We start from the raw sequence: 288,358 nt of genomic DNA, 5'->3' as shown, positions 1-288,358 counted from the left end.
GATCGTGCCTCTTTGTTAAAGATGATTTTAATGGTTTTCAGACATGTTTTACCGGCCTCGCGGCCATGCCCTCTCACTTTCTCTCTCTCTCTCTCTGCGCATCCTAGCGCATTTGTGTTTCATGTATTTGTTTACCATGTAGAGTAGAGTTTAATAAAAACCATAAAGGCATTTGTGATTGGTTCTCTTTGTTCACGCTCACAAACTTGGTCACTTAAACTGTGTTTCGATCTATGCTACCTCTGCTCTTAAATTTTGTTTGGTAAAGTCACGTTACTTATGGTCATGAGATAACGTTAGTGTATAAATCATTGATGCATTTGCTGGACGAATACATATAGGATTTGTATCACTATACTGCTAATCAGAATTGTAAAATATGTATGTGTAATTACGATTATTACACATATTTGCCTTTGAGCTAAACTAATTCCTTGACTGAATTTGACGTTTTAACAACTCATTTCATATATGTTTGATCTTGATAGATCTGGTGGAGAATCTTATTTGATGAGTAAACTCATCCGTAATTTAACAAGCAGCTAAAAACGCTACATGACCAATGTTCCTTTTTCTGCGCTTCTGTACTTCACCTTCAACACCCTCCCTCTCTTGGACCTGAGATCTCAGGTCCACAGCCGTCTATTCCAGAGACCTGCCATGGTTGGCTCCACCTCCTGCGGAAGGTCTTCAGTTGTACCCACTCCGTGGGTCGTGGAATAGGTTCTGGTTTAGGTCCAGGTGTGACTTGCTGGGAAAAGTTTTAGTGTTAGTTTGTCAAAATATGCACAATGTGACAACGGTTTGATGGTGTCTGGTCTCAGCGGTGTGGTTGGTCCTGGAAAAGATTGACCTGTAAGCAATTTAAATGGTGTAAAGCCTGAAATCCTGTTAACAGAAGAACGTACAGACAATAATGCTAGAGGGAGTGTAGATAACCAGGTCAATTTTTGTCTGTGCACAGATTTTAGCCAATTTCAGTTTCAGAGTGAGATTCATTCTCTCCACTTTGCAATTGTTCCTTCAGCACTATCTAAACTCTGTCTGCTATGCAATGAAACAGGGGGTGTGTGGTGATTTATTAGCTCCCCACACTCCTCTTCCCCCTCTCTTTTAACCGGACTCAAAGCAGTGGCCGTAAGTGCAATGCATGTCCATAGTCTTAATTCTTCCTTCATTTTAACTTCTTTATTTTTATGTTTATTCTTTTCTAACCACTTTATATTTTTTCTTTTTTTCTTCATCAACATTTCTCTAACGTTTGGCGCCAATATAACCAACATTTTTTCCTTCTTCAACATGTCTTTTCAGTCTTACATGCGCTCTTTTCTCCATGTCCCTAACTTTTCGTGCCAACTTAATCAACATACTCTCGGGATTCTCCCAACCATTTTCAATACATATCTGACTCCATTTACTTTCCCAAACTTTCTTCTCTTTTTTATGATTTTTCAGCTCCGCCTGAGCTAGTAACATATCCACTACACTTTGCCACTGGTCTAAAATCAGCATACCTCCATAGTTTTCACATTCCCTTTCATATTCTGCCATTCTTTCTCTATTTTATTATTGTTTATTCTCTTTCAGTTATACTAGACAAAATATTATCTCACTTTACAATATCACCCTTCAGGTATCAAACACCAAAATTTATTACATGTGCGTTGGGACTCTAACCCATCGTCTTAACCTGCGTTGGGACTCTAACCCAACGTCTTAACCTGCGTTGGGACTCTAACCCAACGTCTTAACCTGCGTTGGGACTCTAACCCAACGTCTTAACCTGCGTTGGGACTCTAACCCAACGTCTTAAATACAATTAAAGTGATCAGGAATATTTGAAATTCAACACAAAACAATTTAGAGTGTTCAATTAGCAGAGTTTGAATGTAACAGGTCTCTGCTTACCTTTCTTTATTCAGCCGGCTGTTGTGTTGAACCCAAGATGTTCCCTCTCCGCTTTTTGTCAATTCCAACTCTTCTAATTTAATGTGCCGTAAGACTATAACCTACGGTCAGCTGTGGGCCTTTCATCCACAGTCTTCTAATTTAATGTGCCGTAAGACTATAACCTACGGTCAGCTGTGGGCCTTTCATCCACAGTCTTCTAATTTAATGTGCCGTAAGACTATAACCTACGGTCAGCTGTGGGCCTTTCATCCACAGTCTTTTTTTATTCTGATCAACAGATATCAACACTATCTATTAAATGGAACGGAGTACATATCAAATTCAACACATGAAATTTAGAGTGTCCAATATGCAGAAGATCGTTTAAACAGGTTTCTGCTTACCTTTTTATTTTGGTCGACCATATGTTGAACCCAAAATCGTTCCGTTCCGAATTTTCGGTCCTTGCCGAATTCTACGAATATCCTTACTGCCTTTTTTCTCCAATCACGTCGGGGTCACCATCTGTTGGACTTTTCTGTCCTGCATGGTCAAAAATTGAAGAGAAAGGCAGCTCAAATAACTCTAATAAATTAAAGTTTATTGATCAGAAACAGCGCGCGCTGGGTCGTCTCGACAAAGAACCAGCCCAGTGTGTCATTCTAACAACATATTTATAGTATGTATGTGAGAGGGTGTATCTTCTTTCTTCAGGCGGTGCCTCCCTCTCTTGATTCAATCAGCTTCGTTCTCCTTTGTCTGCAAACATCATATGACACCCCACAATACCCAAATTCTGCATAGCTAAGTACTCAGATGTGTGTGCATGCACTTCTTTGTTCCACCTTTGGTCTTTGACCCTTTAATTTATTGTCTGCACTCACATTCCTAGAGGCACCAATCTGCATTATCTGCTTTCCCCAATCATTTGTACACAAGGCTACACACACACACACATATACCACATCTTGTAGCAAACACATTCCAATCAGCCCTTAACTCCTCAGAGTTTTCTGCCTAAACATTATCATTAAAACACACACATATTATGTTCATCAAAACTGTAATAAAGAATAAACCTTTAAACGTAATAAAACTTATTAAAAAACTCCTTCAGTGATGACTTCCATAGACACACAGTTTCACATCTGCTCTATGTGTATATGTAAACGTGTGTGTGTGAATGTGTCTCCGAGTGTGTGGGTTCTGCAGGCTTCAAAGCAGGTTCATAGGATTGAGCAGATAAGTATGGCAACATTTTTCACTGGATTTTTCACCGTGTGTGTGGTTTGTAAAATGCCGGCGCCTGTAATCACGGAAAGACAGTGATCTACAACTGATTGAGCCTGTTACGACAAGCTAGACAAACATGCTTTAAACCAAATCCAAATGAGTCGCCTATAGAGGCAGATCCAAAGGGCAGGCACCTTAAAGGATTAGTCTAAATTTAAAAATGAAAATAATTTACTCACCTTAATGCTAATCCGGAATGGGGATAATGGTCAGGATCGTGATTGTGTGTAGTTTTACAGCACATGGCGAGTATAAGCATTGTTTGTTGTTTGCTTTTGGCAGCTGATAAAGCGTTAAGACTTGGAAGCATTGGTGCGTGACGTCAGACCTAACAGACGGATTTGTGCCTTAGAAAGAATCTGCCTGTTGCCAATCCTAGCGGATTTGTGTTCAACAGAGTCCCCTGCACTTCCTCGTACTAATCAAATCGCAACATCCCAGTCGCAGTGTTAATTCATTTTGAGCGGAGACAGAAGTTTAGTGTCTGCAGGGATGCAGAGGACAGTCATCATGCAAGAGACGATCTCTGACTCAATATGAGTGACTTTCTCTGCTGTCTCATTAACTCGAAATGCATTAGGGAATAGTCGGCCGTCCTGCCAACAGCGCAGAGACAGGCTCCTAAACCAGACCGCTGTTGGATGAAGTCCCGAATCAGCAAGAGATTTGCTTGTAATAAAGTTGGGCTTGCCATTTATTTGTCTGGAGTTGTAGCGGTAGTATAATCCAATATGACACAGTTGAGGTTTATTTGGAAACACCTACGTTAATACTTATCCACAGACAGGTCTGGCCGAGACAGCCCTTTTATGTTTTATAATTTAACTACTTTTAGCTTTACTCTTAATTGTAGAGATGCACCAACAAAAGATTTCTTCACCGATACTGAGACTGTATAACCAATTATTCCGAGTGAAATCAGCCCATACCGATTCTGAAGATTAAATGAATATTTCTTTACTTTCTGAATGTTCTTAATTCATATAATGACTGTTAATATTGAACATTAAACTTGTGATGTTTCTTAAACTTTTTATATACCGAGAACACATTTGTTGCATTTTCCTGTCCTCTTTTGATTGACAGAACATCGGCTCTGATCATCGCCTGTCTTTAAACTATTGGCCGATACCGATTATTGGCAGATATATCGGTGTGTCTGTAATACTCTCCGCTCCATTTTACAAGATATAATTTATTTTTCAGAACTTCACACATTTCCTTCTAAAGTCTGGGCATAATAAAGCAATAAGCCCCGCGAAGCAGTTTGTTACCTGGAAATTTTATAACGGCTTAGAACTTGACTCAGAATCAAGGTCCAGAACAGACCGTTTTATAATAATGATTTTAGCTGTTTTTTTATGTTTATGTCAAAAACTCTTGACCCAAATTCTGAGTTGATACCTAGTCAGATTTTGACCAATTTTGTTGGTTTTAATGGTTTTGATTCAATTAGTGGGCCTGGTCAAAAGGGAGCTTCATTTGTGCTTCAATTTTTTTTAATTTGATTTTGTATTTTGTTATTAAATGTAGTCAAGCAGGTACTTCTTCAAATTTAGAAAAAAGTGTAAATATCATTTAATTGTGTATATTAGGTGTCACAGGATCCGTTGTTTTATGTTGGAGAGAGACTATTTTGGCACCTTTTAGTTGCCATACAGCAACTACTCTCTCTCCGGTCTTGTCATTGTTCCTGCCCTCCTGTTTCCTAGTTAGTGTTTATTAGTTTATCCCCTGCACCTGTCCCCTCTTGATTTGGTTCCCTTTATATTGACCTTGTGTCTCTTGTCTTGTGCTGGTTCATTGTTTGTGTCTTTGTGGTGAGTTGCTGTGTCTTGTGTAGTATAGTTTATTGTAGTTTAAGTGTCAAGTGTTGTGTCTAGTCTAGTCTAGTCTAGTCTAGTCTAGTCTGGTCTAGTCTAGTCTAGTCTAGTCTAGTCAGTCCATGTTCCTGCTGTTATGTTTTGTTCTGTTACCCCCTCGTGGGTGTTTGTTTTGTATTTATTTATTTATTAAAGTCTGTTAAACCCCTTACCCGCTGTCTTGCGTTTGGGTCCTCTGTCCCTCACTACCCACGTCCATGACAATTAGGTAGATAAATGAAATCCCCGCCATTGATAAAGGGGTCTGCTATTTTTTTTTCCAGTCATTTTTCGCATGATTATGTTTAAAATAGGCTACTATTTTATTTATGTGTTTTCATTAAATATCAATGAACCACAAACATCAATTTAGCATCGATTTAAAGTAAGTGGGGAAAAACAAAGCTTTTATTTGTGATATTTTATCTGTGATTTATTTGTGATATACAACACAAGTATATCATGTCTTATTCGTCTTGATAATAATAAATAATATAAACAATACTTTTTGTTGAAGGAAATCGAATCATCTAAATGTCTAACTTTGAGGCTCAAAATAAGTTTATTATTCACTGGGAATATTTCCTCACCAGCACATCTCTAATAGGCTACAACTCGATTGTTATTTATATTTGGGAAGGTATTTAATGTAAAAATTCTAGATTATATAAGTGATACTCGCTTTTAAAAGAATACAATAAATACCCTTATTGGATGTTTAATTTAGTTATTATTAGCAAAAGTTGAAATTCTAAAGTTTAGTCTTATCCGATTAATCAAAATAACAATCGTCCGATTATTCAAAACTGATCTTGCATACCCCTCCGAAAATGTACAGTTGCACCCCTGGGTTAGGGGGGCAGAAATGACATTATGCTGGAAATCTGTGTGACATACATTATTCTCTATGATACATTTACATTAACTGTTGGACATTGATAGTGAACCAAATGGAATAATCAAGATTGTGAAAGTGTGTTCCAAAAGAGTTCACATTTTCAATGGTCACAGGGTTGAAACGAAGCCATAAATCAAAAAAGACCTTTTACATGATGCTCCAGAAAAAGAATTACACTCCAAAGATCAAAGCAAACTGTGTTTTTTATTGGATGCAGTAAGTTCACAGTTGGTTCATTGGTTGCCAGCACTGTCAACTTTTTCTTTGAGTGAAATATAGCTATACAGCATTATCACTCAAAGAGATGGTGACACTGGCCTCATCGTGTCCAGTGACACGACATAATAAGTGGCAGTGGAGCAGACTGTCTGTTCATTCAGGTTTTAAATCCTAAAGGCAAATGCCACCAGAGGGGCAGGCAGAAGTGTTATTACACTATTCACTGAATTTCATCATCAATTAATTTGTCACAGACACATATCTCCAGTGGATTACAGCAGCGGCCTCAAGTCACGTATATGTGTGCTAAGTCAACCTTGTCAGCGAGAAATTAGGTTCTGTTGCTTGGTATTGGTTTGAGGATGAAAAAATGACCGATAACACATGCCAGAGCATGTACAAGAGTAACACGTACAAGATGCTGTGTTACATTGCGAATTTTAGACCATGGATGTGATAATACACATCTAAATATTAAAGTTATAAGCCATTTCTGCCATTCTGTATAATTTAAGTAAAGATATTGAAGTTTGGTGACAAAACCCTCAAACTGAAGTCATTTGCCATCATGGACAGTGGCGGTAACCAGATCTCACCAGTGCATTTCCTCAGCACAGGCCTGGATAGTAATGGATCTTTAAGAGTCGATAGACGTGAGATGAGTTGGACACTAACATGAGCAGTGAAGGCAGATACTCTTAAGAGTGATCGACTAGAGGACTCGCTCTCCTAATGGCTTTTCTCTCTCATCATTTAGCTCCCACGTTCACCGTCCAGCCATCATCCGTTAAATTTTGATATCAGACATTTATGAGCTGGTGGTTTTTTGTGCTGGTGATGTATTTGATGATTCCAAGACAAAATGTTAATCAGTAGGCTATTGTGATACTAGAGGCAAGTTTTTGCTTTATCCTTTAGAGGCATAGAACTCTACTGCCATCTTCAGCATTTTAGTTGCTATAACAGACATATAGTCTGAAATGCTGTGGGATTAAATTCCCATAATAATAATTCTTGACAGCTAGTTTGCGGTTATTATATCCAGAGGGAGTATTTTTGTAATTTACATTAACATTGTTAAAAAGCTTTTTTGACTCATTATGGTACCACAACTTTTCGACAAGAGGCAATTTAGTTTGAATTTATCACAATTTTGACTTTGATTTTATGGTATGTTTGAATGATAAATTAGCATTGGTTACATTATTCAAGGCTATTTTCTAAATATGATATCAAATCATATTGTGTATCATAATATACAGAGCTAAAGAGACTTACTGTATGTTTCTCAAATAATTTTGCTCGTAATTGTCATAAGATTTTTGAAAAACAAATATTTATTAATTGAATTTGCTTAAAATAGGCCAATGTAATATTTTGTTAAATAAACACAATTACAAACCACTTTGTCCCGCTTCCGACTTGTGTGTGTGGAGTTTGCATGTTCTCCCCGTGCCTCGGGGGTTTCCTCCGGGTACTCCGGTTTCCTCCCCTGGTCCAAAGACATGCATGGTAGGTTGATTGGCATCTCTGGAAAAAATTGTCCGTATGGTGTGAGTGTGTGAGTGAATGAGTGAGTGTGTGTGCCCTGCGATGGGTTGGCACTCCATCCAGGGTGTATCCTGCCTTCATGCCCGATGACTCCTGAGATAGGCGCAGGCTCCCCGTGACCCGAGGTAGTTCGGATAAGCGGTAGAAAATGGAATGGAATGGAAAAAACCACTTTGCAAGTTAAAACATAGTTGTCGCTTTCTGTTGGTAATTATATCACTGTAATGTAGGATTAAAGTTAAAAAAATTAAAGTTTAAATCACAGAACAAATAGTATTTTTTTCTTAGTTTTTAATATAACCAACGTTAAGTTTGGTTTAATTCAATTCAATTCAAGTTTATTTATATAGCGCTTTCCACAATGTGCATTGTTCCAAAGCAGCTTTACAGGGGCAAACAGGAAAACATAAAAGGTAAAACACAGCACAGTGCATGGTGTTTATAGAACAAGCAAGATCATTCTAATAAATAATATCTAATAAATAAATAAATGAATGAATGCAGTCTCCCGGTGAGCAAGCCAACACTGCCCTGCTGTGATGAGGAACCCAAACTCCAATGATTGATTAATGGAGAAAAAAAACATTTTAAATGATAGTGAAGTTAAAAGTGCACATCATTTGTCTAAATTATTACCCCTGTTACCCGTGAATTATTATTATGATTGTTCTTCTTGTTTTTTTTTTCCAGGAGATACTTCTTCAAATAATTCATTTGCTTCCTCTCTCTTTATGTTTTAGTGTTCATTATGGCATCCGGTCTGCTGGTTTATCCCATTGGCCTCAACTCCAACCTGGTCAAGTCTTTCTGCGGAGACTCTGACATCTACTATGCCGGGGAGTGCCAGATAGGATGGGGCTACATGCTGGCAATCGTGGGTGTAATGCTTACCCTCTTCCTCCCCTTTTTCGCCAAGTATGCCCCCAAAGAGCACCTATCACCCACCCCGCTGCCCACCCTTTTATAGAGCGCTGAAGACCACCACCTGATATAAACACCCTGATCCGCTATAGCAAAAATGAAGCGATTCTGTTGACGTTGGACACACTGCAAAGTCTAATTTTCCATGGTTGGTAGCGATGATGTCATGATGAGATCACTGGAAAGAAGAACTGAAGATGTTACCCTTTGTATTCTCATTGACTTTGTGCTGACTACTTCATTTTCTTGTCCTTTTATTTGTTCAGAGTCTGCAAGGTGGGTATTCGAAGAGGACGATATGGATTTGGGTGTTTTGTCCCCTATTTATTTCCAAGGTCTGTCTTTTTATCTTGATGGAAGACCCTTAAGCACTAATGACAGAAAATATTAAAGGACATGTGGGCATACTTTGAAAAGTATCTGAAAACATGGATCAATATGCCAAAAGTTGGTCCATCTCAGAACCCGATGAGTAAATTACAGAAGCTCCTGAAAAACTTCTTTCAAACTCAATAAATCTGCCAGTTTTCTTCAGTTTTGTTTAATACAGTTTTCAGGTTGTATCAGGCACCTGAAAACAAAATCCATGACACCGGAGGACCAACACTGTGGCTTACGCTAAACCTTTTATTCTCTGTAAAATGATCACTAACATCACAGTCTTTTGTCTGAAACTGTAAAACTTCAAGAACTTTGACATGACTTCAGACTCCCACGTGAGTGTAAGGAAGAGGATTTTTACCTGACCTCTAACACAAGCATGAAGTCCTTCCCAAAACTCCAGAAAGTGAGAACATCCAATAAATAAAACACAGTAATGTTTTTCTCCAAACGTATGTCAATTTCCAGAGAGAATGGGAAATGTGAAGCCTCCTCATTCTTTGGTTACTGCACCTGCTGAATTATGCAGGATTTAACAATATCAGGAGGATTTGGAGAAGTTGGGTTTAGTCAACACTGAGACTACATGTTCTTGGAAAATACCAACTTCTAACCAACTTGTGCCTTTTGACCATTGCTAAGATTTAAGTACCTTTCATCGGGTACTTCTACTGAAACGTTTTGTTAATTCTCTCTTGTTATATTAATGTCATGCGATTATGTGTCTTCATCTATAATGATGATTAGAAGCGTGTTTCAACTGAAAGAGTTTAACATAGGTCCTTCATGTCAAGTTAACGTCCGGATGGGATTTAAAGTGATAGTTCAACCTAAAATAAAAATTTTGTCATCATTCACTCACCCTCATGTCATTTCATACCTGTATAAATTAATGGTTCTGATGAACACAGAGAAAGATATTTGGAAGAATGTTAGCAATTTTCAATTCTGTGACGTCTGCTAAAGGTCAAAAAAATTAAATGGTAGTCAATGGTGCCCCAGAACTGTTTGTTTTCCTAAATTCTTCAAAATATCTCACAAAGATACAATATTTTTCCCTACTATGGTAGTGGATGATGTCACAGAACTGAAAATGGCTATCATTCTTACAAATATCTTTGTGTTTAACAAAACAAAGAAATGTATATAGGTTTGAAACAACCTGAGTTAATGATGGCAGAATTTACATTTTTGAGTGAACCAGCCCATTAAGGGATTACAACAAGTTTTCATAACTAAATTAGTTTAACAAAATTATGAACAGCAAGTAAAAACAGTTTTGATTTCTTGTGTTTATTTAGATATGTTTGTGTTTCGTTTAAATTAAGCTAATGCGCTAAGCCACTAACGCATTTCTGCCTGGCACACCAATACAGTGAAACTAAACCTTCTATGTGATACATTGGCCCAGACAGAATGCGCAGACATTTTTGCATTTTTAGATTTGGGGGATATCTGCTGATCAGACAATATTGATGGTTAAATGTGTTTCTTATACTTTTACTGGTAGCAGAAGACATCAGAATATGGCATGTAAAGCCTTTTTTGAAATTTATACTTGTTGAACAGAGCACAACATTAAACTGGCATCAAATGTCAAATGAGAAGTCCCTTTAAATGTTATGCAGCAGGACACCGGTTGTGTGAAGCCATTCATTCATCTTTTATCATGTACTGTATGTGAAGTCTGACCACTGGTAGAACGTAGAACTTGTAGATTAGTGCTGTGGGTTTCCCAATGTGTTGTTTTGATTGTAAATAATTCTATAACATGGCCTTCTTCAGATGATCGGATCCCTTTTGAAAGAGATTTTTTGAGATGTTACCTCATCGTTGTGTTCAATTTTGAATCCTTAAAAATGTTATGTGTTTCTTCTTTGTAATAAAGCATTTCACAAACTAAACTTAACAAATCTACATCTTTTGAGAGGACACCAATACATTTTACAAAATATTTGCAACGTTTTAATAAACTGAATTAATACAATTCCTCTTTAACACACCAAAACAATGTAAATTCAAATAAAGTGACCATTAGAAAGTGGAGATAACTTATAAATAATAGTATATTGTATAGGCATATAAATTACATCTCAGAAATGCAATGAAAAGTAACTAATTCATAACATAAAATCAAAATCCTCAGCTAATGGTCACAGAGTTAATGCTGCTTAACATTCTCTGTTTATTACAGAACTTTTCTCAACTTCTTCACAACTTAATCCTAACTTTAGTCGGAATCATGTTAAATGAATATTTACACTCGGACTCAGATTTCATTGAGAACCAGCACCGCATTCCTCATCTCTGTGTCTGACACTTTTACAGCCTCCTGGGAATTTCTTTGCTCTGACAGTGATGCAGCCCGGACTGACACACAAGTCATTGTGTCTGTCTGCTTGCTGTAGTTCCCAATGCAGCGATACGCCTGACCCCGGATCAGTTTGGGCAGTGTCTGATCCTATTGGACATAAACACAGTTAGTTTCTCTGACTTCATGTCTGCACCCACTACAAACGTCACATGTCAATGGTCAGTCGTACTGTTTTATGGCAAAACAAATATGTTGCAAGGTTTTTTTATGTTGCAGCATTCGCTAAAGTATATTATTAATATAAATTCATGGTTAAACAGAAAATGTTAATAAATCAGAAAGGCACAGCGGGAATAAACTGGAGGTAAGTCACAGGACAAAGAACCTCTTCATAATCTTCTGTTTTGTTTGGTTTGTCATCTCTATCCCAAATCAATAGAAGTGTCTTTGAAAACATTTGAACAAAATTTATTTTTTTATGTTTATGCTTTAATAAACTCAAATATGTCTGTTGCTTTGGAATGACTTTCATGACTCACATTTTCAAAGTAGAGACACTGGACCACATCTTTGCCGTTCCTCATGAGGAATTTTTTTGCTCCGTAATCTGCGACTGTAACAGCAGAATCAAGTGTGGCTGTGAAGAGAAACACTTCTGTTAGATACACAGATTAAAAAAAAAAACTGTGTCTGTGATACAGGCTCCTAACCGAAAATCTCAAAGAGCATAGGTGCTCTGTTGGTATACTGGCCCCAGTGCTTCATGCCTTCTATAACAGCAGTGATGACACGCAATGATTTCTCACGTTGAGGCTTCTAACAAACAGTAGGGAAATACAAAGATGTTAGATGAACAAAGAAGGCTGAATTTTCATATTGAGATAATGCTTTACACTAAGGTGCTATTTGTAAACAATTAGTTGCATTAGTTACATGAACTAACAATGAACACTTCTCAAGAATTTACTAATCTTAGTTCATATTGATTTCTAAATCTGTTAATGCCTCATGAACTAACATGAATAACTGTAATGGCATTGACTAACATTAAGAAAAAATTATAAATGCTGAAAGAGGAAATTGTAAGCTAATGCCCTTATTTTAAAGTGTTAAAGAGATCATTTTATCTACCTATCACAAAGTAGACATTATTATTTTAAAAAGTATGTACATCCTGGATGTTCTTTCTAATGAGATAGTTTATGAAAAAAATCACTTCTGTACCAAAATCTGTAACAGAAGATAAAAAAACATTAAGCTCGACGTCCAAGCTGATCTTTTTCCATCAAAAGTAAACGGTGATGTAATACCCTTTTTTTTACAAAACAAGCCATGACGCACAGTTTACGCTTAGTCAATATAAAGTAGATCCATTCAAATGCTGTCTTTAGAATAAAATACACACACCTGATGCTGTGGGTTTATCCGGTCCTGTGATGTGTCCTTCTTCACTTTTGCACTCATCCCACTGCCTGATGGTCCAGTAGATCTGAAGTTCCACCTTCTGCTCTGACTCTGAGCTCCAGGATCTTCCGTGTTTATTGCTGCAGGGTTACATCGCTGGGCAGAGTAAGGCATTCTGAAGGAAGTTGCTGGCCTGTTAATCTGGTTCTGGAAGCCGCTGGAAAATCTGGGTTGAACTGGTGAAGAGGAGCTGCTGCTTGGAAAACCACCATTAACCTGAAATCCAACTGCTGGCACCGAATCCTGTTTCATTGGAGGTTGCCAATTCTCTGACCTGATGGTAAATTGATGACAAACACAAATACAGATTTTTTTCTTTAATACACAAAAATAGAGCTTTAATACCCTTTGGGATATGCAGAATAAGCAGAATACATCGCATACCAGCCATAAGCACCTGCAGGCTTTTTTGGATAAGGTATTGGTGCATATCCATGTCCCGCCATATTCTGTGAAACAAAAGGTTTCAGGTTGGCTTGTTGTGATGTAAAAGAGACTGACTGGTCCCATTGAACACTCTCACCTAAAAAATGCACAAAAAAATCAGTAAATATAATACAAATATGAACAATTTATATGATCTACTTATGGATTGGTCAAAGACAAAAACCAAATCCGATTAGAAAAAAACAGAACATTTGAAAGGTTTACAGGACCAAATATGAGATAAATCACATGCATCAGTTATACAACATCACAAAATCTAAAAAGATCTGCATGATAACCAAATATGGCACAATATATATACTGTGCAAAGTGTGTGCACCTCTCAGCTGCGCTAACAAAATTAAGGTATTATTATTATTAAAATGGTCATATGGTGCGAATACGTGTGTTTATGTGTCTTTGGTGTACTATAAGTTGCCCATGCATGAATTAGACACGTACAATTGCAAATAGTAAAGTGTCGGAACAAAAGACACATTTATTCTATCTAAAAGCGAATGCTCACCCAGACCTGCCTGAAACGCCTCGTGTAACCACACCCCCACAAATGTACGTCAGTTCGTGGTATGATTTGACTAAGACCGCCCAAATGTATACGCAAGTAAGATGGGCGTACCTGTCTGCACAATTCCTTTGGAACCTGATGTTCCAAATATGGTAAGAGGCGTTACATTTTCGTATTTGACCAATCACTACGCACTGGTTAACTGGCCAATCATAGCACACCTTACTTTTCAGAGCGATGAGCTTTGTTAAAAATCTGCGCATTTCAGAGAGGCGGAGCAAAGAGGACATTCAAACATGCACGGTATGTGGAAAGTACAGTGTTTATAACCTTACATCGTATACACATTGCATTAAATCTGAAACAAACGATAATAATCGTTTTAGCCGTGTCATATGTCCCCTTTAAGACTCAATATGGAAAATTTGAGCTGAGATTTCCATCTTACTGTAGTTGTTGCTATAAAAACGTCCATTTTCACAGGGATTCGATGTCAAAGGCAGCCTGCTCCTCTTTCTTTGATTGCCCAGAGCAGGCATGGAGAGAGAGCCTACAAATGAAGAAAATACTAAACTCAATAGCTCAATCAGACTCTGATGTGTACTTTCAACCAGCTGACTGTTAATGCTAATATTTATATATTGGAAAATGTGAAAGTGAGGCTTACCTGCAGCTGGTCGGTTTTCATTTCTCCACATTTTGACAAATTTACTGTGAAACATGAAACAAATAACTTGATAGTGCTACATTTTTAATGTACGAGTTCTGCACTAGTTTCGGTTTCTCATCATGAATATGATTTTCTGTCATTTATAGGCATTTTAACATCTAAGTGCTGATGAAATATAGCTCATGGGAGTGTCCTGGGATGGTAGTTTTTATTACTTACACACTTTTGCTAACCATTAAACACTGTTCTCTACATAACACATCAAATCACAGCTCTTGTGTGTAATAGGGAATATTTAAAATGCTTCAATCATCCAAGTGGTAACGTATGTAAACATTATTAGCTTACGTGCTCACTTCATAGCACTATAAAGTGTTTTCATGAGAAGAGGAAAGTGAAGAGAACGACTTTACGTTGGATAAAGAGGTGAACCAAGATAAGAAAATAATGACAAGACAGGATTAACACTTTGTCTTTGTCAGTAAAACAAAAGTAATGCATCACTGTCGGTCATTTTACATTTCTATATAACTCTGTCAAAAACTGGTTAATTATTAAACATTGATCTACTCACATCGTGCGTTGCTTCTTCCCCGTTAACCTGAAGCGTGACGCGTCTGACGTAACTATCGCATACTTCGGCTTCTCAGCTCTTGGTATAAAAGGCCCTGCGTGAGAAAATGGATGTGTGGCATGAGAGACCGGACTTAATAACAAATTACATCGAAAACAGCATTACCAATAAACAATATGCTTTCTACTTAAAACAACAGCATAAACTTAATATAACAACTTACGTCTGGACAGCACAACACCGGCGAATACCACCTCAGGTAACGCAAGCGCTAACAAAGTCACGTGACAGTGCTGTAAGTGCGCAAATCGTGTTTCCACCCAACCGAGCTAGCTGTACGTAATACAATTGTCTCTCTTTATACAGTTAAATGTGAAAACTACATTTAAGATTTTGTATATGTTTGTATATTAATAAATAAATGTTTGTACATTTTGGGGGGGAATGCTTGGTAGTTTGGTTTGAACCAATTTGGTCGAGTTATATTTGTTTTTCGTCGACTAAAGTTGTGTTGTAGTTTTGTCAGAATAAACCGGACTGCAATGAACTATTAATTTCTATTTGTATCCAACGTGACTTACGAAATGTCAAACACGTAGGCAGCTTAAATTAAATGACATTTAAATCAAACGACCATGAGAAAGTATTAGATTGTGTTATTGTCACTACAGTCAGCTGTGAACTGCGCCACCTGCTGGAGATAATTTAACCCCAAGAACTCTTTCTCTTGATGTTATTTTGCTTCATGCACAATGTTTGTCTCAGTGTTTTATGTTGCATCTCTTTGCGTCTGGGCTTTTATTGTGAAAAAGTCATTTTCACCAACATTTTTGTTTAATTCTTTAGTAGTGTATATTTTCTCATCTTCTTTTATTTTACCTCTTCCTTGTAAGTATGGTGGTAAAAGTACTTTTTAATGTATTTACACTAACTAAGTAATTTATAGTGCATTTAAGGTGTAATATTATTATCAGTACTGTATATGTGCTTCCTGGGATTGAACCAACCCCCTCTCTACTGCTTATACAACGGTCTGCTACACACCTCATAAGGTGTGGAATATTAATTCAATCATTTTTTTTGTTGCTGAAAGTTTGCCTTTAAACTCACGTTAATTATGCCCATAATAACACTCGTGAGAATACAGACAAAACTTTAGGTTTGTACCAGGGAGTTTTTCATGTTGTGTACTGTTTTGTTTGTGCATAACTACCGTACTCACTGATTTGTGCCAAGCAAAGTAAGTTAAGTACTGATTTATTGTCCAACTGAGGAATTTCCTTACTTTTAAAAAAAATTATTTAAACCATTTGGCTTTGACTGGCCCTCTGCCTCTTTTTTAATCAGTTGGCCCTTTGGAAGTGCTAATTCAAGTTACTCAAACTACTGGCAATTCATATCCATTGTCTATATCTACCAGAAAAAACACAGAACTTGATCTTTATTCACGTTTGTCTTCTGCCAATAGTTGTTTGGTGCTTACTGTGAAGAGCCAGAACTCCTCAGCGGCCAAAAACAGAAGAGGACATGGGATGAGGCGGAAGGACTAGACCGCTCCTTCATTTCCAGCAGAAGGAGGCCGATCTACAACGCCTCCAATGACATCCACCGGATGGAGTTAAGCCGGTCACCAGTCAGATGGCAAGGAAGGTGTTTGAGACTGCCGCCAATTCTCTGGATGACTCCGAAAGGGGTTTCGTGGCAGATTTCCTCACACATTCCACCGCCACAGCAGACAAGCATTACCACATGAAGACACTGAAGGATGTGATATTTGCTCGCAAACTGCTGGGCCAGCTGGCTGGTGATTCTGGGTAAACATGGTTGTATCATCTCAAAAAATTGAATTGAATTGTTATCAATATTCTTATATACACTCACCTAAAGGATTATTAGGAACACCATACTAATACTGTGTTTGACTCCCTTTCGCATTCAGAACTGCCTTAATTCTATGTGGCATTGATTCAACAAGGTGCTGAAAGCTGTAGTGTATTTCGGGGAAACAGTATTATTTAAACACTATTCTTCATCGAATATGTAAGAATTATCATGAGCTTTGATCACAATTATAAGTAATATATTCTCCACCACCCTTAGTAAGGGAAACAAATATCAAATTACCCAAATTGGGATGAATTTAATTAATAATGATCAATTATAATTATCTGGATCAAATTCAGGGGGCACGTGGCTTAGTGGTTAGCACGTTTGCCTCACACCTCCAGGGTTGGGGGTTCGATTTCCGCTTCCGACTTGTGTGTGTGGAGTTTGCATGTTCTCCCCGTGCCTCGGGGGTTTCCTCTGGGTACTCCGGTTTCCTCCCCTGGTCCAAAGACATGCATGGTAGGTTGATTGGCATCTCTGGAAAAAATTGTCCGTAGGGTGTGAGTGCATGAGTGAATGAGTGAGTGTGTGTGCCCTGCGATGGGTTGGCACTCCATCCAGGGTGTATCCTGCCTTGATGGCCGATGACTCCTGAGATAGGCGCAGGCTCCCCGTGACCCGAGGTAGTTCAGATAAGCGGTAGAAAATGGAATGGAATGGAATGGATCAAATTCATGATTTGGGGAAATCACTTAGCATTACGAGCAGGTAGCAAGAATCGGCATGTTTAGGGACTCCGGATTATGAGCATGAACTACAAACAACATCACGTGTGAAACAAAACAGGACTTTATTTCCTAGACTAGACACATACTAATGTAACATACACACACATACAGTTAAACATTGGAAGAAGGTTGAAGTTGAAGCAGAGAGAAGAACAGAGTATGGATTTATGGCAGTATATGATATTCAGAAGATCAATAGCCTGAACTAAACATCAGTATGTTTTTGTAAGGCACCTTTGTTAAAAGGATTAACAATGCCCTATGCATCCATTAATGAGACTAAGTTTGATACTTGCACGTCTTGCCCATCAAAAGAAAGAAAGTGTCCTGATGCAGTTTCTTAAGGCTCCAGGTGATCTTGGCTGAAAGTGATCAGAGAGAACCAGTTTTATGCAGAGGATCTGTATCTGGAAAGACGAGGCCGCAGCCTGGCACAAACTTATTGGTAAAAGGTGAAGTCTCCTTCTAGTCCATCCTTGGAGATGCAGAACGTAAGGAGAGACAGAACGAACCCTCCCAACCTGCAAAAGTGAAGAACAACTCCTAAAACCCTGACACAAGAGAAGACCAAAGACTCTTCTCGTGATGTCTTTTAAACTGTAAGGATGTCACATCCTACAGACGTGACTGGTCCAATCAGGAGATGGCAACTTTGGAGGGAAAGTTAATTGTCTTTGTGTCTCAGAGGGTGTTTTGCATGCGAGAGCTGATTGGATGTTCACTAAGAAGACTTCTAAGAGTTTGATAAAACTAATATGAAAAGAGTTACCAAAACACAACAAACATAAACATAAAGGACTTAACAAATGTAGCTCAAAGACACCAAACATGATCTAAATATCATCTTGGTTAAATGAGTTACTACAAATCTAATAATTCCAGTAGTTAAACACACATTTATGGATACTTTGGATTAATGTTTAAAACAGACATGAACATTAATACATGGAAATTTTATCAATGAATATATGTACATTTCCATATAAATGCATTTAGGATTGTATGTCTGTCCCCAAAGTGAGTAAAGAGAGTTCAGCTCCCTACATTCCATTCGGTCGTAAAATACTCTATCTTGATGGATTGGTGTGAGTTGCGATGGTCACCAGAGATCTTGTCCTGCTCTTGGTGTAAGTTGCGGATTGGGGGTTGAGCCCCAAGCGACTAGCTTGCTGGTGGGGTGAGGGGTGTTGTTGTAATATTTAAGAAATTGAATTAGTTATGCGTGTCTGATCGGTCTCAGGTACTACAAAGCATTCTTTAGAAATGTTGGCCCATATTGATAGGATAGCATCTTGCAGTTGATGGAGATTTGTGGGATGCACGAAGCTCCCGTTCCAACACATCCCAAAGATGCTCTATTGGGTTGAGATCTGGTGACTTTGGGGGCCATTTTAGTACAGTGAACTCATTGTCATGTTCAAGAAACCAATTTGAAATGATTCGAGCTTTGTGACATGATGCATTATCCTGCTGGAAGTAGCCATCAGAGGATGGGTACATGGTGGTAATAAAGGGATGGACATGGTCAGAAACAATGCTCAGGTAGGCCGTGGCATTTAAACGATGCCCAATTGGCACTAAGGGGCCTAAAGTGTGCCAAGAAAACATCCCCCACACCATTACACCACCATCATAATTGCATTAATGAGAAATTGAACAGGTGTTCCTAATAATCATTTAGGTGAGTGTATATAGTATGTCTATTGTTTTTATTAGATCTGAACCAGAAACACAGTCTGGAAAAGCTACATCCCCCCGTTTCTTCCGGCAGTGAGGCTGAAAGCACGCATGCACCCGAGGAGATGATCGACGTGCTGAAAGCATGCGACACACTGCTCCTCACACACAGTGACATTGGACGAGGAAGTCCCTTAGAGGAATGTGCTGTCAGTGGTGTCTTTGACACTCTAGAGACGGATCTGTGAGTGCTGGATTAAAGCACAGATGAGACTGCGAGTGCAATCTGTCATCTATAAGTATTTTGTTTTCATTTTGGCAAAAAATCTTACACTGCTGTGTTCAAAACTGAATATTGTTAAGTAGACTACAAGTAGCAAAATTGTTGTTTTTTTTTCATTGGTTGGATTGCGTGCGGATGATGTCACTTGCTTCCGATGCTCGTGGTGCCTTGGATACAGGCGTGCTCTGCTCTGTCTGGGTCACTGTCATCGTGCTGTTTGCTTTTTTTTCGATTGAGACATTTTCTCTTAATCTCTCCCATGTAACACCATAAGACGGTTTAGTAAAAATACTCAAAAACAATCAAACGAAGCGTCGACCCATTAAATTCAGTGCTGTCTTATGTTAACGAAACTTTAGGCTCATTCATGACGCCAAAACTCCTCCACATTTCACGTTATAATGTCAGAATAGGTCATCATGTAATTATTTGCAAAAGTACTAAGAACAATCTGTGAATAATGATCGTATTGATTGATCTGAGTATGGTGACTTGTCATTGGCTGTTGCTCTGACTAATGTCGTGGAAGCTTAGATAAGCTAAACTTGGCTCTGTACACTGTAGTAGGCTTTGAGAGATGTTTCTATTGCTCTTATGCTTTTTGTCGTCCTAATGTTTGACTCAATTGGTTCCATTGTTTACCCAATTTGTAAGTCGCTTTGGATAAAAGCGTCTGCTAAATGACTAAATGTAAATGTAAAGATCAGTTGTTCAATGCAGAAAGAAATCACAAGGCCAAGAAGCCAGGTTTCAAGAAGTTCAATCTTTATTTGCTCGAGCAAGCAAAGATGAGACACACAGAGCTGTCACTGTCAGTGAAGCAAGCCGTCATTAGGCTGAAAAAACAAAACAAACCCATCAGAGAGATAGCAAAAACATTAGGCGTGAACATAACAACTGTTTGGAACATTCTTAAAAAGAAGGAACGCACCGGTGAGCTCTGCAACACCAAAAGACCCAGAAGACCACGGAAAACAACTGTGGTGGATGACCGAAGAATTCTTTCCCTGGTGAAGAAAACACCCTTCAGTTGGCCAGATCAAGAACACTCTCCAGGAGGTTGGTGTATGCGTGTCAAAGTCAACAATCAAGAGAAGACTTCACCAGAGTGAATATAGAGGGTTCAACACAAGATGTAAACCATTGGTGAGCCTCAAAAACAGGAAGGCCAGATTAGAGTTTGCCAAACGACATCTAAAAAATCTTCACAGTTCTGGAACAACATCCTATCGACAGATGAGACCAAGATCAACTTGTACCAGAGTGATGGGAAGAGAAGAGTATGGAGAAGGAAAGGAACTGCTCATGATCCTAAGCATACCACCTCATCAGTGAAGTATGGTGGTGGTAGTGTCATGGCGTGGGCATGTATGGCTGCCAGTGGAACTGGTTCTCTAGTATTTATTGATGATGTGACTGCTGACAAAAGCTGCAGGATGAATTCTGAAGTGTTTCGGGCAATATTATCTGCTCTTATTCAGCCAAATGCTTCAGAACTCATTGGACGGAGCTTCACAGTGCAGATGGACAATGACCCAAAGCATACTGCAAAAGCAACCAAAGAGTTTTTGAAGGGAAAGAAGTGAACTGTTATGCAATGGCCAAATCAATCACCTGAACTGAATCCGCTGAATTGCTGAAGACAAAACTGAAGGGAAAATGCGTTCCAGACTTCAGACTGTAATTGACTGCAAAGGATTTGCAACAAAGTATTAAAAAGTGAAAGTTTCCTTTATGATTATTATTCTGTCCCATTACTTTTGGTCTCTTAACAAGTGGGAGGCACATATGCAAACTGTTGTAATTCCTACACCATTCACCTGATTTGGATGTAAATTCCTTCAAATTAAAGCTGACAGTCTGCAGTTAAAGCACCACTTGTTTGTTTCATTTGAAATCCATTGTGGTGGTGTATAGAGCTAAAAATGTAAGAATTGTGTCGATGTCCCAATATTTATGGACCTGACTGTATATCATGATGTACCCTTCAAAAACCTGTTAGCAGATATACACCATTATGTTATCTTCTTTACTAGACATCTTTCTTGGGCTTATCAGAAGGTATATGACGTACTGAAGTTTCAGAGTTTAATGAAACAAAGAGCTCATGGTTAAGTGTAATTTTATTTGTTAGAAAAAGTAATAATGTACAACAAACCAGTGTCCGTGCACAGCAATGTCCCTGGTGTCAAATGTACCCCTGCTGGTGTATGAGTCCGTACCTACGGGTGTACAAACTAACACTGAAGCAGAATCTTTCTGGTGTGAAATGTGAATTTTTTCACAAAGTTAATGAATCAACTGAGTTCACTTTATAAGTGATGATTGATCTTTAGTGATGACACCTGCTGTCCATGATCCGAGTCCACTGAAAAAGTGAACAAGAACAGGAAAAAAAAGACAGTAGCCACACAGATTCATGTCATATATATACACAATCAAATATGCTAATAAAATACATATTTACATGTCACTAAATGAAACTCTTGACTACTTTGAATATAATAAGAGCTTAAGTTGTGTTTAGTGTTGCTGATGTTGTTTAATTCAACAAGTCATTTAAATTCTCCATTATGGTGATCATTATATATTTGGTTGGGTACTTGGACTAAAGTCCAGCTTAGCAAACGTCTCTGCTTGTGTAAAGCCGTGTTTTAAATATACATCATGTTTAAGCCATTCACAGTCCTTTCTTTTGATTGAGTAGAAGCATTAGTATCAAGTAAGGCTTAGTGTGTGTGACAAATTAAAATGAGTGTTATTGTTATTATTAAATACAGATAGAGTGGTAAAATGCAATTTGAAAGATTTGATCAGAGGTTCACGCAATGTAGAGAGACCTCTCTCGAAACTCTGATCCATTGACAACTTCTTCAATCTATTGCCTTTAACTTCATGAATAAATGAACATTTAACACACGGAAGACTCTGCTTACGGGTGTACAAACTTACACCGAAGCACAGACTCATATAAACAGGGACATTGCTGTACATGAAGCACATACATAAATAACAACATTAAAAACAAATAAATTGTACTTAAATATGCGGTTAGTGACTTATTTATTGTGTTAAATGTATATTATGTATATGTGGTATAGTATATTATGTTTTTGAATGACACGAAGATGGTTAAATGATGTTTGAGTCAAATGCAAAACTCAAACTGAAGATGCAGATGAAGTGACAGTCTTCTGCGTTCCGGCGTCATCGTTTCAACGGCACTCTGGCTTCTGATTGGCTGCTTTGCGTTCTACCTGACGTCATTGAAGCCTCAGGCATCCACAGCCAAATGTTATCAGTGCAAACAGTTTTGTCAGTGACCAGTTCACTCCTCGAGTTTGGCTCGCTTACATCTTTACTTTAATACGATTGAGAATCTGTGTTCGGTGTCTGATCTGTGTAAGATCTCACATCAGTTCACGGTTTCTGATCTGTAGAAGAGCTCAGAGCAGCGCGCGACTTCACAACAGCGCGAGGTGAGTGATCAACATTAGTTGTTATGGACCTCAAGTGTGTGTAAACTTCACACAAACCAATATAAAGTCTTTTAATATATTCTCGATGCAGTCCTGTCACAATATTTGACGATTACTACAAGATTATCGTGGCCGAAGCACAATATAACTTTATAGCAAGTTTAAAAAACAACCGTTTGCTATGAAAATACGTTACAATAATCAGACTGTAAGATGAGTAAATAAAGAAATATTACACAACATTGTTAGAGTTGGACAGATGTGATATCAGGCTGGAGGATCTGCCATTATTAACAATAAAAACACGATCATCTCCTGAAACATGAAGCCCATCAGAATCACTAGTGTTCACAAGTCATTGAGCTAAAAGAGGTTAAATTGAGTGACATCAGTTAAAATTATCTTTCATTGAGTTTATATTGTGTGTGTTTTTGTAATGAATCAAACTGAATATAGGAGTGTAGAATGCTGTCAATGATTCTGCATTACCATTGACAATATTATCATGTGTGTAGTATTAACCCCATGTCTATAGTCACGGCTATTAATATCATAACTGGAAAACTGCTCTTGTAAAAGTGAAGTCGATGTGAATCTGTCATATTAATTGTGTTTTTATTTTGCAGATGAAATGATTCAGCACAAGTTCAGAAGTTTCAGGCCCGCTAGCGTCGATGGACAACAAACATAACCTGTTAAAGTTTGGCATTTTAATTTTAAAACCTAATATTGCTTGAGTGAAAGAAAAAGTTTCTTCTAAAAAACAATATTTAAGATGAAAATCTAAGTTTGCAGGTTCAATGTACACACGTCCACCCCTGAGTGGAGCTCCGTCACAGAAAGTGTCTTGAAGCAAAGTCATCGCTTTCCCATTACTGTGAGTTTGTTAAAACAACATTATATCAGCGAGACAAAGTGAGATTTGTAATATTTAAACAAATGTTTGACGGTTCGGAATATAACCTGTGAAAGTTTGGCATTTTAATTTTAAAACCTACTATTGCTTGAGTGAAAGAAAAAGTTTCTTCTAAAAAACAATATTTAAGATGAAAATCTAAGTTTGCAGGTTCAATGTACACACGTCCACCCCTGAGAGGAGCTCCGTCACAGAAAGTGTCTTGAAGCAAAGTCATCGCTTCAACCGCTGTGAGTTTGTTAAAACAACATTATATCAGCGAGACAAAGTGAGATTTGTAATATTTAAACAAATGTTTGAGGGTTCGCTAAAATACACAGAAGGTACATACAAACTGTTTCAACATCTGATGTCATGTTGCTATTGAAGAACTGCACACAAACCATCACTGAAATGAAACAACCCGTGTGTGAGTGTAAAGTCGATGTGAATCTGTCATATTAATTGTGTTTTTATTTTGCAGATGAAATGATTTTGCACAAGTTCAGAAGTTTCAGGCCCGCTAGCGTCGATGGACAACAAATATAACCTGTTAAAGTTTGGCATTTTAATTTTAAAACCTACTATTGCTTGAGTGAAAGAAAAAGTTTCTTCTAAAAAACAATATTTAAGATGAAAATCTAAGTTTGCAGGTTCAATGTACACACGTCCACCCCTGAGTGGAGCTCCGTCACAGAAAGTGTCTTGAAGCAAAGTCATCGCTTTCCCATTACTGTGAGTTTGTTAAAACAACATTATATCAGCGAGACAAAGTGAGATTTGTAATATTTAAACAAATGTTTGACGGTTCGGAATATAACCTGTGAAAGTTTGGCATTTTAATTTTAAAACCTACTATTGCTTGAGTGAAAGAAAAAGTTTCTTCTAAAAAACAATATTTAAGATGAAAATCTAAGTTTGCAGGTTCAATGTACACACGTCCACCCCTGAGAGGAGCTCCGTCACAGAAAGTGTCTTGAAGCAAAGTCATCGCTTCAACCGCTGTGAGTTTGTTAAAACAACATTATATCAGCGAGACAAAGTGAGATTTGTAATATTTAAACAAATGTTTGAGGGTTCGCTAAAATACACAGAAGGTACATACAAACTGTTTCAACATCTGATGTCATGTTGCTATTGAAGAACTGCACACAAACCATCACTGAAATGAAACAACCCGTGTGTGAGTGTAAAGTCGATGTGAATCTGTCATATTAATTGTGTTTTTATTTTGCAGATGAAATGATTTTGCACAAGTTCAGAAGTTTCAGGCCCGCTAGCGTCGATGGACAACAAATATAACCTGTTAAAGTTTGGCATTTTAATTTTAAAACCTACTATTGCTTGAGTGAAAGAAAAAGTTTCTTCTAAAAAACAATATTTAAGATGAAAATCTAAGTTTGCAGGTTCAATGTACACACGTCCACCCCTGAGAGGAGCTCCGTCACAAAAAGTGTCTTGAAGCAAAGTCATCGCTTCAACCGCTGTGAGTTTGTTAAAACAACATTATATCACCGAGACAAAGTGAGATTTGTAATATTTAAACAAATGTTTAACGGTTTGCTAAAATACACAGAAGGTACATACAAACTGTTTCAACATCTGATGTCATGTTGCTATTGAAGAACTGCACACAAACCATCACTGAAATGAAACAACCCGTGTGTGAGTGTAAAGTCGATGTGAATCTGTCATATTAATTGTGTTTTTATTTTGCAGATGAAATGATTCCGCACAAGTTCAGAAGTTTCAGGCCCGCTAGCGTCGATGGACAACAAATATAACCTGTTAAAGTTTGGCATTTTAATTTTAAAACCTAATATTGCTTGAGTGAAAGAAAAAGTTTCTTCTAAAAAACAATATTTAAGATGAAAATCTAAGTTTGCAGGTTCAATGTACACACGTCCACCCCTGAGTGGAGCTCCGTCACAGAGAGTGTCTTGAAGCAAAGTCATCACTTCAACCGCTGTGAGTTTGTTAAAACAACATTATATCAGCGAGACAAAGTGAGATTTGTAATATTTAAACAAATGTTTGAGGGTTCGGAATGTAACCTGTGAAAGTTTGGCATTTTAATTTTAAAACCTACTATTGCTTGAGTGAAAGAAAAAGTTTCTTCTAAAAAACAATATTTAAGATGAAAATCTAAGTTTGCAGGTTCAATTTACACACGTCCACCCCTGAGAGGAGCTCCGTCACAAAAAGTGTCTTGAAGCAAAGTCATCGCTTCAACCGCTGTGAGTTTGTTAAAACAACATTATATCACCGAGACAAAGTGAGATTTGTAATATTTAAACAAATGTTTGACGGTTCGGAATGTAACATGTTAAAGTTTGGCATTTTAATTTTAAAACCTACTATTGCTTTAGTGAAAGAAAAAGTTTCTTCTAGAAAACAATATTTAAGATGAAAATCTTAGTTTGCAGGTTCAATGTACACACGTCCACCCCTGAGAGGAGCTCCGTCACAAAAAGTGTCTTGAAGCAAAGTCATCACTTCAACCGCTGTGAGTTTGTTAAAACAACATTATATCACCGAGACAAAGTGAGATTTGTAATATTTAAACAAATGTTTGAGGGTTCGCTAAAATACACAGAAGGTACATACAAACTGTTTCAACATCTGATGTCATGTTGCTATTGAAGAACTGCACACAAACCATCACTGAAATGAAACAACCCGTGTGTGAGTGTAAAGTCGATGTGAATCTGTCATATTAATTGTGTTTTTATTTTGCAGATGAAATGATTCCACACAAGTTCAGAAGTTTCAGGCCCGCTAGCGTCGATGGACAACAAATATAACCTGTTAAAGTTTGGCATTTTAATTTTAAAACCTAATATTGCTTGAGTGAAAGAAAAAGTTTCTTCTAAAAAACAATATTTAAGATGAAAATCTTAGTTTGCAGGTTCAATGTACACACGTCCACCCCTGAGTGGAGCTCCGTCACAGAAAGTGTCTTGAAGCAAAGTCATCGCTTTCCCATTACTGTGAGTTTGTTAAAACAACATTAAATCAGCGAGACAAAGTGAGATTTGTAATATTTAAACAAATGTTTGAGGGTTCGGAATGTAACATGTTAAAGTTTGGCATTTTAATTTTAAAACCTACTATTGCTTTAGTGAAAGAAAAAGTTTCTTCTAAAAAACAATATTTAAGATGAAAATCTTAGTTTGCAGGTTCAATGTACACACGTCCACCCCTGAGAGGATTTCCGTCACAAAAAGTGTCTTGAAGCAAAGTCATCGCTTCAACCGCTGTGAGTTTGTTAAAACAACATTATATCAGCGAGACAAAGTAAGATTTGTAATATTTAAACAAATGTTTGAGGGTTCGCTAAAATACACAGAAGGTACATACAAACTGTTTCAACATCTGATGTCATGTTGCTATTGAAGAACTGCACAGAAACCATCACTGAAGTGAAACAACCCGTGTGTGAGTGTAAAGTCGATGTGAATCTGTCATATTAATTGTGATTTTATTTTGCAGATGAAATGATTCAGCACAAGTTCAGAAGTTTCAGGCCTGTTAGCGTCGATGAACAACAAACATAACCTGTTAAAGTTTGGCATTTTAATTTTAAAACCTAATATTACTTAAATTACAGAAAAAGTTTATTCTAAAAAACAATATTTAAGATGAAAATCTTAGTTTGCAGGTTCAATGTACACACGTCCACCCCTGAGTGGAGCTCCGTCACAGAAAGTGTCTTGAAGCAAAGTCATCGCTTCAACCGCTGTGAGTTTGTTAAAACAACATTAAATCAGCGAGACAAAGTGAGATTTGTAATATTTAAACAAATGTTTGAGGGTTCTGAATGTAACCTGTGAAAGTTTGGCATTTTAATTTTAAAACCTACTATTGCTTGAATGACAGAAAAAGTTTCTTCTAGAAAACAACATTAAAGATGAAAATCTAAGTGTGAGTGTAACATTATCTCTATAATGTGACGATTTGCCACGACAGAGCGAAGAGGATTTGCCACTACATAGCGAAGAGGATTTGCCACTACATAGCGAAGAGGATTTGCCACTACATAGCGAAGAGGATTTGCCACTACAGAGCGAAGAGGATTTGCCACTACATAGCGAAGAGGATTTGCCACTACAGAGCGAAGAGGATTTGCCACTACATAGCGAAGAGGATTTGCCACTACAGAGCGAAGAGGATTTGCCACTACATAGCGAAGAGGATTTGCCACTACAGAGCGAAGAGGATTTGCCACTACAGAGCGAAGAGGATTTGCCACTACATAGCGAAGAGGATTTGCCACTACAGAGCGAAGAGGATTTGATTTGCCCCTTCAGAGCGAAGGGGATTTGATTTGCCCCTTCAGAGCGAAGGGGATTTGATTTGCCCCTTCAGAGCGAAGGGGATTTGATTTGCCCCTTCAGAGCGAAGGGGATTTGATTTGCCCCTTCAGAGCGAAGGGGATTTGATTGGCCCCTTCAGAGCGAAGGGGATTGGATTGGCCCCTTCAGAGCGAAGGGGATTTGATTTGCCCCTTCAGAGCGAAGGGGATTTGATTTGCCCCTTCAGAGCGAAGGGGATTTGATTTGCCCCTTCAGAGCGAAGGGGATTTGATTTGTTTGATTTGCCCCTTCAAAGAATGTCATGATTAGATTGTGTATCTGATTGTGCGTAACTAACAGGGATCTGTTCTTCAGATTGTTCATCATTGTGCGTTGAATGTGATGTTTATATTGTGTAACTGATTGTGTGTAACTAACAGGGATCTGTACCTCAGATTGTTCATCATTGTGGGTTGAATGTCATGATTATATTGTGTATCTGATTGTGCGTAACTAACAGGGATCTGTACTTCACATTGTTCATCTCTGTTCTTATATAGTGCGTTGAATGTCATGATTATATTGTGTATCTGATTGTGCGTAACTAACAGGGATCTGTACTTCACATTGTTCATCTGTGTTCTTTTGTTGTGTGTTGAATGTCATGATTATATTGTGTATCTGATTGTGCGTAACTATGAGGGATCTGTACCTCAGATTGTTCATCTCGGTTCTTATATAGTGCGTTGAATGTCATGATTATATTGTGTATCTGATTGTGCGTAACTATGAGGGATCTGTACCTCAGATTGTTCATCTCGGTTCTTATATAGTGCGTTGAATGTCATGATTATATTGTGTATCTGATTGTGCGTAACTAACAGGGATCTGTACTTCACATTGTTCATCTGTGTTCTTTTGTTGTGCGTTGAATGTCATGATTATATTGTGTATCTGATTGTGCGTAACTAACAGGGATCTGTACTTCACATTGTTCATCTGTGTTCTTTTATAGTGCGTTGAATGTCATGATTATATTGTGTATCTGATTGTGCGTAACTAACAGGGATCTGTACTTCACATTGTTCAACTGTGTTCTTTTTTTGTGCGTTGAATGTGATGATTATATTGTGTATCTGATTGTGCGTAACTAACAGGGATCTGTACCTCTGATTGTTCATCTGTGTTCTTTAATAGTGCGTTGAATGTCATGATTAGATTGTGTAACTGATTGTGTACAGCTGTAAACCTTCACACATTGGATTGAAACGACTTTTAAATGATCTCCATTTGACCGTATTTATCTACCAAAACGTTACAGTGGGCAACTTGTGTTTTATAATTGTAAAGAATTTTGCCCTTAAGAACACCAAAAATAAATCAGTTTGTTAAAGGAATCATTTACTCACACACAAAAATCTGTCATTTATTTACTGTAAGGATGTTAGTTAAGACATCTAAATGTATAACAACGAATGAATGGAGAATGACAACGAAAAAACAAACAAAATGTTTTTTTCCAGGATTTATAATGCCCAAAAACTACACATATTTGGCATCTATGAAGTACAAACTCACCAGTCAAGAAATGTAGGAAAATTAACCCATCTTCACTTTGGATGCAATAGGCCATTATTTGACATTTCAAATATCAAAGGAAAATGTGTTAATCTAGTGAACATAAGTCTGTTTTATCTTCTAATAAACATTAATCATTATCCTGATTTATTACTCTGCATGTCACAGTGGTGTAACTTTCTTCAGAAAAAATTATAATACTTGGATTGTACCAGTAGGAGGCACACTTGAGCAATTAATGTGACTTACTTTCTGCGACTCCCTTGCTCACAAAAAAGTCTTCTGCCTGATTTATATAAAAAATGTGAACAGGGAAAACCCACAGGCACAACTGACAAAACCTTATCTAATCCTTGCATGATTGTTGCAATATATCTGGTAAACAAATCTCTCGGTCTTTAACATGCTGACAACCTTTTGAGACATGAATCAAAAAGAACCCATGCGATACCACACTGACAGCAGATGAGGGAGTAAAAAAACATTATTCAAATATTAACATCACTATAAACAGTGTTTTGATGAATACAAATTACAAAAAACTTTAGCTGTGCTAACCCCTTACCATCATACCATCTGAAGCATGAAATATGCAACAAACCCATGTGGTTGATGTGAAATTTCAAAACAATAGTAGTGGAACATCGGACAACGATGCGAGAAAGATGACATACTTTGAATCAGACCGTTTCTGTAAGGCAGTAGATTAGTCAGAGTTAACGGATCAATGAAAACCTGTGTGTTTACTCTGAAATCTCTTGAACTAAATATCAAGTCCGTAATGAGTTCATACACAGTTACACCTTTACACAATTCTGAGGGAACACAAAGTTCAAGTCATCTCCTGCTGCGTACACCGTTTACAAATGAATAACATTCTGGATTTTCAAACACAATATGACCAAACGTTCTTAAGGCTTGAAGTTTTTTCTTTAACTAAATCGCAGGAAACTTCACTCATGCATTTCCCGAGGTCATGCCGGATTAAAAAAATCCATGACCAGAAAACGTGCTCCAAATTGCAGCTTGTAAGGAAGGACACACCAGCAGGTGATGCAAGCGAAAGGTTGGCTTGGAACAGTTTTGATTCTTCTGCGACCAGCCACAAGCTTAAAAAAACAGGCAGTTACATCACACTCTGAAGCTCTCTCCTTTTCCATCGATGTGTCGAAGGCGCAGGTAGACGTCCGTGCCGATGCCCTGCATCGACTGGATGGTCAAGGAACCTCCCAAGTACTCTGCATATGCTCGAGATGTGGGAAGACCAAAGCCAAACCTGAAGATTACAAATGACATAACACATTATCACTGTTCAACAAGAATGCGAAAAACTCTATGATGGCAAAAAAAGCGAGACGTGTCATTCATAAAGTACTTTATTCGATACCCAAATAGTCCATCAAAATCAGATGTGTTGAGTCTCCTGTGTGCTGCACCTGAGAAGCACTTTCAGTTACACAGAGCTGCTGCCAATGAGCCGATCCAAAAGGTAAATTGTAAAAGGAAGTCGTCTATGAGTTCGGTAAACATCAAAGCAGTTTGGTCCACTAAAACTGTGCTTTGAACTGCAACCAAGTGGGGCACTGTGACCCAGTGCTCCAAAACCTTCCAGATCAAACGGGTTAAAACTGGATCTGTACACCCTTTTAACTACAATACTGATCTTGCGAGAATCCATATCATCTGCTTCATGTACATATCTTTAAAAAGGTGTACATATTTTCAATGTGAGAAGGTGAAAAGCTAAAAGGGTAAAGTGATCCAAAATGATGTCAATCATTTCCATCAAAATAATGGAGAATTAAATCTTTGCACTACAATCTGTGAATCCTGCCCTAGTAAATCAATCTATTCTTTAATTGATCTTGTGCTACATAGGACAATTCTAGCATCATGGATGTGACATTTGCTGTCAAAACATGTAATACAGACTCAGATAATCTCTTTAATGGCAATAAATTGAGCAATGCGATTATATTTTTATAAGTCCAGACACCATAAATATCTGTCTATACCTAAGGTTTTCTAAGATGAGGGAAATATACAGTACATTAAATATATGATTTACATTATGGACGTAAAAAAAAAACTTCATGGACAGTTATGGAGGTGACAATTCTGAAAGCGACACTTACCCGACCATGGAAAATTTAACTTTAAGAGAGACCTCATGTGGGTATTTAAACCAGCAAATGTTGAGTTTTTTTGTATAAACCTACCCATGCATGGGTCCAGACTGAGGACCGCTGTTGGTTATGTTGTTGAAAAGATTGTTCATGCGGGGATCCTGTGTACTCTGTTCGGCTGTGCTGAAATGATAATCCGTCACCTTTTCCAAAATGCTGTGAGGAATGCCACCACCACGGTCTGAGATCCTGTAAAATCATTTAAACATCACATTGCATTTAAACTGGGTTCATGTTCAATTATTCAAAAGAGGTTGTGCCTAACCCTTGAAAACAGGGCAAAACCAAAACAATTTTTTTTAAATCTCGAATAATGCAACTGCGCCGTGACACCGGCGAATAAAGCCTTTAAAATGTGTAAGCTTTAAAATGGAAAATAAATGTACACAGAGAGGGGACTCTGCCTCATCTGACAAGACTACAACATGCCAGACAAACAGTCATATGAAGAATCCTCTGAGCTTTATGCTGTTAACAAGGAGATTTGTTTACAGTAAAACAAACATTGTGCAGATGCCTAAAACCTTTCTCTGTACTAAGCAAATTTACAATTTCACCCACCTGACAGCTGAGTGTGCACTGTGAAATAATGGACTGCACTCTGTATGATAAGGTCTTTGTGTAAACGCAAACATCTTAAAGCACTAAAAGTAACTACAGCTGCTAATGTTTCAAATCTCATCGTGTTTGGAATCGGAGCATGAAACTCTTTTAAAGGCGGCTGACACAGTGCAAAGATGATATCACGTTTTTTTTTTTTGCTTCTTTGCAATAAATCAATATTATTAGTCACCCTTCATGTTTTCACTGGGTTTTGTAAATACCTAAACAATAAAAAGTATTCTAAAGTGCTGATTCTAAACCGTCCGAAAGCCATATCTCTACATTTAATCAATTTAGTGATGGCATAGATGTGATCATTGAAACTATTTAGGAATAATTAAAACACCAGGCCAAAAAAATTAGAGAGTGCAGCATTGTACGTTTACACGATGAAATACGGAAGTTGTTCCTTTCACGTACACAAGACAGTGTTAACAAAACGACCTTCATTTACATGGATCTAGGAAAAGGAGTAAAAACACTGTATTATGCATGCCAGGTCAGTGGATGGCGCTGTTCCGCTATAAACAACCACTATGTTCCTGCGCACATACGCATACCATTATTAAGATAAAATCGCTTATATTACACTTTGTCGGCATGTATGTGCGTTTAAAGTTTGTGTATATAAATACTCCGCTGGTGTTAGTGGTGCAGTAAATATATTTTTTGCTGGAGGGAATCCCCGCTTTGATCTTCCTCTCTACTTTGTTTACCGGAGTTGAATCGAAAACAATGTTTAGAGTGAGGATTATATGTTAGGGGAGGGGTTAGGATTAGCCATCGGACAGCGTGTTTTTGAAGGGGGTGCATAATCTGGCAGGGAGTGCGTTTTTTCGGCACAACACCGGCTCCATCCTTGCTGGCAACTATAATTCGATGGACCCACACTATTTGTTTTACCCGCCCAGTCCTGCCTGCTGCAAAAAGGTAAACCCGCCCGCTCCCGCGAGATTTGCGTTGGATCCCATGTGATCCCACCCCCAATGCAATCCTCCAGCGTGGTGGACGCCATTAGTGTTTGGGGAATACTCTTGCATGCCTACAGACTGAACACTAAAGTTTGCGATTCCAGTCCTCCAAAACGCCGTTGTCGTGTAAATGAACCGCCAAAACCCATCAAATGTTTTTTCCGTTTTTAGTTGAAAGCGGTCTCGTTTAGACAGCCTCCAAGTGCTCCTGTTTAATGCAGTCAATGCATCGCCTAACAGACTCACCTGATGACAAAGTCTGTGTCATTGTTGGCGATGGTGACCCCCACATCAGGCAGATTGTAAGGGGTGTCCAAGTGACTCTCCATGGTGGCCCTGTTAAGAACCAGAAAACATATTTTAGAAATGTAAATCAACAAAATAAAGAAGTCTTAAACTAAACAATGAAAGCGCTCCAACAACTGATAAACCCCGGGAGTATAAACAGAGCCTCAAGAGCAATTTCCCAGTAACATAAATGTGGAAAAATGTAATGTCAGAGGAATCTTAATAAGGATGTGACGAGTGTCACAGTCTATGTCTTGGGTCAATCTCAGAACCGTGTCTGTGGTGGTTTAAAGCCAACGGTGACCTGATCTTCCACCAGGAACACACTGTTCTCATCTGACCAACTCAAGGCATCTACCACCTGTCTAACTACAAAAAGAACAGCAGTGAATCAAATTCAATACCAGTTTGTTTGTTTAGGGTGCATCTGTCCAATGGAGTCGATTACAACAGAAAATCATTCCTGCCATTCATCAGTTTGTAAAAACAAACAGAAATCACGTCTACAGGAATAAAAGCCGTGTTACCACTGTGATTCCTGTGGGTGGATTTAGATTCACATAAACAGTATTTCACAGAGTCACAAAGCGTACCTTTCCAATGTGTATATATTGTGACAATATTATGACCTGCTCTTTCTCTGCTAATGTTACGTTCTCTTGAAGAGAGAACAGTGTTGTTTATGTAGACTCAAAAGAGAGAAAAGGCACAAGTATAAAATGTAATGATTATGTTTTAGTTGATTTTTTCAACAATCTATTCTTATTCCTTCAGGAAAATTAAGTTGTGTGGTCGCGATCCACTTCCTTTGTAACCACTTCCAACGACATAAACAATACAATCTTCACTTCGGTTCTGAAGAATTAAAAATCCAAGGGATGTTTCCAACAACATGAGGGAGCATAAACGATGTTTGTGTTTTGACTAAAAGAACCCTTTGATTATAGGACTCTGGATAGTTTTAGTAAGTGTCGTACTAAAATGGAGATATACATCATATAAAAGGTTCAGGTATACGAACAACTAAACAAGCTGCTTACTGAGAAAAGGTCGTTTTCCTGTAATATTTTGAGGTAGGTACAAAACGCTTATCAGCACATAGCTTTTCATTTCTTGCCCCTAGTGTATAAAACCTGTTCTATACCATTAAAGCTGTAGATCATGAAGACATTTGACAGGCACCCAATGTGAGCAACAACAGACGGGTGATCTGATCGTGGCCAAGAGAGCCACAAAAGATGGACAATTCTGCAATGGGATTTTTTTGTCATCAAAAATGCACAAAACTAAATAGGTTCATATCAACAAATACTTGAAAAATGTCTTCGTAAAAATATGTATGACCTAGTTCAGTCATGAAATTCTGGAGATTCCAGCGGAGTTGCTAGTTCTGCATTCCACCAGCCAATCAGCTTGCACATCTTCATTACTCAAACCGACTGGTTTTCAGATAATTCAATCCTCCATTCAATCTCTACATTTACATCGTTTTAGTAGCATGCTATGAAAACTAACAATTACCCACCTCCATCCCCAGGCTCCATCTGTCTAGATCTGTTTATGCAATATCGTGCCTAACATTGCACCAGAATTCACTCGCATTCTCACTGCAGCATGTGTGTATTATAACTAGCAAGATTTCACTCCAGCTCTGTAACAGCAGTAGCAGCATACTGTCATTACCATTAACACACATTTTTCTGATCTGTTTTCGTGAATCAGCAATTTGTTTATGAATGTATATTTATATATATGTTAATAATAACCACTCAAGCCACTGCAAAGTACACTGTTTAAATGGGGTCTAAAACCTCACATGATAAAATCATATCAGGAAAAATAAATGTACTTTACATAACTCATTACATCAGCTTTATTCTGGTGACGGATGCAATGCATGCATTTTGTGTGCTTGATGGTTTGGTGTCAAGTTATTAAACAACCCTTAATACATTTTGCCCATTGTTGGCACGCCCGCAACATAATACACAACCAGGAAAGGACAGCCAATAATGTATTTTTTATGACACAGTCACAATGGAAAGTCCTTCATGCACTGACAGATGGACAAAATTAAACACATATCTGGGTCAAAGTTGATACAGCAACATTCACAATACCATCAACTGGGATTGGTTTACTGCTGTCTGTATGACCTTTATGATATAAAACTAGCGATGGTTTAAACGCTAAAAACCATCACTGCAAGATGAAAAAAGTTTAGATATCATATTAAAAGAGGCTTGTGCATTTTTAAACAGATCTATATATGTCTGGTCAGTTACCTCATTGAGTTCTTAAGCAGCTCGGGCAGAATGTAATCCAAAGGCAGAGGAATGAAGGGAAACCGGGCCGCGACATGACCGTTGATTCGCACACGTGGAGAGTTCCCATACTGATGTTCACAAAGCCGCCTTTGAAAACAGAGAAATAAAAGACACATTTTATTCTCGTGTTCGATCCAGTACCTCATCGATGGTTCCCTTGAGTGAAAGCCTATGCATTTTTCCTATAGACTTTGAAAGATCGCAGTTAAATAAGCTCTGTGATTAACAAAGGTTTATGCTGTTTACACGTTTTGTCTATCCAGATAATCTTTAGAAATGAACACAACATTTGTTACTTTTGAAGCGGAAATACAATCGGCAGAAGTAAAAAGCTAACACGATGCTATAAACAAACTACACTTAAAGTCGCTCGATATCAACGTCACCACCACCAAGCCTCCGACAACTCTTTCACACTTTTGTTAAAGATGTGTTCCCTGGTACGCAATTACTCTGTGAATGAATCTGCATCTAAGTTTTAAGAGATCTCTGCCAATGTTGCATTATTTTTGAGCCTTATATGCGTGATGATGTCTAAAGGCCACGCCAAAGAACATAAAAACCACGGTTGCTTAAAGCGATTAAGACACAATAAGGCCCGATTCACATTTTGCATCTTTTTGCGTCGCAAATAGGAGGCGACGCAGTCACGACACGCTGTTTTTTCAGGTTCACCATCACCGCATTGAGATGAAAAACACTCTACTTTTCAGAAAGCCACAAGGGCACCGCCGGTCATGTGACAAGAACCAACCTGCCAATATAGACAACCTCAATGAAGATGGAGACACAGATGATCACTGCATAACTAAATCTAGTAGCACATATTGCACGTTTTTTTTTTTGTGCATACAATCCATATATCCTTTGTTTAAACCTCCTCGTCTCAATGGCTATCGTGGCCCATGGTTGCTTAGCAACGGCAGACGCCAGAAGAACGCAAAGTTCAGGCACGTTGGGGGGAAAAAAGGAGAAAGCAGTGCAGCTCGCATTTTCTGCACGGTTTTATACGTGAAATGTCGGCCTAAGGCTTCCAAAAATCACAAGCGGGTTATAACTGGCGTGTTTTATGTCATAAGAAAACATGAAAATATTAGAAGTTTTGTTTACCAAAAACCCAATAAAAACACACATAGACTTTGGAGCTACGGAACCGTAAGTCCTAAAATACGAACTCACTTCTAGGTTTCGCATTCAAAAATACATCATCTCCACCAACTTGCTATGGGCTGCTGAAATGTTTATTCATAACGTTTAAAGCCATTTTATATATAATTTGACACCAATTAATTAGAGCGTCTGGTTTTTATCCAGCCATGTTCATATTACCAAGGCCCAACAAAGACCTCTGTAGACAGCAGACTTTGATCATGCATCCGTGAAGTTAAAAAATACAGTTCTGAATATTTTACATGTAAAAGTAAACACTGGGATCAAAATGTTCCTCAATTACACAAGTCTGACCTTACTGTGATGAAGTAGAGCATTTTACAGTATCTAAAGTCTTCTCAATCCTCTATGAACACATATATTTCGCTTTTTTCACAATCATCTTTTAATAACAAATTAGTAAAATAAGGAGAAAGCTGATCCTAGATAGAGTAAGAATTGCGATGCTCTGTGAACGGCATTAGTGGGATAAAAGAAAAGCTAGAAAACATACTGCAGTAGTGTAAGAGACAGAAGACACAACAATCCACGAGTATTTAACAAACGCACATTCCTCAAGGGCTGTGGCATGAATCTTGTGACACATACTGTACACAGCAAACACTCTGACCTGATTACAGTCACAAAGGCAGAAATCTCAGAGAAAAGACTCTAAACAGAAGCTTTAAACATTGAATGAGATTTTACTTATAATAAAGACCAAAATGATGGGATAATGCAGTTGATCTCTTATGACAAGACCATTTGTGACTTCCTCTTGTCTGTAGTCTGAGGTGGTTCTTTTAAGATCAGTCAACAAAAGGGGTTATTTGTGAGGTGGGGTTTAACAACACATAATAAGTGTGTTCTACTTTTGGCGGATATCCATGCATCAGAAACTTTGCATTCAACTTTGTATAACGGATAATATTCTATCTTTTGAATTATTTGTGGATACTGATTTTTGTGACACGAATGCTATTCCACAGTAGCAAACCATTCAAAAACAATTACACATGTCATTCCTTACGACAAACAAATCCCAACTGTTTAAACATTCAAATCATGTAGCTCATGAGATAAATACACGTTTTGCACCTGCAAAGCAAATGTTAGACACAAGGTCTAAAATATTCTTTAAAACTTATCTTTGTAAATCACAAACAAATGAATAATCTGGGCTTTGACCTTTACTCTTGGCAAAAACAAACAAACTGCCATCAGCAAAGCTGAATTTCCTGATAAAGCCAATCGACCTTTTCAAAGACACCTTAAAATTATCTTTAGCACTCACATATGCAAACAGAAGGCGGATGCGAGGCAGATGGCAAACAAATACTCACTGAGCAAAATCCACCCACTTCTCGATGATCTTTTTCGGTGAAAGGCGTCGGCATATGATCCCAACAAAGTCAGGCTGAAATAGTAAATAGCATGTTTTGTTAAGACATATTATCATACTTGTAGATTCACGCACAAAGATAGTGGTTTCTTGTTGAAAATCTGACTGTTCAAAATATTTTTTGTCAAGAAGTACAATGCAATTACATGCATTAGGAAAAAAAAAAGAACGGTCTCGTATTGTGTGCATTCAGGCAACGAAACATAAAAAAATCTTCCTGTACCAAAACATTTCAGACCAATTACAACACGCTAGTTTAACCTCAGTGGGTTCACAGTGGTGTGGCATTATATATAACCTTAATATTCATATCGCATGCGAGTCATAGGAGAATATTGGTGGCCCACTTGGCTATCTGTACGAGACGCTTGTGTCATTGGGCTCAAGTCGAGGTTAGAAGACTGCATTACTATCATTCTAGTGAGGTCCATGTGTTCATGGGTATGTTAAAGTGGTCCTGCAAAGTTTCCTAGTACTGAAAGTGACCTATTAGTCAGATATGGTGACCCATACCCGAAATGTGACATCTGCATTTAACCCATCTAGAGAGTAGTGAACACATGCACAGCAAGTGGTGATCACATGTACACCCGGTGCAGTGATCAGCTATCACTGCAGCGTCCGGGGAGCAAGTAGGGGTAAGGTGCCTTGCTCAAGGGCACCTCAGTCGTTACCCGCCGGCCCTGAGAATCGAACCAGCAACCTTCTGGTTAGAGTCCAACTCTCTAACCATTAGGCCACTACTGCCCCCTTAGGGTAGTAGGTCTAAGTCTTCAAAACTCTTCAAAGCAAACCTTCTGTGTGGCTTACAATTGGAACCCATTTAAAATATCTATTTCTTAATTATTGGAAACATGAGTGCCACTGAAAAAAAGAGCAAAAGCAATGTGCAAGAGACGTACATTATCCTCATGCAGGGCGATGTGGTGTGTGGCCAGCATGCGAATGCCAAGACGAGACGTCAGCGTTGTGTCCAAGAAATTACGAACCAGTGTCTCATCCTAAACACAGAAAACAAACACATCCAAGTGAGGATACAGCTGATGTGTACACCGCTAATAAATACAGCATTGCTTTAATAATTCAAAAGATAAATAACGCACAAATTAAATGGACTGCAAGTCACTTTGGATAATACATCTGCCAAGCACATAAATGTAAACCAGATCAGACTGACTTGAAGAGTAAGTAGCATTAGATCATGAAAGTTACATTTCATCCAGTGTGTTATGTTGCCGTGTTTGAAAGTAAGCAGTCTGCCAAGTTGTAAATCCGAATGTGAATGAGTAACAAGACGTGTCTCTAACCGCCGCGTATCTACATCACTAGACATCTCCTCCTCCAAAACACTGTCACTCGTTTGTGATGCGTGTGCCGTCTAAAACCTGTGTTCTACATTGTGAAACTAAGTGCGTCTTATTTACACTCCCAAAGGAAGAACTTCTGAGGAAACAATGGTTACAATTCATTTTCAAATGACACCAAAGAAGTATAACCCCAGGGTTTTACTGTGCGCGTGTCATTTCACCAAAGATTGCTTCAACAATCATGGCACGTTCACTGCAGGATATCCTTGAAAGGGGGAAATATTAACCTTATTTGGACCTGTTAGCTCCACCGAATCACAACCTGTAAGCGTGACTTTTTTTCCTGAACTTCAAGAAATATTTGTGTACTTTATGTCTGTGTTTAGCTACTGCATATAACGCTAACGCTAACATGTACCGTTATTTCTGGGGAATTACAGTTTGTATATCTATCTATGAACTCTGCTAATTTAGGTGTTCAATCTATTATCGTCTATCTACAATCTACTATCGTCTTTGGATGTTTCTTTGTCAGACTCGGGCTCAAACTGGTAAGGTAAAATCCCCGCCATCTCTATCTATGAATTGTATATAATATATAAACTGTTAACCGTAATTTACCAATGATGGCAGGCGTTCCATTTGCGACACATGATGAACGCTGTAACAAGTTCAAGGAATGGGAAGGAGGCGGTCACAGACGAACGTTCAACAACTTTTAATAAAAATTAAACAAACCACAAAACGAAAATAAAATAAAACGCCAGCAACTCCCGCACTGTCGACCACATAAACATAATAAAACATAACATAAAATCTAGGCCTGGTCCTCTCTCGTCGTACACTCTGGTCGCTCGTCCTTTTATGCTTCCGATCTCCTCCAAAGAGATGCGATACCCGTGCAACACAGCTGACACTCAATATCCTCACTCGCGTCATTCCCTCAGGGCTCTCGTCCCGCCTTACTCGATACAAACGTATTTGACCAATCACAGCAGACTACACCATCGGACCAATCACATGACAATAGGCTAGCGGATAGGAGGGGATCATACAGATGAATCGCGAAACGAATCATTCGAGAGTCAGTCAAGAAGTAAGGTAAGAATAATTACCTATTATTATGACATAATAGTGTTTTTAAACCTTTTATGTACATAAACTTGTTGTTGGACAATTCATTCACCAAATAAGAACCTTAAAAATAATATGTTAATCTTTAAGATTAAAACATAAAAAAATTATGAAACATCAATTATAACTGGACAGTGGCACAAGAACTAAAAACTACAATTATCCAGTTTTTTTAAGATTTTAAGATAGAGCAAGGTTAGGTTCCCTAGGGTTCTTGGAATCTTACCACAATGTGTTTACGACATTCCCTGAATCCCTCAGCTAACATGGTTACGACATCTTTGTGGTCGTCAAGAAGCTGTTTAACAAGCTTACAATAACGAGCTTCAGTCTCCAGGTCTTTTATCTGAAAAACAACAGTAGGACAGAAAGTTCATAACAGACTTTCATTCAGTACAGTAAGCCGAACAGAAATCATTTTAGTGAACCAAATCATTCTACAGCAAATTACCAAAAAACTGAAGCAAGAGCAACAACTCGCATCAGCAGTTATCATTTGCATCAAATAGCAGATATTATGAAACACAGGGAGTTAACATTTTTGCTCAGAAACAAAACAGAAATGAAACCTCATGTGAGCTGTACACTTTACTCATGAAGCAACACTTTACACAGTCAGTCAACAAAGCATTACATGTCATTCTTAAGATACGCTACCGCCACATAATCTACTAAAGATGCTTGATTGGTGAAAGCTCATAGGACTTTCTCTTTAGAAAAGAAATTACTTGATAGTGAATGTTGTGCATGAATTAATACAGAGAGGTCTATACTCACGGCTGGGAAGTCACTCAGGATGTGGTAGGCTCTGATATACAGCTCGTGCTGGGCAAAGAGAAAAACAAAGAATAGGGTTAATACAGGGGTGACAAATCTGCTCTGGTGCTGTTCCAAGAAGCACCGCTCCGAGAAATCTGTGTGCCTCATCACTTTCCCAGAATTCCATCCCAGGCCCCTCATCAACCCTCCAAGAGCACATGGCTTGAATTCCTTATGGATTCTAGGAACAAATGCCAAAAAGAGAAAAGGGAAATTGGAATATGCCTACATGTGCTGTAGTTATTGGTCATCAGTCTTATAAATTGACTCTAAAGATGTAGGGCTCTATTATACACTCGGCCTAATGCAGCACCAGGCGTGAAGTGTTTTTTGCTAGTTTTCATTTTCACATTTTCAAATCCTGCGCCATGTCTAAATAGCAAATGCATTGCACCCATTTTTGCGCCCATGGGCATGCCAGTCAGAAAACAAGGTGGGTTCAGGCGCATTGTTGGCACGTTACTATTTTGAGGCAATTGAAACAGACTGTGCCATTGACCGACTGCAACCTGGTCTTAAGTCAACTGGGCAATATTTTTTGTTATTTATAGAACGCGTTTGTAATATGCACCTTTAGGCGGGTTAACAGCGCACGTATATTGTGCTTATTACACAGAGAGGGACGCGCAGCAGCACAAATCCCCTATGTGCACTTGCGCCTTGCGATTTAAACCATGCGCTTAGATCATTCAAATAGTGCTCTTATTATACAGGAAAATAAAATGCCTGATAACATTATAAAGTTTATATGAAGTGCAATGAATGACAGATAAGTTTTGATGGCACAGCAGTTACAGAACATGTTCTGATGGGAACTACCATAGTCATTCTTCCTCAAGAACAACATGAGACAGATGTGGGTAAAAGTTCACAAGAGAAGAATAACAGAAGGAAGAAAACAAGCTGAGAGAGGGAGGGACTATACATTCTCCCTCCCTTTTTATGCTTTCATTTTGCCCATCCGTGTACTGACACAGACCATAACTGTATGTTTTGAAGGAAGGAATAAAAGAAACAGAAAGAGTATTAATTTATGGTTTACCATATACACTACCAGTCAAAAGTTTAAACACATGTTTTTGTTTTCAGGAAACTTAAAAACCTTGGGTGTACTCCAGAAAGCAGGGTTAACTTACCATCCGCTAAACCCTGAACTCTGGGTTGATTAACCAAAACCTTGCTTACTCGGCTAATGTCAGTTCCATAACACCTGAGAAGAGTTAGTTTGATCCACCTCCCGAATGATACCCAGAGTTAACGTGCGCTCAAAGAAACAACATGAAGACATTGTCAATGGATCACAGATTTCAGGAGTTACCATGGAAACAGCCGGGAAGCTTAAAGTTTTTGACTGTAAAACAATGTTATAAATCAGAGGTCTTTTTTCCACAGAAGACTCAAATCTGTGTATAAAGTGCAGAATAAAAATCGTAAAATTTAATTAAGGTATGTGTTTATAAAACTATAAACGCTATAAATTAATTATTTAATTAAGTATATAAGTATTTTAAATATATGCAGTATTTTCATACTTTAATATTTACTCATCATGGCTATCCTTGTTACATAAAGTGTACATTTCTTGAGATGTTCGTTTCTGTTATTTTAACGTGTCCATGGTGTTTAACCTAAATTGTTTTATATATATATATGTATTTAATCACATATAAAAAGTATAAAACCTCTTTTTTGATCCTTCTCTGTTTGTTCCTTAAAAAAAAAAAACGACCTTTATTTGGTAGATACAGACTTTGCCTTGAATCAGCATTATTTGCAACAGTTGCTGATGTAGTCGTATTAATGGAGACGCTTTTAATTCTAGAAACAACTACATTGGATTTTCTAAAGTGTTAGGCCCAGTCAAACATAATAATCATGTAGTCTTTATATATCCCTTTCAAACACACATACATTTAGTTGCTTTTTACTTTGCTTGCTAAATGGCCAAGGTTTCTCAAATGTTAAAAGAGGTGGAAACAGCCTATCCTGAAAGGCTAATTGTAATTTGGAGAAAGGCCTTTCAATACTAAACTGTAGGAGGAGGCTGAGGATCAGAAAGTCATTTTTAAGTACCACATTCATTATGAAAATCTTAAGTAAAATTTTGTATGTGTTCTTTATGTAAATGGTTATGAAATTATAATAGGAATTTAAATATGTGAACAGTATGCCATAGGTGATCTCATGGGGGTCACCTAATAAAGCCTTGGAAACCTGCCACCCTGGGATTCGAACTTGCAACCTTTGCGTTTTAAATCTGTCTCTCTAACCATAAGCAATGCATCAATATTGCATAATAAGTGGACAAGAGTAATTATATGCAATGGAGTTAAAATACTTCACTATTAACATCCATTAACTCGTGGAAATTGTAAGGTGTGTATATTTATCCAGTGATATTTGTAGATGTTTTAATAAACCTAATTCAAAGCGTATACAGTATTTAATATAAATACATAAAGTTAAACAATAACAGCTTACTTTAGTTTATTTAAAGATTATTTCATTTAAAAAGGATAAATAATAAAGTTAGTAAAATAATTAGTTGTGATTGCTGAAAAGCGATGGGTAAGAGTATCGGAAGTGGAACTTAACCAAGAAAGCCACTTGAACAAGAGAGTGTTACAAAACCCCATAAACTAAAGATAACAAAGAGATCCATGAGGGAAGCAGAACTCACAACTTGGAGGACGGTTGGGTTGCAGCCGATAATGAAAGGCAGACTCCGGAAACCCTTGATGCGATGAGCGATGCGGACAGGCAGCTCTTTGTGTAGGTACTTTGCACTGCTCTGCATACCAAAATTATACACAGATACATTAGAATGGAAAATCAACCATGCACTTTTATGGAATGTTGCGATACAGATGCAAAGCAGAACTGACAAACAGCATGAAAACAACTTAAAAGACCTGGAATCTGAGATTGTCAGAAGTGTGTTCTCACCAAAACATGATGACCATCCGGAGATTTCCCTACGTACAACATAGTGGCCGGCGTCAGTCTGACGGAAGGCTGTGAAAAGATCAACAACGCAGAAATCACCATTTGCGCTTCAATGTATGTTATGAAGCAGTATGCGCATTCTGCATTACACCTGTTTTTGCTCCAAGGATGTTAGAAAATTATTGTATTTTAGGTGTGCTGTTTCTTGGTTCAATTATGACAATGTGCACAGTGAACTTATTTAGGACAGAGGGAGCAGCTGTAATTTGGTTTTGATGAGTCACTTAAGTACCTCCTGTGAGATGCTCAAAATAGGATTAGTTACATGAGGATACTGTGCACATGCTCGTTCAGACACCGGCATGACGACACACAAAATTAGACCTGGTAACTACACTATACCTGATGACATTTCAATTCTTAATCTACAACTGTGAGTATAACACACAGTTGTACACTGAATGGTTGGGGCTGTCCTGAAGTCTGGCGTCCTTGGTTTGACCCGAGTGCGCGCAGACCTCGTGCTGCCGACACCTAATACTGTGGGTTTGTCTGGGCATAATGCAAGTCCAAACCAAGACAGATGACACATACCGGCCATTATAAAGTGATTCCTCGGAGATGTTTCAGGATAAAGTAATAATCAACATTTACTCCAAAGCCCATTATATAGGCTTTAAGAGAGAATTTGTCAGAACCCCCATTCCCAATTTCTTAAAATGAACGGAGGCGGTTGTGTTACCAAGATCCTTAAACTAATATATGAACATCTTTAGCTGGGTGCTAACGTTAGCATGAGCCCATTTCTTTATGCTTTACGTCAATGCTGAACGATACATTTGTAACGGATAACGTTACATTTGCGATAGCAATTACTACACACTTCTGTACATACACACACATTTGTCGACCAAAGCCATCTTATGTCAGGAGGCCGAATGTGCACACTGGCATGACATCTCATTACAATCGTAAGGTAAAAAGAGACAAAGGTACACGATACACACTACAAAAGACTGAATTGTGGGCAATGTCAGAAATGTTCTTGAAAAAGAAATTCTAGGATTTTTGGATGACCACGAGACGATTTACATCATTGATGTAAACCAAAGCATGTCATCGACCGCAGAAGAGAACAATACACACAGGGACGTGTATTTGACGCATTTAATGCTAAAACAATGATCACCGACCTTCTCGGCAGATACATCGATGGCAGATTGATTGTAAAATGACGTAACGGTTTTGGACCTCTCCCGAGCCAGTTCGGAGTGACCGGACGTAGACGATGTCGATCGAAGCCTTTTGTTAATGTTGTATTCTCCAGACGACAGCGGAGCGACTGCTTTGGTTGACGGGAACAGAAAGAGCCTGGTCATTATCATCCTGGATCCGCCGCTGCCCAGGAACTCCATGGCCTGGCCTGTCACACGTCCGCGCATTGTTACACTTAACCGACCTATATACCCTAAATAACAAAGATATAAACTCCCTTCACTGCTTTAAATCAACCATTCGTCTGCCTCGCCAGCTAAGCGCGTGATCTTGCTCGTGCACAAAGGCACGTCTCTGGAACCATCGCATCGCTAGACGTAAAACACGAACGGGATGAAAACAGTGCGCACAAATCTCTTGTGGCGTCTATTAGAGGATACGCGTGATCAGCCAATCAGCGACCAGAAGGGGTGGGGCTTGTGGGCTCAGCACCAACTGAAACCCAATGAGGCATGACGCAGCAAGGACAATGAGACGGACAGTACCGCCGTGATCTGGAACAGATTGTACTTGAACTTTTATTATGTCTATTTTGTTTTATGCAGTGCTTTGAAACGTTATTTTATGAAGTACTATTAAAACATAACTATAAACACCGTTTGTCAGTTTCTGTTACAGAAAGATGACCTTATTAGTAGCACCCTCACATGAAACTACTAGGCTAGATTACCGTATAGCATGTATTATGTAAAACTTTTGAATAAGACAATGAAAACTAGCATTTTACTAACAGAAATATATTGAGAATTCTTTGAGCAGGTTTGGTCATATACTACGTCACATAGTAACTCCATTGTATTCTTTAAGGTTTCTTCAGTTCCACATGAATTCCATATTACTTAAATTTAGACATTATGGTGAAAATTCGATGCCATTGCTATATATAACTACATAACTTTTTTAATTATGTTCAGTTTTAATTAAGGTTTTCCATCAGAAGTCCTTTTATTCAACTATAATCCATCAACGAATATGTTGCAGTCTTGAATAAAACCAGGTTGAAACCAGTGGCACTTCAAAGGGTCCAGTACAGAAGTTTGTCAACATTGAAGCTGGTGTATGACACCAACTCATGTTTTGAAGCATTATTTAAATAAGACATCGCTGTTTGAATCATTTTTTTCTGACAGCATCTTTTTGTTACAATGGATCTATTTTGACAATGTCTAAAACTTAAAACAGAAGAACATAAAATATTAAAAGAACAAAATCTAATAGCAGGAGACTATTTGCAACGTAAATTGAATTTGACCTTAAAAAATTGATAAAAGACACGTACATGAGGACTGAATTAGAATTTCTGTCTCTTTGAGACAATATTTAAACTGGGTAATGTAATGGAGTTTTTCAATGTCCTCAAGACCTGATTTTCCCCATAAAACTGCAGGTCACAAAAGCCATAAAACATCTTTTGCGGTTCAGTGGCTCTCCTCTCTTCTCCACACAACAGCCATGTTCTTGTCAGTAAGGGCAACCAAATAACGAAGATCAGGATCCATGGCAACGCTGTTAATAGACGGCCCCTCTACTGGACCCTTTCCAGCTCTAACAGGTGATGGCCACCCCAGCACCTGAAAAAAAAAGACAAAATTTGATTAAACAAATAATAACCACTCCCCTATGGTCCACAAGAAGATTAAAAAAAGTTTCATCTATGTATACGAGAGATAACAGGATCGTTTTATTTTTGATACCTTAAGGAGGCGGCATTACCATGTTTTTCTGACTGGCAAAACATTGCTAAAATAAATGAACACTGCGTTCTTACTTTGATATCAAACAAATCTCCAATTCTTCTAATTGTAAAAATGCACATACGACATACAGGTCAAGACATTGTGTGATATTATATATCTGTAATCCAGTGATGAATAAACTACCTCGGTGACTGCAAAAGTTTTTCCACTCTTGAAATGTTCAATCATGTTGTCTGTGATATGGTATGTCCATAGACTACCCTTCTCGTCACCGCACACGACGTAACCGTATCCTACAAGAAAAACATCATGCATCAGTTCTGCCTTCAGATTCTATCACACCAGCAATTTATCACACTTCAAACATTCTTTCCAAATCGGAGCCCTGTCCAGACATTAATGAAGATGACCGATGATGTCATATACATGACATACCTGGGCAGGTGCCCAAAGACAGGTACGGGATATCGGTGCTGGACCACTGCAGCTCTGCCAGTACAACAGCTGTCACCTCTTTCTTTTTGCCGTTCCATGAGGCACGTGTAGCGCTCCAGCTCCACAGGTAGATTGAGCCCTGCATCTGACTCTTGGAAGCTAAAAGAAAGTGTTTAAGAAACTTCATTATATTTTTATGTTTTTCCTTTTTTGGAGCTTGTAGATTTTTTTAAATCCTCGTGTAGTGCTACACAGAAAAATATAACATAAGCATAAGAAACAACATGTGGATGAGTACACATACAGTAGCGACTAGAAAAGACAAGACAGCAGCACAAAAAAAAGCAAACAATACATAAAAACACTATTATTGTTAGGACTGTCAAATGATTAATCACATCTAGAATATAAGTTTATTTAATATATGTCATTGTACTATCAAATTAATTTTAAAATAAACATGCATGCACGGATATTTAGGAAATATATATATACATATTTATATTACCAATAATTTAAATTACACATTAATGTTTATGAATTTATAAATACGAAATTAATATGCACAGTACACAGACATATATTATGTAAACACAAACTTGGTTCAAGATTAATTGTTTGAAAGACCTACAACAAAAATGTAAGTAGAGTATAACAGTGTTTTTCTCATTGTTTACTTACCCACTATATCATCTGAGAGGAAGCTTAGCCCGTCAATAGTACGGTAGCTGTTCTTCTTGTCCTTTTTCTTGTAAATAGGAAACACAATCTCCATCTCCTCATTTCTAAAAAATAAAAACAATTGAAACGGTTTAAATACATCTTAACTAATGATGGCTTTCTCAGAACAAAAAGTGACAATTAGAAAATACAAACCTCTTCTGTATGTTTTTACTGAGCTGGATGTCAAAGCTAAATAGCCCTTCATCACAAGCTGAGAGGAGCTGTCTGTCTTGAGACCCAGGGACCAGGGAGAGGTGGAGAGGAGTGGAGGTCGTTTCCAGCACTAGCAGCTTACTGTAGGCAACACAATGGAAAACTTTAGTTGGATATCTAAATTAAGAGGAAAAACTTAAAAATAACTATACGATTTAACTGTTAACCTGATTTTGAAGTTGTAGTCACGATCCAACCCACCAATGTCCCACAAAATTATCTTATTTTCGTAAGACCCAGCTAAAATAGAAAGAAGTTGTTTTCATTATAATCCTTAATTCAAATCATAATCATTTTATCAGTTTTAGGGTTTTCACATTTTTTTTCACTCACTGAAGACAAATGTAGGATTGCAGGGACTGAAGCGCACAATAGAAATGGCCCGTCGACTGGCACGAAACTCTCCGAACGCCAAATTCACTCTGGGATGAATGAGCTTGACAAGGCCTCTCTTACCCCCAGCAGCCAGATATTACAGGGGCGAGCAGAAGCACCAGTCCGGGACATCAGTACTGTGGACCACGCTAATGAAAAGAACTCCTAAACAAAATTGGAAGTTAGAAATAAGAAAGGCATGTGAATGCAGGAGGATTATTTGGTTTTAACTTTTGAACAACAGGTTTATAGACTAAACACTCACCTCACCAGGAACCTTGTATTTCTTCAGCACATGTCCAGACTCGCAGTCAATGACACACAAAGTTTCCCCACCGCACGTGGCAACTGTCCGAGAGCCACCGCTAAAATCTGACATAAGTTTAAAAGGAACACATAAACTTAAAATACATAAATATTTGCAATGATTTCATCCAATTCTATGGTTTGGTTTTCTCACCGCTGCCGCAGTCCTGTGGGGGTTCGAATGCACAGGCCCAAAGCTGAGTGTCAAAATCTTCGGGACTGTCCTGTCGACTGTGACACTGCAGGACATGGATGGGCTGCAGACTCACCGGCTCCTACATCCACAGGGGAGAGAGACTCACATTAATGATGCGTTAATGACTCTGTGATGGGCAATCAATAATGAACTGACTATTAACAGAGTACACGCAACACCACGAATCCTCTGGCAATACATATGCAAATCAGACACAAAAAGCAGCACAATGTGTTTTTACCTGAGGAACTTTACCGATGGCCATTTTCTGAGGTGTGCCGGTTTCAGTTTTGGTCCGTTTGCCTTTTTGAGGTGTGGGCTTATCTTTAACAGTTTTACTTGGACTCTCACATTTAGCCAGTCTCAACATGGGAATGGAAATGGCTGGGCTCTTAGGTGCCTTTCTAGGGCTTTCAGTTTTGCTAGCGCCTTTCTGTGGAATACTTTCTAGGCGGCTTGATTTCCTGGGACTACCCTCTAGAGCTGCCTCGATGGTTGTTCTGGTCTGCTTTCTAGGGCTGGACAGTATAGTTTCAGTTTTCATTGGAGAACTCAGCAGTCGAGAGGGTTTTCTTGGGCTGGCCTCAACAGTGGAAGCATTCGACAGGCGACTTGACTTTCGAGGACTGGCAGTGATGTCAGTGTTTCTGGTTCTCTTCTGAGGACTTGTGGTACCATAAGCTGCAGTATCACACATCTGTTTTTCCACAGGACTCTAATTGGCACAAAAAGCATTTTCTTTTAGTAAAATATTAAGATTGTACCAATTCAAATCCAATATATTTTAAATTCAGGGGCCCAGTTCAATAAGGAGGTTCAACCAACACCAAGTTCAAATGTGAACTCCGAGTTAATTAAACTTACAACGAGATGCAAAACTTTGAGTTTTAGGTTTCAGAACAGCTGATTTAAGTTAAGCGCGTGCAACCACGACTACGGCAAGCCATGATCAACGGAGCTCTGATATTACGATTCACCATGGCAACGGTACCGAAGAAAAAAACCAACATGGTGGCAAAAAGCACTTGAGAGAGAGGCACACTGTCCACTCTGCATACAGTGGACTTACTAATGTGATGAAAATGACTTAAGTTTAAATAAATAGGTACCAATAAACAAACAAAATAATCAGTAAATGAAGGAATAAATGAATGAAACAAAAGAAATAATAAAAAAATATGATGTTCTCACTCCCCATCAGTGCTCTAGTGATGAGTGTAAAAAGCTATCGTGTATAGAACACTAGTTAGGGTGTCATACTATCGTGATAAAAGTCAGACTGATCACTAGTTCGAACCCTGCTCCAAGCAGATTTGGGAAGGAAATGACCAACGTCTAAATAATTGTTTATAGCCTTTATCGCTTCATTTATGTCTATATTTATTAATTTTTTACTACCATTTATGAGAAATTGTAAGGGAAAGAATATGATCTGATGTAATACACGGCCACGATGGCTGATGTTGTTGATGTAAGGATTGATGATATGCTTTGAAATATCTAATTCACTGTACAGAAAAGTGGTACAGTTTTAACAAAAGTTCACAGGGAAATGACAAAATTCGACTCAGGTCCTAATTTGCTTTGCCCAAATCAAAGTAAATCCCTATGAATTAATGCAGCCTCTTCACATACAGTGTCCTCTATAAAAGCTCCCGACCAGGTTCAAAGAGTAAGTTACTACGGTTACTGTCTAGTAGTACTGACTCGGAGTATAAATTACGTCTTTTAGAAACGGGCTTGAGTTACCCCACATTCTACAGTTTGACATACCTGACATTCTGAAATGGAAATCTCAGAGTTTCCCTCATTTCAGGGTTAATATAGTCACAAACCTTCCTCATAATCTTTCAAATCTGATGCATTTACCTCATACTCCTTGGTTGGAGTTGTGACACTGTGTTCCTCTTTACTGCACGTCAGTGACTGGAAGTAATCTTTTGCGATCATTTCAATCTAGAAAAGCAAAACAAATAAACGGTGAAGAGTTGAAAGAATAAGGGAGCAAAATGTTGATACATTAGTGAATGGTACACCCACCCTCCACTTTGTGTAATCACTCAAAGAACTGGGGCCGTATTTTATTTGGGTGCAGGCATCCTTAACAAAGCTCTTCTCAACAGTAGCCAGGCTTTTTTTCGTAACCGGATCGGGAAGACTAAAGCTTCGTTCCCAAACACCAATAACCTGATTGCCAAGCAAAACACAAAAGAGAGAAGAAATTTTAGTTAGACTTAGTTTTGAAGACCCATGAATTCATTGTACGAGAGAAAAATAATTAGTGAAAATTCTTCTTAGAGGAAAAGTAATTTTATTAAACAGATTTTTCTTTGAATTTTCATTTTCTTTTATCTGCAAGTGAATGATGAGTCATAAATAATTATTGTCTGTTTACTTGAAAGAGACTCTAGCATCTAGCATATAGAAGCTTACAAATACAAAGAGTTTATTGAGTTTTATAGATATAAATATTAGACCAAAAAATCTGACAGGAATCTTACAACGCTACTGTCTGAATGACAATCCGGTAAAAATAAAAAGAAGCAGAAAAGAAAACCTTCCTCACCCTCTTTGTGAGAATTTCAGTGCTGCCGTGGCGAATATGATGACCCGTAGAGCTGATATCCTTGCCATTGAACATCCTCAACTTAGGTAACAGGAAGATCACTTTGTGTTCATCATTGACCTAAAGAAACATTCACAAACACTAGCCTAAATATCATAAAAACTTGAATAGCAAGACAATACTGGTATATAGCACTGTGAGGTTTGAACTTCAGAGTTCTTACAGTGAGGTAGATGTTGTCCTCCAGTCTGAGTTCTTCCATGTTGCTCAGGCCTTCCAGTGACAATACATCCTCCATTTCGTTGTTTGAACAATCCAAGATCTTCAGGCAGGGCAGACACAGACCTTTGGGAAACTCCTGCAGCATGTTCCCAGACAGATCCAGCTGCTCCAGGCTGTGTAGTTTAGATAGCAGATTCACGGGCAGATCCTCCTTCTTAAGACCCATGAGTGAGAGACTATAGAGACCAAAGAATGCTTTTAAACAAAATAACCTAAGGATATGTTTATACTTTTTACATAAATTAAAGCGTAACACAACATAAAGTACAGAAACTGGAATGTCCAAGATGCATTAACTTACTTCAGTGTCTTTATCTGAGCCAGTTTGTTTGTCTTTGGAAGACCTTTTTCCAGCAGTATCTTCTCTGATATCTTCTCCATGCTTGCATACAGTGAAAATGTGAGTATCGTTGCCTTTCAGACCCTATAAAGGCGTGCTAGGGGATGTTGGAGACTTTGTTAAACTTCTATTGGGTATTTAGGTGTCAGACACATTGCGAGTATAATTGTTATGCAGTGACGTTGGACCGTAAGCAGTTCACACCCTAGGATGCTCTGATCACAGGATACAGAGAGCAAAAGCGACATTAAGGGACATAAACATAAAAATAAATCCTTCTTTAATGAAGCAAAATTAATAATGAGATGAACGTATTAACACCGCCTAACGTTACCTTGAATAAAAGTAAATATGCACGTATTAAATAGGTATTAAAGACGATCCAGTACCAACCAGCGTCATGCCTGCAAGGTTGCGTTTATTTTTTTACAATATTCGGAATCAAACAAATAAGTTTAAGACAGTTTACACACCTTCTGATGAACATAAACAGCCGGTGGTGATACGAAAGTTTAGAAGCAGTCATGTGGATCAAAACGTCATTATTTTCCCGGGAAAATACAAATGAACTTTGACCTGTGTTAAAGAACTTTCGTTATGGCGTCACCATTCCGCCATCTTGAGTGTGCCATACAAGCATGAACGTGCAGAAGACATTATTTTGACAGGAAAAACATTGATTTAAGACAAAACATTTTTTACAGACTTTTACCACAAGACACATAGTGTTGTTGACGGTTTCCCATACAGGCCTTTTTTTCCTAAACGCCTAAAATATCCTAAATTAGGTAAAGTCTAGTCCTGGATTAGGCCAATCCCTGTCTGGGAAACCGCCTCTTCACTTTTTAATAGAAAAGAGAAAAAAATGATGTAAAACTGATATCACCATTTCCGTTTAAAAAATAAAAATGTGAAATATTTCAAATAGCATACCAAAATACAGCATATTATGCAAACTTCTGTGTAGTGCACTATAAATCTGACAAGCAATTTAATTTCCACATTATTATTCATTTCCATAAAGAAATGACAAATAAATATTTCGTTAAAATAAATCTTTACGTAAATTTAGGTCAAATTACCTGTGAAGTCGACATCTCAAATTGTCAGTATTATCAGTGTCAAAAGCATACAGTTGTGAATCAGAGTTAGGCAAAGAGACAGTTTTCAACAGTTTTTTTATTTTTCTTATGTAATAAAATAAATCCATTTAACCAAATAAATGCAGCTTTAAAATGCAACTTTGTTGAAATGATCCTAAATTAAATAACATCTCTAGAGTACAATACAGAATAGTGTTTATTTAAATTAAGATTAAAAAACATTACTTTACAAATTGTGTAAAAGGAAACAGATTATACATTCGCTTATGTATGCATTGGCAGTTCATAGGGGTGTACCCTTGAATTTCAGTGCTATATCAAGCAACTCAGAGCCCAGCTTTTCCTGTTCTCCTCCGGGCAGAAACTCAGCAGAGAGCTCTCGGAAGGTGCTGCATACTCTACGACCATGAACGTCTTTTCTGCAGATGGCATGTTTCCACCGATGCCGAGCCTCTCCAAAGAGTACAACCAAAGACCTCCGAGGTAGATGAACAGCCACTCTCGACTCCCCTGTGTCCATGTCCTCCCATCCTTGATCTAAACTCATTGTAAGAACAGTATCGGACAACAGGTTGATAGTGACCAAGTGCTCTCCCCACAGCCAGCTGTCATCTAAATGTGGGTCAATAGCAGAGCCTCTGATTGGATCATAGTCTAAATTGCACTGTTCTACTGGTTTAAAGGAAGCTAAGAGAGGTGTCTGTCTCATCCTGTCCACCAGGCAACAGCTGACGGCAGGAAGGCCAGTGAAGTCCCCAGCACGGACCTTCTTCTTCTTGAAGTTCACCTTTGGCCCAAAATCCTTTGCATGAAAAAATACATAATTGTGACAATACAACCGAGTTGCACCACTGAAAGCAACAGTTCAAAATCAGAGATAGTACATTTTGTTTTTTTTGTCACAGTAATAAAATAACTAAAAGTGACACTATTAATATTTTCTTTTTATAAAGTTTGACCAATACCGGCTTGTTTACAGTAGGCTACCTGTTTCCGTCTGCCTGACTGAGATTGCCTCCATACGTTTTCGTCCATTGCAGCGACCAGCTCTCTCTCTTCATCTTCCGACACAAAGTTCTCCCACAAAAACACTCCATGGAACTGAAAGGACTGAACACCGTTCTCCTCCCGGACAGCTGACTGTGTTACGGGATCATAGACGAATTCGTAATGTATCTGTGAAATGGGGAAGGTCTAGTTTGAAACAATCGATCAACCTTAAGTTTCATGAGCAAAAAATCGTTTCGATTTTTGCAAATAAAATATCGACTCACCGGGTCATTGTTTTGTGGTAAATGTTTTTCAGACTTCTCTTCTTCACATCTTAGACATGTTCGTATGCCTTTACAACCGCAAACACGTATTATTTCTCCGGTAGCCATCAGGCTACAAATGTGCGTCATTTTATTGTGCCCCCGCAGAAACAAACTAATGCCAAACGGTTCCTACGCCAAATTAGTTCCTATTTTTAACGTTGAGATCCTGAGTTTAAAATCAACAAAAATGACTGCACACTAATAATAATAATAAAAAAACTATTTCTTTATTACAAAATCATATTACATCACATATGAAAAGACTTTTTATCATAATTTGATCAGTAAATTATGAAATATTTGAATATAAACGTATTCATTGTACCAGCAAAAGCTCCATGTTAATAACTTGATGCTGTCAGCATTTGAGCACTACTCAGCCAACCTCTTAATTTCTGAAGAAAATAAATAAATGAAAGGGGTCAGGAGACACTGCAATCCATTAAGAGAATTTAAGGGTGGAAATCCAGTCAATTGTGTATCAGTTGTCATCCAACAGTGTTGCTTTTCTTCATTCTATTCCCTCCTGCTTGTCTTTGATGGCAACCTAAAACCATAAAAGACACATCAGTTTTTGAAAGACAGTGCACACTAACAAGAATCCAGTTACAGTGTCACTAAAATGAATTATATTTTTATATACTCTATAGAAATTTAAATCTTTGATTGCTTGTGTAAAACCCATGTTCTGAGTTTCGTTTTATGCCAGGTGGTTAGTTACTAAACCAAAACCCCCTCATAGCCCTTGTTCAATGCAAATGTGGTCTATTGTTTTCACAAATGTATCATCCAACAGCAAAAACATCAGTTCATTGACTTCAAGTAAAATAGTAAAATCTATATATGTAATCTAATAATCTATATTATACATTAAAGCAGGGTTTCAATATTTTGGTCGTGGAGAAGCCCCAACACTGCACATTGTGATGGAAGTGATGTACCCTGAATCTTTCTTCCAGCAGGGAGAGCTCACTGATCAAGTCAGTGATGGCATTAGTGAAGGCTTCTTGAGGACTGTAGTCTGGTGTTGTCTGAACTCGGATCACAATCTTATGCTCCAGTGGGTGGGGAACTTTATATCCAGCAAACAGCACCTGAGGGTCTTTTAGCAGTTGTCTGATGGAGATATCATAGTGTTATACGGTTATACATGCTTCAAATATAAAGTAAGTTTGATCAAATGTGTACGATGGATTAAAGACTTACGACCGGATGATGTTCCCCAGCGTGTGGTCCTCCTTATTCAGTGTGAACAGACATGCATTGGGCACCTTGGTGTCCTTAACTATCGTGATCCTGTAAAGGTAATTTATCAAGAGTTTTGAGCAGTTGTATTGTCTTTAAATATTAATACGTAAAACCACTTTAAAGAATTTTATGATCGCAAAAACATAGACAGAACCATAGGTTCATAAAAACGGCTAAACATTACTACCAGTCGTTAGCCAACAAGCTAAACACTTTGCACACATCCTTTGTTTAAAGTGGACTTCAGTTTCATTGTAAAAGGCCATACGATTAACAATTTAATAGCAAATTACGGTATTTCACTTACTTTTTCTCTCCCTCAAATAACAAAAATGACTCGAATGCTGGTGGCGCGTTCATCTTGTTTGAAAACACGCAGCGCTAATGCGCTCACACTGTTCTACACATGCGCATTATGAGCGCAAACCCTGATGGGAACCGCTGGAGGGCGCCGTTAAGCAACAGACAAAATTCGTACAAACCCATAGGTTTACAGGGATAGTTCACCCCAAAATAAAAATTCTGTCATCATAACTCACTTTCGAGACAAATCTGTATAAATGTATTTGTTCTGATGAACACAGAGAAAGTTATTTGGAAGAATGCTTATAACCAAACAGATCATGGCTCCCATTGACTCCCATAGTAGGATTTTTTTTGTTCAATCATGGAAGACATTTTAAAGACTACTATGGTAGTCAAGGGGTGCAAAATCTGTCTGGTTACAGGCATTCTTCCAAATATCTTTTTCTGTATTTATCAGAACAAATACAGATTTGTAGAACAACTTGAAGGTGAATAAAGCATGACATAATTTCATTTTTTTGGGTGAATTATCCCTTTAAGTGTGTGTGTTTTGCAACATTGATTAATTAAATATATATAGAGTTTTTATTATTATTATTAATTCCAAACATCATTCTGTGCCCTTCTGAACAGGTTCTACTATATTTGCTGGACAACATCCACAAACAGAACCCATCACATTCACAGCAGCGACTAATTTAATTTCCATCTTTCGTATTAATTTTAACTCTTAAATACATTCGAATTTCTATATAAGTTTTTTCAACACAGCTGCCAATTCTGTTTTGCTTTTCCAATACTGAACAAGTCCCTGATATTCACCCAAAGTTGACAGGCATCTTATATTTTCCAGACTCTTTTCCTGACCTGACGATGACACTCAAGTGTTGTTTATGTATGTTGTTCTTACTCACCGTATTGGAGGTCAATGTGATTCATACATTTTACAACAAATTGCTGAGTGCTATTTTAAACCAGGATTTGGCAATTCAGACATTATCCTTTGAGGAAATGGGAAGTGAAACGAGTAATTGAAAGCTAGAGTCCTGTATCTTTGGAAGTAAGTGCAACATAATATTTTTAGATGTATTTGTGCTTCTTCATGACTGTTTCCATTTAAAAGTGATGAAGTGTCTATCTAGTTACAGTAATGTAACAAACACTGAAGCAATTTGTTTATCTATCTCTTAAAGTGAGGAAAATAAGTATTTGAACACTCTGCTATTTTGCATGTTCTCCCACTTAGAAATCATGGAGGGGTCTGAAATTGTCATCGTAGGTGCGTGTCCACTTGAGAGACATAATAAAAAAAAAAATCCAGAAATCACAATGTATGATTTTTTTAAACTATTTATTTGTATGATACAGCTGCAAATAAGTATTTGAACACCTGAGAAAATCAATGTTAATATTTGGTACAGTAGCCTTTGTTTGCAATTACAGAGGTCAAACATTTCCTGTAGTTTTTCACCAGGTTTGCACACACTGCAGGAGGGATTTTGGCCCACTCCTCCACACAGATCTTCTCTAGATAACTCAGGTTTCTAGCCTGTCGCTGAGAAACACAGAGTTTGAGCTCCCTCCAAAGATTCTCTATTGGGTTTAGGTCTGGAGACCGGCTAGGACACGCCAGAACCTTGATATGCTTCTTACAGAGCCACTCCTTGGTTATCCTGGCTGTGTGCTTCGGGTCATTGTCATGTTGGAAGACCCAGCCTCGACCCATCTTCAATGCTCTCCTTAATACAGTGCAGTCGCCCTGTCCCATGTGCAGAAAAATCACCCCCAAAGCATGATGCTACCAGCCCCATGCTTCACAGTAGGGATGGTGTTCTTGGGATGGTACTCATCATTCTTCTTCCTCCAAACACGTTTAGTGGAATTATGACCAAAAAGTTCTATTGTGGTCTCATCTGACCACATGACATTCACCCATGACTCTTCTGGATCATCCAAATGGTCATTGGCAAACTTAAGACGGGCCTGGACATGTGCTGGTTTAAGCAGGGGAACCTTCCGTGCCATGCATGATTTCAAACCACGACGTCTTAGTGTATTACCAACAGTAACCTTGGAAACGGTGGTCCCAGCTCTTTATAGGTCATTGACCAGCTCCTCCCGTGTAGTTCTGGGCTGATTTCTCACCTTTCTTAGGATCATTGAGACCCCACGAGGTGAGATCTCCCAGTCCGAGGGAGATTGAGAGTCATGTTCAGCTTCTTCCATTTTCTAATGATTGCTCCAACAGTGGACCTTTTGTCACCAAGCTGCTTGGCAATTTCCCCGTAGCCCTTTCCAGCCTTGTGGAGGTGTACAATTTTGTCTCTAGTGTCTTTGAACAGCACTTTGGTCTTGGCCATGTTAGTAGTTGGATTCGTACTGATTGTATAGGGTGGACAGGTGTCTTTATGCAGCTAACGACCTCAAACAGATGCATCTAATTTAAGATAATAAATGGAGTGGAGGTGGACATTTTAAAGGCAGACTAACAGGTCTTTGAGGGTCAGAATTCTAGCTGATAGACAGGTGTTCAAATACTTATTTGCAGCTGTATCATACAAATAAATAGTTAAAAAGTCATACATTGTGATTTCTGTTTTTTTTTTAGATTATGTCTCTCACAGTGGACATGCACCTACGATGACAATTTCAGACCCCTCCATGATTTCTAAGTGGGAGAACATGCAAAATAGCAGAGTGTTCAAATACTTATTTTCCTCACTTTATATATAATTGACCTGATTTTAAAGTCAAAAGGTAATGAAAGCTATTCCCTGTCCACATCATATCAAAGGATTGACATATGGAAAAGGAGGTTATGGTTTTACAAGAATCCAGTTTAACAGAGGCAATTCAGTTCAAAGTCCAGTTTAATTTAGTGTAGTCTAATCTGTATATTTTTCTTTAATCTTTTCTTCTTTCATGACAATGTAAATGAACAAATTGGTGTCAATAAATTATTACTTCCTAAAAAGTTCTTGCTTACTTTATTGTAATCAACACATATAAGGAATTTACTAAATATTTCCCCCAAAAACATTATGTAGCTATGTGGGTGTGTGAAAATATCTAGAAGTGTGTGGGAGAAAATGGCCTCATGACTTTTACAGGATTCCTCACTCCTTCCACATCTGCATGACTTAGGTAATGACTCAAATGTGGCAATAGGTCTTTCCAAATTTGTGTGGAAACCTAGAAAATTGCCTATCCCTAAATGTATTAAAACAGACAAAAGATATACATATTTTTCGTGTTACAGTGTTTTGTTTCGTAGTAAAGCATTTGTGCCCAAATGTCGCAATAAATGCGACCTGCTGAACAGACATTTTTATGGTTAAAGACATCTATAGTGTAATACATCTGTTTTTAAATGTTATATAATCAACAGTGTGTAACAAAGTATTTCTTGAGTCATGTCTGTTTCCTATAAGCAGAAAATATATTACACATATTTAATATATTATATTATTAGATATGATGGCAATAGCAGCGATAAATAGGAGGAACTTACCAAACATGGCATTAACCACTTGAACAAATTTGCTTTCTCAATGTTTCCTTCTCTTTTTCAGTAAACATGTGCCGCAGAAAACTACACAGAAGTAAACATGAGGAACCTCACTGTAAGAAAGTCTGCATAACCGTAATGCCATCCATCTTTTAACAATGACATTTGTCATGAATGTAAAATTACGGCAGTTAACAATGACAGTATCGCCTATAGATTATGGGAATGGAGTTACTAAATCGCTCCAATGTGTGTGATTGTTTGCCCTGTGAATGACCGGCCATCTCTCCAGGGGTTTCTAATGGCTCCAGCCTGGCAGAGGCCAAACGGGTTTAATACTGTATTTACAGTTTTGTAAACTTATATCATCATAAAGACATAGAAAGTTCACAAGGACTTTATGTCGTGATTGAAAAGTTATTCAATTAAATTACACAAATCTGACATAGACGAAGGAATCAGTTATGTAATTCATATTTTGCATTTAAATATTTGTGTCATTTCTCTTTCATGAATTTAAGTGTTCGGTTAGTTTATTCTTCATTTATTTGTGTAAAACTATAGCCCCCATGTACTTTCAGCATTTCATTCATCAAAACATTTCATGACCACAAATAAACAACATTTCATACATGTAACTCTGGAATTTCTCATCTGTGTTTTGTCATTGATTTTAAACTAATAAAGTGAAAGAGGAACGACTATGAGAGAACGCTCCTCCCACTGTCACACTGAGCTCTATAAACACAGGTGAACTAACATTTCAAGAGCAGTCTCCTATACATTTAGCGACTGAACGAGTCTTCGTTTTACAGGATGGCTGAACATTACGTGCGACATGTGGAGCTGTTAGGCTTTGAGAAAAGGTTCTATCCCAGTCAGCACTATGTGAGTAGGCAATTATACATTATATAGTTTTAATGCAATTATACTGTTTTAATCTATGAAGACATATACACTGTCAAAAACAGATAAGCTTGACATTACATACAACAATTATTCTCAAAAATAAAACAATTGTTTTCAAAAGGTGTACATGCTTTTGGTTAAATGGAGCGATCAATCAGAAAAGCTGGTTTACAGAGTGTATCCAGAAATCCACACATTCCATGTAAGTTTCTATTTTCTACAATCGAAAGTTGTTTCGTTTTTCATTGCTAGATGCATTTCCTCATCACATAGATGCATAAACTCCTTATCACTTTTTTTAAAAGTCCTGAAAATATATACAGTAATAAATGTATTGGTATTGTAATTAATATGTAAATTTACATTTTAACAGACATTACATTTGACATTTTATGAATTGTGGGCATTCCAAACAAAGATATGCTTGTCCAAATATTACTGTATTACTTAAAAGTAAATATAAAATTGTTTGGATTTTTTGCAGTATTTGAGGTCTTGAAAAATAGAGACCACGTTATCTGTTATTATGATCTGTTTCTCCAGTTTTTATTTTCTGCAAATAGAAACTTATATAGACCCTAACCTAACCCTAACTTATATAAAAATTTGGTAAAAATATTGTGAGTAGTTCACAGAAGTAAACAAAAACTATTGTTTTACCTAAAACATACCTATAAATAGTACATGAAATCAAAATCTCTAAAATGGCCTCTTATTTTTCTCTGTGGCTGTATGTGTCTGTTACCTAACAAAATAACCTGTTTGTCATCTATCATTTAATTCATAGAAAGCATTAAAAGAAATGTTCCCTATTGAAGCAGGAGAGATCGATGCAAAGGACAGAATTATTCCTACATTACCAGGTAAAGTGACACTTACAGAGTATGATCTTAAAAGCACGTGACCCTTAAAACAAATGTACCAAGACTGAATTATAGTAAATGATTTACCAAGATAAAAGCAAAAGACTTATCGATACTGTCCACAAGCATGTCAGCATTGAATGATAGTTTCATTTATCAGCAATAGCAGACAACACAGAAGTCAGTTTTAGTTCCTCTCAGAAGAGGAAGCACCTGCTTTATGTCACACATATCAAATAATATCTATTTATTCATTCAGAGTTTAGGAAAGTTTAAACCTGAATATTAACATGTGTAGTGCTGCATGATACTTATGTCGAAATGTCTGCATTTGCGTAATAATGTGCATTCTTGTTGTGTTTTTATTTGTGTAACTGGGTTTCACTTCTGCAAAACAACTATTGTTGCAGATGGCACTATTGTGGCAGATGTTGCTGACCAACTGTAATTTTTTTGGACTTTCCAGTTTTGCAGTAGACTACACAGACAAATTGTTGCTGAGACTACTCATACAAATTGTAGCTGTATGACCATAACGTATAATTTTATATTTTACAATCTTTATCCTCCTAAGCTCCAAAATGGCTTGACAACCAAAAAACAACCGAGACAAGGCAGGTGACTCTAACTGAATATTTTGGCTCTCTGCTCAACCTGCCTGCAAAGATCTCCCGCTGTCAGTTGGTACATGACTTGTTCAAAATACGGCCTGTAGATGAATCTCCGCCGGCCCCCCATCCGTGAGTACAAATCAGTTTGGAGCTGTGATTTAGTGGTTAGCGTGCATTACACCACATTAAGCACAATAATGGTAATGAAATGACAGTGCTGCTTAACATTTATCCATTTTATCCTCTGTCTTTGTATTATCACTTTAAAATCTATAAAAGGTCAAAACCTTGTAAATGCTAAAAAAGTATGTGCTAAATCAAAACCAAATATCAAAATGAATGACAACCAATAATATCATCTTTCTCTAGATTCAAAAGAAACGAAACTTTTATTATGTCCACCAGTAGATCAAGGACAAACACTTCATCAGGTATAAATCAATTTTCTGATTTGCATCTGATATATCTTAACTGAGATACCTTGCTTATGTTGTGTTCGCCGTATTTTTGTACAGAAATCACAGGGCCTATCATGCTTGAAAGTTACAGAGTGATTGCAGACTACGGCAAGAGCTCAAAGTATGAGATCACTCTGAAGGCAGGAGACATGGTGGACATTGTGGAGAAAAGTCCAAATGGTGAGCTGAATGTGCTACATAAGATAACATGAATGGACTTTGTACAATACTTTCACAGCATTTATATATCTTAATGTTAACCTTAAAGGGACAGTTCACCGATAAATAAAAACCTGTCATCATTTATTCACCCTTATGTCATTCAAAACCTTTATGACTTTCCTTCTTCATTGGAATTCTTCATGTATATTTTGTTCGGCTGGTGGTCGATTACCAACATTCTTCAAATGACTACGTTTGTGTTTTCCAGGATAAATTAAGTCATACAGGTTTAGAATGACATGAAGGTTATTGAGGAAAAATATTTCATTTATGGGCTTACTCTCACTTTAAAGGTCCAATGTGTAACTTTTTATAGGATTTATTGACAGAAATGTGTAATACAGTTCAAAGTAGGGAAGAAAGGAGGCGGGAACCGGCGAACAATACAAAACGAAAGTAACATAAATATAACTTAACACAACAGTGTCTAGGCCTGGTCCACACGCTCGTCGCTTCTCCTTTTTATGCAGGACCGGTGCAACACCCAGCTGACACTCGTTATCACCCGCCCTCACGGCTCTTGTCCCGCCTTTCTCGTTACAAAATACAATAACTATTTCTTCTGTAACTATGTCTTCAGAGGTGTATACAGACCTTACATAATGAAGTGTTACTTCTTTATTACATTAGAATGTGATTTTCTATCAACATACAGCTTGCATGGAATTTGCTATGTTGTTACTACAGTAGCCCTAAATCTGCTCTACAGAGTGTGTTTTGTAAACACGTTATCTCCTTCGGCAAAGAAACAAAAAACTTGACCACATGTTTGTTTGTGAAAGGGAGTGGCGGAGGGAGCCATTGGTTGTAATTCCCAACCTCACCGCTAGATGCGGCTAAAATCTTCGCATTGCTCCTTTAAATTATAAAATTTGACCCTCGCAAACTTGTTATCATTTACTGTATAGGCAGCTAAACTTCTAGTTGTTAGTCATCAATGTCATTCTTGTGTAAGGAACAATCACACTAGTCTCTTGGTAACATAAATAGTATTTTTGTCAAGAATTACAAAATATCTTAGTCAACTCCCCATTGCACAACCTTCTGAACTCTTTTTATATCAGTACAAACATGCATTTACAAATCCATGTAAATTAAATACTTGTTCTATGAGGTCATGGAAATAAATGGTTTGCAACATTTCATTAAACCCCATGTTGAGATAATACATTATATAGGCCTATTGATCATATGGTTGTGATTTAATGTGATTCCTGCAGGCTGGTGGTTCTGTCAGTGTGAGTCCAGGAGAGGTTGGGTACCGGCTTCATACTTGGAACCACTGGATGGAGCAGATGAATCAGAGGAACCAGAGCCTAACTATGCAGGTAAATGTGTACACTGTCACTTTAAGGCCAGATAGCAGTATGCTAAATCAAAGAGGAGAGATTGTGTTCTGTTGGCCTGTGTTGATGATGTCTCTCTTCTTACAGGAGAGCTTTACAAAACCACCAAAGGGTATAAAGCTGTCGAAGAGGATGAGTTAACTCTCGAGGCGGGAGAGACTATTGAAGTTATCCATAAACTTCTGGATGGGTGGTGGGTGGTCAGGTAGGATTCAGTTGACGACTTAAACTGTATAACATTGTTTTTCAAAACAATAGGTTGAAAAGTGCAAAAATGTTGTTATTTAAACTTTAATCGGGTTTTCGCTAAGGAAACTTTGTTTGTCTCTAACAGGAAAGGAGAAGATACAGGTCACTACCCATCCATGTTCCTCTATAGGACGGGTGAGAAGAAAGAGATGGATGCTGAAAAGGCTGTTGTCAAAAGATCCACACCACCCCCCAGAAGGTACCTACATATACGAGCACAATTCCACATGATGTTAATATTTACCAACTTTCAAACGTTCTTTTGCTGATATATCTTTTTTTACTGTCACCAATAGATCAACCATTCGCAACGTCCAGAGCATTCATCCTAAGGGACGTCAGAGGATCAGTCAGGACAGTTATCGCAGACAGAGCCGGCGATTCTTACAGCAGCGAGGGAGACTAAACTCCCAATCCAAAGATGTGACACGATCTCCACTACAGGAGAGGAAGCCAAACAGAGGTGTGTATTGTGCATGTGCAAAGTCTAAAATACATCAAGACAAAGAAAAGTAAATTTTCAACTTCCTCTTCTTAGTACTATTTTTATATATATGGAAAGTAGCCTACCATGAAATTGTTACGGTGGTTTTGAGAATCCAACAAACACAAGGCAGATTAAGCCGAAATGCAATTTAATAATGAAAGTAAATCCTAATGGTGACAGAAATATATCACAAAATGTCTATTTATGTTTATTATAGGGCTACACATTATTCAGGCTGAAATTGTGAATAAAATATATTTTCAGCTCTTGAAGGCAAAGATTAAGATTATTTTAAAATACTTCTTTTAAACCATGTTGTGTTTGTGTAGAGAACATTGTAAACCCAAGCTCCTCCAAAACAGAAGATCTGGACAAGAGTATTCCAGTCATTCCTCCCCGGCCCAGTCCTCAGCTCATTCTGGAGCGCTGTACTGAGAACACATGCAAGAGAGTCAGCATACATGAAGCCAGCTGATCTGCATTCAACAACTTTTGTGAAAACTGTACTTTTCTGTTTAAGTTTAATCTGAACAGTTGTTGACCGGCATCCAGACGCTTGTGCACACACGCGTCCTCTGCTCTGTTCAATCCTGCTTGGCACAGAACCTGTTATAAGCTATGCATGTTAGATATGTAATACATATAATATAAGTATGTCTAGATGTCTATCGGAAATGTACTATGTAAACTATGAAAGTAGTACTATGTAAGCATTTTATTTAAAATTTTACTGAAACTTATTTTTGATGTTGTTGAGCAGTGAATAATAAAAACAATGCACAAAACATGCATGAAAAAAAACGGTCTAGATATTCGTCTTTATCAACGACTACTTCGAGTTCGACTACTAAGAGTCATTAAATTTCCAAAAAGCACATCTTGAATATAAAACAAGAAAGCAAAGCGAGTAACCCACCATGACAAACAAGCTTTTGTCGCCCCCTAGCGGTGTGTTTGTCATTGCACAGTGCAACATACGTCACATCCCACACGTCACAAGTGAGCTGTCATGGCGGCCTCCGTAGGCAACATGTTAGGGCAGCAGAGAAAGGGCATATTTTACTTTATATTCCCGTTTATTTCATTTCAAACATTAAAATCAGCTTAAAATATACAGATATTTACGGGAATTAATTAAATTAAGTGACACGAATGCTGTGAAAGCGTTTTGTTATATGTTGTTGGATTATTTAATGGTCATTCAGCGGTGAGTAACAATCTTACGTTTATTGCTTTATTGTCAGTTACTCTGACAAATATACTAAAAGTTTGTAATCGCCACAGTAATGGTTATACAATTGTGTCGAATGACCTGTTGAATTTACACTTCAAGGTAACGTTACTTCAGTAAAACCACACATACCATTATAAGTTCCATAGTAGGCTACCTTTTAAATTAACAATTTATGGTATAGTTATTTTTTTACTTGTTGCTTATGTTAGATAAGTTAGTTTCTGTATCAATCTACATCAGGCATAAGTTAAGAGAGTAATTTCAATATAAAGCATTTACAGAAGAAATACCTTATAATGAAGTGATTCAGTCTCTGCCTAAATATATTGCATAAGTTATGTAAGTTAATTTAGTTTCTTTTTTAATGGAAAGCACTTTTGACATTGTTGACATCGTATTAAAAACACTTGTCTTATAGTATACATTTTCCACATACGAATTGAAAGGTCAGATTTTGTATGTTTTTATTTCTGACTGAAGTCACATTATTTCATGATGTTTTGTCACTTTGTTTTGTGTCCTGTGCAGGTCACTGTCATAATGGCATTAGTCAACATTCGTGTATGTGGCTTGTGTTGCATTCGTGTGGGTCTCCGTTCTTACGCCACACAACCTTATGGCATGACAGGGGTGCAGCAAGATGACAGACCTGTGTTTCAATATGTAGGTCAGCACAGGAAGCCCAAAGAGAAGGTGTTTGTATGGGGCTTTAGCTACACGGGCGCTTTAGGAATCCCCAGTTTTGTGGTGCCAGACAGTGGCAGGAAAAAGCCCAGGAAGCACCAGCTCACACCTTATCGCCTGGACACCGAACAAAAGGTATACATACCACGGGTCATTAATAAAGCAATACTTCATTAATTATTATGGGAATAAAATGAGACACAGCATCACAATAATAATACTTTTTTAAGGGGTTAAAGTTGCCGTGTACAAAATAAATAACCCAAGTTACACTCTCCAGAACAATTCCTTATATTAAGGATAACATCATCTTTATTTTGTATGTCTTGTATGTTTTTTCGGTAGATTTCCTCCGCAGCCTGCGGATATGGCTTCACTTTGTTGGCAAGTAATAGCAGGGACCTGACCAAACTGTGGGGCATGGGGCTTAACAAAGATTCCCAGCTGGGCTTCCAGCGGACTCAAAAGGACAGACGTGAGGAAAAAACGCCCATTTCCCATCACCACACAACAATTTGATCAGTAATTCACCAGCTCCTGTATAAGCAACCCTTCAAAGGGATAGTTCACTTAAAAAATGAAGATTCTGTTATTATTTCCTTACCCTCAGATTGTTCCAAACGTTTATAAATGTCTTTGTTCTGGTGAAAACAAATGAAGATATTTGGAAGAATGTCAGTAACCAAATCTCAACTCGTTTGACTCCTGTAGTATATGATTTCCCGACTATTGCAATAAATTGGGGAGGAGATTTTTGGTTACTGACATTCTTCCAGATGTCTTCCTTTGTGTTCAACAGAGCAATGAAATTTGTACAGGTTTGGAACAATTTGAGGGTGAGAAAATTATAACAGAATCTTCATTTTTGGGTGAACTGTCCCTTTAAATATAACTCTGTGACCAAAACCATTCTGATGACCACATTCATGTTTACTCATGTTTATTCATGAACTGCTTTGTCTTGTGTGTTTACAGATAAAAGTTATGACTATGTTCTGGAACCTTCTCCAGTGTCTCTGCCACTGGTCAACCCTCAGGAGACGCGAGTGCTGCAGGTGTCATGTGGCCGTGCTCACTCCCTGGTACTCACAGATTCTGAGGGAGGTGAGGATATTTGCTATTTTCATTGCTATTTATTGCAGATTTTAATATTATTTGTGCTTTAAGTAATAATAATATACTGCATGCTGCCTGTACATACTTAAAGCAGTATGGAAATTAATGTAATTCACGATCCTGGAAATAAAAACTGTATTTTGCATGTTTAATGTGAGTTTATGTACGATCCAAAAAAAGTAAATAACGTGATATTTCTTCTGTTTTGCCTGTCACCCTGAAAATGGTTATTACAACAAAAATCTTTTCTCTTCATCAGTTTTCAGCATGGGTAATAATGCTTATGGACAGTGTGGCAGACCGATTGTGGAGGATGAAGTCTTCAGGTTTGTTTCTTAGCAATATTGCATCTAAACCTGCTTAAAAGACATTGCTTTAAATGTTGCAACCATGGTTGAATATTTTCTTAGCCTGCACTCCAGTGGTTTTAAAGCTTGTGAGTATTGTATGACTAATGTATTGTTTTCTGCAGCGGAAGCCATCTTGTTCATAAGATGGAGGGTTTTGATAGTCGGGTCATTCAGGTATTCAATGATAAATGTATTGCTTGAAGATTAAAATGATATCAAAATTACCGTTATAGTTTTATTCTTACATTTTTTTACATGAAATTCAAGTTTAACTTAATGCGTTGTTGGCCAATGAGACTGTCCTGTTTCTCTTGTCCTGTAGGTGGCTTGTGGCCAGGATCACAGTTTATTTCTAACAGAGAAAGGTTCAGTTTATGCCTGCGGGTGGGGGGCTGATGGACAAACAGGTTTGTTTCGTCACCTCACCTCAGTCTTTGTTTTGTTTTCTAAAACTGTATGTAAACTATAGGGGGGGTACCAACTGTTATTGGGGAATTGTATGACTGTACCTTACAAATTTGCACCCAGTAATCTTTTATACCTGAATTTCAGCAAAAACTGCTAGGTAAATAGGTAACATTATGTCACCTAATTAATATTCATGAGCCGTTTACATTATTCAATAAGCAGACGATTTTATCTAAGTACATTAGAGGTCATATACATTTCATTATTTTATTCATACGCGGGGATGCAAATCCCATCTACCACTTTAGGAAAATTACAGTTTTAATATCTTGTACACATCCTCGTTCGGTATTAAAACGTCTTAAATGTGTGTTAAGGTCTGGGCCATCACAACAAATCCTCTTGTCCAGTGCTTGTTGGAGGAGACCTGGCTGGGGTCAAAGTTCAGCAGGTGATCACATATGGAGACTGTAGTTTGGCTGTGTCCACCGATGGCCAGCTTTATGGTTGGGGGAACTCGGAGTACCTGCAGCTCGCCTCTGTCACTGAGATGACACAGGTATTATATATAACGTCGGTTCACTAAATTATCCTGATGTTTTTGTTTCTTTCTGTGAGGGTTGGATATGCTTCTAGAATAATATTAGGGGTAAAAAAGGCAGACTGTGCATCTAAGGTCTGTTTCACAGATTAGTTCGCCGCGGCTGCTGCCCCTGAGGTCAGTGGGTCGAGTCAGACAGGCAGCATGTGGAGGAACACAGGTGGCTGTTCTGAACGGTAAGATTTGCTTTATGGAAGCAAATCATCTGAACATGGTACTATGTTTTTTTTAAACACATAAAAATACCATGTTAGTGCTTATGAGTGCTTGCCACATGTATACATTATTTGCAACAAAATATTCACTAGAAATATTTTGTTAACTAATTTGTAACAAAAACAAAGCATGAAAAAAGCTATCATCTATAAGACAAGACACAACATTTAAACAAGACGAAAATGCAATTTGGTTTAATAATTGTATAATAAGTAATACGTTTTATAATGCATGTTATTAATAAGGCATATTTATAATTATTTCTAAGGACAAGATAGCCATCAGTATCCTGATGAACCTGTGTTATTTTAGTTCTGTATTGCACGTTGTCATTAAATCAAATACTCTCTGTAGAAGAAGGAGATGTATTTGTTTGGGGTTTCGGAATTCTGGGAAAAGGCCCAAATCTTTCAGAGTCAGCAGTCCCAGAAAGAATACCTGCCACGTTTTTTGGGAAGTCAGAATTCAACCCGACAGTAAGGGTCTCGTCCATTCGCTGCGGTCTCAATCATTTTGCAGCCATCACAGGTAAACCTCAATCTTAAAATATGTATTGCTCAAATACATTTATTCACACATATTAATTATTTCCAATTGCTTTATAGTAAATAACTGCTTCAAATGCAGTGTCGTTACAGAAAACCAATTCGAATTTTATTTTAAACCTTTGTTTTATTAAAGCACTGTCTGTGTCCTTGCCAACTTTCATGTAAATAGCGGGCTGAGTTATGTGCTGTGTCGATGTTGCTTTCAGAGCCCGGTGAGCTGTTTGTTTGGGGCAAGAATGTGAGAGGATGTCTGGGCATCGGAAAACACGGTGACCAGTATTTTCCGTGGAGGGTGAGATACCGACAACACAACATTCAATTTATCTAAAACAGAAAGTTCATTCTGACACTTTAATTTCTGTCCTTCATGCTCATGATTTGTTTAGGTGACAGTCCCAGGCCGTGTGACCGATGTTGCCTGTGGCGTTGACCACATGGTGGCGCTGGTTAAATCAATCATTTGAGTCCGTCATGTCTGATTCAGCCAGTCTTCACTGACACATCCCAGAGACTTCTAATGAAGTGCCAGCATGCCAGGTTTTATTGTTTCTCAGTATATCTGGTCCTTGGGTTGACTCAGTAATGAATCTTTAAATCATTGCAACAAGCAAGCTAAGGGTGTGTTTAAGGTGGAAACTGGACACTTCCTCTGCTGTTTACGCCCTCAGAAGGACTTGAGGGACTTTGGAATTCTACATGAACTTTTTTTGTTTGTTATGGCAAACACTGTTCATTTAAATTCACATTAGTACTGTTTATGGAACTTTCCTTGTTACAATACACTAAATTGTCAATAGGTAAAATGACCTTAAACTATGTGGATATGTATTCAAATAAACAGATCAGGCCTTACAAGGTTATTTTGGCTAAACACCTGGGTGGTGTTACCAAAATTTGTTGACCAATTATTTGTTTTTACTGAATAAGAATAATAATTTATTAAAAAATAAATCATTTTGATTTAAAAAGCTTTGCTTATGAATCATGTAGACCAATTTGTTGATCAAAAACGATCACAAATCAGACATCACTATTGCTTGTGAATAAATTTCGTTGCAAATTACCATCCAGGATCCCCGTTCAATAAAACAAACAGTATTTGTAGCAACTTTCATTGACTTTAATTGAAGCAACTTTCAATTCACAATTGATTATCTTACCAACTGTGGTTTAGAAACATTGTTGGATGCCATAAAGTCACATAAAATTCATGTATCCTTCAGAATCGAGTACATGCTTGGTTTCAAACTGTATTTCTAATCACAAGATTATAGTACTAGTTAAAAAGCAATATACATTCTGAGGGAAAGAGTGGAATATTTGAGGCGTCACCACCTTAAATGTGCACGTACAGAGTTATGACGTTTTCTGCCATCTGATAAAATTTCAATCAACGCAACGCTCCAAATGTAATCTTTTCTACGGGTAGATAGAATTAGCCAAGATCAAATGATTTTATATCCAAAATCTTTTTATCAGATACGAGTCAAATAATATCTACATAAACTTGCGTAGATAGCAAATCTGCAATTGGCACATGTTCTAGCAGGCGTAAACCCCCACTGTCCTCTTAAGAAAGCAGTGGGAAAAAGCTTCATCGAAAACCAAACCTAAACACAAACAAACTAAGCTGAAAAAATATACGGGTTTCACATCTTTAATTGTCAGAAGAAATAGATCACCCCTTTTTTAACACTGATAAATACATGTTTCTGCAAATGTCCGCTTCGGAGCCAACAGAAGAAAAGCTACTGGAAAAAGACACCCATCCATGTGTAAAGAGCAACAAGTGACCCTTCTAAAAGAGACCTCCTTCATGGGGAAAAATACAAATCCCCGGTATTTCACATCAGAATACTATGATCTTCAAGACCGACCTTAAATAAAGTGCAGACGAGGGGAGCTTGAAGGCCTAAACTAACGCCAGTGTCAGTGACACGTGACCCCAACTAACATTCAACAAACGGTAGTGTTGCCCACCGGTTTCCTCAGCGGATGACAGCATTGCAAAATTTGGAAAGGAGCAAGAAGTGGCGAAAACTAAGAAAGTGGTGAACTAAAAAGCGACGTCGTCACCAAAATGAATGTTTTAAAAACAGTATACAGTAAACTGCACAGTTTGTGGACTTTCGTGCTTATTTCCTGAACTAGTGCACGTGAACCAATACGGTTTCACTTCACCTGTATCCACGCCTAGGTTTGCCGACCCCGGTCGGACAAAATCACACACATTCACTGCCAACTCGGTCAGGCGGACAGAAAAACGATTGATTGTACTTGAAATGCGAAAACAACAACAACTAAATTTATTCATTAGCCAACCACTTGGCATTGAACTGTGACTGCAGGATTTAGGTGAAGGGAAAGTAACAAAACTTCTGAACATGGAAAACTTTCTAAAGGGGAAATGAAAAGGTTCTTTCACGAAGCGAACACGTGACCGAACGATATTGCCGAACAGGAGCGTTTCGCTAAAATCTCCGTACCATCACCTTAACATAGCATCCAGAAAAAACACATTTAGACAAGGAGTCTGTTTAGGCCGTCAGTCTTGGCACTGCAAGGGAAAACAGGAAAGAGGGAGGAAAACCAATAAATCTTGATAAAGTACATTCTTTGTCCTTCTGAGGAGGACCTGCCACTAATACATAATGGTTATTTACGACGTCTTCGGAATCGCTTTATGATGTCCAGGCCCGGTATTAAGCAGCCTCTGTTGCCATGGCAAACGATACGTGGAGGAGAGGTTGGATAAGAGGAAAAAGAGCAAGAAAAACGCTTGATTCAGGGTCCCTGTCGAGTCGAATGGGGATCGGCTTGGACGAGGGCTGTTTTTGCAGGTAGGCAGAAGATGGACAGGAAGTGATGTCACGATCTCTCAATACTGACTGCAATACTAAAGATCCCCTCTCCCGCATCTGTTCCTCTTCTGATCCCTCTCCCACAGAAGCAGTCCTGAAAGCTCTTGGCACTTGTTAGAGTTCTACATAAGAAATCAAAACGATTGCTGGGATGTGGGACTCCCTCACTGTCCTGTGCTCTCATTGGTCCTCAGGGCTCCAATCACGCTCTGGATGTTCTCCTCAGGAACCTGGGTGGAAAGACGGGTGCTGTTAAACGCAAACGTTTTGGCAACAAACAGTTACGTGTACATGTAGACTTGTTAAACATAAAACTCACCAGAGCGTGATCGAACTTGAAGGTACTGATATAATAGGCTGGAATGTCAGCAGTCGCCAGTGGTTCAGAGATTTGAGCCACAATGCCACATTCATCTGTTGGAAGGCATGAATAAATGTTGAAATTGTGCACTTGATCTGATGTATTGAGGTACTTTGTACATGGACAGGTTGCACTACTTTGTGTAAAAAAAAGTTTAGGTGGTCTACTGGCTTTAAAGAAAGTTTTATTTCAACATATTCCGATAATATTCTCAATGCTAAAAATGCCACAATAATCCCAATGTGTGGCTTTGCACTTGTTATGTTTAGGTGGTTTACTAGCATACAGTTGCTCTACACAAAAACATTTTGTTTAAGGAATTTAATTTAATTGAAGACTCAACACAATTGTTTTAGCTTTGTACAAGAATAAAATAAGTTAAACAAAACATGTTCTGTTGAACCAACTTCAATTTGAATTCCTGTTATACTAGCTAGCACATTGTTTTGTTCAATAAAGAAAAAAGTTCTAACATGTTAAGTCCAGAATAACAAATATTAAATGTTAAAAATCTAAAACGTTAATTTACCCAGCTTGAAACCAAGGTTTTTTCAACATTTTAGCAAATACATGCTAAAGATAATATTGTGGTTTCTATGAAATTGTCTACATTGCTTCTATAAGATCATTAACTCAGCAAAAACTGCAATCCCTTAGAAACATAAAAGCACAAACACACTTCCTCAACAAGTCACTTATTTTGACGTGTAATTTACATTTGTAGCACAACACAATTTTGTTTAAAACTTGCGAGTTCCAGGTTTACATCCTATGAGCAAAGCCAAATACTTAAAGGAATAATTCACCCAAAAATGAAAATGAGAGCGACTAATTCATGACAGAATTCATGACTATCCCTTTAATACTTGCCTTAGTAACCAGTATAAAACTGCTTTTTTACAAGATCTTTGATAATTCCTGTCGGTTTCCTTAGTTTTAATGTGAACTTACCAAACCCTAAAGGCTGTCCTCCAATGCGAACCATCTTCCAAAGTTCTCCTGAAGCGCTTGTGAAGAGGACGTTGTTTGGAAACCTGACAAGAAGTGGAGAGCTTGTAAATCCTAACCGTCAACAAAAAAACATTTATTCTGAAATCTAATAAACCAGTCACAATGATCAACTTAAAGAGCAAACAAATCCATCACAAGCTTGACATATCTGTCATTCTGTTTACAGTCAATTAAAAAATAAGAAAACAGGATGATGACGTCAAAGTTATTTCAGGGATGGAGCATTGGACAAATGTTTGTTCCAGAGAATGCATGAACCCAAAAAACATGCCAAAAATAGTACACGACAAGCTCATGTTTATAAAGTAAACAGTGAATTTTAATTTCACAACCAATAAATTGATAGTGGTAGGGTTGTGTATGAACTCACCTCCGAGTCGTCTGTTCATCCATGACCAGAGAGATGTAACCTTCGATCAGTGAGAACGAGAAGAAGCGGATGTGTCCAGAATCCTCGCTCTGCCCCACGGCCTCTTTTGCTCTATAATAAAGCACGTCAGGGATTCTTGTTATTATCCACCCTTTTAGCAAAACTCAGCTGACGCTTTCGCAAAACAACAGTGAATAGTAGCTAACAAGAGCGCCATGGAAACAGATTTAAAGGGCAACTTTGATATGTATCTTTCCCTCTAATTCTTGGCCTGTTGCCACTCCCTGAGAAGTAAACAAGTTTAGGCAATAAGTAAGTGGGGAAAAAATGGAAGTACAAATACACACTGCACCTCTTGTTCTCCCTCTTTCCCCGCCCGACGTCTCGCTAATGCTCTCCCTACAGCGACCCGTGTGTATCATCATCATTTTCTAATAGACCTGGCAGATGGCTCTCGGTTATGGCCATATGTGAGAGGCAGGAGGAGAGGCCCGTGCGGAGCTCTTACCCGCCCGAGTAGAACATGACGTCCATGAGCAGCGTGGCCACCGAGGGCAGCGTGTCGGGATCCAGACTGGTAACGCAGAACATGTTACTGGGGCTGGAGAGAGGGTGAATGATGGGCCGAGGTACTGACAAAAGAGAGAGTCGATGAATGTTATTTCAAATCGCTCTAGTTACATCCAGTACTAAAGGGATAATTCACCCAAAAAGAAAACTCTTATTATTTATTCACACTCATGTCATTTCAAACCTGTTAAAACACAAAAGAAGATTTTTTTTGAAGAACGCCGTTAACTAAACAACATAGTTCACCCTGAAATACAAAAGGGGGGCCAATCTATTTAAGAACACCAGATGCTTTCTATGGAATCCGTCTAAATATGAAAGAAACGCCTTTCTTTTACATCCACTATTAAATTAATTATTTGCATTATCAAAATTAAATACATTCTGATATACAAGAATGTCTAAACAAATCATTTAATTATCAAGCTCAGCAACACTCTGTACTATAGTTGCCCACCATGTCCCGTGTCGACACGCCCACAGACTTATGACAGTTACCCAGTTTAGGCTTGACGAAACCATTGGTGACCTCGGTGCTGTTAGCAGCGACCGTTTCTCCATTGACAACCTTCAGGAGAGTGAACTCAGCAGACAGCGTGTGCATGACCATGGGCAGGTCCCGCTCTCGAACCTACAGACAGATCCAACACACACATTTAGTGAACGACACTATAACCAACTCGGGTCCTCAAAGAGGCAATAAATAAATCGAAACCATTTCATGTATTTGCTGACTGTGCCAAGCCTTGCTGATGATATAGATTTGAAATGTACTGTGGTATTTGAAGCAGGGGTGAGAAATAGCGAGCAAATGATCAGGGTGTAGTATTGTGCCTTATCTCTCCGGCTGAGAGCCCAAGGATCTTAATAATATCAGGATCTGTAGATCTGTTTTTAGAAAGGACCATCCAAAGTGAATTATTTTAGAATTGACCAGTTTTTGTTTATAGTATAGGAAAGGAAAATGTTTAAGGTTTTGGGTAAGCAGGCCAAGAGAGAAGAACAGGGGTGAGGATGAAAAGGAAATGGCCTCTCCAGTGGTCATCTCCTCTCTTTCTATAAAGCTCTGCGATTATTCCTCGGCCTGGGAGCAGCTGGGCTGGAATTTGAACTTTCCTGTAAATTCCAGCAAGCGGCTGCTGATCCACAGGCTTTATCCTCTTTACATAACAAGAAATGTGGACCCGGTGCTAATCTGAGGGTAGTTATTTTTATAAACAGGAGCTGTCGATCGCTCATCTACCGATAGAGCGGCCATGTCAACATACAAACAAAAACACATCGGAAAAGTGCTGAGATAACAGAGACTGGCAGTGTCATGGTGGACAGGATGGTTAAGGAAAGAAGAAGTGATGATTCGCTCTGTATTTACAGTTCTTGATAAAAGCCATTTACATGCTATTCCATGTAAATTGTATGAAATTACAAGCATCTAATTCAGCTCTGATGTATTCACTGTATGCATATGTAGACGACTGACCACATAACTCATTTCTATATCATTCATCTGTGGATAAAACAAAGTTCCTGTTTTTCAAAGACCAGCTGGACTATGAAATGTGCTTTGATCATATGAATTTTCACACCTATAGAAGCAACAACATGTAGTGTAGATAATTGTGTATAAAGTATTCATTTATATACAGTATCTCACAGGAGTAAACCCCTCATATTTGAGTTAATGTTTTATTATATCTTCTTTTCATGTGACAACGCTGAAGAAATGACACTTTGCTACAATGTAGTGAGTGTACAGCTTGTATAACATTGTAAATTTGCTTTCCCCTCAAAAAAACTTAATGTCTAAAACAATTTTTCAAGGCAATCAGAGCTTATTCTGCCAAATAACAAACTGGTCTGAAAGTGAAGATAGAGACTGAAACTGATTCCACAAATTCACTCGATGTTACTGATTAAAAATGATATAAAAAAACTTGTGACTCGTGCAGATAAAATGAAACCAATATTTTCACTGTGTGCAGGTGGTATGACCAAATTTGTACATGTTTTATATATACAGCTGCAGAGACCAGTTTTTCTAAATGTACTATTTATAGGTATGTGTTTAGGTAAAATTATCCTTTTTGTTTCATTCTTTCAACTACTAACAATATTTATCTCAAATTTCAAATAGAAAATATAGCTTCTATTTGCATTTATTTGCAGAAATAAAAACCGGAGAAACAGGTAAAAATAATAGAAAAGATGCTCTGCCATATTTAAGGTCTGAAAAAATACAAAGAAAACAAGTTCATATTCACTTTTAAGCAACAACAATAATATTTGCACATGTGTTTAGGAAAAGTTCAAAACTTTATGTTATAACCTTGATTTTTATCACAGTTTCACGTGTCTTGTCATACTATCAGTCTTTCACATTGTTGTTGGATGACTGTCAGTCTTGAGGTTTCATTTTGTTGAAATTGAACAGATACTGGACTGGAATGGCTACAATACATCTAGAAATGCTGATTAAATTAAAATTTTGTCACCGTCTCTTACTTTCCCCCCACAGCTGTATATATAACATAACAAAATATAATTTATTTACAATTCAGTCATAATTTATGATTTATTTCGTTCACAAATTAAAAGCAATTTGGGCGTTTGGTGAAGGATATTTCTTTCAAATGGAGTCACAGGGTGTGGTATAAATGGCACAGTAGAATCTTTACCAGTTAACATCTCTATGTTTCACTGTATATAATGTGCACCTCTATATCACTGTATATAATTCTGTAGGAAATTCAACAAGGACACGATTGGGCTTAACTCATAAGTAATCAAAGTCAGTGTGTTCTACATTACAGTTAAAAACACTTACCAATATAAAATCAGTTTGGTAGGTTGACAGCATGAACACAGAGATGTTGTGGTCAGCTAGCGGGGCGATAACCGACTTTGCAATTTTGGTGACCCCGATTGGCTGAGAGCTGGTGGCGCTTCCGCCTCCCGACACCACGTTGAGAGCCAACCACGTCGCATCAGCCACGCTGAGATACTCAGACTCCGGCAGCTCTGAAACCGAGGAGAAACAAAAAAACAAGAGAAGTGTTAACACAGAGGAGATGAATGTGAAATTTTACCCTTCAGGAATAACGGTCTCCAGACTCTCCAGTGGCCTTTAGATTCCTGATGAGGGCCTGATAGGGTGGAGAGCCTGCTGAACGGTAAAAGCAGATTAATTTAGCAACCTGCCTCAATGACCGACCTTGTCAAAGTACTTTATGGGGCATAAAGGCTTTTGCATGCGAAAAAAGACTGGACCCATGACCCATGTGGAGAAAAACTGTGCAATTTATGTGTAAAACCTGATGAATTATGGGTGAAAAACCTGCACAAACTTCTGGCCGGTTGAAAATACCTGTACCTGTTTCGCAACACATGAGCTTTTGATATCCATGGTGCCGAACGGGGGTTCACCTTGGCAACCGTGTAATGACATGAATTCACTCAATCAGCCCATAATGGAAACGTGTGTGTGCGTGTGTGGTGGTGGTAGGGGGGCTTGATGGATCAATGTGTGGTCAAACATTGGCAGGGAGTCAAGCGACAAGGAATTATAGAGAATCAGTGATACTTCACATGACTTAATCTTGCCTGGCTGCACTAAACCCATTGCACTCTTAGTCAAAGAGTAACCACAAAACCTACCTTTAAAGCCATCTTCATCCACGATAATGGTATAATCCTCTGGAGTCTCAGTTAAACTAAAGAACTTGCATCTGGAAGGAAGGGAAAGAGGTAGAAAATACAAGTCAAGAAGCAAGCAGTGTAATAAACAAGAATATACAAATGTCCCTGAGAAACTTCTATGAACATCGATTTACTCCGAGAGTGTCTCAGAGAGTGTGGAACACATTTGTTTTCAATAATAATCGACATAACTAGTGGAGCATGCTAAGGCAATTAACATTATTACTATTGCTCAATCTTGGGTCGGGGATTTGAACAAACCTAAGAATTTAAATTCACTGTGTTGTATGTGCATCGCCAACCATGTATGTTACCTTAAATTGTGCAGCTTGTTTCGTTATGAAATGCACATTTATGACTTTCTTCTTCCGCAGAAAACAAAAGAAGATATTTTGAACAATGTTGGTAACCGAGCAGCAGTGGGCACCCTTTATTCTATTGTATGGACCCAAACCAATGCAAGTGAATGGGACCCAGTTAACTCTTTCAACGCCATTGACGAGTTATCTATTCAATTAAAAAAAAAAACTTCCCCGCCAAAGACGAGTTTTAATGGCAATCAGTGTTAGTACTGTTTTAAAGCAGGTGGCGCTATTACAAACCACTGGGAAAAAGTACAGAATCCCAGAACCTACAACGTGTATGTTTAAGCCTTTTTTAATGATTGTTCTGAGTGTAATCTGGGCGGAATCTTTGACAAAAAACGTTAATTATCTCAGCTGTTTAATCAAAATGATGCATTTTTGAAGAAACCTACCCACATCTACAGAGTGACAAAAAACAACTTGGCGTAGGCTGGCAACTGTTTTTAAAGAGGCTGGCGGCGAATGAGTTAACAAAGATTGTCATTTTATCACATTTGACTTCATTTTCAAACCCCCAGTGTAATTTTTGTTATAAACAGGAGAAGTATCTGTGAATACAGTGTGCCTGTTAAAACATAACCTGATATACGCTGCTGGCTTGTAATGTTGCTTGTACACCCCAAACGCCTCTAAAGATACCAGGTAAAGAGTCTTTATTTATGGGCCTGTCCACCCACACGGTGTATCATTTTGCCTCTGGGGGAACAGCAGACGACTTGATGACTGGAAAGAAGCATCTTATACACTGCCCAAGTGTTGCTGGGGGGGTTCGAGACAGCCGTCAACCAGTTCCGCTGTTTTGTCACTGGATCATTTAAAATGCTGTTTAGCCGAACAGTAAAACGCCATATGCTTCTATACGGAGCGAGCACAATTTAAATATAAAAGAGCAACTTGAACTGTTATTAGGTACAGCCTATCTAGGTTTGTCCAATGTGATAAACCATGAGCCATCTGAATGCTTTTAGCTTTTCCCCAGATAACAATATTAGGGATTTATTCCGACTTAAGCAGAATTTGAGTCACAGGGTGATGAGACAAAGATACAGAGATGAATCTACACTAATTTGAGAGCGTACGAAGACCCGAGATGAGCAATGAAAGCACAGCAATAATCATGGAGTTAAAGCAGGTCGTATTATCTCCCTTAAATCAGAGCAACACAACATAACCAATGTTAATTTTCCACCGGCTATGACTCACTCGTTCTGCGTCTCTAGTCTGAAATCTGCTCAGAAATCTGCTCCAACAACTGCTCCTCCAATGACAAAACGCAAAACAGATCAACCCCAAAACAATGTTTTAACAATAATAGATTCCAGTGGTTTATCTCAAATCTATAAACCTACCCCTTTCTTTTTGATCTCTAACCCTCTTTTAGTTAATAGATGTTTAGATGTCTGCCTCCATTGGTAAAAGCAGTAATACTGGTTAAAAATGTAAAGGATGCACACAGCTTTTAGTAATAACATGTAATACTATAACACCATGCAGTTACAGAATTATTTCAATATAAGAAGGAAAAATTCTGTTAACTTTAATAATATACAGCCCTCATTGTATATTATTTCAAAAATTGTTTCATTATTTACTCATCCTCATGGGATCCCCATAATCTGTACACAAACACCAAGAACGATATGTTGAAGAACGTTGGAAACCATTTCTCAAAATATCTTCTTTTGTGTTGCACAGAACAAAGTCATAGACATTTTGAATGACACCAGGTGTATAATTCATGACATAATTCTTAAGTGAACTATCCCCAATGCAGACATTTGGAAGAATGTTAGCAATTTTCAGTTATGGGACAACACTGACTAGCAAAGTATGAAAAAATTAATGGTAGTCACATGTGTCCCAGAAGTGTTTACTTTCCTCAATTCTTCAAAATATCTTATTTTGTGTTGAACAGAATACATACAGCAATTTTTCTACCATGTTGGTCAATGGTGTCCCAGAACGTTCTTACAAATATCTTCATGTGTGACCAGAAGAACAAAGTAATTTACACAGGTTTGGAACAACTACAGTGTGAGTAAATGACAAGATTTTCATTTGATCTATCCTATCTAACTATCCCTTTAAGCAACTTTTTCTTAACGCCCTGTGTTGTTTGCATTTGTATCAGTCCGAGACATTTGACAAGAAAGCTGTTTAATAAGTCGATTCAATGTTCCCCTGCGACAAAGTAACACGTCGTTTACCCCTCGCCCCACCATACAAAGTTAGCTCAAATGCTTGAGGTTAAGGCCTAAAGTTCCTTTGCAGATGAATTCACAAAAAGCCCCTAAAACAAATAGCATGGCCTGCTGGGCAAGACACACAGCACTGAATACAATAGGAAACAGTGTTACAGAGCAAAACCAAACCACAAAGAATATTTCACAGCGAAAAAAAAATGATTCTTGATATCTCACCCACTTGAAAATTTCAACTCAACTATAAATGACCCCCATCTGCACTAAGCAGGCCTACAAAACACGAATGTTTGTTGCTGTAATGTTACTTTGCAAGTTTGGCATTTTTCCTTTGATTGTAGGTGATGTCATTTTTGTTGTTGCAGATCCCTACTCATGACTAAATGCCTCAACCAAGCTAAAGATCCAAAGCCGTGCGAAGCACAAAAAATATAATTCCTGTGAATTCTCCGAATCTCTTGTTTGCACACGGGAGCACAAGACCTTTAAAAAAAAAAGAACACGCCAACCATTAAGACCGTCTTTCCCGAGAACATCTAGCCCCACAACACTCAATAAAACATGGAAAATTACATTTTCAACTACAAGAGCAAATAAACTTAAGTAAAGGGGGCTTGTAGGGAATCCGAGAACTGATCTAAACTGTCTAAGAAGACTGAGCAGGATGTTTCTGTGAGCTTCATAGGCAAGCTAGACATGTCCTCACACTCTCTGTTTAAGCAAACACAGCGAGGGGCATCGGAGGATCTATGAATAGATGGTCACGAAAGACCCTCATCTGTGGCAGCATCTGTACGAAAAACAGCAGAACTGTGGTGTCTGTCAAACTAATGTGTTTTGCAAGCACACTGCTGGTAAACAGTCAACCAATGCAGCAAATGGATGCAAATCATTGTCAGGCCACAACTTTTTCCCCCAAGTAATCTCCTAGTTGTTTACAGGTTCCAGTACAATTCCGCTGGATCTCTGTCAAACTGACCAAGAAGGCGCTGTTTTGTGACAAATGCATTGAAAAGATAAGGTCTGTAGGTTTTGATGTTGATCGGCGCCGTGACGCTGAAGTCATCATCGCGCATTCACCATCACGCCGGTTCGAGTTGAATTTAAAGCAACATTTCCCCCTCCGTGTATTATACCGCCGCACGAGAAGAAAAACAACCCCGGGCACGTACACACACCCCTCTACCGTCGACTGAACTTCAGCAACACCGCAGGCAATATTAACTGCTCACAAAAACATCCACGATTATGAGCTTGACGGTGAAATGCACATTTTCTTTACGTGGGTCATAAACTAGATGTGAAATAAAAAAGGTATAGAAGTAACGTTATCTGCCTCATAAGAGCTGCGCAATGGTGAGCTAATGTGACTCGGTCTCAGGTTATCCATACAGATATTGGACGAATAGTGAGTAAGTAACAACAACGCTTTTATATTATGCAAACTTTTATCGTTTGATGTATAAAGGTACTTACCTTGTTTTAGAAGGCAGAAAAGCTAGTTTGATTAATCCGTGAGTGCAAATCTGGATGCCTTCTTTCGCTATACTCGCTACTTTCAGACTGTGCTCTAAAATGTGCAGCTCCATCTTTTGCGCCTTCTCATTTGTGATACATCTAAAAATATATATATAAATAAACGTCTATTCCTTTGGATAAAAAGAAGAATAAATAAATAAATAAATAAGTGGAGCTTGTGGACGGGGTTTTAAAACGGAGCGGAAAAGAGGGAAGAGAAAAGGAAAAGTTGTCTGCCGAGGAGAGGAGCGAAAGAGAGTAAAGCGGGTGAAATAAAAGAAAGCACAACGAGGTAAATGGGAAGGGAGAAAAAGAGGACTGTCGGCCCCCGTGTTTCCACTCCGACAAGGATTGGAATGGGCCAGCAGCTGGTAACAGTGAAACAAACAACTTGTCAATCAAAAACGGGGGCGGGACAAATGGTGCTCGACGGGAAATGTGGTTTAGCGTTTAGTCAGTTACGGCTAGAAGGGGTACAGCTACCTCCACTGGGCATGCGCACTTCAAGACAGCATTATTTTTGTCACGCTGACAACAGTTAATTACATTTTTATATAAGGTCAGGTTTAGGGTTGGGGTAGGCGTCAGCTAATGTAGTTTATGGAGAGATTTTGCATGACTTCCTGCCATGGCTGTATCCTTCTAGCCACAAAAGTTTAGCGGTTCCGTTTTACAGCTTGTCGTCGTATTTTTGACAGACTGCTGTGTTAGAAATGCTAGTCTTTTGAACAGCAGTGCTTGCTCCACATTAAACGGGTAAATTCCCGTTTTTAATAAGAAATAATACATATTCGTTGCTTATACAAAAACTTCAAAATGTACGTTGTGAAATATAAATATTTAGAAATCAAGAAGTAGGTATAATCAATGCATCATTTCAACTCACTATTAAAAATCTTGACTTGTGATGAATTGCTGTGTTATATTTGGTCAAGGCTTTTACAGTTTATTAAGATTCAGTATGTCTGATGTTTCATATTTACTTTGACATGCAGAAGACACAAAGACGTACAATGACAATTTCTTCTCTCATTCACAAAGTTAAAATGATGAGGCTTTAAGGGAGTGACACTTCATTTCTTGATTACATCAGAGCATGTGACTATTTACTTCAGCCTAAACAGATTGTGAACAAGCTGAGACATGGACTATTCATACTGATCAAGCTGTATGTGTCTTAAAGGCAGCTTATCTAATCACAAGAGTGAATGACAAGGGGTGAAATTGTTGTTCTGTTTAAAGACCATGTTGAAACAGCATTTCAGACTAAATACAGTCACACAGACAAAAAATATTTTATAAACTCTATATAACAAAATAGAAAGTTAACTTTAAATAAACTACATGACAATGCAGTAACAGTGTCCCATCAAGTATCATGTTTGTAGAAAAGGTACATAATGTGACCATTTAATTGGAGACCAGAATACATCATCTAAAAAAAGAAACCTGAAGTTTAATAATTCACAAGTGCTATCCATTGGTAACCAGGGCTAGTGCTGCAGAGCGTCATAAAACAACAAGCATTCTTTGTGTGCAGCTGTGATAAGATCCCTGGGACACTCTGATCTCTCACAGGGACAGGCATTGTTCAGTTCAAAGAACAGTTCTTCTCTTTAGACGCCTTTACTCTCAGCATTACCTCTCAAGACATATTGAACGGTGAGCTTATGTCTTGGCAAATATATATATTTTTGTTAAATTCGTTTGTGAATGATCAGAAATATTTGCACGTTTGAAGGCATGCTATGTCTCTAACTGCTAAGTCACATGAAACCAAGATTTGCAATCACATTGCCTGGTCAGCAACCCAAAGATTTTGCCAAATATGAGACTGATGTTTGAATGTTGGCTTGACCATTATAATTAGGGTTCGAGCCCGAAGGGCTAGAAACCTATTGTATTTGTTAGTTTTATTAGGGTTCGAGCCCGAAGGGCTAGAAACCTATTGTATTTGTTGGTTTTATTATTATTATTATACTTCTTCCCTAGAACTGATACTGCAGCCCAAACCGTAAGGCCGACAGAGCTGAGACTTGGTCAGATGGTAGTAGTCCTTGTCGCTACTCAGATACACGGAGCCAGCCATATCGACCCATAGGTGGCGCTACAGCGATAAAAAACGCGTTTACGCATGTTACTCCTAAACCGTTTGTTGCACACCCAAGTATTTTATATCAGAGTAATCACTGGCTCAAAACTTAAAAAATGTATATCTCCGAATTCATTTCCGGTATGCAAATTTTTTCGCTAATTAGCATTTTATGAAAAAAATAAAAAATGAACTAGTCCCTGGATTTTTGCCCTATTGGAACCAAACCAACGCTGATGAGTTCTGTGGAGTGTGAATATGAATAATTATTAAAAAAAAGTTGAAATTTTCATCCCCCATTGCTAGAGGGCGCAAAAATGTCCAAAACGGAAGTAACATATTGAACTAAAATGGCCATTACTCCTGAACTGTTTGAGATATCTTCATGGGGCTTGGAACATATGTGTAGACCCTCAATCCGGGGTCACAGTAAAAAGAATCCTGCGTTTGGCCACTAGGTGGCGCTATAATTTGGATGAGCTACAAAATGGCCATAACTACGCAACAGTTTGCCCGATTGACTTATTATTTGGTATGGTGTGTCTTTGTCTCATTCTACATAAATATCTAAATGGACATTGGCGTATATCAAAAAACATGGCCGCCATTGGTCGATGAAGTTTGAGCACTCATTACGCCGGGTTAACGGAGGCCGATCAAAACGCCACTCACTGGGCTTATTTGTCTCATGGTCCTGACGGTGTGTAAGAAACATGAACTTATTCGGCCACCTGGGGGCGTAATAGCGCTTTTGGAGTGCATGCACAACTGTGTATCACGTGATATTTGACATTTACCCAAACTATGGTTATAATATGATAGTACTCTTCATTCTGAGCAACTTTGCCTCTGGAACAACTTCTATTGATCAAACGGTTTGTGAGTTATCGCTGATGATGTCAAAAACCTACTTTCGCGAACTAGTTCCTGGTTTTTCAACCGATAGGAACCAAACCAATGCAGATGACTTCTGTGGAGTGTGAATGTAAATAATCATTGAAAAAAAGTTGAAATTTTCTTTCACGGTCGCTTAGGGGCGCCAAAATAAAGAATGGGTGGAGCCTATCACATTTAAATGGCCATAAATCCAGAACGGCTTAACATATCATCATATGCCTCGGGAAATATATGTAGATCATCACTCCGAGGTCCCATACAAAAGAACATGGCGTTTGGACACTAGGTGGTGCTATAACAGTAAAAATGGCTAAATGTACATGTCTTTTGGTGGCCTAGACAACTCTGTGTCACGTGACATTTGACTAATACAAAAACTATTCATATCAAACGATAGATCTCCTTATTCATAACAACTTTGCCTCTTGAACCATTGATGTCTATCAAATGGTTTGTGAGTTATTGGTGATGATGTAAAAAACCTACTTTTGCTAACTTGTTCAAGGATTTTCAAGCAATTTCAAAATTTCCACCACAGTACATTTCTTTGGACTCTCTAGGTCAATAATCATCAAAAATATGTTGAGTATTTTTTAGTTTTGTGACCATAACAGGGTGCTTTATTATATTAGCGTGAAACAAGTGTGGTGAAGGTAACCACTCCTTAATAATTAATCCAACTGACTTGCCATTAAGTACTATTATACATATTATGACACAAAACAAGCATGCAACATGTGATTCTTATCGGAAGAGGCATGCCTTCACAACAGTCAAAAAGGTGAAATATCATACATTTAAAATTACTATTTTAAACTTGTCTTTAATAAATACATCATTTGCTAGTCAAATTGCTAATCAGCCAGTCACATAGCATAAACTCAATCCATTTTGGCATCTAGACGTGGTAAACACACTTGCTGAAGTTCAAACCGAGCATCAAAATGGAGAAACAATTGGATATATGGTATGGGATATATTAGATAACACATACCACCTGAGGATTGTTGCCAACCATGTCCATGTTTTGATGGCTACTTCCAGCAGTAAAAAAAATCGACCATGTCAGAAAGCTCAAATGATCTCAAACTGGTTTCTTGAACATGACAATGAGCTCACTGTACTCCAATGGCCTTCAGAGTCACCAGACTCAACCAAATAAGCATCACTTAAATGGCAAGGTCTTCTGGAATATTGTTGCAGACCATGAATGTGAATCAATTATCTATTTAAATTGGTCGTATTTTTTTTATCAATTCTTCAGAACAAAAAATAAGCTATTTTGAAGAATGTGCATTGTATTAAAAAAAAGACCTATATCTGTGCAATAGAATGTTTTAGAGACACAGGAGTTGCTTTGTTTTGCTAATGGCTTCGTTCTTTATCAATTGACAGCTGCCAAGCCACACCCTTAGCAACCAAACAGATTATTTTTTGCAATCGTCTAGCCAGACCTACATCTCTGCAGTAGAATATTATAAAGACACGGGGCTTGGTTCGTTTGACTTGTGGTTTGATGTGTTATTAATTGACAGGTATTAATTGACACCCATGGCAACCGAACAGGTTAGCTTAGCAACCGTTTAGCAAGATCTCTATCTCTGCAACAAATCATCATAGAGACATGAGAAATGGTTTATTGCACTCGTCCCTTAGGTATTATCGGTTTACGCCCGTTTTTGCATACGAGTGTACGCATGCATGGTCTGTATTAAAAGTTACCAACCGTTTCTGTCATATTTCTTGGTGTGGAAGAGTGTCATTCGTTGTGGATTTGTTACGGTGCCATTCCTGAGCCTAGTTGACAATGGCAAGGCCAATAGAGGCCTTAGACTGCTCGAACCCGCTAAATGCTGCTTGCAGCTTTAATTCTTATTATTATTCTGCCCTAAAACTGATGCTGCAGCCCAAACCATAAGACCGACAGAGCTGAGACTTGGTCAGATGGTAGTAGTCCTTGTCGCTACTCAGATACACGGAGCCAGCCAAATCGGCCCATAGGTGGCGCTACAACGATGAAAAGCGCGTTTGCGCCTTATACTCCTAAACCATTGGTCGCACACCCAAGTGTCTTATATCAGTGTAATCACTGGCTCAAAACTTAAAAAACGTATATCTCCGATTTCATTTCCGGTATGCAAATTTTTTCGCTAATTTGCATTTTATGAAAAAAAAAAAAAATGAACTAGTCCCTGGATTTTTGCCCTTTCGAAACCAAACCAACGTTGATGAATTCTGTGGAGTGTGAATGTAAATAGTTATCGAAAAAAAGTTGAATTTTCCATTCACGGCCGCTAGGTGGCGCTAAAACGTCCAAACCGGAAGTGGCATATTTAGCTAAAATGGCCATAACTCGTGAACTGTTTGAGATATCTTCATGGGGCTTGGAACATATGCGTAGACCCTCAGTCCGGAGTCACAATAAAAAAAATGTGGCGTTTGGCCACTAGGTGGCGCTATAATTTGAATGAGCTAGAAAATGGCTATAACTACGCAACCCTTTGCCCGAATGACTTGATAATTGGTATGGTGGGTCTTTGTCTCATGCTTCATGAATATCTAAAAGGACATTGACGTATGTCAAAAAACATGGCCGCCATTGGCCAATGAATTTTGAGCGCTCATTACACCGGGTAAACGGAGGCCGATCAAAACGACACTCGCTGGGCTTATTCATCTCAAGGTCCTTAAGGTCTGTGAGAAATGTGAACTCATTTGGCCACCGGGGGGCGAAGTAACGCTTTAGTAGTGCTTAAACATTTGTGTATCATGTGACACTTGACATATAACCAAACTATTTGTATTATATGATAGATCTCCTTATTCTAAACAACTTTGCCTCTAGAACAACTTCTGTCGATCAAATGGTTTGTGAGTTATCGCAGATATTGATAGAAACCTTTCTTCGCAAACTTGTCCCTGAGTTTTTGACCGATCAGACCCAAACCAATGTAGATGACTTGTGTGGAGTGTGAAGGTAAATAATTATCAAAAAAAGTTGAAATTTCCTTTCACGATCGCTTAGGGGCCCCAAAATAAAAAAATGGGCGGAGCCTATCACATTTAAATGGCCTCAAATCAACAACGGTTTAACATTTCAGCAGGGCTCAGGAAATATCTGGAGACCATCACTAGGATGTCACATAAAAAAGAACGTGGCGTTTGGACACTAGGTGGCGCTATAATAATAAAAATGGCAAAATGCACATGTCTTTTGGTGGCCTAGACAACTGTTCGTCACGTGACATTTGAGTAATACACAAACTATTGATATCAAACGATAGATCTCCTTATTCATAACAACTTTGCCTCTTGAACCATTGATGTCTATCAAATGGTTTGTGAGTTATTGGTGATGATTTAAAAAACTACTTTTTCAAACTTGTTCAAGGACTTTCAAGCAATTTCAAAATTTCCACCTCAGTTCATTTCTTTGGACTCTCTAGGTCAATAATCATCAAAATCATGTTGAGTTTTTTTTTGTTTTGTGACCATAACAGGGTCCTTTATTATATTAGCGTGAAACGAGTATGTTATATGTCGATACTCCTTAATAAATAATCCAACTGACTTGCCATGTAGTACTATTATACATATTATAACACTTAACAAGCATGCAAAATGTGATGCTCATAGGAAGAGACATTCATTTCGATGGCTTTCTTATAGAGTCACCAGATCACAATGCATGTAGCTTTGCTAAAGGAACGATAAATATGTGCAGGATAAAGGTGTGTAGTGTGCGTGTGTGTTTATGGATATCATTTCCCTCTGTATCATATGAGTTTGAATGCACTGTATAGTTCTGTGTGTCTTGTGTGATCGAGAGTGTGCATGTGTGTGTAATGAAATGTGTCTCACAGGAAGACAGTGTTAGAAATATAATGTATTACACATTAAACGTTGCTCCATATTTACACATCTATAAATATAGCACATGTCTGCTTGCTTTTAAGATGAGTGTTGATATATATATATAACACAGCTTTATTAGATAAAACCAGTTTAATTGCATGTAAACCCAAATTGCTACTCAGCCAGTCACATGGCAGCAGCTCAATAAATTTAGGCATTTAGACATGGTAAACATGACTTCCTGAAGTTCAAAGCAAACATCAAAATGGGGTATATTGTATTATGTGAGGTGTTTGTATAAAATTAAGCATAATTTAAATGCCATGGCATTCTAGAATATTATGAATGTGAATCAATGTATCTATTTAAGATGCTCCTGGCCTTAAGCCTTAAAAAAAATGTATACACGTCTATCATAATGTATGGCAGGTGCCATGCCACATCCATAGCAACTAAACAGGTTAACTAAGCAACCATTAAGCTAGACCTATATCTCTGGAACAGAACATCGTAGAGACATGAGAATTGGTTAATTTCACTCGTCCCTTATCTGTTTAAACCTGCATATGAGTGTAAGCATGCGTGGTCTGTATTAACCGTTGCTGACCATTTCTTTCATTTTTCTGGATATGGGTAAGTGTCATCCGTTGCGGATGTGTTATGGTGCGATTCCTGACCGTAGTCAGCGAAGGCAGTCGACCTTAGTCCCCTTAGACTGCTCGAACCCGATGATTACTGCTTGCAGTTATATTTAATATAAGGTTTAGAAAATCTTTGTGACTCACAGGATAAACAGGAAAAACTACCATTGATATGATTTTTCTCAAAACAAAGTTAGTGCATGGCAACTGTGGCTGGCAGTTCATAACATCTTTTGTTACACAAAAAGCAAACGTAGTGCGTGTTTAGAAAAAGAGGGCGAGTAAATAACTGGGATTGGCCAATCCTTAGCAGCACTGATTAAAGTAACACATACTCAATGACATCTATGTGTGACTTCAGTGACATGAACAGTAATTTAGAATGTCTGAATTAAAACATTCAGTGAATGTACAGTGTCATTTGGCTATAAGTACACCGTTCCACGTCAGTTCTACACTACTCCGGTTATACAAACCGTCATGAAATGAATTCCATCTAAAGCCTTTGCGCATTGCAAGAAACAGAATGTTCACTTTAGGTAAAGTACACATGTAAAAGAGCACAGCAGAACTTTCAAGCACTCACAAATAAAGGCTTAGTTATACGCTCAATAGCAGCTCGTCAAAGCATTGGAGCACTGAACGCTTTAATCTAAACCCCATGACCCATATGAAACCCTGAGAACCAAATCTCCTACAGACATGTCAGTTGAAGAGAATTTCAGATCTAAAATGTTATCCTCTCTAAGGGGTGCTAGTTTTCATATTACTACAGCTCAGATAACGTTTAAATGTCGAAAACAAACTTCGTATTTCGCTCATGTATATCTTTCACAGTAAACATCATGTTGGACACTTCCCACATGCAACAACAGAATATTGTCTACAGTGTCCTATGTTTGTACTGTATACATTAAGATACTTATGGTTGTTCCATTACATTTTGTTGTAGTCAAACATATGGGAATTTAACAGCTCATCATGAAACATTTGATAACCAGGAAAAATTCAGACATCACATTTCACAAGGATACGTTTTATTGGTTTGTGGCATACTAAAATGCAACAGACATTGCAAAATTCTTGATCACAGATCTCCACATCTGTTGGGAGGATTAAAAAGGCCAATTAAAATCATTTTAATCACCAGCAATATAGCATGGCACTTCTGTGGAGTACAAAGCAAAAATATGTGGCCACACAGACAGCAGGCATTTCAAGTTGAAAAAAAAACCCACATAATGTCTTGCAGGGCAGTTATATAGGATCACAGCGTTAAGGATCGCCAGTGGATGTAAGTGGCTGATCCCCTTTGAACGTGATCCAGATCAGTGGAAGCACTCTCACCTTCCATGTAACATGTCGATGGCAAAGCCCGGACTGCAAATCTGACCCTGTTCACATAAGGGACAATTAAACCCAAATAAATACTGCAAATGAAAAACTGTAAATATTCACAAAGAATGTTCCTAACAAATCTCAACAGCACTACTGCAGTGACTCATTAGGATGGGTTTTAATTTATGGTCAAGTCCACAGCAAGTCAGGAACCACATCCTAAAAGCCTTGGTATATGACCAATTTAATAAAGTATATCCTACTATACATAAAAAAATCTTACCCTTTATTGTACAGCTCTGGAAGAACGCAAGCCAGCCAAAACCATTTAAACTAGCCATATGGTATCTGTGGACCAAAGATTAACAAATCAAGACATGTTGAGCTTTTGCAACAATGTCACATGGCTACTAAGATGGACAGGACAGTATGCAGTTACTATCCCATGAGAGTGCCTTCTATAAGCAGTGGGCAATAGGGGTGGGTCACGTTGCTTATGCATGAGAAGTGACGACAGGCCACCAATAAATGCTAAAACCATGCATGCCAGCACTAAAAAGCTGGCATGAAAGCATATAGCATCCATGTAGTTCATGAGTGTTCACCGGTTACTTTTGTATAAAACAATAGCGTTGCATTCACTACTTGCTAAATTTAAAAAAATTGTATCGACCACTACTAGGACCCAACAACAGATATAAGGCCCAATAATAGTAGGTGCCGAAGTAATCTAGCACTGCCATTTGAACATACAGTCAGATATACAACTGCATGCAGATACCCCACAGTGCGGTTAAAGCTTTTCAGAAATTATTAATAAACCACATCATAAAAAATTACAGATATTAAAGTTACACTCACCAGACAGCAACGGTGCGCCACCTAGTGGACAGCATGTCTCATCTAGAAGTAGAAAAGACATATGTGAGACACTATATTTCACAATGATGCATCTATATTCTTTAAGCTTAGTGAATGTCCTGGAGTGATTTCCCACAAAGCCAATGATAATAGCAACATGGGTTAAGTAATACTACAGCGTTGGTCTTTGAGGCGTTTCCAACGACTAAACCCTACTGAGAGGAGCCAGTCGGGATAGACCTCATTTTATAAATAAACTGTACATTTATATTTATTACGACATTGACACCTACCGCCAAGAGGTACAGTTACAGCCCTCCAGTACATGTTTCTAGGATTGAGGAATCCCATCTTTTTCTACACCTGAAATGCAAAGAAAACATAAGCAAAGCACATATGCAAATCCAAGGCTTGCATAAAAAAAACAGCTTGACAGTTCAGAGAGGCATTTTTCTCTTTCACGGTTATAAGAGCAGTTGAACATTGCCAATCATCATGACAAAAGCATTATTTACAGCACGTCACAATAAATTCTTACCTATAGGACCGTTCACATGATGACCATAAACCTCACCCAACACCTGGAAATACAAAAGAGTAAGCTTACAACAATGTAAAAATAAAAATGAAAAAAAAAGTGGCAAAAGCATGTCTCTTCTCATAAGTAGCACTGTTATTTGGTAGACACAACAGTGAGTTGCAAGAGAAGAATTATTTTTTGCACTGCACTAGTTCCTAACTCCACTTCATATAGACTGTGACTAGCACGGTGCAGTTGATGGGATAGTGACTTACAAAAGACACTCACCATTTTGCATATAATGACTGCGCAAGGCTTCCAGAAACATGATAAAACCAAAGATTATCCTATTAGGGGAAAAAAACATAAGGATTAGTGCAAGAAACTGTGGGAATATGCCGTTTATGTTCCACATAAAATGTTCTAGTATAATGACAGCCCCCAGTGCAATGGATACACCGTAAGGAAAGCCAATGATAATAGGAAAACCTATGCAGAGAAGACTTTGTTCTTTACGATACGTCAAAGATGGCGACCTACAACGACTGTAACGTTTCCCGATCAATTTAACGCTTGAGAGGCAATAACTATGACATGTAAACAATATCATGAAGCTTAGTGAATGTCCTGGAGTGATTTCCCACCAAGCCAATGATAATAGCAACATGGGTTAAGTAATACTACAGCGTTGGTCTTTGAGGCGTTTCCAACGACTAAACCCTACTGAGAGGAGCCAGTCGGGATAGACCTCATTTTGATATTGATTAACTGTACATTTATATTTATTACGACATTGACACCTACCGCCAAGACGTTCAGTTACAGCCCACCAGCACATGTTTCAAAGATTGAGTAATCACATCTTGTTTGGTCCCCCAAATAACAGTGCTACTTATGAGAAGAGAATTGCTTTTTTCATATTGATGTTCTAGTATAATAAAAAAGCCCTCAGTGCAATGGACACGCAGTTAGGAAAGCAAATGATAATAGGAAAACCTACGCAGAGAAGACTCTGTTCTTTACGATATGTCAAAGATGGCGACCTATAACGACTAACGTTTCCCAAACAATTTTATGTTCGAAACGCAATAACTATACGACATATAAACAATATCATGAAATAAATGTTAAAAAAAACTGATGTAACTTAAGCGGAGTGTATTATACATTTAAGCATTACTAGTTGCAACTATGCGCATCACGACCCCACCACGTGGTGTAAATGTGCTCATAGCTGTTAGGTTAAAATTCGCTTATTCGCATTCACTATTTTCATACTACACGAACCAGAATGTAATTTTAATATTATGAATACAGAAAAAGATTAATAAGTGTATAAACGACTTACTTCCACAAGCACACTCGCTGAAGCTGACTGGTACGGAGTGCGGACTGCTGAGAAAGACCGGAAGGCAAACGGCCGTCTTTATAGCACTGACTTTACGACATTTTACGACATTTAACGTTACAACCTCCACGGACCATGCCTGTTCAAAATAATTTAATAGTTTTTATACATTCGTTTAAAATGATTCGTTTAATATATTTTCTCATAGAGTTCATTGTAGGCTACGTCAACCAACACAGACAACGGCACAGACCCGTGTAATATAATAAACATAAGTCCAACTCATTAAAATTGTTTCTTGTTAGGCCTACATTTTATTCGCCTGTTGATAATTAATTATCATTATTATTGTACAAAATTTGTAAAAGACAACAATAAGAAGAGTATTTATTTAAAGCCTACTGCTTGTTTAATTTTATTTAATTATTTTTCAGAATGAATAAATAATTAATTACCAAACCTAATAATAACTTTACATCGATGTAAACGTTATATGGCGTATATTACGTGATTAAATGTAACGTTACAAGATACGAGTTGAGTTCAGAGTTCAAATTTAAATTGCGCGCCTTTTCTCATCAGACAATTCATCAGTGCAGTGTTAAACAGCCTTGATTTAGTGACCTGCTGCTCTTCTAAGTGACTGTCTGGAGTTTTAAGAAACATATTATGGGGGGACTTTGGTCGCGAGAAAAAAGTCCCGAAAAACCTAACTTATTTTTGTCAGCTGTAGCATCTTCTCTTCGCCTCAGTAGGCTTGGGACAGATAACCCCAAACTGGTAAGTTAGGTGTTACAAGCTATTTACTGGAAAGCTTTATTGAATTAGTCACGTAATTAGTTAAAGTTAGGTCCTTTAAAAAAATTACTTGTTAAATGTTTATTATACTATTTTCAAACAACAACTAATTTCAAATTGCTTTAATATTAAATCTATTTTTCTTTTAAATTACAAGGAGTGGAAAGTCTGCCAGTATGCTCTGTTCCCTTATTTGGTTAAAAACTCAGCTGCAGAGGATAATATTTGTGATTTGGAGGATCATCTAGAGCAGGTTCTAAGACATCCATGACAGTAAGTTGTAAATACGCCTGCTTTCTGTTATGTGATGATATAAATGTATTGGGCCTTTCTTTTAGGGTGCTGATCTCTTGGGTGCAGATGGCCGAGGTCGGACACCTCTACATGTGGCAGCATCAAATGGCAATGAAGAAACTGTTAACTTCTTGCTTAGGCATGGAGCAGATGTTAATGCCATTGATTACGATGGAGAAACCGCATTGCGAGATGCCATACGCTCCGGGTTCTCAATCCTTATAATTTTTTTAAATGTCACATTTACTTTGGAAACACATATAACTAACACACTAGATTTTTATGTCATACTTATGTGAATAACCTTACAGGAGTCTGGAGGTTGTGGAGATGTTAATTTCTGCAGATGCACGTTTGGAAAAATCCTCAGAGGACCTTGGAACAGATTTGTGCTGGTGTGCAAGTTTGTTTTACAAAAGGCACAATCTGGCATGTTACTGCATAGCACCTAATGCTTTTAATTCATCGGCAGTCTTGCATTTCTTGGAGACACAGAACAAATGAAGGTATGGATGAAAGCTGGAGTCAGTTTGAATACTTCTGACGATCTAGGTCGAACTCCATTACATGTGGTAAGCCTTTCTTTTTGTAAATGTTAAGTGATTTTGAACACCCGAGCATGCTCAACATTTATTCGAGGATCCAAGTCGGATGAATATCCATGTTGTCTTGCTTTCTTCACAGGCAGTGTGCACCAATCAGATGGAAATGGTTAAGTTCTGCATTCTTAACGGATCAGACCCTGAGGTAACGGACTCCCGAGTATATAACGTATCACCATCTTACTTACCATTTTTATGATTTAAATGTCCTGCAAAATTACAGCAAAGAGACAAAATGAACATCAGGCCAGTAGATGATGCCCAGAAACTTGGGTTTCATCACTTGGTGGAGCTGTTGGGAAGTTCGAGCCCAAAACAGTGAAGAACCTTGTGCACAATTATTCGCGACATATTACATTTGTCATTTTATAATAATTATAATATTTATAACATTTAAGATTTTATATTATTTGTGTAGTGTTTAATAAGGGAAGAAAAATGGTAAATAAAGAATTAAAATAAACAGTAATGATATGAACACAAAATAGGCCTTTTTGCCTTTATTTCTTATGGGTTTCCAGTTTTGAACATGTAAATGCAAATATCATTCGCCAAAGTAAAAAACACACATAACACTCAAACATTTTAAAATGGGACCAAAAATCCACGTTAACAACAGATTCTGGTGTCTGACCACACTCTTGATGCTTAAAGGAGTAGTTCAACTTCAAAATTAAAATTCTGTCATCGTTTTCTCCCCCTCTTGTCATTTCTAACCTGTATGACTTTCTTCTGCAGAACAAAAAAGAAGATATTTTGAAGAAGGTTGTTAACACCCCCCCCCATTCACTCGGTGTGCTGTTCTGTTACCAACATTTTTCAAAATATCATCTTTTATAGTTCTGCAGAAGTAAGAATGTCATACATGTCGTGTGAAGGACGAGAGAATATTCCTTCTGAAGGTGAACTACTCCTTTAACACTTTTTTATGGTACTCGACACAACCCAAAAGTACAAATGTGGTATTGATATAGCATTAGTTTCTTTCACTTCATAATGCCTGTCAACACCAGAAATGTGACATGCACCTGAAAGTTAAAGATCTCCTTAGTATAGTTGGAATAACCATAAATTTTGGAAGAAAATGTATGGAAGAACGACCAGTCTTAGATTTACAGCTGGCTAAGGCAAGAAACCGAACTGACGTGAGTTCATTTTTGAGTTTACAAGATGCCAGAATCTGAAGTTATATGACCATCCTCCATTTCAGCCTTGCACCCCATCATCGACAGCACTATCACACATATATAATGATACCCATAATGTGTCTTTAATCCAGAGGCATATTTCAAGAGAACACAGCGTTCTAACAGTGTAACACAGACAGGAATATAACTATGCCATATTATTTCCATATTAAAAGCTAATATCAATCTAGGAATCTTTGCAAAGTGAGCGTTGCAAAAACACTGTTACAAAAGAAAAGGCACGATAATTCGGCCATTCGGTGAACCGGGAGGCGAAATATATCGACTTCAGAGAACCACTATAATACACAAACAATTGCCTGAGGGTTGAAAATGATCAAAACAAGACAAGATTTATTTTTTGTAACATGCAGTCACACATCCAGTCTATAGAGGAACCCAATGCGATTCAAAAGTACAAAAACTGTCCGAGAAGGAAGGCTGACATTCTTATAGCATCCAAGAGCGGGAACTCATTTTACAGATGAGAACAACAGTATCAAACATGAAGCTTTGTTAATTTAATGACAGCCCAAAAACATTGCATGCGTTTTTATGCCATAGAGTTTGTTTACAAAAGCAAAGATTACAAAAGTGTCACAGGAGTGGCTTTTACAATGAATGTTACGTTTTCTCATTAGATGAACATCATACAGGTGGTCTGCTTTCAGGGGTTTCAGTGTATTAATAAACGGTCAGCAGGTGAAGTTTTATCTTGGGCAGAAATAGCCACTCCACCGGTAGATTGCAAAAATAACTTAATATAATGATTAAACATACAGTAATACATCCATTATACCCACCGAGAGCATGCTGAATTTGCAATAACGCAGAAAGGTTAAAACAATAAATTGGTTATATAAATGCAAATCCATTAAATAACACAACAGATACACAAAATTAAAACAAACATTTTAAAAGATTTTACCATTGCCTTTAAAAAAATATATTTGGTCCAAAGTATACAACTCTTTAAAACCCTCAAGGGAAGAATATAATAAACATGCTTTTAATCAATCAATCTGAAAACAATAGTACTGTAACTTGTGTTTTAGCCCGTTTTTTCCTTTTCAAGGTGAAGAATACAGAAAAAAAACATCTATGGATTGGGCTGGGGAAAAAAATACGTGAGCCAATCAGGAGGTGTAAAAATCTCTCGTTCATTGTCTCGAGTCGTTCCTTTTGGGTAATAGTGTGTCTAGTGTGTAAACAAGGTTTGATCTCTGGATTTATTTCAGAAAAATGGCTATTTAAGCTCCTGTGTGCTTTATTGTCAACTGTTAATTTGTTGTGACTAAAAATGAGTTATGATAACTATAGGTAATAATTTCATATGATAAATTAATGACATTCATTTAGATGACTGACTGGGAGATCATTCAAGTTATTAAAAAAATCTATTGTAAAAAAAGGGGAGTTACGATTTCTTTTAAACCTAAAAAGACTACACATCATTTCTTACAATCATCTGTCTGTAAAATATAATCTTGTGGTTTTTGCTTTTAAGACAAACATCAGAAACGGTATTTGTGATGTAAACAATACTTTTTTTTCAGAAGAACTCATTTCACCCTTGTTTGGAAATTGTCGTATTTTAGAGCCTCTGACTGCTAACTTCTGTAAACAACAGCATCCTCGAATACATGTTAAACCTCAGAGATAGCTAAGAGAACGAAGAATGAGAGCAGTATGTTTCAATATTTAAACAGCACATCTGATCTCCTGTTGGCTGCGGGAACGTCATCTCTCCGTTTTCACCGAGGCTGTACAAACACAGGCTGATTATAGACTCTAATATAAGCCCAAAAGCCACGTCAAGCCAAACGATCAAACGGCAAACTCAACGCCAGGGAAAGTATGAGGGTTAGAGCAGGTGTGTTAGTTAGAAACAGATATTGGCACCCGTCTCTAAATCAATGAACGGCTGGAGTATTGATCTATCCATCAAAGGCCGGGCTTATATCGACGTCGTGTAGGTGAGGGTCTGGGCACTGGTGTGACCACTGAAGGTATAAGTTCAGTCATTGTACCCTGAACCAGGGAGCTCATTGGTTAACGTGTGCCAGCGCTCAATTTTCTTGTCCTTGTTTTTGAGACAGTCAAACCAGTGTTTAAGCCTCTCGCCATTGGCATTTATACCTAATGAGACTCCACCTGGGAAAAGTGAGAGAGAGATAAACAACGAACATCTTTAAAACATTTGAAATCATTTAAGATGAAATAAACTTTTGAACTTGATTTCGACGTTTAACAAACACAGATCTTAATGACAATGTCAAACTTAAAACTTATTTTAAAGAGCACATAACATGAGATTGTTAAAATTACATTTCATGCAGTGCGTAATGTTGCCGTGTTTGAAAGTAAGCAGTCTGCCAAGTTGTAAAGCCGAAGGTGAATGAGTAGCAAAGTTATTGGCTTTGTCCGATTCGTGAACAGCCGCAGGTTTACGTCACTGCATATAGTCCACGCCTATGTTTTGCTCGGATTGCCGGCAAAAACTTCACTCTTCTCCCCAAAACACTCTAGACCGTGGGCCCATTCGGGGCAACCCAATCACACCAGACTAGACCATCTGACCAATCACATCAGACTAGGCTAGCGGAAAGGAGGGGATTAGACAGATGAGTCGCAGAACGAATCATTTGTGAGTCAGTCAAGAAGTAAGGTAAAAATAACTGCCTATTATTACGAAATGTTTTTACATCTATATACATAAACTTGTTGTTGGACACTCCATAAATCAAAGTAAGACCTTAAAAAATCCCTAGTTATGTACTCTTTAATATATACATGGAAAATGAAGCTTTAGTATAGTTGTTAGAGGGATCCTACCAATGAAATCATTGGATTTGCCAATGTCATAGTCCCAAACAGTCACCTCCAGGGTCTTCTTGCTGAGGTCAGCATACTTGATCTCATAGAAAAACTCCTGATATATTCAAAAATAATAAAATAAGATCCTTTTACACAAACTCAACCGTATGCAACCACTGCATTGCAACTACATATGAAAAGAAAATGTTTAGGTGACTTACTTCATTGAATTCAGGGTTAAGGGTCTTCTTCTTGACCGCTGTCTTGTGCTTTGATTTTTTGTTCTCATCTGGCTTGAGATACCTATAAAACAGGTGACATTGAAAGTGGAATGCATGCATATGTGACTATATGTTAAAAACAACTTGTTGTGTGTACTTCATATGTCCAGCAGAGGGCAATGCCTCACTTGTATTGGAACTACAATTGGAGTCCTTTCAGATTTATAATACCAGAAAAACCATATAAGAACAAATGCCTCTGGGTGTAATAAAGCTAAATAAATAAAGTTGAAGTGAATCCAAACTTCACATGACTGCTGTCGTAGAGGTGATTAAAACTGGTGGTGCTTCGTCGTGCTCGTGTTCCTGCAGCTCTTTCTAATGAGGGTGCTTTGTTCTCACTTTCTAACAGAGACCACCAGACAAGCAGACAAAACTCACAGACCGGTTCAGGCAATGAGGTCGAACCTCCCACAGCCTATTAAGCACAACCTGTTGCTTATATAGAAAGTAATACCACTTCACTTACGCAGAATGACAATCCAATTTTATCTTTTTGGATTTGAGAAGAATGGACAGAATATTAGAGGTCATAACTGATATTAATTGCTGGGTGTCATGTTGAAAGGTCATTGGCTTGTTTGAGATATTACAGAAATGAAAGATTTCCTCCAAAGGCTCTTGTCAGGGAATGTCATTCGCAACTTCAACAGTGCCTCTGAGCAACTCTATTATTCAGTTTCTTTTATAACTAAATGAAACACTATGCAGGTATGCAGAAAGATAAACACTAACTCCAATGCTCAGAAAAAATACTTTTTTTTATATTGACATCAGTCCAAATGCAGCATGCATAGACAACACAAACAAGACAATTACTTGAAAGCGGTGACTCAAAAACAGCAGACGGAGACAAAATACTGGCACGATTACTTCGGTTTGTTGTCACTGACAGTAATGATGAATGAATCATTTACTACTCAAAATCTATCACAGAGACAGAACCAGACAGGTAAAATTGACCAATATTTATGCATACAGAAAACAAAAATCATTCAATTCAAGAACTGAGAGAGTTAAAAACACTAATCTATTCTGTGAGGCATTGAAATCCTACAAATAAACTCAAGCTATGAAATCCTATCTTTGATATTGAAAATGTGTATTGTGCATGAGAAGTGTCATGTATGTGTATTGGTTTCTGGGCTTTCAGTGTTGCGATAAATAATCTGGACGCTTGCATGTTGCAGAATGAATGGGTGTGGTTAGGGATTCGTCATGAACGTGGACTTACAGTAGTAACAGGTTATTTATCAAGAACAGAAATAGAGAAATGACGACAGATATGACTTACGTTTTAACATAAGGGTCAGAGAAACCATTTGCATCCATGGCAGCGAGATGGGCACAGCGGATGATGCCCACCACCAAGCCACACTTCTGAGAGCTGTACTTCAGAGAGATCATAATGCGCCCTCGCTCCTCCAGAGACTTGTCGTCTGTCTTGTCAATCTGTGCACAAACACAAAGAGGAAAACACTGCTGTCAATCCTGCATCTAAGAAATATGAAGAAAAATATGGATGTAGATGAAAAACATCTGACAGTTTGAGAGTTTCATTTGACATCACATAATGTGATTTCACATGTGAAATTGAGTTCTCTTTCCTAACGTATACTCTTTTTTTCTGTGGAAAACAAAAGAAGATATTTTGAGAAATGTTTGCATGTTTTATGTCCATACAATGGTAATCTAATGGGGGCCTAAATTGTTTGGTTACCAACGTTCTTCAAAATATCTTCTTTTGTATTCTGCAGAGGAAAAAAAGTCAGGTCTGAAATGACACGAGGATTAGTAAATAATGAAAGGATTTAAATTTTTGGAAGAACAGTTCCTTTTACGCAAAACCATAAGTAATAATACCAATATTTCTTTTTGATAATTAATTGAAATCACTTCTAGTAAGGATGAAGTCTGTGTATTAAAAATATATATTAAAAGCAATTATGCACAATTTTTTTCTTAATTTAATTTTATGAATCATGTTGTCATCTGAACACCATTACTATAAATGATTGAATCATAAATGGATAGAAAGTCTAATAAAACGCAAGACATGAAAGTCTCAGTAGATCATTTATTAATTTACCAAACTTAGTTTCATGCACCTTTTTATATCCTTTCCGATATTTTGCTTTTGTCTCGACATTGTTTATGGCAGAGCAGAAGCAGAGCTGAGATCTTCCCAACTGTTGAGTGTGAAGCTTAAATCTCTCTCTCTCTCTCAGAACTTTGCGGACCCACCAAAGCCGTCAAGCATGAAGTTAATTAGCTGTGGAGGAGGCGTCTCTGCTCGTCCTCCACACGCTGTTGTCTCATTTCCGTCCCCACTGGAGATCACACAAGTGTGTGCGCACACACATACTACACTCGCTTCACACAACACATTTTTTTCCTGTTTACCAGCTGGTGGAGTCGCACACGGGTCTCTGAGCAGATTCCAAGTTAGTCTTCGTGTTTAACTTGTGCCACATTTACCTGTACCGCAGATATGAGAGGAGATACCAAAATCAGTGCTAAACTTTAGTCACTACCATCTCACAGCTGACAGATAGTCAATTACCTACAGCGGACGTTCTAAAAATGTGGTTATGACCTCTGCCTTTCTAAGCAAAACATAATCAGATAAAAGTTCACATATCGGGATCCAAAACCTGCTCATCCTGCCAGACTACAAAGCATTTTGACACTTTAACCTTCTTATATTCACCTGCACCACCATCAAATGCCTCAGAGAAGGGGACAATGGAATGTATTGAAATGCTTTCCTCAACATTTCTGTTCCTGCTACAATAGAAACAATTGGTTTGTGCTGATCCCAGCATAGCTTTGTGCCAAACGTATCCTAAAGACTCTGAACTGGGTTTAGCTTTTCATGGATGTGCAATAAGGTAAAATCGAGACACAGACGTTTTTCTAAAGCCATACATAGAAATCTGTGCCTTATGGTACCGCATCAAACATTTATATGAGCATGTATTGCCAGCAAAAAAAACTCTGAATTATTGTGCTTTTTAGTTCAATATACAAGCAGCATTCAGCATTTCAGGGTCTGAATGTGTTTTCTGCTTGTATCTTGTAGTGAGTAGCCCGAAGCTTCACCCTATTGTTGTCTTTTGTCTGTCATATTTGTCTCAGACGGCTGATGGACGTGAGGATGTTTCTCCAATCATAATTGAATTGTAATTGGTATGCTAATTCTAATGAGAGGTATTAGCAGTTTGATATCTGAATATCTTTATGAAGCATTCAGACTTCCGTTCATTTCTCCACAAACGGAGGAGTAGAAGATCTGAACCGCTTCTCCAGACAATAAACCCTAAAAAAACACTGAACTCACAGGAAGCTGCTTTTCCAAACAGTTGCTGAAGTTCTTGGTCTGGTTGGGTTTGAGTTTCTTCAGGGGGATTCGGGTTTCTCCGATGAATTCATTGTGGCGGAATTTATCTTCGTCGCACACTGAAATCCTGAAAAACAACAAATGATCGACGACAGAGTCAGTGATCAGATGTTTTCCCCGACACCTGTTTATAAAATCACAATGTTGATGAGAAACACTTTCAATATACAGCATGTTCTTTATCATATATTTGGTATGCAGAGACCATGCTGAAAAATGCAGATACTCCATGTTATCTTTTAACTGCGAGATGTACATTTGCATTGAGCTTGCTGACTGTGAAATGAGTTTTCTGCAGTATTGACAAGAACCGCTTCATACGTGGGGACAGGAACAAAAGAAGTGCTGCAGTAAGTTTTGTACAGGTCGAGAATTACATTCGCTAAGATTCACTTGAGCAACTCGCACAGAAATAAGAACTTTCTACATATGAACAGATGGCCAGAATAACAACAACTCATCCTCTTTAAGATGATTATCATCTAGTTATCAACTAATCAACTAGGAGGCAACTAATCAGTGAAATTCAGCCCAAAATTGCAACTGTCTGTATTTTTGTGCTGTGGGAATTTTTTAGAGGATCTATTGAGAGAAATGCAATATAATATACTAAACTATCTTCAGAGGTGTATAAAGACCTTACATAATGAAGCGTTATGCTTTTATTATCTTAGACAGAGTTATTTCTATCTACATACACATTTACATGGAATTCGCCATGTTGTCTCTACAGTAGCCCTAAACGGACAAACTGCTCTACAGAGAGCTTTTCGTAAACAGCTCATTTCCTTCAACAAAGAAGAGAAAACATGACAACATCTTAGTTCTATGTCAACCCCCGTTGTGCTTCGAAAGAGGGGGGAGGAAAGAAGTGAAGCATTGGCTGCAATTCACAACCTCACCTCTAGATGCCGCTAAAATCTCCAAATTGCTGCTTTAGAAGGACCTGTGTCAATATGGGTTCTTCATTAGGCTGGGACAAATAAAAAAATACGATTATAATATTGTACTTTGTACTTTATCTGTCTTAAACAATTCATAAGGAGACCACAATTCCATTGATATCACAATAAAACGCTTCTCTGAGCTCTATAGACATCATCTGGCCAGGACCACTAGTTTGGTCACATCTTGGCTTTTTATTCTGATGAGTCCTTTCATCAAACAGGGTTAAACAATACGGATTTCTTCTGATTAAAATACTGGCCCCGCCACAATTAAAAGGAAGAAAATCAATGGAGGCAACTAATCAGTAAGTAAAAAAAGAACAAAAAACTTAATGTAATAAAGCAAAAATACAAAAACAGTGCTTCTCAGGTGTTTCAAGTTGGTCTTACAGTAGTTGTCAGGTACAGAAATTGAATCGAGTAATCTAATGTAAAATGACACTTCAGAAAAAACACAGAGGTTACTCAGTCGGGAGAAGTGAGTGTTTCTTTTCCTGATGAACATTAAAAACACAGATGTTTATATTGCTGCTCCTGTCCCTTTAAGAGACACATTACTTTTACAAGGATACATTGTAATATGGGCTTTTGGACATAATTTTGTCTAGATATGTCTATGTCTTCGTGAGAAGACGTGAGAGAGAACTCAGTACAGTAGTTTGCGTTGTCTGAGATGCGGAATACATTGCCTCCGCATTACAACATTTATGTGCATAAAAGTTTAAATATATATTCATCAGTTTTGCAGTTCCACTTGTGTGACCATTAAGAAAAAATGTTTGCATTCTAGGATTTATAACAAAAAGGTTGAAAGAATTGAGGAATCTGCTTCCGCCATGGTTTTGCTTTCTCGTGCCAGCTTGAAACGGAAACAACATCATCATCTGAGACATTTCGCTGTCTGTCGGAATAAATGAGAAACTACTCACCAGCACATCTTAGGAAAAGGAAAATAATTAAATATAAATCGATTCGCGGATAAAACAATCGATTCTAAATTAATTTTAAAAAGAATTGCCTCTTGTTGAAATGTAAGGGTTACATTTCAGCCTGTTTCTCACACATAGCTAAAGTATCGTCTGGGTTCAGTGTGGAATAAAGTATTTGTTGAACACACCATTTTTCGAAACCAGGTTTTGGGTGAAATCCCGCGGTCAGCAGAAATGTCAGGTCCTACGAAGTGTGATTCTTCTGTTCATCATGTGGGCAGTGTTGATCCAGCCAGGAAACATCTTTTCACTCCAGTCACGTTTATACGTCTCAGTTAGAAGATCTGACCTAATCCTCGTGCCTTACACCTCATATTGACTGATCCTGAACTCTGTCTCCAACACACAAGTGTGTTATCTCAAAAAACCCACAACCCCAGCGAGTTAAGAAGAAAACTACAAGCTCCACTGGTATAGTCAGTAATGGGCTACAAACACACAACCTATAATGTATTATTCCTTTATAGACAAAATCCCATCAGTATGTTAAAAACAATAAAATACCATCATGTTAGATCAATGTCTTCACACATCAGTCTTTCCTTGCTGAAAGCAAAGACAGCTGCATCAATAAGATGAGGGAACACGCACGCTAAACACCTCACTATCCACATCATTTTTATTTGTTTCCTCTCCACTGCATCGTGACATTGAATTTCCGTTTATTTTCAATTGAGGTTTATTCTGTATTTGTAACCGCTCTTTACATTTACACTACAGCTATGAATTTTGGCTTTCATTGCATGATACTATACATTTGTTTCTGAGGACTTGCAATACCTGGGATCTAACCCATGACTTTGGCGTTGATAGCGCCATGCTCTGACCACTGAGCTACAGGAAAGCGATGGATTACAGACAAGCGCATGTGTTTGTATAGCCAGTTCACATCTTTGTCTCAATGAATTCATGCCCGAAAGCTTTTCCCAATGAAAGTGTGTGTGTTTGTGTTCAGGATTGTTTTGACTATGGCTGATTACTGTGCTGTGTATGTAATGACTATAAAATTGTCTTCTGCATGAATGTACCGATGCAAAAGGAAATGTTTGGTAAACCTTCAATCAGATTTTATTTTACACAATACTGCTATTCTCACATGTAATCACAGTTTATTGTGTTTGACTGCAGGAGCCGGAGATGCTCGCGTTTGCTCTCAAATCTCTAGCCGAGTCAAGTGGGGTAGGAAATTCCACATCTGTCTATGATTTAAAGCACTGGTTTTCATTAAAACAGCTAAACAAACAAATCTTAAATAAATATGTTAATATTAGCGAGTACGCACATTGTGCAAGTCACAGCATTCATTTTGTTAATGAATAATTCAAAGGTGAAAACGAGACGAAATAAAAGCAAATTTAGACAAAACCTGTATGGAAAGTCTACACTTTGGTCAACTATTATAAAAAGACAATTCATTTTATTATGACTTAAAATAATTCAAATATAAGCCAAAATAATTTTTTTATAAAAAAGACTGACTATAAACGGTAATAATACTGGGCCAAGTTTCACTGAATCAAATCAACAAAGACTGTTTAAAGGAACAGTGTTGCCACAGTTACTTTGAAAAAGTAATCTGATTACTGATTATACCTCTAAAAAGTAATTTAGTTACTGTAGAGATTACTGGATTTAAAAAGTATAGTTACTTTAATGTGTAATTAGATTACACGTTAATTTATCAGTTACATTCAGCAGCTGCCGCCAACACAAAAATGACAATCTGTTTTGCCAACACTCACTTTATTGGAAGTGTATTTTAAACAGTAATGTCAACAATGTATCTCCTGACATTTTAAGTTGGACTTAAAGACTATTTCCTGAAAAAAAGATGTTTTTATTAAAAATAATTTAAAGACTGATTTTCTTGATTTCACTTAACGTAAATAATTGTTTTTACAGTCTTTCTTGACCTGACATATTTAACTGTTAACACTTTGATAATGGCAAAACATACTATTTATAATCTACATTCTTTATAAATGTAACTATTAATTTCTTTTTAACATGTTTTATGAACATTGAACCTGTTGTTCACAGCATTAGAGCAGCAAGGAGTGGTTTTACAAAACAAGTGTAAAACGCACGAAACGAGAGAGAGTCAACCGTGTTTAAGGGAAGCATTTCCTCTACAACATACTGCCCGTACCCGACCAACTTCTTCAACTCTCCCCCACTTACTGGTTTTGCACCAAAGTCCAGCATTTGTTGTTTGGGTGGTGGGGGACCAGCTGCTCTCTGCTTCGCACCACCTGGTAGGACTTGCTCTGTAAGTTGGACTGTGCACTGCTGAGACTCCAATTGTTTCTTCAAATTTGACGTAGTGTTTTTGTAGCTAGATAGCACTTTGTCGCCAGCACAGAGAGTACAACGAACCTTAATATTGTCATCTAGTGGACACAAACTCGTGACTATATTTTCAGCTAGAAACGCGCATCTCTCTTCTCCGTCCATTGTTGTTTACGTTTGTGTCGCTGTGTGGTAGGGGCTATTACACGTGAATTGTCCTCATGCTGAAAACGTGACTTGTCGCATAATGCTACGTGACTTCACTCCCTGAGACGCAAGAAGAAAGCAAAAAATATATATTTTTACTAAGGAAAATGACAAAAATAGTAACGTACAGTGACTTGGATAAATAACTCTAATCTGATGAATGGTTTGGAAAAAGTAACGTGTTAGATTACTCGTCACTGAAAAATGTGGTCAGATTAGACTAATTTAGTAATTTACTTATTAACGCGTTACCGGCATCACTGCATGCGTACAAACGTTTTTCCTGAACAAATCATAATTCACTAAAACGTTCATACTAAAATGTAGTATAAATATAAGAAAAAATATAGGAACAGCTGAAAGCACAAGTACGCAAAAGGACTGGCACTTGGAATTTCTTGCGAGTGCGTGTCTGTAGAAAGCGTCACGTGGGGTTTTATGCAAATGACTAAACTTGTGCACGTGAGTTGTGGTCTAGTGGGTTAAACCACTGAACTGGTAAATCAAAGGTTGCTGGTTCGATCCCAGCAGCCACCACCAGTGTGTCCTTGAGCAAGACACTTTACTCCATGTTGCTCCAGGGGGATTGTCCCTGTAATAAGTGCACTGTAAGTCGCTTTGGATAAAAGCGTCTGCCAAATTACTAAATGTCTAAATGTCTAAATGTCATTTAAAAAACTCTAAATTCCCTAACATTAGAACGACGTGAAGAACAAATTCATGTGTGTATGCACGTCTTGTAAATTATGCGGAAAGTTCGTAAGAAGTTGAAATAAATACAAAAAAAATCGACGCAATTATTAGTGAACGAGACCCCCTGCATTGCATGTGTGCCATATTTCACTTCTTTTTGAAGCTTTTAGTGCTTCCATCAAGGGAGTAGAACAAGTGCTTAGAGCGTTCACGTGCCGGCTGTAAAGGATCATATCATTGGTTGAATGCATTCAATGAACACGCCCTTCACTGAGCAATTCCTTTAGTCTGTATCAAAGAGCTTTAAGGAACTGAATCAACAGGTACTTATTCATGGTCCAATATCTTCTGTGTTGCAACAATGCATATTAAAATTAACTTTTGTAAAAAAGAAAGGAACATTTTTGGAAAAAAAAGGGCTAAACAAAGACTTTATAAATATAGGACAATAGGTCAAATTGTTGTCTGTACTGCAGATGACTAAAATATGACTAACTAGTGCTTTTTAAATCAAAATTTGCTGTCAGCATATAAGAGTCTAGAAGAATGTTTTGGTTATTTCTCGCATTCCTGCATCAAATAATAGATGGCGTAATATATAAATTCCTACTTCTTTCTACTTCTCTGTTGTATCGTTTGTTTTCATACGCCGACAGAAATCTTGTTAAGTCGTGTAATGAGTGAAACAAAAGGCACAGCCCAGCTAGCTAACAGTCTGCAAATGTTCTAGAAAACATGTTTGCAAATTGAATTTTTGCATTCTTTACAAACGGCTAATCAAAATGAAAAGGCTTTCAAATGTGAAGGCTTGAGAGGAGAGGCACTTGTGTGGATAATTTGACTCTGAATAGAGCCGTCACTGTCAGCACTGACGTTGGTAATGGAGGTATGCCTTTCCAGATAAAGAATCACATGGTTTTCTCAGCCACGGGAGGAGTTCTCCACAGCTCGCCATTAAAACAACACTTTGATGTTCATCTGCAGCGCGTGAAGATTGTGGACAAATGAGGACAAATGCAAGACCGAATGCGGCGAATAATGAGCATGATAAACCCTGGATGCTGTGTGATTTATTTTTTCTTTGTTTCAGTGGCATTAGAACCACCTTTTCAATATTTCTATTACGAGAAGATTGTGAATAATTTTAAATTGAATAAATGTCCATTAAATCGGATTAATATTGATCGGATAACACACTGCATTAATATACAATTTATGGTATAACTTGACATAATCTGCCATAATCTATAAATATGTGTAATAAGTGTTCATTTGACAATTGTGTATCTTATATTAAAAAGTTATGATTTATTCACTTAATATTTTATTCTTCATTACATGTAATTCCATATTTCTACTGTTCTCTGGGAGGTCCTGTAACCAATACAAATTTTCAAAAAGTAATTTGATGTTCATCGTCGATGAGTTTCGGTTTATTTCTTTCTTTACTAAACTCAACAACATAGTTAAACGTGAGGATAATGTGAACTAGTCACCAAGCATTGAATGTTGGACCTTGACAATCTGTATGTTGTTTTTAAATGAAGAACGTTGTTTCTTTTGCTGAGCTTTTTACATTTTGTAGCTTTTAACCAAACGAGATCAAGCCGATGTAAAAGACAGCTCTCTTAGTTCAGGGATGTAGTTGCAGACTGTCTGACATTTAATGTACATGTTTTTTCAGCGAAACTTAGGGCAATGAAATTTAAGTGCCAGCAGGCCGTCTGAGGAAATAATGAAAATGTAGTTTTTATAAACGCTAGAGGTGAGACAGGAAATGTGCCGGCGTTTTGAGTTTTGTTTAGTGAAGGACGAGAGCAGTCCCTGAAGGAGGCCTATGAGGGAGACTTTTGGTTACCATGGAAACTGGCTGAGACAGTCCTAAAGAAAAGCGACGGTGAATCATCAGGTGGGTCCTCCCTCATCCACACGTCTGCGCACAGATGCACACACACACTCTTTTTCGCTCTCAATTCTTTTTAAATGCACCGCAAAACAGCACGCATTCTTCTGCATGCCACATTTGTTTGCACAGTATCATACGGTCACGACATCATAGCTCTTGAGCACTTGCAAAATTTAAACTCTAGGAAATCGTACCCGTACCTCAAACATCACCTAAACCTCTTTCCAGCCTCACCTTCCTATAGCCTTGTTGAATCAGTCCTGCACTACTGCACAAGAAGAGTGACCTTTGAAGCGAAGACTCTCAGCCTCATTAATTCCCACTGAGTCCAGACAAATGTGGGAGCTTCCAAACCCAAGGCTGCCATCTCGATGATGAAATATTTGGGGTTTGTTTCTAGCAGTCTGATCTCTATCTGGAGGTTCTTTAGTAAATTATATTTTACGCTATCAACTAGTTTATCTTAAATACAATACAATGTAAAACAAGGAGATTGGATGAATTAGGGCTTTGTTTTTGTCAATTTGAAATGACCTTTTATAACAAAGAAATCATAATAACAAGATTATTGAGATTATTAGCCTATACATAGATACACACGTATATGAAAGTTTAAATATTATATTTGTTTTATTAAACTACAATTTTTATTATTGTTTTGTATTGAAAAATACATAATTTTTTTAATATAATCCATTTTTTTTGCCGTAGGATCAAGGAGAGAGCAACTGTTTCATTGTGGCAAAACAATTACAATACTTTGCCATAATACTACTTTCTGTTGTATCAGACGAATGGACCAATACTTAACAATTAAAACAATAAAACGAAGTAAAGAAGCCAGTGTTGAAATTTTCTTGTTAATTGGAAAAAACTGCAAAAAAAGAATAGAGTATATGTATAAAATAACATAATTAGTATCAATTCCTTAAATCCCCATTGCCCTGCTCTTTCCTCTCATATTATTCACATCATTATAAAGGGTGACAGAAATGAATAAGCCCAAATCAAAGAAACGACGTGATATTAATACTCTTGCTGACCCCCTTATGAGTTATAATGTGATTAGGCTAAATGAAAATGTATGATATTCAATAAAGTGGAATTAAGGCATACAGGCATAATTAAATACAAGCACATCTGGTCAGAGTGGAAAGCCCTTATTAATATTTATTCTTCTACCTGGGGACATATATCTCCGTATACTTGCATGCGTCATACAAAAAAAAGAAACTATGTGGAAAAGTCTCCAGAAGAATAGCTTTTGGAAGCAATAGCAAACTTATAGCAAACTAAACTATATTGAGTAACCCTTAATCAAGCTCAAATTGAAATCTAATAGGCCTTTAACGCTTGGTCAGCGCTTATCAGAGACAAAGACCAAATGTGCTTTTTCAGTAATCGATGAGCCTATTCAAAACTGGTGACATATGTTGCCAACACTAGGAAAGTCGTGTGTGTGACACTAAATTAGCCGCACAATGTTTTGTTATTTATATCTATTGACATTTATTCTGTTGACCATTAAAAACGCAATAAAGATGTTGTTCGTGTCATTTGCTATTTAAAATCCTATTTCATATTGCAACTTTCAACTAGAAAGACATAGAGCGATTCTTTTAAGATTGTAAATGGGTTTCCACTCATGCAACCCGGTTAATCTGCGTTTAATGGATTTGAGGGATATTGTGTGTGTAACGCAGCTGTAACGCAATGATACACACAAGTGCAGACTTATGTTCTTCTGTGGTGTAATCTTTACCACCACTTTGTCTGCGCTATTATCCTAATGCAGGATTTTAACCACTGCACAGGGTTTTCTATGTAAACGAAATAATCAAGGCCGGTGAAAAACAACCCAAGAAGAGCAAGTGACATCTTAGATAGTGTGAGATCACCAGGCAACATTGTATGGCTGACAGGGGGCCAAATACAAAGGTTAGACTTTACAATAACTGAAACCTTTTTGCAAATGTGACTCATGATCTGTTGATTGAAGAAATCTAGAAATGTAAAGAAAAATAAGAAAATGTCTTGCTCGTAATTCTAGTATATGTCAAACCTTCTCCATTAAGACAAAAAATCACTGCGCTTTATATCGACACCGTGTGTGTAAATTCACAAAAAACATCACAGAAATTATGGCTTTTTGCCTTCTTTAGTGAATCCCATTAATTTGGCAGCTACAGACTTTCCCTAGAGCCTAGGGAACTGGCGGGTACATAAGTCTGTATCAGCGGGCGAAGATATGGGGGTGCCGAACCAGTGGTGGTCTTGTAGGCCAAGAGCAGAGCTTTGAATTTAATGAGAGCGACTTAATGGAGCCATTGTAGCTTCATGAAAAGTTTCTCAATATTAACAATGCCTTGGTCATGCTATTATTATTCATATATTATATTTATATATATTTAGGCATTTGGCAGACGCTTTTATCCAAAGCGACTTACAGTGCACTTATTACAGGGACAATCCCCCTGGAGCAACAAGGAGTAAAGTGTCTTGCTCAAGGACACACTGGTGGTGGCTGCTGGGATCGAACCAGCAACCTTTTGATTACCAGTTCAGTGGTTTAACCCACTAGACCACTATCTCCATTCAAATTCAAATAAAATTCAAATAAAAAACTTTTTGGTAAAAAAGTAGAGAAAAAAAACTTGCTTAACAATGCCATAGAAGAACCCTTTGTAACCAAATGGTTCCATAAAGAACCTTTAACATCCAAAGAACCTTCCTATTCACAGTATGTTCTTCGTAGTGGAAAATGTTGATTAGATAACGAAAAAGAAAGAACAATTTTAGAAGAGTTGAGTAAATGGTTCTTCGGACAACCAAAATGGTTCTTCTATGCCATCACTCTGAATCGTTGAGTGTATTGCTAATGATATTGGCGGTATTGGCTATATAAATTAGGCAAGAATAAACTCTCACAACAGTTTTCACAAATGTAACAACCTTCACAAAGCTGTTAGTTTCTAGCATGAATCTCTGTCAGGAAAGATGTTCGAGAGACATGTTGGACAAACATGTTCAGGACCTCCAGCACACCCAATAGAACAAACACTACGTTGCCATGTTCTAAAATGCAAATGCACATAACTACACGACTACATGAATGCCAGGTCAAACATCTTCTATGATCTTTTCAACCAGAAGGACTAAACATCGTTGAACCTTTTAGCTTTGCAGCACAAAGCGGGAGGTAGATTTCAACCTCCTTCACCGGTCCTTCAACTGGTGGCTTTTCATTTGAATGAATGGTACAATATCCCACTACACTCTATTCAGGGTCTGTATGGCAGCGCTCCAAAGACGACGAAAGCTGTTCTGAAGGCAAATGGTTGTTCTGAATGTAATTACCTACCCAATCTTAACTCCAAGGATGCTCAGCCTTGCCAACGGATTACAGAACTGCTCGTGTTAAATTCAAGTTACTCCAAATGTGCAGAGGAATCATGCGATCGTGGTCACTTCATTAAAAGAAAATCTATATTCTCCCTACTTTCTTATTATAGTAGGATCACACTCTGTTCACCACTCATTCTTGTAAAGCCCTGCAAATGCTTTGTTTACTTAAATTGATCTTCTTTGTTAGCCAGTTTCTCTTGTATTCTGTTTTTCTGTCACCACCAATACATGTTTCGAACCTCAAGTAAACCACCAATGCCTCTAAAACATTGGGCTATTTCAACTCGAGGTTGGGTAAAATATGCACAAACCCAACCGTTGAGTTTAAATCAACCTATTCATGGGTTTCACGTGATGTCACAGCGGTGCGGCCGCCATTTGCAGGACCCTACAACAATATGCCTATATATGTGAAAACAGCAAATCTAAAAAAATGGGTTCATGTTTTATAATATCCTTGTATGGACCCTACGAGGTCCCTGTTAGAGAAAAGAACATGCCCTGTAATCCATGGCCACAGTTTTGTTATTATTTCCCTCAGTTAAAATCTGTACCCACATACAAATTCATAAACCGAGCTCACGCTTTTTATTCCTTACAAATGTAATGACATATTTCAGGACCAGTTTGTTTTGGATGTTTATGTAAAAATACACAATTAATTTACTCTACAGAAGGTAATGAAGCATTTTTAACAGACTTCAATGTAAAATCTAATCAACAACAATATCAAGAAAAGTAATTTGTGGTTTTTGCCATAAACGCGTGGGCTTTAAAGGAAATGTTCTTTGTGAAACTTTGTTTTTCTATTTCAATTTTAAACAACAGCGAGTCTTGATAAGCCTACAATAGAAGCGTTTCTTTTTTATATATTTAATTTCACATGGATTTGCTGCGTAGAGAATAACACAATTGCAAACAAAAGCCTAATCAATGTTACAATAAATAGTAGAAAATCTAAAAGCCAGTGTACAGAAAACATAATCAAGTATCTGCTGAATGAAGGGCTGCGCTTCAATGTTTCTCTTATTCATTGATTATGAAATATCATGAAAATAAGGCGAAATGTGCATACCATTAACAAATAGTTTTAATTAATAAAGGGAATGAATAAAATTATATATTTGCTTCTTTACCTAACATTGACATTAACATTTCTTTAATATAATATCGAAATACAAATATCTATAATCGATTTCTATAAATATGTACTTTACGACATTTAAATTTCTTTGGCAAAACTGTGGAAACTTTGGGAATGGAAACTCTGCGTGAGCACAGTTTATGTATTTGTGGCACTTCTTTAAACAATGAATGGTACTATTTACAAAACTGAGGGCACGGATTGGAAACTCGAAGGTATGGTTTATTAATAAATGGGCAGGATTTGTTAAACCGAGTGAAAGAATTACAAAACTGTGGCCTCGGATCTGAAGTCCTCGTAAGCTCGTAAGCGGAGAGGTTGCACTAGGTCCTCAAGATGGCGCCCACACCAAAACGGTCACGTGTCTGAAACCCATGAATATACTATTATTTCCAATAGCAACCCAACAGAAGGTACAACTGTCACATTTGTATATGTTACAAATGTTTCAATACATAACTTAAGTGATGAAAAAATAGGTTTAGAAGGAAGGACTGACACATCCAGTAGTTACACAGGTACCTGAGTGTTTTGCGAACCATATCTTCATCTGTTATTCCGTAATACGTCAGGGTCTCACTCCAGACAGGGTTAAGTGTGTTGCGTAGGGTCTTTGTGCGGAGCTTATTGGCCTGGAAAAGAAGATCCATTTTCACGTAGATCAGTGATTGTGTGCAATGACACACTTTTATCAAATGACAGATATTTCCAAACACTGTGAACCAACATTCATCGTTTGTATATACTGTACTATTACTCAAAATTTTAATCTTGCGTTTTGCAAATTTTTTATATACGGCCACACTATAAAAAATAATGTATAGCCATGTTAAAGGTCCAGTGTATGAAACACAGCGCTATCTATTGGTGAGGTTGCAAATGGCAACAAACGGCTCACTCCAACCCTCCCTTTCGAAACGGTGGCTAACACAGGACAAAGATGTCATTACATTTTTGCTTCTTTGCAGGAGATAATGTATTTACGAAACGCGTTCTGTAGAGCAGTTTGTCCGTTTAGGGCTACTGTAGAAACAAGATGGCGAATTCCATGCAAGGGGACCTGCGGTGTATGTAGATAGAAATAGCTCATTATAAGATGATAAAAACATAACGTTGCATTATATAAGCTCTTAATACACCCTGAACAGAGTTATGTACAGTATATTACATTACATTTCTGTCAATAGATCCTCCAAAAAAACTACAGATTGGACTTTTTACAAATGTTCCCATTAACAATTTTTTTTTTTTTAAACCAATTTCAACTTCATTTGATAATTTCTAAACAATTTAAATTCAAGTGACTCGTTAAGCCAAATATAACTTACAAACAAAATTCATGTGTTTATTCACAATATCTTAAATATTCTTTTCTAATATCTTTTTCAAATAATAAAATCATATGTGTAAATTATTTATTAATATATAAATGCATTATAAATCTATATTATTAATTTGTTATTATTTTTATTACTAATTTATATTTCAAATTAAACATCTTTATTTCCAATTATATTTTGCAATGACCATGTGTGCCAACCGAAAAAAAAAATCTTTTTACAAACTTCAATTAAAGAAAGGAATTTTAAGATTTTTAAAGCAGTAAATATATATATATTTTTTAACAAATTGACAAAGGTCATGTGCTGGCAGCTTAATCCATAGGATTAAACATCAATCAAACTTAAAAAAATCACCCTAGCTCAGGATATAGTATAATTGCACCCCTAGAGTGACTTATTTTGCATATTTGTATACAGATAATTAGGCAATAAACACACACAAAAAAAAAGATTAAAGAAGAAAGAAATACTGTTACGTATAGAGCAATATAGATCAAAAGAGAGGTGGATACTATTATTTTTCTTTGATATAGTGAGACATTAATTATGCAAATGACTAATTTATGAGATTCAAACAGTCTTTAGTTAGTCTTGATATGATTTTGTGTTTCAAGTCATTTAACCCAAGACACATATGGTGATTAAAGCTGTCACGATCTGTTTCATCTAGCACGTCTGTGAGGTGTTTCCTAATCCTAATGGCATAACTGCAATCTCTTTCCCTATTCAATTACCCAGTCACCCTGTGAAGGAGAGTTCACACACACAAGAGGACAATGACTGTCAGCTGCTAAGTGGATTGTTGGCAAAATGAGCTGGGAGGACACCGGTCACAAACAGATGAGTTATAATAAAGGCCCTGGTTATAATCTGCGGTCTCAAAGAGGCTGAGCGATGACATGAAAAATTGGCATTTAGATCACAAGGTACCACCGGTCCGTTTGATTTAAGGATTCCAGACCTGGACATGATGGACTGAGTTAGTTACAGATTCAAGAGACTGTTTCAAGGAGTGCTGTACACTGTACAACTGACAGCTGTAAATGTTCTTGGATGTCATAAAAGTTAATGGAGAGGACATGTTAGTCTACAGCTTTCAAAGCTATAAATGATCAACTTAAAGTCTTTTAACATTGTATACAGAGAATGTCATTCAAGGTGTAAGCACACACATACCTTGCTGGCTCCCGGCAGCAGGTGCAGCTTAACATAGGGATCTGACAGCCCATTGTGATCCATTGGTTTGAGTCCCTGCGAGACGGAAGCAGAAAGAAAGAAAAAAGTGACATGAAAAACAAGCATCTTTAGACATCCTGTGAAGTCAAAGGCACAAAGCCGCTTGTCAGTCTGATCGATTCCAAAGGGCTTAGATTCCAATTCATGTCAAACTCTTGCATTTCTAACAAGACGTGAAGTTTCACATCCAGCCAAAAGAACTAATTAGAAACACATAGATTTTGCCATTCCATGAGAGGAGAAATTCTCTTCTGAAGCTTGTGTGTTTTATTTTAGATTAAGAAACATTTTAGATTGGAAAACATTTTCTGCTGGATAGAAATCTTGATATGTCTGTGTGGAAATGTTAGGAATATCAGGTTTAACTGAACCTTGTTTGCAAAAAAATACAAAATAAATAAAAGAATAAATTTGAACAAACTTCAATTAAAGAAAGGAATTTTAAGATTCTTAAAGGAGTAAATGAAAAAAAATCATTAAAACATATTGACAAAGGTCATGTGCTGGCAGCTTAACCAATAGGATTGAACGTCCATCAAACCGAAAAAAAATCACCTTAGTTCACGATATAGTATAATTGCACCCCTAGTTGTTTTGCATATTTGTATAAAGATTATAAAGATAATAAAGCAATAAACACAAACAAAAAAAGATTGAAGAAGAAAGAAACACTGTTATGTATAGAGCAATATCAGAATAGAGCAACTGTATTAGTAAAAATAATATTGTTGTTGCCTTTTTACTTAACCCACATGTGGTGTTCGGGCCTGTGGGACCTGTTTTAAATATTTACCAAGAATATTTTGGAGAATTTGGCCTTTTTCTGGCCTAAAATGAGATGATGTGTGGGAGTACAAAAACAGAAACGATTACTTGCACTGTGCGTGTGCATGTAAATGCTGTTATATTTTGTAACAAATCCAACTAAAATGAGTAAATAATAAAGTAAACCAGAATTTTTTTGAGAAAATATGGGTATTACCGAAAAGGATAGCAAACACCCCTAAAGAATTCTTTGTCTGAATGCAGCAGTGTTATAACAGTGCGCTCGGGCATCTTATGTTGCCACTTACTTTTCTAAACTGAAAGATGCCACAATGATATTCTGACCTGTGAAAATGGCTTGTCATGCATTGAATTCAAATAATTTCTACCACTCATTGGTCAGATTGCTTAAAAAGGTAGCAGCACACCGCTCCTCAACAGGCAACACAATACAAAGCAGTTGTCTGATACTTTGGGATACTCTGATCTTATCGAAAGACCACCTGATACCCAATCATCTCACCTGTCTATCTCACACTCTTCCTGATGAATTAGTGTCTGTGTAGTTGTGTTCTGTGATTGGAAATTGACTGTGTGGATCCTGGAAATAATTATAAGACTGCTTGTCTGATTATATTGACAGTGATCCGAGTTGAGCTCTGAGCACTCGTACCACACGCACAACTATCGAAGCCCTCCGCCTGAGATTAACCACTGAACATCAATTGTCATGGAGGGTCTTAATGATTAATGCCATGTAAATTAGATGCTTGCTCCAAACATCACATTCTGGAGCACCACTGTGTCTGGGAAACATAGATATGGGAATGTGCCAGTGAATTTGATGTATTAAACACAAATTTCTCAAGAAAGTGTTATTTCCTTGAGTTCCTATAGCTAAACTGACAGCTGGTGCCAGCAATGCCAATCTCATGTGTTTAACTGTAAATGTTCAGCACACACCAAGTTAGAGAGATAAACAGATGGTTCATATGTAGCCAGAATACATGTGTAAAAATATTTAAAAAAAGTTTAGCTCATAAAATAGCAGGTTATCTTTACATGGATTGACATTTTCCACCTATCATACCCGACATGTGAACTTCTGAATCATTATTATAAGTTTAAAGCACTATTACTTGACCAATACTTACAAATAAAGTTACAAATTGCAGCTTTAAGGTCATTTTGAAGATCATTTTCCTGCATTTATAGGGACTTTGCTTATACAAAACATGTCAATAAAAATATAGGGATTGTTTTCCGTACAGGGATAAAACTAGTCCCAGACTAAAATAAATGCTAGAGCTGTCCAAACCGAAAACAACTTGCATGTCATATCTTAAAATACACTGTTGCTTTTTTGTTGTCTCAAAATGCACACAAGTGATGTTTTTAGTGAGGCATGTTTGGTAGAACTACTTAAATTAAACGGATTAAGCTAAGGCCTGATTTGAACTAATCCCTGTCTGGGAATCCACCCAGTCATGTCGAAACTATCAAAAAATTTTTAGCATTCATGACTTTTAGAACAAACAGAAACAGTTGCATTGTCAAAATCGGGTAAATCTGTAGTTGCCTTTATAAAATAAACAGAATTTTTCATCAACCATCCCTTAGGATAAAGGTAAAGAGATTTTATAAGACGGACACATCTAAACTACTTTTCCTTGTCCATTGTTGTATTGTTGTCTAGATCTAATTGGTTTTCCCATCCGAACATCACAAAACCAAAATTCCAGCATTAGCATATCATGCCGGCGTGTAAACTGTCCATGCTTCAGTGATGCATTTCATTCCCCAGAACTTTCCCTCGGGTGAGATTACTGTAAGGTCCTTCGTTCAGCGCCCCCAGACTCTCAAGTGCAGTCATGTGTGAGATGAGCAGATCTCAGAGGACCACAGAAGAGGCCAGACTCTCCACCCCGACACACAAGGGCTGTCAGAACCACAACCCCTAATGACTTATTTTCTGCTTCTTTGACTTATAGAGTTTAAACTTGTCAAATAGGCTTCACACCTCTCTCTGCACGTTTGTGTGTGTGAGCAGAACGGCCAAAAAAGCATAAATAATCATCAGTGTTGCATTTTACACAACAACAGAGTCTGAGCTAAAACAAATGAACATGAGGGGATGTGAGAAAACTCACTCTCTACGACAAATGCCAGGCTGGGTGACAAGCTAACGTATTTACCAAGAATCTTAATAGTTTTGATTTTTAATGTAGATGACTAAGAAATCTGTGTTTTAGGTTACAGAGATGTTAGTACAGATGAAACAGAAAAAAGAAAACTCTGTCATAGTTTATTCGTTTAGAAGTTGTTCCACACCTATATAAATTTATTTGTTCTGTTGAACACAAAAGAAGATATTTTGAGGAATGTAGGAAAGTAAACAGTTCTGGTGCAACATTGACTGCCATAGTAGTTGTTCATCCTACTATAGTAGTCAATAGTGCCCCAGAACTGTTTTGTTACAAACATTCTTCCAAATATCTTTTTTTGTGTTCAGCACAACAAGAAAATGTATACAGTTCTTTCTGGTAAAAATCATGCAACAAAAATGAAATGAACCATAAAGTTCTCAACATTTTTGTTTGAACCTATCCGACGGAACTAAATTGGTTTTGGCATACGAAATTAACAATGGCTAAAATATATCTCGGGCTCCTAACAGAAACGCAGACGTCCCCCTTTCTGATTTTCACAGTAAACATGCGCAGCACCCTCATCAGATCTACAAAGCGCTTTTCAAAGATGCCCAGGTTTGGTTTGCTCGGTTCGGTTTGTGTTCACTATTTGTGTGCTTGTGGACTACAGATGTTGATCTCTTTGAAAGGGCTGCTGAATCGGCCTCTGATGTCCACACACTTTACATGTGAACTGACGCAACCTGTCATGAAATTGAGTGCAAGCGCAAAACTAAACCATATTTGCACTGTACATGCATCTTTCCACTGTTGTAAATGCAATTCCAATACGTCTAACACTTCGATTAAACACACGGGACGGATATATGCCTTTCATGATGACACCCAAGTAATTGTTGCAGGCACTTGTGTTTCAAGGCTGCATAACGTATGGGGACTGTGGCCTGTCTGCATCAAGCAGATCGATAAAGAGAAATGGCCGCTATGTTGATTGAATACATTGCGTTGCTCTCATACGATATTGGAAGATGCATTAAAATGGAGGAATTGAGGTTTTTTGTACCTGCATGCTGTAATGTGCAGCTGACAATGAATGTGTGTTACAGAGCCTGATTTACGTGAATAGATGGCTGATCATAATTATGGAGAAGTCTGAGAAATGGCCAGTGTGATAGGAGATGGGCGGTGCCCATCAGTGAGGCCATGTGTTGTGCCCATTTATTCATAACCCTTTCCATACAGCCCATCATGGCCTTTCTCTTCCTGTCTCCTAATCAACAGCCAACGAGTCCAAATCGGTTTATCACACAAATGATTTATCTATCTTCCGTTGAATGAACTATATCCTGTTGGAAATGGTCTTGGCGTAAAACTGAAAGAGGCCAGATTCTTTAAAAGGAAGGGGCTGGTTGAAATCAAGTGCGTTTCATGAGAGCAGATGGAGGTTCCAGCACAGATGACTCTCAATGGCTGTGAGTTGTACCGGCTCCAAACGCCAATAAGACGCACGTACAAAGACGCATGCCCAAAATGCACGGCAGACAAATGTGAGGGTGGTAAACATAGGGTGTCTGAAAATAAACTGACAATACAAAACAAGATAGAATAAATGAGCAAAATCCATAAAGGCATAACAAAAAGTTGGGCATGAAAATGAAGCTGGGAACGGGTTCTGGAATAAAATGTAGCATGGGAATTGATTTCATCTTCAAAAAATTGACTCTATCATTATTTTCATATTGAATGGAAATAAAAAAAATGCATGGATGAATCATTTATGATAAAAGCAATTAAAACAGTAATATTGCATTAAAAATGTCTTTAAATGGTAATTCCCCTTTGACGTTCCTTTACCTTTAACAAGTGTGTAGACAATCCCATGAATCTCTATGCATGTACAAATATTAATACAAAGAGTATTAATACACCAGTACAAGACTGAGGTATTTATTCAGGGTGTTGAATAGCCGTTTGGGGGCAAGGAACCATTAAACATCTCATGGCAGTAGCGTGCACATTCACGCCCATCTGATTGATGGTGTTCACAGGATTCCACCGTAACCTCAACAGCAGATGGAAAGATAAATTAATACTAGCACGGGTGTGAAAGCACCCAATGGATTCATCAAATTCTTGAAAGCCATGAATGTATGCATGGAGGCGAGACATAGATACAGACACCTCTGGGTCCATAGCTGCGGTACGAAGACCATATGCAAATAAAAACCCACCCACACAGGAAGATGAGATTCTGCACATTCAATGGTCTATGCGTTTTAGCATGTGTGCTTTCATTTTGCTTTGTAGTTTATAGTGAAAAAATATCATATTATCTAGAAATCCTTTTACAGAGGTAACAAAACGTTCAACGTTTATTTGGAATTGTTTAAACTTTCCCATGTATTCCCAAGCACATTACCTTAATTGAAGATAATCTGTTCTGTTGTGTTAGCCAACAAACAAAAGCACAGAAGGGATGCCAAATGTGTTAAGGGAAATACAAGCAGGCTTTATTTGAATCTTCTGCACTGATTTATAAGGAAAATCTTTGGAGTAGATTTAAATATGTTGAAAATGGAGGAGAGAATTGTTCACTGTTATTGATCAAATTAGTAGAAACATTTAGTAAATAAACACGCAAAGAGCAGGAGGAGCATTAACTTTTGGATTTATTTGTAAAATAATTCTAATACGGCAGAAATTTATATTCTTTTAGTGGAAAAATATACATACAACAAACAAGGAATAGCACATATGGAGGAATGTTTAGTCCTTACAGACAAACTGGTCCAGTTTCATATATACACTACCAGTTAAAAGTTAAGGATAACCTATTCTTTATTTTGTAATTATAAATATTCTTAAATACAGTTTAGCTTTGGAAAAAAACAACTTCATGTGTTATATAATAAGTTTCAAGATCATGAGAAACATTTCTGTTAAGTAATCCGAAACTTCTGACCAGCAGTTAGGGTCACTAATATTAGGGTTTACAATCAGGGTCACTAAAGGTAGTCTTTGTTGGGTGAAAAAATGTATTAAAAACATATTAAACATTATAAAATTATTTATAATTATTAACATTAAATTCATATCTTTCTAATTAATAGTCCTCTTATGTTGTGCTTATGATAGAGAACATTCTTAAAGACAAAAACTATTATACACGTGTAACGGAAAAAATATATACATATTAAAAAAAAAATCTTTGTTATTGTGAGATTGCCGTATTGAATATGGTCTGGGGCAGTGGGACTTCCCCTTTTGACTTCAAAATAAAGCACTAAGAAATATTGATCTTGTTGTTTTAGATCATTTTAATGTCCGTTTTGTCTTATTCATTCATTCATCTTAAGCTATCTTGGAAGAAACACAAGGGTGGTCACTGGGTCTGAGCATAGAGCAATAATGCCTGGATATAAATGGTCCCCTGGAGTTCCGGATAATAAAAACTCACACCAGTACCTACTAATGGCTCTAATACACTAGATCTTTCTATTACATTCCACAGAGTGTGTAAATTTTCTCCAGCTTCACGGGGGGAATCAATTGATGTTCGACAGGAGACACAGAGGAATAATGGAAGGGAGGTCATAAAGAGTAACTTACCTTTTTGTATCTGGGAACAGGGAGCTAGACTCCATCACAACATTTTACAGCATGCAGCCATGCAATGAGTGGGATGTGTGCATGCAAGAAAGAAAAGATGGAGGAAAGAGCAGAAAAACAAAATGACACAAAAGAAAACTATTTGCAGACCTAATGAACAAAAAAAGAAAAACAGGATGACACATGAGAAAAACAGCATAGATGAAAATAATGGAAAAAATATCCCCAGGCGAGTATGTTTGACCTGTGTGCTTAACAATGTACCTGGAATGGTGCCCATCAATTTCTCTAAATGCACAGCTTTCAAAGCCTTGTTTTTTGATGAGTCAACCTCATTGTCAAAACAAACCCAAATTAAGCTGCCACGCAGTGATGGAGTGTATTGAAGTTCATTTCCGCATAGAGAAATTAAGGAAATGTAAATATTGTTAGATCAACCCTCCATTCCACCATCAGAAATTGGCAGCCTCATATTCTTCGTTCTCACAAAAAGATTTATTGTGAATCAGCTTTACTTATAGAGCTGTATACAGTCACGTCATCTTGTTTGAGAACACTTCAGGTAATTTACAACAGGGTACTCTACTGAGAGGGAAAAGTTGGAGGTAAAATATGTCAGTCACATTAAACTTAATACAACACTTTTTTGAATATGTACTGACACACAGCAGAGTGACACCACAGGCAAAATAAATAATGAGAATTAATATCATTTCATTAAAAAGTAGCATGTTAATTTGCTGCCTGAGGGTATAATTAAGCACCCATTTATCTAGTTTAATGCTTCATTTCTGTTTTAGCGTCATGCTTACATCAAACTCTGGAAAAGTAATTCAGAGTTGAGTCAAATGTCTATCTGAAGATACACATGCTAGATGAGAATAGCAAGGCGTTTTAGTGCCTAAATATAACACTAAAACTGTGACTAATAAATGTTCTACTAACAATACTAATGGGCCAGATGACATATTTTAACAGTAATATATCGGTTTCATACAATGTAGAAAAATACAGTAAAATTTCAGGAGCTGGGGTGCCAGAAAAATCCCTTAGAATAAAATCTCTTTTTGGTGAAGTAAAATTGCAAGTTTGCATGTTATTTTACACCTGACTTTTATACTGTATTTAACAAATACATGGAAATTCTGTGTATCGGCTTGTTATTTGGTAGATTCTATACCTTCGAACAAGCAAACAATATCACTGTTTAAACTTTGATCAACTCAACTTGAAAATAATTAAATAGATCCAGTCAATTCTGTCAAAGAATGGCCATTTCAATTAATACAAAGAAAAAAAGTGACATCATTACCTGATTAAAGTGAATGCTTCTAAACAAGTCCTAACAAACTGTGCCCTCATTTTGAAGAGTTTATATGCTGTTTAAAATGTTAAACATGTTGTATTGTTTCACTTTATGTTTAAAGCTGCAATCACTAAATAAGTGAAGTTATTTAAAGTAAATCTTTTTATCCTTCTAGATGGTGAGCCTATAATGATTTGAAAGTTGTGTCATCGAGACCAATTTTATTTGACTTTATACCACTTAAACGTGCGTAAAGTAACCTGCAATTTTTTTATTTAAAGATAGCATTGAATAAGTCACAGATTGCAGCTTTAAAGCGTGTGCTTGTGCTATCATAATAAAAAAAATCTCTGTGTTTGATGTTACCATGCGACAATAACCCCTAAATTACAAATTCATATATTTATTTCTAGACGTAAGCGAAGTGTTCAAGCACGTTTTAAGGCCTATGAAAAAAAATCTTTATCCCAATAATTAACCAGAAACTATAAATCAATGTCAAAATATTAATCATGTTCAAAGACACATCGGAAATCTGTGCACAGGTTGATGACCTCTGTTGATTTGACACATTCCTTTGGCTCACATCACATAGCCAATGGTCCTGGTGAGCGTGTGACCGCTGTAACATCAGGAGCTAATAAGGCTGACCCTTTCAGACATGTCACTCCCAGACAGAGTAAGAGCAGATCACAGGCAGGTGACTTTAATTGAGTTGATGGGAAGAGGGGGTTGGCCAGGCGGGGGGGGGGGGGGAAGGGGGATACGCTCTGGGAAAATGATGATGCTGAAGTGCTCCGTTGAATAGAGAGCCGCAGAGATGATGGTTTTTATATGCAAATTAGCATTGTAGGACTTCCGGTCCTATCGCTCCAAAGTCTATGGGTTTTTTTTAATGGGTTTTTGGTAAATCGTAAGGCCAGTGGTAAACAAAACCTTTAAATATTTTAACCTTTTACGACATAAAACACACAAATCATAAACCGCTTGTTATTATTATTTAAAGCCTTATTGTGTCTTAAAAATGGTGGTTGCTTACAAGTTGCTAAAAGCTACTTTCCTTTTTTTAGGCGGGGACGTTAGATGTGATCGCGCAAATAAAGCTCACAAATAATGGAACATGGGCAGAGATCTCTTAAAACGTAGATGCAGATTCATTCAGGGAGTAATTACTTACCAGGGAACACATCTTAGCCTACACAAATACGTCAACTCTGAAGTACTGGATTGGGATCAGTGAAGAGATGGGGGTATTTAATGCAGGGTGGGGTTAGTTAAGACTAATGAGACTTGTCCTTGTTTGACCTTCACAATACGTTTAATAAAGACCTCTTTTTTATTTTATTTAGTTTTAGGTATGTGCAAATAAAAATGTAAATTGCATGTAATTGTGAATTTTCACTTTTCACACTAAACATTCAAGTCTTATCTCACCCAGAACACTGGTGAACAAGGACATTTTCTTGTGTGCCTTAAAAAATTCAGGCTCCTTACGGCCTTGGTTTAATGAACGGTTGCACTTCTCTTTCTTGTCACGCGTGTCTGTTCAAAAGGACGATTAGTCTAGCACTTAGGAACTGGTGAAATATCAATTTGACAAATGACTATGGTGGCCACTGATGTCCACTTGAAGAACATAGATATTGTAGAAAACATCCTCTAGCGTTCTACAAAACTAGAAATCAATTGGTCTAACCCTGCATACTTGTTCTTATTTGCACAAAAGGTTGGACATTTGATACAAATGATTTTAAACAACAAATAAATAGGAATTTAATATTGGGAAACTGCTGTTTAAGACAAACGTCACACTCCTATCACCTGTGTAGGTATTGTCGAGTCTCTTGTGACAGGAATGTGACAGCTCTGTGTCTCGTGTCGGACCATTGACTCTTGAACTTGACCCAGTCTTCTTGATGGTGTTCCTGGTTCTTGTATTTCTTGTAAAAAAGCCACAATAGCTTTTTTAGTATTTAGCTTTATTGTTATTATGTAAAACAGTGTATTTAACATTTAAAAAAACTACAACATTAAGGTATTCTATATTGTGACTCTATCTAGCACCTTGCTGCCCATCATGCTTATTAACATCCTTTAGCTATGACTCCATTTAAAGTATATGGCAGCCTCCTAAACCGTATTACTTAAACATCTTAAAAAGAATCACTTGTCAACATGGGTATTCGTACGTCACATCAGCAGTGCGTCATGATAATAAAAAGTCAATTCCAGTTACAGGCAGTATTAACATGATGTGATTGGAAAACACGATGAAACCGATGTTTACAAAAATCTCCACAAAATTACCAGCAGGTGTGATGGTTCTGCTCTGATTACTCCATTATCTGTATTTCTTCATGTGTAGGCCCATGTAATCCCTTGTGCGTTGTGACAGTGCATGTCTTTGGATCAACGCTTATCACGTCATACCAGTAGATTCACTCTCACACACCAACAAAGCTGTTATTCAACCACCTGCAACCTCCGTTCTACAGAGAAAACCTATGTGTTTGATCTTTCTGTAACTGTCCATGGTCCTGAAAAATGTAGTTGGCCAAAGCTGTTGTTGCTTAAAATGTGAGTGAATTTAAACGAAATGTGCAATCTTGACTGGCACCAAACAACGCAAATCTACACAATCACACCTTCCTCAAAACTATTTATCATTAACGGATTAAAAATCAATTGCATTAAATCTTGGATGCTAATCAACCAAATCAGAACTCAATGTAATTGTGTGTTTATATACTGTACATTATACTACATCCTTAATTTCTAATTTAAATCAGAAACATTGATCGAATTACACAGATTCATAGATTTCTTTCTAGCTGAAGCACTGCTTCAACATGGGGCAGTAAATGACCAACAGATGACGAACAGACAAAGCTTGTATAAATTGTAAATTGTATATTTACTTGTAAGGTTTGGAAAATTAATAGTCTTTTGTTTAATAAAAATTGTCATAAATAATTTGAGACATCATGGATTTGGTACAAAATAAGAAAGCAATCACATGATGTGCAAATGTGCCAAACGACTAGATGCTGTCCATGGTCCTGACCAAATTCTGACATAAGCTATTCCAAGCTAGTTCCTTACAGGAATTTACTGAACTTAAAGGTTCATTTGAAAAAAAATGTATCTTAAATTTTCCACTCATCTCTTTTTATGTAATGTACGTGGTAATTCCTACAATCCTTGCTTTAAAAATGACAGCGTTGTGATTGTCAGATTGATGGCTGCTGTGATGAAACAAGCCTTGATTCAGGTTCTTCACTGAAGAGCGTTGAGCACAGAAGAAGACCCTTGTGACAGGGTGATTGACTACACATCTTGAGTGCCTAAAGCATCTTTTTTTGTAGCTTTTAATAAAGGATGAAGTTGGTAAAACATCAAGTGAAATACTGTGGAGTGTTTTCAGCTATATATTAAAACACCACAATTTATCTTTTTCACAGCATCTTCAGTTCGATTTAAAACCTACATAGAAAACAACAGACAACATTAATAAAAAACATAAATAACATCAGACATTCTGTCTGGTAGAACCAAACTCTTCACCGTGAGTAAAGTCTTCTCTGCAAGAACTGTCCATTTAAAATCTAAAGTAAACTATCACACTTTGCTTTTTGTATTATATTTGGCACATTGCTACTACAATAAGTATTAACACACTTGCAATGACGCTTGAAGTCAAATCAGACCAGAATAATTTAGTGTCCTAGCAAACGGCATTCGACTTGAGGTAGAAAATTAAACACCTTTGGATGCTCTCTATGGTTAACCTCAACAAAGCATGACCATTTCAATTCTCAACTGATATGGCCTATATTCTCAAACAAAAATGTTGTTCTTTTCACAACCAACTACAAGCTCATGCCTCAATCCATTCTGTTTAAGAAATCCCAAACTTACAATGCGATCAAATCCCAATGGATAAAACTAGGTCACGCTCCAAACCTTTCTATCTTTTCTATATCCTGTTTCTCTCTCAAATGAATCCCATTATGCAAGTAAAATGGCTTGCCGCTCAACTTTAAAATAATGTGTTCATCTGAGTTCATCAATCCATGTTCCTCAGTCAGTTGAGCAGACACTGGACAGCGTGACCTCCATAAAGGCCCGATTACCATAAACCGGCTATCGGCTGTACTTGCTAAAAGCATTTAAAGGGCTTTCTAATATGTGTGTTGAATAACGCTGAAGGTATTTCCTGTGCTTTCCCATACAACATAAAATGAAATGGTACATGCTGTGCCTCTTAAAGAAATTTCAGTTTCTGATCAATAGCTGTTTTGGCTGCCTGTGCCTACAGTATACGACCACATATCAGTCACGTTCCTTGAGTGTTTATGTGTGTGCACGGGCATTCAGGTATTCTTATACCTATAATATATAAATGGGCACATAATAGATTATCTGATGAAACTATACATAATTCAACATGGGCATCGGACAGCAAAGGTCAAGCAATCCTAACAAAGTCAAACAGCAGCTTCTCTGCACATGAAAACACTCATCATTGCCTTCCGCTTAACAGTTGACCGGTTATTCATTTAAGCGTTTGGATGACTGGCTACTTAATAATTCAACAGCCTCCGTTATCTGCATAATGTTGATTAGGAGCCGTACAATATAAGACAACTGTTATGAAATATTAACAGGCTGTAGTCTGATAGAAGGCCTCGGTCGCGCTGTACGTGGGCAAGGTTAGTTGTGGAAGCTGTTGGACTTTTTCAGATTAAGAGGAGAGCCAACGGAAAGAAGATCAAAGAAATAAGGGTCACTGCGTGGGCTACAGAAAGCACGTCTTTGATCTCTTCAAATACTTGGTGACTTTGCGACTCTTCCCACCTGTCTGCCAAAAGGGTTTTCTTTTGAAAGTGGCGTTTCTACGCTACAGACTCAAGTACAGACATTTTACACAACGTTTCTTGACGATGATTATTCAAAGGCTCATGTTGGTCACGTAGGAGGATTTTAAAGGAAAAGTTCGCCCCAAAATTAAACTTTAGTCATCATTTAGTGACCCATTTAGTCATATTGTTTTCAATCAGTATGATGTTTATATCTTCTAAGAAACACAAAGATTAGCATTTCCACACAATGAAAGTAAATGGAGCGCAAAGGCTGTCAAACTTGACCAAAGGTAACATAAAAACAGTCGATATAACTGATGTCAATATTCTATAGATAGTGCATGATGCCATTCAATAGATTTGTGTTATAGACTAAAATTAACACAAAATAATGACTGGAGCTCTCCAATCTCATTCCCAAGTATGTATTTTTCAAGGCATAGTTCACCCCAAAATGAAAATTCTTTCATTATTTACTCAATCTAATGTCATTCCATTTTTTTCTGCATAAGAAAGTAAGAATGTGGGTAACTAAACAAACAAACAAACAAACAATCCCCTACCATGACTTCCACTGCATGGCCACAAAACCATTGAGACATTTCTCAAATATCTTCTTTTATGTTCCAAAGAGAAAAAAATATTTTTAAACAGGTTTTTGAGGTTTTGAACAAAATGAGGGATAGTACATTAGCATTTATGACCCCTAAATTAAAGACAAGCCTTGTAATTGTGTAAATCAGAGTGGAATGGTTGTTCTACTTAATCTCTCAGGGATCTGGGAAATGATCCAGTATAAAGTGCCCAAAGGAGAATAGTGTTACTAATGGGAATAGCACATTCTCAGTCTGGGCACACTAGTTATTAGAAAAGACCAAGTTGGCTCATTTGTCTCGTAGGCTTGTCCTCTTTGTACAGTTCCGAGAATAAACTGAGAACATTATTTGAGGATGACCAGGAAGCTTTTCCCCGTCTGATCCAGATGCGTAATCGCATTTTGGTGTTTTATATACAGAAAAACATGGAGGCAGCAGCACTTTTGTTCGACGGAGATGTCATCTCAGCTCCGCAATAACATTATCAAAGAGCCTGGCGAACAAACAGCGCTGCTGACCGGTATCTAACCTCTGTGCATAGCTTACTTAAGCCACCTGTTATTTTTCAATTACCAGGTGGCCTGGTGCGTTTTTCTTTGATGTGGCCGCAATGCGAAAAATTCTGTCTTACTGGACGTTCAATAAATATTTTGTACTGTCTTTGCAAAATTTAAGTGGTTTTGATATTTTTATCAAACCTAGGGACAAAAAGCAATCGCCTGGAGCATCATTTGTAAACAGAGAAATGTTTATAGAATAGAGCTATCAATGCGCTGTGATATCTATTACGCTGCAATTTAGCTATTTCCCTAGGGGTGTAAGAAACCGGTTGACACAGCAAGAACCTCAATTTTACAAAATTATCTTTATGACTTGTATACTCACTTTACACAGCGTGGATTTGACAATGGGAGCAAATGGTCAAAAACAAAAAAGATGCTGAAAGTGCCACATACAGCACCATAAAGTGGGACGAAAATTCCCCTGATCTTTGTAATAAAATACAAAAACTGTATGTTTCTAATTCTATATGTTCAAACCAAAACATCCTGGTTAGTTCAAAAATAGTTTTTATTGAAACCAGGCTGTCAAAACGCTTCATATGCATCTACTCCTACATCCGTGCCTCTTTACCCCCACCCACCTATTCATGTGTAGAAGGTGACTAAATTGATGGCTCATTTTAGACAACTGACATCGTTGCTTTTTATTTTTAAATATTTTGGGTTATAAACTGGTGCTCATCTTTGAAAAGAGTTAAAGGAGGCTTGGCAATCACATGTGCAAAGTAAGGAGACTTAAAGACACAGTTAGGAGTTTGACTACATAAGAAAATTAACATATATTATTAACACAGAATATTGTAGTCAGTGTTTGCCATTTCAGTAATTCTGAAACTACAAAGTTAAGCATTTTGTCCATTTTGTACCATCTAACTCATTTTTTGACAGTTTCACTGAAACTCAAGGAGGATTAAAAGCCAATATTGCACAATTATACACCCCCTGGACATCACTACTGCATGGTTTTAATATGCAAAGCTTAAGCAAATAAATATAAATCAGCTGCAGTAACACCTTTAACATTGCATTATTATTGCATTGAAACCAGATGACGATCAAATGACTTAGAAAAGCAATATTTTTGAGCATATTTCTTGACACATAAATAGCATTTTAAAGAGTTTATTCATGTGTCTAAACTGCATTGATGAAGTGAAGCTGTACAGGTCCTGTAAAGGATGCTGAATCACGGAAGGGTTTCATCATTCCATTCCATAACCAACATCAAGATCATGGATTGGACCCCCAGTCTTCAGGACCATAATGATTTGCATAATACCCTTTGCATATAAGGTGCTAAAAACAACACTGACGGTGCACACAAATAAATTAAGGTAGCAATTCATTCCCCATGAATCCCCCCAAGGTCTTCGGTTTCTCCAGAGAGTATCTGTGCTGCCCAGCCATGACTGCTCACGACTGAATGTTTTGTTACAGATTGAAAGATCACACCCCCTAAATCGTATGATTACCTTTTAAATAGGGGCTCATCCTCTAAGGACAGGACCACTGTCTGGACGCTAATTGTTTTTATAGCAATCCCTTCGTGCTTTATAAAATCATTATATTATTCACTAATAACTGTGTTTAAATGTATATACATTATAGAAAAAGTATGTGAACCCTTTGGGCTTACTTGGATTTCTTCATAAATTGGTCATAAAATGTGTTCTGATCTTCATCTAAGTCACAACAATAGAGAAACACAGTCTTCTTAAACTAATACCGCACAAACATTATACGTTTTCATGTTTTTATTGAACACAACATGTAAACATTCCTAGTGCAGGGTGGAAAAAGTATGTGAAACCCTAGGCTAATGACTTCTCCAAGAGCTAATTGAAGCCAGGAGTTAGCCAACCTGGGGTCCAATCAATGTGATGAGATTGGATGTGTTGATTAAAGCTGGCCTGTCCAATAAAAAACACACACCAGTTTTGAGTTTGCTGTTCTGAAGAAGCGTTGTCTGATGTGAACCATGCCTCGCACAAAAGAGCTCTCAGAAGACCTATGATCAAGAATTGTTGACTTACATAAAGCTGGAAAGGGCTACAAAAGTATATCTAAAAGCCTTGATGTCCATGTGTCCACGGTAACACAGATTGTCTACAAATAGAGAAAGTTCAGCACTGTTGCTTCACTCCCTAGGCGTGGTCGTCCTGTGAAGATGACTGCAAGAGCACAGCGCAGAATGCTCAATGAGGTGAAGAAGAATCCTAGAGTGTCAGCTAAACACTTACAGAAATCTCTGGCACATGCTAACATCCGTAAATCACCTCGCCGTGAGAAACATCTCTTCATCCTTACTGTAGTTGTGAAAACCTAGTCAGGCATGTTCGCAACTCAACTCGCTTCTATAAAATGACATTACTGAATGCAACAGAACACCGAACAAGAAAAATAGTCAAAACTTTTTCTTTTCCTCAAATTAATTAAGTGGGGTGTACATGACCGGTGGTTGAAGGAAAGGGGATGAAAATGTGACTTATTTCAGACGTGAAGCAAGTAATAACATTTTGCCAAATTTCCAACCAGGATGCACTGCTTCAAGTCTTCAAGTCAGTGCCGCATGAAATCGAACGCATCACGCGATTGCAGCATTTAAAAATGAAGAATGAGCACCAGCCACAACTCTGTGAATCTGTATGCTACTGCACATTTCTTGCAACAGAAGCATTTCTGTAAGTGACGCAAAAAATGTATACAAGAAAGGAAACTGCTGAGCTTTTTAGTGTAGAAGTAAAGTGACAAAAACAGCTTTTGAACAAGAGAAACAGAGAAATTGCTTGTAGCTTGCTGCTGGGGAGACAAAGCCAGTCTAGACAGAATACTAAGCAAAGCAGACAGCAGCAGATGCTAGCAGCAGTCTGTTGTCAGGGGAAATGCCTCCCACACCACAACAGAGAGAGCGGCACACAGGCAGACATAAGCCAAAGGGATCCCCTCAGTGCATGACATCCCCCTTAACAGACTGAACACTTTATAAAACTTTATAGACAGCATAGAAGCCAGACTAACAGAAAAGAAGAGTTTTATGAAACAGCTTATTGTTCCCAAAAATCGTGTAAACTGTATTTTATTTGTGCTGTATTTTCTACTGCAAATGCTGGAAATGGGTTTGAATTTGAAATGTTTTGTCTTTATCATACACAATTATTGGCTGGGGAAGTGCAGGTTCCTACCTTGGCTTTGTTGATAGTGCAGTGCAGAGCATTGTTCTCCTGATCATACAGAAGGCTGAAGTCCAGAGTGCCGAGTGTAGCTGCAAGGAAACAAATAAAAACAGAGCAGGCTTTAGAATATATGCAACGCTAAAAAACTTTAAGCGTAAGAACCAGTTTAAAGGTTAGACCATATTTTGCTATCCCACAGATGCATACAGTGAGGGAAATAATTATTTGATCCGCTGCTGATTTTGTAAGCATGCCTGCATACACTATCATTTTTATGGTAGGTTTACTTTAACTGATAGAGACAGAATATACAAAAAAATCAGGGGGTAACATTTTATATAAAGGTTAAACATTGATCCCCTACCAACTAGCAAGAATGTTGGCTCCACAGATTGGTTATGTGCCTATATGGACCACAGATTAGTCCTGTCACATTAAGAAAGTGCTCCTAAATCAGCTTGTTATGTATATGAAACATGCCTCCCAACAGAACCTGTATCTTCCATTCAACCTCTCCACCACCATGGTGAAGGACCAACTTGCTTTTAAAGGATGTCAGGGACAAGATTGTAGACCTGCACAATCTTTGAATAGGCTACAGACAGAAGCTTGGTGAGAACTGAGACAACTGGTGCGATTATGTGGAAATAGAAGAAGTACAAAATAACAATCAAATGCCCTTGTTCTGGAGCTCCCTGCAAGATGATCATGAGAAAGGTTAAAGAACAGGACAGAACTACACAGAAGAAGCCTGTTAATGATTTCAAGACAGTTGGGACCACAGTGAGCAAGCAAACCATTGGTAACACGCTTTGCCACAATAGATTGAAATCCTTAAGCACCCGCAAGGTCCTCCTGCCTAAGAAAGCATTCCTGGGTTGTCTGAAGCTTGACAATGAACATCAAAATGATTCAGAAAAGGCTTTAGCGAAAGTGCTGGCACTGCTGTGAGACCAAAGTTGACTCCTGTGTTTGGAGGGAGAGAAATTTTGACTATGACCCCAAGAACACCATCCCACAGACAAGCACAGTGCTGGAAACATTATGCTTTAGGGCTTTTTATCTCTGCTACAGGTACAGGATGACTTCACCACATTGAGGAGCTGAGGGACGGCCCAGTGTACCGTAAAATCTTGGTCGAGAACCTACTCCCCTTAATATTAAAAAGGTGCACCATTGCCGTTACAATAAATTGTGTGGAATTCCCCACTCAATACGGTCGCTCTAGCCAAGGAAGTCCCGCCTTGCAGTTAAACGAGCATATCGTCAATCAATAAAGACTGACAATTCTCTGGGGCGGGGCTCTCGTGAGGCACGTACCAGCCTGTGCACAGGCACAGTTGATGATGCGAAATTGAACGACTTCCATAATTAGACTTTTCTGCTACGCAACTTTACGTGTCGGGTTGCACAGGTTCTGTCGGAGATTCTTCCATTCTCCAGGGAAATAAAAGTATCGGTTACAATAAACGCCTCAGAGATAGAACTAATAACTGGATTTGCCAACGTTTGGAGAAATGAGGTCTTGAATATTTGATATTCAGAGATTTGATATTGTTTGAGATATAAGCCCTGGGATGGTCATGTAATAGTTACCAGAACTTCCTCAAGAAAAAACTATGGGAGATTACAAAGGCAGTCTCTTTAAAACTTCCATGAAAGATAGTAAAAGAGAAAGAGAGAGAGATTTTTTTCTATAACTACCCCACTGCTCTACAAAAGTGCATTAAAGACGGCAGAAAAGACAGAGAAGTTTTTTTCTATAACTTACCCACCGATCAAGTCAATACTCCTGTAGGGTCAAGCATTCTGGATACGAACATCCCTGCTGGTTTCTCTTTATGCGGTACAGGCATGACAATCGTAGTTGAATATCATACAAAATCATAGCAGGTAGCCAGAGACAGTGTGGAGTTCTAGAAAGTCAATCATTTAACACACAGAGCATCATCAATTAAACAGCTAGTCTGAGAGATTCAGCCGGTTCACATACGAGTGCTGGTGTTTTGTGAATTCCGCGCTTTAATGTGGGATAGTTCACGCGAAACTAAAAATTCTGTCATCATTTCCTCTTCCTCTTGTCATTTCAAACCTGTATGACTTTCGTAGAGCACAAACGAAGACATTTTGAAGAAAGAATATCAAGATTTTTCGAGTCACTTTCAACTTGTGTACTGTATCAGGACGAAATGGTTAAATATGGCCTAAGTTCCAGAATGTCTCATACAGCACATTCAAGAAACAAAAAAATACCATAATATTTACTGTATGTTGCTATGGTAGCAGGCTTTTCTAATGGCTAACGAATGTTACTGAAGGATGCACTGATTTTGGTTGCCTGGTCAGTTACAGAAATATATTCTTCTCCTGACTGATGTATGTATAAAGAAACAGTCCGATAGGCGGTCTTTGAACAGAGCGACACAGAAAGAAAGAATAACGTGCAGGAGAATGCAAATAGAAGAGTAGGGTTATACAGTACATCTATTACCAATAACTTATGGCCACACGCCGCCATACTGTATGTTCACATCATTTAAAGAGCAACATTACACAACCTCGCTCAACCTGTAATCATACAGACCCCTCACTTAGCTTTCCACTCTGAAACATTTTACACCTCAACATGAAGTGCATCTCCCATGAGAAGATTTCAATCGAGAGGGAAGGCCAATTTCAAGCCAATTTCTGCTCCTAAAGGTTTAGCACGACATGACCTTAAATAACCTCCTATCAAGGCCGATTTGCCATAGCACAACGTTCAGCCTTCGGCACTATGATCAAATCAAAGTTGAACCAAACCGTTGCCAAAAAAGAAAATGGAATGAGCTTCCATCCACATACTGTGCAAATTCCACTGGGATTACGTTTTCCTGTGGTTAGCTGCCAGTTTCCCGGCTTTCAGGGCAGAGCGGCATCATGGCCACTGCCAATACAAAGCTAAAATTACCAAACACAAAATCGTATCTACTTCGTCCTCGCTGGCTTTGAAGTTTATTTCGGGCCATCCGCATCATACATCGGGCTTTCCTTTTTATGTTGCAATTATAAACCCGAATGTATGACAGGTGGTTATTTACTTGTGCATGAATGTCAAAATATGTTTCCAGTCAGGCTGGTACTTAACTTCAAAAGAAGTTATAGTAATTAAACAATGAATTACGTTTTAAAACTGACCAGATACTCAAAGCAAACCCAGGCATATAAAAAGGATTTTAATGCCAAATAAATATTTGTCACTTTAGTGATACATTTTTGCTGTTGTTAAGGGTTTGTCAACGGTTTACATTTATCAAGCGGTGAAAGCTACATTTTAACCTCTGGTATCTAGGATATAGACTGTTTCAACTATAAACATAAACTACGTTATATCTTAAACTACATAAATGTTATTTGGCCCAAACGCAACTTCCGGTAGAACTCCACAAAGAATCTATAGCTGTTAAGTAGTTTTAAATGTATTCAATACAATTGATATACTATTAAATATAAATGACCATAAATAAATAAATGGAATTAAAACTAATAAATTGTTATATTATAACCAAATACAGACCGGAAGTTAACTTTTTGAGAAATGTTTCTGCGTTTTTTTTGTCCGTACAATGGAAGTCAATGGGGTTTGTGTCCTCCAGAAGAACCAAAGTCATAGAGGGTGAACAAATGATGAAATAACTTTTATTTCTGGTTAAACTATCCCTTTCAGTGCTTCTCAAACTGAGGGCCCCAAGATTCTGTCTTTAACAGAATTAGCTTTTCAAGGACTACAGAGAACGGCTGGATCGGACTACAGCCCTCTACTTCCCGGGTACATGATGTCACCATTCCAAGTGCCCGAAAAACCTCCGCCCGCAGAATACGCCAAAAAAGGGGCAAGGTCTTCCTTAGAGAAAATGAAGAGCCGCTGGAGTAGCGTTTGGTTATCAGAGATCGTAAACATTTCGACTGAGCAACGCACTTAACTACTTTCATCACAGTCCTACAGCTGGAAATAAGAATTCAACTACACACATTCTAAGATAACCAACAGTCAAATAACAGCTTCCATGACTTCCATCAGCTGTGAAAGCTGTTCTGTCTAATACCCTGATATTGAGTGTGTGTCTGCTTACCTCTTAAACACTTCTATGAAACATCCTTTGAAGTCCTGCTTGCAAATGTCTCCTGGTCAATATGCTTGTTTTACTATCCAACTCGGGTCCAATTTAAAAAAGCATAACGCTTCTGTTATTAGTGTTATTTAATATAACCGGTCTGACGCCATTCGGTCCAGTGTCATTCCCCTCGCAATAGTAGGAAAAAAATATGCAATCTCAAACAAAGATTGACGTTTGCTCATGCACTAATAGACCTAACTTACACTTCGATTAATCCGCATGTTTGATGCCATTGTTACTGTTTATTGCTAAAAGCCAAAGTTTATGAATACACGTGAGAGGGGCACCGACCAATCAGAACAGCCTGAGAAGTGGAAGCCAATCACTAAAGAGCTGGTCAGCTTTACCAAAGTCAGAGCGTTTCAGAAGGAGGAACTTTATATAGACTGTAAGAAATCCTGTTGTTTTGTTAGAACTGGGACTGCGATGAAAGAATACTTGAAATATGTGACATATAAAGCGTTTTTTTTAATTAGAAACATTAACATCTACTGTTGAAACCCCAAAAAGCATAATCAAAGACTCTAAAACAGCCAAAGACTGGGTCCTATAAGATTTCAAGTCTTTATTTGGGGGGCCGCAAAGCGATATTCCCTACGCAAAGGGTGCCTTACAATGAAAAAAATTGAGAACCACTGCTTCATGTAATAGTTTATCTTTACTATAGAGACTGGATGAAGATGCGATATATCAGCGACACTAGACAATTCATTCACTTTCATTACAGTTCCTCTTCTTGCTCTGAGGAATTAATTCCTCTTCACATGTAGCGACAAACAAATCACATCATCTCCAACCCCCACGCACACAGTCAGTCTGCATTATTTTCACTCATTTACTGCCACAGTCTCAGTTACCGCTCATTATATCTGCTTCAATTATAACCAGTATAAACATGATCAACACCGACTGATTTTAAGGCCTCTGGCCTCTTGTTTCAGAGGAGACACTGATATGTCAACACATTTTGCTTGTTATTGTCACCTTTATGTCAGGTGGACCTTGAGAGTGTCTGATAATACCAGCCGGGGCTGACACGCCGTTCGCTGGTATTTGCAGTCTCATGGAGGCCAGTCCACACAGGCTTACAGCCCGTTTAATCTTCAAACAAACTAGTAAATATCAAAGCCATGCGAGTTCATGGATCAGAGCAGTGTTTGGAGTTTACAGCAAGTCAACGGATTGGAAAGATAAAACATCCTGACATGAAGGTGGTTAAATATCTGCACATCTGCACTTGTCATAGACTGGAGGATAATATACGAACAAATTTGTTTCATTATGTCAGAATGAAAGTGTACGATGCTTTATATTTGAGTGATTTCTGCCCAATATAAAATATCTGACAAGTCTATTTCATTTAGACACTTTCAATTTAGTAGCATAACCAGATGAAAATCCTTGCTTGTGGCAACGCTCTGGCCTTTAAGGCGAACACTATAAAAAGCTTTCAGGAAGAAAGAGCGATCTATCTTAGTCTTGTGTTGCAAATGATTTTTTCTACATTTTCATTATCCCTCTTGACTACAAAGACACATTTACCTTGTGTTGATGCACATTGATTCTTTTAACTTTAATGCAACTTGTGGGAGATGGCACATGTGGCCAGAGGCATAAGAACGGCTAGGACAAAGTAAATCCAGTTTCAATTGAGCTTAATCCGAACCCCCAGCAAAAAGGATGAAAAACCTGTACCCAAAAACGAAACAAAAAAGATATATTTACAAATCCGTATTTGGAGAAAGCATTCACAAGCTGGCTCTAGCAGTTGCAAATAAGCATGGAGGTAAGCGCTTATGCTGCAGCTTATAGGGAGAACTTGCTAGTGTGTTATCGATGGTTGGTAGGTGGTGGTCCACCAGTCCAAGTAAACAGAGTCTCGATAATATTCTGATGCTCACTGTAGATAGTGGCATTCTGCGTTTTATCACATTATAACAAACGGCGGGTTATCGGACTAACAAAAATTGTCATCATTCGCTCAACCTCAACCTGTTCCAAACCTGCTTTTTTTGTACTCAACACAAAGAAAGATATTTGGAAGAATGTTTGCAACTAAGTAGTTTGTGGGCACTATTGACAACCATAGTAGGACAAAACTACTATAATGGTCAATGGTTCATAAAAAGATTGTTTTTCTCTGTTTGTCTAATGTATGTTGCAATCTTAGCTGTAAGTGTTAACAATGTATTATTATAAGTCACCCAATAAAGTAACTTAAACAGAAAAGTGAAAGAGAGAGAGAGAGAGAGAGAGAGAGAGAAAGAGAAAGAGATACAAGCCTCATTATGAGTGCAGTTAAGTCCGTCATCCATTAGTCTTTTCCTCCATTAACACCCTCGGACACAACGTTCTGCTCAAAGGCTCTAATGTTTTTCTTATCGCCGGTGAGGGCAGCATAAGTAACCCGAGGAGCTCGGGTGAAACACGGCAATATTATAGGATTTCTATCCACACCTATGAGAGGTTTGGACTCACAAGCATAAACATCTACTGATCAGAACGCAACAGGCAGCCGTGCCTACAATAAAAAGGAGGCTCTCTATCTTTGCCATGATGTCATGTCTTATCTCCATTACAACAAATGGACACAACGTGCTTGCAACCCTTTGTCCTTATCATGTAATTGCTCTAGCAGAATGGAGGGACTGACGGGCACTTTGATGAAAGGTTAGATATGTGGTTGGGTAGGAGACAGCTCTGGTCCACAGCAGAGATCAGAGGAAGACAAAAGACTCCTGTAGGACTTCCTACGGTCTCTGTGCTGATTTACAGGCTTTTTTATGCTATTTGTAGATGGGGCTCCTGATGTACCTGAAATCATTAAAAACTTTAAAATATACTCAAGAGTTTTGTTCAAGGCAACCTGTTACAGAATGGTAGTCTCATTAAACATTTTAATCGTGATAACAATTTCCGCCTTCAATGAAAAGTTCAGCAGATGTTCAATGTTCTTTATGAAAAGTCAAAAAAGGTTATTCTATGGCATTGCCTAGCACCTTTAATGGCACTTGAAAAAGAAAATAATTGCAGTCGGTCACTTTACATGTTGGTCTGCTGGTCTTTATTGTGAAAAAAAGTTGCACAATTGACCCAACTTTTATTCCTACAGTCAACACCAGCAACACAAGACTCACTGCAAGTTATGCATCTCAGTCAGCACAAAAGTTAAGAAAACTTTACATCCCTTAAGGAACAAGTGCAAAGGAACGTGGAAGTGTGTATGTGTGTCATAAGAACTTATAAACACTAGGGCGTATCTTGGGACGGGGTGTCAACATATCACCTCCTAAGAGATTAAAGGCCCTGGATGTAACTCGGGCACTAACAGATAAAATAAAAATAAAACACAATCAAACTCTGATATATAGCCGTGCTGTTCAAGAAATAAGGAAAATATTCGAAACAGATGGGCGACAATGCTATATCTAACAAAGAGAAAATTGACTTCTGTTCACCCTGCAAAACTTCAAATTGAAAGTGCCTATGGCAGAAACACAATGCTCTAAAATAAAGAGGAATCGTGGGTAATGGCATCCGTGGGCATCTTGTTTATTGTGCTGCTTTGTTGATGGGCCGCGAGGAAACCTCCAGCAGGCATCTGTCAGCTTACTCATTTTGGAGAGGAACAGTGTGCGAACAAAAGTGCAATTTCATTTAACTAGACTGCCCAGAGCGAGTAAATGGAAGTGTTCCCTTCTATTAGCCGATGCTAAATGGCTAACAAACATTTTTATTGGTAATGAATGACACGTCGTCCCTAAATAAAAAGAAAACGGCACAATAGGGAGTGAACATTCAGATGTGATGGAAAGCAGGAAACTTAAGCATCAATCTATCCACTTTGTCTAGGGTTGGAAAGGTTCCTTGTCACACACTACTGTCTGTGAGTTTAATGTTCGAGTAAATCAGCAGCTGTACCTGAACATGACTCCCTTCTGTTGTCTGGGGCCTGCCTAGAAGTCTCTGTCCTTTATCAGGGGATTGATGTGTCCCTACGGCCTGAACTGCTATTAGAGGTCTGTATCAAAATGTGTCTCTTGGGGAAGATAGGCTTATGAATCAATGAATGCTGCTTAAGACCGGTTGCTAAGAAAGAAAAGGACATATCCCATAGGGAAGGATACTAGCAATTGTTTAGTTTAGAAATGAAACAAGTCAACTGAAACTTTCCTATAAATATTGGCAGAATGGGTCTCAATATTATCTCACACTGGGCTTAGATAGGCTAAGACAGTGGTTCTCAACTGGTATAGCCATGGGACCCACATTTTCCCATTGTCATTTTTAGGATATATGACATCATATGTAGGAAAAAAAAACACTAAATACTAACAAGAATTTGTGACTAATATGACTAATACTGATGAATGAACAGCCTATATGTTAAGTATATTAAATAGCCCTCCAAACTACTTTTTTAAATTAAATTGTTGTTTGAGCCACCACCGTAATATAAACATTTACAAAATAACAAAAAGTGAAAATAACATGGCATTTTGGGTTATGGAAACAAGAGTTACCATGGCGAATACAATTCTATTAATGAAAGATGAATATAATACTTTCATGTAGATCCTTCCCAGCTAACACACAAAGCACTATTTATGTGATTTTAAGGTACTTAAAGAAACTCACATCTTTCAAAATAAAAGTCTCACATCCATTTTTTTGTTGTTGATGTTGTTTCTTAGACTGTAAACTCTGCAACCCACTAGTTGAGAAACAATGGGCTAAGACACCAAAATTTACCATCATAAGTCAGAGATTTCAATATCAAGTTAAACATTTCCAGGTCCATACAATCTAAACTATGCTAGTGTGACCACTTCTTTAAACAGTGTTTCCACATTGTTAATCACATATGTTGAAATTTAGAGCTGAATATGGCCATAGAGGTTTTTTGACACGTTACATGCAGAAACCGTAAAACAGTTCTCATCGCAGCCGCTTCAGGTCTGTTGTACATGCTCAATAGAGCTGACTTATATAAAAAGATACTAAAGATGACATTTGTTGATGTCCATAATACAATATAAGCATATTAATAAGCAATGATACTTTTTTCTTCTCACAGACATTACAGAATTAACGACAGAAAAAAACTATAGAAATAAATAGGTTAGCTGATAACCTTAAAAACCCAATAGATATCCGTGTTATTTCAAAATGATGTTGATGCTTTCTCCGACAATCAGATGTAACAAGACATCAGGTTTGGTCATGTGATGTTCGACAAAAACCATTCACGTCTAATAATGGAATATATGACGATAATGATTTGTTAGAAATGAAAATATGATTGTTCATAAATCAATATTCTCAAAGACGTGCAATTAAACTGCTCTAAGATCTTCAGATTTAAATCTTCACTTCAGAGGCGAACCTATATTAAAGGGATAGTTCACCAAAAATAATAATAATCATAAGATTGTTCCAAACCTGTATACATTTCTTTGTTCACGAAGGAAGATATTTGGAAGAATGTCAGTAACCAAACAGATCTCATCACCTAACATAAGAAAAAAAATTAACTGAAACACACAGTATCTGAAAATTCCATAACAACTCCTCAGCTATTAAACAGCAAATATTTAACAATTAAAAGTAAATACACTTTACATAAGTCAAAGTCATAAATAAAGAGTGGGCGGTGGTGGGGTCTTGGGGAGGAGTGTAAAGGAGGTTAGAACCAAATGACTTTGTCCCTTCCCGCCTGCTTTGGTAAACTTTCTGGAAAAAGACAATTAGCAGCCGAATCTTTTATCACACAGGCCAGCCGGAGGGCTCAATAGAGATTATCTTGATGTGCTGCTCTTAATCCTGTTTTCCAAACTTTTCAGTCCAGTTTAAACTGGTGGGGTGTGGTAAAGAGGAGCTGCATTAAGATTAGTAAGAGAATGAATCTAATGCTCCTCCACAGCGAGAAGATGAGCAGAAGACGGTGACGGTTCCTTAGCACATACTCAAATCCACCGCAATCAATGCAGGATCTCTCTCGCTTGCTTAGACACACACACACATTTACGCACACACACGCACACACATCATTAGGGTAATTAGAGTTCAGATGTGATTATAAGGAGGCTCTTATGGTTAATATGTGATTATTTCCGTTTATTGGCTAAAGCAGTTAATCAGAATCTCATTAATGAACAGAGAGCAAATGAAGCCCAATAGTGAAGTGGCTAGATTCACAAAGCCTGCCCATTATATCATGATGTCTCTATGCTTCCTTCTTTCTTATTTACATTTCTTTGAATTAAGCTTGACTTTGAAGTGCTTCTCAGCCTTTTTGTCTTATAGTCAGTGACTGTTTCTGTTAAATTGCAGCTCCAAACCTAGGGAGCGGCCTTGTTGCCTTCATAGGCAGCTGCTCTCTAAGGGCTAATGCTCACTGTCCCGGAAGCTCGTATGCGAGTGTTTGGAACGCTTTCTATAGCCAACAGCGCTGCATACAGTGCAGAAAGCATAATTATTTAAATATTTATATTAGTGGTGGCGTTAACGGCGATAACGTGCTGCATTAACGTGAGACTCTTATCGCGCGATAAAAAAAATGTCGCCGTTAATCTATTCCAAAGTTGGGTTGGGAGCTGGGTCTATACTACGCAAGCTATGATGACTTTCACCTTGATATTTTAGCGCGGATGTATACCTAGCTGAATTGCACTGTACCGGGCGAGAACAAGATTTTTCAACTCGCGTGATTCGCGCAATTCGCGTCATTCGCACTGCCTCATCATCTCATGACCAGGGCTTCATTCGCGCGATTCGCACCGCAAGTAGGTCTATCGCGTCTTTGCATTGACTTAACATGTAAATCACTCCCGCTTGACGCGCAATTCGCGTTTGGTCTAAACACAACATAACGTTACTGTGAAATACCACATCAAACGTGACGTGCTAACATGGATGCAGCTTTGAAGCCGCCGGGTTGCTTTAGGGAATTTTTTTTTTTAAGAAGCTTCCCAATGGAAACATCGACAAGACTAAGGTTGTTGGCACCTTGTGCAATGCGGAACTGGTTTAAAAAAAAAACTTTCTATCAACAGGTATTGGTCTAGCTTTAGTTGAAACCAGTAAATTTGTATTGGCACTTAATGTATTATGGCTCCTGTATGACATAACGCTTGTTGCTCCCTAACTCTTTGTAAATTGCTTTGAATAAAAGCGTCTGCTAAATGACTAAATGTAAATGTACTGTAGGAGCTCTTCCAGTCTCAAGTACCACCTAAACGCAAAGCATCCCTTAGCTAATGCAAAAGTAAACACAAGTACATCTTATTGAACATAATTTATTTTCATCACCAATTATCATAGTAGAACAGCTTTCTCAAGCAGTTTGTGATGCATTTTGGAAACAGGAGATGAGCCCCTGGTCTAATGCGCCACCTGGCATGAGAAACCCGTTCTCAAAGACTTACTTTTAGTCATTATTTGGGTAGCACCCATATTCCGAATGCCTTCGGCAGAATTCAAATGAGCCATTTTACTCTAGATTAATTCCAAGATTAATCTAGATTATTCTAGATTAAAAAAAATAATCTATGCCCACCACTAATTTAGGTTTAATCATACTTCAAACTCAAAAATGGGCAATTCCAGTCTTATGGATGTGACATTTTCAGTTAAAGCCTGAAACATAAATTCCCAGTGAATGTATTTACTACTAATATATTGAAACATAAATTATATTTTACAAAACCCTTGTTGATAGAGTTCAGACATCAGAAAATATCAGTCCATCCACAAGTTTTCATTTATAAAAGAGAAAAGAATTAATGCGTTATGGATGGGTCTAAAAGGATGCCCGTTTTTGAGAGACAACGTTGTGGGATTTCTGTGAATTAAAATGTCCAGAAACATCACCCAACAAATATATCAGGTATGACTCAAAATAGTTATTTTATTTTAATTCTCATGTCCCCTTTTATGAGGAATATGTACCATATAAATGTGACAATTCACTTAACTGACTATAAAAAACAATGCTTTAAAGACTTTAAGAGAGACCTCAGAGAGGTCTGACCTATCAGTATGATCAACATGCAGCTATTTATAAAAACTTTAAACTGACCAAATTGAATTTATTTCTGGAAAAACTTATTTTTTAATCTTCACTACTCCATCTAAATATATGTCATAGTAAAGGCAGAGTCAGTGCTGCATTAGCACTCCGCACAGCAGTGACAAATTCCCTTCATAGATCAAAGATCACAAAAATTACACTTTTTCTTTCTATTCTTCTCATTGTGCTTTATCCATTAGAAGCAATAGGAGAAATAAGGGGTCAAAAAGCCCCTGCTTTTTCATCACGTTCATTTCACACTAATGATTTCACCTTTCATTTAAAGTAGTATCAGAAGATCACATGACACCTTTAAAAAGGACAAATGGGTTTTCACTTAGATTTAGTGGCAACGTATGTCTGTAGCACAAACCCAGACAAAATCAACAAGGTGTATGAATAATGCATGACAATTTACGACCATTAAAGGAATATTCGCAGGCAGAGCACATCTAGTTGTATGATATCACGATACAGGCTGGTGTGCAGATGTCTCAACTTTCTAATAAAAAAAGGTCATGGGTGGCCATGTTTTTCATCACATCGCAGATAGCAGACTAGATTTACCACTATATACGAGTGAGTTCCACTTTATTTCGACACAAGATTCTTGTCTTGGCAGACTTTCCAACTCTGGTAATTGGCACCGTTTGGTTGCTTATGACAAAAAGAGACCCACCATCTCTTCATCCATGAAAATATCACCAGCAACAGATATGGCAGTATAATCTCATCGAATAAGCCTATTTTAAACACTTAAGTCACTTAGGGATGACTCACCCAACATTATGTGTAATTTATAAGTCATCAATGGAAGTCCACTTAAGCCAGTGTTGTTTGGTTACCAATGCTCTTTCAAATATCTTCCATTGTGCACAAGAACGAAAGTCACACAGGTTTGTAATGACACCTTTCAGAACAGCCAAGTGGTAATCTGGTAGTGGTTATCAATGATGCTAAACTTCAAGGATCACCTTCTCTGGAATCTGTTCCACTTTTGTGGAATGATCTGCCCGCTACTACAAAATCAGCAGAATCGGCTGAAAACACATCTCTTCCGTCAGCACCTGACCAATTAGCTCTGACTTCGACCTCATTTCTACTCTATCCTTTCTATCCTTTGAAAAAACAACGTAGCTTTGTATACTGTGGGAGGGTATATGAGACCACGTTTTACTACGCTTATGCTTTTTGTTGTCGTTATTTTGTTCCAATTGCGTCCATTGTTTACCTGTGTAAGTCGCTTTGGATAAAAGCATCATCTAAATGACTAAATGTTAATGTAAATGAAGATGAGTAAAGGGTGATAGAATCTATCCCTTTTTATATCACTCAATGAAGAAACAGCATGACAAAAATCAAGCATGCGTGATATAAACATGAACCCGGAATGACAATTTGATTCAACACTTTTTGGCAAAAGATCCAACTCTAAGATTTTACAACTTTGAAAACAGTAAAGATAAAGCACAAATAATGTTGCTATATCACAGTATAAGCATAATATAAACATTGCCTTCATTTCAAATCACCAACGTTTATACTATACGGAATGTAAAAATGTGTAATTGAAATGTCCAACAATTCAGTATGCATAAAAAAACAGCATGCAAGAAATCCAAGGATGGTCCACGGCCTCTGCCAAGGTTTTTCAGGATGTGTTGGCAGAACACTTTTCTATCCCATCAGCCCATGGGAGCTGAGGAGCAGCCAAATTCAACAAGTTAATACATTTAAGTACCGTTTAATAGAATTGAAATTGAATGATTCCTCATGGTTAAATTGCACCAATTTTTTTTCACTGCTGTTATTACGTCGTAGTTAAGCAAACTATGTATTATGGCAAATGTAGTATGTTTGGAATGTATGCATACTAAATTCACACATATACTATAAACAACATACTGATTTGACAGTCAAGATGTAGGTACACTCTAAAAAATGCTGGGTTATTTGTTTAACCCAACAGCTGGGTTGAGCATGTTGGGTCATTTTGTTGGGTTATTTTCTTAGTGTTGGGTCATTTTTTGAGTAACCCAAACGCTGGGTTAGCAGTCGGGTCCAATTGAGTGACAGTTGAGAGAGTAAACCCCTCCCACTCCTCGACGCATCAGACAAACTCTACCTTCGCGGGCATTTTGATCCACCTCATCTCGAAAAGTTGTTATTCGGAGAATAAAAGGTATGTTTTACGAGTTTTTAATGTATAAAACTATTACTGTAAAAAAAAAATGCAAAAGTATGCAAAATTCGGCTGTTCGCATTAGGTTTGAAAGAAACGTTACAATCTAGCTTCGTTAGCTTTGTATAGCTAGTCTGTAACCTTATGCCCACGTTGTTCTAACTTACAGCTTTTTAATCATTTAAACTTAATTTTTGGTCAACATTTCCCTTTGAAATTCCTGACTCGTGTGAGTCATTTAGTTAAGTAACTTACGCATCTTGATATTAGTTTAAGGTTGACACGAGAGAGCGTCGTGTAAAAAGCAAACATCCAGCAATTTTTTTATTTTAAATACCGCTAATGTTCGGTGAGGGAACTTAGTTTAAATGGTCTTTTAGACGAGAATGTAGTTGTTAAGAACACAAATACGTGATTTATATATAAACATAACGCCTCTTTGAGATTGTGTTAAGATGCTGTCGGAGGTGTGAGCTTCAGGCTGTCAGCAGTCGTGTCTCCGTGGAGAGCAGCTCTATCTCGGCCATTGCCTCGGGAGTAGCCGCTCTTATAACGTTAGTGGTTAACCGTGAGATATATTTAATTTTGGGTATATGAGACGAACAATTGTTGCTCTTTTTAGACTTCTACTTATTCCCGAGTGTGTCGAATTAGTTAAGAGTTGTGTTAACGTTTATAATATTAATTTTTAAGACTGTATTTCACTTTCTTTACTATATCCCACTTTTCTTTTTTCCCCCACTGACAGCGTGCAGAATAACAGCTAATACTAATGGATCATTCCATTCAAGAGAAAGTCAACTGGAACGTGGATGTTTTCATAACAGGCTTTAAGGTAAACATTATTTAGGTAAAATGTTAATGTACTTCTTTATATGTTTATTATAATCCATTGTGCTCTGGGTAGCCCAGTTTCCTTACATTCTTCTCTTGTCTCTTTTCTTGTCTCTTTTCTTGTCTCTTTATAGATGAACAAATTGATAAAGAAACCCTCCTGCTGGACATCCACTTCCAAAAGGGCACGCCACACTGTTGTCTACAAACTCCCAGGAAAAGAATCCTCTTTAGTAAGACTGCTCCGTGGATATGTCAGGTTAAGCAGTGCTGAAACCGAAAGAACTAACGCTCTTTAAAATGTTTTGTGAGTTTATATGAAGAGGAAAGTTACGGTGTCCCTTTTTCACATCCATAACGCTTGTTTATTTCTTTTTTTATAGAAAACTTGTGCATATACTGATATTTTATCATATAAATGCGATTCTATCAATAAGGGTTTAGTAAAATACTTTTTATAGTGTTTTTATGTCGCATCCATAACGCTGCATTTTACTCATGCCACTTTGTTAACTGTATATGAATTTTTGAAGTGTTAAGTTGTCTAACTATTTATATTTACTTGTGCCACTTTAATAACCTTGTTAAATGTATATGTTAAAGTCTAAACTAATGTAATTTATTGAAGTTAATTTTCCTTAAATATGTATAAACATACATTTCATCAAAGTGTTTTATATGCCATTTTATTGTTCATTGAGCATAACATATTGCATGTTTTTATGAATTCCTTTTGTCTTGCATTTTGATCCTTAATAAAACTTTTGATTCTTACTGATGCTCGAGTATTTCTCTGTGATTTTGTTATTATTATTTTTAAACATTTCGGGTTTGTTTTAAACCAGCAATGTCATTTTTAAGCAAAAGTTGATTTAAATAAAACAACCCAGCATGTTGGGTCAAAGATATAACCCAACTGGCTGGGTTAAAATAACCCAACGCTGGGTTTGTCCATATTTGACCCAACGTTGGGTTACCAAAATAACCCAAATTGGGTTGTTTTAACCCAGCCTTTTTTAGAGTGTACTTCATTTAAATCATAGTGTACACCGATTTTATTTGCAGTAACTAAGTCACCATCTTAAAACCTCAAAAATGAGGTTAAGCATACTATACATGAATATCATAACTGAATAATTTTAGAACACACTGTGTCTTTTTTCAAATGGCAACATTATGCAAATTACAAATGTTAGTCATTTTAAATAGACTGAGAGTTGTACATAATGGGGAGGGTTTAGCCACTTTTGAGGCGTTACATGAGAGAAATTATGTTCTGTACGTAAGAGTCCTTAACTGAACTCTGTAAGTGTATCATATTGAGAGTGTCCTGTGAAGTGGAATACACCAAATAAAAAATATTCCCAAAAGCTCCGCCTGACTAGAGAGGAACTGTTGAAGACTAACATATGACACATTACACAACACTCTAATCCTACTGAGCTCTGGGCACCGAGAGAGTATTATGTAAAAGACTGTATACTGCCATTAGATGGGCTTTATGTATGTTACGAAAATAATGAGTAGAGAGACGAGGAGAGAGGAGATTAGAGGAGAAAAGAGAGATGAGATGAGATTTTAGAGGAAAGTTGAGGAAAATATGATGGTGAGATGAGATTAGATCTTGGAGAAGAGGCGAAAAAGCAGAGCGATGAGTGGAAAAGTCTCACAAAAGAAAAGAATAAAGTGTTTATCCTCACATGGCCTTCAAACTATGCTGATTTATCAGTCTCTCTCTGGAATATCTAAATTACGCAGGCAAACTCAATGGCCTTTGAATTTTGTTTGCCTTGACTAGTCAATTAGTTCCGCCACAATTCGACTTATTGGGTGTCGACTTGTCATAGATCACGACTTTAATTGCGTCTATTCTGTAAAGCTACAGGAGGAAGATTTCTTTGTCTACAACCTGTACATCCGTATATTCATATGTGGAGCTTGGCGAAAGTAAAAAGGTAAAACTGGAGTGACACAAAGCCTGCAGCTGTCTATATCAAACACAATCTCACAGCAGTTTTAAGAGAAGCTAATTTTCATATCTTATTTGCACGGCTAAGAACGATTTTAGTACCACTAGTATGCAGTTACAGTAAGTCATTTTCTCTCATTATTTAATGTTTTTGTATGATTCACATGAAAGGAATTTATGCGAAATCGCCACCTCGTATCACCAGCAAGATTAGGTTGGCCGTATCTGATATGACTTCATTGTACAAGCCATTTTTGATTTGACTAGAGGTAGACAAAAGAATAAGGTTTTACTTGTAACTTGTAAAAACGAAAGACCATAACCACTGGAAATCTAAATCCACAAATGGACCAGTTCAGGACAGAATATTTAAGCAGTGGCCTAAGGTGTAAATTAAAACAGCAGGGTTTTCTTGTGAAGCAGGGTTGTCACTTGTTAACAGAATCACTGAATTATGGACTTTAATGACTGAATTGGACTAAAGGAAAAGCTTGTAGAATGGCACCCTGTGGAAAAGACCTGAGTCACAGGTCGACAGCACTAACAACACGGAAATTCAAACCGCTCTATACTGGTCGTTTAATCGATTTAGTCAAGTCTTATATGCAAGTACGCATTTATTGTGTGTTTCATGTTCCTATATAAAATGTTGATTCTTAACAGTGTGGAAATATATTCACCTTACAGTCAACATAAAAAACATAATTTTGCACATTTGGACCAGTTACATGTATTTATAATTTATGAGCACACATTATCCCAAAGATATTAAACTCATCTACCTTCATTAATCAATACGTAAAAACTAGCTCCATCTACATTTAAGCATCTCTAAAACTTTTTAGTTGATGTTGGTATGAGACACAATTCAAAATCCAATAAATTCCTGAGAGAAAAAGTCCTTTTTGGATTAATCAGTTAACGCAATAGCTATCGTTGTAAATATTTCCATACTTCAAATCAGAAATAAAATAATTGTATCATAAAAAAATTGCTTTTAATGATAAACAACACAGGGCTCATGATACAATAGTATCACCACATTTTGAATTAAATTAAAATAATAATATTTAAAGAACAGATTAATTTCTGAAACATTAACCATTTTCAAAACCATTTTGTGTTATACATACAACTTCGTAAACCTATGTACATTTAAAAAAACTGAATTAAATTAAATTAAAAGTGAATTTTAGCGTAAAATAAAGAAAGGAATCATTTAGTTAAACCCTAATTAAGAATTTAAAAAAACAGTAAAAGCACCCAAAAAAACAGTAAAACACAAGTTACACAGGTCACGTGTTTGCATCTCAGCCAATAGGATCAAACAGACAGTCCTATCATAAAAACAACACAACAGCTCCACAACACATATTTTTACATACGGTCACAATATCAGTTCTGGACCAGCTCTATACCCTCTCCAGGGTGCTGGAGGGTTCATGGGAGTTTGCCCAACCAATCCAGATGTGTTTTGTGGATTTGGAGAAGGCATTCGACTGTGTCCCTCGCGGCATCATGTGGAGGGTGCTCTGGGAGTATGGGATTCGGGACCTTTTGCTAAGGGCTATCCGGTCCCTGTCCGACTGGAGCCGGAGCTTGGTTCGCATTGCCGGCAGTAAGTCAGACTTGTTCCCGGTGCGTGTTGGACTCTGGCAGGGCTGCCCTTTGTCGCCGGTTCTGTTCATAATTTTTATGGACAGAATTTCCAGGCGCAGCCAGGGGCCGGAGGGTGTCGGGTTTGGGGACCACACGATTTCATCTCTGCTCTTTGCGGATGATGTTGTCGTGCTGGCCCCATCAGACCATGACCTTCAGCAAGCACTGGGACGGTTTGCAGCCGAGTGTGAAGCGGCTGGGATGAGAATCAGCACCTCCAAATCTGAGGCCATGGTTCTAAGTTGGAAAAGGGTGGCTTGCTCACTTCAGGTTGGTGGAGAGTTCCTGCCTCAAGTGGAGGAGTTCAAGTATCTTGGGGTCGTGTTAAGGATGGAACGGGAGATTGACAGACTGATCGGTGCAGCCTCTGCAGTAATGTGGTCGCTGTACCGGTCCGTCGTGGTGAAGAACGAGCTGAGCCGTAAGGCGAAGCTCTCGATTTACCGGTCAATCTACGTTCCTACTCTCACCTATGGTCATGAGCTGTGGGAAGTCTGGGCATCCCTGCTTAGACTGCTGCCCCCGCGACCCGGCCCCGGATGAAGCAGAAGAAAATGGATTGATGGATGGATGTCACAATATCCCCATAAAAAAACTAATTTAAGACATCCCAAGACTTAAAGGGGTTGTTCAAAATTAAAATTATGTCATTATTTACACGCCCTCTAGTCATTTCAAACCTGTTTGACTTTCTTCTGCAGAACACAAAAGAAGATATTTTGAAAAATGTTGGTAAAATAAAAGCATTGGTCCCCATTCGACTTTGTTTTGTATCCATAGAATAGAAGTCAATGGGGACCAATGTTTTTTGGTTACCAACATTTTTCAAAAGGATTTTGTGTTTTGCAGATGAAAGAAAATGACTGATTTCACGTAATAAATAATGGCAGAATTTCTTTAACATCGAAATGTAGCGACCGTTTATAGTTCAGACTCAAATTAGAATTCCACGATATCTAAAATTCTCCCTGATAATAACAGTAATCTGAGGGCGGACTAGATGAAGAGCTCTCCTGTTCATCCCACAACACACATCCTGCTGATTGATGCTCCAATAGCCTGTCAGACTCTGAATCATTGGATCACAAACACAAGAGACATGATATCTATGATTGGACGGGTTGGAAGTTAAGTGTCGTGGTTACTGTACTGTAAATCTGACGTGCGGTACAGCTCTCTGTAGACCATTAGTGTCCAGCTTATGCTCCAGGTGGTTTGGCTGAAGCTGAGAGGATTAGTAAGTGAAGCTTTAGGGGATCATGAAGCTGTAATGACCCTACTGGGAACTAGAGCATTGTTTTTTGCATGTTATTCAATCAAAGTATTATTGCATGCAGATGAAGTAACGCCTCAAATGAATGCAATTCACATTCCACAATTCAGTATTTTGTAGGTCCGTTCTGAGTGTTAAGTTGTGGAAGATTTGTGGTACTTTGCTATGACATTACGTGTAGTTGTAAAGAATTATAACCAATTTAAAATGTGTAGTGCAACAATTCATTTCTAAGTGTTATAATGTATTAAATGTAATAACAATTATTTATAACACATTACAATGTATTTTTAAAACTTCTTTTATAATGCATTATACTTACATGCTTCAAAGAAAGTGTTACCGAATTTCTTTCAGCATGGTTGGTTGTGTTGGACTGCAGGCGGTGAGCGAATAAGACGCGCATATTTACAAATAACAACATGTGCAAAATATAAACAACGGTAAATTCAGATATAATTCATCCATGAATGTTATTTCTCTATGAATGCAATGACAGAAAAATAACACATACAGTATTTTCTTTCTATCACCCTCCATTTCCACTGTGAAACTCTTTTGCCACTTATTCCAGTAATCCGGCAAGGTTTCAGTATATTTGTTTACAACCAGTGATAGCAAACAAATTACCTAAAACTATCAACAAAGTTTTCCCTCACCAACCCAGTTTTCTCACTTTAGACTTGGCGCTCCACAGAGTATCTGCTTCCATAGTAACAAAGGCGAAAACCTCAGTCGTTTTGAAGGAGATCCTGCTTTATGTTATGTAAAGAGTGTGAAAACTTCACAGCGATAGAACTGGCACAAAGCCTGGCTTAGCCTACACTGCTTTAAACTTCATACGGGTTGACTTCTTGCTTGAGTCTGTTTGCAATTAAAACCCACAATATAACAGATGTCTACAACATGTATTTTACACTTCCTCTTTCTCCCTATAGGTGACGATTTAACAGTTTCAATGGACCTGTAAATTCAAAATGAAGTCACCAAAAAAAAATGTGTAAGTTTAGTAAATTTACGTAACCACAAGTGAAGGCTGGGGGGGAACAAATTAGAAAAATAGGATGTAAGGGCAACTACACATTACTGAACAAACTAATGGAGTGTAAATGTGTAGGCATGCATAATATTTGTATTTATGTCCTGTGATTTACAATTTTCACATTGCATTAAGGCATCAAGCATTTCTTCTATAGTATGTCCTCCTGCAAGAGTGCTTAGTGATGAAAACAACATCAATGCAGAAAATCTCAGATACAAAAGAGAAAAATATAATTTCTTATTTTTTTCCAGATTTTTATTAATAAGCAAGACATTTTTAATTTTATATAAAACATACATTTCTAAGATTCCTCCTGAAACATCAGTTTCTATGAGCTACAAGTGCTTGTGAGCAGATTGTAGGTGTGCGAGTGATTGGATCAAGATATCACACAGGTGACATGTCAGATAAAAGTTATTCCTGTCGTTATGTATGGATCAAGAAAAATGGAAATATCTGGAGGATATCCGAGCATCAAAGCAAAAGCGTAAAAATGCTGTTCCCACCTAATCTGCTAAGTGAAAATAAAGATAAATGAGAGTAGAGAAACGTTGCCCCGACTCTGTGGTTTGAGGAACCAGACAGTTGCTGGGCGACTGAAAATAATGCTTGAAAGCTGCAATCTCACTGATTAATATCGACATCAATGCACAAAGGCACCAGAGGTTCAAGGTAACAGCCAAGCAGGACAAATTACTGCCAGATTTTAAAATTGTGTTCCCTTCAATTGCAAAAAGGCATTTTCGGTAAATGATCTCTGAAGCCTGTGTATGTATAATTGTATTCCTCCCTCTTGTCTATCAGTGACTGCGTGTGTCAATCTGTCAGTGAAATCTCAGAGCACACATACAGTGAGGTGTTATAAACAGCAAACAAACAAAAAAACAAGAAACCCATCAATGGAAGCCACAGATGGCAGACGTGACTGATAGCAAGACAGATGCAAGAGGGGATGAGAGCAGCTCTGAGCTGGGGAGATGAAGAAGAGGAGAGAACAGGGGAGGAGAGAAGAGGAGAGCAGAGGAGGAGAGACAAGGGGAGATTTTTTACCCACCTTTATTAACACTTTTTACAAATCAATTATATTAAAATGTTTTAAAAGCAGAACAAACACCGGAAGAAAACATTATTAAATACAATAATAATTACATAAAGAATTACCATATTTCATCCTCATCAAATGTATAAAATGTCAAGCCTGATCAAATTTCATTAAAAATCTAAAAATTTAAATATGCGTGAAAGTACACCTGAAAATGAAAATTCTGTCATCATTTACTCACCCGCTTGTTATTTCAAACAGGTATGACCTTCTTTCTTACGCAGAACACAAAAGAAGATATTTTGAAGAAAGTAGGTAACCAATCAGGGCCAGTACCCAGTCACTTCTATCAATGGACACAAAACCAACATTCTTCAAAATATCCTATTTGTGTTCTCCGGAAGTAACTCTTACAGGTTTATAATGTCAAGAGGGTGAGTAAATGATGACAGAATTTTCATTTGTGGATGAACTTTATGCCTCCAAATAATAATTCTGGGTCCACAGAATATCACCTCTTAATTTTATTTTTCTTGTTAATCATATTGATAACTTCGCATTGCCCAATATACAATGTATTAAATAAATATTCTTTCTCTTTTCAGCGACACATTTTGGACCAAAAATAACATGTACTACTAAAAAACCTCCCCTTATCTCCCAAACAGAGAAGGAGAGACAGCAGGAGAGCAGAGAAAAGCAGGGGAGAGGATAGACGGAAAAGAAAAAAGAACATGACAATGAAAATAAAATACACACACAGGTTGGGTTTCCATAGAGACTTTTCATAGACATAATGATGTTTATCCTGTACAAACTGTATTTTCTACCACCTAACCCTCTCCCTCTCCCTATCCTATACTTAACCTTAACACAACCCTTTCTGCATTTTTAGATTTTCAAATATACAAACATCATTGAGTTTGATTTATAAGCTCTCATGGGGACCAAAAAAGTATGTATGAATGTGTGCTATAGTACAGTATATAACAGTGAAAACCCATCTGTAAACCCCCCAGGGGCAGGAAACAGAGAGAAAATACAGTTTTTTCCTCTCATTATCTTTTATCTCACGACAGCTTGCACATAGGTCTGTTAATAGGATTCGACAGAAGGTTGCAGCCTGCTTTCACGAAATCCTCCCCCTGCTTATACCTGAACGTGCCTTCGCTTTACAGTACGTTTCTGACTGCTACAGTAACTGTACAATCTGTTGTGGCATCGCAATAAATACATATCTGCTCTGTTTTTTCTGGTTTGCACGAAAATATCAACATTCGTGAAAATGATATGATTAGGGCAGTCCATTTCAATTATCCCTAAACATACTTTGCTATTGTCTATTTTTGTCATTCTTACTACTAATGTTTGATTCCACAGGTCAAGAGCAGGTACAAGAGCTTAGTCATAAGTGAGATAATTCAGGCTTTCAATCACGGTAACGCATCTCATATTATTTAAAGATAAGGGGGATATTCTGGGAAACCTTTCTGGTGCCCACCCGGATGTTATTAATGAACGTATGATCAGATGTGATTAGATTGGACCAGACGGGGTCGCTGCTCAGTTGATGTTGCACTTTTCGGAAGCAATTAATATCAGCCTTGACAAAAAACAGCAGAAAATGTTATACTTTGGTATCTGGTTTTCATCATGCAAATGTACCGATATTTGAATGCCTAAGCGCCACAGCATGTAGTGTATGTGTGTGTGCTGATGCTTGAGACGACATGGCTTTCAAATAACTGAAAAGTGGAACTCGTAAACAACTAAATTTGAAAAATTTCCAAAGATAATATAACATTTAAAAAAACGTGCTTCAAAAGGTTCTTTGATGCCGTAGAAGAACCTTTGGTTTCCATAAAAAACCTTTAACATCTGAAGATTAAAAAAGGTTCTTCAGATTATTCTTTGTGGAACCAGAATGGTTCTTCTATGGGATCACTGTGAAGAGGCTTTTAAGCACCTTTATTTTTAAGAGTGTAGGTGATGCTTGACCATGGAAATCTCACAGCACAATTCTAATGTTCTAGGTTTTGGCGGGTGGTTGCTAGGGTGTTCTAGATGTTTGAGGCGACTGATGCTAGACCAGCGGTGTCCAAAGTCGGTCCTGGAAAACTGTTGTCCTGCAGAGTTTAGCTTTAACTCTATTCAAACACACCTAAACCAACTAATCATGAGCCGTTTCTCAATTCCAAGAACAGATAGAACGGACTTGTGTTATTGCTAGATAGCAATTTTTCTTAACCTTTTATTGATCAATTCTCCCGGAAAAAAGCACGCCCACACGGCAGCATGGAGAGCAGAATAAGGAGCATGCGCAGACGTCACTTTCACATGTGTGCAGGAGAGAGAGAGAGCATATGTTCACGAAGTTCGGGTGTTTTGTATGTTCACTGCATTCGGGAGATGAACGTTATAAAAACTGTGGATATAATGCAAGTTTTGGAGATCATTTGAAATTTATATATGGAGCCATCCCAGTGCTAAAAGATGCCGGACATGAACCGTATGCGGTGAGTGAACCTTATGTCTGTGTTGACAATGCGCTTTAGTTCAGCCTACCACTTTCCCCCGCACGCGCCATATGATTTCGGAAATAATCATACAGCTGTTATCTTTTATAAATGTGATCAAACTAAATACTCCTCGAAGATACGTCATATGCAATACTACTCTATAGGTAATCAAGATTAAACTGAGATTTGCAGAAACCCTGTGTGTTAGGGCCACCTTAAAGGAAGTTAAATGAAATAATACGACAAATTACAACAGTTTGAAACAGTTAAAAATATTAATCTGTGATTCTGGCAACATGACTGCACTTATTTTGTTTAGAATAAAATGAAATATGATGCAAAACACAATGCTTTATTATAAAGTGTACGAAGTTTGTACAATTGGGAATATATCAAGAAAATTATTTAGTCAAAAGTAACGTTACTCCAGTAGGAAGCGCTCAGGTACAACATTAAATCATAAATAGAAAAGTGAAACTTAACTTTACCGTCAGTCAAAAATGATTTTCCAGACAATGGAAGATTCTAGTACTTGAATCTGCCACGTAGCCCTTGGTGGCTGTCATTTATATTGCTTTGAACTGACAACTTCCATTGAAAATCTATTACTTCTTGTTCCTTCACTACCATGAATCACTCCAACACCATTAGACCAAAATACTATTCCATTAGTATACAATGAGGAATTGAGCCAAGTTGAGCTAAACTCTGCAGCACACCGGCCCTCCAGGACCGACTTCGGAAAGCCCTGTATTATACATTCCCTTTACGGCACAGTTCACCCAAAATTAAAATTCTGTCATCTTTCCTCACCCTCATGTCCTTCAAAACTTGTATGACCTACAGGACAAACTCAACATTGTGGTCCAATTGACCTCCACTGTAGAGACAGAAAACATCTTTTGTGCTTCACAGAAGTTGAATCAATAAGTTGAATCAGAAGTTGTCCCGTAGTATCTACAGTGTTTTATTATACCTCAGACTATGTTCAATATGGAAACCCTTGCAGCGAACATAAACATGGTTTGTACCGAACCACAATGAGATTTCAGCAGTAAATAATTGCTTGCTGGGAAAATAAAATCATTCAAATTCACAAAACAGTTAGAACCCCAAACAATTAGTTTTCTGATTTAGTTTGTCATGTTATTAATTTTGCACAATATTGGGCCTTTGCATCTCATGGTACATTCAAAATGTTTGTTGGCCTTTTTTGTTACATTTTCCATGGTAAACAAGTCTGGCACCATGTCAGGTCTCCACATAACGGGCTAAGTAAAATCTGGGTCCAGCTGGAATCCACAACTGGAGAACACAATATTCAGAATTACAATACAAGGATTCATGTTTTAAAATGTTTCCGATTATGATAGCAGAAGGTCCTTGAAAACACCATGCTCATGCACACGCGAGACTTGGTCTCACAGGAGCAGCGAGCTGCCGTCATTATGGCGATGGTGATGTGAAACTATTAGCTTCAGATGTGTCTCGCTGTAGTGCCAGCAGTGCTCGGCCCCCTTCGGTTCTAGTGCCATGCGCTATTGTGAAGGCCAGAGGCAGATCATCCATCATAAATTCAACAAACTCATTTGAAAATCAAATCCAACAGCATGCGGTTGAGTCCACAAAAACAAAGACGAATTTCTGGTACATTCGAGTGCTTTCTGTTTTAACTGTTTAAACTAAAAACAGCCTTTTTGAAGTCTTCCGAGATTTGATTTTTGCAAGTTAATTTCGGTTCTTGTCAACTAATCCTTTAAAACCCCATCAAACTTAATGTTACACAGAAAAAGAAACCCACAAACTCCCATTCAGTTAAGTAATCCAACAAGTACAGTATCTGGTGAACACATCCATCTTTCAGATGTCTTTCCAATCCATCTGACCAAAGTCTGAAAAACAATTAACCTTTAAAGTAACTTTGTCGTAATGGCCTCCCCTAACCACAGGGGTTAAATGTCACACATCAACCCGTGTCGCATACAGTATACTGCATTTCTGATGCTAAATCCACAAATCCTGTTCAAAAATATGCAGTTGACTGTGACATACAAGGCTGAAAAATAATCAGTTATGTAACCGAGACACAAACGGTTCCCAGAATCTTTTATAATCTGTACATCTCTATCTGGTTTTCACGATCATGATGGATTGCTCAGATTTTCTGTTTTCAAAATCGGAAATTCCGCTTTTCATCTGCGTCGCCCTTGGTGGCTGTCATTTATGTTGCTTCAAACTGACAACTCCCATAGAAAATCTATTACTTCTTGTTGCTTCACCACCATGAATCACTCCGACACCATTAGACCAAAAACTATTCCTTTAGTATACAATGAGGAATTTCTCACATAGCAGCAATGCAAAGAACACACCGGAGGAAGACGACTCCAATGACCCGATCTCCTGGAACAAGGTGCACAGGCACGCGTGGGCAATCCTAGAATTGCATCATTCCAAGTGGCTTGTTTTTCCCAAGGGATATGTGTTCGCCTAAAGTTAACAGATCAGGGATGCTGTCAGCACTAGTGTTGTTTAATGGGGGCTTTGGTATAGTGGGACTTTAGAATTACCATGTATATTTGATTATTTACACTTAAAGTGAACAATGGATTACAGGCATTCCAACAGTGCTAATATTTACTATAACAGCACAGGGATGTTTCACGGTGCTGTTAGCTTTCAAATTGGGGATTATCTCACCTTTGAGGCAAAAGGGAAACATTAGAGTCGGGGGATTACACTTTGAGCAAAAATAAATGATTGGTGTTGCTATGGCAATAGTAAAAACTGATGCTTTGGCATCTTCGCAATTGTTTTCATCAGCAGAAGAAAAACTTCAACAAAATGATTCTACTCTGAAAAATGATAGACTGTTTTGGAATATTCATATTTGACCCAACATCCATATTTGGGTCGAAAGAACCCAGGATTTTTGTTTTAAAAAACACAATCTCAAGGCAAAATAGTAACTATTTTACGATATGGCTAATTTTAGCTATTTTGTATGATGTCATTCATATATTCTTGTACGATTTGTTTTCACGCCAGTGACATAAGGGTCAGGGGCGGGGCATCAGAATTGCTTTTTATTGTAATCGTACATTTCGTGGTGATTCACAATGTACAAGTTCATGCGAATAAGCCACCTCGTACAATAGTTACGAATTCTCGTGAGATCAGGTTGGTTAAACCACCCAACATAGGTTAATTTAAACCCAACAGTTGGGTTTGTCCACATCTAATCCTACCAAACAACCAATCATATTTTCTTTCAGCCATTTAGCCTAAAATGATGCTACTTAGTCCAAATCACAGGCATGTGGTATTCAATATAACAGCAATCCTGCAGCGAAACTGCATAATATTGCACAAATGATCAAATCTCTTCCATGTCTCTTGGTGACAATTTCATTCCAAATATATCGGGATTCAGCTCTCAATTAAGCTCTGAAACAGAAGACTGCTCCGTTTGCAATCTGTCCAGCAGTACTTCATAAATGGAGTTGCCGTCCGCCAAATGTTTGTGAAAGTCCTTGTATTCCATCTGTTGCGTTAGCGAGCCTCAAGCTTGTTCCCTCCGAGACGGTTTTCTTTAAGTTGCTCTGCAAAAATCCCTTCGAGACTTTACAAGCATTAAGCGCTCTGGCAAATTAGAATAATTGGCTTATTTGTATTTCATGAGTCACATAACAAACCCGTCAGGTTAGCTTTTAATTTGTCCCTGTTGTGCACTTAATGTGTGTATTGTGCTTTAGACGAAAACAGACTATAAATGGAGGGAACCAAAGTATGGCGAGGGAGATATGATTTATGATTTAGCGTGGCCGCGTTTGTTGCACCCCAATAAATCGCGGCACAATAGCCCCATGCTAATCTATCATCATAAAACACACGCGTGCCGGCTGCATACCCATGACCCTCTGCTTTGAACATCACACTCGCAGACACCCTCTACATGCATCACATTCCTTCACAACATGGACTGGTTATACCGACCAGTGAATTTCATCAACCTGTTACAAAGATGTCAACGTGTATAAGCAATTGATATTGATCACAGCAGTCAACAGAAAGCATGCAATTACACCATGACAGACGTGCGCTCCGGCTGCATGTTCAAGTCTTTTTTCACCAATTTCCCACAAGTCCCAATTTCCAATTCAACACAGTCACCTGCTTACATTGAGGTCAAAGGTTAACATCTGTCAACGTCAGATCAGTCCGTGCTATTCAGGCGCAGTACATGATTAGATCTAGAAGCCATCCATGTGCGCGTTTCATCGGCGCATACGGCCACTGTATAGATTAACCCTGTTTTGGACAGAGCCCGGCGATGATAAAAAACTACATGAGACAGCAGGGCTGTCTCTAATCTAGTCTACAGGCTGCCATGATTGAAAACCGGACTCTGAGAGGAGTGATGGGGAGAGATCCATAATAGGATTTACATCTGGGGCAGAGAGCTCTACAGATACAGAAACAGATGAGGACCACCTGATGCCCACTAGAATCATTTCAAAGATTTACTGATTGATGGAATAATCACAAAAACAGACACATGTTTTGATATATAACTACAGAGTGCCATTCACATTAACACAAGCTCACACCTGGACACAGACCAGACGCCCAGCCTGCGTTTGGAAAACCGAATCTCTGGTACAAAATCTAATGAGCTTCCTACCTAGATAGCATTGTAAGGCACTGTGGGCTTTTATAAGATTAGGCAGTAAAATAATGATGCCACGTTTTGTGGCCAAATTCTAAAGCAACATCTCTTAAGTAACTCAAAAAAGGCAATCCCAGCATGCACTACAATAAAACCTTTAAAAATGTAACCCTTCAATTATTATAAGTCACATTTAATATGTTAAATATTAGATGATATATTACATTTTTATAAGACGATGCCTCAAATCTGGCAAATCAAATGGTAAATACCTATGTAGGCAGCTCACTAGCTTTTGGAACGGAGCAAATTTTTTTTGAAACAAGAGAATCACAGCCACAAAAACAACAATAACAATTTACCAGCATTCAATCAGAGCTCCTAAAGTGGAGCTTTTTCAAGCACTGCTCATCCAGGTGGATGAAAAACAAACAGGCAGTTCCCGAATATGATGACAAAAACCCTCTCTGATAACATCTTGTACAGCAACAGTTGTCTTTCCAAAGCATTACAGAATAAGTAAAGAGAACTCTACTCACTGGAGTCGTCCGAATCGTAGCCCTCCACGTCCGGCTCTTCCTCCTTCTTGCTGGACACGAGAGCCGCGGCGCCGAAGGCTTGGTCCAGGTCTTCTTCATCCTGTCTGGGGTCTGCGGCTGGGCCCTCGGACTTCTGGCTGGCGGAGGTGCTTCTCAGGGAGCCGGTGCGGCTGAGGGCCGGAGGAGCTGTGGGGGGGAAACCCCGCGGGTAACGGGGAAAATAATCAGAGATCTGTTTGATGGGCTGAATTGGACCTGGGCATACATCAATGGCCATGTGCTCCTGTATGCTGATGGTTGTCTTCTCGCCTTTGCGTTGTGTCATTCATGCGGCCCTTTGGAGGATGTGCCACCACCCCTGAACCCGGCAAAAGGGAGGGTGGGTGGTAACAGGTATAAAAAAGAAAAAAAAAGGACAATGTCAGGTAAAAGACCAGGAAAAGTAAAAGAGTCCGCTCTAAAGTAGAATCTTCAGCTTTCTGATGTTGTCTTTGCGTCCCTGAAGAGCAGCTCTGCGTGTCTTTGTGTGTAAGTGCATGTGTGTATGTGTGAGAGTTTGCGATCGCAGCGGTGGGCTACATGAGAGGCTGCGGGCTGCACGCTGTGGTCATGCCGTCTGCCTGTGAGCTGAGCTCAGACCACTACAGCACACTAAGACTGCTACAGCGATAAATGCATGTGGGAGAGTCGGGAGAGAGAGAGAGGGAGAGAGAGGGAGGGCACAGGATTATACAGAGGGACGGATTGGCTGATGTCACTGCTTAGCAACATGACGGTAAACAGGAACCGGGCGCACGGCTACTTAATTATGCTATTAGTCCATCTGTTTCAGAGAGCGAGAGAGGCTGTGTGATCCTCAGATGGGTGAGTGAATAAACCCATGACACAAACAATAAACTCCAGCACGATCGAGAGCAACAGATGCTAAATGCCTAAAGTGCCTGAAGTCACATGTTTCAGGTTGCCTGGAATAATCCATATAGTTATGGAGTCTAGATGCAGATGAGATAAGGCTGTGCTGGATATGCTTTGTGAGAAGATGCCGAGAATTGCCACAAATGAAGATATTATATTACTGTGGCAGATTTTAAAGGGATAGTTCACTTCATTTTATTTAGTGAACCATCCCTTTAATAGACTTATGATGCACCAATAGGAAAATTATTAGGTGAAAACCAAAAATTCTGGGAATGGATCTAAAATATTTTTGAAGGGAGAACATTTCCAAATGTTCATTCTAGATGTATTGTAGCCATTTCAGTTCACTGTCTGTTGAATTTCAACAAAATCAAAACCTCAGGAGTGACAAAGTCATCCACAACCAATGTAAAAGACACATGCAAACTGTGATAATAATCAAGGTAATCACATAAAATAATTTTGGACTTTTCTATTTCAATTTCAATTACTATTACTGTTGTGTTGTTTAAAAGTGAATATTAACTTGTTTTTCTGCATTTGAGGTCTGGAAAAATACAGAGTTTTTTTTATCTGTTTCTCCTGTTTTCATTGTCTGCAAATAACTGCAAACAGATAAAACATTTTTATTTCAAATACATCAGCGAATACCTATAAATAGGAAATTCAGAAAAACGAAAACAATTTTTAAATGGTCTCTTATTTTTTAATATTAGCGTCCGTACAAACTGGTCATACAGTATGCATTCTTGCAATGTAGCTACCAACAGTACTACAAATACCAGAAGTCCCATTATTCATAACCCATAATGCACCATTCATTACGTATGTATTCATGACCCTCATATACATGAACTGCTGTTAAACTGAGTGTCATAACTGCTCTGTCAAAATAAATAAAGATATGGTGGAGGGAATATTGAGGAATATGGGAAATATTGCATCAGTGCTGCCTATTCAAAGGACGGCTATTCAACCTGTCTGCCGCTTCACAGCTATGATAAATTGTAAGGAAAAGCCATTCTCACATTTTACAATAGGAAAGATTTATTGCCAAAGCAGTGTGTAATCCTGATGCGCTCAGTTATCGGACCTAAACAAAATGACAATGCAATGCTCTCAAGTGTCATTTTTAACAAGGGAAGGGAAACGTACAAAAAACGAGTGAGGAATATGAGTGCGGGATATGAGTAGGACATACAATGTTTTCAAACCGTGTTTTCTAAAGGTTGTTCGTGATTAAGATGCAAACATTTGGCATTTCTAACCTTGCATCATTACCTAACAAAACCTATGGAAGCAAATAAGAGACATAATGTTTTGAAATTTAACAGCCTATGAATACTTGATTTTGAATTATTTTACTTTGGAAACCATGTATCTGAATTTATTTGTTTCGAATATACCTCTATGAAATTTAAATATGAAAATTCTTGATTTCCAATTTAAAAACCTGAATTTAATGCTCACAAATTCAGATACAAAAAAAATCAACTTACAGAATTTCAGATAAAATACATTCAGATTGATCAAATTTGATTGCTCTTATTCAGATCTCAAATTTCAAGTTAATACTTTTCAAAGAAAACATATGTCTAATTCGACTGTTCAAATTCAGATCGAAAAATTCAAGTTAAATATTCACATGGTAACATCCGGGCTACCCAGGATAGGAAAAACAGTTGAGCCCAGAGCCTGTCTGCAATTGAACCGAACCATTGAACCGAACCAATGAACCGAACCATTGAACCGAACCATTGAACCGAACCAATGAACCAAACCATTGAACCGACGTCGGGTGGCCTATCAGAGCACGACAACCTGACTGTCTGTCATGATCCAAGAAGAGGCCAAGGCACGGATATAAAACCTGTAAAGAAGATGACTTCTAGGGAAAACGAAGGCGCTCCGGTAAGTTTGCTGTTTATTTACAATCAGACTCTATAGAACAAAAGTATGTTGATGCTAATTATTTTTTGGAACTATTATTATTATTATTTTTCGACGTCGGTTCGGTTCAATGGTTCGGTTCATTGGTTCGGTTCAATGGTTCGGTTCAATTGCAGACGGGCTCAGGGCTCAACTGTTTTTCCTATCCTGGGTAGCCCGGATGTTACCATGTGAATATTTAACTTGAATTTTTCGATCTGAATTTGAGCAGTCGAATTAGACATATGTTTTCTTTGAAAAGTATTAACTTGAAATTTGAGATCTGAATAAGAGCAATCAAATTTGATCAATCTGAATGTATTTTATCTGAAATTCTGTAAGTTGATTTTTTTTGTATCTGAATTTGTGAGCATTAAATTCAGGTTTTTAAATTGGAAATCAAGAGTTTTCATATTTAAATTTCATAGAGGTAAATTCGAAACAAATAAATTCAGATACATGGTTTCCAAAGTAAAATAATTCAAAATCAAGTATTCATAGGCTGTTAAATTTCAAAACATTATGTCTCTTATTTGCTTCCATAAAAACCTTGCTATTCATTTACTCAGGCAATTAAGATTTGCCACATGCGCGCCATAATTCTTCAATGGGAAATAGTTAAGAAGAACGAAGCTCATTATTTCAGTAATTCTTTCTGGAGATCCATTTTTGTGCTTCTGGAAGATTCATGCCCAACAAAACAAATAAATACATAAAAAAGCAGGGAAAAGTTAGATTACCTCCACTGAGTGCGTAACAAGAAAACTAGTACAGCAACCACCATTTGTCACGTTGATAACGTACCTGCTGTTCATTTATTGATTCTAAAGTCTGGAGCAGAAATATGGCTGTGACCATAGCGGAGATTGGATAAATAGTTCATTGGTGAACTGAGACTAAATGTCAAAGAGCCAGGCTTGTTGTGAATTAATAATCCCGGATATTTATGCAACACTGTAACCGAGTGGGGTGGTAATGTACCACCATTGTAACATGTACATTTGCAAATGTAAATTTAGCCAGAAAATTGTGCTTATAGGAACCCAAACATGGTTCCCATTGACTTGACCATAATCATTTTATTACTATTATGGAAAGTCATTGGGGACCATTTTTTGGGTGAACTACTCCTTTAAATGACTGCGATGTTATGTGTAATGTGTTATGATGTAATGTAAAATGTAATGAATTTCATTAATGCTTCTGACAGAATCTCAGATAAAATACTGCTGCACTGCTTAACCATTTTCTCTTTATATATTCTTTTCAAGTGCAATTCATAACATGACCTGTCCATATTGTCTCTTTACGGCTTGGTTCTTAATTCAATCTGGCTTGTGTAATCAGGGGAGAAAATGGGTTAGTGGATACAGACGGTTTCGGCCCTTGGCCGAGATCAAATGTCATTCATATGAGGCTCCAATGCGTAAGGGGAACGTTTGGAGACGCTTGTGGACCAAATAAGAATCAGCAAGGCCATTCAATACAAAGTTCAAGGCTACTGACATTTCTATATCAAAGAAAAAACCCACTTTGGTTACTCTGGCTGTGTCTCAAAGAATGATCATAGAAAGGCCCGGATTAAGAATTCAGAGGCCCCTGTGCACAAGTTTCTTGTCAATGATTATACTATAAGAGTAATTAGTCAATTTGTTAAACTTTATTATAATTTGTTAAACAATAAAGCAGTTCTCATTGACATATTTTCAGTTCCTATAGTCATTTCTGATTTGTAACACGACATAATCTAAAAAAAATGTGTTCTTTCACACAGCCTCCGACTAGGTAACCATTTGCATATTTACAGACGAACTGTCTTCATGTTTGTATATCCAAACAGTCGATAAAAGTGACAGATTTCCCTGTACAGAGTGATGCCGGGAGAGGGGATGCCTGCGGAAAGAGAGACCTCGCACTCACATGGCAGCTCTGGCGACATTTTCCCACTGAATGAATGTAAAGTTTATCCAAGAGCCAGAAAAGTGCACGGTTGAATGAATATAGCGGAAACGCTTTTATGTGAAATTTCCTTCCCCTTGATTGGGCCCCAAGCGCGCATGGGTCCCATGATGCCAGTTGGATAATCCGGCCCAGATCTTAGGCCAATAAAAATAAAATTTAGGTAGAAAGAGGATTGTAGCATGATTGAGAAGTGCAGTATAGATTTCTTTTAACTACTTGTCTATAAAAGAGCTACATTTTATGAGCGTATGGTGCCCGAGGTCATAGAAGGCAACACAGCACATTAAAGGGCCGCAATCCCAGGTGTTTTCTGTAATGTAAAAATGGTCAGAGGTATCCCCAGAATGTGTCTTTCAAGTTTCAGCTCAAAATACTCCTCATTACAAGATGTTGAAAACATGCTGTTTTTGTGTGTGCCTCTTTAAATGCAAATGAGCTTCTGCTCCCCTCCCCGTATGCAAAATAGGAGGTAGAGCGCTAACACATGTGCTTTGGATGACATCAACAAAAACAATACGGAAGAAAGCGCTATTATCTCTGTAATGCCCTTTCCAGCCAAAACCATAAACTAACTGCAATTAAAATCACTTTAATGCCTTGTTTATGTATGCAAATTAAATGTATCTGTATGCATCTGCTCTTGCCTGAAAATGGGCGGAGTCTGTAAGTGCTTAACGGCAGGCGTAAATCAATGTGACATCAGATTGTTAGGGTATCCCCAACAGCTTGTTTTGTGTCACTGTTGTGGTTAAAGGAGATTACAAAAAGAAGAATAGATGGATTTGTATAATTACAGGGTGTTTATGCACACAGGCTGGCGATTCAATTTCTGGTAGATAAACATTTAAAAGTGCATTTTCTGAGATTGCTGCCCTTTAAGGCTTTTAATATTTTACCTGTGCAAACCAAACACTTGTCAAAAAAGTACTTGGCCTGTTTTCAGGAGGCTGCAGCTTTCAGAACTGTTAAAGCACTGATGTTGTTTTTAAACTTTTCTGCTGTTGGATTAGTTGAGAAGTTATATTCAGGTCTTTGGCTGAATCTGATGTTTACAGGATGGATGAATGGCATAAATAAACCATTCTTGAGAGCAATCCTGGTTAAAAACCAAGGCGCTTCAATCAAATGTTTAGCTTTGAAACTTTTTTGATTTTACCTTTAGGATTTGAAAAGAGCCTGTAAGCCTTCATGTTTTTGTCTATATGTGTTGTTGTCAAGAGAGGATCGGAAACTGGAAGACTGATTCTTATTCAAAAAGTAGCATGTTATTGAGAAAAGTTCTGTTTTAAAGGGAATACTGTAAACTTAGAAATTGAGACAATTTACTCAACCAGCATATCCCTGCTTGGCATAAATAATAAATAATAAAAAAGTGGATTTTTAATACCGTCAGGGTTTAGCTGCAATTTTATTACAATCCATTGTTGTTGAAATCATTGAAGTAATCTTTAGGTGTAAATGGAAACGAAAAACGTTGGTTGCAGGATTACTGTGTTGCCTATGGTTTAAAACATCGTCAATCAACTGCATGTATTGAATAATAATACACTGTAAGAAATGTCACAAAAATAGGGCACAATATACTATCAATATGAGGAATGTATGCATTCAGATTACAGATGTTTATGTATTTAACATTTTGCACCATGGTGTGTTTAGCGTCGACAGAAATGTCTGTAAAATGAACGTAAAATACTACTAGATTACCAGAACATTTAACACAGTTTAAGACTTTTAACACAAATGTATCAAACTGTCTAGATGTAACAAACATTATTTTTATATTGCTTTTAGATGTGTTCAGGATTTTAGTCAGGATGACATCATGCTGTGCATCTGAAATAATAACAAATATGCACTTAATAAATGAATGAGAACAACAGGGGTCTGCTTGAGAGATGCCCTTTGAAGCAGTTACCAGAAAAATATTATGTTTTAGGTAGTATTTACCTGCTGAGGGAAATAAATTACACCATAGAACTGAAAAACATTCGTAAACAAAAGAAATTCAACAGTACCATACGTTACCACTTTAGGGGAAGTTAAGATTAATGCTCTGGCGTGACATGCTAAAAATCAACTTTGCTTTCGTTCATGAGAATGCAACACAGCCCATATCAGTGAATAAATATTTATGACTGCAGCATGTGGTGCATTGGGTTTTTACACTGGAATAGCCAGAAGTGTTAGATGGACGGGAGAAAAGATGTCAGATAGAGACTGATGGATGAATGCAGATCCTATGAGACAAGCAACGTTCCATACTAAGACTCAGTAGAATAAAAGATGAAAAGAATTCTTTTTATATTCTCTTCTGCAGAGAAGTGTTTGGAAAGACTTATCCATGACTCCCCAAATGCAGTCCGCCGTCCGGTGTGTATAGACATGTGGACGGCTGTTTTTTCAGAATGCCTGCGCACAGTTACTCCGAATTTTGTTATAAGAGGCAGACTTTCGAGTGAATTCTTCAATGTAATAGGCAATGCCTGCAGGTGTTTTAAACAGTTGTGATGAGTGATAGAAACAGGTAACACAAGCAGATCTAAGTGCACTATTAGCACAGCTGCTCTTGCTCGTGGCCAGAGTTACTTAACCTAAACTGTTCAGCAACAAGTTTCAAATTGACTGATGGAACCCCAGTAATTGGGTTGATAAGTGGTGATGAAACGGCGCACAGGGAGGATACGGTCGACCTCCCTTGGAGGTTCTGCATTAAAGTCAGGTAAAGAACATCAACAAAACCATACGTAAGAACTCGGCTCCTTTGGAAAACAAATTGCATCCTTAGATTTGGATAATTCAAAACAAAGCCATGTTCCCAGAAATCTTAGTTTTTTTGTGATAAGTCAATTTTGTTTCACCACGTGACTGATCACATCAAATTGTACCACATCCATGTCCTTATCCTTTAACTAATGACTAGCTTGAGCTATGATGTCAAAGCCAACAGATGCTGAAAAAAGTTTATTTGCTTCGTGCAAAAATGTGACTGTCAGAAGTCATGACGAAAACAAACCAAAAAGAGACTTTTTGGTACAAGACTGTGTCATTAATGCAGACTAGACCATGCTAGCAAACCAACCCTGGCAGCAACTAGCATTGAGGTTGAGAACTGTGACCAATCTTTTAGTACTCCGCCCACACATCCTTTGCGAAACACAATGGTGGCCGCCACAGTACAAAATGATGAATGACTGAAAGAATGAGGTCTTGTCATGTTGACGCAGGTAAGAGATCATGTGGGCATTAGAAAGACTGTGGAAGTGGGATGTCTTATTACATAAAATAAAGAGTCTGCGGATTTTAAGTATAAAAAGAAGGATAAAAGTCAGGACCTGGGTTAACATTATAAAGTCTTTCCAGCAGCGACGCGTTAGAACCCGCTGTACTAAAGCCTTAGTGGAGATACTCATACTGTAGATATGTATGGAGATACTTTCCAGCAGAGAGACGTTGGAGAGAAAGATCTTCTAAAAACCACCCCCAGAAGGTTGCTTTGATCAGGATCAGTATGTGAGTAACATTGGTTTTTCTGTTTGTTGGAACCAAGATATGTTGTTGTTGTAATATTAGCTGTTTAAATGAGCATTTTTAACCATGATTGTTCATCTGGAACCAGTGTGCTACTTGTATATACTTGTGTGGTCTTTGCTTATTTTATTTAGTTGCATTATTATTTGCGTGGTCCAAACTATGATAAAGCTAAGCGTTTCATTGCACAGCATGTTTAAGGGCAGAGCTAGCTAACAGTAAATTGCTATGCTGTAAAAGGCGTTTGATCAGACAGCAAGATAGCAGAGGAAGAGGAATCGTGCTTTGTAGGACTGTTTGTCCGTTTAGAGCTACCGTACAAAACATGGCGGCGCAACATGGTGAATCCAATGTATGTAGACCCGCTCGGTATGTAGATAGAAATAGCTTATTCTAAGGTAAACAAACGGTTCAGTACGTAAGGTCTTTATACGACACTAAATAAATAGTTTTGTAAATGATATTGCATTTCTCTCAATAGATCCTCCTAAAAATCCCACATTGCTCCTTTAAGTTTAATGCATTGCTTATAGCCGTTTAACTAAAATGTGTTCTTTGTCTTCGTGAGAGGCATCTTGTATAAACATTAAAAACAGTCTATAAAATAAATCTATTATAAATCTCATACCCGACAATTTCTCTTTACATTCTGCATAATGAGCTGGAAAAACACTGCAGTAGATGACTGAACATGAGGACTGAAAATGGAGCATAAACAATAAAAGCAATTCATAATGTGTTAACAGGCACTCCCTGTTCATTACGCAAAAAATCCTCAGTGTTTCCAGACAGCCTGTAGATGTGTCGCTGATTCAAGTCAATTACACCTCTGGCCCTGCTCAGTCACTCTATTGACAGAGCCAGAGAATGTCTATAGAGTTCAGGGTTTGTAATCACTGAGTCTCTGGTAGCAATTCCAGCAAAGAAAATAGATTTTTACATTTTCTGGAGAAAACTTCAGTTGCGTTTTTTGGAAAATATTCTTAGTAAAAATGCCAGGGTGTTAAGAACTGTTACCATGGTGTTTCTATCCAGTTGTTAAAGGACTTTTTTTAAGCATAACAATTTTAAGCATACAGTTATGCTAAGTCTAGGGTGTTCTGTGGAAGCGCTATGCCATTACTAGGTGGTTTCTAGGGTGCTAGAGGTTGTTACTGTGGCTATAATAGTTGGTTTCTAGTGTGAACTGGGTGGTCACTATGGCATTGCTAGGTGGTTTCTAGGGTGTAAGAGGTGGTCACAATGGCTTTACTAGGTGGTTTCTAGGGTGTAAGAGGTGGTCACAATGGCTTTACTAGGTGGTTTCTAGGGTGTTAGAGGTTGTTCCTACGGCATTACGTGATTTTAAGCTGTTTTGCGTTTCTGAGTGATTGCTATGGTGTTGCTTTAGAATTCATATTTCATATTCTGAAATACTACAAATGTCCTTTCTTTAATGTTCAGCGTATTGGATTTTTTGGCAAACTCATCTGAACAACTAAAATATAAATAACCAATAGCACACTTGTTCTGTTGATCAACTTTCAAGGAACAGATTCATGGTAACTGCAATTCACTGGCAAGCACTCTACTCATAAATATTTACATTAAGTTTAGCAATGCATTTGAAACATAGGCCTTAATGTTGCATTCTGACATCACTGAGAGCACTCAAATGCAAACAAAATCCCAAATGATCCTTATCCGCGCCAAGGAAATACTGTAATAGTCTGCTCGCTGCAGATGTAGAGTAAATAACTTTCTGAAGAGAAGCCTAAAGTGCTTAAGCAGAAAGGTCATTACATGCATGTTGAAAAATCATATGATATACGTTGCCGCAAAGGAATCTGCAAAAAAGTAAAAAGATTTCTGTGTCTGACATAAGCAGCTCATCTCTCTACAGCAAAACATGAGTTTATGATGGACTCAAACCAACAATGTATCATTTTTTAATCTGTAGTATAATTATTATTTACTAGTGCATCTGACTATTATTTTAAATATATGGCTCGTGGTCAATGATTAAAATTACGACTGCTGTATCTTCTTTTGTTCAGCTGTCAGAATCGCATGTAGGTTGCAAACAATCAACGTCAGCCCTTTCTTTCAGCTATTCTTAAAACTCCAAGCTAATAAAATTCTTCTCTATTACAACTGACAAACATAACATTATTGACAATAAAAATAGCCGCATGTGGCAGTCAGTGGGCTCCAGCAATGTTACTTCCAATGTTTGGAAATAATGACCCAAATTGCTACATTTACAAAACAAGATCATGCTTTTACTGTGAATATACAGCAGTTGTTCTCGTGGAGCATTTAAACAAATAGAGAGAAAAGTTTTGAGGCCTTTCGGTTCAAGCAAGCAAAATGCGTCACATACACAACTGGCAATTAATTAAATTACTAGCTGCTAAATGGTGGCTGTTGGCAGACTTTTGTTTGAGTTTGTTTAGATTTGTTGAACTGAAAATTCTAGGCTATATTAATTGAAAAAGAAAATGGTTGTTAAATTTAAGCTTGCCTAATTAATCTGTGTCAACATTTATTTAGTCTAAAATACAAGTTTTGTCTGAAAATAAAAGTCTAAAAGTTTAGACAGTTCTCAATTTCGAGGACAGAATGAAAAATTTAGTACTGATTTTTTATAGCTAAGAAACTGAAACATACAGTAGGGCCTATGAAAGGCACCGAAACTAATTGAAATGTTTCTTAATGTCAAGCAAATCTTGTATAAAGTTTTGACAAAATAAATCATAAAATTCGGAAGACGTTAATAATTGAGGAGGCCTGTGCCCCTGTAGAGCTGTGAAGATACGCCCATGCTTTAAAGCACATTTTGAAGTTCTGAAATTATGCTGTGAAGGACATTTAGAGAAGTTATTCTATCTTTTATTGGTAACATGATTCTAATATTTGATACTTACACAAGGTTAGGGCACAGTCCTAAAATAAAAAAAGGATTTTATTTTTATCATATGTAGCTTTGCACACAGCTGGGTTCTAGATTGATTTTGATCAGCATTTTATTGTTCATATCAGAGGGCTCTCTCAGCTTATATCTTACATTTTTCCTTTTTGTAATATTGTTCATATCATTATCGGAATTATATCGTATCGACCGAAATAAAGAAATATATTTCAATATCAATTTTAGCCATATCGTCCAGCCATATTTAGCAGCACCGGTATCTGTTCTGGATGCCCTGTCTAAATTGTAGTATGGTCCGTTCAATGGAAATCCCGAACCGGCGCATCCATCATGGCGGAGAAAACATTATTGCAGATGACAGTTTAAATATAGGTTAAAGTTTTAATCTACGATTTGTTAATCTCTGTGTAACTTTAAGTGGTGCAACACACTACAAATAATATAAAAGTATGATCAATAACCCTAGATTAGTTCTAACTCTGTTTAATTTAGTCCTTGTTGGTGAAACATTACATTTTCACTGGCCCTGCCACAAAAATATTAAATAGTTGTTGTTATCGTTGTTTTTAACCCATCGTGTTATCTTGTATTTTAATTAGCAAACTTACATGACACCAAAATAGATACAATCTAATACCACAGCAAAAACTATTGAAATAACAAATATAAATTTCAAACGTTATTAAAGACAAGTAAACAGTCAGAATAAAAGAACCATCTCTCTCTTTCGGGTTGCTGCCGTTATCAGGGGTCACCAAAGCTGTTTTTACGCTGCATGCAGTCAGTAAATAATAACAAAGGAAGATAAATGACAAGCTATAGCACATAATATATATAAACAGAACAAGTAGAACATTGCTTGTTTTTAGGCTTACTGGTGTTCAGATACAGATATAATCAAATGCAATGCCCTAATCAAAATGCAAAATAATATTTTCAGATATTCTTCACTGTTTTACATATAAAAATGACATAATTTAACTGACAATATTCTAGGATACTCGTCAAGTCATTTTGATATACTTCTGTATCTATCTGTCCCTTCAAGCACAAGAAGACATGGAGAGAAAGGAAGAGCGTGGCCTGATCGGGCAAATCACAAATCTGTCAACTGTCTCGAGCTTCTTTCACACTGGCTATCGGGCACTCGTGCGAGTCCTGAACTGACTAGCTTTCTAACGTTAGACAAAGACAAGTTAAAGGCAGTACAGGTGATACTGTCCAGAATTTTTTTTGTCATGCTGGTTGGAAATCTCTTTACATCCCGATCGCAATCAATAAGTATACTGGTCAAATATTATTTTTATAATAATATATTGTCTGTGAAAGGCGTAGGACCAAAAAACATTCGGCTAATCAAAACATTCTGGCCGAACGCTATTCACGAAGACATCATATGTCATCAGCGAGCACACATTCGTGTCACTGTTTTGTCTTAGGCCTGTGTCGTGACAATTCGAGTGTCCTCTCGGAATAGGTCCCCTTCTTTAGCCTAAAATGACTTCTAACGGGTAGTCTTTTTAGCGCCTGATTGCAATTCTTATTACATTACATTATGATTTATGTTGCTAGTACTTTGTTAAAATGACCATTATTGTCTTTTTCACTAAATGCTTCATATAATAGTACATAGATGAGACTATGGGTAGTGAAATCAATCAAATTTGTTCTTACGGCTTTAGTTATTTACTATTGTAAAACCATATAAAAAAATATCCAAGGTGATGGTTTTTGTTGGTTGAGCAGATGTTGACCAAGAAATGCTGCCGTGTATGTTACATCAAGCTTATATGCTCATATGTTATTCGTAAACTTAAATTTTAACATGTCATTTTAATGTTTCTTATTTTACCCAGAGAATTTAGCTCACTAGAAGCTAACGCAGCTTCGGTTATGTAAGGACGTTGCCCAAATCAAGTGCCGATAAAGTCTTTAATGAATCCAAACGTCAACAATGATCCATGACATGAAATGAATGACTCGGCAACACGTATACATACAGTACATTCAATAACCAACCCCAGACACATGAAAGACTGTGCTTTATATACCCACAAGGAATACCAAAAATACAATCCGGATGAATGCGCTTCGACTTCTTCTGGAAGTAGTAGAAAGTTGACAAGCTCAAAATGTATTAAGCGTTGTCCACTTGTGTTCCGATCAACCAAAACGCATATCAGGTTTAGGCTACACAGGCCCTGAGAAGACAGGGGCACTTCGGGGGCAAATAAGATTTCAACTGGTGCCCCTCTGGCCCCACCCCTAGAGCCGCCAGTGAAACTATCACAGTTCCGAATCTCCCCTAACAAGTGCTCTTCACCATTAAAGGCACAGTTTATAAATAAGTTGATAAAGAATTTTTCCTACTATGGTAGTCAATGGTGGCCAGGAACTGTTTGGTTACAAGCATTCTTCAAAATGTCTTTCTCTGTATCAGAACAAAGAAAATGATGCAGATTTGGAACAATTTGAGGGTGAGTAAATTCATTGTATTATTGGGTGGACTTTTCCTTAAAGGAGTGTTTTTGCTGACATCACAACAAGCAGACTGTGCAATATTACATTTTTAATCCTCATATTGAGTTTTATTCCTCAATAGATTTAACAGCAGCCTACTGGATTACAGAAAAGCTATACTTCAGCAGGAAGCTAGATGGAAGAAGTCAGGAATCTGTAGCCAAAGGCTTAAATACCACTGATTTCAAGAAGAGGGAAATATGCACCAATATCTGGAGGACTTTCCTAACTAAGATGGTTCAGTGTGTCAAATGCCACAAATGATAGATAGTTGAGACTAATGTTTGTCAATATGTAAGGCTGGAAGCCAAACACATATCAAGGAAACAACAAGATATTTTTCAATGTACTGTGATGGAAACATTTCTAAAAACCCAAGATAAAACTTCTCAAAGTCTTTAACATTTCTATATTACAGTTTAAGTCTGACCATCTAAAGACACAAAGTCTGTTGATTAAAACATTGAAAATTCTTATGCGTATTGCATTGAAGGCAAGACACCAATTAACTAAAAAAAATCTCAAGACAAAACATCCATATGTAAAATAAGTTTAGCAATGCAAATGATGTAAAGACAAACCATGTACCAAACTAAAAGTTAATATACTTAAATAAGTACTTGCTAAATTGTTGCAAGAAATACTGTACTATACTGTAAATATGCATTTTATTTCACATCATAAAGCATCTTACATGTTTACTTTTCAGTCGGCCGGTCCACCCACACAGTTTGGCATCCACAAAAGTGATTGACTGGGACAGCGAGATGCATCTACATATCTATTTCGAAGACACCTTCTAAAACATCCTGTATCTGAGCAACCCATACAAATTTATATCAAAAGCTATTATCAAAGCTATATTAAACCAATTGTTACCGTAATCAAATCTGTTGTATTTCTCAGAATTAGAATTAAGAATTAAAATGGTTCAGAAGTTATTTAAAGGTATCACAGTTTTTTTAAGATAAAGTTTAAAAAGGCTGATGACTTTTTATCAAAGTATGGCTGAAAAAAATAGAGAAACTGTTCTAAATACTTTGCAGGGTGTTGGTTATAATATTCCTCTCAGTTGGTGTATTTCAAATGTCAAAACGTGACATTCACATATTCCTAAAAAGCACTCTGTTATTTTGATAATGTCAAAGCTCAAGTCTCAAACAATCATAAATTTCCAACCTACAGCCTTTGGAAAGTCCAAGAGAAGTAGTGCTACACTAACAACAAAGAAAATGAAACGGTGCAATAAAAAGTACCATGGTATGACAAGCTGAAATCATAACTGAACCACCAATTCCTGCAAATTACCAAACATGAATATTCTTTCAATATGTATTAATGCTTCAGTCCTCAAAACATGCATGGCATTCTTGCTTGTGTAAAAACATAAAAGCTGATATTTTTAGAAATGTCCATTTTGGATGTCCGTTTTGTTTCCATATAATGGAAGTCAATAAGCGCCAATGTTGTTTGGTTACCAAAGTTCTTCAAAATAGCATTTCTGTTTGGCAGATGTCATATAGGTTTGTAATGTTAGTAAATAATGAATGAGTTTCTACACAATCTACTCCTTTAATGTTAAAGATCTTGTCAATAATCAATTAGTTTTTAGTTTCACTAGCTCTTGACAAAAGTACAGTATATCTGAAGGATTTACACCTCAAAACAAGCTGCATTAAACAAGACCAATGCAATAAACTGTAACGCATAGGACATGTGAAGTAACACTTTACTAGATGTTATATTATCTGATGCTCTTTCACTTGTTTTCTCACAAAAAAAGATGCAATCAGCCAAAAAGCATCCTGGAATCGTAAATGTTAATCATCTCAGAGTTGATATATTATGCTGCGAAATATTACTGCATCAGATTTGCAAATGTTCCAGCCGTTAGACAAAGCCTGAAGGATTGGTTCAAAATCCAAAGGATTGGATCAAGTCTTACACAAGCTGATGGATGAAACACAATGAATCTCTGGGTCACAAATTATTGCGCAACTTCCAGATTTTTCAAAAAGTCGCTCTCATCATAACTAATACCCATGAGAAGAGTTCAAAAACATATTCTGCAAAATCATTCATTTTCATCAAGCCTTCCCTCCAAAACGCCCCAGGAAGCCCAATTTAACTCCAATTCCTCTCAAGACATGTCGGCAATGCTCACTTTGTACACTTGTGAGTCAGAGCTACAACACGAGGAAACAAAAAACTAAAAGATCAAAGATTTTGCAGAAGCCAGCTGAAAGGTTAAATTATATTGGTCCAGGCTTCATAATTTGGGGTTGGACAAAATATAATAGCATTCATGTGAGACTGTAAAACCTTTATATGACATGAAGGCAAAGAATTACACAAAGTCACAACAGAGAGTGGCCTCTGTGAGGATGTTGGAGAATACCAGGATGACCGCAACGTGGGAATCCTTACCCTACCAGTCCTCAGGGTCTTTTCCAGAGGGGTAGGACCGGCCACTGTAGCAGGTGTACAGGAGCCCACCAAAAAAACTTCTTTGGGGAAATCCAGGTGGCTCGGAAGGAGGCGTTGGCGGCTCGTAAAAAGTTCATGATAGGTCCCCATTTAAATAGCTAGGACAGCGCTGCAGGGTCCCCTTTAACGTAAAGCGGGTTCAAACTCCCAAAACAACTGATCCAGCATGGGGAGCGTAGGTGCGCAAACACTCTGAAGAATTGGAAACACTCGGAAGACCGGTAAGGTCCAACTGGTAGGTACCATGTAGAGAGTCCATTTCTAATCGATTTGATTAGAGACCAGACAATGACTCCCTGCCAATGACAATGGTACTTTAAAGCGTGGCTGATTAAGGGGCTGATGAGGTCCGGGTGATGACGAGAACAAACAAGGAATAGGTGATGGAGCATGGAGGAACATGGGAAATGTAGTCCAAGGGGGGAAACTAGGTAAAACAGGCAAGGGGCAGACGAGACTGTAAAAAATCCAGTGTTGTTCCCTTTTTTTGGAATAACAATAAAAAGATTCCTTGGAGCAAGTGAGGGAGAGGACGCGTCAATAGTGATTGTCTGTACAGTGCTGCCAAACCAGCCAGTCATCGTATATAGAAGCGTATGAGCGCTATGATTCATCTCCTGATAATGTAAATCAAGTATATGGAAATAATCAATATGAACCAATGCAGAATAAGAAAAACTACTGTCATTCCTTTGGGCGCAAGCAGACAGGTACCCTTCTCATCAATGTCGGAGCTCATGTTTGGAGAAGGGAGCGCAAAATAATCTCTGGGGAATGCAAACCTTTTCTGAGGGAACGAAAACATTATTCAATTTCAAGTTATTCAAACATTATGCTTCTATTAGGCGCTCCAACCCTGTGTAAGCACACGTTCGACTTCTTGCAGCATGCGCAGGCTGCGTAGAGAGTGAATAACATTGCAAAACTGTCACTGCTCCGTGATCTTGATTTACTCTTGTGAGACTTGGAAATCTCACATGGATAGAGTCCACCTCCATCCAGGAAGTCAAATATACATATTTAAAAGGGAAAACCGGCCGTTTTTATTGAAAATAGTATTTTAAAGCTTGTTTATATTATTTTCACGGTAGTTTAGGTATCTTGAATGCCCTGAGGGTTCAGTACTAACAATACCTTGGCACACACCAACAATACACGAGCATTGTGCCAGTGATTTTTGCATCAAAGAGCACCCTTCATGAGGTCTTATCCTGTAGAAACTGCATTTGGATTCCAGCAAATCCTCTAATTTCCATGTAAAAAACCAACCATAGTGGAAAATAGAGTGGAAAAGAGTACGATTTAAAGTATTTGATGAAGTTTAACAGAGCGAAATGATGTTTTCTTGTCAGACAGCTGTCTAAGATGATAAACATCTATCGTGCTGTTCAGGCCTGTGAACAACATGAATAATTCAGATATCAACCTATTCACAATTTAAAAGGCTCAATAATCTTTTCTACATTTTCAATGTTCATTTGAACATGTTTTGATGATAAACCTAGCATTTTGGAAAAGGTGAATTTTCCCTTTTTTGTGTTTTGTTTTTTGTTTCTTTTGAGTCTCTGCATCGTTTGCAAACAGTGTTGCCTTTGACAGATACACTGAAAAATCTTTAACTTGCACACGAACAGCCGCACAGAAGAAATACGCTCTTAATTCACGACGATAACTAAATGTTTGAAAGTGTGGTTACACTTCACCAAAGTTGATGCTAAAAGTGACATTGCTTGTTTCCACATGTGCAACAAAACCTTTGCTTGTAAGGGTGGAAACACAAGTAATCTGTCAAAGCACCTGTCAAAAGTGCATCATGTACAGACAGAGAGATGCACTGTATTTGACAGCTTAGCCCAACCTAGTTCATCTCTTGATGCCCCATCTACGTCAGGTATGTATGCTGAATGCTATCAGATTTACTTGAACTCTGACATTATTTATATAATATATGCTTATGCCATTCACCCTGTTGTTTCCATAACCTTAAAACTATGCTAATTCAACATGGGTGAAAGGAAATTACGCATTTAATCAATTTTCTATTAAAATCATTCTGTCATCATTTACTCACGCTCATGTCATTTCAATCCTATATTACAATTTTTTTCTGCAAAACAGAAATAGATATTTTGAAGAATGCTGGTAACCAACAATTGTTCCATGGTATGGACACAAAACCAATACATTTCTCAAAATATGTCATTCTTTGCCATACCAATGCCTTGTTTACATAAAATTCACAATTTAATGTGTGAAAAGCCCTCAGATTTGTATAATCAATTTGATTTTTTATTTATTTGTAGGAATAAGGAATTTCTTCAAATTTCAGTGATTTCCTTCTTTTTATTGTTTATCCATTGCATAATGATTTTATCATAATACTGTGAAAACGAGACCAGTAATTATTTTGCCAGATCACAGTGAGTACAGTCTTTGCATTGCATGGCCAAATGTTCACAGCCCGTACATTAAACCTTCATGGTGTTTTCATTTTGGATGTTACATTAAATACAGAGAAACAGCGTTTCGGTCGATACAAGGTCCTGACATTAACAGCTAGCATTACATAAGAAAGGTTCAGCAAAACATCCCTTTAAAGGAAAGTTCACTTAAAAATAAACATTCTGTTATGATTTACTCATACTTCTTTCATCCATGGAACACTAGAAGAGGAAAAATGTTGACACTTATTTTATACAACGGGAGTAAATGGTGATTAAGCCTGTTATGTACATATCTATCATATTTTTGTTCGAGAGAAGTTAATAATGACAATTGTTTCTTTCACTTTACACTCAAAAACAAGAAATGATGGGTTTAAAATAACATGCTGGGTTGTATTAACCCATTGTTGGGTCAAATATAAACCTGTTCTTGGTTGATTTAACCCAACGGCTTTGTACCTTTTTGACAAACTGCTGGGCAATAAACCAGCCTTCTTATAAAGTGTAAAAAGTTATTACAGCAATTTATTGTGAAACTCAAAAACTGTTATTTTGCTGTTCATATATTCTCTTTTGACTGCAGACTAAACAGTTTTAGCACAAGTATAAAACGTATGTTGCCATCTTTAAAATAATCGCACAAGGCCAGTTTATCACACGGAAAGGCAGGTAACTGAAAAAATGAGATTAATGTTACATACAGATGGATTAATTAGGGCTATGTCATTTTTAGTTTACCTAAATTAGTTTTCATTTGTCTATGTTCTATACTATCCAAAAGTAATATATTTGTTCATATAATATACACTCACCTAAAGGATTATTAGGAACACCTGTTTTATTTTTAATTAATGCAATTATGGTGGTGGTGTAATGGTGTGGGGGATGTTTTCTTGGCACACTTTAGGCCCCTTAGTGCCAATTGGGCATCGTTTAAATGCCACGGCCTACCTGAGCATTGTTTCTGACCATGTCCATCCCTTTATGACCACCATGTACCCATCCTCCTCTGCAGGATAATTCACCATGTCACAAAGCTCGAATCATTTCAAATTGGTTTCTTGAACATGACAATGAGTTCCCTGTACTAAAATGGCCCCCACAGTCACCAGATCTCAACCCTGCAAGATGCTATCCTATCAATATGGGCCAACATTTCTAAAGAATGCTTTCAGCACCTTGTTGAATCAATGCCACGTAGAATTAAGGCAGCTCTGAAGACGAAAGGGGGTCAAACACAGTATTAGTATGGTGTTCCTAATAATCCTTTAGGTGAGTGTACACTACTATAGTATTCTAAAGTTATACAACAGTTTATTAATTTACTACAAAGATACTACAATTATCTATAGGAAAAAAATTGGTATACTTAGGGATGGGTATCATTATAATTTTAACAGTATTACTAATGTTATCCATACTGCTTATCGGTCCGGTACTTTAACGGTTTCTTATCAGTACTTTTCGACATAAAGATATGTCTTCTTGGGGATGGACCAGCGGAATCAGAAGGAGTGGGTTGGTTTGCTGCAGCTTAAAAAACATTTCAAAATCTGAAAAGTTATTTGTGCATGTTTATTTTGTGTATGCTTCAGTGAATTATTTCAGTTCTCAGTGTTATAATAAATGATTACGCATACAGGGTGATTATTAAGTAACTGTAACAACCCAACGACTATCTGCATCCCACCCAAAATATGCCATCACACAACAAAAATGTCTTACACAACAGAACTGAAACAGCAACATATTCTTTCCTCGTGTACTTTACACAGAATACAATCGATATATCATGGCCAGAATCTCTTCTTCACCAAACGCTTGGACACACACTGACTCGCTGGAAAGTGAATGCGTATCCATGTTGGTTTATTGGCAGAGTGATTCAGTGTTGCTCCGGGGTGCTGTGAGGAGAACAGAGCTCACACTGTAACTCGATCGATGGAGCAGAACTTTCAGAACGAGTGACTCACTGATCCTCCACCAGCTCCGGCAAGTGAAGACGTGTTGGAGATTCATGTATATATAGCCATCGAATGTGAAAATGAAAGAAGTTTGACATCTGTAAAATAGACCGCCGAGTGCCGTTCGCCACACCGCGCTCTACCGCCCTCGGTTTAGTCTGTCAGATATCATTTGGAACTCTTTAACGTGAGGAGCGTGCGCTTCATTCATTTGAAATTCGATGAATGCCTAAATAGATGACTAAATCAGCATATGGATTTCCTGGAAGCCCGTTCTCAATCGTCTCTCGAACCCACCTGATGCTAGGGAATTTGCTGGAGGCCTGCTCTTCTGAACTCCCCGCGTGTCGATCAATAGGATCTCCTGCAACGTCTCCCCGCAATATGAGACAGGCGTAACTCGCAAACAAAACTGTCGGAGCGTCTCTCGCAATGATGGATGAGCCTGAGGGACCTCAGAGGGTAAAGGATCAGATGCAACGGCAGGACAACAACCTGACGTTCGTACACAGGCTGTCTGTGAAAGTGACAGCGAGGGCTACTGAGGGAATTGTTGAAGCATGGATGCTTGTCTCTGATTGGAATAAGAAACTCAAACAGCAGGAAGGGAAGGTGGGCACTGACAATCCAACGTCTCTGAAGTCACATGGATGGGATGGATTCATATGAGACGCTGGGATTCCTTCGTAGTGAAGTGACTAAGTTTGGTGCAGATGGTATGACGACAAACTTGTCAATCTGAGCCTGATTCATAGCATGGGTTTGCACTATCGAATGAGATGACATGAAAATACTTATTGTAAGTCCCTTTGGATAAATGTGTAACTCTAACCTTTCGCCATAGAGTGAAGGTTTTCACGTTTTGTTCACCATTGCGAAGGATTACAGTCGGACTATGATGATCTAAAGCATTACAAATGCGAGGTTAACACATCTCCGCTCCTTCTCATTTTTCAAAGGCCGAGCTCTTTAATCACTTCCCGTGTGGCATCGCCAAACTCGGTGCCAATAAAGTGAATCACACCCGCTCTGTAATTTACACTCTGTAAAGGCCTGGAGGTCAGTCAACTGATGGCATCGAGAAACGGAGGGAATCTCGCATGCCGCGCAGCCCATTATAGAGGAGGCACTGTGAAAAGGTCACGCTGATCGTTTGGATCCCTCTTCTCATTTTCTATACAATCTCTCGCTCGCTCTCAATTTCTCACTTTGCGACTCATTTGCATTCCAAAGCGCACAAAAAACCCTTTCCTTCGACGGCGATCATTATGAAACCCTTAATCAAGGCCTTTCAGATGTACAGCTCACTTAATGCTTTTCCTCTGTATCGACCTCGAGGAGAAACGCGGGGTCTGAAGGGGTCAAATGCCCGGGGCGGCATCAGAAAACCCTTGTTTCAATCCCAGTCTTTTCTCAATTTAAGTTAAGGCTTAAAAAGTAAAATAAAATAATCATATAATTTTATATGAAAATAACACACTGGTAGTATTGGTACACAAAAGAAGATATTTTGAAGAATGTTCCATGGTTACAAACGTTCTTAAAAATATCTTCTTTTGGGTTCCGCTAAAGAAAGTCGGGTTTGAAATGGGTGAGTAAATTTTGGGTGAACGGTCCCCTTAAATTCTGTGAAAATAAAATGTCTGCCATGCATGCTCACATCCCAGCACTGAGTTCCAACAAGACGTAAAAAAAAAACACTCTCACACAAGCCCTGGGCCATTGACACCATCCTGGTTTTTAAAGCTTGTCAGTCAAGGCCATTTCCAAACTCTAAACTATAAAACAGGAAAGTGGCAGCATTCATTTTAAGTTCATAGCCGTAAGGATATGTTGCGTGGATAAAGCCAGACAAGCGTGATGAAAGAGTTTCTAAACCCAAGCAGGAGGTCAGATGAGGACTTGCTCACATTTTGGAGTACTGTGAATAAATAAGAAGAATCAACTTGATCTATCAATACACAGTCTAGCACCTGCTCCTTTATCTCTGTGGTTACTGCCCTCCAGGTGTTGAAGGATTAATCACTAGCCAAAAAACCCAATTTGCCTAATTCTATAAAATACAAGCAATTAGGCAAGCGGTGTCACCGTCATAAATTCCCCATCTATTTCTTCCTCTCCTCGCAGCAACTCGGGTTTCACAGACCCACAATTTAGAGGACAGGAGACAGGCAGGTGGTACATGAGCAGAGAGCAAACGCCAATGAGAGAATCAGGGGATATAAAAGCTGGAAAGACACAAAAATGCTGTTGTGTTATCTCAAAACGTAACTCAACTTGTAACAGGGTATTTGTTTAAGTACTATAAAATATATCTATTGTAAAAATGATTTATGTAAATTGTGATATGTTTTATATATGAAATTGACATTAGCAAAATATTGAATTAAAAAAGCATTAAAAAGCAAAACATTTTTATTAAGATTTTAATTTTAATATTGTTCAAAATGTCCTTTCCACCAAAATAATTTTGATGTATGCTGTGTATGCAAGCCAAAGGCTGTTTTGGCTCAATGGAAGTCAGATAGCTTTGAAAAAACTATAATAAAAGCTCCAGTTTGAATATTTAGCAGCTTCTAGCGGTGAGGCTGTGAATTGCAACCAACGGCTTACTCCATCACTCCCTTTCAAAGCACTACGGTGGTTGACACAGGACCAAGATGTCTTCACATTTTCACTTTGCCGATAGAGATAACGTATTTATGAAACACGCTCTTTAGAGCAGTTTGTCCGTTAAGGGCTACTGTAGAAACAATATAGCGAATGCCATGTAACGGGCCCCGCGGTGTATGTAGATAGAAATAGCTTATTCTTAGATAAAAAAACAATGCTTCATTGTGTAAGGTCTTTATACACCTCTCAAGACATAGTTATGTTTATCATATTACATTTCTGTCAATAGATTCTCCTTAATATCATACATTGCAGTTTTAATTGTCTTGCTGCTAATCTTCAACATGTTTGCTGTGACATTCCTTTAAGAGATTTTAAATGTCTGCTTTGAAAAAAAGCCAAAAAGTAGGATATGTGTTATGATGGGCATGACTTATCTCTTATGGTTAAAACTGACTCTGACACCGAAATTTCACATATCTGAATATTTCCAAACTTTCCTATAAATTTACCGATACAAATCAGATTATTGGCAGTATACTGCATTGTGCTATTATGGTTGATGTAATAGAAACCTGCGCACAATTACATCATGTGGTTGAACACAACGTTACAAAGCACACATTCCTCAGGCACACATCTGTGCGGCTGTCCTGCTGTTACCATAGTAACACACAAACCAACCGTCCTCTCAGACAGCATGCATCAGTATCCTCTCTCACAGACAGATACGCAGCCATCGAAGGGATTACCTTTATCAGAATATCCATAAAATGTGCTATTATCTAATCTCCAGATGTCACTGATGCAAACCAAAAGGATGAATGCGGACGAAACAGAGTCGACCCAAAAAAATATCTGCCAGCTTAAATTCCACCGAAACTCCCTGGCCACTGCAAAGGACAACCATCAATAAAATGAAGTTGCTTTTGAGAGAGTGTTTTATTCATAAAATCATTCGATTACAGAGCGAAAGGGCAAGACGTTCCCCGAAAATATCGATGCAGCCTTTGAGTTTATGGTACAAACTGATGTACTATGCAAAGGGCACGTTACGAACAGACTGGCAGGTCAGTGACTGATAGGGGTGGGAGAAAAAAATTATTCACAATTAATATTGATTATCTGCTTGCAATTTATATCGATTCACAAATTTCTAAAATATTTTTTTAAACGTTACTAAATATAATACCGTGACGTCTTTGGAAGAAATAAGGTGGAAGTCAACTGCAAGAGCGGTGCAGTACCCGGAGCGCAGACCTCACGCGCAAGCGAGAGAAAAGCAAAGAGGTTGAAGCCAATCACGAATGACATGGTCAGCTTTACCAATCAGAGAGTTTTGGAAGGAGGGACTTTATATAGACCTTAAGAAATCCTGTCGTTTTTTTAGAAGTGGGACAGCGACGAACAATAGAATTGACATATGTGAAATATAAAGCGTTTTATCCACTGTTGAACACCCAAAAAACATAATCAAAGCCTCTAAAACCGTTAAAGACTGGTTCCTTTGAGACATTTTATTCATCTCAAACTGATCCAATTGTGTAGGAAATAATAATGCTCACTATTCTCACTGGTCTCTAATGTCCCAGCCATTCATTTTCATGTTGGGAGAAACAGATTGCATGTTGTAAATCCGCCCGAATTGAACTGCATTGCAGCTCATAGCCATAATAACCTGGCATCAAATGATTGTCTGCCTTAAAACGCAAAATAGATGTACATATGTTTAAACAAAAATATCAGAAGATCCTCATTTCTGTGCATGCGTGGTAGCCCTTCGTAAGCATGAGGTGGTCTGTCGTTTCTAAAATGGAGAAACGTCGGCAAACTCAAAAATCTGAATACAAATATAAAAATACAAATGTATTTTTAGTGTTGGAAACCTGTTTCCAATAACGTACATCATGTGGCCCCAACAAACACCCCTTAAGCTGTTTATTCCGCTAAAACCTCCTTTTCACCAAATCTGGCAGAGTATCTTCAGCTTAGCAAACATTTTACATAATGACTCATATACAGTACAAATACAGTATATTCCTCTTAACGATAAATGTTCCTGTCATTAAGCCCCATTTTCTCAGCTTGGTACCTTCTACTAACTGTGCAGCCATGAAATCCTTAACATCTGAGAGGAAGCTGAATGAGAGCCGATTAAGTGAGTGAGTCATCCATAGGAATGTGCGTTCCTGGCTGTTGGACCCCAGCATATATGTTCAAAGACCACAGGGCCCGATGAGTTTTCTAAATGAAGTGTGGCATAGGCTCTTCACCGAGCTGCCAGCCGACCGTTATTCCGTTGTGCGAAATGCTCTCACAAATTTAGTTAATGGACCGCTACTGGCCCATGGCACATCTAAAATGAATACGCTTCATAATCCGGTTACTGTGCTACAGTGGCATTTCCACCTGCTAAGGAAACCCAAAATGGCTCTTTATAAAAAACCTGAGGGCTTGGAAATGTTAACAGTACTTGCAAATGAAGTCAAAGTAATGTTCATTTTGGAGAGGTCAATTTTTCTAACATTTGACATTTTCCCCTGTGGTCCACTTAAAGTGTTATTTAAGTGCAAGTTTTAGTCATAATTTAGTTTTTATGACAATTTTCCATCCGATTCTAAAATTATACAGGCAGAAAATCAATCCATCTTTGCATCTGTTATTTTAGAAAATACTCCGATATAATCATTATAATCTTTATAAGTAATAAAGTAACTAATTACTTGTAATCACTTTACTTTTACTCAGAAAAAACTTAAGTATTACTTTTCAAGTATTATTTATTGAGAGTTATCTTTGATGTTCTGGCATTACATACATCTAAATGTAAGCAAATCTATATAAAAATGGCTAAATAAATGTGACCCTGGACCACAAAACAAGTCATAAGATGCTTGTGTATATTTTTGGGAATAGCCAACAATTTTATGGGTCCAAGGGCGTAACTTTGGTTTGAGAAGTGGGGGGACACAAAATGCGGGGAAATGTTTTAGATTTGAATCCTATCACAAATTTAATAGGTTTTGCTGTGTTTTTGATTATTTAAATTGATAAAACCATGAAACCAAAAAGTGTTTTTATTGTGTAGCAAAAGTGGATCTTCATCTGCCGTCGGAAGGAGACAAGCCAGATGACTTTCTAAAATGCTTGACAAGGTTTAAGGTACCTTAACAACGAGTAGGGAAGCCCATGTTTCTTTCATTTTGAAAATGAGGGGGACATGTCCCCCCTGTTCCCAGGGAAAATTACACCAATGTATCAGTCAAAATAATAGATTTTTAATATATGCCAAAAATCACTAGGATATTAAGTCAAGATCATGTTTCATGAAGATTTTTTGTAAATTTCCAACTGTAAGTATTTTTGCGTTTTGATGTAGCAAAATCATGATAATAAATGACTGGAAACATAACTTCACTTGCTGCTTTCCACTCTTTGGGATTTACGCACTCAAGTTTGGTATCTTCTCTCCACAACATCATTACAGCGGTAAGCCAACAGAAAACGTGTTTCTTCTTTACAACGACCTCCTGCAGCGCCTCAATGAACAATGAACAACTTTAAAGGCACTTTTATCAAGATTTAGATTTTTTTGCAGCCTAATGTTTCAGACTTTCAAAAAGTTGTATTTATAGTTCAATTTAAACGAACTTACATGGCCATTAGAATTCATTACTGCCTGCATGCATATCTCCTGTGGAATAAATGCTGTAGAGCCTTTCAAGTTCTCCAACTCTCCCTTAAAAGCCAAGTTCACAGCAGCATTTAAAGTTTTGTCTATTGAAGGGGACGTTATCCAAACTTTTTATTAGCATGTGAAGTTTTCAGCACCCTTGACGTTTCTAAAAGGAGTGTCGGTGTGGATGAGTACGCAAGGGTTTGATGTCAGTTGTGTAAAGTGGGCAAGGTGAAATTGTGCGCGGTACGCTACATACCTCAGCGGCTGAGAGTCAAAAGCACGAAGCTGAACGGCGTCTTTTTGACATGCACCTTTGTTACGTTTTGCCTCTCACCGCGACGGAACAAATAAAGGCAGCCAGGCAACCCACACGCAGCCGTGCTCTCAGAACAATCTCCGCTCCTGACTGAATGAGCTCTGAGATACGCTGTGTGTTTTCAAAAGATGCTGATTTCATAGATTCATTACATGATTGGCTTTCTGTGTGGGGGCTGTTTTTCTGCGCTTGATTGAAACACCCTTCACCTGCCACAATGGACAACATCTCTTCATTCATTCTCTGTGCCATGCCAACAACCTTGGGAATTGTGTGTTGAATGAAATAGAGCCTTAACAACATTTGCTGAAACATGTGATGAAAAATGTTGAATGTGATGAAAAAATAAAGAAAGTCATTTGATATTTAGTTTCTCTAAGCTGTACTTGATGACACTAATATAATAATGATACCAAGTTCCAGCTCCCTCTAAAGCAGTGTTTCTCAAAGTGTGGGGTGGGCCCGACTGGTGGGGAATAGAGACATGACAGGTGGGGCGAGACAAATGGGAAGAAATTGGGTCATTTTTATTAATTCTCTGATTTATTCCCTGAATATACACTCAAAACAAATGACACATTTATATGTAAGCTTTACAAAAAACAACATCAGACTGTGAAGAAAATGTCACATGGAACAATAGTAGCCTTCGAGAATGATTTCACGTCCGAATGTTAATTGAAGCGGCACAAAACTTTAACTTGGAGAGGTGGTAGCGGGTATAAAAGTAAGCAATGGATTAGGTTTTTGTGATGTTTAGCAAATTAGCATCGGATGACAGTGAAACATCGTCCAGCGCTGTTTAAAAGTGAGGCGCATCTTGCACGAGCTGCGCACAGACACATCTTTATACAGCGCCAGCTGGACAGTTATCAATTCAGGCATCTGTACAGCGCAAGCTTCACAGTTGTAAAGTGAGGCTTGGTTGTATTCTTATTCTGATGTTATATTCAATAAAAGAGTTATAAAGTGAGCTGTGCAAACTGTGCGTTCTCTTAATACAGCGTGAGCTACACAGTTATAAAGTCAGGCTTGTCTGATCAGTACAATGTGAGGTTTTATGCCTCTTTTAAACTTGTTCATACAACGTGACGAAAGTGAAACATTTGTTGGAATCATGATGGTAGCTCAACGTCGTCATGTCTATCAGCCATGTTTATAAGTCGCTTTGGATAAAAGCGTCTGCTAAATGTCTAAATGTAAATGTAAATGTTTATTACATCTTTGCTGGGTCGATTGGGGACAGGTATATTGAGGACCGGGAGTGCCGATTAGAAAGAAAATGGCATTAGGTCTATCTTGCCGGCTGTCCAATGAAATTCCGGCTTACAGTAACTTCATATTACAGGTGGGAGAGGGGTGGTTCTTAAAACTGAGCTGAAAGCTGATTGGCTGCCCCCAAGTGTGTACTGTCCAATGGCATTTTTTTACTCAATTGACAAATAAAGAAAAACATTTGGCAAAACAACAAAGAAAAGCAATTGTTAAATATAGAGAGAAACTTATTTGGCAAATGCTTTTTTTAAAAAGCGATTTAAAATGTGCATTTAAAATATTTTATGAATGAACTTTTTTTACGTTTTAAAGCATGAATTAAATAAACTGTTTTAAATAAGTCTGTTAATTTAATTTAAAAAGTTCTTTATGTTTACATTTTTATATTTTAACTATTAAATTGATCGATTGATTCGTCATTTTTTCCCCTCCCGCTCCTAAATACAGGTGGGGCTCCGAACCCTTCCCTACCTCCAAAACGTTTTAGAAACACTGCTCTAAGGCACTCAGGGGCACTTAAATAAATCTGTGGTTAAGTTTTTAACTTTTCAAACAATGCATACTGTACACCGGACAAAGCAAAACAAGGATTGTTTTTTTCTTTATAAGATTATACTGCAAAAATGAAACCGAGCAGTAACCAAAAAATAAAGTCTAAAAGTTCATAAACAAAACAGCTTCATTTCCCCATATTCAAATTGCTCCGGGGAAGCGTGTAAACAAGTTAGTGCTGTAATTCATCACAGCGTGCCAATGTTTTTATTTCGGGGTCAAAGTGAAAGGCGAGACTCGAGTGGGCCGGCCTGATGAGCGAGAACGGGTGAACTGATTAGCCCCAGGTCACCCTCCCCATACCGGTCAAATCAGTGCGACAAAGATCTCCATCCAAAAACCTGGTGGTGTAAATGCTTCTGTTGATTCTGATTGGAGTGCTGCTTGCAGAGCTGAGAGGGGGCATACAGGGTGGCCGGTTACCGTAGCAATAGGCCGTATCTGAAGTGGCTTTGTCAATTGCATTGTATCTTGAGGTACATCACAACAAGCAAGTGCATGAAGACAGAAGAGAAAGTGGGAAAGGGAGAGGTGATAACGGACATCCCTTGTGTTTTAATTGAATTAATTATTCTCGTTATTTTCTTTTTTTAAGAGTTTTCTCTCAGTGGTGCGTTTAATGGGTGCGCTGAGCCCTTCAGGAAACAATGTATGACCTTCTTTCCACTACAATCAGCTGTCATTTCCATCTTCCTGCAAAAAGGAAACCATTACGTCAACTAATAACTCATATAATAGGGTTGAGCATTTATTGTTGACTGCTAGTTTGTTTGCATATGGCCTGTTAATCAAAATTTTACAATTTGTATTCAAGCGAAGTAAAATATTTTTGGATTATACAGTACACAGGAAAGGAATCTACATTTATTGAGCAGTATTTTGTCTAGTTTTTCAGTAATAATAAGCAGAATACATTCTAATAAAAATTGATGTATAGAATCAAAACTGCTTAAGAACGGCTTTCAATATATCTTGTATTCTATGTATTTACTTACTAAATATTGCAAAATATTGTTAAACTTTAAAAACTTTGCCAATTGGTTACAGCGGTAAGAGATGCAAAGGCAGCCCTCAGACATAAGGACATCGTGGGACAAGTGCAACAGGGCAAGGGGGACTTGGTTTGGCATCAACCTCACACCCAGGACACCAAAGGAACAGCGTCACCTGGTAGTGGAGGAAATTCATAGTCAAAAGGAAGCATGTAGATGCACCAGAACGGTTTCTCAAGCCCAGCAAGGCCATTGGATGAGGTGGGAAGGCATTGAACGGCGCAAAATCACTTGTAGTGAGCTGTGGTATTCGCGGCGCAGAGAATGGCAGCCGTGTTGCGAGCTCTGAGAAACCTCTGCAGTTTATTATACGCTTTATTTGTAATTTTGTTGTTTTACGTGTTGGATGTTGTTAGTATAACAGTATATGATAGACACACGCTTTTAAATATTGTTTCCATTGTCGGTTTTTGAACCGGACTTTGAATTCCTGTACGCCGGTGCTTTGTTTACGGACACCGCATCACAGCCCTTTGTCTGGGCCGCACGGTCGCGACCAAGGATACACCACTTGAAAAGGGGGAAGAGAGCCAGCGTTCTAGTTAGACTCAGACACCGTCCCCTTCGACCTCCTATCCCAAGCATTTTGCTGGCTAACGTTCAGTGACTGGACAACAAACTCTGTGAACTGGGGGCACGCATCTAAAACCAACGAGAAACAAGGGACTGCTGCATTATTTGCCTCGCAGAAACCTGGATGTCTGCAATGGTTCCAGACTCAGCCATCAAGCTTAAGGGATTCTCCGTGCACCGCTCGGACAGAACGAAAAAGCTCACAGGGAAAAGCAGAGGTGGGGGCGTTTGTTTCTTTATCAACAACTCGTGGTGTTGTGAAAGGAACCTACACTCTATTAAATCTGCTCCCCTTATCTGGAATTTCATTTGCTTCTGTGTCGACCATTCTGGCTACCAAAACTTTACAGCGATCATAATCACAGCAGTTTACATTCCCCCTCAAGCCAACACAGAGCAGGCCCTCGAGGAACTGTATGGGAATTTAAGTGAACAGGAAACTGAGCACCCAGATGCGGCGATTATTGTTACGGGGGACTTTAACAAAGCCAACTTCATAACAATTGCTCCGAAACACTTCGAACAAATTACCATCAACACGCGTGCTACATCACCGCCTGGTTTGGAAACAGCACCGCTGGCAACCACAAAGTGTTGTGGGAACTGCCCGCCACATTGTGGGAGGTGAGCTTCCCTCCAGGACATCTACACCAGGCGGTGTAAAAGGGAAGCCCGGAGGATCATCACTCACTCAATTCACCCATCCCACAGACTGCTGTCTCTGCTGCCCTCAGGAAGACTTTTCTACAGCATCCGATATCGCACTAGCGGACTGAGGGATAGCTTTTTCCCTCAGGCTATCAGGCTAATGAACAGTCAGAACTAACAAACCCTACAGCACATTCTTTACGGCATGCCACACACTGTGTGCATGACACACAACTAAGGTAATTATGCTTTGTAATTCTATAATCATATATGCCCAAACACAGAGGATGCCTACACCATGAACCAGTGAAACCTCAGACCTCCTTTCCTCTGTTCATATTCTTGACTGCTTCCCCTTGCATAAGGCGTTGGAAATGTCCTATTAGGCAATTCAATAATGTTGACCATGTCATTTTTTTTACTTTGCTCATCAACAAAATATCCTCATCAAACTTTATCAAGATTTTTTTGGATAAAATATGCATAGGCAATAAAAATATTGGTGAATAAACCAATATTTACACTGAGACTTTTTCTCCACACTGGAAGTTACTCTTCAAAAATACTCTGTCACAAACTTTCTTAAGTTATTACGCCCTGAAAGAAGCCATTTGTTACCTTTATTGATAAAGTTGTCCACAAAAAAATACAGCATGTGGGCTATTTCTAGCTTTTCCACCTAAGAATTCATCATGGGGGAGCTTCGTTTTCCCCAGATACAGGAAACTGAAGCCTATAAGTCAATAATTCCCGTGGAGCACTATCAGAAGTAAAGGAACAGGTGGGTTCACTAAAGGTCAACTCAGTGAGCAGGAAAAACAGTCAAAAAAGACTGGTGGTGGTACAGAAATGAAATACCAACATCATATTTAGACATCTACACAATTCTAAATCTATCAATCTATTTATTTTCAATACTACATACTGTATCTTATGGCTGTGGGGAATGCAGGAGACTATACCTGAAAAACACCCTGGACAAGAGGTCAGTAAATCACTTGAATAACAGACAAGCCCTATTTGGACGGGATTAGTTTTACAGGGGTGGATGGGGTAAAGTAGCTATTACCAGAGCTTCTCAGTGCTTTTATTCACATCAAAATGTGCCATGCCAGTAATCATTATGGACAATGTCAGTAAAAGGTCCAGGAAATACAGTATACGGCGAATATCCTAGGCGTAAATACATACCCAAATACTCCGCTATTTTCTGTAGTTTTCCAGGTTTTTCCAAATTTTGGACACACTTGAGGAAGCATTCGGTTGGGTTCTAAGGCTGTGGGACATGTCAGACCTCAAGTACTTTCCGAATATGACAGCGCATATCATCGAAAGAAGGTCGAAACCACTTGTCAAAAGCACCAATCTTCTGTTTGTATTAAGTAAGTGTCTATTACCAACAGAATCAAATTGTTTGAATTAATTGTATGACCGAACCTACAGTGCCTTGCAAAAGTATTTATCCCACTTCATTTTGCTGTTGCTGCCGTATCTTAAACTACTTACAATTATTTGTTTTACATTTATCTGACTTACAACTTTGCAAATTTATAAAAAATAAAAATGACTACATTGCATAAGTATTCAAACCTTTAACTCAGAAGATGGTTAAAGCACCTTTATAGACATTATAGAAATATTTTTGAGTATGTTGTGACAAGCTTTAAACATCTGCAATGGGCAATTTTCTGTCATTCTTCTCCCTAGATCCTCTCAAACTCTGTCAGGTTGGATGGAGATCATCAGTAGACAGACATTTTCAGGTTTATAAAGAGATGTTCAGTTGGGTTTAAGCCAAAGCACTAGCTGGGGCACTCAAGGACATTGACAGAGTTGTCCATAAGCCACTTTTGCATTGCTTTAGCTGTGTGCGTAGGATCATTAGGATCATTGTCTTGTTGGAGAATGAACCTTCTGCCCTTGGCTTTCAAGATTATTATTCTCTAGATTTTGTGCCATTGAGCTTTTCTTCTAAAAACACCACAACATCATGGCAACTCTACAATGAAGCACAGATTGGTGGGCTGATGCAGTGATGTTTGTCCTTCTGCAAGTTTCTCCCAACTCCATATATGATCATGGAGCTAAACCAGAGTGATCATCAGCCTTTTAGTCAACGCTCTAACCAGGACCCTTCTCCATCAATGGCTCAGTTTGGACAGGAGGTCAGCTCAAGTATGCGATCTGGTGGTTCCAAACCTCTTTCATCAAGGATTAATGGAGGCTACATGCTTCCTTCGAACCTTCAATACAGCTGAATTTTTCGGAAGTCTTCCCCAGATCTATGTCTTGATACAAGCCTGTCTCAGCGATCTATTGGCAGTTCTTTTGACCTCATTTCTAAGTTTTTACATTGATATGCATTTTCAGCTGATGCACCTTTTATTGAGAGGTATGTGCCCCTCCAAAACATCCTCATTCCATTGAATATTGTCAAAAGTTAACTCCACTCGAAGTGTAAAAAACGAATAATTCTGATCTAAATTTCAAGTGTCCCTGAAAGGGGTATGAATACTTGTGCAATGTACGCATTTCAATTTTTTTTATTTATAAATTTGCAAAGTTATCACAATTTTTTTGGTCCTTATTGTGCATGAAGTATAGATAAAAGCAATTTTTGTTTAAATTCAAAGTAGTTTAAGATAAGGCAGCAACATAACAAAATGGGAATAGATGAAGGGGGGTGAATAATTTTCCAAGGCACTGTAAGTGTTTGTTTATATATACAGTATATATTCATCTACAGTGCGTCATACACACGACAGTGAGGTGACGGCGGTGAGTTAATGGAGTAACCCTGCGGACTTCTGAAAGATATGATTTCTAATCTGTGCGAATTGGCCATTAATATTACAGAAATTCTGTGGTAAAATTATATTACTCAATCAACCACTGTAAAACTTATCCTGTCCGAATAGGATTAAACACAAACAATTTCACATTTTCACATTTTCACTCACACCTACAGTCTTTGAGGAGAACCGGATTTTGTGTGAGCTCAAGCATGCACAGCTCCAATATGGGCAAGTTTAATTCTAGGGATCAGAAAAAAAGGGTGGGAAATGTTTAGAATAAGCTTTTTGTGTTTTAAGAAACGGAATCACACCTTCAGAAAAAATACATGTCATCATCTTAAAGCAGAAATAAATAAAGAAGCAAAATTGATGTGTTATTATTCCATCTAATTCCACATGCCCATTGTGTATGGTTCATAAAGGAATGGTGGAGAATCAAAACAACAATCTTGAATCAAAGATACAGAACACGTTTTTTCCTTTCCCTAATACCTCATCACAAAGAACCGACGGGACAGAAGTGTCCATCAAACACTACGGCTAATCTGAGTGTTTCCTGAATTTCAGAGAAAGGTTGGAGAGCTTTAATCTCCACAAAAAGGTCTGAGCCAGGATTTATTCCCTCCTGGAAGCACCCCACCTGGACCTGTGATGTTGTTTGATGCTTGGGTTCAACAGCTCAAGCAGGAATACCAAAGCACTCAGAGGCCATGAGACAAACGTACCTGGACATCTGAAGACATGAGCAGACTTTCTCCAACACAGGCAATTTAAAAGAACAATGAGAAGCTATTGAACAGGACTTATACTGACTACAGCAACACCGATTCAACTTCAGCCTGCGTTAAACCAACCATCAACACTATTGATGTTTAATTTTAATTCTTGTTTTTCAAATTTGGATTATATATACGTAGATATGTAGATTAAAAATGCATTTATTTAAAAAAAACGTATATGTCTCTAATATTCCTTAGAACTCTATTAACAACATTTTTCTTCTTAAATTTAAGCAAAGCAAACATGTCCCCAGTACACACTGGGAACGCTGACACAATCTCGAGTCTCCACCTCTTAAAACTCAACCCTGTGGGATACAGCAGCATCTGAACTTCACTTTCCACACCTCCTGTTGTGGTCAGAGGTCACTATGACTCATCTGCACAGAGCCTGGTCTTCACCGGGCGGGTCACAGTAGGGTCCCGTCTGTTCCGGGGGCCTGCAGACTGTTATCAGTTTTCATCTGTGTAGCGCAGGTCCTCAGGTACACACGCACACTGGCTACAAGTACTGCTGGGAGACGGGCTCTTACAGCTCAGTCCTGCCGCTTCCCCCACCAGCTCGCAATTAACCAATGACTCATCAAACTGGCCCAGAACAACAGCCTGTTTTACGAAAACACCCGGGATAAGAAGTTGGAACGAGTGAATCTAAATGGACCTAATTTGAAAGTGTTGTTTACAGTTTGTATGGTAATGTTGTAATTGAATACGGGGAAATTTGTCCAATTACGGGAATCTCATTTTTTAGCTAATTAGATGCCTAAAATGCATTTTGAGCTCATTAATATTGTCAATTTATTGTTAACGCCTGTAGTTATTGTGTGTCATTAAAGGGACAACTCATCACATGGACGGTTAAGATACAGTATGTGATCCAGTTTATGAGAACCCAAGTAATTTACGGTTTTCTACATAATATAAATGACATTGTGTGAAAATATAGCCTTGATATCTACAATTGTGACTGCGTCAAATATCGAATCATGTCAAAATGCCACATATAAAAATTATGTGAAATTAAAGGGGCCGTAACTCAGACAGTTTCCGCATATCTCATGTTAATCTTGAGTTATTAAAGAATAGTATCGCACCCTTCAAATATCTAATATAGCAGGGGTTGGCAAGTAAGTTTGGCATTGGGTCAAAAAACTAATTTGCCACTAGAGGGCAGGCCAGAAAATAGTCAAAGGATAATTTAATAAATTCATCATTGAAAAACTGAAACTAGAATAGCCTTCTTTTAAAAATATAGTTATTATATATAATATAAAGTATGATTACATAATAGTAATATCATTATTTAACGTAGCATATTTAATGTAACATAGCGTATTTGACGTAATACCGCTGGGGGGTACGCTATTAAGTCGTGTCATGTTAACATTTAAGTTAACTAGACGGTGAGGGTAAATGGCACTATCCTAAATTAAACCGAGACATTTATTATAAACTGAAAACAAATAGGCTTACTAGACACATTTTCTGAGCGGGATTTGGTTTACCGGTGAGTGCAAGCTTTGCTTGGTCTGTGAGCGACTGAGCAAAATATATTTTTGTTGGCGACGCTTTAATTTAAATTTACTATATACTGATAGTAAGATTACATTAGTCAATGGTTAACAAACGGGTGTAAATGGACCTCCCACTATTTGCCCAAGCAATAATTCAATTCAGGCAAACTTTGGCATACTGTATGATCTCTATGGACAAATATGAAAAGATGAATTGAACAAAAAATTCACAAAATTGAATTCCTTGAAAAGTGGTATTTAAGACATTTTAAATACTTTTTAAGGGCCTTCATTTCTCTAAAATTTCTTTTATAAATTTTTAAAACTTTTTAAGACCCCGCAGACATCCTGTGCCGGCCCACAGCGCAGCCAATCTTGATAGTAACCGGGTCTTCCTTTTGCCCCTCGGTTGGAGTGTATACAGCACAGTAATACTATGTTATACGTCCAACTCGTTTTTTGACAAGTTGACCATGTCAAGCATGAGAAGACACGTTTAACATTGTAAAGAAGTCAGAATGCATGAAACGCATCCCCTTCGATGCTTGAAATTAAACTTTGATGCTCATCTCATAATTTGATAGAGATTTTAGCCTGGTTTTCAAACTAGGTCACGTATTTTTAAGGACAAACATACATGCATCATGGAGCATGGATTTAGACATCAGGCTTCACAGCCAAAGCCACAGCTCACATAAAGACTCGCTACATAAAGGTGTTCTGCTCTTTCTCAGCGATTCGAGAGTGACTGCAAATCGGATTGTTGAATCTGGCATGGCAGAGCAGGTCCAGAACCCAATGAGATTAATTCTGCTGTTTGTGTCATAATGGCCCATTCATTAAATGCAGCTAATCACACACAGGACCTGAGGGAAGCCTCCATTATGGGTCTCCTGGCAACTAGACCCCTATAAATCACACAGTGGTACTCAGCATGGTCAGAAAATCACATTTGACACAAACATTATGCAGGGTGAGGTGATGTTATCATGTCCGGACATAATAAGCTCTTTGCCTAAGAATAGATTCTGGATTAAAGCTAGAGAACGCAGAGAAATGCCAGATATTCAAATACGAGATATTATCAAAGGTAAATAAGGAATAGATACTTATTTCAGTACTAATTTGGCATTAAGGATAAAATCATTTAAAACTATCGTTCACAGTCAGGTCCTAGTTTATTCTCAGAAATCCATCAGATGAGAATTTTGAAAAATTTCCATTAATTTACTTTTATGTCATTCTGCCCTTTTATTATTGTGCTTTTTATGAAGCACAAAATAAGATGTTAGGTGATTCATGCTGCCAAGATTAAGAAAGGACGGTGCGTACCATAAAAATAGTTTTTTTGTGAATGTTATTTATGGCAGTTTGACGTCACTGATGACATATGACATTGACATGGCACATTTGACCAAATATGACATTTAAAAGCTTTAAATACTTTTCTTTACAGCTTTTGGCCTTTTGTATCTTGGCAGTGTAGAATAGAGTTAATATAGTTTTGTTTCTAGTTTTAATTCGTTTTTATTAATATTTGAGTTTATTTGGTTTTAAATATTATTAATATTTTAAATTAGTTTTTATTTTAGATTTGAATATTTATGTTTATTTTTGCTATTTTGTCATATGCTTTTGTCATTTCTTATATATTTGTTTATGTTTATGTAGCTATATAAGATTAATTTATTTTTATTTAAGTTTTATTCTAGTACTATTATTATCATTTTTGTCCCTTAAACTTTTTTCAGTTCTGCTGCAACATCTCAAATACCTTTTTTCTAATAATTTAACTTGATTTCACTCAACAGAAACGTTTTCAAGTTTTAATTTTAGTAAACTACAATATACTTGCTATACAAATCACTTTCAATAAATAAAAAACACATGCTCTGGCATTCTGCACATGAAAATATACACATTTTCAATTTAGGTTAACTATGCCTTAAATACTTTTTGATGAAATCATTTATGTTTGACTATTTTAATATCAAGCTAATTTCACTCTTTTATTAATCACAAATTCCTCACGAGGAATGCTTGTGAGGTGAAAAATGCAATGCGCACACACACAATCGAATATCTCTTTTGTGTTGACAGCTGTGCTGATGAAATGTGTACCGGGAACATTCATCAGTTTTCCTACTGTCCAGAAAGACAGGTTTCCTCAAGATGTCAATATCTTCAGCTACCGACAACGGCAACCATCAGTCATACTGAGCATTTATCCACCCCTGCTGTCAAACGCATCTAAGCTTTCAACACATAAAGACAAGGACAAAACCTTATCTGTGGCGTTTGCCAGGAACGAGCCCCCGATGTCCCAAATCCCATTTCTTTTATTTTTAAGATTCACACCCCTTTAACTTTTCACACAAAATATGTTGAATGACCTTGTTAGTCTGTCTGTGATCAAAAACAGGTCATAGTAATGTACTGTAGTTGATGCATTTATCCAGTTTGTTGAGGTTTTAAGGCCCTCGTTTTATGCGGCCAACTTTTATATACTGCAGCAAGATGTTAAACTGCATCTGTCACATGCAGTAGACAAGACTATTGACAGTCAACAGGTTTCAACAAACTGTCTCTCTTACAAAGAGGTGATAAAGCAATATGAGAAGTTGGCACATAGCGTGGCACTAACAATGCCAAGGTCACACATTTTCAGTAAACACACTTGTAAAATGACCCAGAATACTCTGTAGATCGCTTTGGATAAAACGTATAATTATAAACGCACAAGACAAAAGGCAGTTCATTTACATTTTTACATTAAGGTGAAACGAACCTTGTCTCTTACGCAAATATTTAATTTTAATTCAAATAAAGACGTACCCAGCTGTCCTTGAACAAAACGCCTGAGCATTAGAGGCGTCATCATGAGGGTTGGGTAACCGGTTGGGTGCGTACACTGCATCACAGGGCACAACATGATTGGCCAGTGCCCAGACCGGACTGCAGGGCTCATGCAGGCTGGGATTAAGGCCAGCGTGTGAGGTGCCATGCATGTCAGATAAGCTGTCTTACTTCTTCCTGCTTCATGAATAACATAATAACAACTCTTGGGTACAGGTTCGGCTATATTAAACACAGCTTGCAAAAACACTAGGTGAAAGCACTGGTGGAGAATTAAACGTATCCTGAATTAATGTTTCTTTAGCTTCGCAAGAAGCATTTTGCTACATTCTACAGATAAAATGTTTGTACCTTGAATGTACTGTAAATCTCTTTGGATTAAAGCGTCTGCCAAATACATAAATGATAAAGTCATCCTGAAATCTCCAGTCTCCAGAGATTTAAATAATATGAAGGACTGACAATTTAATTTTCCTCTGCATACCGTTCCGGCTAAATGACCGCTCCCATCAGAATAATGTACCGCGATCAAAGGATGTTCAAGCGGCCTCTCATCACCCGAGCGAGTGATTCATGAAACGATGGAGGTCGGGGGGTTAAGCATCCCGTCTCCCGTTAGCATTTTAACCAGACCAATCGTTGACATGCCACAGTCAACAGTTCCCAATGACGATTCACAAGAGAGCAGATGGTGGCTGAACGTATCGGGTGTGCCAGGACTGATGTTTTATAGCTGATAAAAAATGCATTTTCTTTTGGATTTACGTCAACATATTATAGTGTGGGAGAGAAAATCTCAGGAGATGACGGTAATCTTCCTCAGATATTGTGTATTAGGGCGCCTTATACGAGAAACCAGATGTACTATAAAAATAACTTGCAGAACTCACAACTTTGAGCAGTTTCTGAAAGTTAGGAAACTCGTGACTTTTTAACCCTTACAAACTAAATATAGTCTATTGTTAACTGCATTACGGTAGACACTACTGCACCACAGAATTGTGTACAACAAACTATGCTCAATGGGGCACATCTGATGGCATTTCAGGTGACAAAGCTGTCAGAGCTCCGCCTGAGTCTCTCCTCCTCATCTGATTTAATGAGCGATTAGGTTCGGCCGCTAGCACTTATCAAACTGCAGTGCTTGTGGCATGTTAAAGTTGCACTTCCTCTTTCCCGGCGAGAGAAACGCGACATCGGATCCACCCCAGTCACCTCCTCATCCGGCAGGTGCGGCCCGTCTCCAGCTCATCGAAGGACACTTGTCATTAATTACGGGTGTGGAATTAAACACCCCCCCTTAACAATATGACAGTTGTTTCCTACATATCAGACACTGTGTCGTTTTATTAGTGGCTCTGTCTGCTGTGTACTTGTGTACTCTGAATGGATATCTGGGTCTTGGTAAGGGGGTGTGATGGTGTATGCCTCCCACAGCTATAAAAAGAGTTTTGTGCATGAATCATGTAAATGGCTCTCACAGGGCCTGGGTTTAGGGAAAATAATATTCGTCTTGCTTAAAGAGGAGAATCTGCACCAAACCGTATTAAATCGAAAATCAACAACTGTAGTTTACCCCCAAAAAATGAGTGTGTCATTATTTTTCCACCCTCCCGTCGGTCCAAATTTGGAGAATTTTCATTTTTGTACCGAATGCTGAAGGAGATGCTTTGGAACAGCATTTATGCCAGAGGGCACATATGAATCACACGCTACATTGAAAGTTTTCTAAAGCTATACAAAAGCTTTACATGAGCAACAGACTGAAAAGTGAGTTGTTTGCCGCAAATTTATAAAATGGTTCACTTTTAAAAAAACATCTTTAAAGCCGAAAACATGTTCTACAGAAGACAGAAAGTAATTTTTGATGCAGAGCAATTGTGAATTTTTTCGCTACTTTTTGTTTGATGTATATGTAAGGTATAATGTAAAGGGACATGAGTAAACTATTCGACAAAAATATTGATTTGAAATCTTTTGTTAGCTCATTTAAAACAAATACAATCCATCGATGAGGAAAGCCATATCCTATCATCTTTAAAGCTGGCGTAACACAGGGTTTCTTCCAATATCATATTAAACTTGAGTACCTATAGAGTGGTAATGCATACTTCTTATCTTCAAAGAGTATTTAGTTTGATCACATTTATAAAAGATAGATACAGCTTTACGACTGTTTCCGAAAACATACGGCGCCTGCGGGGGGGTGGGGTAGGCTGAACCAAAACACGTGCACACCAATTGTCAACAAAACACAGACATCAGTTTCACTCACCGCATGTGGTTAATGTCCGGCATCTTTTAGTGCTGGGACGGCTCCATATATCAGTTTCAAACGATCTCCAAATCCAGCGTTATATCCACCGTTTATCTAACATTCATCTCCCAAATGCAGTAAACGAACAAACACCTGAACTTCGCGAACGTATGCCCTCTCTCTCCGAAAAAAATATGCAAACATAAAGGTCCAATGTGCATTTTTTGGGGAGAATCTACAGTAGCACTAAATGGACTGCTCAGTGGTGAATTCCATAAATACTACGAATGCACCGATGTATTGGCCGCTGATATTGGATTAATTTAAGACCATCGGCATATCAGCCTTTTTCATGCTATTGCCGATATGCAGATGGTCTTAAATTAATCCAATGGTTTATTAGGGTCCTATGATTTCCGTAATGCGGAAAACACAGATGTAAAGTAGAAAACACGGATGTAAAGTAGCAAACACGCCAGAAAGTAGAACTGAATAGCTTATAAAATTCAAACTGTGCTATTAATAGTGCTTATAATGATTCAGCTGTGTTAAAATATGCAGTCTGCCTGTTCTGCATATGAATGAGTGGTGTGGTTTTGTGTACTGTAGTAGAATTTTTAGCATCTGGTGGACGCGAACACATAAACTGAATCAGCGCTGCTCTAACAGAGTTTACCTCAGGCGCATTTTACCGTTTTATTTGAGAGAAGCTGCTGTTTTACTTTCCGGCAAGCCGTCAAAATTGTAAAAAAATAAAGATGTAAGATAGTGGTTCATATAAAAATAGTTGTACACAAATAAAAATGCAAGTTGGGAAAAAATTCTACGGAATTTAGGAAAAAAGTAAAACGGATTACATAGGTCCCTAGTTTATTAATTAACTGCATGGAGCCAATTCAATTCTGAATATCCAATGTTTTTTCTCGGAGCTAAATAATTACTGTAAATAGCAACAGCACAGACTTTATTTACATTTATTTAAAAAAATGTTCAATTTAAGTCAAATTTGAGGTAAATGTTTTTAACAAAAGAAATATTGGATAGTAAAAATCACCTTCGAAGATTGTCATGTTGTCTAATTGTATTTTTATCTTTACTTACATTTAGGCACATGTACACTTGTGCCCCCCTTAAAATGTTAAATGGATCCAATTCACATTCATCTTCAGTAAAATTAATAGAATGCAGAATCACTAGCTATTGTATAGCACTGTATGCAATTGACCAATATCGTTATCGGTAATTGGACGATAGTTGTTTGTTAAAATCTGTATCAGCCCAAAAAATCCTATTGGTTTATCCCTAGTAAATACTAGGGATAAAAGTGCAAAAAAGTGAAAACGTGACGACATCTTAATTCTGTTTCAGCCACCATAGTGCTTTGAATGGGAGGGGTCGAGTGAGCCGTTAGTTGCAATTCGTAACCTAAGGGATCCTAGAACAGAAGCGGGGAAAATATATTGACACAGTTAGCAACTGCCAAAGACAAGGCAGTCGAGTGAGGTACTTGGCAGTGGAGGTGGGATGCAGGGGTTTCATGGGGTAATCCCATTACAGAGCTCTACACCCCTGGACATCACAGGAGAAAGAGCGATAAAAGTCATCCACAAGAGAGAAAACATCCCGATGACCAAGCCATGGAGTCAACACAAGCTTGATCGACTTTAGCTGGATGGTCTGGATAAGGATGTCTGATTCTGAAAGACCCAAAACACCAGAGGACTTTAGCAAGCCTATCACACAACAGCGATCAGATTGATCATATTCTGTTTCCCACCAAAACACTTTTTTTATAAGAGAGATTATAGGGATTCTTTTCTCGGAAGCAACAATTCTTTGCCGTTTTGGAATGACACACCCACATAAGACTCAACTATGCACACCAAACCCATCTGGATTAAACCAAAATATTCACAGAGTGAGGAAAGGTCACAGAGGAGCTCCGGCTGTAATTTATGAACCCAGCTCAGGGAGACAGAATGATAATCGAGCTCTCACGTTACTGGCAAGCTGAGGTTAGAAAACCCATACTTGTTGACTTGTTCGTGCAACCAATAGTGTGGACGCTAATATAGTTGTAGTTATGTACCATTATAGTTATGTGTGAACAGCCCATTACATTGAATTGTATTATTATTTACACCTTTTTATCTCACGTTTGGCAAAATCTCTAGGTCTGCCTGTTTCTATGTCACTTGATCCACTGAAATGCTTTAGAAGTGATATTTAAAGCTTTTGCTCAGCGCACTGCCCATCAACAATGTGCATTTATTATGCTGTGCAAATCGTGGCCAGCAGTTATTTATTTCGCAGCTATCCTGTGAGACATAATTTGCTCACTATTTTCTCAGAAATCATGTCTTTTAAATGTCAACTCTTTCTATTTCGTATTTACGACCATTTAAAAGGTTGACAATAATGTTTATGGAGATAAATGAAACAAAACAGATCAGCAGTGTGTAAAATAGACCGGACACACGGCACATTATCACCAGTGAGTACAACAGAATAGAACGGGAGCAGACACGGGTCTTTTCCTGTCATCTCACTCGCACTATTAGAATGTGTTGAGTCTGTACGTTTACACAGAGATTAAACACGGCAGAGAGGAACGGAGTCAATATGCCATCTAATCATGAGACAGTGTTAACCCTTTGACATCTGAGATTCATTTTCATACTCTGTGATATAAGCTGTTTCAGATTTAAAATAGGAACCATTTGTAGAAAACAGCAAGAAAAATGTTACGTATCATCAAGGGGAAATGTGTTGTTGTCTCCGTTCAAAAGAGTAAACATTATGATGTACAGTATAGAAAGATTTATTATCACATGTAAGAATCACATTTAGAATCACATGTAAGTAAATATACACTCTAAAAAATGCTGGGTTATTTCTGTAAACACATTTTTGGGTTAATTGTGCTGGTCATAATTTTGGGTTGTTTGAGGTACTGTAAACACACAGTTGGGTTGCTCATGCTGGGTCAAATGGACTGTAGGGGTTATTTCACCACTGAACAGCTGGGTTGGGTTATTTTGACCCAACCGGTTTGTTCATTTTTCCACTTCATCGAACCTTCTGGATCCTTCACGCGTCTCATTGTCAGACGGCAACGCACATCACAGCATGCTGATTTTATAAGGTAAATAAATATGATAATATGATTATTTTTAATAACTTGTGGTAAGAGCACACTGATTTTACTGTTTAATGCAGTATTTGATCTGTCGCTGTGCGGAGGAAGTGTTTTATTCTGTGATTGATTAACGTTAAGTAATTTAGCAGCTTAGCATGCTAATTTAAAAAAAGGCCTTAACAATCGCTTTATCGTTATGTTATATATATGTGTGTGTACGTGTGCATATTTTTACTTTAAGAGGTTTTATCCTTCACGTTAAATCCTCATGGAACTGTATGAACAAGCCTTAGGTCAGAAATACATGGTATAGTTCGGTTACTGTTTGTCTACTGTATATGACTTTGTAATGTTTAGTCAGAATTAGATAATTTCATACAAAACTTAATCTAAGGGGATATTTTTTCAAGTGTCTGCGACGTGCCGGATCCAACCAACTAGCAATAATTTAAAATTAAGCATTTTCGCGCTTTTTTTCCCTCAGGTAACGTAACCGTTAGCTGCATTAGCTAAAAGCTATGCCTCTTAATCTCACTGATAATTACAATTAATGACAAAAATAATGTTTGGAAAATTAAACACAAATTTCCTTCTGACACAGGACAGCAAACGATAGATTTTCCAGCTGGTAAAAATACAAGTGTTCTAGTAATTTTGGCCATCACTGTGTGATATATGTATATCCTCAGAAGTAAATGATATACAGTATGAATGTAGTGAATGAAGTAAAATACTAAAAGTGATTTTTGAAATTTTCTTCTAAAATTAGCATTTTTATAAGGCCTCTGTGTTTGTTCCTTAAATGCTTTTTAACTTAAATGTTAGTTATGTTTTAAGACTAACTGTGATATATTTATCAGGTGGGGACTGTCATGGTGGAATACTTGCAAAACGCTGAGACCAGTGATGTAATCTGCACATTTTGTGCCTTTGGGACGAGGCAGCAATGACATCCCAGACCTTCACCATTGTTTCGGGACATGCCATTGAAACTGACTTGTTGCTCAGTTGATCTGTTTCAAGTCCTTTTCTGTGCTTGATGTTAAGCAGTCTCTTCCTACTTAGGAATTTCTCCAACATGCAGTTTATCGTATTGATGGACATGAGTCTTCATGTGGGAAGTTTTTAAGGAAAACAGGTTTTTCTGGGCACTTGTAACATGTTTTAAGTTGTCACATGTATTGTCTGTTGTTTTGAGTCTTTGTTTGGCTTAGTTTTAATGGCACACTGTTTGAACTGATTCTTATGTGCCAATAATATATTTTTGAGTGTTCTAATGCTGCGAATGTTGACATATAGAATAGGAATCTACAGTGCCTAATGCACCCAGTTTTGTGTTTTTAAAGAAACTAATCTACAAAAACTTGTTTTTATGTGTCTGTCGGTGTTGGATGAAATGTATGACAATTGCACCCATTCAATAAATGTAAAGAAATAAATTTAATAAAAACGCATATTTACAATTGCATTTGTTTTGTGTAATTGTATTACAGAAAAATTATAATAATTTTACATTCCCTTCAGATTATTTATTTTTATTGGTAAATATAAAAGAAGCAAGGCAATGAGACAACATATAACCCAATGTTTAGGTTATGTTAACCCAGAAACACAGTTAATCCGACCCACTAGTTGGGTCAAACAAACAACCCAGCATTTTGGGTCAAATGGTTCAACCCAGCACTTGGGTCAAAATAACCCAGCGCGTGTTCTGTCCCATAGTTACCCAGCAGCTGGGTTAAGGTTGGGTTATTTTCTAACCCAGCAATTCTTAGTGTGTAACATTGATCATGCTAACTTTTTGTGCAAAGGGTCAATAAGGGTCCAGCACACAGAGATACTCTTTGGATCACTCATAAATCATGTTGGGATGTTAGGAGTTCATGCCGGCTTGACTGTCTCTTGCAATTAAAAAAATAATATGCTTTTGAAAATGTTTTAATATTAATAAATTCATAAAAAAGTATATAATTTGCAATGTTTTATGTAAATGCGAATTAGAAAAATGAATTGTGGTATAGTTTAGTTTTGCTAAGTTTGGTTAATATTTGAGATTTTTTGTTTTTAATTAAATACCATTTTTAATAATATTTAAACAGGTTTTAAATAACTTGAGGGTAAGTAAATGATGACAGCATTTTCATTTTTGGGTGAACTGTCCCTTTTCCATGTTGCCATTTGACAGGAGAATTGAAATGATTTGTAAAATATTTTAAAAAATATAAAAAAACGACCAATACTGACACAAAACTGAACTACAATCAGACCACATCTCTACACAGCCAGAGACAAAATGTCCAAACGACAGCTTGTCAGCAAACATACAGCACGATCTGAAAATGAATGAGATGCGACTGCACGCCTGCACATGATATGAACTGATTAATGACAAACAAAGGCCAGACAAATGCTGCTACGCTATCAGAGAGACATTTTCATTCCCTAATGAAACAGAGAATCTATACTGTACCCTCGTTCTGCCTTCACTGTAAACAAACAAGACCTGATTGGTCACCTGAAACTTGACAACCTCAAGTTCATAAGGCAGTTTTTAAGTAGGTTTTACTTTCACACTTAAATCTGAATAGACGACTCCAATTAAGGCATTGGAAGCTTGACTATCTGAAGACTGTAAACACACTGGATCAAAACATTGCCTTGTGTGTTTGAACAGTCCTGGATGTCAACTTCTAGGGTGTTCATTATTTTTGCTTCAAAAATATTCTCCTCTATCCCAGCTTAATATGAGACACAATTATTTACAGGTTGATGGGTTCTCTAAAGCGTAAAAACTGTGATGCTAACAATCATTTGCTTGAGCATTTCAAACTAAATTGGCATTGCTTTGACAAATGGCATGAGTTTGGGGTTTGTACAACAAATGAAGGTGATGTAAATTATGACAGAATTTAAATTTTTGGGTGAAATATGCCTTTAGTGGAGTGAATACCATTTGTTCAACCATAGTTTTACCAGAAAATTTCATGGTTAAACTATTGTACTGTGGTAAAACTAGGGTTAATTTGTGGTTACTATGGGTTTACTACAATTAAAACCCCAAAACTATGGTTAGCATAGTTAAATCATGAATCATTTTCGTAAGAGGAGTGTTTAATTTCAATCTTATCCTGTGTTCACTCCAACCATGAATTAAGTGATTTGCGTGAGTAAATTGCATACAAAGTCAATGCAAAGACACGAATTGACGCAAACCTATGGCAAGTGTTGCGAATAGCGTGTATGGGGCGGCGTAATTGCGTGAACGTGTGTCAATTATGTTGTCTGCGCAAATTAAAACCATAGTTAAGTTAATATATACACCGTAGTCCAAACGTTTGAGACCCGAAAACATTGAGAAAAGTTTTTGTTAATTGAAATCAAATCAAATATTGGCCTTATTTTTGGAGGATAAACTTTTTAATAAGTGATAAATTAAAAACATTCAACTCGTCTCGAACAAGAAATATGCCTGAAAAGCGATTGACACCTACTGTTTGACAGGCCCGGACATATGAAGACACTCCCCGTCGTGTTATGTTTCTCGTGTTACTCACGCAAAAATAACAAACTTTTCCCGCAATTAATAAAGAGCGAGAAACACAATCGTTCGCGTTTGGTGTGAACACAGCATTAAATATTTATGTAGTGATGCTACTGTGCAGAAACACTTCCCTATATTAAAAAAATAAAGCAATAAGCCCCACAAAGCCAGGGTTTACAATTTTAATACCTAAGGGGCGTAGTTTAATGCGGTCAGCTGTATGTTTTTTGGGGGAATTTTTTAATTGCTTACAACAAGGCACCAACCATTTACAATCAAGGACAACTAACCTTTTTACAAGCTGCACTTTATCACATTTATCAGGTATCCTTTCATAGTACTGTATTATAGTGCAAAACATAATGTGGTATAGATAGGCTAAAGAATAAACGCCAAAAGCGTCAATTTGTTTCTGTTACTTTGTGCAGGTGCATTTATCGCTTCTACACATGGAGATAAACCAGCTCTTGCTAAGCTTGCAGGAGCCTGTGAAGAGGGGAAAAAGTCCTTATCTGTGAAAGTGAGCAGTACAAATTGAAGAGTGCTTGAGCAACTTGCACACTATTATTGGGATAATGAGGGCTATTTGTTTTTTCCCTGCACTGAAACTGGAGAGCCGAGTTCCTTTAGGCATGCCGAGAACAGAGAGATGTAAGTAGACAATGAAACCGGCTCATAATGAAAGACCAAAGGGACACATGCAAGAACAAATTGCTGTTGGCCAACATAACTTGCTTTTAGCTCGACGGTAGACAGAGGGGAGTTTGTACCTGAAAAACACACGGGTCATTATATGGGCAAACTAGGAGCACACAGGTGCATTCTTAAAATATAAATCATGTTTACACTCAACTCTATGAGGCAACACTTTAAAGGCACACGTATATTTCAACACGTTTACGTCTCACTTTAAATTTATGAGCAACATACCTAATTAACAAAAACTAAACGTAGAACAAATAGTAAAAAGGAAACCGATTTGATAGGAAAAAGGTTCTTTAAATCTGTAGCTCAGTGGACAGAGATTATTTCAGGACTCACTTTTCCACCTATAATTTAGTCAATAGTTGTCAGTATCCCTCGGCCCAACAGAAATTATATTTTGAGCTGTGTGTGAGGGCACTCACTCAGTAAGAGTCGGCCATGGTCTGTGACTTCATCCTCCAAAGTCGGTTGTGTGATGATGCTTCGCTCGCTGAACGAGCTAGAGGGTCTTTCTGTGGAAAAGATGGTTCGAGATGGGCAGGCAATGCTGGACAGCAAGGGTGTCTGCACCAGACCGCCACTTGATTCTAGAAGTGCAGATATAAAACATCTCTCAGACAAGTTTTACAATAAAATCATGCAGTCAGACAAAATTCATTATTCACTACTTTTGCCAAGAAAGCGAATCAAGTTTCCTAAAGCAGTCAAAATGAGGAAATGCTATGGGACCTGTGTGTTTTCTTAAATATGGTAAGAAAAAAATCTGACAGATGGACCTACGTGAGATTGTGTGAGTGGGTGTGCGTGAGCCAGTGATTTTTTGCATTACCAGAATCTCTTCTTTGATCTGACTCAGACATGAAGGTCTTTCTGTCAATGCTGCATTCAGTGAACTCATCATCACTGCCGTCACTTTCACTCAAATACACTATAGAGAGAGAGAGTGAGAGAGTGAGAGAGAGAGAAAGAGAGAGAGAATTAAAGGGATAGATCACCCAAAAATCAACATTGTCATTACGTGTTACCAGTTATCTTCTGTCACCTGTATGATAACCTGATAAGACATGTTTAAAGAATGTCTAGACCACTTTTTTTATCTATAAATTAAAGCTAAGGGACATTGTTAGCCACGATTTAAATTGAAACTGTTATAAGATCACTATAAACATTATAAAAACAGTTATTCAATATACTTAGCGAGGTTATATAAAATAAAATGTGAAACAGAAACAACAAAGCGGTTGCCAAGCAACAGATGCAGCAACATTAGGTGGCGCAGTGATGCTTATGTTATGTGGACAGCTGTATGTTTTTGGAAACTTTACAATAGTGTGAAACACATCACAACCAATCAGAATCAAGAGCCAGAACTAACTGCTTTATAAAAGAATATACATCAAAGTACAAAAAAGCAGTGCAGACAATTGTATTCAGTACAGTCTTCTAAAGCAATAGTTTAGTGGGAGGAACAGACCAAAATTCAGTCAGAATAAGTCAGAATTCACATTATATTATCAAAACTTCAGTTTCCACCAGTTTCTTAAATCTTTCCTTGACTTTTCACATATTCAGAAAATATGCACTGATTAGTAATAAAATTACACTATTTTAAATCTTCATATTTATTTTAAACAGACATTGTGATAGACATTAATGTATTTGCAATTTATGACTTGAATAGGTTCTGAGAACATATTTAAACATCCTTAAGTAACTTGATTATTCATTTTTACATCATTATAAGTTGTTTACCATATTTAACGGAAAGTTCACACAATAATGATTTTTTCATCTTTTACGCACCATCATGTCATTTCAAACCGTTTTGTTTCTGTGGAACACAAAAGAAGATATTTTGAGAAATGTCTCAGTGGTTTTGTGTCCATACAACTGATGTTACTGAAGGCCAATGTTGTTTGGGTTCCCATTATTCTTCAAAATATCTGCTTTTGCGTTTTGCGTAGAGTTCCTTTTTTTAAAACAAAATGTTCATAAACAATTCATAAATGTGTTATAAAATATCTAAACAAGATGGTTGAAGATGATGTGTCCACCACACACTGTCCAAAGGCATGAAGTGTCCATTCACTGAATGATCTGACAGTGTAAATAGCTTTGTTGATTGTAATGGGAGCAATCTAGTTTTGTTTTGCGTTGTTGTTTGGAAAAATTGGTGCGGATATTATTAAGTCCTCTGATAGAAATTCCTGTTCTGAGACCAACTTGCACGGAAAACAAGAGTGACCGGACACATTCAGACACAAAGTGCAACACCAGGGGACAGGAACCAACATTATCTGTCTGAAGACTAAATGATCTGCACACTGCGCAGCACAGCGTCAACAAATACATGAAGACAAACAAAAAAAACCAAATAAAGGCAAATAAAAAAAAAGGGGACACAGTAAAAAAACGACTTATACAAAAATACTATTCTGTTTCAGAAGCAGATAAAGTAGAGTGAGAAACTTTGGAGACACTTCAGGTGTCCGTGGATCATCGCTCTGCTTTCCACAGCCTCCATGGTCACAGCGGCACGCTCTCGCCCCTGATCAGTGATTTGAGCCCAAGCTGAAAATTAATATTTTTATCAGAGAGAGCAAAGGCAAGCTTGAGATCAGCGCTGTTCTGACGTCCAATTTGCTGCAGCCCATCTGCCGTGGTTTCAATCAGAGGAAGGGGGATGGTGGCGCTGTGCGAGTGAGCAAGAGAGGGATACAGGTCTCCTGTCTCCGTCTCTCTCATACCACCCGTCTCTACAATCTGGCTTGATGAATTTTTCTTTGTGCAGAATCACTGATACACACAGAAGTCAGAGTTCCCCGGCCTATGCACCATCAGAACACTAGTCATTTGTTTCCACGAGAAAATAAGAAATAAATATACTTTAATTGACTGGATCTCAGCTGGTTACGCTTTAGGACCCCGGGCATCAAGTAGAGACCTAACATGGTTCAAAACTGAACTACCATGTACCATATAACTGGAAAATCATTAACATCTTGCTAAATGATTAGCATCCATAGCACGCTATCAATTACATTACAAATCCATTTTCACTCATCCTGGAGTTTGTAGAATTACACGAAAGACAGTTTCTAAGCATTACTCTTACTATATATGAGCGTCCTAGCCATCCAGATACAAACAGACTACTTTGCAAAAAAGAATTCTCTGACATTTCATCTAAAAAAACACAATTCAATTATGTAGCAAGAAAACATTATCTCCATCCAGACACCATCTGTGGCTAAAGATACGAGAAAAAAAGGAATGTAATTTCCCTCCGCTGGTAGTTTACTGTTGCCTGTTGATATTTAGTCACATTACAGGCAATGACAGGAGAGGACAGGGTACAGAATGAAGAGAAACTAACCCCCGCTAGAGGCCACGGGACTTCAGCTGATTGTTCGCCAATTGAAATGTCACAAGACTTACAGTTAAAGGTCTCCGCAAATATGAAGTGATTGTTTACTTTTAGTCAAAGAGAGACAGACATCCGCAGGGCTTCGGGCGAACGTGTGTGAATGCAGAGAAGCAGAGCGTGTTCAATTAATGTGGTATTATACTGTACTGTTAACAACAAGTGTTCAGAATATTCCAAATGTTTACTTGGGGATTTGGAACATGCATTCGGGGGACAAACATATAAAGACGTCTAAGATAATGATAAAAGAATCTTTTAATTTATGTTATTAGTCAGCTTGATATATGCACAAATCCTGTTGCGTTTATCAACAAATACTAACACGTCTGCCAATTAAATTAAGCAGCAATTTTACTAACCTCAATGATCCTATTCAAACTGTAACGAAAGGACTGAAATATGTTGTTAAAAAATTTTAATTTATCAAATTTAATTTATCAAAAATTGATTTACTTTTTAATAAAAACGATTACTATAAATTTCAGAGTGCTGATACAAACCCGAAGCGTTTCTATACTGATTTACGGATATAATTGAACTCTCTTTTCTTGAACATTAAATAACATTTTTAAATCAATGTGTTCATGTGAAGAAAAGTGTGCTTTCTAAAGTGAGTAGCTAACTGACTAAGGGCGCTTTAACACTGCATGGTACCGTAAGGTTTAGTACTCATTGCAGCTCACTTGACTTTGGCTCACTTTGCTTTTCCACAGCAGTTTAGTACCACTTCAAAGTGAGTAGGGATCATAAACTTATTGTCATAGTTGCGGCCCCTCTACTCCCGTAGCATCATTGTGAACGTGACAAACACATCACAAGAGTAATGGAGCATATCGATGGCAGATGGCAGCAAAACAAAATACTGCTAAAATATCAGAGAGTTTGGGAAATCTTACAGCAAAGAGAAGAAAACGATCATTTGTTTTTTTCGATGGTGCATGAGGGAAAGCTGATTTAGCATTAGCATTGCCTTAAGGGTATCTATCTCTACATTACTGTCACGAAGCATATAATGAACTGCCAATACTGGTATAAATGCGTATTCGTGTTTTGCAAATCTAATGACTCTGATTAGGATTGTCTCTGTCCAATCAGTGATCTGTGTGTAAACATGTTGCATTTTGTTATCCTTACAGTACACTTGGAACCTCGTCCGAGGTGGTACTAAAAAAGTATCAGGAACTAGGTATTGTACCCGGTGGAAACCCCCCAAAAGTGAGCTGTACCGCGCCGTATCATGCAGTACCATGCAGTGGTAAAGCGAAATGACTGTTTACAACAAGTAATTGCTTTGCCAAGTCAAGACCTCATACTATTCTCCCCAAAGGCATTGTCTAATAACATCCAGCAAGCAACGGTGGGTCTGAAAAACATTTATAATGATAACTTCTTTACTGACCTTTCTAATATCACTTCTAATATAGGTCAATAAGCTACAGCTGCCAATTTGACACAATTCTTTATCATATAGAGATTCTAATATTTTTGTCCTTTGACCAGTCTGTAAATTCCATATTAAGTTAAATTGCTCCCCTGGTAGGAAAATAGACGAACACAAAACATGTTTTCCTGTGTACCTCACCAGAGTGAGCCAATCACACATGATGTTTTTTCATGGGGAGTGATGCTAAATAAACAGACCAAAGTGAAGCCATGTTTCTAGATGTCTGTATGTGTGACTGATGTAGATCAACAAGAAAAAAGCACTGCTTACCGAACAGAAGAATGTGCCTGTTTACCTTACACAGACAAACCAAATAAACCAAATCAAATAAACACAACAAAATTTAAAGCAGCATTTTGTTATATCCATTTAAATATTTATAGGGATGTAACGATTCACCATGAGCGGTTGAAAATCGATTATACTATGTAACGATTCAAGTCGGTTGAGATGTTAAATGAATTGCATTACATGTTTTGAACAGCAGGGGCCGCTATGTTTACTGTAAACTTGGTAAACGTGGATATGTTGATATTTCCCAAAACAATTACTGTACTAGAGCAATTTTTTTCATTTATTCTTCCTAAATAACAGACTCAAACATACCCAGACCACTGTTCATTTTCATCATAATCATTGTTACACAAACCTAAAAACATATCTTAAATAAGGAAAGTCCCACTCGATTTGCAAAGCAGTTTTTTCAGTTATAAAAGACTAAGTCCTATCTACTTGAATAGGGAAGACTGATATGATATCTTGTGCTCAAGTCACAGTAAAAAAATTTAGACAGTTTTATCTTAACAACATATACACACGTTACAACGCATGCACGCATTTGCGACCCCAACTGAACTACACAGTAAACATTCATAAACAATAGAGTGCCTGTAGATTTTTTCCGATAACAATCAAAAGAAACCGAGAAGAACAGTGACTTTGCAAAACTTGTCTTTCCAATATTTGTAATATAGACTGCGATACCAAGCTCAACCGCTAGATGTCAATGTACCATACAGTTTATTTATATGCGTTAGAACTACAGCACCCATTCAACAAATTAGTTTTAATAAAATTATCATACAACAAAATTCAACAAATCGTTTATTTAATACATTTAATATATCTTAAAATAATAATACAAATGAATATTAACATAAATGAAACAACATAAAAATAGTTATATTATTAGACACTAGCCAAAATAGGAAGTTAACTAGGGCGCGTGCATCCGATGAAACTGTCTATTTTTTTCTTGATCAACAATTAAACTTGACATCGAACATACCATAAAGTTTGTTTCTTAAACTCAAATTAAGCAAAAAAAATGCTTTTGTGCATGCCCAGAGGTTGCAAAGTATTATTAAGATTGATTTTGAAATAAAAAATAATGCTGTCATTCAATTTTTTATTTTTATTTTGCATTTCTGGCCAATGAATCATACATGAGTGAGAAGGCACAGATATAGTCTGTTGTTACCAGATCTGAAGACAAAAGATTTTAACCGGTACAGAACTGCCACCTATGTTTGAGTGTTAACAGATTCTGGAGCTGAATATTATCCCCCATTGACTCCCATAGTATATATTTTCTCTACTAAGGCAGTAAATGGGGCATGAGATGTGTTTGGTTACTAACATACTTTCAAATATCTCTCTTTGTGTTTATCAGAACAAAGAAGTTTATACATGTTTGGAACAATCTGAGGGCAAGTAAATGATGACAGAATTTTCATTTTTGAGTGAACTATCCCTTCAATCTTAACAGTATATTGTGACACCTCTAACTGAGATTTGCACGAATCCCCATTCACAGTAATAGCTACGGCATCTGAATTTCTCTGGTTCAACCAAACTATTCATAAAACATGACACTGGCACCCACAGCACTAAAAATCCTCTCAACATAAGGAACTGAAGTTTTTTTCTAAGGAAAAGAAACTCACGGTCTCCCCAGCGATCACTATCTCTAAACATGAGCTCATTACTCGTCCAACCGGCACAATATCATCCCAAATCTGTTATAGCTGCCAGATGCGGCGTTTTCATGAAATTCCAATGAGTTTGATTTTACATACATTTAGCCCGATTAACCCGCCAGCATTAATTCACGAATATATCAACCGATTCGGGCAGGAAGAGTCCAAAAATGATCAATGTTGATGAAGAAATAAATGACTCAAATTTTCTAGCTGAATATTCTGCTGTGTAGGTGGGCAAAACATTAAGATTTCTTTGTTATTCTTTCTCTGATGTGCCCTGTGGAGCACCTAGGTCAGGACGTCCTTTATCTGTGTGAAAGCGCATGAAACTTTACCTGTATATCTGCAAAACACAACAAACCAACTGAATTACTGTGTTAAATCCAGATCTAACTTCCTGCTCTAGACCAGGAAGCCAAACGAGAGACGTAACTCAATTGACTCTGTGTGTGTGTGTTAATGCCAGCGTATCTGTGTAAAAACATTAGCAGGAATGAAATTAAATCTTTGTCTGGATGGTGATCCAGGAACCGATCTAACCATCAAGTCGTGTCAGAGAGAGATAAAGTCTGAATCATCAGTCTATTTGATATGTCCAGATTGATATACATTGTGTCAAGGATGTAAAATTTGAACCTGTCTAGACATCAAAGCCATCTTGTTATGGGAATGTTGTGGATTCAATAAAAGCTAAGCCCTATCGACTAAATACGAGGCTGGGCCACTGGACCTACAGAGGGTTTAAAACATGAAAATCCTGTTAAAACACCAAAACAGTGCAGCTTGTGGTATTTGCTAAAGCTCTTGTATTGAATCTTTCTGTTTCACAAATGTCTTATTCTGTGACAACTTATTAACATTATGGTTTCCTGGTGGAACATTCTTCCTAACTTGGTCCGGTCAAAGACATCTCTCACAACATTCAAAAAACTACTTAAAACCCATCTCTTCTGTGAATACTTGACAGACAAATGAAAAAATAAAATAAAAAAATTACCCTCTCTTTCATTCAACAGGTAGTGTCTAGCTTTTGTTGAAACCAATAAGTTAGTATTGGCACCTATTGTATTATTCCTCCTGTATGACATATCGCTTATTGATCCCTAAACTCTTTGTAAGTCACTTTTGATAAAAGCATATGTTAAATGACTAAATGTAAATGAATTCCATGTTTGTTTTTTAAAGGGGTCATATGGCACGAATACGTGTTTTTCTGTATCTTCGGTGTGTTATAAGTTGCCCATGCATTTATAAGACACGTAAAATTGCAAAAATTAGAGTGTCGGAACAATAGATGCATTCTATCTAAAAGCGAATGCTCACCCAGACCTGCCTGAAACGCCTCGTGTAACCACACCCCCACAAATCCACGTCAGTTGGTGGTATGATTTGACTAAGACCGCCAAAATGCATACGCAAGTAAGGTTGGCGTACCTGTCGGGACAATTGCTTTGGAACCTGATGTTCCAAATATGTTAAGAGGCATTACATTTCCGTCACACGCTTGCAGTATTCGACCAATCACTACACACTGGTTAACTGGCCAATCGTAGGACACCTCGCTTTTCAGAGCGATGAGCTTTGTTAAAAATCTGGATGTAAAAGAGGAGGAAAGAGGAGAAGAGGAGATACAAACATGCAAGGTATGTTGAAAATACAGCGCTTTTTAACCGTAAATCGTGTATACACATTGTATTACATCTAAAACAAACTATAATATTTGTTTTAGACGTGTCATATGACCCCCTTTAAAATGTGTGCATTTACAGACATTTTTTTAAGAAAAGGTTTTTTTAAAAGAAAAAGTTTCAGGTCCAGAAAATATGACCACATAACCCCAATTTTATCATCCCTTCACTAGCCACCCATTAAGTATCATGTTGACTTTAAATTTATTTTAATTACTTATAAAGCCTTAAACGGTTAAGCCCCTACCAACATAAAAGAGCTTCTATCACACTACAACCCATCACGCTCTCTAAAATCTCAAAACTCCAGACTTTTGATAATGCCTAAACTAAATAACTAAATCCACCAAAGGGGGCAGAGCTTTCTCATACGTAGTACCTAAACTCAGTAATAGACTTCCCCATACTTTTCGAGGGTCAGACACATTCTCCCAATTTAAATCTAGATTAAAGACACATCGTTTCAGCCTAGCATTCACTTAATGCATAACATGCACAATTAAAATGAATGAACAGCAATTAACTTAATTATTCTCTTTCTGCTTTCCTCCCACGCCTCAGGAAGCCCATCCCGAGGTAGGGAGAGATTACGCCAGTCACTTTATAAAACGTCATATGCCCATCCTTAACTGCAAGCTCCAGTTGAACATCCCGTGCCATCCTCCTGCGAGAGCCTAAACTGACTGACTGACCATCCCAGTTTCAGGCAATTCCATCACCACACAAGAGCAAAGTGACCATCGCTCCAGCTCAGGCAAATCCATCCCAAACCAAGAGCAAAGACGGACTACTTGTCACATTAATGTTAAATTTACAATACTAAGTATTTAATGTTAAACTGACATCACATGACAACAGTTAGAAGTTATAGCTGCACTCAGTTACATTATGCCATTACCATTTTCCCTGCTTATGACATTCCTCTGTTGTCTGATATAGTGAATATCTGAGGAAACAGTGCAACACAAAACAATATTGAAAAAAAGGTTGACTTTTTTATTGATACTCTTGTCAACGTGAGTTTTTTTTTTAGGTTTTGTTGAGGAGATACATTTTTTATATTTATAGCAGTGCTAGCTTCCCAATACCTGTGTTTACAAAGATGATGAAGGCCAGTGTTGGCTTGGGCACCGAGAGACTGCATCTATTTATTTATTAGATATTATTTATTAGAATGATCTTGCTTGTTCTATAAACACCATGCCATTAACCGTGCTGTGTTTTACCTTTCTGTGTTTTTCTGTTTTGCTCCTGTAAATTTACTTTTGGACAATGCACACTGTGAAAAGCGCTATATAAATAAATTGAATAATGCAGTTAATGCCAAAAAGTCAACAACGTCAAGAATCTTGATTACAACAACAAACATTATTATGTTTTTCAGCAATACTCATCTCTATAAAGTAATTTGATATGTCCTACATTCTGTGGATAAAACATTGATACAACAATTGGCACAACCTTTAATGCTTTACTTGAACAAGAAAAACCATCCTAAAATATGAAATAAGTGTAAACATGTAAATGTACCTTTTATACACATTATGATACACCAATTTCATGTTTTTAGTAAATTGTTTGTGTTGCTTTAAAATGTATTACTATAATGAATGTTTTGCATCTGTGTTTAAAAAAAAACATTACAAATTTCAGAAAATGTTGTTATATTGTACATTTGGAATACATTAAGTGTCTCTGTCTTTTTCATGTAAAAAAGAGATTTGTTCCTCATATCATTTTTGCTATATGAAATACAAATCTTAGTAGTTTTAAGATATTGAGCTTCAAAGACCGCAGATAGAACCTTATAATTCCAAGGCGGTTTTATTTATCAAAACTGAATGCCGTAAATTAAATGTGGCGACATGTCAAAAACTGATTGATCCTTACTCATTGGTCTTGTGACTATTTGTACATGACATTTATTCTGGTGTAATGCCGTGTGATGTTATTTCATGGGATTTACAATACAAGCTTTACATTAGTTTTTCCTTCGCTAAAGATTATGATCATGAAGGAGCAGTACCTCAACACTTGCACTTTTGTGATGTTTAATCCTTTAAAAGCTTTTCATATGCTCTGCTCAACAGCAGCCGCTGATATAGAAATATTACTCCATGTTAATCTAAACAAGCCTTTCAGATCTCATTTGTTCAGTCATCCCTAATGCACTACTTACACATCTCACTCTCAGATGGTATGAAGCTACATTTGTGTTTATACGTCTAGTTTTTAATAGAACATCAGATGTAATCCATATATGAATTGTAGTCCAAGAAAACATGAACAGATGGGTGCCTTTAAATGTGAAGGTCTCCATCCATGCGTCTTTCTAAAGCAATAAAACGCCCCATATGTGAATTTGATGAACGCTCCAGAACACCTTCTTTGCATTTAGAAATAATCAAATGCATGAAAAGCTGCGTGACTGTAAACTCTGACAGGCACAAGCTTTATGATATGCAATAAAATGTTGACAGATTGATTCTCTGTGAGTTCTTATGCTAAAACGTGTTTGAGATGCTGTAGGACTTCTTTTGCTGTCTAAATCTATTGATAAGCAAGCTTATCACACACGGCAGATGGGTACATTTTATTCAAGCCAGGGTGAGTTTGCTTTCCCATCCAGAATTTTACTTTGCATCTTCCTTTACGTATATTTTTGCAAGGTTAAGCGAAACTGAAGCTAGATGAGTTTTCGCCAGAAACTGACGAACCAGAAGAGTGAGAGGTTATTTGGTGATGGGTTAAATGGGGTTGTCATTAAAGGGCTGGGTTTATTAACCGCTGGTGATACAGAATGGGACTTCCCATCTAAAGGCGTCCCATCATGTCTGATGGGTGTATTAATAGGCTGACTGACCTTTAGATTTATAACCTTCGTAGCATAATAGCTAACTGGAAATATGACCCAATTACAGGCATCAGGGTGTTAAACTTTGTTTGGAACTACTGACGTGTACATAATGTCAAAAGATCAACACCACTTTTTTCTTGAAAAATCCTGCGTATCGTGTTCGCACTTGCCGTCTTCTCAGTTTAAAAAAGCATCCATGTGGTTACAAATAGCAGCCAAGGGCATCTTTTGTTGATAACAACAGGTGCCTGTCTATCTACCGGCACCTTCTCCATGGCTCTTCCCGAAAGCTTGTAGGTTGCTGACTTGTTGCCACACTCTCCGATCAGCCAATGATTTTGGAGGCAACGTTTGTGCACGAAAAAACAAGCCACGCCCTCGATTTTCATTTAGAAACACTTATATAGTTAGGTTGATCACCACTACCAGATCACGTGAACTCAAAGACCCATTTAAAAACACATAAATGTCATTGCAATACAAAATATTAAAGCGATACTGTATCTGCAAACAAAAGGTTTTCCCTAGAAATAGCTTCAATTTAACTTTTCAGTGGCATTTTTTAAACCACACATGCAAACAATGCTACTTTATTTATATAAGAAATGTGCATTGCATTGCATGGACAAGGTGAAACTCCATCCGCTCTTGAAATTCACTCCATGGATTCCACCCCCTTGCGTTCCCCCCATTTCCAACCCTAGCGCTAGCGGAGTAACCATTAATATAATCCCCAATGGAACATGTTTACCGTTAATAAATCTGACAACCAAAATTGTCAAAATACATCTGTGGGCCCACTGTAAAACAAGTGTTTTTTTTTCTCCTTGTGAGAACAATATCTTTATTTGCTCCAGGCACTGTGTGTGCACTGCACCTTAACTCAATTTACAACAATTTTCTCATTTCAGAGAAGCGGCACATCAGCTCAATGTCATAAATACAAAAAAATCGAACAAAGTGGAACAGTGAAGTCAGCTTTACAGTGAATTTACATATCTTTTAAAGTTAGCTATGACAACAATGGAAACATAACAGGAGGATAGCATTGCAAACAAACTATGCTGCAATAAAGAGAACACGTCGAACCTTTGCTTTGAGCCCATGTGTAGGTCATGGGTGCGTTTCTGACCACCGCCATCGCTGCTCTTTCCATTACCGGTTTTCTCTTATCTAGAACTGAATCCTTGATGGGGCGAATGTGCTTCGGCAGGCCTTTGTAGAACCAGGCTCCTGAACGTTTCCAAACCTTTAAAGAGAAGCAAAGGCAAACACACGTTATTATTTTGGCGCAAAAACGACACATTTAAAGCAGGTCTACTCAATACAGCCCAAGAACAGTTATAGGCTACCATCATTTCACACCGCTGTCCTTAAAACAATATAACCAGCCAAGAGTTTCAGGGCAAAAATTCAAACAATACTTTCAACAAACAGTGTAAGGCTGTATAGAGCAGCGGTACGGTATTGTGCCAATCACTCTGATGTGTTACTACCCCTGGAAGCTTGCGTTTGGTGGCCGGCCGCTGCTCCCGCCAGAAAGACAATTAAGAAGTGATGGACAGCAGCCCCTGAAAAGTCAGGCTAACAGCACCTGCTAAAAGCCCGTAGCAGTACCGTCTTCCAGCTGTACCTGGTCACTTACCATCTCCATTTGGACAACCACTGTCCAAACCACTGTCTGCACACATTGGTGCAAAACTGACTCGCTACTCGCATAAAACTCTTTTTATCTTTAGCTTTTTTGGTTTAATTTCAGAGTATTGGGCAAAGAGTTTTACATGGGCGGCAACAAAAGTTTCGCATTTAGCACGGAATCCGAAAAGCAGGCAGCTATCATTTTCTGTTTCTATCTCTGGGTACCAATTTTTGGTACACAGCAAAGGAAAATGGATATTTCAAACGGCTGCGCAATCAGTTCGCTCACAGTGGAAAAAAATACCATACACAATTATGAATAAAGAGCTTGAACAGACATTTTCCCAGAAATGTGTTTTATCAGTGCGAGATAACGTGTCATTTAGAAAAACGATCCTCTCTGCAGGTGGAAGAAGTGAATAAAGGGAAATTAAACACGTTTTCGCTTTCTGTCTGGAGCTTCTGTGAGCATGACCATGTGTTCCGTTTCCACATTCGATTCTGAGAATTTTTTTATCAAATAAGCCACAATTTAACAAAATAAACCTTCTGAAAAAGTGACATATTATTCCGTTTTTGGTAACACTTTACAATGAGGTTGTATTTGATAACATGAATGTATTTTCAGCATGTATTAATGCTTGTTAATGTTAGTTAATGTCAATACAATTGTTCATGTTGGTTCATTGTGCATTATCTAATGTTAACAGTTACATCGTTTGATTTTAAATATGTATTAGTAAATGCTGAAATTAACATGAACTGTGATTCTTAAATGCTGTTGAAGTTTTGTTTGTTGTTAGTTTATGTTAGCTAATGCAGTAAGGAATAGTTCATGTATTTTGGAAACAGACGTCAACCTGGTTTCCGACCACAAGTACCTGGGAGTACAGTTAGATAATACATTGGACTGGTTCAGCCACATGGAAGGTGTCTACAAAAAGGCCAAAGTAGGCTGTACTTTTTGAGAAGGTTATGATCCTTTAATATCTGTCAACATCTACTGTGCACCTGATACAAGACTGTTGTGTTCATTGCTCTCTTTTATGGTGTGGTGTGTTGGGGGTTGGGACTGAAGAAACTGATTAAAAAGGCAAACTCCATTATTGGCATCCCACAGGACTGGGTCGAGCAGGTTACGGAAGAAAGAATGTTGAAAAAAATACCAATACTAATATAATAATATTATGGACAATAACTTGCATATATTACATGCTTTAGAGAAGCAAATTTAGTGGTAGAGTGATCCCACCAATGACAGGTGGGCCAAGTGATTTTTCAAGTGGGCGGAAGGGGGGATAACTATATATGCAAGACCAGATGTAGCACTAGCCAGCGATAAAAATGTCTAAGAAACAACAAAGGTGTGCTGTTGTTGGATGTAAAATGGTACATAAAAGTCTTTATGTTCCATCAACACGGGAGCTAGAGTTATAAATGGTTGAAAGTCCCGGGCGGGACGATGATGACTTAGCATCGGAAAGAATAAACCAACATTCACCAGTCCATATCTAATGTTAATATAATAACACCTGGTTGCTGATCTTTACATCCATGTCTGTCATAGAAGTACTCTGAATGCGTATTTTTGCCTATATCCGTGTTTATGTCTGTTAGTATTATGTATCGACATTATTAATCATCAATGGTCAAAATTACAAACAGCAAAAGGTCAACATGTTATTCTATCTATGTTTTTGTCTTTTTCATTTAATTGATAAATTAGTCTCACTTATGGCTCCTGTGTAGATCAATTGTTTTTTCCTTCGATAAGATCATTTCCACAGACAACTCAAAAACAGTGAAACAAATGAAATGAATGTATTCATCTGGGGCTCCAAAAAAATATTTCCATTACTTATAAACAACTTGGGCTACAGGTTTACATTATGCATCCATTCAATTAAACTTTATTATATATAACGTATAACGATTCAAAAAGTGCACGTTCCTATAGTACTGATATTCACAAAATACTGCATAGGCTATGTGACTTTGCATTATGTATATTCGACTTCTTGAAATGTTGCAGACTGATTGGCGAATGTCTGACATTAGAGAGCAGTCGGTGTATGACAGCAAAGTGTCAGGAGAGCAGAGCTCTCATACGCCGACCAGTCTGCGCCACCTGCGCAATGCATCATGAAAGAGAATAGCGTCTTTCTAATAGCTTTGTAGTTCGGTTCGTACGTGGTCAAGACACTTACATACCGGTATTGAAACTCCTCTGTTAAAGAGTACCCAGCATATATTTTTTAGGCCCTACTTTGGTTTATGGAGTGTCCAACAACAAGTTTATGTACATACAATGTGTTTAAACACTATAATGTCGTAATAATAGGCAGTTATTCGTACCTTACTTCTTGACTAACTCTCAAATGATTCATCCGTCTAGGCCCCGCCTACCCGCTAACCTTTTGTCATGAGATTGGTCAGATGGTGTAGTCTGTTGTTATTGGTCAAACGCGTTCATCAGTTGTTGCAAAAGGAACCTCACTACCATTATTACAGGATTACGGTTTACATGTGGTTGGATGTCATGTATATTATTTGTGTAGCTAGAGATGGCGGCGATTTTACCGTACCAATTTGAGCCCGGGTCTGACGAGGAAGAAGACGCTAATCCACAACAAACTTCACCACCACTAGAGCAGGATGTTTGTCAGTGGCAGGTGACAACTCTTGTCATAAAATTTCCCAGTGTGACAACATGCATGTCGTGCTTTTGCTCATCAAGGAAATACAATTTTTTTTTTCTTAAAATAGTGTCAATACGTTAGTAATACTATTATTTTGTCTTAACTGTGCGTTGTCATGGTACATAGAGCATTTCAGAAAGTCAACGTTATGAAACATTATTGTAGTATCACCCAAATATATCTAAATAGGTGCACGTGCGGCAAATGTGTCAAAATGCAAAGGTAATAGCCAGATAAACAAACTGTAACACCCCAGAAATAACGGTACATGCTAATGTTAGCATGAAAATGAATAGTCACACTTACAGGTTATGATTCGGTGGAGCTAACAGGTCCAAATAGAGTTGGTATTGCCCCCTCTTTCAAGGATAGTCGTTTCACATATCCTGCAGTGAACGCGCAAAGATTATTAAACCAATCTTCGGTGAAATGACGAGCGCACAGTTAAACACCGGGGTTATACTCCTTTAGTATCGCTTGACTACCATTTTTCCCTCAGACGTTCTTCCTTTGGTAGTTGAAATAAGACAGACTTAGTTTCACACCGTAGAACACGAAGTTCTAGACATGATACACACGCATCACGAATGAGCGACAGTGTTTGTGGGAGGAGAAATAAGTTTTCGCGTCAGTCTCAGCAAAACGTAGGCGGAGACTATGTATAGTGACGTAGATACACAGGTGAACTCTTCCACGTCTCGTTTGTGTGATTCAGAGTCGACTACCATTTTAACAAGCAAATAACTTCGTTATTTATTCACCTTCGGACTTACAACTTGGCAGACAACTTACTTTCAAACACGGCAACATAACAGACTGGATGCAATGTCATTTTCATGATCTCATGCTACCTACTCTTTAACCTTGACAGCTGTATGTATGGACTTCATGTGGTTCATATGTGAGAAAGACTGCTTACATGGAAATAAGGAGCTAAACACACCACATCGATTCTGACGCGTCACAGTTTACTTACATTTGCTCACCGTCTGCTTTGCTGCATGGATTGTTTTTTAAACTTTTTACATGTGATTACATAGTGAGGCAACGAGTTCTGTATCATATGCCACAGAGAGCCGTAACTTTTAATAAAAGCATGACGCTCGCTCTTCTAAACTCCTCTAGGTAGCTTCAGCTGGGCTCCGGGTGTGAGAGGTTACCATAGAAACGTTTGCTGTTGATTAGTGTTGTGACGCTTGCGAATAGCATGCGTGTATTTGCCAGGACAACCTGAAATATTCATATGCCAGGCTGGATCCAGAGTCACTGAGATAGAGAGTCAAGCCAACTCCGTTCACTGCAATGGAACAGTTTTTTCACAGAAATGGTGTTCGACCCAAAACATGGGGATGTAGAGCTTATAAAAGAATGAAGAGACCATTCGGGGAAACATGACTGTGTTTTGTCAAGGTCAGTGAAGAGCAGCAGAGGAGAACATACAGACTTAACCTCTGAATCAGAATCAAGAGACTTGTTATCTTTAAAGCATATACTGCAGGGAATGTGTGTCTGTATTTTAACAAACAGACACTGAACATTCCCTTAATGCTGCTTTTTGCAAATGCATGCAAAACTCACACGCACTTCACATAGAAGTTCACTTAACATATTTATAGCTCTGACACTGTGAAACTGTTCTGCCTTCTGTTATTTATGTAATCCAATAGTTGGGTTATGGATATTGGGTTGTTTTCTTGGGTTATTTCTGTAACAACCCAGCCAGTTGGGTTAAAATTGAGCTGTGTGAGCGGTTATTTAAAATTCTCAACGGTCGACCGACGCCACTGCTGACAGACAAGTTTAGTAAGTTGATAAAAAAAAATACTTATTACATGTGCGTGTGTATATATCTCATATATATATATATATATATATATATGGGTCAATGACGTGACATGTATTTTTTGTGTCCAAATTCATTATTTTCCTAAAAAGAATTTGAATAAATACATGTCATATATCAAATGGATCTACAATATGTCCTTTATAAGAAACCCTTTTCATTTTATTGAAATTCAATATATTTTTTGAGTTTTGGTGTTTGAAAGATCAAAAATGTCAGGTGGTGCGACCGTCCGAACATACAAACAGAGAACAAAACTGAGAAATAAATGTTAATTTTCTCAATAAAATTCTTAATAAAATATTTTGGCATGATTTTATGTTAAATTTCTTATATATGAGGGGAAAAATACTCAGTGCTAAATACATTAAATGTATATTATTTTAAATTAATATATGGTCGCACCACCTGACATTTTCTGGGTGGTAAAATCAGAAATCTTGTTTAATAATGAATTAATGCTCCCTAAAATGCTGTAAAACCAATATAAATCAACACAATACATTTTTTTGGACATAAAAATACATTTTCAAACTGTTTTGCTTAAAAAAAAAATTTCTTCTTCTTGAAAATCTTATTTGTCATTGACCCATATATATATATAGATATATACACACATGTTTGTATGCCGTGTATTTTCATAGCAACAAACGTATGTCTGTTTCTATAATCAGCACCCAACACTTGTGTGACGAGCAAGGCTGGACGAGAGCCGTGAGGGAATGATGGGTGGCAAGATACATGAGTGAAAATGAGTGTCAGCTGTGTGTTGAAGCAGCTCCGTATCTCTCACAGTGTAGATCGGAAGCATAAAAGGACGAGCGGCGAAGTGAACGTTGAGAGAGGACCGGGCCCGGACTTATGTTAAGTTTGTGTTCATGTTTTTGTGGCCGGTCTTTTACTTCCGTGTTATTGTTTGTTTATTTTTATTAAACTTAGTTTGAATGTTCGACGGTTCCCGCCTCCTTCCTTCCCAACTTTGAACTGTATTACAACTTGCTTTTATAACCAACCTATTTCAAACGTAGATTAAAAAAAATATTTTGGGACACCCCCTCGCGTTGTTTTTCTTTGTCCGAAACTTTTATGTAAGTTCAATTCAATTCAAGTTTATTTATAAAGCGCTTTTCACAATGTGCATTGTTCCAAAGCAGCTTTACAGGGGCAAACAGGAAAAACAGAAAAGGTAAAACAGCAGAGTGCATGGTGTTTATAGAACAAGAAAGATAATTCTAATACAGATAGGAGATTAACTGTCTGAAAACTTCCTGTTATTACAGTCATGTGAAAAACTACCTCAAATGTTTCATTTTTGACATTTAAACAAATATGTAACGAAACATGTACATAGTAATAAACTTATATAATCTATCATATGACACATGAAATTAACATTGTGTACTAATTTTCACGGAAAGCAAATAGTTTCGTCATAAACCCCATAAAATTACAGAACAGTGCTGGAGGAGATCCACTCCCTCCCTGAGTCAAGTGATGCCATTGGCTAGAATAAGGACCAGAGATGTGGTCCGTAAGAAGAACACTTCAGCTATGCATTTCATAGCTCTATTCATTCAGTAACACTGATCTGGGGTCAGCGAAGTCAAACCATTTAACGTTTCATGATACACCTGATAAACGTCCTAGTGTCGCTTTGAATTAGAACGGCCGTCACAATCCTCACCGCACACTGTGCCGGATATAAATTCTTTCTGTTTGTATTTGACAGATTCGGATTATGCTGAATGAAATGAAAGGCAAATCGCACGGAACAATTTCCTGGTGGCATTTTAATTAGCCTTGTGATAGCATCGCTAATTTGGACGGGGGAGGCAGCGTTTCGTGAAATTAGTTTTTGTGGCTGGTGGGCACGCAACCAATGGTGACCAGAACCTCCACTTGAGCCCTGGGCTCCAGAAAAAAATCAACCAGAACTTCATTAGGCCACCAAGGACCAGAGCCTGTCAACCGGATGCAGGTCTGTGGTACAGAGGTTAGCTGCTTTGAGATAATATGCTTTGCATTATAGGTCAAGAGTCAGATCAGCAGGGCAATACACTGTCAGGGACACACGGCGAACTGTCCCGTACAAGGAACAAAAAGCCAGTTATAGACCCGGCTCTGATTACATGAGCTTAACTGTTTATGACTCCAAACTCTTCAGAGTTCCTTTCATAAGGTGAAACTGATGAGCAGGGTTGCCAGATATGTGTAACAGAAATGTATACAGGGCTGAACAATCTGAGAGTGAGTAAATAATGAAAGAATTTTCATTTTTAGGTGAACTATCCCTTAATGTTTCACACGCATTATATCGTTATTTCAAATTCAACTGGTTTAATTTGGAGCAATATATTCTAATCTAATTCTAATACAGTCAATTTAACTGTTTTAAATGAATTACAACATTCCCTGTTTAAATCCCCAAGTGGTTTTAAATTTGTTTTGATTACAAATACACAGAAACAGAAAGTGATATTCCATTCCTAGAGAACTCAATGAATTACTGTGCACGACACACATTTGTGATATGCACATTTCCACATAGCAGATCACATAACACCGTGCAGCTCATGAATGAGGGTGTTTACAGAATTAAACACCCATAAGACTACTACAACACAGCAAGATGGAGAGTCATTTTCCATGTATGGAGAAATTTGAATACAATTACTGCCGCAGTGTCAGGATACCCAGTGGGACTTTTAAGAGAAAAGCTGTGGGCTAACATTTCTGAGCCTTCCATGGCCTCACATGGAATTTGCCATTTTGTTTCTACAGTAGCCCTAAACGGCAACTGCTCTTAAAAACGCATTTCTTAAATATGTTATCTCCTTCAGCAAAGAAGCCAAAACGTGACAACATCTCAGTTCTGTGTTAGCTGCCGTAGTGCTTCGAAAGGGAGGGATGGAGTGACCCATTGGTTGCCATTTGCAACCTCACCACTAGATGCCGCTAAAATCTCCCCATTGCTCCTTTAACATCAAGCAACAAGTTAGAGTAAAAACGGGTTTAGATGAGTAAATGAAAAGGAGTTTGGAGAAGGCTCTATTAAGGACAATAAAGAGGGAGATCCGCGTGCAAGCTCAGGAGAGCAGAGGGTGGTGGATGACTTTGCCTTGATGTTGGGCTGAGCTGCGGCGGTCGACGGGCCGGATGTTCATTAATTTTGACCGGAATGGCCACGTTCACGGAGAAGGGAGAGCAATTCAATACCAGGACATGTGTATTGAACTCTGCCTATGAACACTCACGTAGCTCCAGGGACAGAGCACGGAGGATGACGTCATCCAGCCCCATCAGGAAACACCCGTTGAGCGAGAGGTTCCCAACTCACCCGATGGCTGACTTCTAAAAAAGCCCTCCACGTACCTCTCCAGAGGACAGCCGTCTTGGCACAGATGATAGAGGAAGATGTCCTCTGGAGAGGTATCGATGTCATAATCCATTACTGGGATCAGGTCTTCTGTAACAGAACGTCCCCAGGAACACAGACGAAGGTAATTCCAACACGGTGACACTTTAATGATGATCATCATGTGACCAATACACATAAGGTTACATACACATTTATACTGGTTACCTTCAAAACTCGACAAGGGATACAAGGACTATGTGAGAATATATGCAAACTTGGGGGGATGTAATGAGGCGATTGCAAAGATTGGGGGCAGATCAAGGCATTTATAACCAGATCGGGATCAGCTATATTTTGCCCCATCATTTCCGATCACCTCTGCTTTTGTAAGTTTTGTGAACGAGAGCGCGAGCTGTGACAGCTGTGTCTGCAGTGTGGAAATGTGCAGTAGAACTGTCGCTTGTAATGTCTGCAGCTTGTTCATTCCGTATGACAATAATTACAATTAAATATCAAACCTTAAAAAAAGATGACGGATTACAGAGACTTTACTGAGCTCTGTGACAGAGTTTAGAGAAATTGGAGAGATCTGATTTCTTCCTTCATACAGCGCTCTACGAGAGCTTTAAAACAAACTTAATGACACAGATGAGATGCATTTAGCGACAGTCCACTAACATGACCAATATGCTGTTTTCCCTTTATTTCAAAGTGAAAGTTCAAAGATACACATGTGAGTACCAAAGAATAAACTTGCAGTGTTGTATTTTAGTTTTGAGGCAGTGTCAAATGAAGCACTGTTATTCTGTCTCATGAGGACAAACTCCTGTCCAGCTGCAATAAAAGCATTTAAACTATACTTTATTGAAAAAGAGGGCCATATTAATGTTAAATCATTTTAATTATTTGAAAAAAAATTATTAGTTGAAAAGACTTATTCTGTCATTATGTTGGCTACAATGTTTTAGGCTATAATTTATAGTATGCTAAACTGCTAAATAGTAATATTTTAATAACCTTAAAAGGCCGCTAAATCAGAAAATGCACTTTTAAATGTTTATCTACCAGAAATTGAGTCGCCAGCGTGTGCAGAAACACCCTGTAATTATACAAATCCATCTATTTTTCTTTTTGTAATCTCCTTTAAACCACAACAGTGACACAAAACAGGCTGTTGGCGATCCCTTATCAATGTGATGTCACATTGATTTACGCCCGCACATTACCGCTCACAGCCTCTGCCTTAAAGTTCAACCTTCCACCAGAGACATGCTGTTAGCCATTTTACAGGCAAGAGCAGATGTAGCCAGTGACAAAAATGTCTAAGAAACAACAAAGGTGTGCAAAAGTCTTTATGTTCCATCAACGCGGCAGCCGGAGAATTTGACGGGTTCGGAGGATGTGCAAGGTCAAGCCTGGGCTAATCGGAAAGGCCCTAGCCCGGGTTCGTCCCGCTGCGACCTAAGGGGCCGGAGTTATTAACGATTGAAAATCCCGGGCAGGACGATGATGATTTAGCGTTCGGGAAGAATTTACTTTTATGTGATCGACAAACCAGCATTCACGTGGAGAAACGATCAAGGACTTGTTGCAAAGGTCTCCACCGGGGCTTTCGAACGACGGCGACCTTGAGTCCTTGCGACCTCAACGTCAAGCTAGAGCTACCGGTACCCGGAAAGGTTGAAAAATCGAAGCTCCGGGACCCGTTGACCCAGCGGCTCAAGCCCGGGCTCGTCGAAAAGGCCTGGCCGAGACCTTTCCAACGAGCCCAATCTCAAGGGCGCTGCGACCTCAGCTTGTTGGTTGGAAATGCCTGGAAGATAGTCGCCTTCCGCCAATGTATCTCCGGGGTCGCAGCGAGTTAACGCGGGTCAGTATAGCATAGGTGTCACCAAAAAACGTATTCTCAAGAGTGAATCAGTTGTTTGCAAACAAGTTATATCTCCGGAAGAAGTAAGTATTACACATCGTTTTTAAATTGCCTTTCTTAAATAATGCGTTTACCATGTTAGCGGCTATTGTTTACACGTTCGTTGTGTCGTAACGTTAGTGGTAAAAAGAATCGCGCCCATCGGTTCTGAAGACTTGTGACCGACATAATTTCAGTTAAACTTGTTCATTACAAGGAAAGAAAGTTACAGCAGTGACTTTCTCTGTGAGTTCAGTGTTTTCTCGTATGTCCTAAGTGCGTAAATATTTAGAGCAGATAGATACAGAGTGCGCATTTGTAAGACAATGAGGTTACACAGAAATTGCTACTCACAACGTAATAACACCTAGTTGCTGATCTTTACATACCTTTCTGACATATAAAAGAACTCTGACAGCATATATGCCTATAACTGTGTTAATGTCTGTAAGTTATATGCATGCACATGATTAATCTTCAATGGCCAACATTTCATACAGCAAATGGTCAGTATATGTTGTTCTATCTATTTTTTGTCTTCTGCATTTAATTCATATTTATGAACAAGGCATTAAGGTGATTTTTATTGCAGTTTATGGTTTTGGTTGGACAGGGCTTTACAGACGAAATTGTGCTTTTCGCCATATTGCTTGTCTTGATGTCATCCAAAGCACACGTGTGCAAAGTTCAAAGTAGGGATGGAAGGAGGCGGGAACAGTCGAATATTCAAACAAAGCTTATTCAAAATAAACAAACAATAACACAGAAGTAAAAGACCAGCAGCCACCTCACGGTCTACCGCCGGCCACAAGAACATAAATACAAACTTAACACATGTACCGATCTCCTCCGTATGAGATGCTGAGCCGGTCCAACTGACACTCAATATCACTCGCATCACCGGCCCTGTGTCATTCCCTCACGGCTCTCATCCCGCCTTGCTCGTCACAACGTGTAAGCACTCTACCTCCTATTTTACATACCGGAAGGGGGAGCAGAAGCTCTTTTTCATTTAACGAGACGAAACGTCTCGTTTTCCTTTGAAGCAACAAATGGCCATGTTCAACATCTTGTAAGGAAAGATATGTGGTGTATTTTGAGCTGAAACATTACAGAGACATTCTGGGGATACCACTGACTATTTTTTCATTGCAGAAAACACCTGGATTGGCGGCCGGCCCTTTCATATACCTGCAGTCTGCACCTAGCACAAGGAAAATACAAAAAACTGTGATCGGGACATCCCTTATACCAAGTTCTGGTGACGAGGGAATAGCTAGGAGGACCGGTGAGGGAGCGTGGAAGATCGTGAGAAGAAAAGTCTTAGGGGAAACCAGAGGAACAGACAAGAATGTGACAATTGCAAGTAGTGTCAAAACTTTCTTTCGAAACCTGTCAAAACAACCAAGTACAGGGCTTTAACCTGACCTTCATTTAACGTTCCATTAACCCAATGTATTAAATGACATCTGCTCTTGTGTAACTCAAAATTAAATGTTCAGTAAAACCACAATAAACTGCTCAGCACTTCTCCAAGTCTCTGACTGTTTTCTCTCTGGCGCTGACTAATCAAATAAACTAAACTATTGGTTTCATTGGCATGAGAGATCTAGCCTCTGGGCAGTATTTCTACCCAGGAGATCAGAGTAGATCAATCCAATCCCACACTCGGTATAGATTTAGGCGGCAGGAGATTTCAGAGCCTGTCCTATCTGTTACCCAGCATGCCATTTAATTTGCATGAGCTCTCTCTGCACTTGGCAGCATTATAACTCTTAACCCAAGTTATATTCCTCATCATATATAACAGACCGACAAGGCAGGCAGAACTATTGGCTTTGCTTTTATTTTGCATCTTATTTCAGCACTGTATATTGTAGAGAGTTAATAGCATACGGCTGCCATAAGACTGCACTAATCTCTGCAAAGCAGCTCTTTCTGGCACATCTGAAAGAAAATTTATTCGTGAATTTATGTCTTAAGTTCTGGCAAAAGCTGAAAGAAACTGCAAACAGTTTTTGTAATGACAGAAAGAATTCCACAACTTTGAATATACGAGAGTCGCTTTTCAACGACACATTTTCTGGGTAGAAGCCGCTCTTTGGAACTGCGATAAGCTTTATGGCATGACAAACACGTTACGCCTCACTAACCCCAGATATTGCATTCATATGACCATCTTTAAGGGAGAGAAAAATATTATGTAGTATTTGGATTCATCAAGAATCATTTGTGTGCTCCAGCCATTCAAGTGAAGGAAGTCTGTATAAACTTCATGATGTCTTAAAAAGAACAAGAAGTAATACAGCTCCAGGTTTGCATTCATAAGCTTTGTGGGCAGAACTCTGATAACATATTCTGAGTAGAGCTCTATAATCAGCCCTGCGATTTCCTGACACATGATCGACGTTGTTGAAAAGAGAGAACACAACATTTCTTATATATATATAAGAAAAGAAGTGTACAAAGATTGAAGCCATGTACTACATAAATACAATGTATTGCCACTGAACTTAAATGCAAAGGAAAATTTTGATAATTATATTATAATTATGTATAGATGGTTTCTAATTTCAATTAAATAAAAAAATTATTGTTTTATTAGAACCAAACACAGACCAGAACTTAGGGCCAGCCATGTGCAAAACTGTTAAAAAAACTGGGGGGACTGACTAATGCTGCATTCACATCAAGCACAGATTAAGCGATTCCCGAGAGTAGTTTACATTCAAAATCAATGCAAAGACACAATTAGACATGAACTCATGCTGGATGACGCAAAAAAAACTGCGCAAAGAGCATTGACACCTACTGTTTGACACATTCCGATGCGTAAAGACACTCCCTATCATGCAATGTTTATCACATTGTTTACTAGTCACATACCGGTGTGTGAATAGATTAAGTTAGAAGGCTTGTTTGATTTCATCCAGCACCACACAGACCGATCGACGGATACACTACTGAGTGAGCTATTTAAAAGCATACGGCTCTCCTTTTTATCTCCCGTTGCTGTAACGTCACCGCATCCATCAGAGTACGCAGTGTAGCTTGAATGATACAGATGATCCAATCAGTCAGAGAATGTGGGTAGTGGCTTGTCCACAGGGGTGGCAGCTGACACCCTAAAAATTTAGTTTGCTACCTCTTTTGCCACCCCAACGCTGACCATAGAGTAACGACTTGGGTACTAATGTAAAGTACAAAAGTTTTTGGATTAGGTTTATGGAGAGCGTTATTTTTGCTCAAAATCAGACGCGTGTCTGTCTGTGTTTGAGCAGTGTTTGAGCGGGCTGATCACAGCGTGTATCCTCAGACAGGAGTTGAAGCATAATTTCAGCGGAGTCGAAAGAAAAATGCGCTTCTCCAGAGGCATGTAGGTGAGAATCTAATTCTCCATGCATCAAATATACCAAAGCAATAGTAGCAGTAAAACCTGTTAACGGTAACAATAAAAGCTTGTGGCCCAGCGGACTGTGATCCATGGAACGCACCCCACTGTTCCAATGCTTGTGACCCGAGGATTAACTGCAAAATTTAGAGTGAAAGACAGATCTAAATGCGATCTCTTTCCTTCACTCTACCTCAATGAGTTCAGTATGAAAGCACATTCTCGCATAGCCTATTTTGTTATTTAAATCACTGCATGAGGCAAAGTGTAAAGTTCAAGTTCTAGTGTGGTGTAGCGTTAAAGCTGTTAGCCATAATGTGTCTGTACTAGCTGTACAAGATAAAACCATCACATTCATTTTAAAGTAAATAAAGAGCCGCAGCCGTGGATGCTAGGAAGTGAAGACTGCATCTCTCTATCTGATCTCGAGAGATTCGTCTGTCATAAACAGCTTTACTTGACTGCACGTTTGTGTATATATTCACATTTATTCTTTATACATACAGTGTCTGTTTTTATACATATAATTTAGCCTGGAAAATAAATAATATTTTCTTTCAAATTCAAAACTGTTTTAACAGCTATGATCTGCAATGAACTAAGTAGTTTCTGCAGTTGTCTTTCAGAAACAACAATATAAATTTCCAAAGTTTGGATTGAATTGTGCTGGGAAACAGACTAGAGATGTTACTGTTTTTGAGGCACTTTTTGTGACCTTTGTAAAACTGCTTTGAAACAACATGTACAAATCCTCTGAGGGGAGACGTCACCTTTCCCTGAACAATTTATGCGAACACTATTTATTCCTTTACAATTGTAAGAAAGAAGTCATTTTTACAATCATCACCTAAACAAATCTTCTTTAACAAATACAGTTAAAGACCTAGGCGTTATATTAGACGGCAACCTGTCATTTAAAAATCACATCTCAAATATCACAAAAACAGCCTTCTTCCACCTTAGAAATGTTGCCAAATTACGAAATAGTTTATGTGTTGCAGACGCAGAAAAGCTTATTCATGCATTTGTGACCTCACGGCTTGACTATTGTAATGCTCTACTTAGTGGTTGTCCTGTATCATCGATAAACAAACTACAGTTAGTTCAGAATGCAGCTGCCAGAGTTCTTACTAGGTCAAGAAAATACGATCACATAACCCCAGTTTTATCATCGCTTCACTGGCTACCCATTAAGTATCGCATTGATTTTAAAATTATTTTAATTACTTACAAAGCCCTGAACGGTTTAGCACCTACTTACTTAACCGAGCTTTTATCACGTTACAACCCATCACGCTCGCTGAGATCTCAAAACTTAGGACTTTTGACAATACCTAGAATAACAAAATCCACCAAAGGTGGACGAGCTTTCTCATACGTAGCACCTAAACTCTGGAATAGCCTTCCTGATACTATTCGAGGGTCAGACACACTCTCCCAATTTAAATCTAGATTAAAGACACATCTTTTCAGCCAAGCTTTCACTTAATGCATAGTTAATGAACAGCAGCTACGCTAATTATTCTATTTATTCTCTTTCCGCCTCTGCCTCGGGATGCCCATCCCGAGGTAGGAAGAAGTTCCACCATGTCCAGACGACCGACAGATGCCCATCCCCAATTTGAGATTACACCAGATACAGCTGCAGACTGAATGACCATCCCAGCTCCATCTAAGGCAATTCCACCAGCTGCCAAGAGAAATATGACCATCGGACCATCCCAGCTCAGACCACTACATCCCCAACCAAGAGCAAAGACGGACTATTTGTCTTATTAATGCTGAAGTTACAATATTTGGTATTAAATGCTAAACTAAAATCACATGTCACCAGTCTGAGTGCAGCTATGACACGTCAGAGGGGATCTGGCCCTCCCGGTTGAGCCTGGTTTCTCCCGAGGTTTTTTTCTCCATTAATCAATCATTGGAGTTTGGGTTCCTCGCCACAGCAGGGCAGTGTTGGCCTGCTCACCGGGAGACTGCATTCATTCATTTATTTATTTATTTATTTAGAAATTAGATGTTATTTATTAGAATGAACTTACTCGTTGTATAAATACCATGCACTGTGCTGTGTTTTAACTTTTCTGTTTTTCCTGTTTGCCCTTGTAAAGCTGCTTTGAAACAATACACATTGTGAAAAGCGCTATATAAATAAACTTGAATTGAATTAAACCCTCTGCATTTTTAATGTAGGCAAAAACTGGTAAATGCTAAATGAAATTATTTTTCAGAAATGCAAATCAGAAAAAAATATCTAACCCAGACTATAATAGGGATCGATAATGAGGAATCTATAATAATCCTAATCCTGACAAAGCAAAAGCGAAAATTAAGATTAAAGGAGTAGTTCACTTTCAAAATAAATTTTTGGGATAATTTACTCCCCCATTTAATCAAATATGTTTATGTATATGTTTCTTTAGTCGAAAAGACTAAAATGCTGCAGTTTTAGTTAGAAAACTCTGGGGTTACGTTTCTGTGAAAACTGACAAAAGAGCAGTTTTAAGAATACTTAAGAATATTGTCCACATTCAGGGGCGTGTCCAGGATTTTATACAAGGGGTGGCAAAGGGGGACAAGAGCACAATTAGGGGTGGGAACTAGTGGTCGACCGATTATCAAACTGGCTGATTATCGGCGTCGATATTAAGGGTTTAGCCGATAATCATTATCGGTCATTTTTAAAGCCGATTTGCCGATAAAGTCATTTAATTTTGAAATGCGCTATTTTGGCTCTGATGCAGCCAAGGATTTAGTCAGAGCAGTCGGAAGACGTGCCCGCCCACTGCCCCTCTGATTTGTTGGGACTAAGTCACGAGTCTGGCTAATCAACGCCGGAGGCTGCGGAACAGAAAGTGTTTTTCACTCTCACACCGAAAGCACTTACTAACAGGAACTGCATCGGGTTCATGCTCTCTGAGGTAAGGCAGCATTTGGTAAGGCAGACGTTGAAATAAATCACAATCCACTGCACTGAAGATGCATAACACTTCAATATAATTAGTGCCTTAATTTCGGAGCAGCTTTGCGGGTTTCCTGCAGGTTCCGCAGGATTAACGCATTAATATCATGTAGATATAATTCACATCCATAGTATAACAATGATTTTGCTCTGCAAGCGAGCAGCACACTGCACACGCGTATCTTGTAATTGATCGATCTGGCGTTTTGCACGTCATTTTAAGTTACACCATTTCAAAAATACAAACCATTTTAAAGCATAAAGAACTTGAATCGTCTGTCTTCAGTCAGAGCGCTCTCATGCACGCGCACACACACACACAGACTCCGCATCTCAAGCTGCTCGCGACAAATGTTAGATCGAGTAATTTATACACATAAATGTTCAGAGACACACATGGGTGTGATTAAATGCCCATCTTACAGACAATACACTCAAGGAATAGGCTAATGTACTTACTAAGTGTGCATAAATATGCTTTTAATGTTATAGCTTCATGAAAACCTTTGCGGTCTTTTCAATAACATACACAATAAAGCTATGAAGGCAATTAAATTATTTACACTTATTATATAAATTCAAATTGTGCTTGTTAATCCAATGATGAGCAAAATTATTTATTGAATAGATCTAGTATTGCATGCAATGTTTAAGTCATCAGAACATATTTTTTTCCATAAATAAATATAATTTATACCATTCAATTCATTTTTCTTTATTTATTGGTATTTACAATGCATTTTTCTTTCCAAGAAGCTTTACATGAGAAAAGACAAATCAAACACAGAAAGAGGCAGAATACAGTGCGGTGCAATAAATAAAGCAATGATCTAATAAACCAATGTTGATCTGCAGCTCTGCTTCCTGCACCACAACCTGGTGTTGCTGAATTGGGACAACCTATTGTTACACATTATATAATCATTTAAATCATTTAAAAAAGGGACCTACTACAATTATTTGTTGCTTGTTGTTGTTTACTGTGTTGCTTGTGGTTTACAAAATGTTAAAAGAATTCTGCTGGGTGCTCCCTTCTTTCTTTTGTTATTATTAATATAAGTGTTGTGATTAAGATTTCTCAGTCAGAATTAAAAATGTTTCAGAGCCTGTGTTCTAAATTTTTATATAAATTTACGTGTTTAGACCATATATATCGGTTCAGAATATCGGTTATCGGTCTAATTCACATGGAAATAATCGGTATCGGCCCTGAAAAATGCATATCGGTCGATCTCTAGTGGCAACCTAAACATATTGATGGAGTAGTTAACTTTCAAAATACCTTTTCATGATAATTTACTCACCCCCATGTCATCCAAGATGTTTATTTATTTGTTTCTTTAGTCGAAAAGAAATTAAGGATTTTGATGAAAACATTCCAGGATTTTTCTCCATATAGTGGATTTCAATAGTTCAATAATATAGTTCGACCTGGGGGTGAGTAAATTATCATGAAAATGTATTTTAAAAGTGAACTACTTCTTCTATATGTTTAGGTTGCCACCCCTCATTGTGCTCTTGTTCCCCTTTGCCACCCCGTGTATAAAATCCTGGACAATCCCCTGAATGTGGGCAACCACGCCTGCGTATTCTTAAATCTGCTCTTTTGTCAGTTTACACAGCAACGCAACCTGGGAATTTTCAAACTAAAACTGCAACATTTCCAAAAGGGGTGAAAACTAGTAGTGTAAATGCCAGGCGTGACTGTAACAAGAGTTACGCGTTTTAAAGGAAAATCCACTAGTATAAACGCAATCTTAGAACACACTGTAAATCTCTCCCGTGTTGGTAAACTATTTTCTAATGAAAGAGCATCTCTGCAAACCTGACTTACAGCCGAGACTCTTGGGACGGGTTCAGCGGACCTCTGCATTTATTGTGCTTGTGTGGTTAACCTCAGATGGCAGGGGCCGCTCTGACAGACGGACTATGGAACGCTGAATGTCTCTGATAAAATGGAAGGTCCTGGGAAGAGATGAGTAAATAATATGATAGCAACACAAGGCCAGCGGATGGATGCAGAATTGATGCAGCCTGTGATCTGTGGGCCACAGGCTTTCCCGTGAACCAAGGCAAAAATAAGATATATTTTCACACAGAATTCAGCTGAAGTCCATTCCACTTTTGGTTGCTAATGCATCACTCTACCAACTGAGCTACTCAATGACCCTTAACAGCTAACGTACACTGGCTAGTGTGTAAGACATGGGTAGCCACAGCTAAGATTGACTATCAACACAGTAAGAACTGACAGCATGTCTGACTACAACACTGAAGTAACATGCCTGATACACCACCAACATAGAAACTGAGCACTATAGTCACGATGTGGAACACAAGGCTTTCCAGGACCCAGAGGCTATGAAGTGATCTCACTTAAAGTCTATCACTGTCCAACTCTTTCTTCATCCTTTCTTCTTATCAACCATTTACTTTTCTCATCGCTCAAGATTACCTGCTGGGCTTTAGAGAGCAGCGGTTAGGGAGCGTCTGACAACACTCTTCTTAGACTAATTGCTGCGTGATGTGCTGTGATTAGCGCTGAAGGTTTGTGTGTTTAAATGGACTGGGACAGAAGCGCCTCGTAAAGAGGAGATTGGGTCACTGAGCTCTGAGATGGAGGACAAAGTGTTATTATTAGGGCTGGTCAGAATACCATTTAGTAATCAACACCGAATCTTCGAAGCTTTGGAGGGAGGGGGCTGATCTTATTCTTCTCTCTAATAAAGGCAGGAAGCTCTGTCTGTCTGCCTGATTTTTGCATTTTTATTATGATGAGAACCATTCATCCAATCAACTTTACACGTGGCCGGTGTCACCAGCTGTCAGCGTAAGAAAAGAAATTTGGATACATGCGACATAGTGACATGCAACCTGCGTCCTTACCGGGCCTCTGGTTAAATTTTTCCACAAGCTCTTAAGTGAAGGGTTGGGCTTTTGCAGACTGATGAGATTTCCTTATTAAATGTTGGACATGACATCATCATCCGGACTATAAACAATATGGCCTGTTTCACCTTACAGTGAACACTCATTACTAATATCATTATTGGTGTCATAGCCTTTGTCAACAACCATCATTTTCACTTTTGCCGAACGGCTTCTATGTTTCTTTATGAACTTGGAATATAAACTTGGAAGAAAACTCACTTAACAAAAGTTTAAACATAACTGGAGTGATTTTTTTTATCTTGCATAAAGTGATAGTTCACCCAAAAATAAAAAAATATGACTTTCTTCTACAGAACACAAAAATTTTGAAAAACGTTGGTAACCAAACAACATTGGACCCCATTGTATGACCAAAATTCATAAAATGCATTTTCTCTAAATATCATTTTGTGTTCCAACGAAGTTGGTTGATAGAAAAACTAGAACGTGCTATCATCTAAAAAAAAGGGTGAATACTTCAAATACTTCTAAATCTAAGATTATTTTTAATTGTTTAACATCTTTGGTCTCTACATTATGCCCATGTTTTCATTTCATAGTGTTAATCATAAACAAGTACTTTTTAAAATCAGTAGTCACTATAAAGAATGAGTTGTGTGTTCAAACATTTCACGATGGTGCAAAAAATAACAAATACAAATCATTATATCTTGCAACTTAGAGATGAACTGTGTGGTGCTTTACCTCTCTGTGTTCACTGCAGATCTTGCAAAGCCATTGAGATCTTTTCTGACCACCTATAGTCTCAATACCACATTTAGTGCACACTTTCTGCAAAAAAACAGAACAAACATGTGCATAATTAATGCAGGCCTAACAAAAAATACTATTATAAAGTAATATAATAAAAAATTATATAAAGCCATAACCATATATGCTTTAAGTAGCAGGAAAGGGAAACTTATTTAACTTTTACTCATGGCTCCCCCATGTGGTTGATAAGCGCAATTGTCTTTACCAGTGTCATAAATACAGTCAAAACACAAGCTATTTCCGTGGGCAGCGCAATACACATGAATTTGTTGACTAAACTGGTGAAACCGGCAAATGCAGAACTGTTGTTTGGAAACCATTTTGCACTCTACCACAGGCAGGGGATGGGTGGGGCCGCGTGTACTGATCCGAAAAACAGAACTTAAAGAGTACATAACTTGGGATTTTTAAGGTCCTACTTTGGTTTATGGAGTGTCCTACAACAAGTGTATGTACATAGAAGGTGTAAACACACTATTATTTTGTAACAATAGGCTATTATTTTTACCTTACCTCTGGACTGACTCTCAAACGATTCGTTATGCGATTCTGTCTAAAATATTCTTTCCGCTGCCTAGACTGCTGTGTTTGGTCCACCACGAATGAGGCTCAAGAGCTACAGTTCTTAGGGGAGAAGAGTGAAGTTTTCGAGGGCAGTCCTAGCAAAACGTAGGTGGGGACTATATGTAGTGAGGTAAATCCACGGTGGTTCGCGAATCGGACTAAGGACGATGTGTTTGCGTGATTCATAGTCGATTCCCTTTTTTCCAACCCAATAACTTTGTTATTCGCCTTCAGATTTACAACTGGGCAGACTGCTTACTTTCAAACACAGTAATAATTACACACTGCATGAAATTTAATTTTCATGATCTCATGTTATGTACTCTTTAAAGAGTGTGGTTGTAGCCAGTATTAGGCTGCTCAGATAGCAGCGCGAGTACAATTCGTCCAGTTAAGAGCTGTTCTCCCACTGAAATAATTTGAAAGAGACATTATTTTAAGGTCGGAAAAACTACACATAAAATCCTATCCTGCTTCAATTTTATGCATTACATTTGATTACTTAAATATATCTTGCAAAGAGGTTTACTTTTCAACACTAGTTTTTCACTAGTTTGTTTTGGTTAAACTTGTTATTTTTACACGGGGTAAAACTTTAATGTTGCTATTAACCGTATACGTAGACTTACAAATTTATGAAAATGTCAAAATCTTTAACAGAGAGCCTTGGGATGTTCTGGTTTTATTGATCATTGAGATGGTGGAGTAGATTAGTTAAGTAATATAGATTTTATTTTGCTCAATTCACTATAAAAGGAAGCGTTGAATTGCACAGCACTCTTATTTAACTGCTTACAAATTAAATTTGATTTCGATTTTTATGGAAGATGACTGCCAATGCATTTAATCCATACTGTTAAGACACGTACAGAAACAGGTCCACCCAGTAATTTTGTTGAAGAACACCACACAAGATTAAATCACAGCAGGAGATATTAATGTGGATTTAGATGATTTGGTTTTTGAGAGAATCAATTTGATGGTAAGAGCTTGATAACATATTAAGAATATAAGAAAAAATATGGAATCAGTCTTTTTGTAATAGAGGACAAACACTGGACTGAAGAGCAAGTAATTTCAGCAGAATTTCTGTATGCTTAATTGTTTCGAGTTAGAGTTAATTTACAATGACATCACTTCAATTATCTTTAATCGCTTCTATACCTTTTAAAGTAATTGCCATCTTTAAACCTGTAATCTGTTTTCCTTTGAAAAGCATATATAAAGTTGTATCTACCTGATGCATCATGGGAAACAGTTGCTGAGAAATTCTACCCGACTAAGCTATAGGCAAACTTATTCAAGCACACGCTCACATTTCTGTGTAGGTCTTTCTTTTTCTTTGATATTGAATGAATGAATGAAAATTCCCTTGAATAAATAACCAAAGGAGGAAAAATTGCTTTATTAATGTAGTTGTTCTACTGAACACAGAAGAAGATATTTTGAAGAATGTAGGACAGAAAGCCATTATGGGGCACTTTTGACTACTACTATGGTAGTCACTGGGGGCCAAGAACTCTTTGGTTACAAGCATTCTTCCAAATATCTGTCTGTGTTCATCAGAACAAAGACATTTATACGAATTTGGAACATCTCGATGGAGAGTAAATATTGAATGAATTTTTTTGGTTGACCTGTCACAAGACAATCCTATCTAAAGATCTAATCATTAGTATTAACAACAACCCACTATCGTATTACATATGGCATTGAAAAACAAATGAGAAAGACAGTCCACTACACAGATGCTGTTATGATGTTTAAACACAGATGCTGGTATGTTGTTTAAACACGAAAGCATTACCATTCACACAACAATAATAACAGTAATTAAAATTTCATAAATGCCCTCTGTTTGCTTAGAACTCTATTGTAACTCCATTGAGGTCTAGACTGAACAGCTGTTCTGAATGACCACAGGTCATGGGCTTCATGAGAAAGCATCACTGTCTGTATGACAGATGCTCAGTCTTTCACCTACGCAGATGCACTGTTAAGAAACTCATTCAATCTTTTAGTATTCGTCAGTGTTTGTGTAAGACATAGTACATAGAAAATGTGTCTCAACAAAACAGCAAAACATCAGTGGAAACTGTCAAACCACCTATTGTGTCAAAATGACAACAACGCTGAAGTGAAATAACTAGACAGAACTAACTTTAGTCACACACTGCCCCCTTGTGGTGTCGTTCGGGATGTGTCAGTAAACATAATACAATATATTTTTTACAATTTGAAAATAATTGAAATTATTGAATGAGCAAATATAAGTATGCTTGTTATGTACTTGATATATGAAATGACTCGGTTGCCTGTCTGATAATATTTTTGCTGAATAAACTGAGACGGAGCGTCTTCAAATCAAGCTCTCTGCTGCCACCACGTGGTTCCCCGCAGTTACTGCAAAAGTCAAAACTGTCCAGTACAAAGTGCATGCGAGTGTTAAGTTTAAAGAATACAATGTTCAAAATATTTGGTTCAGTTTGTACCATGCAGCAATCCAAACAGAGGACGGATGAGGAGCCCAGCAAACCCAGCATTTCTCCACACAGCAGACACTGTGACAGACCGTTCCCAACGGCAGAATGCCTCATGTTCTCAAGACGCTCCACTAGACGCCTGAAACACACACAAATACACACAACCCTTTACTTGGTGTTTAAAAACAAGTTTGTACCCTCTTTAGTTACAACATTACATGAAATCCATAACTTGGAGAAGGTAAACTTGCAGTGACTGGTAAAGATACTTAAAGGGTTATTTCATCCAAAAGAAATTACATTAAGCAAACGATGACAACACTTTTAAGTAAAAGTGCTAAATGATGCCATAGATTCATTGGTAAAGAAGAACAATGGCTGTAAGGTTCAATAAAGAACCTTTAACATCTGCAGAAACTTTGTGGCACAAAAGTGAAAAAAGGTTCAACATAAAAAAGATAAGAAACAAATGGTACTCATAAGTCTTTTGACAAAGCAGATAATGTCTCACCCAATCCTGTGTTGCTCAATGAGCTCAAGCTGTTCCGCACGGTGAATGACGCCCATGATGATGTCCAGCTCTGTTTTTTCAAGCGTCTGAGCTTTCCTCTGCCTCTCTGTCTGGAATGTGTGGATGGACCAACCCGTATGTAACCTGGTTAAAACACAGACACACATTAAAACAGAGAAAATACAATTTGGGTCTGTTGTCAATTGATGTGCAGTAATAAAAAAGTTAATAAAATCCTGCTTACTTCGCTCGAAGGGCTAATTGTCGGTCATTGGGACACACCCACTGCTCATTCTCATTGCCAAACATTGTCTCCGTCGTGTTTCAAAGAGAAGCTGGAATACATCAGAAAGAATGATAAAATATATAATCTTACCAAACCATTACAAGATGCTATCCCATTTTTCAAAATGTAAATCATATATAAATCTTAATATACTTTACAGTAGAGATCAGAAATAAGTATTGTAGTTTTACAAAGTATAATTCGACTGTGAAAGTATAATTCCTGAAAGCGCTCACTTTTAACATCAGAGAAGCAAAGCCGATGAAAGTGCGCTTCACTGGCTATGACAGGTGTTGGATGTTTGTTGTGAAACATTTGATTATTATGTAAAAGCAAAGGGACACGGCTCAATTAATTACTGGCTTATTCATCTCGCAACAGCTGCCAAAAGACTCCAGAGTCTAAGCAGAAGGCATTATAACACGGGTAAAAATAATGTTACATCACCTTGGATGGAATATTTTTTTCCATGTTGAGGTACTGTGTATTTAATGAATAATTCATGATGTAAAGGCAAGTTTCATGAAAGGGCTTATGTCACAGAAACAAATGACTCAAAAAGCAAACAAAAACATTATCCATCAAATATGGACAAAACAAAACTGAACTTGAATTTTTTTTTGCCTTGAATGTGCATAATAGATGCCAAAAAATAACAGCTTCAGCATATAACTAAGAAAATGTCTTTTTATTTAAGTTTTATTCATATTTTAAATGAGCTTTTATTGTTAGATTTGATGTTTATTTTGTGGCAATTTTGGTATATACTGTATGCTTTTGTCATTTTACTACTGATTTGATAAACAAAATTAATACTTAATACTTGTTTATGTTTCTATAATAGAATCAGATCAATACATTTTTTGGTTTAATTTGAGTTTTTGTTTATTATTATAATTTTTCTGCTTTAAACTATGTTTGAGGCATCATATTTCTTTGCATTTTTCATTACTTTTCCAATAATTTCCAGGTCAATATTTGATTTGATTTTAGTCAACTCAAATAACTTTGCTAAAAAGAAAACGTGTTCTCTACTGTAACTGTGACTTAATTTCTATTTGAATCATATTAATATACCCTACTGTGTGTACAGACTCCATCTCACCCAGCCAAAGTGTAAATATCCAAAACATCAAAGCTGTAAATCAGTCTATTAAATCCCTCACAGGTCACAGGAAAATCCCAACGTCCCCTCACACACACACACACACACACACACACACACATTGAAATAATGGCCAAGCGAGGTCAAGTCTATTTACATTTCCATGAGAACTCATGTGCGTTATTTAACGCCGGATCATAGGCCTCGGGCACAGATAATAAAGGCTTTCAATGATCAACTACTCAGTTACATTCGCAGAAATCACGCAAAAAAAACTGTTGCGTTTAAATACAGAACATTGCTTTTAAAAGCAAACTTTTCAAAAACTAAAGTGAATCCCCAAAACAATCAATCCTCCTTAAGCCTTTCAAACAAATCTCCCCTTAACCTCTCATTCCCTATATAAAACAAAATGTGAAGCGGTAATCTTTATTCCATTAACTACAAGTCTCCATGACTCCAAGCAAGCGACCTCATTTCAGATGCATACATTTTGGGAGACATTCAAGTCTAATTCACTTAAAAGCTGTTAGTAAACAGACACAGAGAGAAAGAGTGTGTTTACCTTACAAGAGTGAGCGATAAAGAGCTGTCACGGCAGGCTGTGTATGAACGTTAGCAGAGGAAAGCAGCGGGAGGAAACTCTGAAGCCTGTGCAAACCTCTCACTCTGATCCCAGATCAGATTGGCTACTTCTCTCCTGCAAGGATCACGTCACGTGACCTGAGAACAATTCATCCAAAACATCCTGCTGCTCCACTGATTACAGTGATTGAATAAAGAAAACAAAAGAGTGACAGTGAATAAGCAAACTCAGACAGGCCTTATAGGTGCTACAGGCTTAACTATTGACCTGGCCTTTAGCATCGCTCAATATAAATCATGGTGATCTCATTTTGTTGGTCTGTTGTGGCAGTAAACCGTTTAGAATAGCATATTAAAGGATGGCTAGATTTTAAAAGTTTTTGCGAGGAAATCAAAGTATTTAGGCCTATGTTGAGTGCTCTGTGTCTGATACTTTTATAGTTGGTTATACTTTTATAGTTGCCAAAATCTAATAATATTTACTGAACCAAGTTGATAAATAGAACAGGTTTTGTCAGCTTGTTAAAAGCTTGTTTTTATTTTTTTCAATAATATTCTCAAGCCTAAAACATTTGAAGATTGCGGAGGACAACTAAGTATTTTTGTAACTTTAAAATAACACAAGGAAACTCTTACACACAAATAATAAATATACTAACACAACAAATGTAGCCTATTGTTCAAAAGAAGAATATGCCAGAATAGCTTAAAGTAATTGCATGCATAACTTGTAGGCACTTGCTTCATTGTTTGAAATGTCTCAAATGCAATTACATTTTGTATAATAAATCTAATTTATATTTGGTATAATAGGCTATACATTAAAATGTCCGTGAACCGTCTCAAAACGCTTTTTAAAGCGTATATAACATCACAAACCAAGCGTTCCTTCCTTACAGAGTAATGAATCATACGAGCTTCCAATCATTTTAAAATCCTGTCAGTATGAATCAACAACAGTGCACGTGACAACACCAAACATGAAGTTACTGTATCCTAGTAAACAAATAACACAAAAGGTAACCTTACACAGGTGTAAACACAACAAAGCCTCCAGACTTACCGTGTGTATCAACAGAAAGTTTGCTCTTCACAAACGCGGATTAACGTTACTTTCACTCATCTGTCCTCAGAGAACACAAAAGTGTATCGACAGGATTAAAGTCGTGCACGAACCAAAACACGGCAGGTGAATCCAGCAAGTCCCCCGGTGATGATGTGACGAGGTGTTTATTGTGTGAGATTTGGTCATAATACTGATGTTCAGCACCGGTCACGCAGCACTTCAATTTTTCTGTACAGGGGGAAACCTGCCACATCAGATGCACGAGCTGAACACGTGCTGCATCCCATGCATGCAGACGCACATAGGCTTGATTGGGGTCTTTACCAAATTCTGTTTTCTATCACCTTATCGCACCTCCAAAGCAGAGCCCTACAAAAACATTTTACAGTTTTAAATCATTTTAATAAGCATCATTTCCTGGTCCCCACAAGGAGGTGATGTCAGGTTTTACCCTTGTCCATATTGTTACGTTTTGTTTTTTAAACTGAACTAATAATATTTTCCATATCCAAAGCCCATCTCTAAACCTAACACCCTCACAAAACAGCCTTCTGCATTTAAACATTTCAAAGTCTTCCACTGATTTTTTATTTGACTAATACTACCTCATTAAGATTAGGGAATAAAGAAGCCCTTAAAACAGCAAGAGCCAATCTGTCCTGTGGTGTCAGGGATGCAAAACGGTCATATGCGCTACAAATCAACAATCCCTTCACAGACAGCAGAGACACGCGGAGCCTATAGCCAGCCATTTAGACCATCACTGACTACAAGCCTCTACCGCAGGCCTGCGATAATGACACAAATCTTCCAGATGCACTTAATCAGTTCTATTCAGTGTTTGAAATGCAGAACAACAAACCTGCACAAAAAATTCCCACACCTCCCACCTACCAGGCACTCCGTCGGTGTCCAGTCGACGTAAGGAAGACCCTACCTAGGATTAACCCACCCAAGCCTACGGGTCCTCACAACGTACCTGGCCGTGTACTGAGAGAATGTGCTGAACAGCTGACAGATGTCCTAACAGATATCTTCAACACCTCGCTGAGCCAGGCAGTAGTCGTCACATGTCTCAAATCCACAACCATCATACCGGTACCAAAGAAATCACAGGTGTCCTGTACAAATGATTAGTGTCCCGTAGCGCTGACACCAATCATGATGAAGTGCTTTGAGAGGCTAGTCATGCACAACATCAAAGCTAGCCTCCCCAACACACTAGACCGGCTCCAGTTTGCATAACGCCCGACCCGTTCTACAGATGATGCAATTTCCTCCACTCTCCACCTGGCTCTTTCCCACCTAGAAAATAAAGACTCCTACGTAAGAATGCTTTTCATTGACTTCAGCTCAGCATTCAACACAACAATTCCACAACAGATCACAAATAAACGTAACCTGCTTGACCTAAACAATTCCCTCTGTAATCGGATCCTTGACTTTCTAACCGTAAGACCTGAGTCAGTCCGTGTTGGCCACAACACCTCAAGCACTACCACACTGATCACAGGTGCCCCACAAGGCTGTGTGCTCAGCCCGCAGTTCTTCCAACTGCTGACCCCCGACTGCACTGCCGAGTTCAGCTCCAACCACTCACACAACGGTGGTAGGTCTCATTAACAACAACGATGAAACACGCTACAGAGTGGCACAGCCGGCGGTATGGTGTGGCACAAACAACAAGTCCCTCAATGTGGAGAAGAAATTGGAGGTTGTGATGGACTTCAGGAGCATCAGAGCCTGCTCCGCCAGACTGCTCAACAGATTTTCCTCCCAGGCTGTCAGACCCCTGAAATCATCTCAACCTGCCTGAAACCCCATTCAAACATTTTTTGTGCAATTCTGAATGTGCTGCTCATAGGTGAGTTGGCCTTCAAACCACCCGTAGTAACACACTTTCCCCTATGTGCACAAGACACTGCTGTGTGTACAAATTCTCACAAAATACTCAATAACGTACTTTATTTACATGCTTGCACTACAAATCATCTTGCACTGTTCCCCAGCTATCCGCCTGACTTACAATATTCTCCTTGCACATGTACAGTATGTATTTGTAACATCTGCATATAGAATGTTGTATATTTAGTCACTCTCTCAGTAAATTAGTAGGTTAGTTTGTATATAGATTTATTCTTGTTTTACTCCACTGTTGTATGTCTGAATTTATGTAGCACTGTGGTCCTGTGAGGCACGACAAACATAGAGGAAAAGAGGAAGTGCAGATAACTTTCAGATAATGTGTGTGTGTGTTATCAGGGCTCAAATGGATTACTGATTCATATATTGTGAATAACAAAAACTTTTCAGCAGTTTGTTCTACTAGATTTAAACAAGACACTTTAAATTACCTGAGTTGAATGTGTAAAAGTTACAGTAAACACTGACAGACTCTAAAAATTCTTTTAAAAAAGCTGTTATTTAAGACCTAAAATTAACATTTAGATGAATTAAAAGAATCAAAATAAAGTTAGTTAATAATGTCTCTCTCACACACACAACTGAAGGACAGCAGGCTCTCTGGACATGACAGAGTATTGCCTACTACCTAGAGGCCAGTCCCTCTCCTGGGTATCATAGCAACAGGAGTTTGTGATAAAAATGCTGTGTTATAGAGAAAACACACACGTATACACAAAGGAAAAACACAGGCTATGCAACCACTCAAATGGTCTAATCCCTGAGGTGTTTAACAAGACTGATCTCTTTGGGATTTCTGGTTTAAACTTCATCTCTGAGCCATGCAGAGAATGTCACTGTGCTTCTGTATAATCTCTAAAGTTTTAAATGTCTTACTATGTATGAATTGTACAGTTTTTGTAGGTTAAATATCGCTGCTCTCCTTCTGAAACCATATATCATTATTAGTCACCCTTTACGTTTGTCACTGGGATTTGCATATATCTGACCAATATTTAAGTATAAAAAAGTGGCTGTCAAGTATTATAACACAGTTTTTAATCAGTATTCTAATCAAGTTTTTTCTCCGGAAAAATAGCGAATTTGGACATTCAAGGTTTCGGAAGGACATCAACAAGATATAAAATACATCAGACTAAATCTGACTTTTTGCTCTTTAGTCTCATACTGTATAGAAATACACACTGATTTATCATATAGGCTACATATTTACTTCAGCAGTACATAGATAAAATCTGAATATTTACATATGTTCATTTAGCAGACACTTTTATTCAAAATGAGACAGCATTTAATATACAATGTGTAGTTATATCAATCTAAATGTAATTGAAAACATGCATACAGCTATAACAATAATTCAAAATTGTTTAATGAATAGTTTAAAAACTTGAAACATCTGTGTTTTCTATGAGAAAATTATATGAATACTAAACTGTAAGGCTCTTGTCGCTCAGGTGTACTGGCTGATGAACAATAGAATCCGTTATTGACCGAAATACAATTAGCTAAGACCAGATGGCCCTAAACAGAGGAGGACATTTGTTAAAACCCCTACTACCCAGCAAAATGGCCAGTGATAAATCAACACTGCTCAGAGAGTATATGGTCCCACTTCACGAGTGTTAAAGTAACACTGATGTAGTGTTGAAGATAATGAGGTAATTAAGTGATTAATTAGGGGTGATTCAAATTTAATGATGAGAATCACTAAAGGAAGGAGAAAACCAAGAACTACACCTGACGTCCAATCATAACAGTAGGTGAAATCATCGGTCAAAGCTTTAGATGTTGATGTTATATTGGTCAAAATATGATTTCACCATTATTATGGTGGTTAGTGTTTGATTTAGCGGGTATCTTGACCATTAACTGCATACACTAGATTTTATCTGCAACAATATAATGTATGTATTGTGGTCAAACAGTAAAGCTAGCAGTTTTAAGTGTGTCCTAAGTAGTAATGCGGTCATTATGGATTTTTCCGATGACATTCAAGGTCTTTATTCAACGTTTGATTATTAATACTGTGCATCTCAGGTTAGTACTGATGACTTAGCAGAACTAAACATGAGAAAAAAAATGTAGTACTTGATTGTGGTGCCATTTGTATCTCCCCTGTGTCAACCTGTGTCAATGGGCCTCATGGGTTGAGCACCAAGCAGCACCATCAGGTGCTAATTAAAAAAATAAAAATGTGATATCAGGTCAAATCCCTTAATTAATCACTTAAAGGTGGGGTGTCCAATTTACAAATCACGCTTGTTTAAACAAAGTCGGGCCAAGTACCAAAACAACCTTGTAGCCAATCAGCAGTAAGGTGCACAGCTCACAGGATAGACAATTGTCTTGCTGATGAAAGCAAAAGATGGGGGGTAGGGGTGTGTCTATTTTGGTGAATTGAACATCAACATTGGCTATGAGAAATCGAACATCCCGCCTTTAATCGGCTCATTATGTTTTACACTACACGAGAGTTACTTTAACACTGGGACCAAATACACTGAGCACTGTTGATTTAACAATGGCAATTTAGCTGTGTACATTTCAAACATGAATTTCTCTTTCCAGCAAACCAGGAATGTTTTGCTTAACATTTTTCAGTAACAGAAGTAAAATGTTGTATAACCATTATCTGTAAGAGTTAGGTAAAACAACCAATATTATATTATAGGTATCATGAATAAACATAATACTGATGATGATTTCTGACCATCCTCGTATTAAGTGGCTTCGGAGAAAAGTGTCTGCTAAATACTTAAATGCAAATGGTCTTTAAGAAGAACAAACACTTAACAACTCGGTGTTATCTTGTATTTTATTCAGCAAAGCATGTGCCTACAATATCTTACAAACATAACATAAACAGAGGGATTGTCCTCATACAAACAGGTCAGCAGGTTGAACATTTACAATCATGCATAATCATGACAAGGAGCTTGCAACATCTCTCACCAAACACAGAGGAACCAGAGAGCCGCAAGCTCGGACGGGGAGAGGGCCTTCTACCACTCACAGATACACTTCAATTCCTACAAGCCCGAAGGAAAACCAAGGTGAAAGATCAATATGATCAGAGCATCAGGCAGCAGCGTCTGTGGAATTCACTTTCATTTTCTATTTTCCTCCAGTAACACTAAAAGGCCAACTTTAAACGTCTATGTTATTATTCATCAGCTGCAGTTATGAAGCGTGTACGGTATGGTTTCAGAAAGCCTCATTCTGCACCCAGAAGGGCATGAATCTGATCATAAATTTGCAAAATGAAACTTAAAGTGAATGACTTCAGGGCTAATCGTTGAAGTGAACTACTAAAAACACCTCAAATGGAAGATCTTGCTTTTCAACGAGGGTTTCCAAATACTTCATGTTTATCCCATGGCAGTTTAAATCTTTGTACTAGGTCTGAAAGTAAATAAATGGAAGTGCTGTAGACTTTTTGTTCCATCTTTCCTCTTATATCAAAAGCACTGAATCCCAGTTTTAACTAGAAATTTTGCCTTGAGCTTAAGATATGAAATGGGGAGAAAATATGAGTATAGACTTAGCTTTATTCAAATTGAACACAACGGAATCGACCGGAGAAAACTGTATATGCTGTGTACGGTGTATGGGTGACATTGCTTGACTAGTGCAAAGGCACATTAGTGATTGGATGCATTATTATGAATGCGGAGTGTAGCGATGGTGACGGACAACAACCAATGCAGTTTCATAGAGTGAGGCATGATGGGAAAATGGGCTTGCCAATGATCAACAGTGAAGTAAAAGCTCAAATCAAATACAACATGAATCGCAGAGTAAAAACAAATACTCTTTTTATCTGTAAATATATGTATGTACACGTGTATGGCAGGTTTTAGAATGTAGGGAAGGGCAGAAAATGCTGAAAACGCAGAGAATGCATGGGCAAAATTCGGCATACATTTCCTAAACCATGTATGTTTTTCGATATGTTGGTTTTCAAAAGGGTTAACATTACAAAACATTAGGTTGATGAAGGCAAGGAGACAGATATTGCACATAAAATTTAAAGAAAACAGAGGCGTTGCTTAAAAATCAAATTAAGCAAAGAAAAACAATAAAAAGAGGCAGGAAATAGGATGGATGAGAAAAAGCTAAAGCAAAGGTACAAACTAATGTACAAAACAAAACTAGGTTGATTACAAAAAATAAAATATCTACAATAATGATTTACATGTTTTTTACTTTGATGTTAAATGTACATGAGATTATTTCAGATCATTGATGCTGCATCGTGCTGTTAATTTGCTTTACTTTTTACAAATACATTCAGTCGAAAAGTGTCAAGAATCGAGATCTAAGCGAGGTTAAGCCAGGTGATCTCTTCGGATTTCTCACACAGACAACAAACAAATCTATCGCTCCAAGCACAAAACTTCGACCCCGACTCGCTAACGCAGAGGTTTTAAGACATGGGATACATGATTCGTCCCATCACGGTTGTCTTAAGGAATTTAAAGAGCACTGCATTTCATTCGGTTGAGGCATTTCTTTCAGGCAATCACGTTCACAGTAAAACATCAAACCAGTAAAGGATTCAAAGAAAGTAGAAACGGTCCAATGATAAAAGAAACACGCCATGTGGATGCCCGCTGTTATCTCTAGTGTAACTCATCCAAGATCACGCAAGGAACCTGATCACGACCCATGCAAGAGCTCCACACATCTGCCACGCACTATGTGTTAAACCTATCCAAGTGTCAATTATGACCAAGACACGTGGAGGAATGACAAGGCGAAGACAACAAGGTAATGATGTCCTTAAGAAAAAAAAATTGGAAACGGGGTGAGATTTTTATATGGGATATATGGGATAATTGTCTGGATTTAATGTTCCCTATCTTAACATCTTAAGTCAACATCCGTTCCCTCTCGATACTGGATATACTGAACATTTACAGGATGCCATAGGGTGCGGGGGCTCAGGCAGACTGTTATTTTTTCACTGAATTTAGAGTCCTATTCTTATTTACACAGTAGATACAGGCACTTAAAAGTCTTTGGTTGGAGAGACCCAACATTGCAGAGAAATTCATTCAGAGAGCGTTTTTTTTGCACCCTTCTCCTGGGTTCAGTAGGCAACATGTAGTTTCTCACAACTTTCCGATATGCTCCGGCTCAGTTCACCTCCGACCCCATTTTATCCCGCTGACAAGGCCACCTGTGGGAAAAACAGCATTTTTAGAATGCAACATGATTGTAGTGAACTGGATGACATCAGTACTTATGTCTAGTTGGAAAAACTAGCTACAAAGAGCAATGTTAATAACCAAACTAAAGTTTTTCAGTACCATGTATGTATCTTGTCTGAGTTTGAAATATTGCAGGTTTTCCATCAAAAGTAAACTGAAACGCATTGCACAGAATAGCAAAAGAATGATTAACAAAAGCATCTTTACTCGTTATTTTTGCTCATAGCTTGTTTTACAATCATACGCGTGCTTTTACATAATGTCTAGCTTCAAAAGCTAAAATTTATGAAACATCCAAAACTTTTCTTTTAATTATGTCATAGGAACATAGATTAAAACTACAAAACTTGTGCAAAAGCGTCTGTTATACTTTAACTAGCAGACTGATCAGATAGATTGTCTCCATGGTTTTACTTCTACACAGTCTTACCTTTTCTGGACAAAACTCTGGATTGTTCTGTCGAACTTTTCCGGGTCTGCCCTTGATGACTGCATAGCAGAACATTGTGATGACCATAACAAACAGGAAGTAGCTGGTGTGCATAAGGTGCAGATTAATGAGGGAGCGGTCGTCCTGTCAGTAAGGAAATAAAGTGTGACATTTGAAAGATTTGTAAACCAATATGTCTGTCTCTGTATTAATGGAACATCTGTTATGATGTCAATCAACCACATATTATCCATATTCTACAAAACATATGACATGTTCCTATGTTGGCTCTGCACAGGCATTTACTCATACAGATACATTTATGATGAAACACTGCAACACTCACATCTGGAACGATGACAGTGAGCTTGGGATTCAATGCATGATACACTTTCCCAATGGCACCTTTGTAACACCAGAATGGGTTGTAGTCCTGCGTGTACTTGGTGTCCGAGTCTCGTGCCGTGGTGAAGATCTTGTACCAGGATGTGGCATTACTGTACGTCTCTGGCACACAGTGAGGCGGTTGCCTGGAGAGAATTTAAAAACAAGACTTGAAAGGAAATTAGGCTTCTTAAAAATGCTGCATGTCGATAAGTGTCCATTCTATTTGTTTTGCTTTGGATGGGTTAACTTAGTTAGCTCGACAAGCTCATGTGTATTAGGGTTATTATAGTTCATTGAAACTATTAAACCTTTTTTGTTAATTGAAATCAAATAAAATATTTAAAAAACAAAAATAAGAACTGTGGTCTCAGTAACTAAAATGAGCAAAAAACAATCTCAAACTGAAAAAAATTAAACCTAGATATAATAATTTTATATATTTATTAAATTACTATGACAAAATTATAAATAATTATCACAAAATTAGCATGAAAACTAAAAATATAAAAAAGCTAATTCAAAATTATTCAGATTAAAGTTTCAGGACATATTGGTCATGCAACATGCTGTGTTTACACCACACGGGAAGCATCGTGTTCCTTGCCCTTCATTAGTTCGCAGGCATAGTTTGCGAGAAAACACTGTGTGTGGGGGAGGGTCTTCAAACACCCAGACATGTCAAACAGTAGGTGTCAATGAGGTCTTTTTTGAGGTCAAATTTCTTGGTCCAGTTGAAATATTTCACATTTGGTGTGAACGCAGCATTAGACCAATAATCTTTCTTACCAGAGCGTAATTATTAAGCTTAACGCAGTTTTACCAACAGACACTTACACTGTGACCGGGAAGACATTACTGGCTGCTGTGATGGTCATACAGGTGCTGAAGACCACCTGCTCACAATGGCCATGAAGAACACATTCATCGGAATTCCAGGCCACTGGTAGAGTAAAAGTGATGTTCATCTCTTCATGGGCATCTCTTCCTTTAATTACACAAATACCCACATACAGTCAGTGTATAATGGCAACACAAAGAGACCTTTCATGTGCATGCAAGTGATCTCTAGAAGGTATTCAGTCTGTCATGTTATCCCTTCCACACAATGAAGCATTGTTTCAACTGGACTGCGTTCAGCACATCGAAAAAACAAAACAGAAACAGCTCTCCGGTTTTAATGAAGAACAAGCCAATGTTGGCCGTGTTCTCTAAAATGAAGATCTCATTAAAAAATATATAATAATAATAGTAATAATTCACAAATGAATAAGAGCGCACTAGACCTCTACAGTCCTTCTGGTTCAAGTCAAAAGAGAATAGATTTAGCGTGTTCAAATCAATGTATGTTAAAACTACACACAAAATGTTAGTGTACCAGAGAGCATATACTTCCAAAAACCTTTGAACACTTGTGAACAAAATGAGAGTCTGGAAATAGACAATGTGCAAGTAAGGATACAGCGTTTGTGAAAAAAACCACAAAACAGAATTACACATTTAGTATTGACCACTTTCACACATACCAGTAAGTCCAACCTGGTGGCCAAGAACACTGGCATACAGGTGGGTTATATTGCGTGAATATCCTCCAAATGGCCTCAGCGGATCTAGGGTCAACGTGATGGGTACAGAGATGTTGATTGGCCCTGGGTCCTCCAGGAGGGGCGGTGATTGGGTGCTGGATCTTGCCTGACTACTCGTCACTGTGCTCTCTGGTGTGGTGGAGTCGTTCAAGCTGTGCTTAAGCGTCTCATTTTCAGAGATGCAAAAGTCAAGCTCGTTGAAACGCAGAAGGAAGGTGTTCCAATCCTGACAAAATGTTAAACCCAATGTAAAACACACCCGACCAAAATAGTGAGTTACAGCCAGACATTAACAATATACATGATACATTTTAAAAGGTACACGGGATCCCTTAGTTTGTATGATAAACTTCTGTTATCATTTTCCCAGCTACATGGTACAACATAAAAAAAAAAAAAAATGACGATTAAAATCTGGATTATAATGTGCTCAAATTTTGATGATCACTCATTTTATCCCAATGACTTTAGAAGACACCTGAATACACAACATGAAAGATTTGTTTATCCCTTACTATCTTACCAACTTTTGAAGTATATTTTATTGTCCCTGCATCATACACCTTAACAAGGTTACGTCGTACCTCTGTCATCTCAGGTGATTTGATCTCCTTGATCTTAAAAAAGTATCCAATGGTGAGGAAAGCGATGGCCAAGGCGCTGACGCTGACCATAAAAATGACCAGTGGAGGACGGCTGGTTATGTAGGTCTTCAGATTCTCCAGCGGATTCAACAGCAACACCTGCAGCAGGAGGCAAACATTACCTCACCCTTACATCAACACTTGCACCGAATGCATCAGATTCATACACCGCTGAATGTCGCAGACATCCGTTTGTGAATCAGTCCACACTGGATGAGCAGTTTGCTTGCTGTTGTGTGCAACCAAAGAGGACATCAAAATAGAAAAATGTGCTTTCCTAAACATCGTCTTTGTGTTATTTATCTGTAAATTATTTGGTTACGGATTATTTTAAAATTTAGTTCGTAATAAATAATGTGATTTCTGATTCTTACGCTTAAAAATACATAAAGGTATGCCATACATCTGGATACAAATTGATCTTTGTTGCTATCGTTTTGTCTCTGACAAAGTGTTAAAATATGCAGTCGCATAACCTGCTTTACAGGATTAAATGTCAGATTTGAGTAGTTGTTCGTAGTGTGTTATACTAAATCAATGGCACAGACAAACTAGGTTGATAATTCCAAAGTCCAATATTAGTTCAAGTTTTATAAATGACAAAGTGTAAACAGTGCATTCATCTCCGTGCACATCAACCAGACACCCAGTAGACAGTTCGGGTGTGGTAAATGTAAGCAAAAACCTGTCAAACATACCCCACAAACAAACCATGACTACAGTAAACACTATGAGTCGGCAGAAAAGGGGTAAAGAGGAAACGCTATGCCTGAATGCTCCAAGGCTCTTCTGTACAGCTGGAACATTGACACAAACAAATGATAATCATAATTGTAATAACTGAAGGCCATAGAGTCATTTTTTCAGTCCAGAAAACCATCGCCTTCCATGCATACAAGTGGCAATAATGGTCATAATATCTACCCTAATGTACAGGAAAGCATTTGCATCAACATGTAAATATAAAAACGTAAATTCCAGTGAAAGAAATCAAATGACAACAGCCAAAAAGGATTCATGTGAAATCTTATATGCAATTTGACATCCAATTGCATCACAGTGCCACAAATGTTGATGGGTAGTGATGAAAGTGACTCCCTGCAGAAGTGCAGATGTTTCTAGACAGCACTGTAGGGGGGATTACTGGCAGGCCAGGTACACTTTGTCATGTCTCAATGGCCTGAATCACACTTGCTTATATTACACTGATAACAGCCAGACTTTTTCATGATCATAACAGATCGAGCTATCAGATGACGTAGCATAACGACATAAACCGCAATTTCTGGGCATGAGCTGAGTGAGGACTGTGCAAAACGTGACAGAGCCACAAAAATGCATGTCTATGTAGACACATCACTACGATTTGAGACAAACTAGCAGCACAGTGTTAGCTACAAGCTCAGACCGCAACGTTACGTGTATTATTCTATTGTAACAAAGAGCTACATGTCATCATTTTATCTAAACAGCTCACTATGCTAACAGGAACAATTGCATATCGTCCATCAAACTTTATGAGAACTGGAGATCTCGAACTCACCATTTTGCTTCTGCAAGTGCGCACGACAGCTGGGGGCGGCTAAAGCTAACAGACTCGAGCCGAGCCTAGCGGGCCCGAGCGACAAACACACAGCTGACAGCGGTACGGCAGTCCACGGCTCTCCTTCCCATCATTCTCAGGTGCACTTTAATCTTCAAAACACCATCTACTTTTCCTTCACGTCTGTAACGGACAGAAACGGTCTGTGGAGGTCTACCTGCAAGTCAGATTTCTGTGTTCAGGAAACAGCGGGACCAATCGGGTTACTTTCACTACTCCACTCACGCCCCGTTCACTTGAGGCAGGGTCTGCGTGTGCAGAGCGACGGCTGTGATTGGTTTACGCAACACGTCGAAAGCTGTGATTGGACCGTTGAACTGTCGCTTACGATGCTTGTTGAACGTGTGGCGGGAGGCAAGCGCAGTAACAAGTTTTCGTCATGTTACATGTTTAAATCTATAAAAAGCGGGCTTTTACACATTTGGAAGAAATTTAAGTGCTTTGTTATTATACATATAATTAGTAACATTCAGATTATGAAGGTTGTGTTATCCAATTCAGGGCTAGGGAGTCATGGTGGCGTTGAGAGAAGGTATCTGCCCTGGATTAACTGAGGATTTCATCAGCGCTTTACATTCAGAGGACATCAGAACAGGTGTTGAGTTTTAATGTCAGATATATGTTAATGTGTAATGGATAGTTAAAGTTGTGTGAAAATGCATCAGTGGTTTTGATGTTATACAAAGTCATTGGCGGCCAATGCTGTTCGGTTGTAAACGTTCTTCAAAATATCTTGTTTTGTGTTGTGCAATAGAAAGTCATGCAAGTTTGTGATGACATGGAAGTAAATATGTAAAAAATCGTTTTGGGGTGAACATTGGAGCTTCGGGGCCGCGTAAATATTAGTGCATTGGGCTGTGGAATAATGTGATACCCTCACATTTAAAAGGAGTAAATTACATAAAGTTCTCTTCTTTTTAAGAATTTTCAATGTGAAGGCACTACACACACTATTTATATACAAATGGGATAGAATAGTGTATAAGTGTGCAGTTTGGGAGGCACCTAGAGAAAGATATTTGGAAGAATGTTGTAACCAAACGATTCTTTGGCACTATTGACTACCATAGTAGGAAAAATAACAATGCCGGTCAAAAGCATACCTGTCAAGTTTTGGATTTGAAAATAAGGGAAATTTTTCGGCGCCCACCACCCCAACCAAGCTCCAGTATCCCTTACATTTTAAAACAGGTGTTATAGCCCAAATGAAAACAGAAAAGGGTATATATGAAGAACATTTATTTAAAGGCTTATTTGCATATTTTCTGTTAATTTAACATTGCTTGTCTTTACAGTTTATTTTCATTCCACATTCTTTTTATTTCATATTGCTTTTCCTTAACAGTTTTTCTTTTTATTTCACATAACTTTTCTTTACTCTTTTAGTGAGTTATTGTACACATTTGTTGCAGACTTTGCATTCTTTAAGACTGTTTTGGAAGGAGTGTATTTGTGGGCTGGGCCAGAGTGGTTCATTTTACATGAGAGTAGAGCGCAAACAGTTCTGTTGTCTAATGTCATCCTATTCTCTGTAACAATCTTTCGTACCATGCTAAATACAAAACTTACAAAACGCGTGACTGTCCCCCACCATGCTCCTCTTCAGAAAATTTAATTCGCTGTCCCATTGGTGGCGGTATTTACACGAGGGTTTTGTTTTTTTGGCAGGAGTGCCTTCCGTCACTGTTGTTACGTCCATTATCCGTCTCGGTTTTGTTTTTTTCCCGCGTTGTCACTCATCATCTGACCTCACACACTAACCTCGCGACAACTGCCACCTACAGTACTGTAGGCTACTGCAGATGGCAGTTATCGCGAGGCTAGTGACAGAGCTCAGATTGGAAATGTTTTTTTTTTTTACTCCGGTGTTATTATTTTTTAATAACGCAGGTTAAAATACGGGAGATTTACGGGAAAATACTAATACGGGAGGACGGCGGGAATGAAGGGTAAAATACGGGACTTTCCCGGCCAAAACGGGATACTTGACAGGTATGGTCAAAAGTGAACCAAAACGGTTTGCTTTTGTACATTCTTCAAAGTATCTTTTTTTGTAATCAAAAGGGCAAAATAAGTTTTTCTTTTATGGTAGTCAATGGTGGCCAAGAACTGTTTGGTTAGAAGCATTCTTCCAAATATATTTCTCCGTGTTCATCAGAAAAAGACATTGAAACAGATTTGGAACAACTTGAGGATGAGTAAACGAAGACAGAATTTTCAATGTGAACGCACTGCTTACACTATTTATACTACAAAATGGGATGGAATAGTCTATAAGTGCACGGTTTGGGAGGCACCTGAGAAAGATATTTGGAAGAGTGTTGTAACCAAATGGTTCTTTGCCACTATTGACTACCATAGTAGAAAAAAAATCCAATGCGTGTCAAAAGTGTCTCAGAACAGCTTGCTTTTGTACATTCTTCAAAATATATATTTTTGTGATCAAAAGAACAAAGCAATTTTCTTCTACTATGGTAGTCAATGGTGGCCAAGAACTGTTTGGTTGGAAGCATTCTTCCAAATATATTTCTCCTTGTTCATCAGAAAAAGACATTTATACAGATTTGGAACAACTTGAGGATGAGTAAACGAAGACAGAATTTTCAATGTGAACGCACTGCTTACACTATTTATACTAGAAAATGGGATAGAATATGGCATAAGAAGCCAGTTTGGGAGGCACCTAGAGAAAGCTATTTGGAAGAGTGTTGTAACCAAATGGTTCTTTGGCACTATTGACTACCATAGTAGTAAAAAATTCCAATGTGTGTCAAAAGTGTCCCAGAACAGTTTGCTTTTGTACATTCTTCAAAATATCATCTTTTGTGATCAAAAGAACAGGGCAATTTTCTTCTACTATGGTAGTCAATTGTGGCCAAGAACTGTTTGGTTACAAGCATTCTTACAAATGTAAACAGAAATTTATACAGATTTGGAACAGCTTGAGGAGCAGTAAACAAAGACATAATTTTCATAATTTTCATGTCCCTTTAAAGTAATACATCTTTATAATATTTCAGTTGAAGACTTTGTGTCATGCAACCCCGAGGAACTTGCTCAAAAGTGTTCACTGTCCTACAAGGTTTGTGACATCCATCAGTTTTAATGTACATCACTTATTCAGGCCTCGGTTTTATAAACCATTCTCCATCACACACGCTGTGCTATTTTCCAGGCTCTGGTAGCTGTTCGGCGTGTACTCCTAGCTCAGTACACTGCTTTCCCCGTCTCTGGAGCTGATCTTTATCAAGAGCTGTTGAGCTCCACAGCAATTCTGTCCACAGGCAGTCCCAGGTTTCAACCAGCACACATTTCCATTCAATATGCACATGTTTAATGCATTTTATATACCATTGTGTTGTCTTGTCTTTAGTTTGGATAAGCTTTTAGACTCTGGGCTGTACACAGGGGAAATAACAGAGCTAACGGGATGTCCAGGCAGTGGAAAAACACAGGTGAGTTACTGAGATTTTCTTAGTTACTTGATTTTGCTCAACAAGGTCAAAGTTCACCCTGGAGTATTACTTTCCAGAGTTGTGAGTTGTGATCAGTAACGTTCTGTATGTGTCTTGGTGGCTTTGTAGGTGTGTTTCAGTTTTGCAGTTAATATATCGCACCAGCTCAAGCAGAGTGTTTTTTACATCGACACGAAGGGCGGTATGTGTGTGAACCGGCTGCTTCAGATGCTGCAAACCAGGACTTCTAATGTTGAGGAACAGGTGATCAAATTCCTTTCTGGAATTTTTAGTTCACTGTTACACATATGCAAATATGAATGGGGTTGGGTCGTAAAGATTTTTAATTTTAATTATAAAACATACAATTCAGTAGCAAGTTTTGCTAAAACGGCCACATTTTTATTTTCTTAAACAAATCTAAAAACTATTTTGCTATTACAGAGTTTTTCTTTCTCTGAAGCATTCATACGAAAATTACATTTGCATTTAAATACAGATGGAGGCTCTTCAAAAAATCAAGGTCTTCAGAGCATTCGATGTCTTCTCCTTGCTTGCATGTCTTCAACATCTACGATTTAATGGCCTTCAACAGGTAAGATTTGTTTGTCTAACGAGTTCATTTGTACAATTTGCATAGTGCTTGTTGTTGGTTTTAGAATTCTTGTATGTGCCACAGGCGTCCGTTGGAGGTGGTTCAGTCAAAGCTGTGATCGTGGATTCAGTCTCTGCTGTGCTCTCATCCATGCTTGGAGGAAAACAGAATGAAGGTATCGTTTGCTGGATTGCACAATACTTCATCATATTTTGAATATTTCAGTGCTAATAAGAAACCATCACAGTGCTGGTACTATGCTTCAGGTATGTCCCTGCTGATGCAAGTTGCTGGAGAGTTGAAGATGATTGCAAAAGACTTCAACATTGCTGTACTGGTACATACCGTTCCGTTTCTTCTTCACATTCTTATTATTAGCTTTCCTATAGCTCAGTGGGTAGAGCATGGAGTTACCAATGCCAATATTGTGGGTTCGAATACAGGGGATTGCAGTCACTGGAATTTGGAAAATGGAATTTAGAGCGACTTTCCAGAAATCAAACATTTATGAAAAAGAGCAAGTTGAGGGACCCCTGATCATTTGTATGGTTAAATATTTACAGCTTTTGTTTTAATTGTGGCTAAACAAAATGTTGTTCTGCTGAAAAGCACGCCCACGCGAAAGAAATAGCTCGCCCACCCGCCAACCAACGAGCGATAGGCAGACCGGCTTATCAAGATTAACTGCGCTGTTGGCCTGCAGCTCCAGCTTGTTACTCTTGCGATAGTCGAGTTGTGTTTGTTCATGGCATTTCAGTGATGAATGTTATATAAACAGTGAATATAAGGCTGGATTTGGAGATTGTTTGAAAATGTCTTCGTGTTAAAAGTGGCTTGACATGAACTGCACACGGTAAATCCAACTAAGTCATATGTCTTTGTTTTGTTGGCAATCGGCGTGAAGGTGCATAGTGTAAAAAACAAAGGGATTAATGCGATTGTGCTCGTCCCCCCTGCCTGCCTACATCAACTCGTGTTTTTACGGAATATTCGTACAGGTGTATCTCTCTTTAATAAATGTGATCAAACTAAATACTCTTTGAAGATACAACTTATGCAATACTACTGTATAGGTACTCAATATTCATACGAGATCGGCAGAAACTGATTGTTACCCTATTTTTAACCATTACCACCGACTTGGAAAGAGGCATGTTCACTGGGCACAACATGTGGAAACTCTGCTCTCCAGCATTTTTATAAAATCTTGTGTTACTAAAAGGTGACAAATCACGTGACCCAGGATGGAAACGGTTGTTTGAAAGCTGGACTCGGACTGTCGTGGAGCCACGTACCTCGCACACGTATACTCCTGCAGAGAGTGGAAAATCCAGGCGTTTCATCATCTAGTTTACGAACCGCAACACTGACCAAATCATCAAGACAGGTTTGTATACTCGAGACTCATCCAAAAAACTAAAATGAAATATTAATCCAGTTTACACTGTTTGCTTTATTACAGCCTTGTCATCTAGTAGAAGATTTTGATCTTTGCAACTGGTCTGATGAGAGGAACTCTGTATCAGGAAAGCGGAAACTAGAAAACAGTTAACCACGACAGCATTTCATTTGCATAAGAAATGACTACACTTTGTTCTAAGAGAAAATACTAATAGTTGATTTCGGAAAGACTATACAAGATAAATATTTGTTATTGTTAATGTATATTTCAAAGTTAAGCTGTGTGTTAGTTTGTTTTGCTACATCAAAATGTTTCAGTTTTTTAACAAACAAGGTTGTTTGTCTTTGAATTAACAAACTGATTCTTCTGTATTACGTCTTTAATTGTCAAAAAAATTCTCATTAAAATGACACAGTGTTGGCACCTTGATCATTTTGGAGTTGGTTTAAAGGAACAATGAGTAACTTTTCCAGTACTTAAAATGGACCCCACAGTTTGGATTAATAACATCACCATGATTGGATAAAAAATGATGTCGTTTTTAACAGATGTAGAAAATTACAATATTTTCAGTCGTCATAAACTGTAGATCTCTTGTAGTGTCCTAGCCTGGCTAAAAGTAGGCACAAATCAACTTAATTTGTGCATTAAAGACTTGCTTTAATGAGAATGATTGTTGTATTCATACATCCCTACCATTACTGAACTACAGGGCTCTAACCGGGTTTGTATTCTACATAATTATCGATTTCCCAATCATACTTCATGGGCATCATTATTGTACTGCTTATTACCTATCTTGTACCCAAGTGTAAACCTAAGAAAAAACAATGTTGTAGACGCAGATACATGGCTGCATCATGACTTTAAAAAATGACAATCAAGCGTAACACCTGAAAGTCTAAAAATCATAAATATGAGAAATTCATAGCTGGACTGCAACGTCAAAACCAAAACAAATCTGAAAATCTAGTAGACAGCAGTTTTCTAACACATTGTGCGCAATACCACAATATGGTAAAGCTGTTAATGAAAACGTGAGAAACAAATTAGAAAAAGTTTGTTCAATCCAGTCTGTTTCAACAGCATTATTGCTGTAAATGTGAGTAACGGGTAACAAGTTTACCGTTCTCTTAGGAGCACCGTCAATACAGGGGAAAATGCCTGAGCTTCACACTAGCCTACGTGGAGTATCCTATTCATCGAGTTCAACAGGGAGGAACCACTCTTCTCTTGCGTATACATTCCCAGATCCAGTTGGAAGTGACTTTCTGGCTTTGACTGTCCCCCTCTGGCTCTGTCAGCGTGTGTGTGGCTGAACGCGAGTCAAACTCTGGCACTAAGTCTCCATCATATGCCAAGTAGTAGCGTCGGAGCTTAGCAAAGTCTTGAACCGACTCGGGAAGGTAGAGCTTCACCCCTGTAAAAATGTCCAGTAAAGTCTGCAGAGAAACATACAAAGGTATTTTAGTACATTCTATCAGGTTGTAGAAATAAAGTTAAAACCTCCAATACAAAGTAAAGCAAACCTTTTCATTCTTTGGGTGGGATGTTTGAATTGATGTGTTGAGTTTGCCTTCTCCATTGCTGTGAACAGCTTCGGTTTTTATCTGCAGTGAAAAAGATGACATGGTTTTGATAAGAGGGGGGACAACATGTGACAAAGACTTGAACTGAACTGAACTTTGAAAGGATATGAGCGAATGCCATGGTCATCAAATGAGGTGAGAACAAACCTTCTTTGCATGATGTTTTTCAGGTGGTAGTGTCCTCTTAACTGCTCGTGAGGGTGGTTCGGATTTCACCATCTTTGCTTTGGGGGTATGACCGTTTTCTAACCAGATGAAAATTTCAGCATTACAAAAAAAATCATCACTTATTCACCCCTAAGTTCAGAACAACAGACATTTGGGGGTTGGACTATTACCAAAATCAACAACGATCCTACAAATGAGCAGATCAAACTAAACGGCAAACGCTCAATACTCACTGGGTTTGTTCGCCGTAGATGCTATAGTAGAAGATGTTGAGGGAGAGCTGCCACCGCTCTCACCTCCTGAGGAGCTCTTGTCATTCCGGCCGGTTTTAGATGGACCGGCTGTCACCTCAAAATCACAGTTTTCCTTGGAGATGCGATACAGTTCCTAAAGGGAAAATATATAATTTGATTGACTATCACAAACTAACAAGAACCAGAGAGTAAGCATTAATAAAAAGTGTAAAAAATGCAGTTGTTTTTCACTCAAGCGTACCTTGAGCTGCTGAAGATTAGTGGCGGTTTTCCAATCTTTGTCATCTCGCATCCGCGTGCAGCGAGGGAAGCGGATGGATATGCCGTCCGCTGTGTGCATTTCTGATTTAGAAAACTCTGCTCCTGTGATTTCCCAAACTGGTGCTTTCTGAAAGCACACACAGCCATATATTCCTATCATTTTACACAACATTTACTGCGCAAATGATCACGGACTCACTTTTTCTGTCTGTGATTCAATACAAACTTCTTAAGTGTTGTAAGGTCTATTTACCACATTTACTTAACAAAGAGCTAATGAGTCAATTACGCTCCTTCATTGCCTTTTCCATTACCAATCTCTACCAGAATTTCATTGACCTCATTTCCCATTACAAGCACATCAGTTTGACTCATCAAGTCGTAATAGAAAATGGATCGGCTAAGTCTTACTTGTGGATCTCGGGTAATAAAGTCTGGATAATAGTTCTTGACAATCTTCAACCACCCTGGTATCTTGCTTGGATCCTGTGATAGTAAAATAAACAGGAGTCTTTCAGTATGAAATGCAACTTTAATATAACCCATACATGAAGCCGAGGCCACGGATTAAGTCTTGAGACTTACTTTGCCGATTTTGATAACATCCAGCTCCTTCTGCAGTCTGGCTAAGGTTGCGTCATCATAGCCTCCGGAACACTTGGTCACGGTGCACCACTTCTTGGATTCTGGGTCATAGCAGCCCATGAGGAAACTTGACATAATTCCACCTGTTTGGCACACAAAAACACATTTCAAAACTAGCTCCAAGCCAAAGACTATTAGGATCGAGCTGAAACTAAGGGCTGTTAATGCTCACCATTTGAGCCTTTGCCATAGAAAGCTCCAAGCACAACAAGATCAGCAGTATCTGCCATCGCTCCTTCATTCAGATAATCCTTCTTTACTTTTAACCAGTGACGCTTTCCTGGCTCATAAAGGCCCTGAAAAAAAAAACAATAAAACCCATAAGCTGTTTGATCTGCAATAAAAGCATTAAAGAATAGGACATGTCAGAATCTCTGGTGCACAGAATACTGAATCCCACACTGCAATGTGCATGACAACATTTTCTTTATCAGTAAAGAGTGAACCAAAATCTAACAATATACCTCTTTACCAACTCTTTCTTGACACTTAATTTAATCAGCCTATCAAAAACGTTTAGTAATTTAATACAATACCTTTTTGGATTTGTAATAAACAGTTTTCTTGTATATGGTTTCAATACTTGATATAGTATGCAGTGCACAGTATATACAGTGCTGTACAGTCTGCAGTATGCTAGGTTAATCCAAACTCGGTTGTGCTGTACCTTGACATCTTTCAGAACCAATCCCTCCAGTCCCTCTCTGATGACACGTGTGATCATTTCTGCCAAATCAGCACCTCTCTGTTGGAACAAAAAAAATATGACATGCATTTCTAAAAACATCCACCTTGAGGAATATTTTCCACTGTATTTAATTACTTTCCCTGTCTACACATTATCAAACATACTTGAACATTGAGGACACTTGCATGTACTGAGAGTAATGGGGAGAGGATGAAAATAGCATCATAAATAGCCGAGGAGTACTGACCGTAACATGCTTCATTTCTGAGAACAGAATCCTGTTCTGTACTTCCACCATATTGTCATGAAGAAACTTTCTTCTCTCACAGAGGGGTCTGAACAGAAACATGATGAACTGTCAAATGTTGATTTAAAATATCAACCAAGATTCTATATTAACAAATTTTTGTCCTCTAAATCTGTAATAACTTTTAGAACCATTTAGGAAAATGCATGTTTGAACATGACTCACTTGTCCATGAGGCTTATGCCATTAAAATAAATGCAGTCAAACACAAAAAGACCCACTTGAGCATCCTGGAAAGCAGCTTTCTGTAAAAAAAACAAAAAACAAACCCATTCCCTGTAAATAGTAAATCACTTAATGATGACAGTAAGTAGGAAACAAAGTTAGTTACGGTCCTAAAATCTGATTGGACCAGAGATAAAGACATAAACTGTGATGGCTTTGCTGTGTTGGATCACTCCACATACTAACCTTTAAAACGCTACTGTGACAAAGTAATCAGTTTCTCAGCGAACAATGTTACAGCAGATACAGGTCATCTATAGGTTTTGCTTCTTCTAACTTGACCTTTTGTGAATTTTAATCTTTTGAACTACCACTGACTAATAAATTCTTATATTATTATGTGAGAAGACAAACTAGCACAGTTATTTAAGAAACTATTTTTCTAAGACATTTTTGATTTCTAGAGGTGGACAGCACTTTAAGTCACCATGAAACGGAAGTTGCGATTGACTTCTTTCGTATCGTGACGTGTATCCGAGTGAAACGGCTTCTGAAATTAGAAAATAAATGTAGGGCGAGGCTTTATTTTGCCCTTGCTTTTTGATTGGTTTGTTTTAAGTTTGGCCTGGGGGGAGGCAAAAAAATGCCTGGCCATTGGACAGTCAGTATAGTCCTACCTCATTTTTGTTGCTGACATCATGTGGTGAAGAGTCAAAATGTTGAGTTAACATTTTTGATTAAAGATTAATTAATAAGTGCAAAGAAATAAAAAAAATTAAGTGAACTGATAAATCAATCTAATAATCACTTCAACGTTGTTTAAAACAAACACTTAGACAATTTTCCTGTTTGATTGCATGGTGGCAAAGTATTTTTACTCTCATACACAGTATTTATAAAGTATTTGTATATTAGTAGTTTATCAAAATGTTTTGTATGAAAAATCTTATTCCACGGTTTCACTCCACGGATGTTGATTTTTGAACTTTTAATAAGGAAGTAAATTAAAAATCTAGTACTTAAAGTATTTAGGCTTAAAATCTACATGAGTAAACAGAAAAAAAGATACTGGATATTTTATATTTATTAAAGGTATAAAAAAAAAATCTGAAATAAAGTAGAATAAAAATAATGATGATAAATGCTTTATGATGTAAAGAAAAAAGTGAATATTTTCCAAAGTGAACACTAAATATACAAATGCTAAAAAATATCCTTTCGATGTGTGAAAATACTGAAGTAATGTCCGTTTCTGTTGAGGTCAGTAAGTATCCAAAAATAATGCTATGGATACTGTCCGTCTTTAAAAGTCAAGTATTCATGAGAACTATCAAAAACTTGAAATTCTGTAATAATTTACTCACGTTCATGGATTACATTTACAGTATGTTGGATGCATGTGCTTTTTTGAAATTCAATATTTTAAATCGAAAATAAGATTTTAAACTATAAAGATTATAAAGCGAGTCATATACATCTGGGATGGCATGTTATTTTTGGGTGCAATATTTCTTTAAGAAATGTGAACACCACCATAGTCTACAGCTTACCTTGTGCACTCCAAGAGTTCCAAAGGGTAGCGGTTTACTAGTCTTTGTGTCAATAAGTAGAACTTCAGCATCAAGAATCATGCTATTACCACCAGGAAATGCCTGCGGTATGAAGTCTTTAAAATGAGCAACCTGTCAGAGAAAACTGAACATTAGTTTGAATCTTTTCAAAGCACATGTTGACGGTCTTAAAGGATTTCCATAAATGTGTGAAACGTTGTTGTAGCTTCTGACCTTGTGTGGGAGTACTGGTTTGAGACTACGACTGAAGTAACTGAAGTGATCTCCGTTCTTATGGACCTGTACTCGCTCACCATCATACTTGATTTCGGAGTACATGCCATTGGGACACTTCTTCATGGCATACTCAATGGATTTACATGCCTCTGCCTGCAAAAAACATAAAAAACGTCTATGAGACATGAAATGTATCACATATACAGCAGTTTGAAAATCCCTGGTTGTGAGATGTTCCAGTTAATCATCTACAATTTTTTTTAAACAGAGCTATTAAGTCTATGCTACGCAATGTCTTTTACAAATCTGTAACCCTTGAATGTGTTCAAACGAGCAGTTAGGCTACAGACCAGCATTGGCTGTACAGGTGTCATCAAAGACGCCTCCACACTAAGGATCTTTCTGGGCCCCGTCCCGTTGGCGGCATCTTGGTGGTTCTTTAGAACCCTGTCAATTACATCTCCAAGGTTACGAGAGGCTTTGAAGGCGTCGTAAGCATTGGGATCGACAGCATCCAGGCTGAAGGGAGAAAAGTTACATACGTTGAGGTCCAAGAAACAGGATGTTACAGAATATAAGAGTTTGTCCAGTATAGCATCACTCACACATGCTTAGCACCAGAGTTTATTTTCAGATCATGTTTGACCAGACGGATGTAACACTTCAGGTCATTTCCGGTGCATCTGGGTATCAATCAACGCAGATCACATTAAATAAATAAAAGCACAAAGTGTACATATATATATGGTACATCAAATAAAGAACGAATTAGGGCTGACAAGAGATTAAAATATTGATTTATTGTCAGCCACACAAAATGTTTCTGACTTTTTAGCAATATCTTGTAGTTCTGTCTGCTGATCATCTTCCTTGGTGAGCTGGGCAAGACGATTCAGTGAAGCTTCCACTTCCTGAAGGGTCAGAAGGCTTTTGGTTGCTGGGGGGAAAGATTTGCTGGCCTCAAAAAACATCCGCACAGTCTCTGAAACATCTCCCTATACGAAACAGATAACACACACATACCCATGATTTACCTCTAGTTGCAACCTTTTTAACCTTACCACTAGACGCCGCTTAATTTCATACACTGGACCTTTGGCATTGTATACTAATAGTGAAGATTTTTTGCCAAATTATACTAACTGTATTGTTTGTTGTCAATGTCCGTTAGCTCATAACCCATTAACTAATGTTGCTTTATAGAACTTGTGAAAACTATATTATTATATGGATAAATAAACAACCAAATACTTTAAAAGTTACATTCACTGTTATAATGAATAATCCGGCAAACCTGTTCCAGATCTTGCACCATTTCATCCTGACTGCAATTCAATATGCGGCTGAAAAGCTTTACAATTTGTTTGTCATTGAGGTTGTAGACATTCTTCACCACTCCTGGGAGAAGCAGCTTCACTGTCAGGTACAGATCTCCTCTAAACTTATCTGTAAAGAGGAGATAGAACCCGCAAAATGCGTTTTATTTTTTCTTAACACGTTTTTTCTCTCTTGACAACAGGCACAGGTTTTATGACATCATAGACACATGCTTACCTCCACCAGAGCCTTTTGTCAAGAAATCCCTGATAATCTCAGTCTTTGCATTGTAACCTGACTTCTCTGCCACTAAGGCACACAGTTTGCGAAACTCTCGCAGTAAGCAGTCTTTATGATTTGAGTCACATAGCTTAGCTGATAAAGCACTGCCCTGAGAGGGTTTCGCTGGAGATGGCCCAGGACTGGAGGATGAAGAACCAGCCTTGGTAGCTATTGAAGACACAGAACAGTAATGTCAAGCGATACGGTTTTCTTTCGTTAGCAGACATCATACACAAAATGATAGATCACATATATACCCGAATCCTCAGGGTCCAATACAAGCACAAATGGCTAATTCATATTTTTAACGGTAATGTAAAGATCAGCCAACTGTTGTACCTGTGAAGCCTGAAAACTTGCGAGGGGCATTAACAGTTGGGTCAGCTTGTGGTCCTGACACCTGTCCGCTGTTGTTTAACTTGGCTTGCACTTTTTTCTTCGGACTTGCATTGGTTTTGGCTGCCAATTCTGATAGAGAAGAGGTGGTGTTAGACACAATCACGGTCTGCAATGATGACTGAAGCCCACCAAACAAACACAACACATTGTACAAAACCCAAATACCTGAAACATGTTTATTGATAAGTTCTTTATCCTCATCCTGAAGCTCCTCCCATCCCTCCAGTTCTGTGATGTCTTCGATTTTCTTTGTGGTGGCACGAGCTCTCTCAAGCTTCTCGAACATGCATTTCACATGGTACCACTCTTTCATTTCTCCAGCAGACTCGCTGAATGGATTTGGCACTATCTTGCCAATACGGACCACTCCCTTCACAATCTTGTCTTTGCATTTCTTGCAGCCTGCAGTGCCACGTTTGGCATATTCTACACAGAATCTTTGCTCCGCCATCTCTGGCTGGTTACTTTGCAACTTATTTGGCCAGGAAGTGTGGAAATGTGAACCAGAGCCGAGAGTAAATCGTCGTGTTTGTGGCACACAGAAAGAGATGCTACTGGGACTAGAAGGAAAGTCCCAACTAAATATTACAATCCTAGAGCAGTGGAGATATTGACGGCGTAATAAAGATAGCCTACAAAGAACTGGGATGGATGATGTGGAGAAGCTCCTTACTGCTTTGCCTAAGCAAAGACTGAACATATAGTTCAACGAGAAATAGTTTCCATTCTGCACATCAGGGGTGATTTCTACAAAAGGAAGAAAACAGTGATGATGCATTAAAACAACATTCAGGCATATTTTAAGCAATTTTTGCAAAAAGTTTTGATGTGAATGGAGAGAACAGGTTGGACTGGTCAAACTAACGTTAGTCGAACACTGAAAATAACTATAACAACGGGTAACAATTCGCCAAGCAGCCAAAAAATAGTTTAGTTTAACAAAGTGTCCCGAAAAAGATATCTGACACCGATAGAACATTAGCTAGAATTATTCCTCTAGTGTGTGTGTTTACGTGTCGCTTTGTTTATCAACGTGGAATTAGCTTAGATGCTAATCTTAACAGCGCTATGTTGCAGGTGCAATCTCGTGGCAAGAAAACAACAGTGTTTCGTGAAGGAAATACATTTTTACCTTAGTTTTATTGATTTGCCTTTGATTCCTAGATTCTTACTTCAAGCTTTTCATTTTAAGAGAGCTTAACACATCGACATGTTTGTGTACAGTCCCCTTTAAACCACACAAGCGCTTCCTCTTTGTTTTGAAGCGTTTCCGGTGTACAGCGCGCATGCGCACCAGCCCTTTCGCTTCGTACTTGCACTAGAGGAGAATCCTTACCTTTTATTATAATTACAGTGTTTGTAGTCTGTTAGAAGTAATACAAATACGTTTTACTTTTATTAATAACAAAAATATTATTATTCTATAAAATTCGATAATTCATAGTTTAAATATTAGATTAAATAACAATTCTATTTGAATGTTGACTAGATTAGTTAGGCCTATTATAAAAGTAAAGTAAACTAACACTTCTTATTCGGACCAAAAGATGGCAGTACATCCAAAAGATGTCAGTTTACTGCATTAAACTAAAGTCTTTGTTAGATTGAGCTATGTTGATCTTAATGAATCCCCATGTTTTATTAAGCAACCTCGAGAATTAAAATCAAGCATTAAATAAGATATGATTAAGGCTTATTCAATTAATAGGATTTTTTAATTTTTATGGTAATTTCTTAACAAATATTCAAAAATGTTAATATTATATTTAGATTACAATAGGTTACTGTGAATAATATTATCTGCAAAATATTGTATTTTTATTTACTTACTTTATTATATATTTTGTGGTATATGAAACAAACCTATTCCAGCAAAACCCCACTTTATTACCTTGGTGAATGAGCAGCAGAAACATTAAACAATATGTAGAGTTTGTTTCCAAAATGAGATAACTGAGTTAAAAAAAAATCTAAAATCATTTTTTTATTGTGAATTCCAATTAATATCAATCAAACTGCAGTTGCTTTGTTTTGATTCAAGCCATTATAACTAATCAAATGCAGCTCATTCTGGTACCAAACTTTTCATATTTTAATTAATCCTCAGTAATAATATGCAAAAACTCTTAACTTGAGAAGATCAGTAAAGCTTGAATAACCTTTATTTAAAAGCATTGCACAGCTTTTAGTATTTTCACTCCTTTGTGTTTTCATTGTGTACCCAGCATAAATATACATGGCCTTTTGATTCATCTCTTGGCACACAACTATCTCAGCACGCCAGATCTAGCCCAGGGTTAAATGTGCTCAATTAACATAACATTAGAGATCAAGGAAGGGCAGATTATGAAATCAACAAAGAGACATCCTGTGCATGAAGCATCTTTAAATACCAGTGCACGTTCATATCTGAAACATAACATAATAATTAGTCAGATTTGAATCTTACATGATTGAAGTCTTAGAAAGGGCTTACTCGTGCAAACTATTTTAGAATCTCATTTCTGGATCATTTGCATTTCACAAAACTGAAAAAAAAAACAGTTCTGGTCGCCTGATATACAATAACTCCAAGATGAAATATATTATATAATCTGGGTCAGAATAAGATCCTTTTTAGAATACACAGATTTTCTTAAATCTTAAATGTTCCTTTAGCTCAAAGGGTCAATTGTATACCACAAAAAGGTATGGCCTACCATAAATGCGCTGTATGTCAATTTGGATAAAATAGTTCGCCAAATGTAAAAGCAAACCCCTCAATTTTTTAGGTTTTTCCTATAAGGGAATGACATCATGAAAATCATCTAGGCAAGTGGACACACTGCACACATAGAGACAAGATTATTTCAAAGCGGAAATTTTCATTGGAAAGAAACAGACTGTAGTGATGTTCCAGAATCAGCACAGTTCCTCATGTGTGCTAGACTTATTATAAAGAAAATCTATGAGAAAGACACGGAAGGAAAGTTTCAAGAGGCAAATAATTGATTTGGTTTAGGGGTCTCTGTTCACTCGCTCGTGTTCAGCTCGGCTGAGGTGAGATATCTCGCAGTGCTCTTCGCCAACTCAATTAGGGAGTAAAACACGTGTCCCAGAGGACAGACGGAGACAAAACTAATTGAATGACTCATCAGCCAGTGATGGCTTGTTCACAATTAAAAACAAATTAAATGACAATGAAGCGGAATGATTAAAGGAAGAAAATGGCCTTAGAAGAATATGGAGACCGAAAAGTGAGAGAGCGCACAAAATTTGTTTCGCCATTGCTCATTCAAAGGTTAAAACAGGATACAGCGTTATTTATTTACATTGCCTTTGCGTGGAGACGGTATGTCAAAGCAAAAAAGTGCCATTTTTTTCTTTGATATAATCTGCCCTGAAGTGTATCATAATTATATTCAAAATCCAAACAAGGCAGCAGGCACAGACCTGCTGACTTTGAATGATGCGTAAGACATACAGGCTGCCCTCAGTCTCTCCTCAGGCTAATGAAAATGTGCATTGTAACATTATTATTTCCATTGATTTGTGTCCAACCCGATGTCAGGACATTTAATCTTTTATTTATGCCACCACACCCATCGCCGTCCTCATTTTTCTTCTCAACGTAAATCAATATTGCTCTTGAGAGTTTACACGCTGCGTTTTTTCCTGATACCTGACCATTGCTTTGACTCGTGACAAATAATGGCCCTTCCTCTTCATTTCAGCCTTTGGTTCCACCATTGTTTCTCCCTTTCTCTGTGTCTGTGTTTGATTTCCAGTTAAGATGTCTCCAGGCATGCTCTTGCGTGACCTTTAGCGGGCTGTAGTGCTGAAGAGATACGGGCTGGAAGATGCTCTGAATATATCTGCTCTGAGAGCTCATGATGGATGTGTATCGGTGTGCGGCGTGTACGGAAGTGGATTTAAATGTAATGCAGATCGAGAAAATTGAAACATGGATGTATGAAAGGATGCATATTTTATTTAAATATATGAGTTTGTGAGATGTCGATTCATATCAAGATCTAGTGTTGCTATGCGACTGCTATGGGTTTTAGGCCAATGCAGACATGCACTCATAAATGCATTGCTGTCCCATGGTTGCTAGAATGTTGCTGAAGGATTTCTAGGGTGTTCTGGCAGCTTTGTGTTCCAATCATAAAGGTTTTTAATGGTTTTGGATTCTCCCGCAAGTAAAAATGAATTTGCACTGTACTTGTATTTAACATCTGTTTTTATATTCTTTTATGTCGTTGTTTTGGTTGAGTTTAATGGTTCGATATTAGTGAGATTGACATAAATCTATATCCTACATTTTTGCCTGTATTTTACTACTTGCAGTAGCAGAATAATCCACATCATTTGTGAATGAATTGAGCATAATCAGTCAAGTCCGAAACACACACAGTGCAAGATAAGTTACATACTCAATTTTAATACTCAGGATTTGGGATTTGTTGAATTTCCCATGGGACGAGGCTTACCAAGCACTACTTACAACCAAAGGGCCCGTGGAACGTTCTTTAAACAAATACACGTGTTACTCAGAGCCGGTGAAAATCACACATTCACTTGTAATCCAAGAGAACTGTATTTAGCCGACACAGAACCGAATTGGATTTCCTAGCCTTTGCCATCCAGTGTCAATCCCTCACTATAGATCCTATAACACTTGTCATCAGGGTGATGATGGCAAATAAAGACCTCATCTGCTTGAGTCACAGAAAGTCTTTAAAGCTCTAGCTTGCGAGGTCACGTCATTATCTGTGGCTCAACTTCATTCTTCTTGTTTGGAGTGTGATATTCATTAACCTTTCTTATCCACAAAGTGATTAAATGTCCACGGGATCAGAAGTGAAGAGTGCTTTTTGTGGAATACAGAAGGGCCGTCAGTCGACACTGATAAGGGCACTTTGACATGATTGCAGTCAAAGCTGGTGGACATCACAAGTGGTTTTGAATGTGATGAGACAACAACTATGCCATCATAACAACTATAATAACACTATAATAACACAGTTGCTTAGTGTTAGCAGTCATCTTTCTATAATAAATAGATGCCAGTATGTTTCTTAGTATGCAAGTAGTTTTTCTGTCAAATGGATGTTAAGTATTGTGGGTAAAAGCCCCCTAAAACAAGGGTCTGCAAACAAATAAAAAGTTTGGTTCCAAAATGAGATAACTCTGCTTTTATAATGTTATGTTTTTATTGGGTTTTATTGGGTTAGTTAGCTGTTATTTTCATGTAATTATGGCTGCAATCAAAACAACCCAACTGCAGTTTGATTGATATTAATTGGAAGGCACAATAAAAAAAACGTGATTTTTGGAAGCAAACTCTTCAAATGTGGTGGACTAACATTGTAGCTTTAAGCTTTACAAAGTTCATGCATTCAATAATTGAGGATGCTATACTGTACATAACATAGTTTGGTTCCACAAAATATGTGCATAAGATGGAAATGTATATTGGAAATATCTCGCTCATACTACTTTATAAAAATTGCAAATGTTAACAAATTTGAGAAACAGCTCTATCACTATTGTCTCTCAATCTACACTATAGATAAGGAAGAATACATTATTCTTAAGGGGATAGTTCACCCAAAACGGTAAATTATTTTATAATTTACTAACCCTCATGTCATTCAAAACCTGCAGAACTTTCCTCTGCAGAACATAATAGGAGATATTTTGAATAATGTTAGTAACATTCGACCCCATTGACTTCCATTATATGGAGACTAAACCACAGAGACTTTTTTCAAAATATCTTCTCTTGTATTACACAGAACAAGAATCATTTATAGGTTTTTAGCAGACGTATGGGTGAATAAATGATGACAGAATTTTATTTCACAGGGAACTATTCCTTTAATGGCATAATTTTGCCCTGCTCTTCCCCTCTGTTATTTGTCTGATTACAATCAGTGTTGAATCAGTAGGAGGGTCAATAAAATATTTAAATTGCTTAAGTTTTTCATGATCTATTTACTATGCTGCACAGTTTGTCCATATTTTGACATGTGTGTTATAGAAACCGACCCCCCAACCCCCTAAAAAAAAAAAAAAGCAGACCTCCAGGAGCGAGCAATCGCAAGCTAGGCCTCAAGAAACTTAACATCCATAATGGCCAGCAAAGGTAGTGCTGGATGGAGAAAAGCAATACGACGGAGAGAGATGAATGAGAAGGTGCAGAGAGAGTATGTTAATGACTGGAGATGAAAATAAGATCAACAGGTGAGAGAGAGAGAGAGAGAGAGAGAGAGAGAGAGAGAGAGAGAGAGAGAGAGAGAGAGAGAAAGACAGACAGAGAGGAAGAAAGATTGTACACCTTTGAAATTGAGCAAGTCAGGCAATGACTACTAATGAGAAGCCAAATAGCAAAAATGCAGAAAGAAGATGGCATGATAGCATGGACACATGATACACAGATAAACTGAGATTACTGAAAAAGCAATGTGGGATAAACAGAAGCAGGTAATGGGAAAAAAGACAGATAAGGTCGGGTATCACTGAGAGAGAGAGAATTCTCTTGTTGAGGCGTGCTAGAGACACGTAGAGAGGAGAGAATATGGAGCCTAGCAGAGTGGCGCAGAGCATACGAAAACACTTGATTATTGTTCAAATTCTGAAAAAAGCTACTGTGTCAATTTGGAGAAGAACAGCTAGGTCTCTTGATGCAGGGAGTAGAATGGGCAGCCCTTGAATTGGACATACTGAAAGAAAGTGCTTGATTGGCACCCAGAGAGATTGTTTTCCCGTTGTAGTCTTTGTGTGTTTCTTCTCCCCTCTTCCAGCTTTTGAATGCGGGTAATGGCATTCAGTGAAAATATATTTGTCTAATTTCTCTCTCTGTTTCTTTTTGGAAAACATTGGTCTTTTTATTATGACAATATGACAAAAGGCTGCAAGAAGCCCCGCTGCATGTTGGGGGGTGTCAGTTTGTGGTAATGCCACAAGAGAGCACTAGATTCTCGTGGAATAATCAGACCCGACTTCACCTGCACAGTCTTTGAGTTTGGACTTCACTCTCTGTTACATTACAACATTACACATACAGTGTGGTTTAACATTCTAATGTTAGAAATGAACAAAACACTAGGATTTTAAAACATTTAAAACGGAAAAAATGAAAAATACCTTCTGCATTTTTTATCGGTCAATGACCAAATGCAAGCAAGTCTGGTACATTGATCATGTTACTTTTACTCAACGTTAAAATCTGACATCGCAACACAATATTTAACCATAAAAGGTGATACAACATGACTTTACTCAATACACTAAAAGCTGATATTGCAGCATTATACTTACACGAAAAATTTACATCTTTATAACAATACTCAACTCTACATACTGATATCACAACACTACACTCAACACTAAAATTGACATCACAACACTATACTCAACTCAACTCTAAATACTGATATCACAACATTATATTCAACATATATGTTAAAAAACTATATTCCTTATTGCAGTAACTGCTTATATTAGAGCACCATACTCAACTGACATTTGTATACTTAACACTAACAGCTCATCGCGTAACACTACATTCAACACTAACAGATGACATCGCTATACTCAAGGCAACCAAATATGATCACTGTACTATACTCAGCTCTAAAAGCTGACATCACAATACTTCACACTAAAAGCAGACATCACTATATTCAGCGCTGAAAGCTGACATCACAATACTTAACGCTAAAAGCAGACATCACTACACTCAGCACTGAAAGCTGACATCACAATACTTAACATTAAAATCCGACAACACTATACTCAGCACTAAAAGCAAACATCACAATACTTCACACTAAAAGCTGACATCATTATACTTAACACTAAAAGCTGACATCACAATCTTTAACACTAAAACCCGACATCACAATACTTACATTTATTCATTTAGCAGACTGTTTCATCAAAAGCGACTTTCAAATGAGGTAAACAATGGAAGCAATTGGAACAACAAAGGCAAACAAAAAGCATAAGTGCAATATAACTGGTCTCACAAAGCCTACCACAGTATACATAGCTAAGTTAGTATTTTTTATATAATTTTATATAGAAGAGTAGAAAAGAGACACCACTATACTCAGCACTAAGAGCAGACGTTACAATACTTAACACTTATCACAATACTTAACACTTATAGCTAACGTCACTAAACTCAGCACTAAAAGCTGAGATCACAATACTCAAGAATAACAGCTGACATCCCTGTACTCAATGCTAACAGCTGACACTACTATAGTGTACTCAACCCTAACAGCTGACATTACTATAGTGTACTCAATGCTAACAGCTGACATTACTATACTGTACTCAATGCTAACAGCTGACATTACTATAGTGTACTCAATGCTAACAGCTGACATTACTATAGTGTACTCAACGCTAACAGCTGACATTTCTATACTGTACTCAACGCTAACAGCTGACATTACTATACTGTACTCAACACTAACAGCTGACATTTCTATACTGTACTCAACGCTAACAGCTGACATTTCTATACTGTACTCAACGCTAACAGCTGACATTACTATACTGTACTCAACAATAACAGCTGACATCACACTAATGGCTGTCATCCCTACACAACACTGCTCGTTTACATTACTATACACAA

At 37.8% G+C, this 288,358-nt stretch overlaps 13 protein-coding genes, 3 long non-coding RNA genes and 3 other non-coding genes across 38 annotated transcripts; 5 read left to right on the top strand and 14 right to left on the bottom strand.

Annotated features, from left to right (window-relative positions):
* Window positions 1-10,953: 10,953 nt before the first annotated feature.
* On the bottom strand, window positions 10,954-15,305 carry LOC130418847 (spermatogenesis-associated protein 22-like). The gene is made up of 9 exons (XM_056744982.1): window positions 15,213-15,305; window positions 14,990-15,083; window positions 14,413-14,456; window positions 14,194-14,295; window positions 13,178-13,316; window positions 12,737-13,067; window positions 12,040-12,145; window positions 11,869-11,966; window positions 10,954-11,476 (listed from the first exon to the last, which is right to left on the bottom strand). The coding sequence occupies exons 3-9, from the start codon at window positions 14,441-14,443 to the stop codon at window positions 11,285-11,287; spliced, it is 999 nt and encodes a 332-aa protein (XP_056600960.1). The 5' UTR covers window positions 14,444-14,456; window positions 14,990-15,083; window positions 15,213-15,305; the 3' UTR covers window positions 10,954-11,284.
* A 5,838-nt stretch (window positions 15,306-21,143) lies between these two features.
* Window positions 21,144-22,015, bottom strand: LOC130418850 (uncharacterized). The gene is made up of 3 exons (XR_008906434.1): window positions 21,876-22,015; window positions 21,723-21,786; window positions 21,144-21,252 (listed from the first exon to the last, which is right to left on the bottom strand). It is a non-coding gene; the product is annotated as an uncharacterized LOC130418850 (long non-coding RNA).
* An 887-nt stretch (window positions 22,016-22,902) lies between these two features.
* On the top strand, window positions 22,903-27,510 carry LOC130418848 (uncharacterized). Of its 15 annotated transcripts, none has more exons than XR_008906432.1 (10): window positions 22,903-23,043; window positions 23,670-23,920; window positions 24,110-24,189; window positions 24,423-24,942; window positions 25,176-25,424; window positions 25,658-26,175; window positions 26,358-26,444; window positions 26,678-26,928; window positions 27,111-27,197; window positions 27,431-27,510. It is a non-coding gene; the product is annotated as an uncharacterized LOC130418848 (long non-coding RNA). The 15 variants fall into 15 exon arrangements; XR_008906430.1 differs by having other exon boundaries at window positions 24,103-24,189; XR_008906424.1 differs by having other exon boundaries at window positions 23,670-24,189; window positions 25,658-25,906; window positions 26,096-26,175.
* A 2,120-nt stretch (window positions 27,511-29,630) lies between these two features.
* Window positions 29,631-46,592, bottom strand: bckdk (branched chain ketoacid dehydrogenase kinase). The gene is made up of 11 exons (XM_056744981.1): window positions 46,137-46,592; window positions 44,944-45,012; window positions 44,678-44,788; window positions 41,956-42,003; window positions 41,405-41,524; window positions 39,640-39,738; window positions 38,679-38,752; window positions 36,145-36,273; window positions 33,818-33,907; window positions 32,031-32,186; window positions 29,631-31,087 (listed from the first exon to the last, which is right to left on the bottom strand). The coding sequence occupies exons 1-11, from the start codon at window positions 46,383-46,385 to the stop codon at window positions 30,943-30,945; spliced, it is 1,290 nt and encodes a 429-aa protein (XP_056600959.1). The 5' UTR covers window positions 46,386-46,592; the 3' UTR covers window positions 29,631-30,942.
* A 410-nt stretch (window positions 46,593-47,002) lies between these two features.
* On the bottom strand, window positions 47,003-53,985 carry lrwd1 (leucine-rich repeats and WD repeat domain containing 1). Its single transcript, XM_056746174.1, is given in 17 exon segments — window positions 47,003-47,789; window positions 48,099-48,208; window positions 48,351-48,509; window positions 49,032-49,135; window positions 49,227-49,367; window positions 49,454-49,526; window positions 49,620-49,757; window positions 49,760-49,826; window positions 49,927-50,033; window positions 50,122-50,242; window positions 50,405-50,878; window positions 52,033-52,119; window positions 52,204-52,350; window positions 52,730-52,849; window positions 52,953-53,187; window positions 53,313-53,448; window positions 53,825-53,985. Coding segments are annotated over 16 exon segments (2,316 nt in total). The 5' UTR covers window positions 53,393-53,448; window positions 53,825-53,985; the 3' UTR covers window positions 47,003-47,636.
* A 527-nt stretch (window positions 53,986-54,512) lies between these two features.
* alkbh4 (alkB homolog 4, lysine demthylase) lies at window positions 54,513-55,881 on the bottom strand. 2 transcript variants are annotated; one of them, XM_056746143.1, is made up of 3 exons: window positions 55,729-55,881; window positions 55,442-55,630; window positions 54,513-55,256 (listed from the first exon to the last, which is right to left on the bottom strand). In XM_056746143.1, the coding sequence occupies exons 1-3, from the start codon at window positions 55,855-55,857 to the stop codon at window positions 54,738-54,740; spliced, it is 837 nt and encodes a 278-aa protein (XP_056602121.1). In that variant the 5' UTR covers window positions 55,858-55,881; the 3' UTR covers window positions 54,513-54,737. The 2 variants fall into 2 exon arrangements, with proteins under 2 accessions (XP_056602121.1, XP_056602120.1); XM_056746142.1 differs by having other exon boundaries at window positions 55,442-55,648; window positions 55,729-55,866.
* Window positions 55,882-55,975: 94 nt separating this feature from the next.
* polr2j (RNA polymerase II subunit J) lies at window positions 55,976-57,443 on the bottom strand. The gene is made up of 4 exons (XM_056746144.1): window positions 57,326-57,443; window positions 56,977-57,066; window positions 56,712-56,886; window positions 55,976-56,317 (listed from the first exon to the last, which is right to left on the bottom strand). The coding sequence occupies exons 1-4, from the start codon at window positions 57,376-57,378 to the stop codon at window positions 56,282-56,284; spliced, it is 354 nt and encodes a 117-aa protein (XP_056602122.1). The 5' UTR covers window positions 57,379-57,443; the 3' UTR covers window positions 55,976-56,281.
* A 4,151-nt stretch (window positions 57,444-61,594) lies between these two features.
* Window positions 61,595-66,776, top strand: ncf1 (neutrophil cytosolic factor 1). Its single transcript, XM_056746034.1, has 11 exons — window positions 61,595-61,720; window positions 61,863-61,943; window positions 62,529-62,604; window positions 63,179-63,344; window positions 63,585-63,646; window positions 63,731-63,853; window positions 65,116-65,223; window positions 65,329-65,446; window positions 65,576-65,689; window positions 65,787-65,953; window positions 66,307-66,776. The coding sequence occupies exons 1-11, from the start codon at window positions 61,649-61,651 to the stop codon at window positions 66,450-66,452; spliced, it is 1,233 nt and encodes a 410-aa protein (XP_056602012.1). The 5' UTR covers window positions 61,595-61,648; the 3' UTR covers window positions 66,453-66,776.
* Window positions 66,777-66,989: 213 nt separating this feature from the next.
* On the top strand, window positions 66,990-72,029 carry rcc1l (RCC1 like). Of its 2 annotated transcripts, none has more exons than XM_056745336.1 (12): window positions 66,990-67,184; window positions 67,879-68,030; window positions 68,241-68,370; window positions 68,871-68,999; window positions 69,271-69,337; window positions 69,484-69,535; window positions 69,684-69,768; window positions 70,147-70,328; window positions 70,459-70,546; window positions 70,941-71,114; window positions 71,341-71,426; window positions 71,521-72,029. In XM_056745336.1, exons 3-12 carry the CDS (start codon window positions 68,316-68,318, stop codon window positions 71,596-71,598), a joined length of 996 nt encoding a protein of 331 aa, XP_056601314.1. In that variant the 5' UTR covers window positions 66,990-67,184; window positions 67,879-68,030; window positions 68,241-68,315; the 3' UTR covers window positions 71,599-72,029. The 2 variants fall into 2 exon arrangements, with proteins under 2 accessions (XP_056601314.1, XP_056601313.1); XM_056745335.1 differs by having other exon boundaries at window positions 67,740-68,030.
* A 746-nt stretch (window positions 72,030-72,775) lies between these two features.
* Window positions 72,776-84,480, bottom strand: castor2 (cytosolic arginine sensor for mTORC1 subunit 2). Its single transcript, XM_056745337.1, has 9 exons — window positions 84,046-84,480; window positions 79,962-80,032; window positions 79,132-79,325; window positions 76,806-76,938; window positions 76,246-76,369; window positions 75,738-75,848; window positions 75,308-75,390; window positions 74,315-74,409; window positions 72,776-74,225 (listed from the first exon to the last, which is right to left on the bottom strand). Exons 1-9 carry the CDS (start codon window positions 84,156-84,158, stop codon window positions 74,160-74,162), a joined length of 990 nt encoding a protein of 329 aa, XP_056601315.1. The 5' UTR covers window positions 84,159-84,480; the 3' UTR covers window positions 72,776-74,159.
* An 8,112-nt stretch (window positions 84,481-92,592) lies between these two features.
* Window positions 92,593-95,714, bottom strand: LOC130419063 (uncharacterized). 2 transcript variants are annotated; one of them, XR_008906464.1, is made up of 8 exons: window positions 95,640-95,714; window positions 94,580-94,638; window positions 94,310-94,352; window positions 94,065-94,134; window positions 93,772-93,813; window positions 93,194-93,258; window positions 92,920-92,966; window positions 92,593-92,675 (listed from the first exon to the last, which is right to left on the bottom strand). It is a non-coding gene; the product is annotated as an uncharacterized LOC130419063 (long non-coding RNA). The 2 variants fall into 2 exon arrangements; XR_008906463.1 differs by having other exon boundaries at window positions 92,593-92,966.
* Window positions 93,572-93,702, bottom strand: LOC130420247 (small nucleolar RNA SNORA8). The gene has a single exon (XR_008906606.1). It is a non-coding gene; the product is annotated as a small nucleolar RNA SNORA8 (small nucleolar RNA).
* LOC130420248 (small nucleolar RNA SNORA18) lies at window positions 93,884-94,017 on the bottom strand. Its single transcript, XR_008906607.1, has one exon. It is a non-coding gene; the product is annotated as a small nucleolar RNA SNORA18 (small nucleolar RNA).
* LOC130420249 (small nucleolar RNA SNORA18) lies at window positions 94,912-95,045 on the bottom strand. The gene has a single exon (XR_008906608.1). It is a non-coding gene; the product is annotated as a small nucleolar RNA SNORA18 (small nucleolar RNA).
* Window positions 95,715-96,162: 448 nt separating the features above from the next.
* si:ch211-209a2.2 (L-asparaginase) lies at window positions 96,163-97,818 on the top strand. Its single transcript, XM_056745470.1, has 7 exons — window positions 96,163-96,419; window positions 96,595-96,690; window positions 96,776-96,939; window positions 97,043-97,126; window positions 97,204-97,303; window positions 97,416-97,478; window positions 97,557-97,818. Exons 1-7 carry the CDS (start codon window positions 96,309-96,311, stop codon window positions 97,653-97,655), a joined length of 717 nt encoding a protein of 238 aa, XP_056601448.1. The 5' UTR covers window positions 96,163-96,308; the 3' UTR covers window positions 97,656-97,818.
* A 1,029-nt stretch (window positions 97,819-98,847) lies between these two features.
* doc2b (double C2-like domains, beta) lies at window positions 98,848-254,846 on the bottom strand. 2 transcript variants are annotated; one of them, XM_056745468.1, is made up of 18 exons: window positions 254,621-254,846; window positions 253,538-253,731; window positions 251,826-251,916; window positions 251,582-251,725; window positions 251,080-251,209; window positions 247,955-248,041; window positions 227,605-227,764; window positions 215,947-216,045; window positions 215,540-215,704; window positions 166,158-166,343; window positions 136,211-136,290; window positions 119,118-119,192; window positions 117,121-117,230; window positions 104,959-105,085; window positions 102,913-103,070; window positions 101,559-101,640; window positions 101,356-101,452; window positions 98,848-100,674 (listed from the first exon to the last, which is right to left on the bottom strand). In XM_056745468.1, exons 3-18 carry the CDS (start codon window positions 251,888-251,890, stop codon window positions 100,538-100,540), a joined length of 1,902 nt encoding a protein of 633 aa, XP_056601446.1. In that variant the 5' UTR covers window positions 251,891-251,916; window positions 253,538-253,731; window positions 254,621-254,846; the 3' UTR covers window positions 98,848-100,537. The 2 variants fall into 2 exon arrangements, with proteins under 2 accessions (XP_056601446.1, XP_056601447.1); XM_056745469.1 differs by lacking the exon at window positions 253,538-253,731.
* Window positions 254,847-259,346: 4,500 nt separating this feature from the next.
* tmem248 (transmembrane protein 248) lies at window positions 259,347-266,607 on the bottom strand. Of its 2 annotated transcripts, XM_056745322.1 has the most exons (8): window positions 266,350-266,607; window positions 264,747-264,905; window positions 264,103-264,388; window positions 263,414-263,564; window positions 262,539-262,722; window positions 262,193-262,336; window positions 261,862-261,916; window positions 259,347-261,731 (listed from the first exon to the last, which is right to left on the bottom strand). In XM_056745322.1, exons 1-8 carry the CDS (start codon window positions 266,350-266,352, stop codon window positions 261,694-261,696), a joined length of 1,020 nt encoding a protein of 339 aa, XP_056601300.1. In that variant the 5' UTR covers window positions 266,353-266,607; the 3' UTR covers window positions 259,347-261,693. The 2 variants fall into 2 exon arrangements, with proteins under 2 accessions (XP_056601300.1, XP_056601301.1); XM_056745323.1 differs by lacking the exon at window positions 261,862-261,916 and having other exon boundaries at window positions 266,350-266,605.
* A 132-nt stretch (window positions 266,608-266,739) lies between these two features.
* rad51d (RAD51 paralog D) lies at window positions 266,740-272,290 on the top strand. The gene is made up of 10 exons (XM_056745324.1): window positions 266,740-267,004; window positions 269,430-269,491; window positions 269,585-269,703; window positions 269,783-269,864; window positions 269,994-270,128; window positions 270,364-270,459; window positions 270,544-270,634; window positions 270,726-270,796; window positions 271,682-271,846; window positions 271,922-272,290. The coding sequence occupies exons 1-10, from the start codon at window positions 266,923-266,925 to the stop codon at window positions 272,009-272,011; spliced, it is 993 nt and encodes a 330-aa protein (XP_056601302.1). The 5' UTR covers window positions 266,740-266,922; the 3' UTR covers window positions 272,012-272,290.
* On the bottom strand, window positions 272,140-280,979 carry lig3 (ligase III, DNA, ATP-dependent). The gene is made up of 21 exons (XM_056745321.1): window positions 280,856-280,979; window positions 279,889-280,470; window positions 279,664-279,792; window positions 279,280-279,492; window positions 279,020-279,171; window positions 278,554-278,720; window positions 278,331-278,408; window positions 278,076-278,244; window positions 277,723-277,878; window positions 277,489-277,620; window positions 275,939-276,018; window positions 275,714-275,801; window positions 275,446-275,523; window positions 274,951-275,074; window positions 274,719-274,861; window positions 274,545-274,619; window positions 274,114-274,260; window positions 273,852-274,005; window positions 273,598-273,695; window positions 273,391-273,471; window positions 272,140-273,303 (listed from the first exon to the last, which is right to left on the bottom strand). The coding sequence occupies exons 2-21, from the start codon at window positions 280,421-280,423 to the stop codon at window positions 273,070-273,072; spliced, it is 3,033 nt and encodes a 1,010-aa protein (XP_056601299.1). The 5' UTR covers window positions 280,424-280,470; window positions 280,856-280,979; the 3' UTR covers window positions 272,140-273,069.
* Between the last annotated feature and the right edge of the window lie 7,379 nt (window positions 280,980-288,358).

The sequence above is a fragment of the Triplophysa dalaica genome, chromosome 4, assembly GCF_015846415.1.
Source record: "Triplophysa dalaica isolate WHDGS20190420 chromosome 4, ASM1584641v1, whole genome shotgun sequence".
In the NCBI taxonomy this organism is placed as follows: Eukaryota; Metazoa; Chordata; class Actinopteri; order Cypriniformes; family Nemacheilidae; genus Triplophysa; species Triplophysa dalaica.
Note: the sequence above shows the minus strand (reverse complement) of the source record. Positions and strands in the feature narration are given on the sequence as shown.

What these genes read in the sequence shown, in the direction of transcription:
- LOC130418847 (XM_056744982.1), bottom strand. Translation starts at nt 14,443, where the DNA reads ATGTGGAGAAATGAAAACCGACCAGCTGCAG. An exon ending in TGAAAACCGACCAGCTGCAG is followed by an intron (nt 14,296 to 14,412) that starts GTAAGCCTCACT and finishes CTTCATTTGTAG; the next exon opens with GCTCTCTCTCCATGCCTGCT. An exon ending in CCTGCAGGTGCTTATGGCTG is followed by an intron (nt 13,068 to 13,177) that starts GTATGCGATGTA and finishes ATTTACCATCAG; the next exon opens with GTCAGAGAATTGGCAACCTC.
- bckdk (XM_056744981.1), bottom strand. Translation starts at nt 46,385, where the DNA reads ATGCGCGGACGTGTGACAGGCCAGGCCATGGAGTTCCTGGGCAGCGGC. An exon ending in ACCCAACCGTCCTCCAAGTT is followed by an intron (nt 42,004 to 44,677) that starts GTGAGTTCTGCT and finishes CTCTTTGCCCAG; the next exon opens with CACGAGCTGTATATCAGAGC. An exon ending in AAGTGGGTGGATTTTGCTCA is followed by an intron (nt 36,274 to 38,678) that starts GTGAGTATTTGT and finishes CTGTTTTCAAAG; the next exon opens with GCGGCTTTGTGAACATCAGT.
- alkbh4 (XM_056746142.1), bottom strand. Translation starts at nt 55,857, where the DNA reads ATGACGCACATTTGTAGCCTGATGGCTACCGGAGAAATAATACGTGTT. An exon ending in TACCACAAAACAATGACCCG is followed by an intron (nt 55,649 to 55,728) that starts GTGAGTCGATAT and finishes GTTTCAAACTAG; the next exon opens with ACCTTCCCCATTTCACAGAT. An exon ending in AGTCAGGCAGACGGAAACAG is followed by an intron (nt 55,257 to 55,441) that starts GTAGCCTACTGT and finishes TTTCATGCAAAG; the next exon opens with GATTTTGGGCCAAAGGTGAA.
- polr2j (XM_056746144.1), bottom strand. Translation starts at nt 57,378, where the DNA reads ATGAACGCGCCACCAGCATTCGAGTCATTTTTGTTATTTGAGGGAGAG. An exon ending in TTATTTGAGGGAGAGAAAAA is followed by an intron (nt 57,067 to 57,325) that starts GTAAGTGAAATA and finishes TTACCTTTACAG; the next exon opens with GATCACGATAGTTAAGGACA. An exon ending in CTGGGGAACATCATCCGGTC is followed by an intron (nt 56,887 to 56,976) that starts GTAAGTCTTTAA and finishes TATCTCCATCAG; the next exon opens with ACAACTGCTAAAAGACCCTC.
- ncf1 (XM_056746034.1), top strand. Translation starts at nt 61,649, where the DNA reads ATGGCTGAACATTACGTGCGACATGTGGAGCTGTTAGGCTTTGAGAAA. An exon ending in TGTGGAGAAAAGTCCAAATG is followed by an intron (nt 63,854 to 65,115) that starts GTGAGCTGAATG and finishes TGATTCCTGCAG; the next exon opens with GCTGGTGGTTCTGTCAGTGT. An exon ending in ACCAGAGCCTAACTATGCAG is followed by an intron (nt 65,224 to 65,328) that starts GTAAATGTGTAC and finishes CTCTTCTTACAG; the next exon opens with GAGAGCTTTACAAAACCACC.
- rcc1l (XM_056745335.1), top strand. Translation starts at nt 67,752, where the DNA reads ATGGCATTAGTCAACATTCGTGTATGTGGCTTGTGTTGCATTCGTGTG. An exon ending in GCCTGGACACCGAACAAAAG is followed by an intron (nt 68,031 to 68,240) that starts GTATACATACCA and finishes TTTTTTCGGTAG; the next exon opens with ATTTCCTCCGCAGCCTGCGG. An exon ending in ACAGGTGGCTGTTCTGAACG is followed by an intron (nt 70,547 to 70,940) that starts GTAAGATTTGCT and finishes TACTCTCTGTAG; the next exon opens with AAGAAGGAGATGTATTTGTT.
- castor2 (XM_056745337.1), bottom strand. Translation starts at nt 84,158, where the DNA reads ATGGAGCTGCACATTTTAGAGCACAGTCTGAAAGTAGCGAGTATAGCG. An exon ending in ACCAAACTGATTTTATATTG is followed by an intron (nt 76,939 to 79,131) that starts GTAAGTGTTTTT and finishes ATCTGTCTGTAG; the next exon opens with GTTCGAGAGCGGGACCTGCC. An exon ending in AGGACAGCCTTTAGGGTTTG is followed by an intron (nt 74,410 to 75,307) that starts GTAAGTTCACAT and finishes GCCTTCCAACAG; the next exon opens with ATGAATGTGGCATTGTGGCT.
- si:ch211-209a2.2 (XM_056745470.1), top strand. Translation starts at nt 96,309, where the DNA reads ATGGGGGGACTTTGGTCGCGAGAAAAAAGTCCCGAAAAACCTAACTTA. An exon ending in CTTGGAACAGATTTGTGCTG is followed by an intron (nt 97,127 to 97,203) that starts GTGTGCAAGTTT and finishes ATTCATCGGCAG; the next exon opens with TCTTGCATTTCTTGGAGACA. An exon ending in GTCGAACTCCATTACATGTG is followed by an intron (nt 97,304 to 97,415) that starts GTAAGCCTTTCT and finishes CTTTCTTCACAG; the next exon opens with GCAGTGTGCACCAATCAGAT.
- doc2b (XM_056745468.1), bottom strand. Translation starts at nt 251,890, where the DNA reads ATGTTTGGCAATGAGAATGAGCAGTGGGTGTGTCCCAATGACCGACAA. An exon ending in GCACTATCAACAAAGCCAAG is followed by an intron (nt 119,193 to 136,210) that starts GTAGGAACCTGC and finishes TCCGTCTCGCAG; the next exon opens with GGACTCAAACCAATGGATCA. An exon ending in TTAACCCTGAATTCAATGAA is followed by an intron (nt 101,453 to 101,558) that starts GTAAGTCACCTA and finishes TGAATATATCAG; the next exon opens with GAGTTTTTCTATGAGATCAA.
- tmem248 (XM_056745322.1), bottom strand. An exon ending in TCACTGTCATCGTTCCAGAT is followed by an intron (nt 262,337 to 262,538) that starts GTGAGTGTTGCA and finishes CCTTACTGACAG; the next exon opens with GACGACCGCTCCCTCATTAA. An exon ending in CAGAGTTTTGTCCAGAAAAG is followed by an intron (nt 261,917 to 262,192) that starts GTAAGACTGTGT and finishes AATGCGTTTCAG; the next exon opens with TTTACTTTTGATGGAAAACC.
- rad51d (XM_056745324.1), top strand. Translation starts at nt 266,923, where the DNA reads ATGGTGGCGTTGAGAGAAGGTATCTGCCCTGGATTAACTGAGGATTTC. An exon ending in TTCAGAGGACATCAGAACAG is followed by an intron (nt 267,005 to 269,429) that starts GTGTTGAGTTTT and finishes ATAATATTTCAG; the next exon opens with TTGAAGACTTTGTGTCATGC. An exon ending in CTGTCCACAGGCAGTCCCAG is followed by an intron (nt 269,704 to 269,782) that starts GTTTCAACCAGC and finishes TCTTGTCTTTAG; the next exon opens with TTTGGATAAGCTTTTAGACT.
- lig3 (XM_056745321.1), bottom strand. Translation starts at nt 280,423, where the DNA reads ATGTTCAGTCTTTGCTTAGGCAAAGCAGTAAGGAGCTTCTCCACATCA. An exon ending in CAAGTTTTCAGGCTTCACAG is followed by an intron (nt 279,493 to 279,663) that starts GTACAACAGTTG and finishes TGTCTTCAATAG; the next exon opens with CTACCAAGGCTGGTTCTTCA. An exon ending in CACCTGTACAGCCAATGCTG is followed by an intron (nt 277,879 to 278,075) that starts GTCTGTAGCCTA and finishes TGTTTTTTGCAG; the next exon opens with GCAGAGGCATGTAAATCCAT.